The sequence below is a fragment of the Tachypleus tridentatus genome, chromosome 7 (assembly GCF_004210375.1).
Source record: "Tachypleus tridentatus isolate NWPU-2018 chromosome 7, ASM421037v1, whole genome shotgun sequence".
NCBI lineage: Eukaryota > Metazoa > Arthropoda > Merostomata > Xiphosura > Limulidae > Tachypleus > Tachypleus tridentatus.
In genome coordinates, this window is record NC_134831.1 from 10,851,987 (window position 1) to 11,119,394 (window position 267,408).

Consider the following 267,408-nt stretch of genomic DNA (forward strand, 5'->3'; position numbering starts at 1 on the left):
CATTTAAAGTAAGTTAAACTGAATTCAAGACTTAGTGGTATCTTCAAGTAGAAAATATCTTTAAAACAATTTCAGAATCAGTGAAGATGTAAAATTTAAAATAAATGCATGAGAGCAATAAACTATAACCCCGAAAAAAAAAGTTGTAGTCATTGAAAGTTACTGAGTTTGTGAAACAAGAACAGACTTAACTTACTTAGAACAGACTTAACAACTTAATTACACATGGTTTTCTATCCAAAAGTAAATGATCCAACTGTTTTTATTTTCAAACTCCAATATTACACTGATCTTAAATAACTAAATGACAACTTTTGATAATAAATAGTAGACAAAAATAAAATTTATTATTAAAATGTTTCTAAAACAACAAAGCAGACCTGTTTTTTCCTGTATTTGCCCTGAGCTTTTGTAATAACTAGCTTCTGAATGGCATTTCTTGGAGTATTTGACTGTGAGCTATGGTTCTTTTCTGTCTCTGAAGGTGACTGGGAAAGAATGGAAGCCACCCTGAAGTCCGTTTTGTACAGGTTATTTTCCCTTTCAGGTGAGGTTGAAATGGGTGAAAATGTTTCTGATACATCTGATATGTCATCATTTTCTGTATGTTGTTCACTGAAACAGAATTTACCAATAAGCTACCATCTTGAAACAGATATTTAAGAATAACTTTACAGTTTCTTATACCCTTGTTTGTTTCTGTTGTTAAACACAAAGGTATCAAATAGGATATCTACCCTGTGGCTGCCACAACTATTAAAATTATATTTTTAGCATTACAAGCCTTCAGGCTTGCTGAACCACCAGGAATCTTTTACATTTAAAAAATCCCAATAAGTGTAGTAAAACATTGATATATTTTCATACATTCAAAACACAAAACGCCTTAACAAGAGACAATTTATAGAATATCAACTTCAATAAGGAATAATGAAGTTAAAATTACATGCCCTTGTGAAACTTACAAGAGCTGCTAATGGCAATGCCAATTTTGGCACCCCTTGGGGCACGTGTTACCCACCTCAAAAAACAAACCCTGGGCTTTGACTTTTATGTATCCAACTAAAAATTATGATACATAAAAATTTCTACAACAAAAAAACAATGAAGCAATGTAGGCTTCATGATATTGTAACCTTAACTTTGAAGTTGTCTTAAACCTTATGCACTGCTAGGTTTTATCATCTATAACTTTACCAAGGGATGTTGTAATACTGTAAATGGGCAGTAGATGTTTTGCCCTCACATACTAGGAAAGTTCTGGATGCTCATGTATAGTGTACAAAACAATTCTAACAAGTGAATGTACTTTTTGTAGCAAGTGGTATGCTGTTCTGTACATGTAAGTGTGACTGAATATCACTGCCACCTAATTAACCATATTATTTCATGAACAAACATAAGCTAAGCTTATGATGACCGTAATTTGTGGATACATGATTTTAAACAAAAATATTTACATAAAGCACACTAGAGTGGCTATGACTGATTGTTATTGTAAATTTATTGTAGCATAGGATAATAAAATAATCTTACAACCCAATGCAAAAAGCTCCAAAAAATTGGAAAGGTTTTCACCAATGTGTTTGATCATTATTAGTAGACAGAGAATATAAACCATGCATTTCTTTTATTGACAAAATTAACCCATAATACACATATGACATAAATTTCAGGAGTTCAGACTCAAAAATGACCACTGGAATCCACTGGCATTTATTTTTAAGGATAAATAAAAATTTAAAACAAAATATTTTCTTCTTTGTGGAAGTTATTTCTTTTTCCATGGATTCATTTGATGAGATTAAGGCCCCACATACATTTTACTTTAGAATCTGACTGATTAAAGAAAATGACTGCACATGCACCTAAATTTAGAATCTGACTGATTAAAGAAAATGACTGCACATGCACCTAAATTTAGAATCTGACTGATCATAGAAAATGACTGCACATATATCTAAATTTAGAATCTGACTGATTAAAGAAAATGACTGCACATGCACCTAAATTTAGATCTGGCTGATCATAGAAAATGACTACACATATATCTAAATTTAGAATCTGACTGATCATAGAAAATGACAGCACATATATCTAAATTTAGAATCTGACTGATCATAGAAAATGACAGCACATATATCTAAATTTAGAATCTGACTGATTAAAGAAAATGACAGCACATATATCTAAATTTAGAATCTGACTGATTAAAGAAAATGACAGCACATATATCTAAATTTAGAATCTGACTGATTAAAGAAAATGACAGCACATATATCTAAATTTAGAATCTGACTGATTAAAGAAAATGACAGCACATATATCTAAATTTAGAATCTGACTGATTAAAGAAAATGACAGCACATATATCTAAATTTAGAATCTGACTGATTAAAGAAAATGACAGCACATATATCTAAATTTAGAATCTGACTGATTAAAGAAAATGACAGCACATATATCTAAATTTAGAATCTGACTGATTAAAGAAAATGACAGCACATATATCTAAATTTAGAATCTGACTGATTAAAGAAAATGACAGCACATATATCTAAATTTAAAATCTGACTAATTAAAGAAAATGACAGCACATATATCTAAATTTAAAATCTGACTAATTAATGAAAATGACAGCACATATATCTAAATTTAAAATCTGACTAATTAATGAAAATGACAGCACATATATCCAAATTTAAAATCTGACTAATTAATGAAAATGACAGCACATATATCTAAATTTAAAATATGACTAATTAATGAAAATGACAGCACATATATCTAAATTTAGAATCTGACTAATTAATGAAAATGACAGCACATATATCTAAATTTAGAATCTGACTAATTAATGAAAATGACAGCACATACATCTAAATTTAGAATCTGACTAATTAATGAAAATGACAGCACATACATCTAAATGTAGAATCTATGCAAGTTTGTAGATCTAGTGTATAATAGGTCACATGATTCATAAAATATAGATATTACCCCTGTAATGATTCTTAAAATTACACCAAGGTGTTCACATAGAATGACAAGATATAACATCACTCTTAATGTTTAAAAACGCATTTCAATTTCTTCATAGACACATTGGCTATACATACCTTAAAGAAGGACAAACCTAATATGTTGTAAATTAAAAATAATAGTCTATGTTAAATAAATCAACCATTATCAAGACGTTGACACACGTTCACCTTTTGTTCTGCATTGTTGATAGGTCAGCAGGTAAGCAGTCGTTTGTCAAGTTGTCATTGGAATGACTGCCAGTGGCTGATCCTTTACAATCTGTAATAATACAAATAATTCATTATAATATACATATTATCAAACAACCAAAAAGTTAAATATATACTTCAAAATCATTGCCTAACAAATAGTTCAGCTAATTAAAAAACTTTAGCAGTTTTATATAATATAATGTGTTTCAAGTTACCGTACAGTTTAAACACAATACGTACTTAAAAGTTACTGTATATTCTACTCTTACTGAAGTAACATAAAATTAGCTATGGAAGTTGCTTTTGTTTGTAATTACAATTATCTTATTATTTGTCTAGTTGGAAAACGATGCAAACATCCGATTAGTTTACTCCCGTTCTCCACAATGAAACACAATTTGTATTCCCACTAATCTAACAGTGTAAACCCTTCTATTACGTGTTATTACACTTTTCTTGTAAATATATAACAGAAACAAACTGGGGGCAAGAGCTATTTGTCAATTAAAGTCTTCACAGAGATACGACGTTAAAATCCGTTTGTAACAAGCCGAAGTAACACGTGCAATACTTAATATCAGGTTAAGTGGAAATCGTTATGTATCAACAAATTTGAATAGAGACTTCATCCAAACAAATTCTGTAAAAGTTCAGGTCCATCAACCCGAACGAACAACACTAGTACAAACCTATCGTAAATATATCACAAATTTACAGCGGGACGAGTAGGAAAATTAAACAAAAATAAAAAACATCGTCTATTAAACTTCTGCTATTTTTGCATATTGCAAAGTTCCTTTTTATTGTATCGAATTCTAAAAATACATGTAGATTACTTCTAAAAATCATACAACGTATATACATACACAAGCAGTCTTAGTCATAAGCAGTACTATAATGACACACGATACTACCACCATTAACTGGTAAAACACATCACATGATACACGGCATCACCAATTTTAACTGGTAAAACACCTCATGTGACACACGGTACCACCAATTTTAACTGGTAAAACACCTCATGTGACACACGGTACCACCAATTTTAACTGGTAAAACACCTCATGTGACACACGGTACCACCAATTTTAACTGGCAAAACACATCACGTGATACACTGGTACACGGTACTATCACCACCATTAAGTGGTAAAACACATCACATGATACACGGTACTACCACCACCATTAAGTGGTAAAATACATCACATGATACACGGTACTACCACCACCATAAAGTGGTAAAACACATCACATGATACACGGTACTATCACCACCATTAAGTGGTAAAACACATCACATGATACACGGTACTATCACCACCATTAAGTGGTAAAACACATCACATGATACACGGTACTATCACCACCATTAAGTGGTAAAACACATCACATGATACACGGTACTACCACCACCATTAAGTGGTAAAACACATCACATGATACACGGTACTACCACCACCATAAAATGGTAAAATACATCACATGATACACGGTACTACCACCACCATAAAGTGGTAAAACACATCACATGATACACGGTACTACCACTACCATTAAGTGGTAAAACACATCACATGATATATGCTATCACCAATTTCACGCCATCCTTCTCTCTGAATGTTTCACGTGATCTGCGCTGTGTTCAATACGTCGAATTTAACAAGTGAACGGAATGTTTCATAGATCTATCTGCCTTTTCACAGTCAATATTGATACGTACTTGTGAACTAGAGAAAGTTTCCTACTACTATCTGCCGGGTTAGTCTGAGAGAATAGCGTGGATTAGACTGTTTTTTTTATTGTGCTTCAAAGTGCGGAGCACATTTTGGTGCAAATGGAACGCAAAAGATGGACTCGCGAATTCACAGTCTTACCCAAAGGTAAGACACTAACCCTGACACTCCAACATGGAAAAACTTGTAAGAGAAACTTTGCATTTAAAAGGATTTAAAAATATATTTTAATCAATTTCATCCTGATTTTACACAGACTTTACCATTCTACCAGATGAGATTAAATATATTAGATAGTTTTTAAAATTAATTCAGGAGACTAGAAAAATACAAGGGAACACAATAACTGGATAAAATATGAATAACCTAAGTTCAGGGGTATGAACTGATATTGGACATATTTGATGCCCAACGAGCTTAATACTGTGTAAAAATGATACAATGTACTGACCTACGATGATAATGCTAGGACTGTCTTAAGTATAGAAAAATAGCCTCTTTCCCAAACATTCTATCACACCTCTGATTTGATAAGATGGTCCCTTTTTCGAATATTTTATAACAGCTCTTATTTAAATGAATTATTCATAAGATGGTCTCTTTTTCAGATATCAAAAATCTTACTTGAAGCACATGTTTTTAGATAATCAACATGACAACAATTAACTAATGTTATATTTTGTCAAATCCATACCTTTAGAAGCATTACTTTTATCCATTTACACGTCTAGTATCCATGTAAACCTGTATTCCTACAGAAACTGATGTTGATTTGAAAATATAAAAAATGTGCTAAGTAATCTAAAAATAAGTAAATCAAAGACACCAGTTTAACCGGATATTGTTTAATTCATATCGCGATTTGTGTGTCCACAAATATTCATGTACATCCAGCGAATAAAATGCTATATTAACTTTTGCGAAAAAGAAAACATACCTAATACTTCCTCCACTCACTTTTAATTGGTTTTGGTTTTGTTTTGAACTTCACGCAAAGCGACACGAGGGCCATCTGCGCTAGCCGTCCCTAATTTAGCAGTGTAAGACCAGAGGGAAGGCAGCTAGTCGTCACTACCCACCGTCAACTTTTGCACTACCAACGAATAGTTGGACTGACCGTCACAATATAACTTCCCCACGGCTGAAAGACCGAGCATGTTTAGTGTGACGGGGATTCAAACACGTGACTCTCGAATTACAAGTCGAATGTCTTAACCACCTGGCCATGCCGGGCCCCACTCACTTTTAACAAACCTTTAAAAGTTCCCTGTGTAACGTATATATCATAGCAATTATTTTACTAAAACTTTATTATAAGAATTTTTAAAACGTATTAAATGACTTATTTAGCTGGCCTTCACATAACTTATAATTTTAAAAGGATTCCAGCCTGGATTAAATAGTCAGTCTACTGCGGACACGACATTACTTACACATGCAAATTACTACCTAATACTGGCTGACTGTTTGTTTGTTATTGTTCTGACTTTGAGGAAAGTAAAAATATTATAGTTATTAAACAACTAATGTCAGATGTCACCTGCTATGATAGTGATAAGTCTTCAGGTTTACAATACTAAAGTCAGGGGTTCGATTCCCTTCACTAGACACAGCAGATTGCCCGATGGCTTCGCTATAAGAAAAGACACCCAAAGACACAAACTAACCACGTACCTTTTGGAAAACATTGTGAGTCCATGGTGAAAACCAGCACTTGTTAACCTAAACAAAAAATAAAGACAAACACATATTAGATGAAGGTCATCACTATTAGTTGTAAAAATTACTTAATATTTCATCTTAATAAACGGAGGATCTTCCAGTTAATTTTAATTAATATATTAGTGTAACTTATTCTTGCTGGTTTTTATATTATTTTACCAGAAACTTTGAAGTGGTTGGCTTGAAATGAAATTCAATAGTGTAGTGTCCTCTAGTATCCACTTTAGTAACTATATTATCTCCAAACAACAGAAAATAATGATCATTTACATGAAAAAGGTTAACCAATTTCAAATACTGATATGGAGACATATCACTTTACACTGGTAGCTGATGAGATTAAACATTTCAAATAAACAAGTCAAAGAATTTCAAACTGCACTTTTCCCAACAACTCGTAAACTAAAACATTAATTCTCAATAATACAAGTTTATCACTGAACGAAGTAATAAATAAATAATTTAAACCATGAACTTCCAAACGTCGAGAGAATCAAAGAAAATAAACTATAAAACTGGTTTTTAAAAACTGAAATTTCCAATTTTTCTTGTACCTGAAATACTTTAATGTAAATGTTATGATAAACTTTCTCTCTATAAACTTCCACTAACTTCCATCACGTGGCGATTATGATCGCTTTGATTTCCTTTGTAGAAACATTTCATTGTCTGTAGGGTAGCAGAAGGTAGGGAAGTTGCCCAGTCTCTAAAAATTGTTTTAAATTTTGAAAATTATAATAATGAGGGGTAAGTATATTAAAACACGTAACAAGTTTTAATGGGGGGGGCAAAAGATTTTTGTTTCATCACGATTGGCTGTAAGTTTTCTGTTGGTGACTTAGATGAAGTGTTCGTTTCCCGTTGATAGCACTTTCACTGAAGTCATTTCTTCACGTTTTAACTATCCTGACACAATGTTTTCTGGACGTGGTACGTAGGAGAAAAAATATTCTCCTAAAAGTTAGACACAAATATATTGAATTTCACGCGCATGTAAAGAAATATCACACATTTTCAGATAACCAATCTTGAGTTAAAATATAAACGACTTCCTAAAGTTGAACAGATGCTACGGCTGGTAATTAATGCCACAAGCGCAATACAAAGCAGAAAGAATTTCAGAGAGAAAACTGGTATCGTCAGGCGATGTAACAAGCACAATGTGTGGGATAATCAATATTTCTGGCTATAATAAAACCAGCTATTTCCCCAATCCGCCATGCGTTGAGAGGAGAGGGAGCGGTGTGCGATCAAAGCAAAGCAACACCAGCACGTGCATATAATTACCACGAGAAATAAGGAAGATGGCGACCGTGCGTTTCCGGGACGCGGTGGGCCTGGGACAGCGTGAACAGGGTGGCAATAAAGCACGCTTGTCGCGATCAATATTTATGTAGAAATCGCATCGTCTTCTTTACGTGTTTTTCCAGTTGAGCGTGGAGATTAGAGAAAGATTCAAGGCGTAAAATAAGCAACATAACGCTTCTCTGGGGGTTTGCTCTCTAGGTAAGGGATAACTTCCGAGAATGTTAGCTCGTAGTTACTACATTCTCGTTCAAAAAGGGTGTTTCTCAATATATAAAACAAAAAATTGGCACTATTCAGTAGTCACAATTCTACACTAGGTATAAGTTAGAAACCAAATATATTCAAAATTTCAAGCACAAGGGAACATTAAATTCACGCAGTCTGACAGCTGATTCACCCGATAACAAGGGAGATATTACACGTTCTGTAAATTACATTTATAATTATTTATATTATAGTAAACAGTGTTTGGATATAGATACACCTACGTTGTTTTGAATGATTGAAAGTTCTACAGTAGAATAAAAAAACATTCACGTAACTCAGTTTAACATTTATAAATCTTCAGCAAACAAGACAATTGAATAAATTAAAGGTAAAGCAAGTATATTTCATTTGGTTTATTTATATGTAAAAACAAAACTATTTACCGTTAATGATATTAGATTATGTAAATATCCAACGTAAAATAAATATCACCACATGACACTTCCTTCCGGGCGTCGTGTTATTATTACCATATTATATTTAATAAAATACACATTTTTATCCTTTTACCCTCTATAAAGTGAGCTGTCACCTCATCGTTAGTTGGTATTGCTTACAAGATGAATTTTTGTAACACAAGTTCAAAGAATTAGTTTTGTTTGTATGGCAAAAACAGAGGACTTATCAGTTCAAGTGTACATTTATGTCGACAGTAACAAACTGTACCACAGGTACACAACACTAACAAACACTGTACCACAGGTACACAACACTAACAAACTGTGCCACGGGTACACAACACTAACAAACTGTACCACAGGTACGCAACACTAACAAACTGTACCACAGGTACGCAACACTAACAAACTGTACTACTGTCACAAATATGATAATATTAGAAATACCAAAATGTATACATGTGTAAAACATTTTGATAGTGAAGTTGGCATCGGTCCAAATAAGACAATGGTTATATTTAACCACTAAAGACAATGGTTATATTTAACCACTACAAGACAATGGTTATATTTAACCACTACAAGACAATGATTATATTTAACCACTACAAGACAATGATTATATTTAACCACTACTACTACTTCGTTTAAAGACGTTTTTATAAATAACTGGTAATGAGTTAGTTATAATAGTTTTCTCCTCGCAACCAAACATATTTCAAACTATTTTAAATTAAATTTAATCACACAAATCGCAAGTATTGGGTTGAGGAATAATTCGTGAGCGTTTTTTCAAGTTAACAAAATATATTCATAAATGAAACGCTTTCGCAAAATATTTCATGTCATTTGGTAGATAATTTTTTGCTGTAATAGATGGTGTGTTTGATTTTCATATGTCTTTAATTTTTGCTTTCATTTTCAGCTCATTAAATGGAATGTCAAGTGGACAAAATCGAGCATTTTCGACACCAACTGCTTTTCGCATTTAATTTCTTGCAATTTCGTTTAAAACAATGCATGCTATATACCTAGGTATTACATGAAATAAAGTATCATAATAAATGTTTTGGATGTAATGTGTTCATGCATTGAAGTATTGTATAGTCTTGCATGTAATGCTTGAATGAAATTATTTAAAAACGCTCACGAATTATTTCTCAACCTAATACTTTGCCATCATCACACATATATGCTTCACTGTTGAAAGGCCCGGCATGGCCAGGTGGTTAAGGCACTCGACTCGTAATCCGAGGGTCGCGGGTTCGAATCCCGGTCAACCCAAACATGCTAGCTCTCTTAGCCGTGAGGGCGTTATAACGTGACGGTCAATCCCACTATTCGTTGGTACAAGAGTAGCCCAAGAGTTGGCGGTGAATGGTAATGACTTGCTACCTTCCCTCTAGTCTTACACTGTTAAATTAGGAACAGCTAGCGCAGATAGCCCTCGTGTAGCTTTGCGCGAAAATCAAAACAAACCCAACACTGTTGAAAATGTTTTCACGTCTTTCAACATAATGAACATAATGAAAGACAATGGCACTTTATCCTGTAACCTACACTTAATTAGAAAAGTATACACTTTAGTTAGGAATCTACACTTACAAATATAAAAACACTTTAATTCGGAATCTACACTTACTAACAAAAAAAATATTTTAGTCAGGAATTTGCAATTACTATTATATAAAGAAAAGCATACACTTTAGTCAGGAATCTACACTTACTAATGTATAATGAAAAACATACACTTTAGTCAGGAATCTACACTTACTAATATATAAAGAAAAGTATACACTTTAGTCAGGAATCTACACTTACTAATGTATAAAGAAAAGTATACACTTTAGTCAGGAATCTACACTTACTAATATATAAAGAAAAGTATACACTTTAGTCAGGAATCTACACTTACTAATGTATAAAGAAAAGTATACACTTTAGTCAGGAATCTACACTTACTAATATATAATGAAAAACATACACTTTAGTCAGGAATCTACACTTACTAATACATAAAGAAAAGCATACACTTTAGTCAGGAATCTAGAGCTTCTGAAACAGAAACTTTACACGAGTGTCCAGCTCAAACAACTGGTCAGAGAAAGTTTTACCGGTCACAAAAATAGTGAAGCGCCTTTTCTATTTTCTCACAGTTCCAGGAATAAACGCAGTTCTTTCGCTCTCTAAATTATTGATTCTTGCAGCTGGGAGGTCGGGCGATAGCTACGCTTAATAACAAACCTTTGGATAAACCGGTAATAAGTTGCTATATGAGAAGAAAGACTCGAAGCGCGTCACATAATACGTCGCTCTTCATAAAAATGTCATTAAAATACACTTACAGTGGAATGATCGCAGAACCTTACTTCGTGACGTCCGAGACGGATCTTTAAAAAGCATACAAGATGCAGAATTGGTTCCATCTAAAATAAACTTACGTTTCATATTTTCTACTCGGAACTATAAGAGTATTTTCGCGCGTGAAGTGCAGAAGAAATGTACAAAACCTGTTATCAACGTCAGGAACCTACACTTACATAGAAAAGCACGCACTTTATCCCGTAGCCTATATTTAATTAGAAAAGTACACACTTTAGTCAGAAATCTACACTTCCAAAAATACACAGAAAACATACACTTTAGTCAGGAATCTGCAATTACTAATATATAAAGAAAAGCATACATTTTAGTCAGAAATATGCAATTACTAATATATAGAGAAAAGCATACACTTTAGTCAGGAATCTACACTTACTAATATATAGAGAAAATCATATACTTTAGTCAGAAATCTACACTTTCTAATATATAATGAAAAACACACACTTTAGTCAGAAATCTACACTTACTAATATATAATGAAAAACACACACTTTAGTCAGGAATCTACACTTCCAAAAATACACAGAAAACATACACTTCAGTCAGTAATCTACACTTACTAATATATAAAGAAAACATATACTTTGGTCAGGAATTTACACTTACTGATATATAAAGAAAAACACACACTTTAGTCAGGAATATACAGATTAGTTAATATCAGTTATGTCCTGAAAGTAGACACTATTCAACCATACCGCTGCTATATTTTACTTACAGTTTTCTAAACCTCCAAGAATCAAACCTCATAATTTGTACCTTTATATTCAGTAAGTCTAACTGTGGAAAGTGTATCTTATATAGAAACAGTATTCACGTAAGAAAAGTAATGCAGTTTTAAAATAGAAATTAACTTAATTTAACAGTGCATAGTATTGTTCGTTTTTTAACTATAATATAGGTAGGTATTCGTTCTTTATCAACCCTTCGCGAACCCCTAGGTATCCGGGGTTCACAGATTGAGAAGCACGGCCCTAGACAATGAAATATCATAGACAAAGAGATACTAAAGCTTGCCACGCACCCGAGCAATAAGTGGGTGTGCTTTTATTATGTTATACGAGTGTTACAACAGGTTGAACATTTATTTGAATCATTTCCACTTACGTAAAGTAAAACCAAGCATATGGTAGTTATTCTTGATTGTTGAAACATACGAATAAGTCACTTTCAATAAAGAACCGCTATTAATAACGTGTTATCGATCGATAAGTATACTAGTGGAATCTAGTAGGGGTAAGTTAGCAACTGGTAAACAGAAAGCAATAATATGTGTAATAAACCTAGCAGTTTATTGTCTTATGTGTTGCTGACAATTATATAATATACATAATCAAATTAGAATATGATATTTCATCTTCACATAATTATATCTAATGACTTATGTTAAATAAATTGCTTTCTTGTTCCAACAAGCCTCAAGTCTTAACGACGATGGTATTTATTTCTACGTTTTGGAGCGGATTGCCGTTATAATATTATAAAATAATACAATGTTTTTGAATTGTGAGAGTAATATCCTATGAGGGACAGTTTATTTGGAAAAGTTAGACCTTCCTGTTATACACTCCGCCCCTAATGAAATATCGTGACGCTCAATGGCTCTTATTCACCCGGATACTATATCTTACACAAGTTCCTAAGCGTTCAACTTGCAGAGACAAAGATATTTAAGTATTTTGGCAACAGAGTTACATTCCAGCAAAGGTTTCAGAAAACGTAACCGTAGTTTCTTCAATTGGAAACATAAAACAGATCTATAACTAATGAAACCCATTATTGTCGATTATTCTATAAATCAAAATTTTAATGGAAAATATATTTGTTTGTTTACATAACGTTTTAATTTGTTATTTCTCTTATACATCTACAACATTGTTTAATTTGTATTACATTGTTTCAGAACCATATTTCTTTGCATTGTTAATCTCGTATCTTTCGATGCCCGGCTTAGCCAGGTGGGTTAAGAAGTTCGACTCGTAATCTGAGGGTCGCGGGTTCGAATCGCCGTTGCACCAAACATGCTCGCCCTTTCAGCCGTGGGGGCGTTATAATGTGACGATCAATCCCACTATTCGTTGGTAAAAGAGTAGCCCAAGAGTTGGCGGTGGGTGGTGATGACTAGCTGCCTTCCCTCTAGTCTTACACTGCAACATTAAGGACAGCTAGCGCAGATAGTCCTTGAATACCTTTGCGCTAAATTCATAAACAATCGTATATTTTGTTTCGCGTCGTAAATTCACGTGAGCACACAGGTACTGTCTTTCATTAGTTTCCAGTTTTACAATGAATTTCTTCTATTGCAATCTTTTCTCAACATTGTGTGGTTTCCATTTCTTCTGAAAACTATATTATTCCCACTACGACATAAAATTTAGTACAATTAATTCTACACGCCACATAGAATTTTTTACAGCAACAAACCAATATACCGGTAGAAACTTTCCATCTTCAACTCTGACCAAGACAAAGTACTGTAGTCATATCACCTTTGTTCAGATTTGTATAAAAAATCATACCTTTTAAGTTTCGTGAATACCTCAATACCAAACTCTAAAATCAAGTGTCCCAGAATTCTGAAGCGACTAGTTCGTAATAATTACTAAAAGACACTCGACATAAAATCTCAAGACAAGCACGCGATTCTATTATGACCAGGATATTTAAACAACCATTCAGATTCAAGAATTAATAAAAACTTACATCATCAATCATCACATCATTCGTGCAAACCTAATAAGGCATTTTAACCCTACTTCGTATGACTCAGAACAATGTAATTTCTAGAATAACAATCTAAACGTGTTGTCACCATATCGTCGGACTTACCAGACATGTTGTCACCATACTGTCGGATTTACTAACCATGTCGTCATCACACCTCCAGACATACCAAACATGTCGTCACCATACCTCCAGACTTACCAAACGTGTTTGTCACCATACCTCCAGACTTACCAAGCGTGTTTGTCACCATACCTCCAGACATACCAAACATGTCGTCACCATACCTCCAGACTTACCAAACGTGTTTGTCACCATACTCCCAGATATACCACCATACCCCCATACCTACCAAACCTGCTATCACCATATCCCCACACATACCAAACACGTCACCACACTCCCATACATGCCAAACATGTAGTCACCATATCCCCAGATTTATCAAACATGCTGTCACCATACTCCCAGACATACCAAACATGTTGTCACCATATCCCCAGATTTACCAAACATGTTGTCACCATACTCTCAGACTTACCAAATATGTCACCATATCCCCAGACTTATTAAGCATGTTGTCACCATACTCTCAGACTTACCAAATATGTCACCATATCCCCAGACTTATTAAGCATGTTGTCACCATACTCCCAGACTTACCAAACATGTTATCACTATACTCCCAGACTTACCAAACATGTTGTCACCATATCCCCATACTTACCAAACATGTTATCACTATACTCCCAGACTTACCAAACATGTTGTCACCATATCCCCAGACTTACCAAACATGTTGTCACCATATCTCCACTTATTAAACATGTTTTCACAATACTCCCACACTTGCACACAACAATGCAAAAGATTCAAAAATCTTTTTCTTCGTCTATCTTGGCTTAAAATCCACTTGTTTTCATGAACCAAAGAATGGTAATACAGACAAGGGTCAGGTGTTATAGAATACAATAAATCTTCACAGCATGTAACAAACAACCCAAACATGACTTGACGATGACACACGTCACTCAACAGCTTCAACCACAGCACAATACATTACTAGAAGCTTTTATCTGTAAGCGCAGGTCAAACACTAAGTTCCTCATTGAAAAGTTATATCTTCAGTTACGTCTTATTCTTATCCACATAAGAAACAATATCTTCTGATCAGAGTAAGCTATGTACTGATAAACCATTAAAATATAGTTGTATCTGATGGTCTTCCTCCATATGTTGTTCACTTAACCAACACAAAGCAAGTTATGAGACCACCATAGCTCCCACAGGAAAGAACCTAGAAACCTGGAACTTTGAACCCTTACTAAGTGGATCTTAAGGGTGTACACCTAGGAATTATTACTTATCCATGTGCGTGCGCATCTTTTTGAGGAGGCAAGCTAGCGAAAACCACATACAATGTGTCTTATACAGTTAAATCTTGGTTAACGTTAAGAGTTGGAAAGTTTGTGCGTTAAACATAAAACCTCATATTTTAACATGACACTTCTTTTTATTTCTTCTTTGTCAGTTAAGTGGCACCATTTAATTTTTTTTTCCGGGGAAGTTGAGGAGCTGAACCCTATTTTCTATACAATATATACAATTTTCTTCATCTAGCAAATTCCGGTGTTTGTTTATGCATGAACTATAGTAACATGTACGAACGAGGTGGCCATGAGAAACATATATATATACATATAGATATTTTTCCTTATATATATTAATAATAGTAATTTCCCATAAGCATGGCACGTTAACTAAATAACTTGCATTTTTCAAAAAATAATAATAAATCATAGGTAAAACTTCCGCCCAACCCCAAACTGGCGCCCTCTGTTATTTTGAAGCATTTATATATATATATTTACAATTTATACATGTGCTAGGTTGTATTTTTTTATTTTTTCTTCATTATGTAAATGTACTATACTGTTTAACGTGTATTATATTATTTCGTTTAGTAAGTATTTATTGTTTTTACATTCGCAGGAGATGGAAGTATCCGAAAACATATGACCCACATTCATTTTCTTGATGACGAGAAACCCACTTGAAATAAAAATGTATCTCAGAACGGCTGAGATACGACATTCATTTTATTTACATAATAAACCCGAGTCAAAACAGTTGATGGAAACATCTCTAAGGTAAACGTTCCCTTGCTGTTTTAAACATGCTCTTATGTTTTTTTACGTTTGTCTTTTATCTTTGGGCCCGGCATGACCAGGTGGTTAAAGCACTCGACTAGTAATCTGAGGGTTGCGGATTTGAATAATCGTCACACTAAACAAACTCTAAACTGCTAAATTGGGGACGACTAGCGCAGATAGCCTTCGTATAGCTTTGTGCGAAATTCAAACCAACTTTTATCTTTAAATGGATTACACTGCTTCAGAGCTAGAATAATCACTATAATAATGTATACTATAGCAGTAAATCCAACAGTTTTGCAATTCTTAACAAATTATTAAATTTGAAAGCTTTACAATTTCTATAAGAATAAATACGATACTGATTAGGTAACTTCAGATCAAATCTTTGCTTCTTAGAACAAGAGGTTATGACTTCTCTAAGAATGCTGGCCAGTGAAGAGTGATACCAACCATTTACAAACACCAGTTCTTTTTAACAAAAAAATTACTCAAACAATATTTAGATTATGTATTTAAAAAAAAAATCAGTAACCTATATAATCGATTATATGTCATGTTACTACTTCCACACCGCTAGTCGCACCAACTTCTAAATAGTACCAAGTGAATTGTCTCAACCCTAACGTCTGCACAAAGTTAATATTTTTCACCCCACCCCTTATGGAACCCTAGCATTTAACAAAAACACTTTTACATGGATTCTCCAAAAGCGGCTCACAAACTTGGTATTGATTTACATTAGAGTAAATAAATAGACCTAATAAGTAACGTTATTAATAATGTTTAATCAAAGAACAGTTATTTGGATTACAAAAGTATGTTGTCCCAGTAAACATTGATATATGTATAATATTGTATGTCTTGTCCCTGTCGCTTAATATAAACATTGAAACTGCTAAAATAGAAAGTTCATCTCTGTCAGGAAATAGCGCCATCTACTACTAGAGACAAGTGGTCATGTCTTATAAAATAAAAACTAGCATCGGATCTCCTCATTTCCCTCACGATTCACAAATGTCCCAATGTACTGATTAATCTATGCATTATTCTTATTTATTCTATAGGTACCCCCAAAGAAGGTGCGTGCCTCACATATCTATATACACATAAAAGTACGGCACCGCCCGTGGTACCAACGCGCAGGAGCCTTATTTATCCCCTCTAGCTGGTAAAGTATGAGTGTGAACACAGTTTCAGAAATGGCACCCCCGGGATCCAAAGAATGATCGGGAACAAATAATTCAGCCATCCTTCACCCCTTCTTCTAGTCCAATGGTTCCCAATCAGGGGTGCTCGCAAGAGATAACATTTGTTTTGGCCACCTTCACCTTTATTCTTAAATAAATAATTAGTGTGAGGGATGCGAGAACATATTAAAATTTTTTAAGGGTGCGGGGCATAAAAAAGGTTGGGAACCATTGTTCTAGTCTCTTAATACCCGTGTGGCCTTCAAGGCGTGTTTTTAGTCGTCTTGTAATGGGGGATACAACTACGAGTGCGCCCGCTATTTTTGATCCTGAAAATGGGAGGAATTAGCTGGACGCAGTATTAACCTACAAACTAAATTAAATACAAGATGAATCCTCACTGATTACCAATCGTTGTAATAACGTGACGATCCAAACAGCACACACATACGAGGTCTTTTCAAAAAATACGCGGACTGTTTGAATTGCGCGGCTCCAGTTGGTTCCAGGGGAATCCGCTTGGTGTCGCTAGGTTCGCAGAGATCAGCTGATTACGACACCATTTCCCGATTGCAGATATCTTTATTTGTGTATTAGCTACGCGGTTTTAAGTGAAGTGCGATTTTTTCGTTTGGCGGATTTCAGAATGAATGACCTGAAGGAGCAACGACTTGCTGTGAAATTTTGTGTTAAACTTGGAAAATCTGCGACTGAAACTTTTGCTATGCTTAACACGGCTTACGGTGATGTTGCTATGAAGCGTACGGCATGTTTCAAGTGGCATGAGCGTTTTAAGGATGGTCGACAGTCCATTGAAGATGATGAGCGTCCTGGACGTCCTTCCACGTCAACTGACGACCCACACGTCGACAAAATCAACACCCTGGTGCGGGCAAATCGACGTCTGACTGTCAGGGAGCTTGCTGAAGAGTGTGGGATATCAGTTGGATCTTGCTACGAGATTTTGACAGAAAAATTGAAGATGCACCGCGTTGCTGCAAAATTTATGTCTCAAAACTCGTGAGTTTTTGGCCAAACACTCGATCACTGTTCTTCCCCACCCCCCTACTCACCTGACCTTGCTCCTTGTGATTTTTTCTTGTTCCCCAAACTCAAAAGACCCTTGAAAGGAAGAAGATTTGAGACGATTCCCGAGATTAAGGCAAATGCGACGAAGGAGCTGGAGGACATTACAAAAGAAGCGTACCAGGACTGTTTCAACAAGTGGAAACACCGTTGGGATAAGTGTGTGCGTTGGGGAGGAGAGTACCTTGAAGGGGTCCCAGACCTGTAACTTCTAAATAAAGTACATTTTGTTTTATGACGTTAGTCTGCGTATTTTTTGAACAGCCCTCGTACAAATAAAATATCCAGTCTTACGTTACACATACACGTGTAAGATATCCAGTCTTACGTACACGGGTAAGATATCCAGTCTTACGTTACACATACACGGGTAAGATATCCAGTCTTACGTCACACACGTATGGTAAGATATCCAGTCTTACGTTACATATACACGGGTAAGATATCCAGTCTTACGTGCATATTAATTAAAATGCCTTTAGTTTATGAAATTCACTGGTTACCATGACGACTGAGTACTTCTACTTAGACAAGAAGTGATTTTAAAAAACAAGTTTTTTAGAGGTCTTAGCTCATGTGTAATAACGCCATTCTCAATCCCGAAAACAACACACTTAATAATGTAACTTATACATTATAAAAGTACCTATTTAAACTTTCTACCGTTTTAAAGAGAAATAATAACACAACGTTAAGTAATCGAGTTTCAGCTCAGCTACGATGTTCTGCGACAATGCTCCTGGAAACGTAACTCTGAATTCTATGGCGTAAGTGGCGCTTTTTAAATGTCAGTTTTAATTTTTATTTCAACAACAATTGTTTCCCGGCAAGGAATAATAATGAATACGTTCATATCTTTAATTATGAACTCAGTAAAAAATCACAGATTTATAAACTTGCCAGTGAAGGAAAAATGGTTTGTCGAAAGTATAAAAAAACACTACATCTCCTAACTAGTGATTTTAATTTTAATTTGGAAATAACAGAAATTTTAGTATCGAAAGTAAAAACAAAACAAAGTATATTTATATCCGAGTTTGTTTGTTTTTTAAGTTATAAACTAATAATTTGAAACAAATATTTAATCTATAAAAAATATATATCCACTTCACTTTTTCATTTCAGGCTGTAGCAGTCACGTACTGGTATCCATAACTGTATACAAAACACCATCTATATAACAAAGGTACTGTTCTTCTATAACAGGCAAGCACATGTAATGAAAACACCCACTGTACTAGTACTGTATCAATCAGTAAGTAGTGTACAAGTAAGGGTTCTACTTGTATGATTTAATTAACGCTTTACCACTTCAACTACACATTAAAATATACAAGCTGATTCGTGCTTGAAATAATGTATATATTTATACAGAGACACACACGTACATAAGCACAAAGAAAAACCATAATATAATCAGTTTTCTGTTTGTTTTTCTTCATTCCTATCAGCTCTCAAGTCTGATTTAACTTAAAATATATCACACAAAAAATTACTTCATGAAATACGCAATGTGCTTAATATGATTTACAATTTAATAATAGTTATTATATCTACTTTTTAATGTGTGTTTTTGTTTCATTTCACAAAAACTTAAAATGAGCCAACTTTTTATTACTGTAGTTGTAGAATTCATTGGACATTTTGCTTTGGCAAATAGCCAATAATCGTATTCTTAAAAACATAATACCTCACATATTAATTAAATAGTTTGATTATAGAAATTTAAAACAAATTGACGTGTTTAACGAAAACAAAACAAATGTTAAAATATTATCTGTGTGTCATTGCACATATCCAGTCTATATTATATTTTATTTTATATTTGGTGTCTTCTGTAATAGTTAAGTACGTACATACAGAAACACTGAGTTCATAAGTGACGGGTTATCAATCTCTCAGATTTTCATAAGAACACACATATAGTAGAAAAGACTCAAACAACATCAGGATTGGTACTTGTTACAAAAGTAAAATATTTAAAACCTGGAATTCATTTTTACTAGATAAAATGGGATATTGTGTGAAATGTTAGTTGTGGTAAATCTAACCCTGAAATATGTTAATATTTCAACATACTACATCATATTCTATAGCTTTATGTGAAATAACATTAGAACTTTTCTGATAAATAACAAAACTACTATCTGTGCCTGTAAAATATAAGTAAAATATGTAATATTACTTTTACATAACTTTAATATCAATCATAAATGAAAAGATAACCTTAAATATTGTTTCTTCTATTATATTGGCCACTAGTAAAATAATATAAGACTTTAAAAACATATATGCATGTATGTGTGTGAAACAGAAAGAACAAATAAATAATAAAAAAAACATTATTTTCCACAATAGTAACATTAACATATTTTATATTCACGTCTACATATAACGTTCACTGAAGTGACACCTGCATCTTATTATTACTGTTATTAATTACGTATTATCGAGTTATCACACCAAATGTCCACAAACCTGCATAATATGAACATATATCAACCACTACGAAATAAAGGAAACAAACTGTAGAGACAAAACAGTACAGTATAGCCATTTATTTCTATTTGAACTGCTGTATAAAGAAGTTAGACTTTTAGATATATCAGTTTAAAAACACTATAATAATAAATTATAAAACATAAAAATAACATTCACAAAGGACTATCTTATTTTTGATGTGGTTGTTGTCAAGTGCAAAGTTACACAATGGGCTATTTGTACTAAGCCCATCAAGGGTGTCGAAACCTGAGTTTTAACGTTTTACGCTTGAGAACTTAGCATTCAGACACAGGAGGGGTTAATTTTGTTTTTGAATTATAACCGATTTGTTCGAGATCTTTAATTACAGTTGTTTAAGACCACGTATTTTTATTTTGATCTGAGATTAGGTAATATTTAAGTAACTAACACTTCGTTTCAAGTTAAAATATTTGTAATAAAAAAACCCAAAACGAACAAACTTTTGTATGTAGACAGTATAAATACGAATATATGTTGCGTGCCAAGTTTGCTGTGGAAAGTCACTCTTAGATTTCTTTCTTCATTACAGATGTTCCCCACAGCTAAAAACAAAGTACTATAAACGGACATTGTTTTATTAAACAGTGGGATCATCCAAACAAACACACAGCCTAATATGTATATACGTACATCAGTATTGTTTCGGGAACAGTGCCACAATACAAGTTCGGAATTAGGGCTGTAATAAAATCGTGGACGACTAGAGACAAAGTAACGTTTTAAGTTTAACTGTATGTAAATGTGTCGCCTGATAACGTAAAAGTCGGAAAGCGTCAGTTTGATGGGATACTCGTCAGAGACGTTGAATTCTCAAAAGTACTTTTTAATATAAAAATAATTTCACCTTAAAACTTTCTCTTGATATATTCAAGTTATCATATAATAACGTTTTAGTTAAACCACAGTGTAATTTCTAATCAACCCTTGCGACTACAGATTATGACTTTATTTTATCATAAAATATTACAAAACTGATGTCTTCCACTGTCCAGCGGTGCTCAGTCTTTATAAATATAATATAAAACCATTACGCAACTTTAGAAGTTTCAACACATCTGACATATTTTAAAATAAAATATCTAAATATTAAGTAGGAGATATAACGGGACTTACATTTGTCTTAGATGCTGGGAGGTTTGTTCTAACGTCAGATGAAATATAAACGAAAATTACCAGCGTATCACTTCACTTCCGAACTAAAAACAAGCTGTCTTTGTCCCGACACCGGCGTTTGACGGAAATGGTGTATTGAGAAGAGGTATCAAACGGCGGGAAGGAGCGCATGAAGTTTATAACACGTGACGTCATCGGATGTTTAGAAACAACGTTATACTGCTTACGTGATTAACTTTCTAATGTATTATTATACAGGGTGGCCCCAAAATAGGTATGCAGTTTATAACTGATAATTTATTTAAAGGGACTTTGCATACGATATAAAATTAAGGAGAAGTTGATCCTGCAGGTGTTCAATTAGAAACCCGCCGCTGTTCACAGAATCATAGAGTCTGTCCGCCATACTTTGCAAACTTTCTGAATCAACTCTGCGTGTCCATCAAATTCTGTTGTTTCGTCTGTGATGTACCCTTTCATTTCGTCAGGATTCCGTGATTACCTACTGTACACTTTGTCCTTAAGAACTCCATCCACCCAGATGAAGAGGTCCGCAAAGTATAGTCCAGTGAACGCAGAGCCATCTGGATTGCGCCTCTGCGGGATGTCCACTTCCGAGGGAAATTTTCTTCAAGACAATTGTGGACCACATTACCGAAATGGGGGGTGCGCCATGTTGTTGGAAGTACAGCTGGGGGGGAGCTGCTGTAACTTCAGAATGTATTCTAAAGACGGTTAGTATGGGCATCAAAACTTTGTTAACCAGAAGACGACCTAAGAAGGTCGAAACATTGTTCTGTACTTTATTTTAATTAAAGTTTTTAATACCTATAAGAGCCGTCTTCAGAATACAGTTTTACTTCGAGTGGGTTTCATCACGATCTTTTGGGTCACTCTGTATAATGTTGATTACAGGTAAGAAGAGAAGGGCAGCATTCTGACGTAATTTGAGGTTTAACAATGTGGTTGGAAGACTTTTTAGTTTAAGTTCCTAGCAGATAAGTAACACCTCATTCCATGAGTTAACACCCTTAACTGTTGTAATGTATACAGACACTAGACATACAGAAAATCTAAGAAAATGTTTAAGAAAGAAACAAAAATATTAGAAACGATGGTGATAAAATCTAAGAACCGTTTAATATATCCCAACATTTTAGGCCTAAACCTTTCTTCATACGATGTTTGTTAAAGTCGAATATACATGCAACATTTGAATGCCACTAAAATAAATAAATAAAATAACCAAGCCTTGGTTGGACTTGCAACGCTGAAATCTAAGGTTCGAGTCCCCGCGAGGAACACTGAACCTAGCCTAATGTGGTTTTGCTATAACAACAAACAAACAAAAAAGGTAAAGATAGAAAAATGGTTGGAAGTGATATTTAGACATGAAACTTTGGGTCAAACTATAGTTTCCTAAGTGTTACTACCGTCATACTTTGCGTTTTGTGTTCGATTTTCTTCCTTTCTTAATTTCTCCACATGTCCCTTAACTGTAGCCTAGACTGCCTTTTCCAAATCTTAAGCGTGCTTCCTCTGAAGTTCAGAATATAGCACAAACATCCACGGACAACTTGTAAACTTTAATTAGATTGCCTTTTACCCTCTTCTGTCAAGAGATAATAAGAAATCTTAACCTATCCCTAAAAGGTAACTTATCTATCTCCTCTGAAGTCTAAGAGTGAAACTCTTCCAAACATACGAAGAATAAACTACATACTTATTACTACTACTCATTGGTAATAAAGGCCAACTTAAGAAACGAAAACACTTCTCCAATTCTTGACTCTCTATACATTCAAAAAATAGATATACGAAACGAAATTTACAGCAGTAAACTAATTCCGAGCAGTCACACATTAAAGTTAGTTTAATGACGTAGTCAAACATAATTACTTCATACTCTGTCAAGAATTATCTCATGATAAAGAACTATCTATCCATTTATATATATAAGACAGAGATATATATAAATAGAAAGAGAAAAACTTATTTGAGCATGCAGATTTTGCTTTAAAGGTTTTAATTTCTTTAACTCGTTAAAATAGTTGCTATTCAATTTTTAACCTGAATAAAAAGTCATGTAATACACAGACTCAATGAACAAGTCAGAGATCCCTGAAATTAAAACATTGTTATCCTTAATTCTCTGACTAAAGAAATGGCTACCATTATTCAGAACAAACAGCTTACTCGGCTACTCTTGAAAGAATACTAGATTTGCCTGGCTAAATTTTTATTCCCTTCCCCATGATGTTCAGCGGTATATTTCATCTCGAACCCTGGATCTACCAATCCACAATGAATGGACATGGCCTAATTACTAGCATAATTAAACCTTGAATGTCAGGGTTTCGCATGAGTAACAGCTTATCCTCACTATTCGTTCAAACAAGAACTGTTCACTAAATGCCTTCCATCTAGTTTATGAATTCAAAAACTGTGAAATAAAGAAATAGACATGAAAAACTTACTACTAGGGCTAGACTGTCCTCAACACTAATCCTACCGTATAAAGATAAAAAGATATCTGTATATCAAGTCAGTATCTTGGCCGTTTTAGTACCGATTCGAACTTGCACGAAACGACAGTCAGGTTTGTAGATTTTAAAATTCTTCCAGCCACGTACATACAAAACAGACGATGCATTAGTTTGGACATAGAGCGAGATTTAAGGGACGGTTAGTAAAGGTCATGATGAATAATAAAATCGAGTCAGGTGCACATGCGTGTACCGCGCTTGATATGGCTGGCGCACAAAATTCATACTCATGAACTGTAAATTCATCATTACGTTTGCTTGGTTGTCATGGGAACACAATGATACAACATCACTAAGTTATGTCCATTGGAGCCTTGGGGCACAACTCTGTAATTACCCGCAGCACATTTCAATTTTGAAAACGTTCAACTCAGTAGGCTAACAGAGTGAAAACCGGGAAGACAGTCAGTCCATAGAGAAGACCCCGAAATTCGTAATAAAATCCGCTGCCTTTACCATCACAAACAATAATTTGAAGGTTCATACAGCTGATTAAGTAAGAATGTGTCTTTGAAAATCAGTTTTTCGCTTATTTCAAACAATAAGTAGTTGTGAATTAAAATATTGGAGCATTATATTCAGAAGTTAAAATAACAACACTTAAAGCAAATAATCAAATATACATAAAAATGTTATTTTCATGAAATAATAGAAATAGGATAATTATTCTCAATACATATATTATTACTAAGTTACAAATAATTTAAAAAATAAAATAAATCATTATTTTCCGTCCTATGACAGATAATCAGCTTGTAAGTAAAAAAAAAAGACTAAACAGGTAAAGGTATATAACAACAGCGTGTCCTCGACCTTGACAGAATACCTGCCATAGATCGTAAATAAATTGACATTCCTATTTCATATGGATATGTTAAGCAATATTATTAATCGCTTATTATATCTATGATTAAGGAATAACCTTATTAAAGTTTATTAACTGTTATGAGAAACGTCCTTCATTCGGTTAATCAACTTCAGTACACGAAACACAAATTATATATTTATTCTACTGCAGTGCTGCTCTCTATTGAGAAACACATACAATATTCTTAAACATCCTATAATGTATATTATTTTCTGCCTCATATTTCACAATAACACTCTGGATCATAAAGAACCTTTTGATCAAGTTACTTTTGCTCTGGGAATTTACATATGTAATTTAATCCCATTTTGTTTTCTCCAAATCAGTCGAAACAATGCCTTAGTGACACCTATCGGTAGTCTTGTGACATATAATTACACATACATGACAGAGACAAAGGTTGAAGTTTAGACTTAAACGCTAAATTATATTCCCCACAGTGGACACAACATATAGCTTAATGTGGCTTTGTTCTAAAACAAACAAACAATTAAATAATAATATAATATCCAAATATATTTTAGAAAATGTCTCATGGAGATAATAAAGTGTACCAAACATGGTCCCTCTCGGGTCGTAGCACGTATTGAATTTCTGAAAGGTCAGATTCAGCATTGAGCACTTTCTTTAGAAGTTGATGTTATTTAATTTAAACTGGATTAGATTCTTAGTTAATAACCACATTACTATGTTATTTTATTTAAACTAAAACAGGTTCCTAGTTAAAAGCCACATTACTATACTATTTTATTTAAACTGAAATACGGTCCTAGTTAAAAGCCATATTACTATGTTATTTTATTTAAATTGTTTTCGGTTTGGTTTGTTTTGAATTTCATACAAAGCTACACGAGAGCTAAGTGCGCTAGCCGTTTATAATTTTGCAGTGTAAGATTAGAGGGAAGGCAGCTAGTCATCACCACCCACCGCCATCTCTTGGGCTACTCTTTTACTTACGAATAATTGGATTAATCGTGACATTATAACGTCCCCACGGCTGAAAGGGCGAGCATGTTTGGTGTGACGGGGATTCAAACCCGCGACCCTCGGATTATGAGTCGAGTGCCTTAACCACCTGGCCATGCCCAGCCAATTTAAACTGAAATAGGTCCCTAATTGAAAGCCATATTGCTGTGTTATTTTATTTAAACTGAATTGGTTTCTAGTTAATAAACATATTACAATGTTATTTTATTTAAATTAAAATAGATTCCTAGTTTAATAACTGCATTACTATGTTATTTTATTTAAAATGAAATAGGTTCCTAGTTAAAAGCCGTATTACTATGTTATTTTATTTAAACTGAAAGAGGTTCCTAGTTAAAAGCCCTATTACTATGTTATTTTATTTAAACTGAATTGGTTTCTAGTTAATAAACATATTACAATGTTATTTTATTTAAATTAAAATAGATTCCTAGTTTAATAACTGCATTACTATGTTATTTTATTTAAAATGAAATAGGTTCCTAGTTAATAGCCGCATTACTATGTTATTTTATTTAAACTGAAATAGGTTTTTAATTAATAGCCACATTACTATGATACTTTATTTAAACTGAAATAGGTTCCTAGTTAAAAGCCACATTACTATGTTATTTTATTTAAACTTAAAGAGGTTCCTAGTTAGTAGCCATATTAATATGCTAATTTATTTAAACTGAAATAGATTTTTAAGTTATATCTCCTTACTATGTTATTTTACTAACAGTATATTAGATATTGTCTATCGTCTGCATACTCACCCTTTTCAGGTCTTGTCCACTTCATTGAGTTATATTAATAAGTATACTTGCACTAAGTTTCGCTAATTCAGATCACACTACTAGCCCAGTTCTCAGAACACAGTTTCACTTAACACTCGTACACACATATAATCCTATTTTTCCATATAAAACTCCTTTAAAGTAGAGTTAAGTTATTGTCTAGGAATCAGATAGCCTACCATTATTTGGCATGCAGGTATCTTATTTGTGACGTTTAGAGAAGAAAGTTATTTAGGGTTAGGTTTATCATTTATTATATAGCTCTTGAATTCGCTCATCAGTTATTTGTTATTCGTATTTTTTTATAATACCGAAGCGAGTTATTTGGGAGTTTGTTTTACATAGTCGGCATATTTGAGAAGTTGTGAAAAATGGTGAACTTGTTGAGTGCGGAACTCCATACGCTTTCATTAAAATATAATTCTGTGTTTACTCTGGTTTGTTTATGTGTGTTTTTAATATGTTATAGAGGCGTATTCCACGACTGGTCTTATGTATATATGTAAGATGTTTTCTAGTGACGATCCTTAACTGTCGCTAAACAAGACTTCTAAAGTAACTCGTTCTTTTTCAAATCCTGATTTTAGTGTGTGCTGTCCAATTTGAGGCAAAGTAAGCCCTAATCTTTTTTTTTTATGTTGCTGTTTGTGAGATAGTCCTGTCTAGATATCACTGAGATATTAATTTGCTTGTTTCGTTTCAGTTTGTAAATAATATACATGTGTTTTGTGCTTATAAATTTTAATTATCCATGTATTACAACACAGTTTTGTTTCTTATATTTCGTTGCAATCTACAGCTTTTACAGTAAGTAAGATTATTTTTTTAGAATAAGTAAGGCGATTATTATCAAGTACAGAAGTTTTAACAGTAAAAACAATTTGTTAGTATTTAAAACAATATTCAACATCCAACATGTATTTAAATTATAGAATTGATCGTAGTTGCTTTTTCGGGTAAATATCAGTCAGAGTGAACTTTACAAATTACTTATGTATGGCTAAATAAAAAACAATCGAAAGATGGATAAATATACAAAAAAAATTGTAAAATATTTACATTACATTAAGATTGTTTAGAAAATTAACGACGAATATATACAGAGATGTTTCTGTGTATTTATTAATTGTGGCATTGTTTGTTTTAATTAATAAAGCTTCTTTGATTTTTCTTCTGATAGTTTCAGGCTTATGTTTTTACTACTATAACGTTCTGTTCAGATAACCTGTGTTTGTTTTTACTCATGGACTTGAAAAGGGTTTTATTAAACCTGATCTTCAAGTTATGTCCTGTTTTACCCATGATGAACATCATTTACAGTGTATTTTATAAATGTTTACTGGTGAGGTGGGTTAGTTATATTATGTATACTAATATAAGACTAATATAGTAATATATATATAAATTCCAAATTAATAATTGTAATTAACATACATTATGTAAATTCACTGTGCACCTGAAACCGTCGCCTGCCGATCACAAAAACAAAACAGTTGATTTTCAATTGGATTAACGCATAAAAAAACTGAAGTATAGAAATAAGTTAATGTGGAACCAGATCTTTGTTTGAAACTGTCAAACATTCATCTAGAAATTCACAAGACTGTTTCAACAAACTAGTGTCATCTTTCACATTAAAGTAAGTCGTACGATTCTAAAAATTCTGCATATTTAGCTCTATTTTCATTGTTCTCTACTTAAAACTAGGATCATTTTGTAAAGGTAGTAAAACATGCTTGTGATATACTAGGTACAACTGTTTATCATGAGAAGTGGTCCACCAATACAGTAAAGAAGTTGAAGGGGTTGATCAACCAATTGGCAAAGTTTGGAAACCCTTGTTTTAAGGAATATTAAATTAGATATTTGTGTTACTGGTTAATTTTTAGATTTGTTTTATGTAGATAACTTGATTTTTTAGAAAGTATTGTTTCATAATTCTTTAAAACAATATTATTCCATCTGCTTTCAATCAGTTATAATATTAGCTTTGTTTCGTATGTTAAAAATTGCAATCACGAAATGGAAAGTGAAACCTTAACAAAACATTACTGCTAGAGCTACCTCAAAAGCTAAAATTTCTCTACTCGGGATGGTAATGGATTAATGTATTGTAAATGAAAGTGGGTTTTCTTGAGGTACTCCTGTTTCTTCTCACAATATATTCTTGATCTAGGATTTTCAGTTCCCCGATGTCCTGAAGGACCGTAAGTGCGAGCTTGGCTGTTTATTAATGTAGTATTTTGTACTTTCTCAGCCTTATTTTACTTACATCATTCACCTACTCAGTTAAAACATATTTTTTCCTCATAAAAAGCTCATATCGTTCCCTAATCCTTGAGAGGGGCAAAGGAAAATTTCTCAGTTTTCGAACACCCTGTTGATTGATACTTTCAAAATAGATCAAAATGTTGTTCTGTACTTTATTTTAATACCCATACTAGCAGTCTTTATAATACATATTTTTAAAATAATTAATTTAATCGAAATAACCACCAGTTAGTTTAGTTTAGTCAGTTTGCTAATAATATATGACAGAGGGCGTTTCAAGGAATCTGTCTCTTATAAAAGAGCATGCAGCACGTATTATCCCTCTTTTTTAGTATTGAGAATTCGGTAAGTGTAACTATGTAATCGATTTGCATCTGATTAGTTTTATGTGTGTATAGTAAGAATAGTATGATTTCGATTCATATTTGTTATAAAGAAGAAACTAAGTTATATATTATAGTTATATTAACCGTAAAACTATATTTAAGTGGTCGGTAAAGGCGTTTGAAATATCTGCGGTTTTACAGCTCAAACCACGCGTGGTGCTTTTGTATTATCTATACAAAGAACATGAATTTCCTTTGTTTTTAAGGTTCACTTTCAAGAAGCAGGTAAATGTAAATAGTTTTTTGTGTAACATGTAAACGTTATTTCTGAAAATTGTAGTTTTGTACAACAATGTGTATAGTCTGCAGCTGAAGACATTGTCCAAAAAAAATTTAAAGCACGACTCGTTATTAATATTAAGTTAGTTTGCTAAAGGAGTTGTGAATTGAACGTAAGACTACAGGGTGGCCCGCAAGTCCATACCCATCCATATGTTAAATTACGCCTGTATTATAATTTCTGTTTTTCAGAGAAAATGGCCGATGTAAGCCCATTTCCACTTGAAGAGCGTATTGTGACAAGTACGTGGGTACATGAGCGAGTCGAGCACGAAATATTTACTTCTGGGCAAAGGAGAATCCTCATTATGAAGAAATTGAATACAACGCTCCACATGTCATGATGTGGGCAGCACTTAATGGGCGTTATGTTATTGAACCATATTTCTTTGACGGGCCAGTCAAATGATATGAACCTCATATCTAATCATGTTAAAACAATTGTTTATACTGAAACTCGTTGAACTTGGAATCACAGAGGAGGTTTGGTTTCAACAAGATGGAGCTCCGGCTCATTATGCTCTCACTGTGCGAGATTATCTTAACACTCCTACGAAAAGTGGGGCCTAATAATGACACTTCCAGACTAATGGATAGGTCGTGGTTCTGTAACATCCCCCAGCATCCATGAAATTGCCCTTAAGAAGTCCAGACTTGACAACATGTGATAACTCTTGGGGATACATAAAGGACATTGTCTAAACAACGTTATAATACTAATGATGAGTTGAAGGCAGCTGTTACCACAGTATTTTGAACAATAACCCCTGCTATGTTGAGGAGAATGTCTCACAGAACATGGCGTCGCATAATATGAAGCGAGAATGGACAGCACACAGATACGCTCGAAACACAAGATATATGGATGGGTCATATCTTACGCGCCACCCTGTATATTAGACATATGTCGAAAATTCATAGTAACTTGAATGTTACCAGTATTGTCTTACTGTGAGTAGTGAATAAACATTTAACAGCTGTTATATTCACATAATAGGCCTACTTAAAAAAAACTAATTTGCAGAACTTAGTAACAATAAGTGCTTAATAATTCGTAAATGCCTGGGTAGTAACTATAGTCGTTACTTTAGATGCTGAGAGGAAAATTTAGTTTACTAGACATTTTTAGTATTCATTATCAAGTATCACTTTGCACGTTTTTATTTGTTTATTTCAAATTTAAGTTCTGAAAATTATAATTGGTTGTAATTGTTTATAATGGACTGGGATTTGTTCAGTTGGGAATTGGTTCAGCCAATGACGTAACGATGACGAGTCTGAGCCTGATTGTTGACATTAAGCTCTTGTTGGAAAGGAGTTGGAACAAGTTCTTTGTTCTGTCTGTCTTCCTATAGGGTGTTGACTGGGCACAATGATGGTATTGAGGCATTTGTCTGAGGCTAATTGTGTGGGCTGAATATATAACGGAACTGGGGGTTACTTTATATCTAAAACTGATATTTCTTTACAGATTCTTCATCTGTGAAGATGAGGAAAGCCATCACTATCATTGACTACCAATTTTGGTCTCAAGTAAGAAACTTGTATACTAATACTCAGTGTTAGTTTTGTGAGCATGGATGTTTTGAATGTAATGTTTAATCTTGGCCTGTAAAAAAAATTGTTTTCTAGAACATAAATTTGATGTTGTAAATATTTTAATGTTAAATATATTAAAGGGTTTCTTTCACTTAACAAATTCCATTTGTAGAAGTAAAAATGTATGTTAATAATATTGAGAACTTGCTTATTTTGACCTCCAGGTTATTTACTTGCACCAATAGTTTGTTTTCAGTGTGACCTAAACAGGTGATAAAATTAGGGTTAACTTGGTGTCTGCTAATAAATGTCTATGATGATTTGTTATCCAGATCAAAAGTTCTGTGCTGATATTTACATTCTGAGACCCTAAATGTTTGCATAAAAGTTAACTTGTTCATGCTCTTGGTTGAGATACAGGGTGCTATTTGTAACAATTCTGAGGCCCTTATGTTTTATCCTAAATGTTTGCATAACAGTTAACTTGTTTATGCTCTTGGCTGATTTACAGGGTGCTGTCTGTAACAACTGGAACATGACTGGAGATGTGACTTGAGGTTAGTGTAAAAATGAATTTCTTACAATAGTTCTAACTTGTTTGATTATCAGCATTTGTCTCTAAACTGAACTAATTATATATGTATGTTTTATAAATTCTGTGTAGTAACTAGGTTTAAACTAGATGAGCAAGGATGACCTGCTTCAGTCGGGGAAAGGGTGACTTACTCTTAATGAACATTTATTACTTTCGTTCTCCTGAGCTCAGATGATCTTTACTTTTGTTTTAATTATATCTAACAAAGTAGTGATATGGTCTTTTTGTATGTTCTAGGTTTGGATTCACATGGAAAACTTGGTAAGTTTGGAGCTTGTTAAATCTTGTAACTAATGTTATAACAAGGCTAGTGTTGTCTGGTTAGTAAGGTTTTAAAACTAAAGTGATGATGACACTAAGGGCTAGAGTCCTGAGGTGTTAAACTAAAGCTGAAACTTGGTGCTGAACTTGTGTGTAATTAATTCACTTGCTTTTTGTTTGTAGTGTTTTTTGTTTTGTTTTTACATCTGTACTGATCTTTAATTCTAGGTGGATGACCAAACCTAGTGATGCTGTGGAAGTGGAAGCTATAACAGTCCTAAAATGAGGTTAGAAACTTTTAGATGACTGCTATTAAACTCCAGAAGTTGCTATGAAGAAATTTATTATTTTCAGACTAGAGTCTCTGACACACAATGAGAGATTACACTTTTCTGAGCATATTGTTTTGAGTTTGAGATTTGTTTTTACTACTTTTAAATATATAATACTGTCCATTCTTTATTCTTAGGGAAGATGTCATGTCCCAAGAATGGCATGTGCAGGTAAGCTACAACCTTATGATAAGTTAGTTACCTTTAAGTTTGAAGCTGTGATGAGTTTTCTGTACCTGACACCTCTAGAGAGACAAGTCTGTGATCATTGTTTGATACTGATGCTTTTATTAAATATATTTTATAACTGCTTGTAAGATTCAGTATCCTGATGGTTCTTTATTTTACAGATACCAGTCTGGAAGTTGCTCTTAAGACAGGTATGTACATCTGTTATCACTACAGATAATTCAAATGATGATTAACTTCCACTTGATTTTTATATACAGTTAGTGTTTACATAATTCAATTGTATATACTGAAAATGATGACACCTTAGGACACCGCCTAATTTGACTTGAGGACTAGTCTAACTGATCAGTCTGAAACATTTGTATTTATAACTAGCTTGGTAGTTTGAAGAAACTACAGAAGTGTTTTTTTTCTTCTGCAGGTTTGTCACCTTAGACTCCAAACACAAGGGTATGAACTTTTACTAAAACTTAGATAACTCACAAAATTTGATCAGTTATATTTTCTGATGATGGTGCTCTGATTACTGTTACTAATTAACTTCCATTGTAGTTTTTACTGTAGATGTTGTGACCTTAACTTAGTAAATATGCTGGTGATGATTCTTAACACCTCTTGTCTGATATAATCGTGTTGATAAATATAATAAAACTGAAGCATTTTGTTTTCAACTTGACCTTTTAGTTGTTTGTTAAATGTTTCTTAAATGAGATTTTTCTTTCAGGTGACCACACGTTTTCTGCCCTTTAATTTGTATTGTTACTGGATGATATCCTGAGATGTCAAGATATTTGGCATGTGTACTGATTTCAGATACAAGTAACTCTATAATGTATCTATTATTCTGTTCTGAATAAACTTGATTGAATCACTGCTGGGGAACGTTAAATGTTTGGACCACATGCAACCAATTCCAACTTTTTTAGTAAATGTTTGAGTACATTTCATAACTAGTATTAAATGGTACTAGCTAAATTTGTAAATATTAGCTCTTAAAGGTAATTTCAGAAATAATCATACTAGTTTAAGTGTACCAGTCCACTTATGAAACATTTTTTTTTTTTTGTATACACTTAATCAGTAACGAAGAGTATAATATGTGAAAGCAGAATTTTGAATTATTGCGCGAAAACATGTATTTATTCAACTCTACTAAATTTAATTTTCAAGTTCTATGTAAAGTTGAACAGGTTTTAATAAGATATCTTTTTAAGGAAAGAATAGAATACAAATTACTAAACACGTTTTACTTGTAAAATATTGATTTTGGTTAAACATTTACATTAAATGCACAAATCGAACAATCTTGTTTGGCTTACAGAATATTTAGGTACAATCTTTTAGCCGGCTCCATCTTTTAACACTCCGAAAAGTGGGGCCTAATAGGCCCACTTAATGAAATCAAATGAAATGGCAATTTCATTTAAATACAAATTTATTAGCCTAATATTAATAACATTTCAAGTTGCTCTGAAGCCTAGGAGTGTTAAACGACGTGAGATGCGATTAGTTTTTGAAATTTAGAGCTCAAACCGTTTTAATTGGGGAATTTTAACACTTAAGGTTTCCTTAAATTCGATCCTTCCCAAAATAAGTTTGAAAGTAGATCTTTGAGTAACAAAATTACATCGGTTATAGAAGCACTCCAAGCTTTGTATTTCTTTCACGATAAAATATGGCTACTAAATAGTAAACTTCTAAAATTAATACCTTATTCCTTCCTGAAATAATTTAGGAAAACCGTTGTCATTTTGGACTAAATGAAAATTTTGTTACGCAACATGCAACTCGATCTTAAATTGGTAAATTATTTGGAATATTAAGCTTTATTTATTAACATCAAATAGCATTAAACCTAGTTACTATGTTGAAATAAATACAGGAATATAGTTCTGAGCAATGGAAATCTAGGGCAAAACTTTTAACAAAGTAAGCTACGTTAAGAGTAGGTCAGGTGTTTAAAACAGGCAAATAAAAACCTAGCGTGTTAACCTAGGGGCACGTTTAACCAACTGAGTGGCTAACCGTATGTGAAACTTGTTCTTTATTCCAAGTTTTAGTATTGTTTGGTACAGAAATAAGAATACTACTGTTTGTAAGTTCGTGCAGTGCGAAGTTTTTTGAGGTGAGTTAGTTAACGATCAGTTACATAATGCAATAACATTTTTATGTATCTAATAAATTTTAAAAATGATAACTTGTTATTAGTTCCACTAACTCGATCAACCTTATTACAAATATGGTTACACTAGCGTACCAGTATAATTTTGATACCTACTTTGGATTTTTAAACTGAGTATTCTTTGCTATTTAAGGATAGTTTTAAAAATATGTATGGAAACATTTATCATTATAAAACCCGGTTCATTCTGAAAAAAATTAGATCTTTTAACCTTTTCATTAATTTGGTTAACTTCTTTATTTTGAACTTGATTTTTCAAAGTGAAAAACGTTTTTGCTTCCGATTTCACGTGGAGTGAAATAAAGCACTATCTATACAAGTGATGAAACATTTCGCGGAAATAAACGACCTAATTAATCGTATTAGCATAGTTGTGCTTACGAAAGTTAGGGGACACTAAATTTCTTTAGTGTCTATGTAATAATAGTGTTTGAAGTAACTTTCAAAACAGCACAGTATAAAACTAGTATTTGTAAAGTTTTTCACTCTTCCATTCGAGCTCGAGTTTAATTTTACTTTCGAAGTTATCTCAATTTATATAATACATCTACAATAATTTAAAGTGATCAGTACGTAATTAATGCCTAGCTTAGACAGATTGTTTAATTAGGGTTCTATAAAATACTTCGTCTTCAGTCACCAAAATCTTTATAAATTAAACACTAGACGTCATTGTTATAAAGTGTATTAAGTTCTGATCAAATCAAATTACATACAAAACTACACTGCAATTTTTTACACGATTTTACGTAACTAATTAACGATATTTTTGCCCGTAGTCCTAATATACAAGGTTTGGCCAACCTAGGATGGCTTTGGATTGTCTTAAATCCATATGCTAATCTCGCAATGTAAAATAATTATTTTAATGAAGTCATTTTAGGAAAGAATAAACGTAAAAAAAAAAAATGTATACGTCGACATGTGTCGCTGAATAGGAAGTATTCCGCATATATTGTTAAATATTTAAAATTATCCATTCTTTTTCTAAGACAACATTCTATTGAAATAACCTCCAAATCAGAGCGTCACGGATTCGAATTCCATATACCGCCTAAAAAGTGCTCTTTCAGCCGTGGAGGTGTTAATAATCCTCCATCTCACTATGTTGCTGAGAGTAGAGGGTGGATGGTCTTTTTCTCTAGTCTTTCACTGTTAATTTAGGGGGGAGATAGCCATCGTGTACCTTTTGCGCAAAGTTCAAAACAAAATTTAACTTTATTGGTAACTGTTCAGAACGTATTGTTTGATCATTTGTTTCTGTATTCATTCTTACAATAATCAGCTAGTTGGATTTCTTGTTTGGTGAATTATCTAATTTTTCGTCCACATCAACTTTTCATAGCAAGAATAAGCCAATCACTGTATTTTTAAATTAACTTCACAAATTACTTTTAGCTGTAGCTTATTAATGTTATATAATTCCTTCTTGTTTGTGAATAATAAATTTGTATATCGTAAATAACTGTCGTTGATATTTTTTGATGTAATTGTGAAGTATTTTTGGTTTTATGTACATCGTTTATAGAAGTCGCTACGAATATTAGTTTGGAGACTTCGTCGTTTGCATTGGGATGTTAAGGACAGAGGATACCATGACTTCAAAGAGAAAAACTGTAAGTCATGTACTTCAAGTCGAAGAAACTAGGCCTTTCTTCTCTCGAAAGTTGGCGGTTTCTTTAGGGATGTCAAAAATAGTTTGCGGACTGTTGATGTTAGTATTTGGGACGCTAACTCTGAGAATGGACGCATACATGGGTGATATTGGAAGTGGGGTGTGGACAGGCATGTTTGTTATAGTGACCGGTATCTTTGGTGTAGCTTCAGGAACGCGCCCGGAAAGTACTACCTACCTGATATCGTTTCTCTGTTTCTCGCTATTATGTATAGCCACGTCGGGAGTTACTGTCGTTTTATCGGCTACGGGTATTGCCCATGACAACAGCACTCCGAACAGCTATTATGTCGACGCGGCCGGTTTCCGGGTTTCCTTCCTTGGGGAAATAAACATAAAAACTTCCGCTGTAGCTGTCAACGCTGTTCTACTAACCCTAGCCGTGTTGGATTGCATTCTGTCTATGGCCTGCGCTGCTATCAGTGTTCGCGAAGCATGTCAGTGTTATAACTTTAACCCTAACAATACAAGCCTACAGGTTAAAGACCCTATTTATTCAACACACTACGATATCCAAAATCAGAAGGATAACTTACTAGCTTGGCTAAAGGCGCAGTCATCACAAAGTCTACCAAGAACAACACAACCCATAATCTCCTCACACGTTTTTCCAGTTGAAGAATTACCAGTTACAACTGGGGTCTTAATTCATCCAGTTTTTTGTTCAAAGAAACTTTCTAGTTATGGTTCTCAATCGCAGTATTCTAGCTCATCGATACCCAACACACGTCTAGCTGCTTACTCTGTTGCGAGAGGTAAAACCGACGACAAATATTTTGTGAAAACGAAGCCTGTAACAGAAGTTCATGTTAAGAATTCTTTAAAAATTGGTTAGGAGTTAAACTTCGGTGTGATTAAAAACGCCAATAACAACAACAAAAGAAATGTTCAGTATTTGTCAGGACATGTTTATACAAGAATATATGAAATGACATCCAGTAGCTCAACGTCAAATTTATAACACAGAACAGATTACAACAGTCTGCCATTAGGTTAAGCACATTGAATCGGACAATAAATACACACCCGATCTGCTTTAAGGGAATTGTATGTGGACTTATTTCAAATTCTTCTGATGTACGTTTTTAACAACGTTGTCATTTCATGATAAATTAATGAAACATGATTTTTCGTCTATGCTGCCAAGTAGTTGTAAATGGATTCGTCGTTTTTCCTACAAGACTTACCTATTTTATTTTAATTTACTAAACACGTAATTTTGTTATCTTAATCTAAGGGAAGTAAATTCAATTTGTTGTAGAAAACATGTTTGTATACATTTTTAAAACTTTACTTAAATCATTGATATGTGGCTGTTGTTCTTTTACTTTGGTACCAAATTTATCAAATTCCTTTTTGTAATTAACTCTCACATCAGTTCGAAATATTGAAAGGAAAATTGATTTGTTCATTGAATCGTACATTTTTTCGTCTTGAGTTTTTAGAAATATCTCTTCATTATCAATAAACATAATCGTTTCAAGATTTATAATAATAAAATTCTGGTTTCGACAAACGCATAAATAGTCCACTGTTTTAATACACGAGAAAAACTACTGTTTTATATTCTGAATGTATCAATTTACGACAGTTTCGTTCTTGTAATTTTAACTTCGTTTCCCAGGGCATAAATTACTGTAGTTAAATGTAAAAATATAAGTCGCGAAGTAGAATCTAAAGTGTTGTATATCACATACTAATCGCTTACTATACGTATTTCAGGGTGGTTTGATGTACATTTTCAGTGTTCTAGTAAATAATGCACACATAACTAACGTAAAAGGTGACAAAATGTAAATTATATACAAGTTTATTCTGACAAATATAGGTTGGAATGAAAAGTATGAGAAGCTTTACAAATAGGCCAAAAAATGAGTTGGTTGCAAGTAGAACTAATTCATGCTTACATTTAATATGAATAATTTTGTAACTTAGTGAAAAATAATTCCTGGAAGGTTTACTTTGGGAAATTTACGATACCAGTCACCCAAAAAGATTTTAAGGGCATGCTCAGTGTACTAGGTTAAGAAGAGTAAGACATGGTTCTTTTATGTATATCAAATGTTTTATTTCCATGCTTTGTTAATACACTCAATAGTTTAATGAACGTAATACATTTTTTTTTATTATTTTAGAAGTTAAAGATACCTTACATAAATCACCGATTTTTTTGATTTTTTTTATTAATTTAAACAGCCACCTATTTCTGTGATGTCATTAACCGTCACCTAACAGAATGTTTGAGTAATAAACAAACTACGGAGGAGCTTTGTTAAATCTTTTTAAATTTCAAACGTTATGCTCTCCTATATCGATAGGTTTTCTTGCCGTATGAACATGGTAAAATAAATGGTGATGTCTTCGTGTAAAATAAGTTTGTTACAGGTTCTATTTTCATTTTTTAAAATTCCAAAAAACACTTTTGAGGTTAGGAAGCTTAAATAAGACGTGAATAGAGTTCATGCCTCGGCAGAAGTGTTACATTAACCAGTTGTACCGTAATGTTTTTCGGCTTTTTTCCACGTAAGGGCCAATGTTCTCGTGAGATTGGCTCGTCGTCTATTTGTTGTTCCTTTAGCTTCAGGAGTGTTCGTACGTTAATTCACCCCGAATTAAACAAATCTGACTCTTGAAATATCCAACCCTAAAACAGTTACGTATATTGGGTTGTAGTTTCTCCACCATTACAATTATGTATAATGTAATATCTATTTAACATCCATCCATATTTTTACCTACACTTACGTATATCGATCCCATATTACCTGGGTATGGAAATAAATTATTTGCAAATATTAAATGTTTTATATTCATTTATACTTGTTTTGCGTGTATTTATAGCAGTTTAAAGACAGCTGTAGTGCTATGCTGTCAGGTCAAAAACTAGCCTTAGGGCACGCTAGGTTCCGAAGTTAACCCATTAACCTTCGAGAATTCTGTGTGTGCGGAAATTCGGTTAGTGGTTCTACAAACAGGTTTTTTGGCATGATATTAAAATTCTATTTTTGAACATTGATAGGATTATAACGTTAAGTTTCACGCGTATGTCAATGAACCGATCGTTACACAAAGGAAGTTGGATCGGCGCAATACTGGTAAACCAAAACTATAAAATAAAATTACTATAGAGACAATAAGTTGAGATACAAAAACTTATATTATCCAGAGACAGTTTCAGCAATTTGCTCTTTCTTAGGCTTAATTTTTTTCATATAACGCTTAAGTTTTAAAAAAGGTTTGATTAGTTTTTATTACTCGTAATCTATTATTTTTAAGATAAATCCGTTCCTTCAAAAGCTTTTAAGTCAAAGCTAATCAAAATAAAAAGATGGTAAAAAAAACACCAACAACACAAACTAAACTAGAATTCTGTGGACGCTACAGTTCAAAAATGGCAGAATGTTATGAGACTTACAATATACTGATTTCAATTTAACTTTATCAGGTTAATCATATTTGGAAGCATAAAAAACGGACTCAACGTATGTCATCAATGGCCGTAAATATTCATCATTTATTAATATCATCTATACACAAGTAGAAAGGTTATGTACTTTGATCCTCGGTTCTTGAAGAACATGTGTCATTCTCTTTCTGATCATCTGTTTCATCACTATCGTCAAAAATATAAAATGTTAACATTACATTAAAACAAAGCACAGCAAAACAGTATACTTTTTTATATACTGAAAAGCCAGTATATTCAAATTTCAAGATTGAATCATTAATAGTTAGGAAAGTTGAATGTTACAGAATAAAGCTTTATTATTTCCGATAAAACTAAATCATGAATTTAAAATAATTTTTACAAAGTACACTCAGCCCTTACTGTCAGTGTTGAAAGGATGTCCGAGTGAAAGGTCACTTGATTAATTATTTCAATGGCTTCTTCAAAATCACTGTCCATTTAGATTAAAACAATAAGAAATTTATTTATACCCTTAACTTAGCAAGTTTTGAAAATTACGTTAAATATCTTGAGTGTTATGATTAAATCAACCACAGTGACTGACTTTTTATAATAAAATTAAAATGATTTCTTTACCTAAACAAGTAAGAATAACAATGTGTGAAAAAATAAAATTTGCTGAAGTTATTTTGATGAAATCAAAACTAGATACAATATTCCACCTTATCATGACACTTCAATTTGTGAAACAAAATTACCTACCTTCTGGTGTCATGATTTCTATTGTGTGGTCAAGTGCTGCTTGTTACCATTCCATTTAATGAAGAACTGATATATTCTCTCATCATTGGAAGATATAAACAAAAATCTGATGATACCAAATGTTTTTGTAAAGCCATCATATAGCTGGTTCTTGCAAGTACACGTAAGCAAAATGAAAAATATGGCTGAAGTAAGTCTAATTATTTGAGGAAGTGTGCAGGCATGTTTGGAGAAAAGCACTACCTTATATCACTTAAGAGTACTGGGAGAATAGACATGTTTGTGTAGAAGAAAAAGTGAAATGAAAAAATACCAATGAAGGCTCCATGAAATGTTTCATTCACTTGAACATAAATAATAACAGACAGAATGATTAAGAGACGTCCTCACACAGAGAAGAAATGTAAAAGATTCCAGCTTTCCCAATTTAAGACCAATTAGTCTTCCTACTTGCCAAAAGTTACTATATTGGTCACTTTGGGCTCAAGTTGAGGCCACAACCACATGTTACTTACCACACAAAGTTGTATCTGTACACCAAGTTTGGAGTTTGTAGCTTTACAGAGATGACTGTGCATAAAAAACATACCCAGAGAGACATTTGCACTTATATAAATTACATAAAAAATTATATATAAATCTAACAAAATGAGCATTCAGAATCAAAGTAATAAGACTCAAGTTTTCAGACTGATCAAATTCATAAGGGTGCTTTATATCATAACATACAACAAAGACCCTGTTACTGAGATAGATGTAAATATAAGAACACATAATATTTATAAAGATATGAGGGTAAGATTCACGTTTTTTAATTCACAAACTCTCACCCCCAGTTAACAGCCAACTGCTATGACATGTAAGTTTACAAACCATCTGAAGTAACTAACATAGAAGGTGAAAGTTGTTCCTCACTGCTGTCAGGATCGTCTTCTTCTTCTTCAGAACTAGGTGGAAGTTCTATTTCACCTGTAATAAACACAAAACAAGTTCCATCAGAAGCTTACGTTCTACAAGGAAGGAAAGTTAATACACACCATCAGAGGAGTCATCCTACTGTGAACATTTGTATGTCTCAACAGTAATGGACAACACTTGACTGTTAAGCGTGCATCGCCCGACAGAAAAGCACAACACTTGATTGTTAAGTGTGCATCTCTCAACAGTAACACACAATGCATGATTGTTAAGTGTAAGAAAAGCCAAACACAGTAATATTGACATTTTGTAACAGTTCCTTCTTTAACCAACTTACGAGGGTGGTTAATTAAAGTTTAGGTTTCTATGGTAACAGTACTGGTGCATTAACTATACAGGAAGCACATACTGAATTACCTTACCCTAGGTTCACACCACATGAAACAACTACTGGTATGTCAATTCAGGTTCAACACCACATCAAAAACTCAAGGTACAACTGCTGATATGTAAACTGAATACTAGATAAAGAAAAACACTTCAACTTAGGTTTCACACCACATCAAACACTCAAGATACAACTACTGGTATGTATACCAACAAAGAGACAAAGAAAGCCACCTCAACTCAGGTATGACATCAAACAATCAAGATGCAACTACTGGTATGCATACTGACAAAGAAAGCCACCTCAACTCAGGTATCACATCAAACAATCAAGAAGCAACTACTGGTATGTAAACTAACAAAGAGACAAAGAAAGCCATCTCAACTCAGGTTTCACACCACATAAAACCCTCAAGATACAACAATTGGTATGTATACTAACTAAAAACCTCAGTTCATCTCCTGGAGGATGTGCCTAAAAAAAATCTTTAATACAAGTGTATTGCAAATAAAATAATGAAACTTGTACTATGTTCAATCTGATAGACAACACACACAGGTTATGTGCTGTACCATATTAATGTGGTTGTATAGTTGGTTGGTTGATTTGGTGTTTTATGGCACAAAGTAGCTAGGCTATCTGCACCAACATCCAGTAAAAAGTTAAAATTAAAATAAATTTAGTAAAATTCATAAAAGGAAATTAAGGTAAAACAAAACAAAGTTAAAAAAACATGAATAGCATAAAACCAATGTTTACATCTAGTCTACAACGTCAAGAGAAAAACCACAGTAATTCAAGTTGTAAAGGACTTTCTTTAGCGTGACTGTAATAATCATAACTTGCCAAAAAGACAAGCAGGTAAGTATAAAAACCACCGTCAGTCACCTGAAGTTTGCCTTTCCAGTCCTGGTTCTGAGTTATTTGACATTATCGCCATTTTCAAAAAGTAATAAAAATTTCTAAAGACTTGTAGCAAAATTTTAATAATAACTTGCCAGGATGACTAGCAGGTAGTTCAAACAGCAGCATTAGTCACCTGAAGTTGGCCTTTTCAGTCCTGATTTCGAGTTATTTAATGTTACGGCCATTTTCTGAATTCAAATCGAACGAGATGGACTGCGATTCTTAAAAAAGTCTAATGTATAAATTAAAAAATTTAAACAGCATTAAAAAGGTTAATGACCTTTAAAAAACTAAAAACATTTCCAAGGTGGACAGTGTCATCATCACCAACAACACTGTCTAACATTATGGACAAACTTTGGGACAGAACATGTTTAAAATGGTGCCGTCGTTGAGAGTCATAATGAAAGTCAAGAAAGTAAAATGTGGCTTATTGTAACCTGGATGTTACACAGACTACACACTTGTGCATCAGTTCCAGATAAAAGAAAATGATGAGTTAAAAAACTGTGACTAATGTGCAGTCTAGTTAGAACAACTTCCTCTTTCCGATCCTTATGGAAGCAAGGCAGCCAAAGTCCAATATAGGGTTTATTTCGGAAAAGCTTGTTTTCATGTTGCTCACTCCAAGTCAACTGCCAGCTGGCATGAAGCCAAGCCTTGAATACAGGACCATAGTCCATGTATGGAACAGGCACACCAGTGATAGTGCCAGAGCAGACAAATTTAGCTGCAATGTTGGTGAGCTCGTTCCCGTGAATATCAACTTGGCCCGGTATCCAGAAAAACTGGATAGAAGTAGATGTTAAAGAGAAATGGGCCAGTCAGTTTTGAATATCAGCAATTCCAGGGCCAGTAGAGAACTAAGCGAGTCAGTATAAATAATGCAGAGAAATGGCGTACAGTTCAGCAGTGAACATAGAAGCTGTAGAGGAGATTCTGCAAGCAATTACCGAACCACAACAAACCATGGAAGAGCCCACAGTTACCTGATTTTAAACCATCTGTATAAATAGGAATGCAAGGATGGTTCGAAAGATGTTCAACAATTAGCAGACAGTATTTCCAATTGGGAGTGTCTGCTTTTCTCAGATGACTTAAAGATAGGTTACATTTGGAAACTGTAAAAAGCCATGTTAAGATGAGGTGACCAGTAGATACAACAATGTTATCCAAGGACAGACCCAATTAATCCAACTGTGCCTGGATACAAAGACCAAAAGGAGCAATGGTAGATCGCCTGGTCTGAAAAAATATGGTCCACCAAAGAAGGAAAACACAACCCCAGGTGGGATGCTCTGGTAAGAAACAAAGTTTCGAAGAATATAGTAAAGACAGTTGTAAACGGCAGAGGTGCAAAGAAAGTTCATGACAATATGTGTAGGCTTTGAACTGGGGAAGTGTGGAAAGCCCCCAAGCAGAACCAAAGTCTTGATGATGAATGGGGTCCAGCATCTTTATGGCCGAGGTCCTGGCAGAGCCATAGACCAGTGATCCACAGTAGAATTTTGATCGAACAAGAGCACGATATATCTTTAGCATAGAACATTAATCCACTCCCCAAGTGGTGGAAAAGAAGACATGGAGGATGTTCAGTGCTCTTGTATATTTGACCTATAGCTGCTTGATGTGTGGTATAATGGTCAGCTTATGGCCAAAGATATGCCCCCAGAACTGTCTCAGGGACCACAGACAGCATAACTTCACCAACATGGAGTTCAGGATCAGGGTGAATACTCTGTTGGCAGAGTGCATGCAAATGGTTTTATAAAGGGAGAAGTTAAAGCCATTTGCTGTGGTCCACTTCAGTAAATGATTGAGGCCAATCTGTAGCTGCCGCTCAATATACCTCATGTTCAACGACTGACATGAGATGTGAAAGTTCTCAACACAGAGCCCATTTGTAACAGTAAGGAGTTGTTCAGTGATGGCTTTAATCTTTAAACTGAAAATAGTGACACTCAAAACACAGTCCTGAGGGACTCCAAGTTCCTGTATAAAACAATGGGAAAGTGTCCAACCCACACAAACTTGGAATCTCCTGTCCATTAAAAAAATGTTTAATAAAAATGGACAAATGACCACATAACCCATATAAAGGTCTCACAAAATGCCATACCTCCATGTTGTATCATAAGCCTTCTCAATGTCAAAGAATATTGATACAAGATGTTGTCATTTGAGAAAGGCTTTTCTGATTGACTTTTCAAGTCAAATCAGGTGGTCCATGTTGGAGGGCTGTCGTCAAAACTCACACTGGGTGGCGAGAGGAGGTTGTTTGATTCGAGGAATCAAACAAGATGAGCATTAACCATCCTCTCTAAGGTCTCACAGAGACAGCTTATTAAAGCAATTGGATGGTAGTTTGAAGGAAGCATGGGATCCTTCCCAGGCTTAGAAAAAGGTAGGACAATAGCCTGGCACCAGGAAAAACATTCTCCTGCCAGATCCAGGTAAAAACAATCAGAAGAATAGCAAGAGAAGCAGAAGATAGTTGGCACAGCATTTCATAGTGTACATCATCAGGTCCAACTGATGTACATCCAGACCAATGAAGGGCCAGTTTGAGTTCTTCCAGTGTAAACAGACAATTATAGTCATAGGGACAATCAGCTCAAAAGGAAAGAGGTGATCTTGATGGCTAAGAAGGTGGAGGAAGAGGCAGAAGTGTTAAATACTCGGCAAAAGCTTTCCCTAAAGAATCAGCAATGCTCCAGGTATCAGCTACTTCTTGGCCATGAGAGAGCAAGATTGAGAGGGGGACAGAATTATATTGCCCACTGACCTTTCGATTCTTATCCCATATGACTTTGGAACTGGTGGTAGAAGCTATGCTGGCTGTGAACTTAATCCAAGTTTCCTTCTGGCTTTGACATCTTACCCACTGAGCATGTGCATGGGCCTGCTGGAAAGCGATGCAATACAAGAGTGTGGGATACCAACAAAAAGTATCCAAGGCCCATTGTTGAGCCTTCCATGCCATATGACAGACAGGATTCCACCATGGACTAGGATATCATGAAAAACATGTCAAGGTTTTAAAAATACATTGAGCAGCTGCTTGTATAATACAGTCAGTCACTGCTGCCACACAGTCGTCTATTAATAGCTTACAGACAATTGCAGGATCAAGTTCCATGAGAGCAGTGAAATAGGGCCAGAGTGCTTGATCCAGCTTCCACCAGGGAATGCATGTCGAGTGGCATAGACAATGGCTAGTCTCTCTCAAAATTAGAGGAAAATGATCACTGTCTTACAGAATACTGTCAACCCTCCATGAAAAATGAGAGCAAATTGAGAGATCAACAGCAGTAAACCTCGACAGTTCCATCATATCAAGGTGGCCATTTTTATTTATGTGTAAGAGAATTGGGTGGAGAACCCTTCTGTTTACAACCACATTTTTTTCTTTACAGTCTTTATTTGAGTGATGTCTACTGACTTCCATGGATCCTGCACTGGGTCAATTGGACAGGGCTGTGCTGTTGGTAGAGGATTCCAGTGAATGAGAACGTAAACAAATGATCATTTTGCATCTTGGGATGGGAGAACAAGATGTATCCAAGGGAATGTCCATACCCAGAACCAAAGGAAGTGGATCTTGGGATTTGCTGTAATGTATGTAAGGGACAGAGATGGGTGTTGAAATTGATTCATCAAAATTTAACCATGGAGGCCAAAAGACTTTTAATTTGTTTAGAGAACGATTCTTTTGGAGGCACTGAGAGATCCATCTGCATTCCTACTGTAGTAGTGGAACAAAGTGCAGCAGCATACATCTAAGATGAAGTGGTGGACAGCAATTTTCGAGCCTCAGGATAAGTAATGTTATGAATCATTTTTAAATACTGCAGCTCTTTTTTTCCAATCATTTAGGACAAGAATATAAGTAGGATGGGTGAGAGCCATTGCAACTGATGCAATGAGGGTCCGTTTCACACTTATAGGCATCGTGGTCCTTGCCACCATGACATGTGCCATACATTCCAAACCCTTTCCAATGTTTTCAGTGTCAGCGGTTTGGTCACTCAAAGACGTCATGTCGTACCCTGCAATTAAGATAACCTGCCTTGATGGTGGCAGGTGGATGTGGTGATGTAAATGTCAAATTATGATATTAGTCAGTTTCATAATTCCATCTTTGCGAGTGGAGATATGCCTCACTGCAGAAACTCCTTGGGTGTAGAAACCAGCGAGAATCTCTGACTCAGGGATGTTCTTGAAATCCCTCTCAACAATAACTCCTCATGATGAATTCAAAATAGTATGAGGTGTAACCTCAATAGGTTATTCCCTAATCGCCTTTGAATACAAGAGAAGTTCACTGTGTTGAGATGTGGATGTTTCCACCAATGTCACCAGATCGAAGCTTCTTTACTGACCTTGGAGAGCCAGCAAATCTCTCTAGCCTCTTCTGAATAAAAAAGGGAGACATTTGCCCTAAAGGTTTGTCTGAAAGAGAATGTAGTATAAGAAAATGAGGTACAGGTGTTACAGATGTTGAAGATTGCTGCTCAGAATCTTCAAGACATGGTCATTTACCTGTGGACTGTTTTTTCACTATTTTATTTGGAGGATCCATAATACAAAAAGGAATATTTTTGTGCCCCTTGACCCCACCCATCATGGAGCCCTACAAGAGGATGCAGTAAAATGTCAAATAAGGACACTGCAGCAATGCCACGGTTTCATGAGCACTATACCTAAACACCAGCATCAGAAACAATGTTAACACCTGTTGAGAACATCCAACACTGATACTTGGTTGGGCCAAGCCCAAATGGACAAGCTGACTGACCTAAGGGGGACCACTCCAAGGCTGCCCATCTTCAGGTATTCAAGCCCATAGTGGTATGTTAGGGTTGGACCCCTCAACCATCAGGATCCTCTTCTCCCCTTCACGGGTCACCATGCACAACAAACACGTGGGTGGACATTTAGATCCTAGAGAAGATAAACTTTAAGAACAGTATCATCCCTGGGAGGTCCCCTCACCACATACAGAAATCCACACAGAGGGGTGTGGTTGTATAAAAAATATTGAAACTTGTACTATGTTCAACCCGATAGACAACAGATACAAGTAATGTATGGTGCAATGTTAATATGGTATAAAAAATAATCTGAATGTTGATACCTTAAAATATACCATGTTAAATATACTTGTACCAAGGGCTAGATATCAAGAAATAGTTTCTGTTTGGATATGAAATTTGTATTGAGTTTGATTTAGTAAAAATAAGAGTACATTACCTCTCTGGCCTAAGTTTTCTTCCTTTACTCTTTCTAAGTAGGAATTCTGAGCAGCTACAATTTCTATTCCAGTCTGACATTCTCCATACACTTCAAAAAGTTCTTCATTCAACTTTAGAAAGCCTAAACCCCACTTAAACTTCCAGAGGTAGGAGGTAGCCAAGTCCTTGTATCCTGAAAACAATAGTTACATTTTAATGTAATAAATGTACACCTGACATCCTAATGTTGGTTGGATGATTTAGTGTTCTATGGCGCAAAGCACCTAGGCTATCTGTGCCAAACATCCGGTTAAAAGTTAAAATTAAAGTAAATTTAAAAATTCATAAAACAAAGTTAGAAAAACAACATAAATAGCATAAAACCAATGTTTACATCTAGTCTACAGCATTAAGAGAAAAACTACAGTAATTCAAGTTGTAAAGGACTTTCTGTAGCGTAACTGTAATAATCATAACAAGCCAGGAAGACTAACAGGTAAGTATAAAAACCACCGTTAGTCACCTGAAGTTGGCCTTTCCCGTCCTGGTTCTGAGTTATTTGACATTATGGCCATTTTCAACAAGGAAAGTAATAAACACATCCTGATGTAGGAGGTAGCCACATCCTAAATATAAGTTATATTTCTAATATAAGATAAATGTACCAACATCTTCCTACTGTAAATGATCTAAAATTAAGATAACTGATGATAAAATCAGGGATTAGAATATTATGTGACACAGCAGTGTTTGATAAATATTATTTAACTTAATAACCTCTCAACACAAACACTTATCTAACAGAACAAATTGTTCTTTAAGTTGTTCAAATTCAAACAGAAAATATTTTTTTCATGAATATGGATCTTTGAATAATTTTGTGAACATCTGATATATCTAGTAATTATCACTGAACATTACAGACAGAGTAAAGTGTGATGACAATGTAAATATCTCACCAGTTAGATAAAAGACAGCAGCCAATGCTTCAACACAGGAAAGTTTGGAAGGTCGACCATAGTTGACAGGATTTGCTGCTACCAAGTAAGGTAACAGACGTAAATGTGGCCCTTTCATTTTGTTAAAAGGTGTCTGATGTAGTTTAGCCCATGAACAGTCCACTACTGCAACACCATGATATTCCAAGATCTCTCTATGAGAAAATCATCTTGAGTAGACAGCCTACAATACCAGAAACTAGCTACAAGTTTCTTTCCTCAAGATAAAATACTGATAAATAACTATGAAAATGCCAAAATTTTCAGAATAGGTATAAACTGTGTCTGACATCTTCGGAGTTACTCACTAGATTCAGAACATGACTTAGTTCCTGACTGGAGAAAGTTATCACCAAGTTAACAACTAGACACCAAAGTCATAGTTTACCCAGCTTCATCTACACATATTTAATTAATTACTAAACACATTCTCAGGTTTCTTGGCATATCATTATGTAAGCATTTTATTTATAAACTATTACCTAACTCAACACATCAGTTTAACATTTAATGTGTCTGAAATAAAACTGGATAATTAGATTACCACAAGTCAGCTTGACATTGTCCAGCAGAAAAATATACAGGTCAGATAATGATTTATAACATAAATATTAACATTATAGTGTTACTATAGCAGTGTAATGGTAAACTATATAACAATTATTAATGTCATGTTACTACAGAAGTGTAATGGTAAACTACATCAAAATATTTGTAATTATAAATTTTACAGCTTCACTTTTTCAGGTTAAAACTTTAGAAGTTATTATTATTAGAAGAAAAGCAGTTTTATATTATTGAAATCTGGAACTGAAATATAAACATTTATTAAATATTTAAAATATCATTTTATTTAAGAAATTAAAATTTCAAGAAAATTAAATAAATTATTTCAAGTAAACTCTGTATGTATTAAATTTATTTTAACCTCTGAACTATAGAGAACTTACAGCTAACATTAAACAATATTCAATTTAATTGAAAACCTGGTAATTCATAATGAGAATATCAGTTGAAAACAATAACAGGTTAAATAAAGATTAGTCTAACAATATTGGGAAACTAGTAGACAATTATACCATTTAATCAAGTCCTGATTTAAAAGAAGCTTCAAACAAAGTTTATTTACAGTAGGAGACAGAGCTGGTTGGGTAACTCAGTTAACCAGTAGGATCCATTACACCAGTTAGTGTCAGGTAAATTATCAATTAAACAAAATTACAATTGATTAATTTCACAAAAATGATTAGTTGATCAAAACTGATGCTTTCATTTATTACAGTTTTTGATTATTCCAACTGTTCTAGTAAATTCTGTTTTAATCAAATTGAGGTTGTTCACTTAATTAGTTAATGTTACTATTTGCAGTTTTTCTAAATGTCCAAGTTTCATGGGAGAATAATCAATTAAGGAGTCCACAAATCAATAATTTAACAAAGTCCACTAATTGTCCACTTCTGGTAGATACAAGGTAACATATTATAATTTCTATCATACAGTTAATAAAAATGAGAACCAACTTGTGACTGGAAAAGATTCTTAATAAGTCACTCAAGTAATGTGTTCTGTTGCTAACATAAAAAATAATGGAATTTTAGAGTGCATTTGTAGATGCACTGAATACATTGACTCCATATACAAACTACTAGAGGGCCTCATTTGGAGTAATATATATAGTTTTGGCTTTATTATCTACAAAAGCATACTGACCCACTAGAACATGTTCAACAGAGGACTACAAGAATGACTTTAGGGATAGAGAGGTTATCTTATAGGAAGTGAGACAAAGTTTATCTGATGGATTCACAGGACAAATGTTTTTGATTTCTGAAGATAACTAGACTGGGCTTCAGTTAACATGATTTAATTTTCCAACAGTGTAACTGACTGATGGAATAAGTAAACTAGCTAGAACTTTATAGGAACTTATAATGGAACAGGTGATTTCCTGAAAAATAAAAGATGGATTTAAATATTCAGTATTCCCAGAGTTGGATGTGAAAGGACAACAATGAAGAAGAACCAGAAGTTATTTTTACAGAACATAAAACAAAGGCTAATCATAAACAACACAATGGTAATTAAAATACCTTTACAAAAGGTTGGATACAATTTACAACAAACATATTTATTCATAAATTAATTACATACTTATCTTGAGGACTAACACATTTTTCACCCACAGGACTCAAGATAAGGCCCTGAAAACGTTGTCCAAGACGTAAAGTATTAACAAGCCCAAGTCTAGCCAACTTCCGTCCAGAGCATTTTCTAGGATCGCAGTGACCCAGATCCCACATAGCTACAGGAAAGGGTACGTTTTTATCTGGAAATGAAGCCTCTTCATCGCTAACGTCTTTCTCATCACCTACATAAAATAAATCCCATGATTCAGTTTGTTTGTTTGTTTTTGAATTTCACACAAAGCAACATAAGGGCTAGCTGCACTAGCTGTCCCTAATTTAGCAGTGTAAGACTAGAGGGAAGGCAGCTAGTCATCACCACCCACTGCCAACTCTTGGACTACTCTTTTACCAACAAATAGTGGGATTGACTGTAACATTAAAATGCTCCTATGGCTGAAAGGGTGAGCATGTTTGATGTTATGGAGATTCAAACCAGTGGCCGTCAGATTACGAGTCGAATGCCTTAACCTACCTGGCCAGGCCGGGCCTTCAGTTTGTTAATTGAATCCTAAGCACTTCCTTTCTTTGATCACAATAATATTAAATCCTTCAGTCTATAACAAAAAGCTAAAAATGGTGACAATAATCAACTTTAAAAACAACCTGTAGAAAGTCGAAAACAAACCACTCTGTCTTTAAAATAGCAAAAATTATATTATAAAAAAAATCACAATCAAACTTATAATGAACAAAGCAACTGTCACAGGCCTATTCTCAATAATTATACTGAAATTAGACTTGCAGGTCTTTCTAATATGTATGTACACATTGAAAACAATATATATCAGAAACAGTAACTGTATTCAATACAGCTGTTCTCACTTGTTGTTAGAAATAAAATTAATAAATAATACCAAAAGAAATAATTAATAAACAATATGTTAACACACCTTCCTCCAGACATATTTCACCATCATCATCTGGGTCATGAAAATGATTTTTCAGCTTTTCTTTTTTCAGATGACTAGATGAAACCCTATGACTTGAATGTTTAATTTTTCCTTTGTTTCTCTTGCATCCCTTTTTCATATCTGAATCACTTTTTCTAAATACATATTGATTGTACAATTAGTACATCTTATTAACAAAGTAAACAATAAATCTGTTTTTTAAATCATGTATTCTGTTTTTAAATATATTCAAAATGCTCAAAAATAAAGGAAATTAGTAAAATTTTATCATATTTATTTCTCACTTTAAAATCTTATTCTAATTACACTTTTATTAAAGAAATGAAACATTTATTTTACAATTTTGTACTTCTCAGTTAGTTTACTATCTTATCTATAAATCTTAACAAGAGTTCCACAGTTCATACTGTCTTTACACAACCTGTCACTTTTTTACCTACCCTCTTACTACTATCTATTTTAAAGTGGCACTAAAATATTTTTTTGATATTTTATAAAGCAGATAAAGATAAAACATGGGTAATTACAACACAAATATTTTATAATCAATTGGTTTACAAACATTTAATAATACAAGGACTTATCAAAAAACTGGGAAGCTTAAACAACTTGAGGCATAAATTTCATTTAAAAAATGAAGGAATTTTGTTGACAAATTTGAAGTGATATTAACAAAAAACAAAAAGATTTTAAGTAATTGAGAAACTGAGAATTTTTATGTAGTTTCTAAATAAAAAAACAATTAGTGAATTACCATTGACAACAAAAAAGTCAATAAATTTATATTGGAAAACTTCTTTATCTCATATTCTGAGTCAGATTAGGGATGATTTTAAATTTATTGAAAATTGCAAGAGAAATAAAAAATGATAGGAATTTTTGTTTTTTTAAACATGGTCTTTATCCTAGTATTGACTGAGCATGACTGTGGACTTGCAGTTGCGGAAGTTTTCTTGATAAACATAAAGAATAATTAATTCCAGGTTTAATAAAGGATTTCTCTTATAAGTTTTAAAATTTGTTTTTTCACTTATGAGAAACAAATCTTTCACCAAATATCTGGTTCAGCAATGGACATAAAAGGTGCTCCAACACATGCTAATATCACTCTGGGAGTTTTCAAATTATAGTTATTTTATATATTACCTAATTATTTTGAAGAAAATTTTGTGGTTCATGTAAAACCTTTTTGAAAAGGGTTTTAGTTGAAAAATAGTATTTGAATGCTGTAATAGATTCTCAGTAACATTATATGTTGAAGAATAGCCTTTGAGGTCATAAAACTGGTTGAATAAATTAATAAAGGAGAGGCAAAATAGAATAGTTTGATATCCAGTGTTTTGTTGTTCATATCCATACATGAATCTGACCTGTGTTTTACACACACACACACACACACACAAGGAACCAAATCTATTTTGTTCAGATAAGTAACTGATAAAATTAAATAAGCACCTAAATTATTTTTTAAACTCTTTAAATTTTTGAATTTTAGTTTTATATCTCCAAATACATTCTTCAGTTTCAAAAATAAGACATGCATAAAAAATATGTGCTTGCAAAATAACTGGAATAACCATAAGTAACACAAAAAGGTCAGATTACTCATTATTTTCTAGCATCTCTTCTTTTAACCAATCAAAATTATCACTTACACAGAAATTTTGGTTGGACATTTTGAAACACATACAACACTCTGACAATATCAGTTATATTCTACAATTACTGTAGTTTTATACTTATTGGGTCTTACAATCCAGTTTGCAGTTTTCAGTTGAACAAAAATGGTTTTATTACAAATTATATATAAAGTAAAACTATCCCAAAAATTTAACAACAGAATGTTTGTAGTTGTAGCACTAACTGGAGGTATCGTAAACTTCCATTAGTGGTAATACAAGTAAAAAACTGGGATCTCTTCTTGTTTCTGTTGTTATTCATTCCATGTTTAACTTTTAAATAACAAGTTTTTAACAATTATTTATTTAGTTTGTTTTAATTTAAACACGAGTTTGTGCCCTAATCCAGTAACATTACAGTTCATTAAGCAAAGTATATTAATAACAGAAATCACATCAACTAAAAGTATCTATATAATTCACATTGATCTACAAGGAACTGATGTCAATACATACGCCAGAGTTTAATTGTAAAATACAACAGATATAATTTCCAACATCATCATTATTATTGCAATTTACTGTAAGCAAAACCATAACACTAAAAGTAATAAATATATCATGTACATCTTTTCCAGAGTTAAATTTAGGTACAACTACGATTTACACTGCACGTTTAGTGAAACTTAGTAGACGTATTTGTAGTCAGCATTTTACATTTCACATATTATTATTTACACTAAGATGTATTTTAACATATAAAATATACTTAAGAACAAAATAAACTAATTTTCTTAATGTAAAATAAATTACCTAGCTCTTAACTAAAATAAAACATAACTACCAACTGCACAATCGAAATACACTAACAAGCGACAAAACTTTAGACGAAAGAAAATAAAGATATGAGTCATCTAGTGAAATATTTTAAAGACAGTTCAGTATTATAAAAACGTGAAATTTAAAAGCCTTCTCGTTTTATGATGATTAATTACTAACGGTGAATGAACTTCTTATATGTGATAAGATAAAATCTCATTTTAATTTACTGCTTTCCATTTGTCTTTTACACCAATATATCTAAAAAACTGATACATAAAAGAAAAAAATCATCACCCATAAACAAACATTCTACCATCACTTTTTAAACTTTAATTCTTTCCAAGTGGTTCGGTGGTAAATTTAGAAACTTACGACGCTAATATCCAGCATTCAAATACCAATGGTCAACAGGTCGTAAGTAGCCTGTTGCTTTGAGCTACTAAAATAACAAACGAATACATTTTAATCATATATACTCTTCAAAAAAAGAAACGCAAAAGGCAAAATTTGAGACATATTGTTAACAAGTTTATTCCGGGTAGTTCTGTATGACATGCGTGAAACTTTGCACATTCACTGCTGAACATCCAAAGTCTGCAAAGGCGAAGTCCACGCTCACTAGTTGAAGTTTAACGTCAATAACGAGTATGCCCCCCGTGAGTATCAATAACTGCTTGGCATCTCCTGCCCATGGAAGCGATAAGATGACGAATCACATCCTGTGGAATGGCTGTCCACTCAGCCTGCAAAGCTACTGCAAGCTGAGGTAGAGTCTGCGGTTGAGGTTGTCGCCGTCGCAGACGTCGGTCCACCTCGTCCCTAAGATGTTCGATGGGGTTTAAATCTGGTGATCTGGAGGGCCAGGGAAGAACATTGATGTTGTGGTGTCTCAAGAAGACAGTATTGAGTCGGGCTGTGTGAGGACGGGCGTTGTCATGTTGAAAAACTTCGTTGACGTTCACCATGATGGGTTGCACATGGGGCCTAAGAATCTCGTCGACGGTTGCGTACGGTCTGATCGGAAATCCTACGCAACCCTGGTATGGTTGAGGCAGTAGACGTCGCAGTGGTGGTCCTATCCCGAAGGTGACGTAACCGGATGTAGCGATCTTGTGCGGGCGTCACACGAGGTCTGCCAGATCGTGGATGGTCACAAGTTGTTCCATGTTGTTGGTGACGATTCCATAGCCTTGTGATGGTGCTTGGGTGGACATTCACAGCTCTGGCAACATCTGATCGAGATTCGCCTGCTTCCAAGCGACCAATGGTGTTGTTGCGTTGTGCTTCAGTCAGTCTTGGCGTAACTGTATTGTGTGTCGGTGGCTTAACACTGAGCTAATGGAAACCGAGAACCCGTCACTTTTATAGGGATTTTGCACATGTTGCACTTGCAGAACATCCAGATCTCTCAAACAAATTTATTGGACACGAATGCATTTTGGCGAAAAATCCGATAATTTCCTCCGTTTTCAAAGTGCACAACTTTTATTGTAATTTTGGTCTGACAATTAGTGCCTTAACACGTGTAACATCACATACTCTGAGCTTGTATCATTATTACATATATTTCTCTTTAAAATAACAAAAATATCTTTTTTGCGTGTTTTTTTTGAAGAGTATATTTGTTACCTGTTGCTTTATATAAGCATATATGTGTTTCACTTATCATTAGGAATTGATTATTATTTTCTCTTTATTTTTTAAATATTTTATTTTCTTACAACTACACAAAATTGTTACCGAGTTTTAATGATTCAATTTTAAAATCCGAAATAGAGATTATTTTTATCATAGATTTACTATAGACTTCTAGCATTAAAGGCTGATAACTTAGACATCTTCCCAAATCACAACATAAGAAACAGGCACTCTTGATAAGTCAGCTGATATACGTTAACATAATACATGTTTTTACTTTCTTCTAACATTATGGTATATATATTTTAAGTTTATTCTTTGTTCTGTATGTGTGAGAATTTCCTATAATATATGTGGAGAAAGCCGCTAAAGTGATTTTGCTTTAATTACTCTTGTATCTTTGTTATTCTCGAGTAGATGATACTTCTTTTGCTTGAGAGTAGAGTCTCACCGATGCTGTAATGAAAATAGCCATGCTCGTGAAGAGCGTGAATTGCTTTGGATAAATACAAGCTAACAGACGCTGCATTTACATGCTTTAGAACAGGGGTGTGCAACAGGCGGCCCGCCAAGCCATTTAGTGTGGCCCTAGTTGTTGTAATCTAACCATGTGGCCTGATCTGTAATCCAACGCAAATGGAATATTTTTAAAAGCATCGATCCTACGGGATTCCCAGGCTTCGACTCGACAAACTTCTAAAATTATCTTTGCTAGAGAGGAGCAGGCCGAATTCGATTGGTCGGCCTCCTTAGGGCATGAATAGGTGACGTGCCCTAGCACTATTGTCTACGACTCAACGTCATGTCCTGAACCTCGCCTTCGCCCGCTGGCGACAATTTTCCCTAACCTCTGCTGTCCGTCATTCATTATTGGTGAAAATCTTATTACCTTTTACAGTTACTACAAGAGATTGAAGGTGAATTGATTATTATTTAGCATATTGTTGTGACTTTACTGAATTTATTAAAATTTTTGCTTTCAGATGCATCTGATTCTATGTACAGTGTGACCTCGTTATTCGCGGGGTTACGTTCTTTACCCTCCCGCGAATAGCGAAAACCGCGAATATTGGATGCAGTTTTAAAACGTATATGTATGCGATTATATACTATATGAAATGCTTCCCAAACACTAATGATACTTATACTCATTGATGCAGTAATAATGTAGCAATATTGCATACTGTTATGTATTTCACTAAATTGTACCGTGCGTTACCGGGCTGTGCTTTGCCGTTTGCGTTGTTGGGGAAGCTGAGGCAGTCAGCCAATAGCAGTCCAATCTTGTTTGGTGAAGACGACAATTGATAAAACGGCTTGATTGAGTAAATACAACAGAAATCTCCTCGAAAAGCCCTTTCAGTCTCTGTGACCTACAAAACGCAGTTCGCGCATAACCCGCGAATATGCGGGGCCGCGAATGGCGAACCGCGAATAGGCGAGGTCACACTGTATTTTGCTATTCTCAATTAATTTAAGTACCGGAAGGCTATGATCAGGATGCCAATTTAGAAACATGTGTTTCTGTCCATAAGAGGTTCCATGTGTAAATAAATTCTATGTTTTTTCTACTTTGCTATTTTCGTGAGAATAATTTTTGTTTTGATTTCAGGGCTAGTAAAATGTCAGCAGTTAAGAAACGAAAAATTGATGATGAGGGAAGGTTATTCAACAGTGAATGGTGCACAAAATATCTTGTTGTCCCACATAATCAAGGTGTTGTCTGCCTCGTCTGTCAAACTACAATTGCAGTCATGAAAGAGTACAATATTAAGCGACATTACGCAACTAAGCACTCCTCCCAGTTTGATGAAATTGTTGGTCAGGCACGAAAGGACAAAATTGAACATTTAAAAACATCCATTGAAAAGCAACAAGGTGTTTTTACCACTTTCAAGAAAAATTCAGAACTGGTGACAAAACTGAGTTTTAAGCTTTGTGAATGTATGGCAGAAAAGGGAAAGCCTTTCAGTGATGGAGAATTTATTAAAAATTGTTTAACAATATTCACAGAATATGCATGTCCAGAGAAAAAAATATTTGGTGGAGCAAACTAGCCTTTCCCGCTTTACTGTCTCACGCAGGACAAAAGATCTTTCAGAGGACATCAAAGAAACTTTGAAAGAGAGATTGAATTCGTGTGAAGCTTTCAGTCTGGCTTTGGATGAAAGCACTGATATCAATGACACATCCCAACTTGTCATTTTCATCAGAGCTGTTACTGCAGGCTTTGATGTTTTCGAAGAGTTTTAGATATGGCAAGCCTTTCCTCCACAACCACAGGACAGGATATTTGTGAACAAGTGCTTAAGGTTGTAGAAAAGTTTGAACTGAATCCTTATAAATTATGTGGTGTTACAACAGATGGTGCTCCTTCCATGACAGGTAGGACAAATGGATTCACCAAGAAATTTCTAACTGCAATTGGAGCACAAGACGTAGTTGTAAGCCATTGCATTATTCACCAAGAGAGCTTGTGCACCAAAGTTCTGGATTTTGCAGAAGTCATGAAAATGTCGTCCAATGCGTAAATTATATTCGAACACGAGGATTAAATCATCGACAATTTAAAACATTTTTAGATGAGCTGGACAGTGAGTATTCAGATGTTTTGTACTTCTCTGCTGTACGTTGGCTTAGTAGAGCTGCTACTTTGAAGAGATTCTGGAATCTGCGAGAGGAGATTAAGTTCTTCATGGAGAGCAAACGTCAGAATGTGGACTTCTTGAGCAATGAGAACTGGCTGAATGACTTAGCATTCCTCACAGACATTACACAGCATCTGTCTGATTTAAACTTAAAACTACAAGGGAAAAGTCAACTTGTGAATAAGTTGTTTGAGCATATTTGTGCTTTTGAGAAGAAATTGGAACTTTTCCAGGTTCAGTTGAGAAGAGCCATATTGACCCATTTTACATGTCTTGCAACCAGGAAACTGGAATTTCCTAATCTGGATTGCACCAAATATGGAACCAGTGTACAAAAGCTGCGTGATGAGTTTGCAAACAGATTTCCAGATTTCAGACAAACTGAAATTAGATTGAAATTGTTCGCTCAACCTTTTGATTTGGCAGTGGAAGACAGTCCTGATGATTGCCAAATGGAACTCATTGAACTGCAGGCTGACATGGACACTAAAAGGAAATTCTCCGAAAACAGTTTGCTAGACTTTTACAAACTCTGTGTACGTGAAAAGTTTCCCAATTTGTCCCGTCATGCACAAAGAATTGCCTCCCTTTTTGGTAGCACCTACTGCTGTGAGCAATTTTTCTCCAAAATGAAGCTCATCAAAACCAAATGTAGAAGTCAGCTGACTGATGAACATTTGACCAGTCAGTTAAGAGTGGCAACCACTTCTGTCAAAGCTGATATTGACAAGCTCTGCAAGGACTCTAAATTTCAAGTGTCGCACTAAAATGATCACTCATGCAAAAATATAAAATATTATTGCTTGCATTTTGAGAATTTTTTTTAATTTATTGTGCATGTACACGAATAAGCTTGTTTTTTAAGTGGCCCCGCTTGATTGATGAAGTTGGTTATATGGCCCACCGACGAAAAATGTTGCACACCCCTGACTTAGACCATAATCTTGAAAAGTAAGTTTCAAAATATTAAAAAAACTCAACAGTTCATAAGTACACATAGAGTATTTATGTTTAGCATTTTCATAAGAGCTCTATGTTTTATATTTTGCTCTCTGTCCAGTCTAATTATTCTATTTAACATCACAACTTAGTTATCCAGAAGTTTCACATTACACTAGATGGCCGAAAATATGTGGACACCCGACCATCACATCCATATGTGCTTGATGAATATCTCATTTCAGAATCATTGGCATTAATATGGAGTTGGTCCCCCTTTATGGTTATAATAGCCTTCACTCCTCTGTGAAGGCTTTTCACTAGATTTTAGAACATAATTGCGGGGATTCGCTCCTATTAGCCACAAGAACATTAGTGAGGTCGGATACTGATGTCGGGCGAGGAGGCCTGGGTCGTAGTCGGCGTTCCAATTCATCCCAAAGGCGTTCGATGAGGTTGAGGTCAGGGCTCTATGCAGGCCAGTCAAGTTTTTTTCACATCAACCTTGGCAAACTCTGTCTTTATGGACCTCGCTTTGTGCACGGGAGCATTGTCATGCAGAAACAAAAAACGGTCCTTCTCCAAATTGTTGCCACAAAGTTGGAAGCACACAATTCTCTAGAATGTTATTGTATGCTGTGGCATTAAGATTTCCCTTCACAGGAATTAAATAGTCTAGCCCAACCATGAAAAACAGCCCCAGGCCATTATTCCTCGTCCACAAAACTTTATAGTGTTACTATGCATTCAGGCAGGTATCGTTCTTCTGGCATCTGCCCAGATTCATCCGTCATAGTGAAGCATAATTCACGAGTCTAGAGAACACGTTTCCACTGCTCCAGAGTCCAATGGCGGTGTGCTTTACACCACTCCAGCAGAAGTTTGGCATTGCGCATGGTGATCTTAGGCTTGTGTGCGGCTGCTCGGCCCTGGAAACCCATTTCATGAAGCTCCCGACGAACAGTTCTTGTGCTGACGTTGTTTCCAAAGTCAGTTTGGAACTTGTTAGTGAGTGTTGCAACTGTGAACAGACGATTTTTACGCGCTTCAGTAGTCGGTGGTCCCGTTCTGTGAGCTTGTGTGGTCTACTGCTTCGTGGTTGAACTGTTGTTGCTCCCAAACGTTTCCGCTTCACAATAACAGCACTTACAGCTGACTGGGGTAGCTCTAGCAGGGCAGAAATTTGACGAATTGACTTGTTGGAAAGGTGGCATCCTATGACAGTGTCACGTTGAAAGCCACTGAGCTCTTCAATACGACCCATTCTTCTGCCAATGTTTGTCTATGGGGATTACATGACTGTATGTTTGATTTTATACACCTATTAGCAATGAGTGTGGCTGAAATAGCTGAACCCCCTAATTAGAATGGGTGTCCACATACGTTTGGCAATGTAGTGTATTTCAATAATCAGTATTTTTATTGAATCTTTTGTTATTAAACAGATTTATCCAAATGCTTGGGGATTACATCAACTTTGCATGAATATACCATGTATTTCAACACCAGAACAAATCCATATTTCACAGTTGTGTTAATAAATTTAAAGAAACCCTTCTTCCCTCACTCACGTTAAAGTTTTTCTAAGGAAAAGAGAAAAGTGTACTGTATGAAATAGTTTATCTCTACTTCAAAGATGCTTATAAACTATCAAGATGTAATTGTACGTAGTTTGGTTGTTGTTATTTTTTGTATTTTAAAGATAATTTTATCTTTCTTGCTACTATGTGTAATTTTTTTTTAAATTAAAGTCCTATACATTCACAGTCAATAAACAACCTATTTCAGATAACTTTTACATACAACCATACTTGTTTCTTTAATTTTTCAATTAAACATATAGGTTAATGATGAAAAGTTAAGAGCAGCCATTTCAAAAAATACACGCAAAATTAATGTTTCAAGTATATTAATAATAAAAGATTTGTGAAGTCACTCATTCACTTATTGCAGGTGATACAGAACCTTCACATGACTGTTTTCCAGAATAACCTTTCATCAAACATAAACAGACCTAAAAAGTGCACAATCCATACTACCTAGAAAGATTATTTAAAAATAAAGACCATTAACTAATAAATGATTAGAGACATCATCATTATTTAAATCGTGAATTTTGTGACAACCACCCAAATATTCCTACACAAGGATAAAACATAACTTTAATGTATTGGTAATGGTGTGGACACAAGTAAAGAAGCTTTATTTTTGGCCAAATTAAGTATTTCTTAACTAATAACAAGTCTAATAATAATAATAATAAGTAGTTTTTCAAACTACTGGTAGATGAAGTGCAAAGTGTTCTTCATTTCTTTGACCAAATGAATATTGCAGAAAATTTTAAATTAATGAACTTTCTGATCATATGTTGATTGGAATTTTAGCCTCTTTATCGGAATTATTTGTTAATACATTCCTGGAGTCGAAATTAAGAATGCTATTGACTTCAAAATGCTTCTTTCATCGGCTGCTACCTACTCATTCTCTGGGCTGGGAATAGTATAGTGGTTAGCATGCTTGGACTGTAAAATTAAGGTTTCATAGTTCACAGCACATTATCATAAAAACTCGCTATGAATTTCACATTCATATGGGTGCATAAAAAAGAGTGATGATCAGATTGTACTATTACATCAAGAGATGGTGGAATGTCTCATTGTCTGGTTGTCTTCCCTCTTGCTTATCAGTTTAAAACTAGAGATTGTTATTTGAAATTGCCCTTTGTGTTGGTTTGAACAAAAATCCATAACAAACGAACATATTACCCATTTTTCAAGTTAACAGGCCTAAACAGCATTAAATATTGTAATATTCTATATTCTGACTAATGGATTTACCTCATATTCGTTAGCTAGAACCTGGAGATGTAAGGATATCAAGTTGTTGAGTCTATTCTAAAGACAGCTGGTATGAGTATTAAAACTTTAAGTAACATAAAGTACAAAACAACGTTTCGACCTTCTTAGGTCGCCTTAAGGTTAACAAAGAGAGTTTGCAGAAAACATTTTTATTTCAAGTGGGTTTCTAGTTATTTCTCTTCAAACACTAACTGAGTTTATCGTATAAAAAGAGACTGGATATAAATGATTGACTTCACAGTCTTTATTTAGCACTAAAATAAACCATAGTACAATACAGAAGGTGGAGGTATAGAAATGGAAAGAGATGTCTTAACAGATTCCTCTACTATCTTAATATGTTCGCTCTTGTAAATTAAAATATTTTTGTTTGTTATTAAGCACAGGGTTACGCAAAAGACTATCTGTGCTCTGCCCATCACGGGTATCAAAACCTTGTTTTGAGCAGTATGACTCCGCAAACATACCACTGTTCGACGGGAGGGAGGCAAAATAAAACAAATGAAGTCCAAATAAAAATCATCCCAGCAAGTTAAGTTAAAAGTAAAAGAATTAATCTAAATGTTACTTTACCTTTAAGTTAAATCAAGTAAAATGTACTTTAGTGTCTGTTATAATATAAAGTTACATTATATGGAAACATTAAACTCAAAGTAAGTGTACCAAGCTTTTATGTTTCTAAATTAAAATCTAAAAGTAAAATGACAAGATTGCTAAAATATACTTATATATATACTTACTCAGAGCAAATCTATCCTTAATTATGAAAACATTAAGAACATCTTTTTTTTTTTTTTTGTCTGTTTGAATAAAGCACAAAGCTACACAATGGGATATCTATGCTTTGTCCATCATAGGTATCGAAACCCGGTTTCTAGCGGTGTCAGTCCACAGACATACCACTGTTTCACTGGGGGATCTTTACAATAAATAAAGACAGGCTTGCGCAGGGTTGCACATTTAAAGAGTGATAGATGCGTTCTCAGCCTGTTGTGCTCAAAGGGCAAGGCATCCCCTTGTTATTTAATCCAGCATGACTAGATAGTAGGGCACTCGACTCGTAATCTGAGGGTCTCGGGTTCGAATCATCCTAACCTAATATGCTTGCCCTTTCAGATTAGAAGGTGTTATAATGTTACAGTCAATCCCACTATTCGTTTGTGAAAGAGTAGCTCCAGAGATGGCGGTGGGTGGTGATGGCTAGCTGCCTTTCCTCTAGTCTTACACTGCTAAATTAAGGACGACTAGCGCAGATAGCCATCGTGTAGTTTTGCGCAAAATTCAAAACAAACAAATCTTTGTTATTATTTAATTCGCTGACAAGAACGGCAACTGCTTATCCCCACAATGTTACTGGTTATTATTACAGCAAGAACACAAACTCATGGTACAGCACTATACAACAATGTTCGAAAACATTCTAAGTGCATACATATTAAACACCATTGAACAAACAGTTTTATTTTAATCCAGATTTCACTTAGAAATTAATACAACGTGAGTAGTGCTAATAAATTCATATCAGTATACAATAAATTAATTGTTTAATACTTTGTAATTATGATAAGTTTTATTGTATGGGATTCTGTGTTTTTCACCCCCGGTCGGAATTTGAAGGCAGAAAAAAGGGAATAGAGGCAAAGTCCCCGAACGCCCCGTAATTCTTCAGAAATTTGATTTTAAGCATTTGGAAGTTGTTATTCTTTATTTTATTTGCGTTTCTTTGTGTTATCGTTTTATTTCCGTTTGAAAAAAGTCATGAGAAAATAACCTAAACACATGCAAACTATATTCGAAAAGAATGTGGCAATTTTTAAATGTGCCTACCGAACTCTGACACCGAACATTTATAATCATTTTGTTTTATAGGTAGGTTATATTAGTTTCTAGGTTATTAGTTCTGATTGATATGATTTCATTACTTTCGAATATAATTTATTCTAAAATATCGCTCCTATTAATTATTATGAAAAAAAATCATAAATCACACTAAATTTCATCAGCATCTTAACTCCCCACTGACTCAGCGATATGTCTGCGGACTTACAACGCTAAAAAGCGGGTTTCGATACACGTGGTAGGCAGAGCATACATAGCCCATTGTGCTTAATTCAAAACAACAACACCTCTGTGTTCAGGTTCTGACCTCAATCTATTTTCACCTTTTTTTTGCGCTTAAAATATTTAATATTAAAAATACAAAAGTGTGCATGTGTTTTCTTATAGAAAAGCTACATCGGACTATCTACGGTGTCTACTAATAGGAATCGAACCCTTGATTTTAGCGTTATAAATCTGAATACTTTACCACTATCCCACCAACGAACAAATATAAAAGTTTAAAAAAATAAAATAAAAAAATGGCCTGGCATGGCCAAGCGTGTTAAGGCGTGCGACTCGTAATCTGAGGGTCGCGGGTTCGCATCCCCTTCGCGCCAAACATGCTCGCCCTTTCAGCCGTGGGGGCGTTATAATGTGACAATCAATCCCACTATTCGTTGGTAAAAGAGTAGCCCAAGAGTTGGCGGTGGGTGGTGATGACTAGCTGCCTTCCCTCTAGTCTTACACTGCTAAATTAGGTACAGCTAGCACAGATAGCCCTCGAGTAGCTTTGTGCGAAATTCCAAAAAACAAACAAAATTAAAAAAAAATTATGAATTAATTGTATCTTGTAGTTTGTAGATAGCGCTACAGTTTAGGTTGATTTGTGTACTATAACCTAAAGATAATGTAGTTGTGGTTTTGTAGGTTTTGTTTTAAATTATATGAACATAACTTTTATGGTTTGTTTTTTTTGGTAACAACACTGGAAGGAAAGAATATTGGATTTTTTTTTAAAATTTAGTTGTTTAAAAAATCTGTTTTCGTTAACTCACAATGAGTTAAATTTTAAAAACTTGAAGTTGCAGAGGAGAAGATGGACCCCCAAGAAATGTATTTTTTGTGGACGTATTTATTTGTGGTAATATTGTGTAAGTCTATTAAACTTAACAAATTTCACCATGTAATAAATACGTTATTAGGTATTAATCTTAAAAATAGCTTACGTTATACTTTATATGTCTTTTTTTTTTTTTTTCTATAGCATTAACGTACATTATTATAGTTAAACAACTTTATATGTGATGTTCAGAAAATTTTTATTTGATATAACATTTTCAATAGTGTAAGACTGGAACTCCTTAAATTTATTGGTTTAGCTAGACATTTGATTTTGCATTCTTTAATCTTTTATTTATCTCTTTGTTTCAAATATATAAGAAAGTAAATTTTATCAGAAGTCTAAGGTTTGTGATAGTCTGATATTATCATAGAGGATACATTTAACTGTTTAATTTCTTAAGTTTTGCTTTTTAAAATGTTAAAACCTAACTAAAAGTGAGATTAATGTTGAGAAATGATCATTTTAATTTGAAATATGAAAATACATATTTTTTACATTCTGAGATGTGTTGTTTCAATTTTGTCAAGTGTCATTTCTACTCATCTAATGGCCCGGCATGGCCAGGTGGGTTAAGGCATTGACTCGTAATCTGAGGGTTGCAGGTTCGAATCCCATTGCACTAAACATGCTCACCCTTTCAGCCATGGGAGCATTATAAGGTGACAGTTAATCCCACTGTTCATTGGTAAAAGAGTAGCCCAAGACTTGGCAATGGGTGGTGATGACAAGCTGCCTTCCATCTAGTCTTACACTGCTAAATTATGAATGGCTAGTACAGATAGCCCTCATGTAACTTTGCACAAAATTAAAAAAAACAAACAATACTCATCCAATTTTAATTCCTCTGGTATTTCATAGTGTACAACTTTAAAATGAGAGAACTGTTAACCCTGTACAGAACTCGTATCTCTTGAATTGTGGTTAATAGCTAACCAAGAGTTGCAAGAAAAAGGTTAATTATTATTAAAGTCTAGTTTATCAATTGGATTAAATATTATTAAACAGGGTTTGTTATATATTCCTTTCATTAAAAACATAATGGTAGATGACCATCCGAAGTATAACAACAAAATAACAAATATACTGCATAACAAATGATTGTTTGAGAAAAATATTAAAATATTTTTATTATTTATTTAACCCTCAAGTTACAGAATTACTTTAGTCTATTATTTACTGGTGGCACACAAATAATGTATTACACTGATTAAAGTGTTTTTTCCCCTGACTACAACACTAACTGTAATGAAATGACAAAAAGAAAAAGGTTAAAGTCACACGTTTTGTGGTATATACATGATAGATTTGGAGGTAATAAATGGAATTAATTGTGTATATATTGATTTTTTTTACATTGTATGACTTGTATGTTATTAAGGATCTTATAATCAACCAAGTAATGGAATGACAAGCAAAAATAGTTTAGAAAATTGTATTATAGAAACTGATGGGGTCTGTATGGGTGTATCTGATTGGTATATAACAGTTTGTTATAGAAACTGATGGGGTCTGTATCTGATTGGTATATAACTGTGTTACAGAAATTGATGGGGTCTGTATGGGTGTATCTGATTGGTATATAACTGTGTTACAGAAACTGATGGGGTCTGTATGGATGTATCTTATTAGTATATAACAGTGTGTTACAGAAACTGATGGGGTTTGTATGGATGTATCTTATTAGTATATAACAGTGTGTTACAGAAACTGATGGGGTTTGTATGGATGTATCTTATTAGTATATAACAGTGTGTCACAGAAACTGATGGGGTCTGTATGGATGTATCTGCTCAGTATATAATTGGTAAGTATGAAAATTTATAATTCTCCAGTTCAAGGTTTAATACCTGCTGTGGGTACAGCACAGATAGTCTATTTTGTAACAAATGTTTCCAAACCGTGAGTTTAGAATTTTTTTAAAAACTTAACACAGTACATACTCATTAACTTGTAACCTTTTAGATGTCCTGTATTGTCCATAAATTCACAGCAGTTACTAAAAGGTAAAGTGAAACCATAAGGGAAGGCCTGAGGACATGCTTTGTTTGTGAGAGGGGAATAATATGGTAGGTAATTTTGTTAAATTCTAGTGATTTATTTTCTAGTTAAGTTGATAGAACACTTTATTGTGATGTGACAGGTCTTTGTACAAATCTCAACGAGAAAAAAGGATTATAACACTCACACTAATTTAATGTGTAATTTTCACACAGAAAAGTTTTTTAGATATTTAATATTCTTTTTGCAATATAAGTTTAGAGCTAATTTTTCCCCTGTGTTTATCACATAGGTGAAGGAACAAAAGTTTCAATAAAAATCATCCAGGAACCAGCAAGTTTGGGGTATGTACTATTACAGCATTTTGTGTACAGGGAAATTTGTAGAAATATTCTGCTTTATTTTACTGAAATAATATGTGAAACATATAGAAAATATGTAAAATTGCTGGTAATATAATTTTATTTGTAGTGCTATGTAGTACACCTGTGAACAACAAACATCATCAGAAAAGCTGGTTTACATCAGAGGAGATAATAAATTGTAAGTTTGAGCTTATTCACTGTTCAGGTGATATTTGTAAAGGACTAGGATTCTGCTTTATTGTAATACAAAGTCTTTAACTACGATTACTGGTGGACTAGTGAATGTCTGGTATTTTATTCACTATACTAGTTGGAAAAATGTTGACTGAGCCAGACTTGTGTTGGATTGCCTTAGTGGGATCAAGTAAAATTACTAGCTAGTTAGTCGGTGGGGTCAAGTAAAATTACTAGTTAATTAGTTTTTTAAGATCGTGACATTGGTACTGTTGTATTTATATACATGTCATGTGTGTACATGAGAAAGATTACATGATGCTGGTATTCTGGATTTATACACTTGTGGAAAAGACTAGGTGTAGTGGTTAGCGTATATGATTGGGGATTCAAGAGTCCATGGTTTACAGTTGTCGAACCAAGATTACACTGCACTTTGGAGCCATGGGTATGTTTAGGAGTGACAATAAGATAGTAAAATTAGCATTTGTTGTTAACTAGTTGGTTTCTTTATAGTCTGTTCAAAATTAGAGATGGTTTGTGCAAATATCTTTGTGTAAATATTAAAACAAACAGATACAGATTTATGTTTATTTTGGTAAGGTTACAGTATTTACTCAGTAAATAAACATTCATGGTTTTTGGTACAGTGACATTTAGATGAAGTTGAGTAATGTTTAGTCAGTATAGAAGTGTTGAAAACATGTATCTGAGAAATAAACCTTTCCTGCTTATATGTTAATCCAGCAATAATGTAATTTGTACTACAGCTGTTTTTAAGTAATGGGGTATTACATACAAAGAATTTGTATGAAAAAACGTTTTGAAATGTTCATGTATATATATGAGATAAAAAAGTACCGTGTGTATGTCAGACGTACATAAGTAAAATATATATTTATATAACTTGATATTGAATGTATGTCATGATAATAAAGATACATTAAGTGGATGTCTTATATTATTTACTAATTTTGATTTCAATCATGATGTTATTTTCATGACTCTTTCTCTTACCTGATATTTAGGTATAATGGAAACAGTTTAGTTCCAGATAATAACAACCATAATATGGTTCCAAGGACAAGACCTGCCAATTTCTCAGGACCAGTCCAGTTTAAGCAGCTTGTGGGAAAATGTTTTAATATGACTGGTGGAGAGTATGTAGAAAAATTATTGTTGGCATTAATACACAGATGTTTAGTTACCTATATCACATTGCACATCATGTAGTGTGTAACAAATGTAGATGTTTAGTTACTTCCACCACAGTAGACATAATGTTGTGTTAAAAGATAAAAACAGACTCCACTGTTTTGAAATATTTAAATGCTTGTATCCTATCCTACTATCATCCTGACATATTTTACGATATAATAACAATAAAAGTGTAAAATGTCTGTAATAGTACATTTTTGTTTTTCAGGTACTTGTACACATTTTGTCCATTTCAAAATATGACTCAAGTTGAAACTCTGTCATATTGGAATTCTTATCAGGGAATTATTGGGTAAGGTTTTAATTTGAAAAATACCAGAATGAAGTTTTGTGTATAATCATTGATCAGAAGATTTTGAAATGACACTAAGAACAGAAAAGTGAGGTGTACAGTGATGAAATATTCTATAAACAGTTTTGTAAACAAAGTTGTTTGTTTATTGTGCTAGTTTTTGATTGTGTAGTAATTCTAATCAGTCATAATTAGCCAGGTGTGCAAGTGAAGTAAATTGTTATATAATAATAATAATGAACAGAGTAAAAATGAGTTATAATGATAGGCAGGAAGTAAACATTGGTGGTTATACTGAGTTCTACTTATCACTCTAGTTTTCAAGTCAATAAAATTACATCTCTGATTAAGTGAAGTATCACAAAGTTCCTACTTGCTGGTCTGTGTTTTATTGTTGTAAGTTAGGGTTGAAACAAAGAAAGTCTGCTAAACAAATTATTCATAAAATAAAGAAAAATGCATTTTAGCTCCATTAATTTATAACTACAGTGTCTGGACAGAGTGGAGGATAGAAAACAATAGTTTTGTTGCAATGTTGATGACTAAAGGAAGCAGATGTGGAGACAAGGACAGATCTGTTGAAGTAAGTATTGAAGTGTGTAGTGAATGAAAACATTAAAATATCTTACCTGGAGTGATAACTGGTGTTTAAATTTAGTTTACACTTTTAAAACCAAAACACCTTTTCATTATGTAAGTAGTAGTTGAGATATTTTGCCCTCTTTTTAAACATAATTCCTTATTGGTTGCTATTTTTACCTCTGATAACCCATAAGCTTCTTGTTCAAAGCATGCAGTGAGACAGTTATTATATTTTCTATTTAATTAACTTTAAATTATTGTTACTTGATATACAACTGTTGTTTCACAGGTTACTTTTATGTGTGCACCCAACAATTCCTTGCTTAATGTCACTGAACCAAAAAAGTGTGAATACCAAGCTACTTTTGGAACATTACTGGTCTGCCACAGGGACGCGATGTTAGTGTATCCACGACTCTCTGCTGACCTAAGAGCTGAATGGGACAAAGCAGAGACTGAATTGAAATATAATGAAATTACAGAAAAGGTAAATTTTATAGTAATCTTAGAGGTTTCCATAGTTACTACAGTTTGGTTGTTTAGTTCAAATCTTGCTTTATTAGTTCTACACGGGAATGTTTAGTGCTAGTCTGGGTTAAGTAGTTCCATGTCATGTCGTGCTGGTCTTGGTTTAGTAATTTCCAGTAATGTCTTTAGCTGATTAAGTCCAATTGGTGTTGATTGTTATTCTAAGCACTTTTCTTCTACAAGTCCAGATCATGTAAACAATCTAACTATTATGATACTCTTTATTTGAAAGGTAATAAGTTTATCTATGGTGCAAATTTTTTGTGAAATAAATATGCAGATACCAAAATTATTACGACTGATATTATCACTGAGTTACAATGTACAGCTTGTTAATATGACAGTCTTCTAGGTACAAGTATTTCATATTTTCTGATTAACAACTAATGGTAGTGAAATTACTAAGTAAATTACTTCTAAATCCTCTTAAATCTCATGGTAGATACAAGTTCACGAGTCTCGCATCATTATGAAATTTAGTGCAAATTTTAACCTGTTGCTCATTTTATACTTATCTAGGGTTATAAAGCACAGCTTGACAGAATATTCACAAAGGCTGGATTTCAAACATCTCACCACCTCAATAAATCACGAGATCCATCAAGTGACAATAAATACCCAGATGGTGGATTCCAACATTTTGATCAATGCAAACAGGTTGGAATTTTGGTTTTACAATTGTGAGTGGCTTATAACAGAGATAAAACTATGTTGTGTTTATAATTGTAAAAATAAATTTATACAAATGTGAACATAGAAATATTTACTTTGTTTAACTTCAGGAACTGGAAGAAGTAAAACAAGAGAGAGATGAACTGAAGAAAGAAATAGAAAACATGAAAGTTTTACTTGGACTTAAGATAACATCATCCAAGCAAAAAGGTTTGTTTACTGTGATGTGTAAAAAGAACATTTAATATTTACAATATTTTTTCAGCACATAATTCACTCCATACAGTGTTTGTATAGATTATTACAAAGTATTTGAACTTTTATTTCATTACTGTTTCTCTTCTCCATTTAGGAATGGATGATGAAGATATAAAATTCAGGCCAATAATAGTGTTGTAAAAAAACATATCATTGTAACAAACGTTTCTACAAATAAAACTACAATAAGTTACTTCCTTAGTTTATACGTGTTGTCCTTGAGATTTTATGAAAGGCTGATGAAGAACCCAGTGCAGTCTTGCTGCCTGAAATATAAGAATAATAATGACTTACGCAGAGATAACTGACACTCAATACACCTTAACGTTTGAACAATCTACTGTGTGTGTATCTTGAGTAGAGATAACCAACACTGAATCCACCTTACTGTACTTTTTAACAATCTACTGTACATTTGAAGCTTGTCATAAAATAAAATTCTAGAAAGAACTTTAACGTTAACTATTATTGTTTAACATGTATAACAGCATACAGAGTAACACTAAATATTCCATTACATTTACTGACTAATGAACAATCAAAGCAGAAAAAGGTTTTCTTTCCTTCTACTATACAGTTCATTTTTTAACCTGTCCAACTAGATGAAACAAACTTCCTTTCTCACCAGAAAGCTAGTCCACTCAAAATGTGTATTAACAATAACCTGCAGTGTAACATGCTACACTGCAATACATATAACTACAAAAATGAATTTTGAAAGTCCTAGAAACAGACAAGTATAAACAAATTATCCAATGATCTTGTCCATAATGCAATCACAATAGGTATCAAATTCAAAACTTTAAACTGAAATAGAATAATTGGATAATGAGAGATGTCATGATTTTTATGGCTTTTGTGTTAACTGTAGAAATTCAAAGACTCATAAAACAAAATGTTTGTGTTTAGTAGTCAAAAAACTTTAAAGCCCAGTTTACTTGGAGACATTTTCATATCAAGGTTTTTAGAAGGTTCTATGAATAAAAAAGTACATACTTTTTGTGGGCCTATACCAGGACACAAACTCAGATCATTTTCACTAGCTTCAACAATCTTCTCGAGAGACTAAAGAAAAATTAAAAATTTTGTACATTTCTAGCTTAGCTTGGTAGTAGCATTTTACAATTTCTATAGTGATATAAAATTTATACTAGTTCTGGATTAACTCACAGTAGAGTGTTAGTTCACAAAAACTTGAAAAAGGTTCATCAAAAATTGAATTTTATTAACAGTAATAGAAAAATAATCTCTCTTCATTGGAAATGTTTTATCATCCATAACACTTCCAAGTTATTAAACTTCAGAAATAGACAACCTCCTGTACAACTATTGTACTCACCCCAAACATACTCAGCAGACTCATGGCATCTGTTCTGTTGATCGACTTTACAGTAGTTAGTGCATCAACCAGCTGTTAAAACAGTCAATAAATATATCTAAGGTTTGTCAACTTCATAAAAAATGAACATTTGTAACAAAAACATTTAACTTATAAATGTGTTTCAGCAGTTACTGTCAAAACCAAATGCGTACACCATAGAGCTACTTGCATGACCATTAACCCATGAACTCCTTCTGTACAGAATATTTACAACAATACACTTCCATTCAAGTGCCAGAAATAGACCATACCCTTTATGGAAAATCAGAAGTTAGTAGGTCAAGGACATACTGAAGGAGTTTACTCCCTTCCAAACATTGAGTTTTAAAAAGGAATTCAACCTGACCACTAATGACATATTACAATACTGTACTCAAACCTTCATCCCAACAGATACACAGTAAGCGTTAATGAAACCTGACCACTAACCACATATTAAAATACTATACTCAAACTTTCATTCCAACAGATACACAGTAAGTGTTACTGAAACCTGACTATTAATGAGGTCTTACAGTATTAGGTGTGTCAATTTATAGAACATATTCCTGGAAACAATATACAGTATATTGTACTATTATCTTAGGGTTGCATCAACATCTTCCTATAGAAAGTTTCTTTTAATAAAGAGGGGCCTCAAGGCAGTGAAGGTGTTCACTATGTAAAGATTATTTTATGAAATGTGGTGAAATTCATCCCATATCTTGATGATTTCCTCTGTATACAGGTTTTAAACACCTAGAGTAGTAAATGTTGTCAAAAGAGAAAGAAAACTGAAAACCAGATATATGTAAGTATTTTGTTTTATTACATAAAATACTAATATCATATTAAAACACTGTTTGGGTGGTTATAACACCACAAAAGTAACACATATCTCCATGGTTCTCAACGTTCATATCTTTCATTTTAATCTTTATCTCTCTACTTATCTGGTAGTTATGTGACAATGTTTTAAATCTAAATCTTTATTTCATAACATAAGTTACCTTCTTGAAACTTGTATCTTTGTTGACCTAAGATTATACTGTACTGGCCTGATTATAAGGCAACCCCTTCATGATTACTTCCTACCATCCTGTATGTCTTTCCTTACAAGAAACATTTCTAAAACCTGCCAATACAGTCACTATTGGTTGATCATCATGTGCCCACCCTGTCTTTGTCACTCAACACACCCTTGGAGGCCGTAGCCATATGTGTTTTCTTGGGTCATACTATCACTGTTTGTTCTCTCTACTTGTCACCTGGAGAGACATATGATCAATCAGACCTTGATGCTCTCATTCAACAGTTGCTGTCTCCCTTTCTAATCCTGGGGGACTTTAATGGACATCATCCCCTCTGGGGAAGTGTTATTGATAGGAGGGGTCGCCCTGTAGAGTGTATGTTCTCTGATCACAACCTTTCTCTTTTCAATACTGGTTCTTCCACTTATTTTCATACACCTAGTCAGTCCTTTACTGCTATTGATCTCTCAGTTTGCTCCCATTTTTCATAGAGGGTTGACAATCCACGAGGCAGTGATAATTTTCCTATACTTTTGAGAGAGACTGGTCGTGGTCGATGTCATCGTACCCATGTGCCCCGGTGGAAGCTGCATCACGCAGACTGGTCCACTTTCACTGCTCTTGCAAAACTTGATCCTGCCATTGTCTGGCAGCAGTAACTGACTGTATTATACAAGCAGCTGCTCAATGTATTCTTAAAACCTTAACATGTTTTCCACTATATCCTCGTCCATGGTGGAATCCTGCCTGCCACATGGCACAGAAGGCTCGAAAACAGGCCTGAGATACTTTCTGTAGATATCCCACACTTTCACACTGCATCGTTTTCCAGCGGGCCCGTGCACATGCTAGGTGGGTAAGACGTCAAAGCCAGAAAAAATCTTGGATTAAGTTCACAACTGGCATATCTTTACCACCAGTTTTAAGGTCATATGGGACAGGGTTCAAAAGGTCACTGGGCACTACAATTCTGCCTCCCTCTTGATCTTACTCTCTGATAGCCAAGAAGTAGCTGATGTCTAGAGCATCGCCGATACTCTAGGTGAAAGCTTTTGTCAGGTATCTAGCACTTCTGCTTGTTCCTCCACCTTCATGGCCATCAAGTCTTGGGCAGAGCATTCACCTCTTTCCTTTTGAACTGACTATCTCTTTGACTATAATCATCCCTTTACACTGGTGGAACTGAAACTGGCAGTACATCTGTTGGACCAGATGATGTACACAATGACATGTTGCACCATCTATCTCCTGGTTCTCTTGATATTCTTCTCATTGTTTTTAACTGGATCTGGCAGGAAAATGTTTTTCCTAATACCTGGTGTCAGACTATTATCTTACCTTTCTCTCAGCCTGGGAAAGAACCCAAGATTCCTTCAAACTACCATCCTATTGCCTTGACGAACTGTGTAAGACCTTAGAGAGGATGGTTAATGCTCGTATTGTTTGGTTCCTCGAATCAAACAACCTCCTCTTGCCCACCCAGTGTGGGTTCCGATGACAGCACTCCACCACGGACCACCTAATTTGACTTGAAACATCAATCAGAGAAGCCTTTCTCAAATGCCAACATCTTGTATCAATATTCTTATGACACAACATGGAGGTGTAACATTTTGTGAGACCTCCATATATATGGGTTACTTAGCCATTTACCCATTTTTATTAACAATTTTTTAACAGACACGAGATTCCAAGTTCATGTGGGTACAACAGTTTCCTGTTCTTTTCTACAGGAACTTGGGGTCCCTCAGGGCTGTGTTTTGAGTGTCACACTTTTTGGTATAAAGATTAATGCCATCACTGAACAACTCCCTTTCACTGTTGCAAACGGGCTCTATGTCAACAACTTTCACATCTCGTGTCAGTTCACACTCTGTTCTCGCTGATATTCAAAACCGACTGGCCCATTTCTCATTAACATCCACTTCTATTCAGTTTTTCTCGATACTGGGCACCGTTGGTATTCATGGGAATGAGCTCGCCAACACTGCAGCTAAATCTATCTGCTATGGCACTATCACTGCTGTGCCTGTTCCATACATGGACTATGGTCTTGTATTCAAGGCTTGGCTCCATGCCAGCTAGCAGTTGACTTGGAGTGAGTAACATGAAAACAAGCTTTTCCAAGTAAAACCCTATATTGGACTTTGGCCGTCTTGCTTCCATAAGAATCGGAAAGAGGAAGTTGTTCTAACTAGACTACACATTGGTCACAGTTTTTTAACTCATCGTTTTCTTTTATCTGGAACTGATGCACCAATGTTTAGTTTGTGTAACACTCAGATCACTATTAGCCACATTTTACTTTTTTGCCATCGTTATGACTCTCAGACATTTTAAACATGTTCTGTCCTAGGGTTTGTCCGTAACATTAGACAGTGTTATTGGTCACAGTGACACTGTCCACCTTGATAAAGTTTTTAGTTTTTTAACAGCCATTAATCTTTTTAATGTTATTTAAGTGTTTTATATTTATTCATTACTCTTTTTTAATTGTGGTTCCCTTTTAAGAGTCACAATTTCTCTAGTTCGATTTGAAATTGGAAAATGGTCATACCATTAAATAACTCGACACCAGGACTGGAAAGGCCAACTTCAGGTGACTGATGCTGCTGTTTGAACTATCCGTTTGAAATACCTGTTAGTCGTCCTGGCAAATTATTATTACAATTTTGCTGCATGTCTTTTAACAGTTTTATTACTTTACTTTTTGATACTGGCCATAATGACACATAACCTGGAACCAGGACTGGAAAGGCCAACTTCAGGTGACTGATGGTGGTTCTTGTACTTATCTGTTAGTCTTCCTGGCAGGTTATGATAATTACCATTATCCTTCAGGAAGTCTTTTACAACTTCTCTTACTTTGGTTTCTCTCTTAACATTGTGGACTAGATGTCAACATTGGTTTTATGCTTTTTGTTTTTCAATGCTGTTTTGTTTCACCTTCATTTCCTTTTATGAATTTTATTACACTTACTTTATTTTTAGCTTTTTACTGGACGTTTGGCACAGATAGCCTAGCTACTTTGTGCCATAAAACACTAAATCAACCAACCAACAAGTGTAGACAGCAGATTAGTGATGGCCTTCAGTGAACATCTGGTGCACATGTGTAGACAGATTCTATGTGGACATTCAGGAATATGACAGGCTAGAGTAGCAGAAAGGGGCTTGTGGTCAACTACAAATTTTACAATGTTATTATTAAAAACATCACCTTATAATCGAACCAGTACAGTACATCATCATCCTGAAACTTATGTCTTTGTTTACCTGAGAATATAAGTCATCTTCCTGCTTCTCCATGATGAACTCAGCAGATTTATTTTCAAACACTTTGTACGTCTCAACATATCGGCCAGCTTCTTCTGGACTGTAGTATGTAATAAATAATTTGTTTGTTTCCTTAATGCATGGTAAATAGTTTAAGAACATAATACGAACAACCATTCAGAATAAAACTTACATGTTAATTTCTGTTAAAAAACATTTATTCATTTTGAAACTACAATGTTTGTGAGACAAAACTTTAAAGTAGCAGCAGTTGTTTCAAAGTTCTACTAAATAATGAGTACATAATTCAAGTAAAATAACAGTTGTGTTAAAATATTATCAACCTAATTGTGATGTGTATCAACTTAAATAATACAATTATGACAATTAGAGTTCACCAACGTACTTGAGTTTACAACTGGCAGAATGATTAGTGTTATCAGTTGCCAGTACCTCTGTCAAATAGCAGATTGACTAGTGTTACAATAACTCACCTCCATGCTAGCATTAGTGTACAATCTGCTAGAATGGCAATTTTTGATAGTTCCTTAAGAGTCGGGTGAGGATCAGTCTGTAAGTAAATAAAAATAAATATTCTAAACAAAACAGGGAAGTAACTCGTATAACATACCAAGTGATGAAACTGTGCAAACGTTTTCTATGATACCTGTATATTTGTTACTGAACTATTACAAACGCTTAATAATTGTAACTTACAGGTACAGATGTAAAAGTCAGAACAGTCTAACACGAGTTGTAACAGGTCACTATAGCCTACAGGTACAGATATAGGATTCAGGACAGTCGAATGCTAGTTTTTTTTCAGGTCACTATAGGTTACATGTACAGATATAGGATTCAGAACAGTCTAAAACTAGTTGTCTCAGGTCACTGTAGCTTACAGGTACAGATATAGGACTCAAAACACTAATGCTAGTCGTGTCAGGTCACTGTAGCTTACAGGTACAGATATAGGACTCAAAACACTAATGCTAGTCGTGTCAGGTCACTGTAGCTTATAGGTACAGATACAGGATTCACGACAGTAACATTAGTTGTTACAAGTCACTATAGATTACAGGTACAGATATAGGATTCAGGACAGTCTAACACTAGTTGTCTCATGTCACTGTAGCTTTCAGGTAGAGATATAGGATTTAGAACACTAACACTAGTCGTTTCAGGTCATTGTAGCTTATAGGTACAGATACAGGATTCAGGACAGTAACATTAATTGTTACAGGTCACTATAGCTTACAGGTACAAATACTGGATTCAGTACAGTCTGATACTTGTTGTTCCAGGTCACTCTAACTTACAGGCACAGATACTGGATTCAGTGCAGTCTGATACTTGTTGTTCAGGTCACTGTAGCTTACAGGCACAGATACTGGATTCAGTACAGTCTGATACTTGTTGTTACAGGTCACTGTAGCTTACAGGCACAGATACTGGATTCAGTACAGTCTGATACTTGTTGTTCAGGTCACTGTAGCTTACATATAAATGGTATTTTAGTCAGTGAATCTTTGGTTCTTTCTGTTTGTAATACACGTGTATTTTATCTTTTAAACTGAATTGTTCTTCATGTTAAGAATACTTACAAAAGTCCATAATATTGTAAAGTATAAATACTTATTAGAAATGTAAAAATAGATATTTGGAGGACTTGTAAACACTCACTACATCCACTTGCACGAGTAACACTCGCAGCTGGTACGATTTTCCTAGAGCTTTCAGTCGATCATGAATGTAGTTCGGAAAAAGGCTGTGGTATCGCAGACTACAGAGACAAAAAAAAGAAAGAAATTAAAGAATATATTTAAATACATACATTAAATGTAGCAGTATTAATATTGTTTGGAAGGGCAATTTTTATGGGCTAACAACATTATATCTGAAATCTGAGAAGGACAGTTATTATTAATGTTGATACACAACACAAACTAACAGTAATATACAGATGTATACTTATTTTCAGGTTCAGATAACATGTCAGCACTGATGAAATTCAAATTTTAAAAATGTAATTGGCATGAAAAAACAAAACTTCTTATAATGAAAAAATATTATAATGCTAAAGTAAATGTTTCTTCATGTAATGAACATACCTGAGGAACAGTGTACATGTGATCTGACTCTTGACATAGTCTGGTTCAATCTTAAAATGTTTCTTCATGTAATTAACAAACCTGAGGAACAATGCACATGTGGTCTGACCCATGACATAGTCTGGCTCAATCTCGGAAAATTCCCAAGGTACATTTCTTATGGATTTCAAGAGAGGATTGCCTTTCTGAAAGAGAAAAAAGACATTACATTTGAGGAGAATATTTACACTCAGGCATTAGCTGTATAACACTAACACAGCAAGAGGAATTCATAGATACATACTACCATTAAAACCACTAGTTGAACACAAGAAAAGGAAATAACTGATACGTACTACCAGTAAAATTACAGGTTTAACACTGACACAAGAAAAGGAAATAACAGATATCTACTACCAGTAAAATTACAGGTTTAACACTGACACAAGAAATGAAAATAACAGATATGTACTTCCAGTAAAATTACAGGTTTAACAATGACACAAGAAATGGAAATAACAGATATGTACTTCCAGCAAAATTACAGGTTTAACACTGACACAAGAAAAGGAAATAACTGATATGTACTACCAGTAAAATTACAGGTTTAACACTGACACAAGAAAAGGAAATAACAGATATCTACTACCAGTAAAATTAGAGGTTTAACACTGACACAAGAAATGAAAATAACAGATATCTACTACCAGTAAAATTACAGGTTTAACACTGACACAAGAAATGGAAATAACAGATATGTACTTCCAGTAAAATTACAGGTTTAACACTGACACAAGAAATGGAAATAACATATGTACTACCAGTAAAATTGCAGGTTTAACACTGACACAAGACAAGGAAATAATGGACATGTACTACCACTAAATTACAGGTTTAACACTGATACAAGAAATGGAAATAACAGATATGTACTACCAGTAAAATTACAGGTTTAACACTGACACAAGAAATGGAAATAACAGATATGTAGTACCAGTAAAATTACAGGTTTAACACCAACACAAGAAAAGGAAAACACAGATATGTTGTATCAGTAAAACCAGTAGTTTAACACTTAGACATGAAAAGGAAATAACAGATATGGTCTACCAGTAAAACCACTAGTTTAACACTAACACAAGAAAATTACAGACATGTACTACCAGTAAAACCACTAGTTTAACACTCACACAAGAAAAGGAAATAATAGATATGTACTACTACTAAAACCACTAGTTTAACATTAACACTACCAGAAAGTAACACAAACACAAGATACTACCAGGATTGTAATAATGTATTTTATTAACTTGTGTTAATGTTAACATTAACAAACAGTGGTTTTACTAGTACATATCTGTTATATCCTTTTCTTTGGTTAGTTGTAAACCAGTAGTTTTACTGGTAGAACATATCTGTGATTTTCTTTTCTTGTGTTAGTGTTAAACTAGTGGTTTTACAAGTATTACATGTTTGTTATTTCCTTTTCTTGTGTTAGTGTTAAACTAGTGGTTTTACTGGTAGTACATGTCTGTAATTTTCTTTTCTTGTGTTAGTGTTAAACTAGTGGTTTTACTGGTAGTACACATCTGTTATTTCCTTTTGTTGTGCTAGTGTTAAGCTAATAGTTAAACTAGAATTGCCATTTTAACTGTACCGTTTGGTTAGTATTTTACTAAACAAACACTGTACTGTGTGTCTTGTATCTTTCTAACAGATGCTGTACTATAAGGCTAGTATTTTATTGTAATCTGTGTCTGTTATTTTACTGAACAAACACTTGGTATACTTGTAGAAGGCTGTATGACTAAAGCTGAATTAACTTACTTGTCGAGGGTTAACCAGGATTGTATTTTTGCTTGGTTTTGCCTGTTTATGTACAGAGGTTTCTGGACTGAAAATAAAAACTAATTTCAATAAAGTTTATAAAAATGTTGGATTTTTTTAATGTGCAATAATATTAAGTTACATATGACAGTAACAGAAGCCAACAATATGATATATAATTATATTTACTAGTAAGAGACATTTCCTTAAAAATGTATTCTAAGGACAGCTGCTATGGGTATTAAATTCTTAATAAATAAAATACAGAACTACAGTTTTGTACTTTATTTTAATTAAGGTTCTTAAAGCCCTCACCACCCGTCTTTAGAATACATTTTTACTTCAAGTGGGTTTCTCATTATCATAAAGAAATTAGTGTACATTTTCTTACCTACTATAAAACTATATCATCATTATAGAACTAATTACACACTGATAGTTACTGTAAATACTGTCCAAAACAGTGGCCTCATTCATGGTTACTATTTCTCTACTGGTCACTTTGTAATTGCAAATGGCTTTATCTTTTATTGTAACTATATTTTATTATTTATTATAGTAAAGCTTTGAAAATATATGGGAATGAACAAAGAATAACTAGAATAACATTACAATTTATTTAATAAAATAAACTTCTAATTTTTCTACATGTCATTGTTTGTAAGAACTTTGTCTCAAAATCTGGTCGTCTAATAGCAGAAAGTAATGATCACTAAGCTGTTGATGAAAGATTTACTGTCTTTATTAGTACATGTTACAAACAAATAATTAATTACTTCTAATGAATTAATAAAAGGCTGTTAAATGTACTGAAAAATAATGAAAGAGTGTTACTCATAAATTAAATAAATTGTGTTCTGTAAAAATGTTGGATGGCTGTATGTTATTATGCATATTGCTACACAATCGGCTGTGTTGCATCCATTACAGGTATCAAAACCAAATTTCTAGTGCTGTAACTACACAGTATTACTACTCATGAGTAAATTCTGTTTGTAGAGCTATTATTGATACATGTTATACACAAATTAATCCAGTATTACTTAAATGACTATTTAACATCATCCATGGATGTTTCTAAACCCTGATAATTATGCATTTTAGTTGATTATTTGTTAATATAAGTACATTATTTTTATAATGGAATTATAGCATTCCACAATACAAAAGAATAATAATTTTGTTTAGGCTTGTGTGGATATTGCCCAACTGGTAACTTGCAAAACTGTGCCTAAAGGGAGATGGTGGGTTATATTGTGGCCCAAAATGTCATCTTAAAAACAACTAGGTTCATTTGTTCTTTGCATACACACTGAAAGAGTAAAGAAGTTTATGATGAATATTACCTGCATATGACATCATCAAACCAATGAACATGTGATACAATTTTAACTTTTCATTGCAACAACTAAAGGTCAATGAGTTTTTGCTCTTGTCTGTTAACGTGTGATTCGTGACATGTACCATACTGTCATAAAACCAATGAATTACACAATTAAGTTGACAACTAAAAAACAACTAGTTTTTATCTATGAAGAAAACTACTATTTTTTATTTGTGAGGAAAATTACTATTTTTTAAAAAACTAGTTTTTATCCATGAAGAAAGTTACTATTTTTACCTATGAGGAAAGTTACCATGTTTTTAAAAACAACTAGTTTTTATCTATAAGGAAAGTTGTTACTATTCTTTAAAAACCTAGTTTTTATCTATAAGGAAAGTTGTTACTATTTTTTAAAAACCTAGTTTTTACCTATGAGGAAAGTTACTCTTTTAAAAATGAATATATTTGTTCTATAAAGAAAGTTACTCCTTTAAAAAACAACTAGTTTTGTTCTATGAAGAAAATTACTCTTTTTTTAAAATACAAATAGATTTGGTTTATGAGAAATGATTGTGTTTTTCTTTCTTTTTCTTGTTTTATTCTTCTTCCTACTTCATGAATTCTAATAAAGTTTTACTTCTGCTTAATTCTATGTTTTGTTTGGTACAGTGATTGTTGTACAGTGTTGTTAAAACTTCATGCATCATCTAGTACTGAAAATATTTTGTTTTTTCTTCATTCAGTGTAGAAGTTTTCTTTTGTTCTACTGATGAACAAATACTGTTATGTTGTTATCCACTATCATGAACTACGGCAACTCCAGTGTTCTCACTTCTAAAAACTAATGCTAATACAAAGATCTACATACACATTTCTATAATCTGTCATTACAAAAGTCATTCTCACATTTACAAAACAAAATACTTTTCTTTTTCTAACCAACTTTAAAAGGATCATAGAAAGTAATTTTCAAACTTACATTTTCTTCTCTCCAGGAGGTATCAAAGAGTAGTACTTAGAATTCTTCAGGTGGACAAATGCACTTTCAAATGTTGTCGATAGTTCTGGGCAGTTTTTATCAAGATGTTCCTTGTGGTCTGGAACATTAGTATTTTCTATATTTGAACTACTATCCCCTTTTCCTTTCTGTTGTACTGGACACTTGTCTACTTCTTTGTTTGTTATGCTTCCTGCCAAGAGTAATCCTGGCTGAAAATGTTGTTGTACCTGAAAGTTAGTAACATAATTTGTAAATCTGGTAAAGTTTGTAAATGATATCAAACTCTTAGAAATTTATGGCAATATTAAGGATGCTCAGGTGCTACAGATTTACTTGGATAAATATTTCTCACATGTAGTAATTGCAAGATAATTCCATACTTAATGCAGATGGAAACCTAGTCAATAACAGAACTGAAGTAAAGGATCTTGGCATATGTCACTCAAGCCATCACATTTTGTGCTAGTAGCTGAGCTAATTAAATGTTAGAATGTACTTGCAGATGATTAGAAGTAAAAAATGTAATTATTTGTTTACAGGTATCATTAGTTAGGCCTCACTAAGACAGTCTTGATGTCCTTTTCCAGAAGTGCATATTAACTTATTGGAAGGATCATGCTAGGATGGTTCTGGAGACAGAAGGGTTAGTGTGAACTAACCTGTACAACTCGCATGGGAACTTCACTTTAACGTTCAGACTACGATACAACAATGTCAAACTGACAAAAAACAAAACAGTATCTAGTGGACTATAATCTCCTCACCATGCACTGAAAATAGTTAGTATTCATTATACTTGTAAGTGTTGTTAAAAAAGATTAGTGGACTCAAACTAAAGTCAGAACATAAGTCGTAAAGTTGAAGACAGTGAAATAAAATACTTAATTGCGTTCAATTTCGTATTCCACAAGAATGCATACAACACTCAAACTGTTACATATTTTTTACTATGCAAAATGATTTACGAGCACTACAGTATATAATACATAAAGTATACGAGGCCACCAAATAGTTTACGGTATTACTATAAAAATCATGTTAATATTACATACAGATATTCCTTGTTTTTCCACAAATTCATCAATTTCACTAATACTAGGAACTACAAATTTCTTTTCTCCATCCATTCTTCAACAATCCCTCTACTGACTGAAAATGTGCAACTGAAAAAAAAAATTAATTATCCACCACAGAAACAAACCTTTGTGTTAAACTTTTAGTTTTCGCTTTAATATAAAGTTACTTGTAACATAGTTAACAATTTGATAACTCTTATGGTTTGGTAGAAAATACTTTCCGATTTGTAACCATTTTCCAGAAGAATTTCTTTGTTTCAAAATTTTCGCGAAAAGCTACATATGAGGGCATAATAGCCGCTCCTAATTTTAATCTCACAGACTAGAGGGAAAGGTAGGTGGTCAAAAGTTCCAAGTTTTAATTTTTGGGTTACTCTTGTATGATCGAATAGTGTTTTTTGACCGTTATGTTTATTTTGTGCAATTACAGCCGCAAAGTGCTAAGCGCATTTTCACGTTGACGGGACATGAACTTTACTCTCGCATTCACACTTTGGGTACACAGGCCATAGTCCACGTGCCTGGCTTTTTCGAGATATAGACAGAGTATTTAACCAAATATAAGCCAATTTGAGTTTGACATTTCTTAAGTTTTTGAAATAACAATTTATAACCATATAACTGCCTTTATTAAATTTTGTTTGAAATAGAGTTTTGTCTGAGTATAACAAACAATATGAAAATAAAATTAAGAAAAGAAAATTAAATGCGAAGTTATTAAGAAACATAAACATTACAGAATTCAGGTTGAAGTGTCGCAGTTGAAAGAATTATTAATTTCATCATTCTGTAATTACTATAAAATATGTGTATTTACAGGTATATTAGGATATATATATATATATATGTAATCACTTTCGTGCAGATATTCTGACCGCAGTCGAACCATCACTATACACACAGTGCGAATGAAAGTCGTAAACATTATTTAAATAAAGGTTACATTGTATAGTGGTGTAGGAAGGAGTTTCAAAATGGGAATATTTGGAAAAAACAGCGCAGATTATAATAATATAATTTACAACTGCATTGTAATTCATGTATGTAAAACTATGATAAACTATAATCCGTGATGACGAGAAAACTCACTTGTAGAGAAAAATATATATGTAAAAACAGCTGGTATGAGTTGAGAAAATTTTTACGTAGAGGAGAGAACACCGTTTCGACCTTTTTCGGTCATCGTAAGGTTCACAAAGAAAGAAAGAGGTAACTGACCGGGGCCTAGCGCGTTAAGGCGTGCGCTTCGTAATCTGAGGGTCGCGGGTTCGCGCCCGAGTCGTGCCAAACATGCTCGCCCTCCCAGCCATGGGGTCGTTATAATGTTACGGTCAATCCCACTATTCATTGGTAAAAGAGTAGCCCAAGAGTTGGCGGTGGGTGGTGATGACTAGCTGCCTTCCCTCTAGTCTTACACTGCTAAATTAGGGACGGCTAGCACAGATAGCCCTCGAGTAGCTTGGTGCGAATTTCCAAAAACCAGGTAACTGACTGATATCTTACCATATGTTTGAAGGGGGTTATGTAACCAAGTGTAGGAATGTAGAGGGCGAGTTTAAATGTTTGGTTATATTTATTAATATTGGTATAAAGGTGTTCCTTTGTATTGGTTTACTTTGGGCTTGAGTTGTTGTATAAGTAAGGCTTCTTTAATTTTGCGTTTGTTTATGTTTGTTTCTTTCTCTAGTATTTGAGTGTTTTATGGTTATGTTGTGTTTATTTGATTTGCAGTGTTTGAAAACGTCGGAAGGTGACTTTTTGTGTTCTTTGAGTCTAGTTTCCATTTTTCTACTTGTTTCTCCAATATAGAAGTCGTGGCAGTTATCACATTATTTTATAAATAATGTTGGTGTGGTGTTTGTCATTGTAGTTTTTACATAGTAGAGACCTTTGTTTTGTGCCTGGTTTTTGAATACATTTGGTGTTAACTGGAATTTCATATTTTTTACTAGTTTTTGCCAAATGTTGGTTATTTTTCTGCTGATGTCGGAAATATATGGTATGCAGTAGTATATGGTTTCGTGATTTTTTGATTCGTGAGATATATTTACTTTTGTTGGTTGATTTTGCTTTCTGTCTAGGTGTGTGCGTATAATGTTTTCTACGGTTTGTGGAGGAAACTTATTGATGTTGATGAAGTATTGTTTTATTTTGTCTAATTCATCGTTAATTTTATCTGGTGAGCATAGTTTTATGGCAGTATCTATTTGGTTTCTTAGTATGTTGAGTTTTTGTTTTGTTTCATGTGCTGAGTCCCAAGGAATGTATAATCCAGTATGGGTGATTTTTCGGTGGATTTCTGTTTTAAATTGTGTGTCGGTTCTTGTAATTTTGAGGTCAAGAAATGATATCTGATTGCTTTCTTCCTGTTCACATTTGAAGTTAATATTGGAATGTACAGAGGTAATGTGATTGAAAAAATTAAGTGTGTGTTCTGTAGATCTGAATCCCGCAACCGTGTCATCTACATATCTGTACCAGTATAGTGGTGGATGTAGTGCTGTGTTAATTGCTTGTGTCATAAAAATATTTGGTAGAACTGGTGATACTGGGGTGCCCATGCTTAGGCCATTTGTTTGTATATAGTTGTGGTTGTTGAACATGAAGTTTGGCTTCATCGTGTTGAATTCTATAAGGGTTGCTAATTGGTTGTTGGGAATGTCTATTGATGGGTTAGGGTCTCGGATATAGAGTTCTAAGAATATCTTGCAGGCTTCATTGGTTGGGACTTAGTACATTAAGTTCTCTTTTTTCATATTACAGTGAATGTTATTTGAGAGAACTTTTGTCTTTTTATTAATTAATAATATCAAAAACCAAAGCTAGTCAGTTTTACGAAATAAATAGCTTGTTTGTACTAAATTACTGAAGTAATTTATAGTTTTCGGGATTTCGATTGATATCAATGCCGCTGTTGAAAAGAAGCGTTACAGTTCACTATTCCATAAACAGGAAAGAAATTTTATTTAGGCATAGCTAGTAAATCTTTAAAAGTTTACTACTGTTTTCCTGCATTTAGTTAGTTGATTTTCCATAAATTGGAGGTGAAACGTCACAAGTTAATATTAATCCTCTACGAGGGCTGTTTGACTGTGTGGGTATTTGGGTATTGATGTTGTTAAATACCCAGAAGGGTCAGGTACATTTGACCTCTTCCTCCCTCCCGAACGATTATAGCGTCTGTCTTTAGGGTTTTTTTTGTTTTTGTTTTTTTAAAGCTTTGGGCCAGAGTAAAAGTATAACATCATACTCAGGTCCATTTCAGGGGTCAGTCCATGCATGGACGAACAAGAAGTTTTTTTTTTTTCATTTAATTTTTTTCCATATATATTTTTTTTTGTATTTTCATATATATATATATATATATATATTTTTCCCTTTTTCCTTTCTCTTTTTTGTATTTTTCTCCTTTTTTTCGATTGAGAGAATGCTACTACTAGTTGTAGTAACACAAACACTCACACAGAAAAGAAAGTGATAATAATAATTATTATTCAATACTTGAATAATAATTCAAAAAAATAAAAAAAATAAAAAATAATAATGATTAAAAAAGAAAATAATAATTATAAAAATAAAAAGAAACAAGGACTAAGTGTCTAGTGCATAGTGGCCAGCTTGTGTTACATTTCTTAAATATATGTTAAACGGGGAGAGTTATTTAGGACCATTTACATCATGTACGTGATATCTGTCGAGATCACACATTAAGTCATTTTTATGCCAATTCTTATTGAAATATTTTAGAGAATTATGCAAGAGTCTTTCAGCTATTGTATCTATGTTTGCATACTTGTGCATGAATGTGGTTGAGGTGCTACGTGGTACTTTATATGCTGAAGTTAGTACAGAATTTTGTATACGTTGAAGTTTCTGTACATGTGTGGGTGCTATGTTAATCCAGGCAGGTGATGCATATTCTATTGTTGGTCTAATGTACGTTTTGTAGATTTTAAGTATGTTGTCTGGTGATGTTCCTTGGATTTTACCTGAAAGACTTCTTGCATAGTTTGCTCTTTTCCAGATTCGTATCAGTACATTTTTAATATGTGGTAGCCACGTTAATTTTGAGTCATAGGTTAGACCTAGAAATTTAGCAGAAGTAGCAGTCAGTAAAAGTGATCCATTCATATAGAGTTTTGGTGGATCTTTTTTCAGCTTATTCAGTCTGCTGAATACTATGACTTGGGTTTTTGGAATATTAATTTTGATTCTGTATTTCTGGCAGTATTCTTCGATGTTATTTAGGACTGGTTGTAGGTTCGTTGCTGCTATTGACGAAGTGGGGGCACTTTTCCAGACTGCTACATCGTCAGCGAACTGTGATGCATAACCTAAATTTAGGTCCGACAGAGGCATATTACTCACGTACATGATAAATAATATAGGGCTAACAACCCCTCCCTGCGGAACTCCTGCTTCGGGTAAAAAGGACCCTGAGTGGGCCCCATTTACATTTACTTTACACATTCTGTTATCCAGGAAGTTGGACAGCCAGTGAATAGTTTCCTGGGGTAATGCCATTTCAAGCAATCTATGTCGTAAGCCGTTATACCACACTGTGTCAAATGCTTTCTCAATGTCGAGAAAGCAAGCTACAGTGCATTCTTTTTTGTTGAAGCTGTCGGTAATTGATTCTGTAAGTCGAATCAGGTGGTCTGTAGTTTGGCAGTTTTTTCGAAATCCGTTTTGAATTTCTGGTAATTTTGAATTTTCTTCTAAGTAAACTGACAGACGATTACTAATTATCCTCTCTAATACTTTGCCAATACAACTGGTTAAGCTAATCGGGCGGTAGTTGTTTGGTTTATTCGCTGGCTTTCCTTCTTTCTGGAACATTAATATTATTGCTTCCTTCCAAGAAACGGGGATATATCCAGCTGATAGTGAGAGATTAAATAACGCTGTTAGGTGTTCATATAATCTCTGAGTGCCTTGTTTTAGGAGGATAGCTTGAATACCATCTTCTCCAGGGGCTTTGTTTTTTGTGTTGTTAATAGCAGTTACGACTTCTGTTACAGTGATATGTTTTACCAGTTGATGAGTGCTCCAGTCTTTTGTTTTTTCTTGGTGTGTAATAGTGTTGACTGGAAATTTAGGTGTAAAAATGCTTCTGTTTTGATCAATAAAGTTTGTGACTGTATTATAAAAGTATCTGTTCATGTCTGGTTCATGATGTGTTTTGAACGTGTTTTCTAGGTGTTTTTTAAATATCTCGGCTTTTTCTGTGTTAGTGTATGCTGTTTCTCCATCCAGTTCCAGTGGTGGATATACTGTGTTTGTTGTTCCTGTGTTTGTAAATCTTTTCAAATGTGTCCAGAATTGTTTAGGATCAGTTTTGTGATTTAGATCGGAACAGAAGGTGTCCCAGTTTTCTTGTTTCTGTTGTCTGATTAAGTTTCGTATTTTATTCCTTATTGTGTTTTAAGTGTGGGGTTGCGATTTTGAATGTACTGTCTGCGGAGTATACGTCTGTTTTTAATTAAGTGTATTATATCTTTATGTGGTTGCCATGAATGAGTTGTTGTGAAGTGTTTTTGTTTCGGTATCGAACTGTTGGCTGCATGTTTTAGACACTCAGAGATGATATGACAGTATGCATCTATATCTGATGCGTCCGCGGCAATATGTAGTACTTCTGGAGGTAAGGTTTCATTTAATATAGTTTGGAAAACTGGCCAATTAGCTTTTTTGTAGTTCAGTTGGTCTCTCACTATGATTTTATTTAAGTGGGGGGTGAGATTGAAGATACACCAAACTGGGAGGTGGTCACTATCTATATCGTGACCAACATGAAAATTACGAATTTGCGACTCATATTTGACGAACACAGGCATAGGTCCAGTATTTCACTGGTGCCGTGTGCGTACGAGATATGTGTCGGTGTTGCATCGTTTAATAAAGTCATGTTTGATTCGTCCAGAAATTGATAAAGTAAGTTGCCATTTGCGTTTGAACAACGACAGTTGAATGCTATATGTTTACTGTTTAGGTCGCCGATAATAATAAGATTACAGTTGCTATTATACAATATATTCAATAGATTTACATCTAACACTGTACTAGGCGAGCAGTAGATGCCCGCCACAGTAACGTCTGTCTGATTTTGCGTTTTTACATTAATAACTATAGATTCATTACTGGAAGGGATAGTAAGTTCCTGAACTATGAGTTCAGTCTTATACAATAATAAAAGACCTCTGTTTGGATCTCTATTATCCTTCCTGTCATGTCTAATAGTAGAGTAGCCGTTTAATTTAAATCTATGGTAGTTATATAGAAGAGTTTCACTAATTATAATTACATCAGGTTTTATGGAGTTTGTTGTATCTTCAATCTCATGTTTCTTGGAAGCAAGAGCACCCTGGATATTGATGTGTAGAACTGTGAAGTTATCCATGTTTAGTAGAGTTTATGATGGAGGTTAAAATTTGCGGCAAGAACTTGTGTATGTTTTTTCAATATGATTTTAACAATTATGTCTGTGAGACTGTTGGTGTTTGTGGGATTTGTATATTCTGCCATTATTTCCGAGAAAGTGGAAGTTATGGCAGATGTCAGTGTTGTTTCAATTGTTGTTGGTTGTGTATTTTGTGGTGGTTTTGGTATTTCCTCTTCACTTGGTAATGGTTTTTCCTGTCGGGATGATGAATTTTTAACCACTGCAGCGTATGTGTTTGTCTGTGTAGTTGTACTTTGTGGTGCTGGAGTGGTAGGTGTGGGTTCCTTAATTGTTCGTGGTGGTGGCGGCTTGTTCATGTTGGGATTTTTAATTTCGTATAAGTGTGTTTTAATTGATTTATATTTCTGACAACCTTTATAATTTGCCGTGTGTTCTTCCCCACAATTGCAGCATTTGGGTTTGGGGTTCTGTTTTGTACACTGTGTAATGTGGTGATTCTCCCCCACAGCCCACACAACGCGCATTTGCTTGGCATGCAACGAGGGCTGTTCAAAAAATACGCGGACTGTTTAAATTGCGCTGCTCCAGTTGGTTCCAGGGGAATCCGCTTGGTGTCGCTAGGTTCGCACAGATCAGCTGATTACGACGCCATTTCCCGATTGCAGATATCTTCATTTGTGTATTAGCTATGTTTTAAGTGAAGTGCGATTTTTTCGTTTGGCGGATTTCAGAATGAATGACCTGAAGGAGCAACGACTTGCTGTGAAATTTTGTGTTAAACTTGGAAAATCTGCGACTGAAACTTTTGCTATGCTTAACACGGCTTATGGTGATGTTGCTATGAAGCGTACGGCATGTTTCAAGTGGCATGAACGTTTTAAGGATGGTCGACAGTCCATTGAAGATGATGAGCGTCCTGGACGTCCTTCCACGTCAACTGACGACCCACACGTCGACAAAATCAACACCCTGGTGCGGGCAAATCGACGTCTGACTGTCAGGGAGCTTGCTAAAGAGTGTGGGATATCAGTTGGATCTTGTTACGAGATTTTGACCGAAAAATTGAAGATGCACCGCGTTGCTGCGAAATTCGGCCCTCAGAACTCGTGAGTTTTGGCCAAACACTCGATTGTTCTTCCCCTACTCACCTGACCTTGCTCTTTGCAATTTTTCTTGTTCCCCAAACTCAAAAGACCCTTGAAAGGAAGAAAATTTGAGACGATTCCGAGATTAAGGCAAATGCGACGAAGGAGCTGGAGGACATTATAAAAGAAGCGTACCAGGACTGTTTCAACAAGTGGAAACACCGTTGGGATACGTGTGTGGATTGGGGAGGAGACTACTTTGAAGGGTTCCCAGACCTGTAACTTCTAAATAAAGTACATTTTGTTTTATGACGTTAGTCCGCGTATTTTTTGAACAGACCTCGTATATTAGAAAATACTTACATTCCATAGCAAACACTCAGTAAAATCTTATATTTACTTGCAATTATTAATGATGTAGGTAATCTAGAATTATAGGGTACCGCACTATGATAGGATACTGACCATGCTTTCCTTCAGTGAGGAGATATCTTGCAACTCCTCTCGCTCTTTTGTTTGGTGGGTTAAGGCGTTCGACTTGTAATCTGAGTGTCGCGGGTTCGAATCCCAGTTGCACCAAACATGCTCGCCCTTTCAGCCGTGGGGGCGTTATAATGTCACGGTCAATCCCACTATTCGTTGGTGAAAGAGTAGCCCAAGAGTTGGCGGTGGGTGGTGATGACTAGCTGCCTTCCCTCTAGTCTTACGCTGCTAAATTAGGGACGACTAGCGCAGATAGCCCTCGAGTAGCTTTGCGCGAAATTAAAACAAACAAACAAACTAATTTTTAACGTTATCACCAAAATTTGCTGGAAGACAAAACAAACGCTCTTGGTTTTAACAGACAGACTATCTAAACTAATTAATAATTTTTGTTTGTTAATTTTACTGTACAGCTATTCGATACATATTACAACTTTCTGTTTCCACCTTTCAAGTTATAGAGTAGAAGTAAGGTAGCTGGTCAAATCCAATTCATTTACCACAAACTCTTCGATTACTCTTTACGAACAATTAGTAAGACCGATAGGCGCTTTTTAACGCACTTTTGATTGAAAGAGTAACATGTTCGGCGACAGTATTCATACACACGATCCATTAATGAGTACTTTGATTTATTTTTTAACATCATATTTTAAATACTTTCATTCTATTATTTACTGCGTGCCAGCCGCTAGTACAGCGGTAACTATACGGCTTTGCGACGCTAAAATCATGGGTTCGATTCCCCTCTGTAAGCTCAGCATATTACCCGATGTGGCTTTGCTATAAAAAAAACACAGACACACACTTACTATATCCTCAAATTATTGAATATTGCAAAATCATTTATGAGGGTCATTCCATGTCAAATCATCCAGGGTACTGCAGCTGGTCCCTACAGAATGCCTTGAAAAAATTCACATGTACTCAACTACCCATATAATGAAACATTGCCAAAGATTAGATCGATAGTTTCTGATTTACAGACGTGTAAAATTTAATTAATTTTTTTAGTTTTGGTAATTGTTGTAATTAAAAGTCTATTAGATCTCCTGTAAAAAAATGTAGTTGCATGCAACTTTTTATGATTTACCTAAAAATAACCCTACTTCAGGCCACAGTTTGACCATGTCATCAGTTATTCAGCCTTTTCAGATTTTTACCATATATTCTTACATCTCTGAATATGATCTACAAAAAAAAAAAAAAAAAATCAGGATGGTGTTCAACCTACTTTTTGCGTTATATTTTTTTAAAGTATCCTCTGACCATACGTGTTTTATTTTAAAAAAATCAGTTCAGGTGTGTTACTTTGTGCAAATATATCCATACAATTTTGAAAAATACCTGTCAGAATGTTATGAATCTCACTGAAATATTCTAACCAGCCTTTCACAATGTTAAATAATGAAGTTGTAAAAAACGAGAAAGAATTAATTCATTTCTGAACAAGTTTATTGGCATAACTAGTTAGATCACATAGCAATGCAAATATATTGTGTATGCATTACAGTTATGCAGATATGGCTGAGTTTAAGATTCATAATGTAATAAATACAACGGTAAATCAGACACAAAAAGCACAGTGCTACAACAGGGGGTAACTGAGAAAGATTATAGTCACACCAAACTGCAATAATCGTGAAAATTAAATGTTTCAAAAACTGCTTTGGTGATAAATTAGCCTTAACAACATCAAATAAACATTACTTTGTTCAGATAGCTTGAATAAATTTCTGAAATTCGAGTTTGATTATGTTGAGATCACTTTGACTTAGAACATAGTGGCAAGCACTACTGCCTTGTACAGACAGTAGGTGCACTTATCAGACAAAGAATATGTTGGAAAGGAATCCAGCTTTCATCTTTACGTGACCTTGCAGGCCATGGGGACAGTTCGTTTCTTGATTTCTTCACAAATGACACCAACACATCGGAATGTTCATCTGACCTATCTTTTATGTTTCCCACATACCATTCATGACTGTATATGCATGCCACATATTTCCCTGGCTGATAATTGTCATTGCTATCATTAGACCCTATTTGAGCTGCTGCAGCATCACTTTCACTGCTACTACCAACAGTTACAACTGTGTACACATCATCATCTGATAGCCTTCTCATATACAATTTGTTGGTAGAATAAAGCTGTGATGTGACCTAATACCTGCCACAGTTTTGTATTTTTCACAGCACTCAAGTAGATCAAACTTTACACAATTCTGTGGGACTGATTCCTGATTGACAAGAAAGAACTGAATGCCCTGAACGTGATCCTTTGCCTAATGGTACATATCACAGACACTTTGATAATTTATTATTTTACACAACTTTGAATTCTTTGAAGATCATGTTCAGAGATGTAAGAATATATGGTAAAGGCTGATTAGAATATTTCAATGGGATTCATCAATTATTTCATAATTGTATGGATATACCAAAACACAGTAACACATCTGAATTGAAGTTTTTTTTTCAAATAAACAATGTATGGTCAGAGGATACTTTAAAAAATTATAACTCAAATGGTATGAATATATGGTAAAAATCTGAAAAGGCTGAATAACTGGTGACATGGTCAAACTGTGGCCTGAAGTAGGGCTATTTTTAGCTAAATCATAAAAAGTTGCATGCAGCTAATTTTTTTTACAGATCTAACAGACCTTTAGTTACAACATTTGCTGATTTATCAACTGATATGTTATGGGAAATTAGAAATGAATCAGCTTTGTATCATATTAAGTCTTAGAGCTATGGCTTATTACATAAACCAATATTTTTTACAATTTTGGGTTTTCAGGTGATTTTACTGCCTCACTATGCAAATCCTAAGAGATAAACTTGGTTTGAGACCATTTTTGAATTCTGCGAGATTAATTCAGTCGGTGTAGCAAATTTCAGCCTTCTACCTCTTGCAGCTTTAAGCAGCCAAAGTTGCCCGAAAATGAATTTACCAAAAATAACAAAAAATTAACTAAATTTTACAGGGCTGTAAATCAGAAACTATTTGAGATATGATCTAATCTTTGGCAGTTTTTCATTCTATGGGTAGGTGAGTACATGTAAATTTTTTCAAGGCATTCTGAAGGGGTTACCTGGAAAATTTTCCAAAATCAGGATGATTTGACATGGAATGACCCAATGTTTTACATTTTTTTATGAATAATGTTTTGGAGTTCTAGATTAGAATAATTATAGTTAAACATATGATGAATTTAATAAAAACTATTTTAATCTGCGTATATATATATATAACGTCTTATGGCGACAAACTGTGACCTGCAGAACGGTCGTTTTTTATGACCAATATAATTTACAATAATTTTAGCTCCCCCTTTACGAACTAAAATCAGGGGTTGATCCTTTACAGAAAGCAGATAACTTTACGAAAAGATGACAAAAAATAATTTTTTGATAAATCCTCCTTTACTGGCAGTGGCGTATGGCACACATAGCTTATGGTGGATATGGTATTGTGTTCTTATCTTTCAAAACCTATAATGAATAACGAAATAATTACTAAAAGTTAATTTTAATGGTACAAAATTACTATTAATAGTATCTCATTTTTTGTAAACAGGCAGCACACAAGTTCACTTCACTCTTTGTTACAGGGGCTTTTGGAGATAAGTAAAATTATTATCAGTAGGGCCTCTGCATAATATTGTGAACAGTTGAGCGTTTTACGTTGCACGTTGTTTTCAATATTTGTTGTATACTAATCCCTGAGAAGGATAATAAAATACCTTTTCAGTTGTTGTTCAGTAACCCAAGAAGGATAATAAAATACTTTTTTCAGTTGTTATACATTGACCCCTGAGAAGGATAATAAAATACTTTTTTCAGTTGTTATACACTGACCCCCCAAGAAGGATAATAAAATACTTTTTTCAGTTGTTGTACAGTCACCCCAAACAAAGCTTATTGTACATGTTGAAACACACCTGTTCATTGGTTTAAAGATCACTTGTATTATTATGATGCCAGCTGATTGTTAAGACTCATTTAGAAGTGCTCCAACTGGTTTAAACACACCTATAGAACATGACACATCAGTTAATTGTTCTCAACTCTCAATTAATAGAGCTCCAACTGGTATCAGTCTAATTTTTGACTTTTTTTTACATTAGTCCATTTAAAGACTTATCCTATTTAATACAGTTTAGTAAAATATAACTGGGTTGGGTTAAAGTTCACAAAATGAGTGTTTGTGTAGCTTAGAAAGATAGCCACCATTTTTTCATATTATTTATTAGTTAACAATAATCAAAATGTTGAGAAATGAACTAGACCAAAGTAATTTGAGTGAATCTTTGAAAGTATGACAACTGTAATGTTTTTCACACATAGATATGTTGCTTGTATAAAGGCAGTAATGTCAAAAATTACCAAATAAATTAAGAAAACATTGTTTTATAATGTTAATTCATAATTCTTTATTCTAACAAAACTTGCATCTTCCAGAGTTCCTTATATTAAGTTTTTTTTATTAGAACTAACCATTATAACAATATATTTAAATCTAACTCCATTCATCATAGAAATATCACTCAATTATACACTAGTTTCTAAAAGAAATATTTCTATGAACTCTTTTTATCTGGGTGACTGTTTGCTAACTTCAATGTCTTATGCACAAACCAAGACTATTGTGATCAAATCAGAAATCCATGTGCTTCAGGTAAATCCATTCCTACTTTTGAACTATAAACAAAAGATTGGTCTTAACCAAATATCACTTTTACAATGTATCCTTAGCTGAAAACATGATGAATGTTTAGTATCACGGTGTCTCACATCTCAGAGTATCATAACTTTGATATGTTTGTTACTAGGCTATGTTCAGGAACCCTGTTTAGTTTTTGTTCTTTATTGGTGTCTTGCATGAATATGCCAAGATTTTATATATATAGTAATGACTACAGAACTGTCACCTTAAGGAGGCTGTTTCTATAACATTGTTTTACAATCACTGGTCATGTAACTTCAACTTTATTACAAAGTGATACGTGTGTGTATTCTAATTGTATGGTTACGTTTTTGAAATAACTACTGCACAGCTTATGAAGTGTTCAATTTCTAAACTGTGATTAGCAGTTTTCATCCTTCTAAAAATAGGTCTCAACAACAAATAATACACTTCTTTTAAATGTATTAAAAACCAGTCATGGCTGTTTAGAACAGGAGGTCTATATTGTTGTGTCAAAATAACCTTTATTTTGCAAAAATAAAATTAGAAATTAAGAACACAGCACAGCTGCACAAAGGAAATCTGATTTTGCCTCTATTCAGTAACAGATTTAGTCTAGGACACTGTCTCCTCTTTGTCAACAATAACATTTTCTTCTTTAGGATACTAGCAGTACAAAATAATTAACCAACTTAATGAAGCGAGTAAATAAGAGATGCAAGTGAATCGTTTTCTTATAATAAAGGATAATATTAAAAAATATTTTTGTACGACAAGACAAAAGTAAATTTTATAATTTAGAATTGGTAAAAAAATGGCTCTGGAAAACAACAGATGAAACCATACATTGTTTTCTTTACCCTAAACTTGCACATTAAAGTTATCTTTTAATGACTGATGATGTGCTAATAAAGCACATATTTACATATTTATTCCTATTAAGAATTGCTTTTACATACCCACAACACTTTAAGGGCTAGAGAAAGCTCTACTTTACAACAGTAACAACACACAATCTCACGTTTTTACACAGTCGCCCAAAACTAGCTACTTAATGCTCCAGCTGAATATAAGGCAAAATTTGTTTCGTGTAATGGCCCATAATTACAAATTGATTACAAACTAACTTACACAAGGCATTTTAAAAAAACTGATCACTAATTTTCTGTTACAGGCAGTTTCCTCTTTAAACAAGAGTGTATGTTTATACAGTATATATATATATATATATTTGCACTATGTTTTACTGTCTTATGTCTCACTGAGACCTTGCAACTAATGCCCTATACGGCATAAAGAAATAACAACACACATACTATATTGGTTTGAAAGAATGGCAGGCTGGCCACAAAGACCACTCTTCACTTCATTACAAAGATGTGTTTGGTATCTGTAAGAAAGCCTGGATCTGTTACAACTGAAGATAATTTGAGAAAGGCAGGAGCAGTCCTGAAACAGATGACCAGGCTTTCCATGAATCTCAGACTCATTAGTTTAATATGTTCCAGGAACACAAGCTGTTCAATGTGCTTCAGTTCAGATCCCTGTCTTCCAAGAACTTGTATTCAAAAATGAAGCCCTCCTTCTTTCTTTGGCCCCATTTCTCATAATCAAAGTAAATGTAAGTGCCCTAAAAATGACAACACAGAGGAAATTATTTCTTCCACCCAGTATTACTGTTATAGTAGTAATATTACTATTCTATACAACCACTTAAGTATTAATTACCATTTCAAGGAATCACTGTTATAATAGTAATATTACTATCCTATACAACTACTTAAATCTTTATATTATACAGGTGTGCACATCCACCCATGCATACAAGCATACAGGAATACATACCTATCCACTCATAAAAACAGTTTCATATCCCCAATCAAGCATATAGTTATATGCTCATCCATAAACAAACACAGTTATACATGCCTATTGATATATACAAACATTTAGCTCTATCCACATGTACTCGTACGTGTAAGCACAAACAGAAAATACCAGCATTTCTAACAGTTCTAACATGTGGCGAATGGTATTCTAGATACATCCTAGTTTGAAAGTAGCTTACTTGATGAAAGAGGAACATTTGAACACACACAATCTACCCAACTACTAATGTTCCTGTTAAAACTTGTTACCCAGCCACAGGGTTAAAACCTTAATATTCAATTTTGCAATTAGAAGACTTATAACTACAGGCATTCTCTGCATTCTAACACACACAAAACGACACACACCTGTTCAAACTCATCATTGATTGTTTTGGGTTCTTCATGCCTTTGGAACCACATCATGTGTTCTGTGTGGAACCTCCATGACTGTTTTTTCAAAGCTTTCTCCGCTAGATGCTGAGCTTTTGTCCCCTTGTGGCAAGAGAGAGAATCTCAACCATAAATACATTTTGTGTATGTTACACTAGCACTCAAAACATTCACATTATCTATCTTAAAAAAAACTCTACAACTCTCTTGTAACAACATTAAACATGTTTTGTATATGTTAGAATATAAATATTCACACCATTTATTTTAAGAAAATCAACATATGCCCTTTAACAAAAATATATACATTTTAAGTACATTATATTAGTATTTAACACATTTACACAACCTGTTTAAAGAAACTCTACATTTTTATTGTGACAATACAATACTTAGAGGTATTAATACCCCTACAATGTATGAAAAGATATACATGAATAACTTTGTAATTCATTCACACTAATAGATTATTTTATCCATGAAGTGATGATAAGAAACATCTAAACAATAAAACATTTTAAACTAAGAACACACAAAACACACAGACTATTACAAACAACTTGTGATTCCAACACTTTAAATTAATACCATCCAAGACTTCAACAACTTTATCAGTAAATAGGTAACATCCTACATATCCACTAAACTTAATATACTATTCCTCCTTTTTAAGGATCTTAACACAATAATATTAAACATTAATAAATGAATTACTGTTCACACAGAGAAGAGGGAAAACACACCTTCAAATTTGTAGTTTCTTACAACTTAACAAGAGATTCTAACAGTAGGGATAAAAATCACTATTTTATAATATATTACAAACAATAACTGTTTTACCTCCATGTAATAGAAGATAAAAAACAGGGTTTCTACAGAGAGTCTCTGGAAGAAATCTATTGAATCACAGTTAGGTATGCTCTGAGGATAGTACGATGGTGTTGGACAAAGGTTCCTTGGAAAATATAACCTGAAATAACACAATGAATGAAGTATTTTGTCATTTGTCTATTTCACAATATTAAATGAAGCTACAATACGGCAATGATTTTGACCTGATAGACTACAGAAAAGCAAAATAACTTAAGGTTTATAATGCACATATACAAACTTGTATTACCTTATTTGCTATCATGTTCCCCACTGGTCGACCACAAACAACTTTTAGTTGCGAACTGTGTGACATACCAGTGGGCCACAAACAATAATGTTTCAAAGCAAATTTCTCTTGTAGCACGTGAATTTGGGACACTGCAACTGCTCCTTGGCATCTCTCAAACATTTCAATTTATTTATACTTACTATATAGAAACAAATGTGCAAGTAATTTATTTGGACTATTATTACATTACTTTAGTTTTAAATACACATGCTTTCGGCTGAGTTATCTGAACCTTCAACAAGTACAGAACTAAAACTAAACTTATGTGGTGAAAGCCCAAATAAATTACTTATAACAATTAAGAAAGCAGTTGGTCTATAGTTCCCACTACCAACTCTTGGACTATTATCTAAAATAGTGAGATATGATCATGAAACTTTAATGGCCCCAAAGCTTAAATTGTGGAAGACAACCAAACACAATAAATTCTTCATGTCACACACGGAACACACTAATTAGTAGGCCACACCAGCTCCTGAAATCTTTGAAGGTACTCTTATAAAATGGGGGTGAACAGAGTAACAATTTTCCGAGACCTAGCACCAACCAATCTTTTCTAAGTATTCAACAAAATTAGACCTATAATGTTTCTTTTGAAAGTTATAGTTTAAATGCCTAAGTTATTAAAGTATTAAAAAAATCAAGAGGCCTGAAATTGCTATAACTTTTTGTCTAACCTTAATGTTAAATTGAATAACATTGAAAATAATTACATAATGTATAAAGCTGGTTATTTTAATTTAATTTTGAAAATGCTCATTTATTTGCCACCTGCAGTCCATTGGTTAATCACTACAAAAAGTCTATGAATTATTTAAAAGATTTGCAACTTAAAAGTTTTGCATCAAATGATCTGATAAGAAACTTAATCACAATTAAAATACATGTTGAAAATTAATATTTTTTAAAGATTTATTTTCAAGTCATTAAATAACCAGATTCTTATTACGTAATTATCATAGCTATTTCAGAAAATAAGTAAACAAACTGTCATTTCTTTTGTCTAACAAGTTATAATGTCACAGATATCACTGTAACCAGCTCAACATAAACATTTATTCATCTATCTTTTGCAATGATTGTAATGCATTTTCATTATCTTTCTTTGATAGTAGATGTAAGAACACAATCTTTGTACTGCTGCTCACGTGTTTTCTATCATAATTTAACTATTACTCTATTAATATGTGAAAAGGTTCTTATCTTTATAGGCTGTATATGACATGCCTTATGCAGTTTAAGATAAGGGTAGGCAAAGTATCCATTACGCAGAGGGTTTCAAAATCGTTTTATATGACACTGGACACATGCTCAAGGCAACAAATTCCAAAAATCATCTCTGCAGCTTAAACAAGATTAAAAAGCAATGAATAAGTAGTGGTTATTAAAATATAATCATGAGTAGCGAGATTATAGATTTGCCCATAGATGGGGTACTGTCATACAAAATGCTGCAAGTTCAATTCACTTTATGTACCTGGCTGCATGTTTTTATAGCTGGTCATAAAACATTTATAGACTCACAAGGAAACCCATAGTATAATCATAACACATCCCTATGACTTAGGTAAACTGGGGTATTTTTAACCAAAACTTAATTCCCTGAATATAAGTTCTGGCCTGGGGACAAACTATGTGACCATTTGTAGTTGTATATGATTTTTATACCATAACTTTTAATACAGTACATCTATTTCCACAGGACTTGGCAGACATTTAATAAACATTATAAGTCACTTATGTTTTAAAAATAGTTTTTTAATTTAATATTTTTACTAAAGTTTTTTTCTTGAATATACTGAGTCTTTTGACCAGACCAAATGATTTTTGTATTAGGTTTACAAACTGTGATATGAAACTACACTTGTTTATCCTAAGTAGTTTTAAACTATTAAGAGTATATATATAATTTTATTTTATTATTTCATTGCCCTTTGAAACAGGTATAAATATTCTTTATGCCATTATGAGTTGTAAATCACATGAGGAAAGTGGAGCTCATGTTAAGCTACCAAATTACATAACCCAAGAGCTACTCACGTGTGTGCCGTATAAAAATTATTTACTGAATTATTTCCTAGTTTTATATTTTAGTTATTTTTGTAATAATAAATAAAGAATACACAAAACAGGAAATAATGTACTTCAATGGACATTCATTTACTTAATTTGTTGTTGACCGTAAGTCACGCTCATCCATACTTCTTCTTATACTAGTGGCAGCAGTGCACTAAAGTTTTATTTAATTACATAAGGAATCAAAGAACACAAAATAACAACATACAAAAAGCAGACAGTGTATCATAACTATCACAATTATTTTGGCTTTCTAACTATGTAACGAGAACCATTACAAATTAATAATTAATCTGAGCAAGCTAGTAGACGTGTTCCTGTGGAAATGAAATTAGTACTGATAAAAGCAAGAACATAATACATAAATCATTTTATTAATAAAAACACTGGCCTTCTACTGGTAATAAGTAATATAGTATTAAACATCAGAGTGAACTATTGACAAAATGTGAAAGACAGGATGTGACAAGAGGGATTTTATTTTCTAGTTGATGGCTCTGTAACCACATAAAATTGAAGACAATGAAACATTTGTTTTGCCTGAGCAATGACAACATTATAATGAGTAATTTACGTTATATTTTGTACTTCTTGAAAGGGTTGGTAGTAAATGAGAGAAGATGCCTAGAGAAAAAAAAATGACACATTTCTCACATTAGAGGGAATTCAAGATTTTTTTAAATATTACCTTATAAAATTAAAAACTTACATGATACTAAAATACAGTTTATTAACTATTAATTGTCATAACATGAATAAAATTACATTTTGAATGTAGCTAACTATAAACATTGTGACATGTACAGTAAAGAATGGCTGTGGTGAGAGGATTAAAGCTATGTCCAGGCAAAGCTTAAATCAAAGTGCAAAAAATATTCCGTATCTCAACTTAAAACAGAAAACCAACTGAGTAAACTTATTTAACTGGATTTTTCTCAGTCAAAAGATTAGAGCCAAAATAACCAAGCATGTCAGTTTGTAGTATTAACACCAATGTAACAAAAACATTTACCTTAGCCTTTCTGAGTCAGATGGATGAGGCACATGTTCACTGGAAGCTTCAAGCATCTGTGACTGATAGAAGCAGTTCTTGGTGAGCGGAACTGGGCCAAGAGGAGCTACACCAAGTAAGGGTGGGATGTCAATTTCCATGGTAATCTGTGTAACGTTGTTTGCTGATGTTCTTGATATAGGTTCAACTGTATTTGACTGAAGTCTCACAGAGTTTGTTGTATTAAATAACTCTGAAAATACAGAGTAACATAAAGCATTCTTATTAAAATTTAAACTTGTGTATCTTTAAGCTAGTTACATTAAAACTATTGTGACTGAATACAAGATGTTTTCATGGTTAGCAACCTTTATGGTCGACTAATTATAATCACTAAGTATCAATTAAAAATGGGTTAGTATCCTACACGCCAGCTGTTAATCTGCTTCCATTTTTATAAAAATCCTAAAATAGACTGTGTTCATGGTAATAATGGCCAAGATTTGATCCTGGGTCATCTTCTTAGAAACCATCCACTTCTCTGGGATTTCCCTCCAATTAGAACTTGCAATTAATGACAATTCAAACAGATTATCAGGGGTTGCTGACTTATACATTAAGTAGACTGTTATCAATTAGGTAGCCATACAAGGCTTCCTTAACCTTTTGTTTTCTTATATGTAATTCATATCCCATTACTTTAGTTATAGCTCACTTTATTTTATGTATTCTTCTGTCACATGATGGGTTACTGTGGTATATTAGTCTTCTATGTTCACTGTGCTCCTCAATTCTGACTTCACCAACAAAACAGTTTTATCTAGACTGGGTCTTTATGTGGTTTCGATCAACTGTAGCTTTACTGTATTGTGGCTTATATACTATTCTCACTTTGTTATAGGGGAATACAATCATAAGTCTGTTATACTTTTGTTGATTCCCATGTTTATCTAGTGTCAACAGATCCAATGATAATAAAAATGTGCTTTTATTCCTTGTTCTTTTGTATGAAAAGTATTATTCAATGTGTAAGTCAACACTCCATGACACTCAACTTCAGATTAATTTGTGAAGTAACTTTTGCTACATTTAAGTATTTTTTAAAAATTTAACTAGTTTTTTAACTGTGATACAATTAAGATATTTTTGATTGTCTGAGACATAATATAAAATAAACAAATACAACTAAACCCAGTTTTTAGCAATATCATTTTTATTCACTTCAAGACTAAACAACTAGTCATCAAGAATTCCAAATACCAGGTAATAAAATTTAAGATGTTCATAAAGTTCTTAACAGAACAACAAAATTTAGTAAATATTACTTTTTAATTCATTCCAGAAGTATGAGTAGCCAGCCAATGGCTTGAATATGATAATAGTACAGCTGCAAGTTACCCTGCATGTTACATGCACACTGGATAAGGGAGATATTCAATTACATCATAAAAATGTCAACAGAAGTGGAAACAGTTACATTAACACTAACAAGGTGAACAGACTGTCAACAAAATCATTCTGAATGAAACCAATAAAACAGATCACTTGACCACTGTGTGAAAAGTCACATGGAAGGTTGGAGAATAAAAACTACAGGCAAGTGAACCATGCTCTGCTATACATAAAGGACATATGGAAACTAAGTCACATGTTTGGTTGATATAATTAGTTCAACTCTATGTGTTTCAGATGTGAGTGTACCTGATTTCAATACAATACTACAATATTTTGTACTCCATATGCAAGTATTTGAGTATTTTGGTTTGAAGAGTTACTTGTCAGAATTATTACTCTCACCTCTGTCAGTTGGTATGAAGAAGGACTGTGGTGATAATAACTGTCTTTGCAACCCCGCATTTAAAAGAGCCTGCTGGGCCATAGTCTTAAGCGAAGACATAGGTGATTCTGTTAACGGCTAGAAAAGAAAACGTTATTAGATTAATTACATAATAAACTTTGTTCAAATAACTCCATTAATTCTCCTTGATAGGATTCAAACTTCTCTCACGGTAATTATTATATTGGAGGTTCATTAAATCTTTCCTCATATAAGATCTAAACAAGAACATGAAACCTGTAAGAAGTTTCAAATAACATTGTGTTATTTGTCAACGTCTTGTGTTTTGCAAAATTCAAACTCTCTCTTTATACATTATTTAAGTAAAAAAAAAAAATTTTTTTTATCTGTTTCTTTCAATTCACCAAAAATATTAACCGATCATTAATATGACAAAAATGTTCTGATTATCAACTTCCCAACAGAGTTTCTTTGATGGAATGTCATGCAAGCATATCTGTAAAAAGTAATAATCCATTTTTCTACAAGTTCAAAGGTACTCACCCACTGGCCTCACAATACATGAAACATTCCAAGAAGATAAAAGGATTAAGCTTTCAGTTTTTCTAAACCCAAGCTTATTCTAGTCTCTAAGCATACATGTAACATTTAATCAGTATAAGGTTATAAATAACAGTATAAAATGAATACTCATTATAAGAATCACATTTCTGGCTTTTGTCAGAAAGTACAAGCACAGACTTTACTCTTCTGAACTTGTTATAGACTTTAAACATACACTGATTATACGTTACATTTAAAATTATAAATTCCACAAGAAAACCTATATTAGATATATACAGACATGTGTCTGTGTGTCATTTATATTAACATTTGCTCTCTAAACAAATATTATGTTTAATAACACAAACATGATATTAAATGGTGAATTCCTGGTTTATTTTAAAATTTATGAATGTAAGAAAGTTTGCTCTTACAAAAGTAGTTGAAAATTTTACCATGGCATTGTCTTTCTTTTAAAAAGATCAGTATCATAAAATATCTTCATTTTGTTGTATACATGCAGAAGATATTAAAAAAGATTTTGTAGAACATGATACATCCATTGCACTTAAAGTCAAGCAGCATAACTTTTATATTTCTATACATAGAGAAGAAAAAAATGTTTTTGTTATATACAGTATTATACAGATATAAATAAACTGATGTTGCACTTATATTTGATATAATACTAGAGATTGGAATGTTCAATACACTACCAATTATTTAAAAGTTAACAAACCAATCTACAAGAAAAAGAAATAAACTATTACTGATTAGTTGCATAACCTGAATGATCTTAATGATTTCAGTAATAAAATGTGGCATGCCAATAAACAATCACAGGTTTATTTGACCTACTCAAGGTAGAGCTAACATTGTTAGTTTACAAATCACTGGAAAATTTACCTTTGATCGTAATGGCCCATTTAATAAAGGGTTGCACAAGGAATGCTGGTGTAAACCGTCTTCATCATCAATGTTCATCAGATGACCATTGTTAGGTAGCGTAAAGATCGATGACTGAGATGCAACATCACATAATACAGTACTGGACGGCAAAATACTAAAAACATCACTGGAGGGGAGAGAAGCTGTGATGGATGAAATGTTGTTGACACTAGGTAATGTAGGTTTAAATAAGTTCAAGTCAGTAGGTGGTGAAGATTGACCAACAGGAGACACGGATGGAGTTAAACTAGTTGTAGAATATGATGAACTGCTACTGTCAACACAGTTGACCTGCGTACATTCTGAACCATTGAGTCCTAAATATGAACACATTTTCAGCACTGGATACAACTATGTAACAGCTACATACATGTGCTCCAAATACAGGACTGTGAACAAAACTATAGTGAATAATCATTAACCTAAATATCCAAGACATTTCTGAATTGTTAATCAGGTACCAAATAATAACCTTCAAAATTCATGACTTCAGTTTGAACCTTGTTCATTATAAGACAATTCAGCTAAAATACAATGAAACTCTTCAAATAACCATTCCTGAACTCCTGATCACAGATAGCTATAACTGAATATACCATAACACAAAACACACATAGCTTTTACTATTTAAAAATGTAATTATTCTAGTATCACTTTAATAACTGTTTGTAGTATTCATTTTCTCTGTATGCCTTTCTTCCCTCATTCTGAGATAAGTATACCACAACATTGTTGTGTTACCAACTGTTCAACCTTGCAACATTAAGTGCTGTCTTGTACCACTAACACCAAGATATTTGATAAAAAAAACGTACAAAAATTTGGAAAAAAAATAATTTTTCATTTTTTTTAATATACAGCAATATTGAGTTTTAACCATCCCACACTTGTTTTTAAGACATAATAATACCTACATCTGTGATGCACATTTTCCTACACTTCAGTGTTTATCTAAAAACAAATTAAGATAAACAAACATACTTTACATTTTACAAGAAATATGTAACCACAAACTAGAAACAAAATAAATTACAGCCACAACCGCTAATACCTGGGGGAACCAATTACAATTACTGTTCACTCATTCTCTAAATAAACAATTTCCTTCTGTTAATGCTATAAACAACAGTTCTAAATTAAAGGAACTTTTATCATTTTAAACACATGGAGAAAACTTACTTTCAGTTGAAGAACTGTTCTGATTGGTTACTGTAGCTGCAACAGCATAGGGAATCATGGGTAGAGGCACGATGGGCGAGTGGTTAACACGACAGTTGTTTGTGGATGAAGTACTGCTACTACTGCTTTGTGAAGATGTGCTGGAAACAAAGATTAAAACCTTGAATAACAAACTTACATGGCTTGTTTTCTACATCTTTAAAACTACTGGATAGAACATCTTTTACATTTTACACTCTGAGCAATTATTAAAAATAGGAGCATCTCCAAAAGTTTATAAAATAACCTTAAAAATGGTATCTGTGATTATTTACATAATTATTCAGTAAATAAATACTTATATCTGGGGATACTTTGGGGTACCTGTAATTTATAATGATGTCCCAAACCCCTTATTCTCCCCCACCCAAGTTTTGAGAAAAGTAAAATATGTACCTTGATAAAAACAAACACAATTAAAGTGGAATTACATATAAAAATACCCATTAGAACAAATTACAGTGGAACCCCTCTAAGCGGTCACCCCTTGAAAGCAGTCATTCAATCACACTCCCTTTTTTTGTTTACATAATCACTAATTATGTGCAGTGGAATCCCTCTAATTGGGCCAGATTGTCTCAGTCTCACAGGTAGCTGCTTTAGAGGGGTTCCACTATATAGAAAATTCAGTAATCTAAAGATTTCAAGATCAGGTTACCTGTTTTTTCTGGAAGCTGCACTCTGACGGTTTGGTTGTGCTGTACACGACAATACTGAGTTTAGGTTGTGTTCCCAAACTGCTACTGGTTGAATAATCTAAAAAATGTATTTAAAAACTTCCTGCATTACATCAGTATACTTAGAAGACTGGAAATACATTCCTATGTTAATTAAAATAAGTCTCACTACAATCATAAGCATATTACTTATTAATGTTTTTCATACAAGCAGAAAATTAGAAAAAAACTATCAGGTAGATATTTTGGTAAGAAAGTTAATAACAAAGTACTTTTCTCTACAGATTATAATTAAGAAACTTCTTTGTTTATCTGAAGAGTAAATGTCATTGTTCTTTTGTTTCATTTTATTACCAATATGTCTAAGTCCTTCCAGTATATATTACAATCAAGTGAATATCCGTTGGGTAATTCTGTAATTCACATAATTCAGTTATAAATTACTCGTCACAAAAAACACCATTCACTCACCCAATGTTTGATCTTTCTTGTCAGAGCATTTAAAATATTCATTAAATATCTTGTGTTTTGGTACAAAGAGAACAGCAACTAAGATTATATGCCACTGTCATTTATTTTTAATTATCAACCAACAGCATCCTTCCACAACATGGCAAGGAACTGATTACAATGTTATACAGTACTCACAGTACAGACAATATTTTACTGTAGTAACAGAAATTCAAACCTGGTAAATGAAAACAGAAATATTAATTTTCTTTAAAATTCTGTAATTAGTTTAAAATTAAAGTAGTAACATGTATGTCTTATTATTCAAACTTACAATTTATCCGCAACAAATATTTAACTTCCTACAATTATATAAGTAACTGTGAGCAACACAGCAAATTTAGCAATTATCTGTGGATGTAATGTGAAAGTAACTTTGAAACCTATGTGCTGTAAGTCAATACCAACACCAAGGAACGGACTTTCCAACCATAACCTTACATATTTTTCTATATTTAATTCTAGCTTTTCTTGTATTCTTGTTTTAACTTTCTTAATAAATTTTGTAAAGAGTACTTTTTATGAATGACAACCATTTAAAAATTATCCACAGTTCCATAAACAACTTCATAATTTACAAAAACAAAAAATGAAAACTGTCACTTTAAGTGATAAAACACTGAAATGAGTATTAATTCACACCTGTCTGTTTTAAAACTTTAAATATGTTACCATTGAGCCATAGTTGAGTTTTGAATGAATAAGAGCACGATATATCTTTAACATAGAACATCGATCCGCTCCCCAACTGGCAGTAGAGAGGACACGGAGGATGTTCAGTGCTCTTGTGCATTTGACCCATAGCTCCATAAGTGTGGTATAAAGGTCAGCTTATGGTCAAAGATAAGCCCCAAGAACTTGGTCTCAGGGACCACTGGCAGTGAAACTTCACCGATACGGAGTTCAGGATCAGGGTGGATACTCCGTTGGCAGCAAAAGTGCATGCAAACAGTTTTAGAAAGAGAAATATTAAGGCCGTTTGACCGTAGTCCACTTCAGTACATGATTGAGGGCAGTTTGTAGTTTGTAGTCAATATATCTCATGTTTGACGACTGACACGATTAATCGATTGATTTAGTGTTTTATGGCACAAAGCAACTGAGCTATCTGCGCCAAACGTCCGGTAAAAAGGTAAAAATAAAGTAAATGTAGTAAAATACATAAAAGGAAATGAAGGTAAAACAAAACATCACTGAAAAACAGAAAAAGTATAAAACCAATGTTGACACCTAGTCTACAATGTTAAGAGAGAAAGCAGAGTAAAAGAAGTTGTAAAGTACTTACTCTAGCAAAATGGTAATGATCATAACCCGCCAGGAAGACTAACAGGTAAGTTCAAGAACCACTGTCAGTCACCTGAAGTTTGCCTTTCCAGTCCTGGTTCCGGGTTATGTGTCATAGCAGCCATTATCAAAATGTAAAATAATAGAAGTTTTAAAAGACATATAGCAAAATCGTAATAATGAGAAGCCAAATGTCCAGTAAAATTTGTAAAAGTAAACAAAGGTAAAAACAAAACAGCAATGAAAAACAGAAAATTGCACAAAACCGATGTTGACATCCAATCTATAAAGTTGTAAAGAACTTCTGTAGCAGAATGGTAACAATCATAACCCGCCAGGAAGACAAACAGGAAAGTACCAGAACCACCGTCAGTCACCTGAAATTGGTCTTTCCAGTCCTGGTTCCGGGCTATGTGTCATTATGGCCAGTACCAAATGGTAAAGTAATAAAAGTTTAAAAGACATGCAGCAAAATTGGAATAACAACTCGCCAGGACGACTAACGGGTAGTTCAAACGGATAGTACAAACAGCAGAGTTTGTCACCTGAAGTTGGCCTTTCCAGTCCTGGTGTCGAGTTATTTAATATTCTGGCCATTTTTCAATGTCAAATTGAACTAGAGAGAATGAAACTGTGAAAAGGGAACCACAATTAAAAAGGTGTAATGAATAGATATCCAACACTTAAATGAGCTTAAAAAGATTAATGGCCATTAAAAAACTAAAAACTTTATCAAGGTTGACAGTGTCACCATCACCAATAACACTGTCCAATGTTACAGATAAACCCTGGGAAAAAACATGTTTAAAATATTGCCGTCGTTGATAATCGTAACGATGGCAAAAAAGTAAAATGTGGCTAATAGTGATTTGAGTGTTACACAAACTACACATTGGTACATCAGTTCCAAATAAAATAAAATGATGAGTTAAAAAACTGTGACCAATGCGTAGTCTAGTTAGAACAACTTCCTCCTTCCAAACCTTATGGAAGCTAAATGGCCAAAGCCCAATATATGGTTTTATTTGAAAAAGCTTGTTGTCGCATTGCTCACTCCAAGTGGACTGCCAGCTGGCACGGAGCCGAGCCTTGAATACAAGACCATAGTCCACGTACGGAATAGGCACAGTAGTGATAGTGCTGGAGCAGATAGATTTAGCTGCCGTGTCTGCAAGCTCGTTCCCGCAAATACCAACAAGGCCTGGTATCCAGAAAAACTGGATAGAAGTAGCAGTTTATGAGAAATGAGCCAGTCGGTTTTGAATATCAGCGAGAACAGGGTGTGAGCCAACGTGTAGAGATTCCAGGGCCAGTATAGAACTAAGCGAGTCAGTATAAATAGTGCAGTTGGAGTACTGCTCAGCTTCAATATGATCCAGGGCAAGAGATATGGCATACAGTTCAGCAGTGAACACAGAAGCTGTAGAGGAGATTCTGCGTGCAACCACAGAACCGCAGCAAACCATAGCAGAGCCCACTGAATTACCTGATTTAAAACCATCTGTATAAATGGGAAAGGAATGATTGTTTAAACGACTGACAAGAGATGCGAAAGTCGTCAACATAGAGCCCATTTGCAACAGTGAGAGGGAGTTGTTCAGTAATGGTATTTATCTTTATACTGAAAAGTGTGACACTCAAAATACAGCACTGACGGACCCCAAGTTCCTGTAAAAAAGAACTGGATAGTGTCGAACCCACACGAACTTGGAATCTCCTGTCCATTAAAAATTTTTTAATAAACATGGGTAAATGGCCACGTAACCCATATATATATATATATATATATATATAGGTCTCGCAAAATGCCATACTTCCATGTTGTGTCATAAGCCTTCTCAATGTCAAAGAATATTGAAACAATGTGTTGGCATTTGAGAAAGGCTTCTCTGATTGATGTTTCAAGTCAAATTAGGTGGTCCGTGGTGGAGTGCTGTCATCGGAACCCACACTGGGTGAGCGAGAGGAGGTTGTTTGATTTGAAGAACCAAACAAGACCAGCATTAACCATCCTCTCTAAGGTCTTACAGAGACAGCTCATCAAAGCAATTGGATGATAGTGTGAAGGAATCTTGGAATCTTTCCCAAGTTTAGAAAAAGGTAAGATAATAGCCTGGAACCAGGAATCAGGAAAAACATTCTCCTGCCAGATCCAGTTAAAAACAATGAGTAGAATATCAAGAGAAGCAGGAGAGAGATAGCACAGCATGTCATAGTGTACATCATCAGGTCCAATAGATGTACTGCCTGACCGATGAAGGGCCATTTTCAGTTCCACCAGTGTAAAGTGATGGTATGACCCAAGAAAACACAGATGGCTACAGCCTCCAAGGGTGTGTTGAGTGACAAAGACAGGGTGGGCACATGCTAATCAACCAAGAGTGCCACCCCTCCATGTACTCATCCATCACACAGCCTGTCATTTCTGTACAGAGAAAACTGCCGAATGGTGACTGTATTTTAGACCTTTTTAACCACGGAGGTCAAAAGAATTTTCATTTGTTTTGAAAACGATTCTCTTGGAGGAACAGAGAGATCTGTCTGCACTCCCACTGTAGTTGTGGAACGAAGTGCAGCAGCATACGTCCAAGATGGAGTGGCGGACAGCAATTTCCGAGTCTCAGGATAACTAATGTTATGTGTCGTTTTCAAATGCTGCATCTCTTTTTCCTCCAACCATTTTGGGCAAGAACAAAAGTAGGAAGGGTGGGAACCATTGCAGTTGATACAATGTGGGTCCGTGTGAAACTCATAGGCATCGTGGTCCTTGCCACCACAACGAGCACATGTCAGGGAACCACAACAGGACGTCTTTGAGTGGCCGAACCTCTGACATTGGAAACATCGAAGAGGGTTTGGAATGTATGGCCGTACCCTGCAAATTAGATAACCTGCCTTGACGGTGGCAGGTGCACGTGGTGATGTAAATGTCAAAACGAGGATATTTGTCGGCAGTGTAACTCCGTCTTTGCGAGTGGAGATTAGCCTCACTGCAGAAACTCCTCGAGTGGAGAGACCACCGAGAATCTCTGACTGGGGGATGTTCTTCAAATCCCTCTCAACAATAACTCCTCGTGAGGAATTCAAGGTAGCATGAGGGGTAACCTCAATAGGTATATCCCCAATTGCCTTTGAATTCAAGAGGAGTTCACTGTGTTGAGATGTGGATGTTTCCACCAATGTCACCAGATCGAAGCTTCTTTACTGACCTTGGAGAGCCAGCATATCTCTCTAGTCTCTTCTGAATAAAAAAAGGAGGACATTTGCCCTAAAGGTTTTTCTGAAAGAGAATGTAATATAAGTAAATGAGGTACGAGTGTTACAGATGTTGAAGATTGCTGCTCAGTCTTCAAGACATGGTTGTTTACCTATTGACTTTTTTCACTATTTTATTTAAAATTTTTGAAGGAGGATCCATAGGAAAAAGGAAAAGTTTGGTATCCACTGACCCCACCCACCATGGAGCTCTATGAGGGGGATGCACTACAATGTCATGCAAGGACATTGCAGCAACGCCAGGGTTTCGTGAGCACTATACCCAAACACCAGCATTAGAAACAATGTCCACAACACCCGTTGAGAACTTCCAACACTGGTACTTGGTTGACTCTAGCCCAAGTGGACCAGCCGATTGACCCAAGGGGGGGCCACCCAAAGGCTGTCCGTCTACAGGAATTCAAGGCCAAAGTGGTGTATTAGGGTTAGACCCCTCAACCACCAGGATCATCTCCTCCCCTTTACAGGTCACCATGCATGGAAAACATGTGAGTGGATGTTTAGATCCCAGAGGAGGTAAACTGAAAGAACAGAACCTTCCCTGGGAGGTTCCCTCACCACGTACAGGAATCCACACCGAGGGGTTTTTATTTAATAAGAATAAAATAAGGCAATATGTATTAAAATTCCTGCAGAATTTGAAACTAGCATCATTGTTATAAAACAAATATTACATAATACATAACATTCTTTACAACAAAAGTGACACATGGACACAAATGTAAATTTTTTTTTTATTATATACCAACAAAAGTATTGAGTAAAAAGTACAACTTGGACACAAACTTGCAGTACTATTTTTGTTTCTTTACAGAAGTTAAAATACCAGCAATATTGTATAAGGAAATTTATAATAAAATATTAATATACACATTTACCTGGGCATCACTCACCTCACTGGTCCTGCAATAGTTTGTTGGACTAGATTCGGGTGATCCAGAGTTCACTGATGTGGGTGTCGTACAACTTTCATCTTCTCCTAATGAAAACAAAATAGATATTTCAGAACTGTACAGTAAGTACAATAACTTCTAAACTTTTCCAAAAACAGGAAATATTACAAAAATAACTTACCATTTTGCAGTACACTTCGAATGGCAACTTTAAAAAAGTGATATAATGGTATTAAATTAGTAATTATTTTCAAATATACACAATGTTTATACAGGTCATTCAGTGAAAATGTTAGTTTTACCATGACAAGAATAACTTACTTCTATGAAAAACAGTAAAGAATATTACAGACTTCACTAATTTAGCTATTATTTAAATTACAAATGTAGGTTTCTCTAAGCAACTAATTTTGTTTTTTCATTTTAGTGAACTGAGAACACAAATGTCAATAAATATGATATTTATGAGACAGTTTTAGCATATTGGCCCAATTACAGGGAGATCTCAACTATAAGGCAACCCACATTTTCAGAAACCATGGGAAAGAAAAATGCAACAGGCAAAAGTAGGGTATATGAGACTATGGTTGACTTCGATTATATGGTGACTATGAGTTTTACAGTCTAATTATTAATCAAAAGACATTGCCTTATAATTGAGTCAATATGGTATTTCAAATGTTTCTTAGGGTTTTATTTTTTACATATTTGAATGCATTGTCACTGTTTGTTTCTTAAATATCAAGCTTTATATACTACTTCTGTTTTATTTTTTACATATGTGAAGATGTAACTTTAGAAGTTATTTCTTTTCCAGTTTTACATATTTCTTTATCTGTTTTGAAAGTACAGGAAGAGCAAAGTTGTAACATTTGTAGTTTTATGGCAACATCCAAGATTTAAACAAGCTGTTTACATATTCTACGATCTAATATCTACTGAAAAAAGACCAAAATACACAAGACGCTAGGAATGACGTTTGTTAATGGGAAACAGTCAAACTCCTTGACTGGTGTTTGTAAGTGAAAAATAGTAAAATTCCTAGACTGATGTTTGTTTTGGGGAATAGTCAAATTCCTTGACTGATGTTTATTACTGTGAAATAGTCAAAGTTTCAGACTACTATTTGTCACTGAAATAGTCTAACATCCAGCCTGTTTGTTAATGTGAAGCAATTTAAGTGCCAGACAAAGGTCTGTTAGTGTGGAAAAAATTAAATGTTTAATGAGAGGTCAAATTAATAAAACTATACATTAGTTGAAACAATAGAAACCCTATAACCTGAGTGCTTTCAAAAGATGGACCTTTCTTTTTCTTCAAAAGTAAACTGGGAATGGTGGTGTAACTAAATGAGTGATACATAAGGGGAACAGAGTTATATCACGAAGATCACCTGGGCTTCCAGAAAGTGTTTTTGTATATTTTTAATGCAAATCTAAATACTGTTTGTTCACTTTGGTGGAATAAATCATTTTTTTTCTGACATTATGAATATACTTCAGTTAAGACAATTCTTTGGTACTAAAGCTTAAGTATTATAAATAATTTTACTTTTAAACCAAAAACGAGAAATGAAATAAAACAATAAAGTAACTATTACATGGTTTTTACAGTGCAAACAACAACATGAAAGATATCTACTTTTTGTTAAATACTCTTGGATATCTTCCAAATTCAGATCTGAATAGATAAACTCATTGTCCTCAAAGTCTGGTTCCTGACAGGAATCGATGTAATATTCAACATCATCTTTTATCTTCTTCACCTGATCCACGTCAACAGTGTTGTTGTCTACCATTCTCATTATTGTTTCTAACTGCTTAACGTGGTACCGATGTTTCTTTGTGTGACCTTTTAGCTCATCTAACCTGTCCTCTTTCTGAAACGGTTTATATTACACCGTATTTTTGAAATAATACAGAACAAATATATATACATTTATACGTATTTGAAACCTTTAGCGTACTAAACAAAACTAGCAAAACACCACAATACATCCACGTTAAAAGTACAAAACATTAAAATAAAAAATTACCATTTCATTAATCTCCACACATAGATGATTGAAATCAGTCATTAATATCAACGTAAAATCAGGGCCAGCTAACTCGGTAATCAGTAAACATTTTGTTCATGTCATTTATCTGAAGTAGACATACCATTTTACTTTCAAAGTAACTACTGAAAGTTAAACTTATTTCCCTATATTTGAAGTAAATTTGCAATATAACGTTTCATAATGTAAGTACACACACACAATTAAATCTGTATGATAATAATAGAACTCTGAGTAACAACATATTATATTTCTAGTGGATAACAAGAGATTTCATGTCCAGTGGACAACTCTGGCCAAAAATGTTTAAATTTTCAGCTGTCCACACTTGAAATTTATACTATTGGTAAAAACGAATGTCCACTTAAGTTTATGGTGAAAGATCTTTCTCAAGGAGTCAAAGTAACTTATTAAGACTGATAGTCCAACATATTCCTTTGTTTTGAGCATAATCTACAATTTATTTGAACTTGGTTCAAAAATAATACATTCAATATATGCACATTTAAACAATTATCACTGTATCCTGGAAGGTTACCAATATACGATTTGATGTAAGAAAAAATAATCATATAGAATTTTTTTGCCCTTTTTCAAACTTAAATAAAAACTTTAAACATTTCTTAATAAATATGGCTTATACAATACTAATTTTCAGAGTAACTGGTTAAATATATATACCAAAAGGTACAGTGACAAGTACAATGGTATTACATGAAAATCTAACCTCTTTATCACTTCTTTTCTTTTTGAGTTCAATCACTAAAGACTCGTATTCACTTTCAAACTGGTCAATTTGAAGATTCAGAGCTTCTATTGATGCCTAAAAATGAACATGTTGTATACAATGTTAAACAATCAATTCCGAATTACACACATTAATTTGTACATATTACATATACGTTCAAGAGATAATCTACAATTGTTTTTAAAATTTGTTTCTTTATATCAATAATGAAACAAAGGTAAAAATTGTTTTGAAAGTTCATGAACTAGCTATAAAGTTTAAGAATCTAATTTGTTCAGATACATTCTACAGATTGTGCTTGACAAAAACAAATTTCAAAAACAGGATACAAACACTATTTATTTAGTTTGAGTGTCTCAGATGAAACAGCTTACACCTTCATGTGGATTTTGAATTGTTTGAAAAGCAGCACAGTGGGTGTATAATACAATTTGTTGTGTAGAAACAGACAATAATGTGAACAGTGTTAAGCTGTATGTAATACCCATACAAACCTTCTTGTTAATATCTCCACCAAAATATAACTTTTCTTTCAAAATGTTTGATATGTCTTTGTCTATGTGATGTTTAGTGAGTTTGTTTTAGGCAATGTGACTCAAGGCTGGTTATTTATTAGACACAATAGGCACAGTGCCTATAGCTTACAAAACTTTAAACCACAATTTATAATTTATATATCTATAATTTATCTAACTTATACAGCTAGTAGGGCCTATGAACAGAAGGTGCCTAGACCCTACAATCATCTCAATCTGGGACTGATGTGACCTATTAAAGTGTATTTACTTAAAATAACATGAATACTTGTTTGATTTGTCAGCTGCTTCAAAGAATAATTAAGGTACACATGATTCACATTTTTTACAGAGTTAATCCTTCTTCATCATAATGAGTTCTGTTTTCTGGAACATTTGGATGACCTTTTATCACCATTGAGTTGCTAGTTTTTTGCTTTTTGTTTGTTTGTTTATTGAATCTTGTGCAAAGCTTCTCAAAGACTATCTGTTCTTAAGATCCAAGTTAAAAATTAGGGGAAATACAGTTAACCAACACCATCTACTGCCAACTCTTAAAAAAAAAGTGGTATTGACTGTCACAGTAGCATGTACCCACTGCTGTAAAGGCAAGTATAACTGGTTACAAGATTTGGGCTTGTGATCCACAGCTTGAGACCTCAATGTCCTGCCAATCCCTACATTGAAAATTGTTTTAATATAATGTAATTAACCCTTTGTAGCAGCTCTGTTTTGTTTTAACCCTTTCTCAATGGGCCATAGAACGAACATCACGTCATCTCATTTCTGAAGTTACATTTACAATTTTAATGAACTAATATTTTATGATTTTATGTCAATATGTTTGGAATCAAATTGTAGATTACAATTCAAACTTCAATATTATATATGAGTTAATTTCTTAATTTAAAAGTAAACATTAAAAGAACACAGCTAAATATAGATTTTAGTGAGTCACATGGTGTTTTGAATGCAACACTTTAAAATAAGATGTATGTAATGTTAAATATCTATACAGTTTCATACAAATTAGAAACTGAAATTACTAATATTGACAAGCTAGAATATAAAATAAGAACCTTACTTCTCTTTATTTTGCTGAGATATGGTTCATGAACTGAATCAAACATGATGGCCCCATTCAAACTTTCCATTTTTTGAAATGGCCACTTACATATTCTTACTATAATATATGACACGTGAATAACCAATCAACAGCTTAATGTCCCCAGAGGGATTTTAACAGCAATTTTAATCTATTAAAAGGCAATTCATTCAATCCAAGATTTCAAGGCGGTAGATTGTGTCTTCAGTCTGCTCGAAGTTTAATATTTTTAAAATCTAAATACATCTTAGTTACTGAGGTTAATATATTACAGTGGAATTCTATGTTATCAGTGCAGTTATTTATAATCTTTGGTTATTTGACTGTATGTATACTAAATCTTTAAAAAAAAAAAAAAAAAAGTTTGATATTCTCCATATGTGAAATTTTAAAAGGCTTAGCAACCAATGTCCAGCAACAACCGAGTACAAAGGTTGTAGTGAGAAGAGATACTTGTTTACTTTACTTGATTTAATGTTCTATATTTTTAGAAAAATAAGTTTAATACCTTATTTCTCAATAGTAAATCCATACACAATATATATATATAATTGAAATTTGACTGTATATTATGAAATACTAGTCCACTAAAACACAACCAAGACAATTTTGCATTATTGAATACAGTGAGGAGTGCATGTGCACCATCTTAATGCAATTTATGTAATGTTAGCCAGGCATGATTGGAAGGTTAATAATAAAAATAATAAATATACATGTAAATATATAGCACTATGAGACTCAATCTACTCAGACTAAACATTTGTATTTTTGCATTATAATATGTAGTCATTCTAGCATGAAAAAAGCATAACTTACATTTCCTAATTTTTTATGACGGTTACGAGGTAAATATCATAAAACAAAGTCTTGCTGAAAACAAACATATGAAATGTATTTAGGAGGTTTAGGAGGTTACTTAAATAATATTTGAAATTTCTAGAATGAAGATTGTTTTTTCTTAATTATAACATGAAATCACTTTGCACTCAGACTAATAATGAAACACTCTTTTCACAAACAAATATTTAGTAAAGATATTTATTAAAAATCTTTTTGTATGCAAAATACTTGTAACCTTTACTAAAAGTCTACTAAAGTTTGTAGATATACACATGCTGTATCAAATGTTATAGTGCAAATAAACGTGTGCAAATGAACTTGTGTATGTTATACAAAGCCCGTAGCAAAAGGGTTAATATAAGGTGCTCAACCTCTGTAGCAGGTTTATTTCAGTTTGTTAGAAAAATAAATAATTTGCATGTTTGCAGTAAATCATTCATCTATCCTGGTAAGTTAGTAATTACATAAATTTCACTTGTCCTAATCTACTATTATACATAATGTAATTGTAACAGGATCATCACGATCAAAGTTATATTTGTACTGCTGTAAGATAATTAAATATTCTTTTAGGTCACAAATTAACTTTCAAGGTTAAACCAATTGAAATGTATATATGATACTGATGATACATTAAAAATGTCTCCTTCCACATCACTTGTTTACAATCAGTATCAGCATACAATACCTTTTTTATACAATTGAGTTTTCTACGTATCATTAAAGAAAATACTCAACTAAAAATTATAAACATATACCTGTAAATTAACTAATACTCACAGATAACCAACTGGATGCATCGTCTTTTTCTTTCTGAGCAGGATCAACCTTTTGTGTTCCTTCTAAACCTTCTTTTGAGTATGCTTTGGTTTTGGTTTCTCTTTCAACTACTTTAAACCTTTCCATTTGCTACAAATCACACAAAAGGTTATAATTTAGAACATTAATCTCTTTCAACGAAAGATTGATACCCTATCTAATAACACATGTAACATTGTTTTAAACATAAAAATTTAAAGAAATAACTTTGCTGATTTTGGTTACTTGCACAGGTAGACATGGACTATTTACATCAGATATGACTGATTTTAAACTGATGGGAAAGAGGGATGTCTGACAGTCAACAGCACTGACTGTCAATTTTTGGGCTACTATAATCAAATAACAAAATTTAATTTTCACTCTTAACACGCATTGATGGTTCCCAAGTGTAATTCTGCCATAATACGGTGCAAACCAGGGATCCACAATCTTGTAGGTAAATCAACAGACTTGCCAGGAACTTATAATTGATTCTAAAACATTATAGATTTTGAACAAACACTTCAATATGATTGATGCAATGCAACTAAATCATATTTTAAATGTATTTAACAAATTACTTGCATTTAATGTTAAGAAAATTCAACCAGTATAGGATAAAAAAAAAACACAAACCTGAAATTTTTAGTTAACAATAATTGTTATTTCAGAATAAACTAAGTGCAGTATAACAAATAAGATAGACAACACACACTGATAACCTTAAAACCTGAATCTAGATCATAACACGGACAACATTTACAAGTCCAACAGCCAAGTACAAACTTTCCAGTAGTCTAAACAATAGTGAACATTAATCTATAAACACCCGAGTCCAACCACCAAGTACAGACTTTCTAGTAGTCTAAGCAATAGTGAACATTAATCTATAAATACCGGAGTCCAACAGCCAAGCACAGACTTTCTAGTAATGTAAGCAATAGTGAAGGTTAGTCTATAAACACAGGAGTCCAACCACCATGTATAGATTTTCTAGCAGTCTAAACAACAGTGAACATTAATCTATAAACACAGGAGTCAAACAGCCAAGTACAGACTTTCTAGTAGTCTAAACAACAGTGAACATTAATCTATAAACACCCGAGTCCAACCACCAAGTACAGACTTTCTAGTAGTGTAAACAACAGTGAACATTAATCTATAAAAACCCAAGTCAAACAGCCAAGTACAGACTTTCTAGTAGTCTAAACAACAGTGAACATTAATCTATAAACATAGGAGTCCAACAAATTATCATTTGTTAGGGATTTATATCAGTGCATCAACCATTTACAAAATAGTTACGTGTCCTGAAGGGTCATTTCATTATCAAGATCCACCTTATTATTACAATTATGACAAAGACACAGTGGATATCAAATTACCCTTAACTATTCTACTTCACTAACACAACCTTACTCTTTCTATTAACTTTCTTGCTTCTGTTAGGTCTCTCTTATCTTTGATTTCATTTGATGCAACCCACATTTTTATTTGGTCTCGCAGCCTCTGCAATGAGAACCTTTTTTTATTAAAAAAACATACCAATACACAAGTACTCCCGATTACAAGTACTGTATGTATACTGTTATTTAAGTGGACTCTACACTGATAATAAATCTTTGTATAATTTAAATGTGTGATAATGGGGTCATTATCAAATTAAAACTTTAAAATTCACATGAGACTACTTATGTTTCAGACACAACAGGTTATTTATGAACAAGCTTGTGACACTTTCACCTTTTACCTTTCTTCTTATCTAAATCGAGTACCTTTAGCATAAACTTTGTCATTATTAGCCAACCAATTTCTCTATCTATACTCACTTTCTCTGATAGAATATGTTGACTAGATCATATCACGTTTCAAAAATTTTGGCTGACCAGTATATCTTTATTTAGCATTAAGTTCAACTAAAAATGTCATAGTTAGGTAGACTAGAAAGCTTTTATTCATCTCTCTGCAGAAATACATCTGACAAGGATTCTGCATTATTAACACAAGCAGGTATGACATTCTTACCATGGAAACAATTTCAGAAAACATTCTAATCATTCAAATGTGCAGATGTGTCAAAAGTTTTATATAACATTCTAATAATAAAAACAGGCAGACATGTCAACAGTATCATGTAACACTAATAATAAAAAGGAGCAGGCATGTCAACAGTATCACATGACATTCAAACTACTAAAATAGACAGGTATGTAAACAATTTCATATGATGTTCTAATTATTAAAATGGACAGACATGTCAACAGTTTCATATGAAATTCTGGAATTTTACTTTAACTAATGTTCCAGAGATAAAACATTGGAAACACCTTGTATTGACGATCAGTTGTTTAAGATTTTATTGTAACTGAGATATAATAATTCAATGAATAAAACTTGTAACCAAATAATTATTAATTTTCCACTTTTTACATATTAATATGTAAATTATCACCTTACTAAATAAACTAACATTTGCATGAATCAAGTGAAACATAAAACTGGTCTTGTTTACTGTGTTTGTAATAAATTATGTTAAAGTAATTAAAACTAGTCTTGTTTACTGTGCTTATAATACATTATGTTAAAGCAATTAAAACTAGCCTTGTTTACGGTGTTCATAATACATTATGTTAAAGCAATTAAAACTAGTCTTGTTTACTGTGTTCATAATACATTATGTTAAAGTAATTAAAACTAGTCTTGTTTACTGTGTTCATAATACATTATGTTAAAGTAATTAAAACTAGTCTTGTTTACTGTGTTCATAATACATTATGTTAAAGTAATTAAAACTAGTCTTGTTTACTGTGTTCATAATACATTATGTTAAAGTAATTAAAACTAGTCTTGTTTACTGTGTTCATAATAAATTATCTTAAAGCAATTAAAACCAGTCTTGTTTACTGTGTTTATAATAAATTATGTAAAAGTGATTGAAACCAGTCTCATTTACTGTTTATAATAAATTATGTTAAAAGCAATTAAAACAAGTCTTGTTTGCTGTGTTGATAATAAATTATGTTAAAGCAATTAAAACTAGTCGTGTTTGCTGTGTTGATAAGAAATTATGTTAAAGCAATTAAAACAAGTCATGTTTGCTGTGTTGATAAGAAATTATGTTAAAGCAATTAAAACAAGTCGTGTTTGCTGTGTTGATAAGAAATTATGTTAAAGCAATTAAAACCAGTCTTGTTTACTGTTTATAATAAATTATGTTAAAGTAATTACAACTAGTCTTGTTTACTCTGTTCATAATACACTATGTTAAAGTAATTAAAACCAGTCTTGTTTGCTGTGTTGATAAGAAATTATGTTAAAGCAATTAAAACAAGTCGTGTTTGCTGTGTTGATAATAAATTATGTTAAAGCAATTAAAACCAGTCTTGTTTACTGTTTATAATAAATTATGTTAAAGTAATTACAACTAGTCTTGTTTACTCTGTTCATAATACATTATGTTAAAGTAATTAAAACCAGTCTTGTTTACTGTGTTTATAATAAATTATGTTAAAACTCTTCTCACTTGAAGTTTCTTAATCTCCTTCTTCAGATCCCCTTCATACTTTTCTTTTTGGTTATAGTTACCTGCACTTTGGACCTACACATGTAAAAAACAAAATTAAAGGTACCCCACCATTAACCACAAAGACATCATGGAAGATTTGATGGTTGTATTATCTCATCTGACATACAAGTACAAAGTTAAACAAAGAAAATGCACAATAATAGATTTGTTTGTTTCATAAGGATAATACAACAAATTGACTTGTTTCACATATAAATATAGCTAGATAATTAGTGTAATTTGTTAATTAATCATTGGCTCATCAGTTGATTAAATTCAACTAAGCAGTCAGTCAAACAAGACTCTGAACTAGTTTTTTAAAGTAGATTTTGAACTTTTTCTTAAATTAATAGAAACTTTCCAGTTGTCACCATTCAAACTACCCTTTCTTTAATTTGATACAAACTTGCTAGTTGTCACCATTTGTGCATTTTGCACAAAAAGTGATTTTTCTTTAAAAATATTTTACCAAAAACTTCTGGCACTTTTTTTTGTTTTTGTTTTTAAAAGAGGAATCCAAACATTTCCAATTTAACAAATTACTAATATTAGACAATGACTGAATGGAATTAGAAATAACTAGGTCTATTTATGTCCTTTGTTCAGATAGGATAAACAAAAACATTCAGTAAACAAGAATTCAGTTGTCAGAATAGTTTGTGGTTGCCTACACTAACTACGCTTCTCTTATGTTCTCCCATCAGTAGAATTTCTTCAACATTCATACAAATATAATTTAACATGCAAAAACTTCTAGTGATGAAAAAGAATGATTAAGGTACTAACAAAGAGTCCCTAAATTATTCCCAAGACTTTAAAACTTCTCACTGAATGCCTTTGACCATTGCTACAATAGCTCCAAGTAGAAACTTTCCCACAAAACAACAAAGAACTGTATTTTCTTGGCTAGTATATCAGAAAGTCTTACTCCTACATTACATGTTTGTGGCAGGGGTTTAGTCTGAAGAGAGACAAGCCAAGGGACTTTTCTCCTCCACTGGGGTGTTCAGGAACATTCATGTTCCTCTCCAACCCCAGCCGTGAAAGTTTGAGTTGACCACTACAGTATTAAGTTTTAAGGGAAAGTTGGCTTTCCCAACTGGGGTAAGGGATGTTTGTATCATGATTTGATTTAAGTTAGTTATCATTTTTATGGTATATGTTGAGTTTTGTTTGAAAGTTTTTGTTATTTGTGTCTCTCCATAAATTATTTGATTAGTTTTGACAAAGTCTGAGCTATCTTGTCAGTTCAGAGTTGCCAAGTAAAAATCAGCAGGGCTGATGGCATAACATTGGTTGTGATGGTCGACGGTTTGACTAATAAAGGAAAACCAGGAAGAAACAAGGCATGAGGATGTATATGAAAGACTTCTTACATTCTTCTCCTCTCAAATGGCCCAGATCAGGGTCATGGTTGGCTGGGATCTTGGGATCCAGTGCCACGGCTGGGATCAGTAGGACCAAGTGCCTAAGAATTTGCTGTGGGAGGGGGGGGAATGGGAGTGCCCCAAGAAAACCCACTTTCAAAGGATGGGTGCCAAATAATCTACCTGTCCTATGCTTGAAGCTGAAATTGAAAAAAAAGGCATATTATTGATGATTAATATGTGACAACTTGGGTGTTGTTTTTTGTGTTTTGGCCATACTGAATCAAGAAAAAACTCTTAATCTGTCAATCCTTCCAGTATCCAGGCCAGGCTGGGACTTCTAGCTCTATCCAATCATATTTAAACTTCCTATGTAACTGTTCTATTTCAGTCATAAAGGAGGTGGCAATTATAGCCATTATATAAATTAAGCAGAAGAAGACACGGACTTGAAAACCATGAAATAGATACTATATTATAAATATACAGTTATTATTCGAAATGGTCAGAAAAATGTCTTAAAAGAGTAAATTGTATTAGGAAAATTCAATATTAATTTAAAAAAATTGACCTTTATATATGTGGTTTAAAAAACAAAATGGCAAAAAAAAAATAATTTGGCAAAAGTGATAGAGAAAAAAGCCAAAAGGAACCCTGTTTGCAGGCATTATAATTTAGGATTAAGGCACTTTTGAATCCTAAACATGCCACACGATAGACTCAATGGAACAAAAACCTTGAAACAGGTTGAAAATACAATTTATATCACTCCTTGTGTTTCTTCCTATGTAACACTGCTATAACTACATTATTTATTGTTGTTGATAAAAAGTTTCCTGACAGTGATTATAAATAAGACATGTATTAAGTAAAACAGTAACTAATAGGAACGAGTTAAGATGAGAAACATGTACTTAGATTTTAGGACCAAGTTTACTGAGGTGGTCAGTTTCATCACAGAGAACAGAATGTAAAGAGTTATATTTAGGTACATCTTTGTTGTATAAATGGACAACAAACTTAGCAGGACATACCATTTAATTTGTCGCAGGTAGAAACTTGAATGGTATGAACTTATTTTAGATACAACAATATGCTGGTAAAAAGTGAGTAATGAATTTTTCATTTTGAATCAGAAAAAAGTTGTAGCTGTGGTAAGAATGCTGTGAACAATTAGAATAAGCAGGTATAGCTTATTTGTTTGTTACATATTATTATACTGCACAACAGCATACTATTATCAAAACAGATAATGTTTTCCAAGTATTCTATCTGATGAACAGTTTAGTTACTTTCAGTTTATCTTAACATAAATTATTTTAGAAACTATTCACTGTCCCATTATTCTTTTAGACTGTACTTCCTAAGTGCTCAACAAGTCATCTACGGGCGAAAGACTGTACTCCACAAGTCGTCTATGTGGTCTGCAGATTACAGACTAAAGTCCATGTTTCTGAGACACAGTTGCTTGAAGATATTTTCAACTAAACCACACTAGATAATTAGTTATTTAGTTGATTTATGTGTATCAGTAACATTCAGTTCTTATTCATTATTCATTTACATACATGTGTAAGCTACAAAATGTTCATACAAACCGTAAAATTAAATTACTAAAATAATACTTCATAAATTAACTGTGTCAATGATAAAAGATTGTATTGTGTTCATTTTTCTGTTTCAAAGTAACTGTTCAACTTATAACTTAAGTGGAAAGCAAACTTTGTTGTTGTGTGCAGGTATATAATTATATACTTCACAATACATTAATATTATCTACAATCAGGTAAATCACAATTTTCTTCAATAAAGTTATTTCTTGGTACAGAATTGCCTGTGCAACACAGCATAGTGAAGTTCATCCACAGAATAGACTGGTAGTTATGTACACTTGCAAACAAATATTTGACCAAGAATTCTTAAATGAACAAGAGAAAACTTCCTGGTTTTAACACAAGAAAGTACATGTCCAATAGGCCTCATAAAACCTGGTCTTTAAGCTATTTCTCTGAACAAAATGGTTCTTTACTTAATAATAGTATTAAGTTAGAGATGTGGCCAAACACAACAAGCTAAGTGCTACTATACTTGTTAGTATTATATGATTTCTAGATATTTTAAAAACTGTACAGGTCCCAAAATGTCTGAAACACTAACTAAATGACTGCAATTTAGTGACTCAAGAGTCACACGTGTTTAAAGTAACAGTGAATAAATTTCACTAAATCGAGCAATGCCAGTTTGACTTCTGTGAATAAATAATGTTGCTTTCCCACAAACAATCACTTAACTATCTGATTATCAACATCTACTGCCTATCTCAAGGTTTTGTAACTCCTATAGCATAATTATATATTTTGATACATATGTGCAGTTACCGAATTCTAAAGCTTTAGTTTGAAGCTATAATAATAATAATAATATTATGTTGAAGATTACAGAGAACATTGTTTACCCTTGCTAAAAGAAATTTCATTTTCCAAGAGCACTTGGATTATTTGGTTTGTTTTCTACCTGTGAAGATTATCAGAAAAATTGTGCAAGACCAGTCTACCATTAACTCTGCAATACATTATTCTAAAGAGATGAAAGACTAGAATAGTGTAAGTCTAGCCTACCATTAATTATACAATACATTATCCTGATGAAATGAAAGACTAAAATAGTGTAAGTCTAGCCTACCATTAATTATAAAATACATTATTCTGATGATATGAAAGACTAGAACACTGCAAGTCCAGTCAGCTATTAATTTCACAATACATTATCCTGATGAGATGATAGATTAGAACACTGCAAGTCCAGTCTACCATTAATTCCACAATACATTATTCTAATGAGATGAAAGACTAGAACACTGCAAGCCCAGTCTACCATTAATTCCACAATACATTATTCCAATGAGATGAAATACTAGAACACTGCAAGTCCAGTCTACCATTAATTCCACATTACATTATCCTGATGAGATGAAAGACTATCATTAAATGTACAATTCATTATCCTGATGAGGTAAAAGACTAAAACTGTCAGTCCAGTTTACCATTAATTCCACAATTCATTATCCTGATGAGGTAAAAGACTAGAACATTGCAAGTCCAGTCTACCATTAGTTCTACAATACATTATCCCGATGAGGTAAAAGACTAGAAAACTGCAAGTCCAGTCTACAATTAATTCCACAATACATTATCACGATGAGGTAAAAGATTAGAACAGTGTAAATCCAGTTCACCATTAACACCACAATACATTATCCTAATGAAACTAATGATTTAACATCCTTCAGCTAATCTTTAATTTTAAATATTCACATAAACACTTGCTTCTAATATTAACATAAACAGTTTTTAAATGATTTAATACTTACAGTGTAAAATATACAACAACCCATGTTAGGTTAAAACAAATAGCAGCATTTAAAAATGTTTAAATTGATATTGTGATGTTATTTTACAAACAATTTCTTGTTACAGGATTTAATAAATTGTTTTTCTAGAAACAAAATGTTTGATTGTTGTTAAATGTTACAATCTAAGATGACAGATGTCACTACTGAGATGCTGTGATTGGCTGACCAAGTTTTTATTGGATAAATACTGCCAGGACTGGCTAAACTGTAAATGTTAAAATTTACACTAATAGAATACGTAAAATATAAATGTTTGATAGATACCAAAAGAAACTTCAAGTGTTCAGACAATTGTTAGTCTTATAGTCCCACATGGCAGTCAGTTCTACTTAACATTCAAGGAATGTAAAGTTAGCAGTGGAATTGTCACTATCTTACAAACAAGTTATGTAGCCAAATTAGAATAGTAGTTTAAATGGAGATTGTTTTGAATAAAATAACTTGTCTTCAGGAAGATCCAAACATGAGAAAACATGTTTTATCAATTTGTAACTTGTTTATGAACAAGTAATCTGCTCTAAGAATCCAGTTGAGTATATAAAACCATATTTTATCAAGCTGTAAAAAGGACCATGTTTTACTTACTTTAGTATTGTACAAGGTATGATAAAGTAAATAAAAAAAAATCTTGTAAACAAATACAAACATTAATCCAGATATATGACTATCCCACAAACTGATTTGATCTGGTAATGATAAAATTCACCATAAACCAGATAAAGTCCTGTTGAAGTTCTAATGTATGTTTTTTTTTTTACTAGAACCTATTGGACCAATCTATGAATAAAATTTTCAAAATTATGTTGTTGTGGCAATGTTTCACCATAGAATATCATGATCAGTCAAGTTTGTAACATTATTTAAGAACAGTTTAAATACAAATTATTCAATTTCAGTACCTTGTTGTACATTAATAAATTTACAAAAACAGAACACTGATAAAGTTACATAAGTCAGCAACAAGTAAATATTGATCTACATATGAATTTCTACCAATATTTGTTCTATATGTCCAGTTCTTTGTGAATCTATAAGAACAAGACTTGCAAATTATCACAATTAAATTATTAGCATTTCATTAGAGAGTAATTTTTCTACGTCAGCACTTATCATATTTACAGAAACATTACATACAACTATTTTTTGAATAGCTAGAATAAACAATTTTCCTCACCTTCTGCCATATATCTTCAAAGGTTTCAACACCCTCTGTTACCTTTTTCAGACACCTTTCAATTTCACCTAGATAAAGAGAAGTCATAATTCTGACACAATCATTTTCTTTGTAACCAAAGCTGTATCTTACACATATCATGATCATTCCAAACCCCAAGTATCAACTATATTTGACTTAAAATGTGTCTTAAATATTTCAAACACTTTGTCTCTTAGATTTTGTTCACACTTGTATAGTATTTAATCTTTTTTTTCCAAGTTGGTTCTTTCTACATGGTTCTCAAATCTGTAAATGTGAAAACATCCTATAGAATAGGGGTGGCCAAACAGTGGCTCATGAAAATATGTTGACTGAGCTCCTTTTTGCATCACAATAAATATACGAGGTAATTAAAAAAAAATTTAAGTTTTATACTTATTTACCAGGTATAAACTGAGAGTCCACTGGATTAAAACATAACTTTAATGTTCATGGTGAGTAAATATATTTAAGATTTTAAATACTAATTTTAATGATAGATTTGAGTGAGAGTTTAGAGAAATATTAGATCACTAGGCATTACAGAGGAATTGCGCTGGAGAATCAGTAATCGTGCAAGCAAGGATCACAGAATGCGCTGGAAATGCGCTGGAGAATCAGTAATCGCAAGCAAGGATCACAGAGGAAATGAGCTGGAGAATCAGTAATCGTGCAAGCAAGGATCACAGAGGAATTGTGCTGGAGAATCAGTAATTGTACAAGCAAGGATCACAGAGGAATTGCGCTGGAGAATCATAATCGTACAAGCAAGGATCACAGAGGAATTGCGCTGGAGAATCGATAATCATACAAGCAAGGATCACACAGGAATTGCGCTGGAGAATCGATAATCGTACAAGCAAGGATCACAGAGGAATTGCGCTGGAGAATCGATAATCGTACAAGCAAGGATCACAGAGGAATTGCGCTGGAGAATCGATAATCGTACAAGCAAGGATCACAGAGGAATTGCGCTGGAGAATCGATAATCGTACAAGCAAGGATCACAGAGGAATTGCGCTGGAGAATCGATGTAATCGTACAAGCAAGGATCACAGAGGAATTGCGCTGGAGAATCGATAATAATCGTACAAGCAAGGATCACAGAGGAATTGCGCTGGAGAATCGATAATCGTACAAGCAAGGATCACAGAGGAATTGTGCTGGAGAATCGATAATCGTACAAGCAAGGATCACAGAGGAATTGTGCTGGAGAATCAGTAATCGCATACAAGCCAGTGCTGACAATGTTAGTTTTAGTGGGTGTGGCTTGCAATAACCTTACTGTGGCATATGTGGCTGTGTTGCAGGTAGTGAAATTAGCAGAGTGTTAGTGTGATACTCAGTGCTGTAGAGTTTGGTTGCATTGTTCATGTTGGAGCTTACTGATTCTTTTCACTTTAATTTCTTAGAAGTGTCCATGAAAATTTTGTGAAGGAAGTTGGTGTCATCAAATTGTAAGAAGCAAAAGTATGAAGATGAAAACAGAAATTTTAAGCCACAATGGGAGGAAAATTTAATATTCACCATTAAAGGAGGTAAACCTTTGTGTCTTATCTGTAATGTATTACCCAGTCATTACAAAGCCAGTAACTTGAAACACCACTATGAAACAAATCACAAAACTTTTCATCTGATTATCTACCTAAATCAGAATTATGGAAAAACAACTGTGTTCAAATCATCATTAAATAAGCAGTAGACACTGTTGGCAATGTTTAATAAGTTGATACAACAACTGAAGCTAGTTTTGTTATATCATGGAATACTGCTCATGCTAAATGCCCATTTTCTGATGGTGAATTTGTTAAGAAGAATATAGCTGAAGTTATTGCAGTGGTAGATCCAAATAACACAAAACTTCAGCAATTAACAGCACAAACACCAGCTTCATGCCACACTACAAAGATGTATCTACCAGATCAGTGTTGATGTTGCAGGCAAAATGATTTAAAGAATTCCCTTGCATTCAGCTTAGCCCTTGATGAATCTAAAAACATACAAGGCATCGTACAACTGGCAGCAGTTGTTCGTTATGTTCCCCCTGACATAATTGTGAAAGAAGAGATGTTGGACTTAGTGGCACCAAAAGAAACAACTCATGGAGTTGACATTTAAAATGCTCTCAACAGAGCCTTAACAAATGCTGATATTCCACTAGATAAACTCGTCAGTGTTGCAACAGATAGAGCACCTGCAGGATTAATTGCACTTATGAAAAGTGATCACAACTTTCCAGAGTTTCTCCCTATTCGTTTCATTATTCATCATAAACACCTGGCCAGATACTTCAAGTATGAAGATGATATGAAATTTGTTCTTGAAATTGTCAATTTCATATGATTAAATGGGAAAAGCTACCAACAGTTCAAAAATTTTCTTGAAGAAGTAGAGCTTGAAGATAAACCCAGTGATATCTCTTTCTATTGCATTGTGAGGTGGCTGTCAACCAGCAATGTTTTAAATAGGTTTGTGGATCTGTTAGAGCCTACTATTACTTTTCTTGAAGAAAAGAAAAGATTCTATCCTCAACTGAGAAATGATAAATGGATGAAAGATCTAATGTTCCTTACTGATATAATGAATCATCTACAAACTCTCAACTTGGCACTCTGGGGAAAGGATCTTACTCAGACAATTTTCAGCTTTCAGAATAAAATAAGACTTTTTCAAAGAGACATACTGCCAAAAAACTTTAGTTACTTCCCCTATCTCAAAAGAAGAATAAATACATTCACTGATATTGAAGTAAAAAACCAAAAACTGGAAGAATACAAAGATAAAATTACAAGGATTGCTTGATAATTTTCCAGACAGGTTTGAGGACTTGCAGAAGCTGAAGCCCTGCTTTGCCTTTCTTGTAAATCCATTCATGGCTGATGTGATCAATGATGGTTGTCCAATTCTTGAACCTCTGATTACAGAATCATCTGCTGTGGAAATGGAACTAACAGATCTACAGGAGAACCTGGATTTAAAGATGATTCATAAATCGCATTCTACAACTGAATTCTGAAAGTAAGTTCCAAAAATAAAATATCTTGAACTGAAGAAAACCATGTGCGAGTCATCTCAATTTTCAGAACAATATACTGCTGTGAATCATTGTACTCTGTAATGAAGTTTGTGAAGTCGAAGCATTGTACAATCCTTACAAATCAACAACTGACAGAGCTAATTCATACAGCCTTGACAACATATCAGCCAGAATTTCAATGACTCACAACCAAGATGGAAACTCACAAGACTTCTACGAGCAGTAAATAGCCTGATAATTGTATCAATGTCCGTTTGTTAGGTGGTATCTGATTAAATTATCTCTAATTTTACTCTTTTACATATTTTATTCCAGGTTTTGACCAGATATTTACTAAGACAAATAAATATAGTTACAAATATCTGTTATTATCCCTTTTATTTTTATTTTTGGCAGTCTTGTTTAATGTTAACAAAATGTAAATTTGCATATTTTTCTCAGATGTTTCCATAGTCCATTACTATATTAAATATGCTCAATGTAGTTAATGTAACAAAATGAGCATGTAACAATAAAAATGTGTGTAACATCTGAAGTTTATCATATGTGACTCTCACGTTAAGCAAGCTGGGCCACCCCTGATGTAAAACAATTAGTTGAGAAAGTCAGAACACTTGATATCTTTCTGAAGTTAACTACTTGTACCACACCTTCAGTGAAGCTCATTCTAGTGGCCACAATTATGCATAACTGCCTGAATGCAAGATTCATTGTAAGAAGGGCAGCAGTCAATCTAAGGCTACATATCTTGAAAATCCTTTGCTGGAAGTGAATGCTGTCTTCCAACATTAATATTTAGCAGACCAAAGACACAAAAGCTCATTGGATATGTATCAGGGAACATGACACCTATGTGACTAAGTATGGTTAGTATGATTTCAGGTCATCTTTTTCAAGAAATTACACCCTAAATTAACATGTACTGCAACCTGGTGAACTTTCAACTTGATTGTTATTCTGCTAACAACACCAGACAATATGTGAACCATCAACACTATTTTTTGTTGTTGGAAGGTTTTCTATACAATCTATCACACAATTTAAAAGCTTTCCCTTTTTGTTCATTTCCAATAAAGTTTAAATTACCCACAAAGTTAAATAGTATTTAAAAAACCACTGTAGAACACTTCACTAAACTTGTATCTATAAGACATCAAAAACAACCTTAGAGCATAACAGTGAACGTTATATTCTAGCCATAAAGGTTTAGTTGACTGGAAAATGTTCCAATTATTAAAAATTGACAAATTTCTACTATAAATATTTATCTGTAACTTACACCTAGTAGAACTGTTTCCTAAACAAAACTACCACGACAACTTTCCTACATCAATACATTCACACAACATTTATGATTTGTCATCATAAAACAAATGAACAGGTGTTACAATAACCTCACTCTCCTTTAAACTTTGTTACCCAGTGAATATCTGGAGGTTAAAGGTCACTTTAAAAAAATTCACATTTCATATTATTTCTCATTTATATAAATGATATTCTTTACCAACAGTTTTTTGGAGATATCCAAGCCTATGCCGATGATATTGCTGTTGTTTATAGTAAGCCAAATCTAATTAATGAAGCCATTATTTCTAGTGATCTTAATAAAATTAAAAATTGGCTTTTCTGTAATGACTTATCCTTAAATATATCTAAATCTTTTCTTCTTCAGTTTAACCTTTATGGTGTCATTCCAGCTTTTCCTTATATTTTTTATCATTCTAGTGATTGTTATACTTACCCTAATTGTAAGTGTCCCAAATTGACTCAAGTTTCCTCTGTTAAATATTTAGGAATTATTTTAGATCGAAAATTAAATTGGCAATTTCATATTAATTCTTTAGTTAATAAATTAAAATATAGTTCTATGCTAATTTTTGAACTTAGTCATTGTGCTCCTTATCATATTTTGTTAAGTGTATATTATGCTCTCTTTCAACCTTTCTTACAATATTGTATTTCAATTTGGGGTGGCACATATGACTTTTTTAATTCCTATTCACAAGTTGCAAAAAAGTTTTCTCTCTTATTTTTACTCATAGGCTTGATACCGATTTCAGTAAATTTAACTCCCCTCTTTCATATGATAAACTTTATTTATATTTTTTAGCTTTATCTACATTGCATGTTTCTTTTAATAGGCCTTTTAAAGTCACTTCATATTTTACACGACTTCAATCTTTTTTTTCCAATTAATGTACCCACACCACGTAAAACAGTTACACTTCATCAATATCTTTATTTGGCACCTCGTATTCATAATTTTATTCCTTATAGTATAAGATCTTCTATTAATCGTGTTAATCAAAAGAAATACTTAAAACAATGGATCTTAAATACTGATGATAATATTCTGGGAACTTTATATTGATTTTGTAAGTTTTGATTTTACTTTATTATGTGTTTAACCATCACAGGACGAGTTAACTCTTTGTTGATGGTTTTATATTGATATTTGATTTTTTGTGTCTAATTTATTGCTTAATAAATTTATTTATTATATTATTATTAATTTATTTATTATTATGGTAGAAATAAGAATTTTAAACAAAGTTTGAAAATTTATAACTTAAATAATGATATAGTTACATACTAGTATTTTCTATTTGTAGTAACAAAAGATTTACAAAATTACTTAAATAGACTAGTGGTACTGAAAAATTATTGTTATTCTTATATTTTGTCATTGGTGTATGACCTTTGTTTTTGTTGAGCTGCAGTCAACAAACATGTGAGTCAGAGCTGGTGACATGCATTATTGGCTACCAGCACTGTTCATAAAGGTAAAGGTTTTGTTGTTCTACAAAACAAAGATAAGACACTTGATGTTCTGAAATTAGTTTTTAGGTTTATGTAAGAAAATATAGCAGAACTTCAGTGCATAACAAAAATACATCTTTTAACAGTATGTCTCAAAGTTTTTTCTATAAATAATATACTTTAAAAATCAAGGTTGACTATAACTATGCACACGTGTGTGTGTATATATATATATATATATATATACAATATCGTGTGTATATATATATATATTATACACACACACATACATCATATCAACATTAGTTCTGTCACATGTACAAAATATCTACATTAGTTTTGTCTCAAGCGACTACACACGTATGTACAAAATATCTACGCGACTACACACATTATGTACAAAATATCTACATTAGTTTTGTCTCATGACTACACACACGTATGTACAAAATATCTACATTAGTTTTGTTTATGTACAAAATATCTACATTAGTTTTGTCTCGCGACTACACACGTATGTACAAAATATCTACATTAGTTTTGTCTCGCGACTACACACGTATGTACAAAATATCTACATTAGTTTTGTCTCGCGACTACACACGTATGTACAAAATATCTACATTAGTTTTGTCTCGACTACACACGCATGTACAAAATATCTACATTAGTTTTGTCTCGCGACTACACACGTATGTACAAAATATCTACATTAGTTTTGTCTCGCGACTACACACGTATGTACAAAATATCTACATTAGTTCTGTCTCGCGACTACACGTATGTACAAAATATCTACATTAGTTCTGTCTCGCAACTACACACGTATGTACAAAATATCTACATTAGTTCTGTCTAGTGACTATAACTACATACATGTATATAAAATATCTACATTAAAGTTATGTAACTCAAACAAATGACTGAAATCTGTTGAAGGTGGGCATGGCAGCTATCAGGAGTTGAAAAAAATTACCATTTGTTTTAACTGTATTTATTCAGATAGCTTTGAAAAGTACCAGTCAAAAGTTCTTATTGTCTAGATATACCTCTACTCAACTACTATTGTATTATTACAGAAAGCCAATGTAGAGGACATTCATTGGTCACATGAGAGTTTTAATGGTTATTTTGAAACAAAGTAATCAAAACTTAAAGTAAAACTCCAAAACATAACATTAATTTTATTCACATACATAGATAGTAAAGATGCTTAATTATACTTTGAATGTAACAGTCTATTGTGGAGTAAAGTGTTGCAAAAAGGGTAAAGATAACAAAAATTCCATATATCAAAATATAAAATTTATTGATAAGGAACCCACTTTGAAACAAAAAAATGGCTTTATGGGTAATAAAGAAAAAACATTTTAAAAATTTAACATGATTAAATATTTCCCAAGATGATTTAACAGGTATTTCTAAACAATTTAGTATGAATTTCCGAACAAGAAATACAGCTACTTGTTTTGACATAAATAAAAAGGAACCATGTGGTAAGATGTTCATTAACACGTTTGTTAGTTCTAGTGAACCACTGACATTCACATACTTTGGCTTTGAACCTGTTGACCTTTACACTAAGATACACATCAAACACAAGCAGGGATGGCTACAAGGGATGTTAGTTTTACAATATGAAACAAACATTTGTAACTCTACTAAAGTAAATACATGAAACAGTAAAATATCTTGTGTTCACTTCTTTGTATTATATGTACTAGAGTTGAAACACTTAGAAGATTCATAACAAAACTGAAACAAGTTGGATAAAAAACTGTCAATGTTTCTTTTCACATCTAAACAAGGAACAAAAAATTGAAGACATTAATAGATATTAAATAACTTCCAATTAAATCAGTACAGTTTCTCATTATTAACTATGTTGAATCATATTACAGCTGGGTGATTAACTATGACCTACGTTTACAATTACATCAATTAACAACAAAGCTACTGTGCCTAATATTTTTTAACTTTAAAAAAATTCAGTTTCACAAACATTGTGATAAAAATCAGTAAGTTAAATGTAATAGATTAATGAGTCTAATGATTAACCAATTAGCAAACTACACTTATATATAGACACACACAGAGAAAAAGCATGTAAGCAAAATGTCCTGGGATTGAATCCCACTCTTGGAGTTTAGTTTCATGCAATAACACTTTCACTTTATAATAATGTTTGTTAAACTTTACTTTCATCTGTTCATGATATAACAGAATATAGATAAATTCTCATGAATTAGTTGGGTGGTGGTAAACCAATCCACTTATTACTTCACCACTATAAAGAGTGGTGAAAATCATTAAAAAGCCTTTTGGTGGAAAGAGATAGGTTTGGCTTGTATTCTTGCATAGCTCAGTTGATAGAACATTAACCCTGTTGTCAAAAGCCCTACAAGGTCCAGTACTGGAAATTGTTTTTTCACTTAATGGAACTTCCACTTACAGTAATGTTTGTTAAAGTTCACTTTTATTAATTCATGATATGAATTTGATAATAATTACAAATATTGGGTAAAAATACTTAAAACTATGATTCTTTATGTATAACAGGCTTGTTACATTATGTAAAAGCTTTACAAATTTCATGAAAATACACTCAATAAATTCACTCATACTATCTATCTATACTTTCATGATTACCTGGTAGTTAGAAAATAAGAAAATTAGTTATTTTGATCAAGCACATATGCAGAGTTAAAGAAATGAGTATAAGATATGGAAGTCCAACTACAGGCTAACACTAGCAAAATGTTTCCTCTGTAAATAGCCATTAACTTGTACAATGGTTTATTATTTATAGCAGGTTCCAACAGTTTGAACCCACTTAAACATTCATTAGATAATTCTATCGATGTATTTAGTTTGGAATTTTGTTTTGATGAAGGTCTTTACACAGGAGAGGTAAACACTTGTACCATTTTACAAGTGCTCTTTACAAATCACATGACATGGGTCAACAGTTGGGATAGTAACTACCTACCAGCATTCAATATTCCAATCAGGATCATGAAAATTAATTTTTTTACTAAGATCATGACTAAATCAATTTCACAACAGTTACATTTAAAAACTGGCAGTGTCATATAACCAAACTACATTCTGTTTCATAAGAACAGGTCTATTTAAAAAATAGTAGTGACATATAGCCAAACCACCTTCTGTTTCACAAGAACAGTTATATTTGTGTGTTGTATAATATTAAAGACTTCTTGTAACTTGAAGATTACACCCCATCATAAAAAAGGGAAAAGTGCTTTTTAGGACACATTCAGAAGTACATCACTTGGCAAAGAAAACACTCGATCATTTACAAACCATTTCCCAAGATGTACGATTCTCATCCACTCACATGCAATGATTGTGATATTACCATTGTAACAGATTTACAAAAGAAAGTTACAACAGTTATTTCACATTAGGAATTCATAGCACATAGAAGTTTTGCAGAAGGTTTGGCAAATGAAACTTCTTGTGTAGAATATTTTAAATAAAACCATGACTGAAGATACTTCTTATAAGATTCTACTTCAAGTGAACAAAAATCATAATGTTTAAAATGACCAAAACTAATTTCTGTATTTTTGGCAATTTAAAATTTTTTATACCATCTCTTCATCCAGAAATTATAAATTATCAGCAAGGTTTACCCAATTGAAATTAATGGCAGCTATGGTTACTATAAGTTATGGAATTTCTAGCACTATTTAGGAAGAGAGGCTGAACAAAACTATCACCCTATTTTAATCATTTTAAAAACTAAATAAGAATACACTACATAAAAATAGTTTGGACTATCCAGTACTAGATATAATATTTCCCAACAAACTTCAAAGACTGTATTTTTTGTGAGTTAAGACTGACTGAGAAAATAGATCAGTTAACAGTTAACAAATACACTAAATACAATCAACAAAGGATCATTTGTTCCTTCAAAGTTGTTTTTGTACACCCACCCATGGAAAAAGTACAAATTTAAACACATCCTTTGCTTATTAGAAAATCATAGATTCTTAAATTCCTATAAAGTGTTGAGCTATACTAGTGATGATGTAAGCTAATTCCACACACGAGTCAAATACTGAAACTTCACATTCACCTTTAACAAACTCACCAAAAACAAGATATACTTTTATTTCATGTGCAGTTTCTAAGTAATTTTTTCAAAAAAATGTATTTTGCTTCCAAAATTTAGTTCAGGTCACACATTTTATGCTAAATCTATATACATTGTAGTCATGAATTTCAAAGTTAGAGAGTTTTTTTAATTGATAATTCTTGTAAATTACCTGATAGACAAATGATGTATAATAAACTAAGGCTGGTATTAATAATAGAATACCTATATAATACTTGTGAAAAGAAATGCTGTTTAGTTTCTATAATGTTATTAAGTTAGCCCATAACACTTTTCAAGATTTACTTTACTAGTTTTAGCTTTTAATTGTACATTAAAAACAAACTAACCAAGAAAAACAAAATCACCTGTTAGCTAAGTTATATCAATCATATTATTATAATATGAATCAATGTCTCAGATTGATTTCTTACAGCTGATAAAGATAAGTGTAGGACGAGATTTAATAATTTGGTTATCCCTACGTGGTACAGTATGCAAACTTTAGGTTTAAAATGTATAAGTAATTAATCTTACATACAGACAGTAAAATCCCTCCGAAAACGGTAAAAGAATTACAAGTTACATGACTGCCCAACAAAAGCCGGTAAAAATATCTGAATCTCAACAGCAGCAGCAATGAACCCTATAAATTATAATTGAAATGCATTATGATATAGACTTAATACTACTATTACTAGGCTAGGGAGCACGTAAACTTTTAGAAACTGGCAAATTAATTCCTACCTAGCAATTTTCTTCTGTCTGCCATATCTACGAATAAACAAGTATATGTGTCTGAAGCATAGTATTTTGTAATAAAAATAACAATTTTAAAGCGATTTAAATACGAGCAATAACATTCTAACCAACTTTAGTTTAATTAGCTTCAAAATGGCCACTAATCCATCACCTGGCTTAAATTTTCGACTATAAACTGATCTCAAGTGCCTCAGCTGTTACAACTAGTACTCATACTCTTCTTTTAAAGGCTCTTTACTTGCCAAACGTGGAAGATAACTTTAAACCAAAAAGTGAAGTTCTTCATGATTGTAGTTCTCTCTTGTTAGCACGTAATAACTATATGATTATAAAGAGTGCAAGAAAAATATCCATAATAAATGGTGTGGAACTTTTAATAATAGCTTTATGTGACGAGATTTAATATACAATCTTAAATCTGTTTTTTCTTCTCTCAATTTATAAAATAATTATTCAAAAGTTTTTCCCAATTCTGACATTTGGTTTACTCAAAATATTCTGATTGGTTTTATAAGATATTAAATATATTTTATCTTAAATTGCCCGAACAAGAACGTATACAGCTCAAAATAAAATAATACAAATATCTTCAAATTACGAGATTGAACAATTGAAAGTAATATAGCACATGGTGTAATAATAATTTTTATATATTAATCTTCTAGTATACTGTGTCATACGTTCTATTAAAAAAGAACATACCGTAAAAATAAAGTGGTAATAAACTAAATAGTAACAAGTACATCAAACAAAGGTAGATATTGCCTCGCACTGCTCAATGTCTTAAGCTCATAAAATAAGAAAAAAAACATTCTAATGTAAGCGCACTCATAAAAACGAAATGTATTGGATGTAATCAACGTAATTAAAAACGAACTTATCAGAAGGAGGGTGTGTGTGTTTTCTTATAGCAAAGCCACATCAGGCTATCTGCTGAGTCTACCGAGGGGAATTGAACCCCTGATTTTAGCGTTGCAAATCCGTGGACTTACCGCTGTAACAGATAGAGATTGGAAGGAAGGAGTAAATTCATTGTGTTCGTAATATATTTCGAAATACATAGTTATCTACAAGTGTACACTTTTCTATTTTCAAAGTGCCTTTCCCTGTTTAGGAAAATTTAATGTAAGAGTTTTATAAAAAAAAGTGAAAGTAATAACGCGTAAAAATCAAAACACTTTAACACTTTAAGCAATAGTATTATTTATGTTGCTATTGTGGCGTCCTCTTGTGGTATGTTTATTTTATACTTTGGTTACGTTTATCACAAGTTTCATACTTAGTAAATAATAATGGAAGATGATTGTTCTATAGAAACACTTTTGGGTATGTATTTTATTTTTCATTATAATATTAATCGTTTAATTCCCAGTGAAAATAGTTCGGAACATTTTGTGATTAGTAAGATTAATAATTAAAACAACTTGAAGTGAGAATACAAAAAATTAAATAGTTTCGACAAACAGAATAGTACTATGTGCTAAGTGTTCTCGATAACCAGCAACAGTTTGACAGTGGCAGTTATATTGATAGATGTTTTCTAAGTGTTTTAGTGTAATGGCTTCTTTCAGTTTTATTATTTTGTTTCACTACTGTCTGACTGGAGTGCTTGTATCCCGTGCAGTTTTTAAAGAAATAAACGTGTGACTGTAATTACATCATATTTCATTTTCAAGTTCTAATTTTGTTCAAAGTTTTAGTCTAGTTTAACAATTAAACTCATGAGTCTTGTCTTTAGCATTGTAGTTTTCTTAATTTAACTATATGTTTACAGCCCATAGTAATTTAAATTGGCGATAATCTCATAACGTATATATTTTTCAAAGGAAAATAAGATTTAACCTATTTATGTCACTGTTAGCTAACCCTTCCATTTTCCATCCCTGCTCCAGAACTGTTCCAGTAAATTAATACCTCTACATAGATGGACAAAACTTTCAAGTATTCAAAATGAGATGTGAATAGTAACGTTTGTAGAGAAATACTTACACTTATTGAAGATGGATGCTTGCCCTTGTAGTTACAGTGTATTCACGAAAATTAACGTCTCAAAAAACTAAATAAATAAATAAAGGTTTGGAGATTTGAATTAATTTTTTTATTTATTAAATTTTGTTTGTAGATACAACATTATTAACCAATTAAGAAGAAAATGCAAATATGAAACTTGAAAAGGTAACCAGTTAATATTCTGATTGTGTAACACAGTTACCATCATCAGGGTTAGTACCAACAGTCGTAGTAACTGTGATACCAGAAGTAGTCAGCTGCAACTAATAATAGTGATTTTATGTTTCATTGTAACAAACAATGGCAGTTTTTCTATTTTTTACTATTGCTATCATGACGCAGTGTACCTGAAAAGAAATTTTAAGAAGAATTGGTCAAATCTGTATGGTCAAGTTATTGACCATATTATTGTTCATAATAAGTTTCTTTAGATATTTGTTGATTGAACTTTAAATCTTAAATAGATATAAACCACATCTACCTGTTTCTTTAAGGTTATATATATGCATGTATGTGAATATATAATGTTATAATTAGTGTTAGGTGAGTATATTCAAGTCGTGTCTGAAGACACTCCATTTATCTTTGTAAAAATCCTCCAAAACAGAAATATATGAACTTAGAAAGAGGATAATGTATAATTGGATATTAATGTACATCTTTTTTAGCAAGTAAATTATGTTAAATACTTTTTTATTTGATTATGAATTTTTGGTCCTCTCACTGGAACCTTTATTGATCAAGAATACACTAAAAGTTATTTAACATAGAGAATAAACCATGTATATTGCTTGCAGGTTTATTTGTTCTATAGTTTTTAAAAATATGTAATGCTCTTATTATTATAAATAATTTGATATGATTAATCTGAAAATACAATTTGTTATTTAGTTAATATATTTCATTTTATTTATAACCACTTCAATAATTTCTAAATGTTCACCATATCTAACAGTAGAATTTAATTTATTGTTGCTACTGGGTTTTTTAATTTGAATTTTTATAAGCAAGTATTTTTAGGTTGAAACTGAAATATGATCACTGTCCTTATATAGGTAACTAAGTTTATTTGATAATGTTATGGTAATATTTTTATGATTTACTTTCCTTATATAGGTTGGCACATTTATTTAATAATGTTGTTGTTTCGTTCTTTTAATTTAGCTAGTGAAAATAATTTACCATCTACTCTACATTAGTAGAGGATATTAGTTTATTACCTCTTTACAGACTTAAGAGAGCATTACAAAACTGTTACAATAAGAGTATATTTTGTCATTCTTCTACTTTATGTGGTTAATTCTTCCATGTCATTACAGAATGTAACTTTCAACACTATAGTAATGTTTCACTGATCCATGTTGAAAGCTGAATGAACCAGGGTGAGAATACTTATCATTCTTTAGAACACCCACATACTTGTACCAAGAGCATGTCATAAAGAATCTGCTTGAATGAACATACTGATCAAATTTAGGGTCTCAGATAACTGTCATGGTACCTCAGTGTCTTAACTATATAGAAAGGAGCTAGCACATGGTACTGGTATATGATAGAATAATTAAATTTAACAGCACTCCACAAACAAACCTTGATAAAAACAGTGTTTAACACTATACATTCATTTTTTTTTTCTCATATCATGGTCCAAAAAGTGTAGAGAATTGTCAGTAGAGCAGAGTTTACATAGAAGCCTTATGTGATGCTGGTTGGACATTCTGACAAATTTTTGCTAACTTGAAATGTTTCCCAAATACTTCGGGAGAGTGTATTAGAGACATTTGAGTAACTTTCTATAGGATACTTTATTAAATATGTTGCAACAGTGCCTAAAGAACTCTCTGCAGTTATTAAAAATGTGGTCAAACAAAATATCAACTGTTTTCTAAACTCAAGCACTTCCACCGAGTTTCTGTTGTACTAAATATGAAGATTTATCAAACTCGCATGATTCACCTGTGATTTACCTTCCATTGTTCTTTAAAAGTAGCCTGAAATAATAGTTTCTGTTCTGAAATTTTTGCACAGTAGTGTACACTGTATAATTTGTGATAGATCAACAACTATAAATGATTAAGCCAGTACTAGGATTAACAGTTTGTCAATGTTCTTGTATAAAGTTGGTTAAAAGTTAATAGATTTTCTTCAAACAACTTTATTTTTTGTATTTCAACTAACTTTTGTTATGAGAATCTTTATGTTTATATATAAATCAATGTTCAAATGATACAAAAAAACATCAAATGAGAAGTTTAGAATTTTGCAGCTTTCAGCTAACAAACAAATTACAACATTAAAATTACATCATATACCAATAATTTGGTTATTAATGCTTTTTTTTCATGGTAATATTTTAGCCAAATCCATCAATCCTTTGAACTCTGAACCTAATAAAGAATCGGTAATAGAATTTTGTGACAAAGTTAACAAGGAAGAAGATGGACATCAAATAGCATTACGGTTTCTTGTTCACAAAATACAGTCACCCCAGGAACGAGAGGCCTTGCACTCACTAACGGTAGAGCTACTTTCACAGATTTATAACTCAATGTACTATTTATTGTTTAAATGATTTCTTGTCTGTCATTTACTGTGCACTTATGTTTGTATATAAAGTAGAAAATTCTTTTAATATATATGACTAAAAAGTGATTCGTTAGTATAATTAATTATCAGCTGAAAAAGCCATCAGTTACTGAATAAAAAACAATTAAATATTTGTATCTGTAAATTTTTTCATCATAAAATGTTTAGTTTGATATAAACCATTCCTTTAAGTAAGTAAGGAAATGTTTCATTAGCTTAAAAATAAGAAAAATTAAGTTATAGATTTCTTTGTAACTGGACAGAAAGTTGGTTTGTTTCTTGTTAATTGACAGTATAGATTTGTGTCTTGTTAACTGATAGAAAGTTGGCTTGTTTTTTGTTAGTTTACAAAGTTGGCTTGTTTTCTGTTAGTTAGCAAATTTGGTTTATTTCTTGTTAATTAACAGTATAGGTTTGTTTCTTGTTAATTGACAGTGTTGGCTTGTTTCTTGTTAATTGACAAAGTTTGTTTCTTATTAATTGACAATGTTGACTTGTTTTTTGTTAATTAACAAATTTGGTTTGTTTTTTGTTAATTGACAGTGTTGGATTGGTTCTTGTTAATTGACAATGTAGGTTTGTTTCTTGTTAATTAACAGTATAGGTTTGTTTCTTGTTAATTAACAGTATAGGTTTGTTTCTTGTTAATTGACAGTGTTGGCTTGTTTCTTGTTAATTGACAAAGTTGGTTTGTTTCTTATTAATTGACAATGTTGACTTGTTTCTTGTTAATTAGCAAATTTGGTTTGTTTCTTGTTAATTGACAGTGTTGGCTTGTTTCTTGTTAATTGACAGTGTTGGCTTGTTTCTTGTTAATTGACAGTGTTGGCTTGTTTCTTGTTAATTGACAAAGTTGGTTTGTTTATTATTAATTAACAATGTTGACTTGTTTCTTGTTAATTAGCAAATTTGGTTTGTTTCTTGTTAATTGACAGTGTTGGCTTGTCTCTTGTTAATTGACAAAGTTAGTTTGTTCCTTATTAATTGACAAAGTTGGTTTGTTTCTTATTAATTGACAAAGTTGGTTTGTTTCTTATTAATTGACAAAGTTGGTTTGTTTCTTGTTAATTAGCAAATTTGGTTTGTTTCTTGTTAATTGATAAAGTAGGTTTGTTTCTTATTAATTGACAAAGTTGGTTTGTTTCTTATTAATTGACAAAGTTGGTTTGTTTCTTATTAATTGACAAAGTTGGTTTGTTTCTTATTAATTGACAAAGTTGGTTTGTTTCTTGTTAATTGACAAAGTTGGTTTGTTTCTTGTTAATTAGCAAATTTGGTTTGTTTCTTGTTAATTGATAAAGTAGGTTTCTTGTTAATTGGCAAATTTGGTTTGTTTCTTGTTAATTGACAAAGTTAGTTTGTTTCTTATTAATTGACAATGTTGACTTGTTTCTTGTTAATTGACAATGTTGACTTGTTTCTTGTTAATTAGCAAATTTGGTTTGTTTCTTGTTAATTGACAGTGTTGGCTTGTTTCTTGTTAATTGACAGTGTTGGCTTGTTTCTTGTTAATTGACAAAGTTGGTTTGTTTCTTGTTAATTAGCAAATTTGGTTTGTTTCTTATTAATTGACAAAGTTGGTTTGTTTCTTATTAATTGACAAAGTTGGTTTGTTTCTTATTAATTGACAAAGTTGGTTTGTTTCTTATTAATTGACAAAGTTGGTTTGTTTCTTGTTAATTGACAAAGTTGGTTTGTTTCTTGTTAATTAGCAAATTTGGTTTGTTTCTTGTTAATTGATAAAGTAGGTTTCTTGTTAATTGGCAAATTTGGTTTGTTTCTTGTTAATTGACAAAGTTAGTTTGTTTCTTATTAATTGACAATGTTGACTTGTTTCTTGTTAATTGACAATGTTGACTTGTTTCTTGTTAATTAGCAAATTTGGTTTGTTTCTTGTTAATTGACAGTGTTGGCTTGTTTCTTGTTAATTGACAAAGTTGGTTTGTTTATTATTAATTGACAATGTTGACTTGTTTCTTGTTAATTAGCAAATTTGGTTTGTTTCTTGTTAATTGACAGTGTTGGCTTGTCTCTTGTTAATTGACAAAGTTAGTTTGTTTCTTGTTAATTAGCAAATTTGGTTTGTTTCTTGTTAATTGACAGTGTTGGCTTGTTTCTTGTTAATTGACAAAGTTAGTTTGTTTCTTATTAATTGACAAAGTTGGTTTGTTTCTTATTAATTGACAAAGTTGGTTTGTTTCTTGTTAATTGACAAAGTTGGTTTGTTTCTTGTTAATTGACAAAGTTGGTTTGTTTCTTGTTAATTAGCAAATTTGGTTTGTTTCTTGTTAATTGATAAAGTAGGTTTCTTGTTAATTGGCAAATTTGGTTTGTTTCTTGTTAATTGACAAAGTTAGTTTGTTTCTTATTAATTGACAATGTTGACTTGTTTCTTGTTAATTGACAAATTTGGTTTGTTTCCTGTTAATTAGCAAATTTGGCTTGTTTCTTGTTAATTGACAGTGTTGGGTTTTCTCTTGCAAATTGACAGTGTTGGCTTTTCTATTGTAAATTGACAATGTTGGCTTGTTTCTTGTTATTTGTTTGTCTGTTTAAAATTAAACACATAGCCACACAATGCTCTATTTGTATTTTGCTCATCATGGGTGTTGAAACCAGATTTATAAGCAGTGTGTGTCCACAAACAGATCCAAATGTATGATGTAATAAGTAAATGAACTTTTCGCTGTACCTCAGATTGTGACGGACAAGGTTGCCAGTGCTAAATATAACTATCAAAGTGGATCCACTTTGTGGTAAGTACTTCAGATATGTTACATACTTCATCTCACAGGATTATCTATTTTCATTTGCTGCTGCCCCCTAACTGCAGACAATTTTTATTTCATGCCACTAGCCTCATGTGCCTCCCCTTTGGAATTGCAAATCATCATGCATCACTTGTTAATGAATAGAAGTATGACATGCTCATGCAATATATGTGGCTTCCTCTATGCTCTCCTATCTAACCCTTACTTCTTGTTTTGCAGCCTTCGAATACATGTCATTGTTTAGTTCTAGTTTGGGCTTGAAGTAGTTTCCCTTCCCTTCATTTCCACTTTATATTGTTTAATTTCACTTTTTGTTGAGAGTATTTCTCTACCTATGTTTTGTTGCTTGTTTGAGAAAATTTAAGCATGCATTCTAAAGTTCATGTTACCACATCAAGTCCGTCTACTGTGTCTGTAACCATACTTCAGGCCACAGGTACTGGTGTGTCATTGGGTGATTTATTGGTCTTTGCCTGCCTGGAGTTTGAGTGTTCTGTTAATATTCTTGGTTTTTTTTTAATCTGTGCCTTTTGTACCTGGCATGGTTGACAAAGATCCTCCAACCCTCTGGTGTAAGATGTGCCTTTGCTACTTTTTTCGTGAACTGTATTTCTCAGACATGTGATGTTTTGTCAATTGCTCTTCAAAGTTGAATTTTATTACTCTTGTCCTTCCCTGTTCCCCGAGTTTTGGGTTCATAATTTACGCTTTGCTCACCTTTAGGGAAACTGCATTAGTTTCCCTTGTTCTTCACTGGCTAGAGATCATTCCATTCTTTTTCATTGTTGGATGGGCTGTCTTTTGTTAGTTTGGGAGACATGTCCCAAAATTTTTGTTTGGCTGTCTGGGGCTTTAATTTCTCATGCTGATTATTGCAGTTCCTTTCATTTGCACTTCATCTGTATCAGAGTCATATCAGGATCCCAGGCATCTGTCTGTTCTTATTTTCCTATTTGCCCACCTGTCAACTTCAGCTTTGACACTTTCACTGTGATTCTTTTTGTTGATAAAAAATTTTGGGTTGTGATGTCTTATTTCACTGCCCCTTTTTTCACACTCCTCCTTTTTTATGAGTCCAACATATGGCCTCAGTATTGTGACAGTACATATTTACTGTGTTTCCAGAGCCCATAGTGTTTAGGATCTATTCTGTCCAATGATTTTCCAGCTCCATATTCCTCCCAGTCTATACTATGTGTACTATCATTTTTTATCTGTCAGATCTTCTGTTCTATGTCCTTTGTCCTTGCTTCTCCTTCTTGCTGCTGCACTATAGTTAATCATTTTTCCCAACAGTTTAAGGCACACCAACATCAGTTCTAGAGACTGTTTGGTGTATCTGGGAGCTCATCTGTTGACTTTGTTCATCAATACAGTCCTTATATATCTCACTGAGATGTTGTTCTCTTGTTATAATGTTTCTTTATCCTTTTTTTACTCCTCCTGGATACAGCATGCCTGTTTTTTTCTTCCTCTTCAGGATCTCTGGTCACACAAGCATCTTTCTTTGTTGGTTGCTCTCTCCTTACCCAACAGGTGTTTCAGACCTTTCCACAGTGTTGGATGGTTTACTTCCACCTATTTTGGGATCCAAAATGGACCATGAAGTATGGTCTGATCAGTGATCTATTTCACTCCATTTGTTTATACCCCTCAGTTCACCAAGGCATCCAATCTTCCCTCAGATGGGCCTTTGCTAAAGATCTTTGAATAACTAAAAATACTATCTCCAATGTTTATCTCCATATTTTATCCTCAGGCATTCTTGTCCTTTTCTTTGGTTGTCCATTGTTGGATGGTGTATTGATTTCACATATTTCCTTTTGGGCTAATTTTGGCACCTTTCATCTTTTTCAGTTGGTGTGGTCCTTCACTATACAACATTGTGACCTGGGATTGCACTTTCCCTGTTTCTAGGATGACTGGGTTCTTCTTGCTATTCCAAGCAAACATCAGCCTGTCCTACTTCTTAGCTCCTTATTGGTGGTACTTGGTTGGTCTGGTTTTCAGCCAAGTGAAGTCCTTCCATTCATTCTTCTCAGTCGCTCATTCTTAAAGGGTTCTTATTCACCCTTCTAGGTTGGGCACAGTCATCTCCTCTCTGCTTTATTCTCTGGTATGGGCTGTTTGGTACACTCTTTCAAGTTTCTTTATTTCTTTTTCAGTGATTCCTTCACTCATAGAGATGGAGTCTTTGATGACACCTTTCCTATTCCTTGATATAGCTTGTCTGAAGTTCCTTAAATGGATCCTCCACATCTGATGGCACTGTGTTTGGGATCCTTTGAATTCTCCATTCCCCTTCTTTACTACCATATTGACTGACTTTTTTGATGGTGACTTCAGGTTCATACTTCTGCAGAAATCAGACTCATTACTCCTCAGATGGAATTTTTTTATATTCATGAATGGATCTCTTCAGGGCTAGGGTGCGTGTGTTGACCACAGTCTGGCTTTGTGCCATTTGCTTCTTATCACCACCCTAAAGCTCCTTCCAGTCTACTGGTCTTGGGATTCTTATTTCCTATCTCTTGGGGCCATTTGGTCATGTTTCAGTCTAACCACTTAACAGTTATGGGTCCAATGTCCATGGCACACCTTATTGGGATCCCCATCTTTTTCTACTTGGATGTTTTGGGCCTATAATGGTCAGGTTAGTTTGTGATGTCATGTACAGGGTGCCTTCAGACTTCTGGTGGATCATTTTCCTGACCAGAATGGGTTTACCTGATGGAGTGGCCCCTTCATTTTGTGTTTTACTCTCAAGATATGTATGGACTTTTATTTTAGTACATGCTACTGGTTGTTATATTTTCCATGCAGTTTCCTTCATTGGTTCCTGTTCCTGGCTGTTTATTCCTTGGCAACCATCTTTCTCTTGGGATCTTTCTTCCTTTACCCTTCTCAGCTGGGTTCACTGCTTCATCCATTGAGTTATTCCTCATATCAACTTCCCACTGCTCTTCTCTAGATTCTGTGTTTGGGCATGTTGTCCACCATGCTGACGTTCATTTCCCATTACCTCCATCACATCACAGTTTCTGTATCCTTAGAGGGTATTGCCTACTGCCTGTGGCTGTACTTCAAACTTTAGTGTGGCATGAACACTGAGCAAATCTTTTTCAATGCTTTCTTTTCTAACAGAGGCACTTGCTTTGTATTTGTTTGTTGGATCCTCCTTTGTGGTGAGTAGCACCTGACAGGTATTCTTTGACTATTAAATCATCTGCACTGTGTGCCATATTGACCATGCTCTCTTATCTGTGACACATTATGATCATTGTAGGGAGGTGTTTTTTTTTTATGGCAAAGCTACATTGAACTGTATGCTTTATTCATCAATGGGAATTGAACCCCTGATTTTAGCATTGTAAATCTGCAGACTTACAACTGCTCCACCAAAAGACTGGTTATCATATAGATAGGGTATTCCACAAGATATCTTGTAGATGAATAACCTCCTGATGTTTGGTTCATAAATATTTCTGATCTGGACTGTACAACCCATAGACAACATGGGTAAAGCAGACAGGGATAGCTGCCCATCCCTATCATGCTCTGAGTGAAGAATTCAATATGGTCTACTTTTCAGTGTTGGGTTTCGAGATTACCTTTTGCACTGTCTCCAATGATGATGGTCCTCTGGACTCCCCAGTGCATTATATTCCCTTCTTCAAGTGGAGTATGGGAGTCCTTGCCACTTTCCAGTTCCAAGTTGCCAGGGTGGTGGACTATAGAGGCTTTCTCCTAAATGGGTTTCACATAGATGGCTCTAACCATTAAGTTGAAAGTAGGACAGAGGTGTTCTGCTGGTGTAAAATAAGACAAAGGAAGAAAAGATGGCCTTCACTGGTGTTGAATGTACAGATTTGGTGTCCTCTTGTCCTTGTAAGGTGTTGGTTCCCTGCAGAGGAGGTATTGGATGCTGTGTTTCTGCCATATATGATCTGAATGCCTTAATCGCATTACACCTCACATCTTCTGCCCTTGTGTTTCCTGAGTTATACAGAAAAGGTGAAGGGTATAATTTTATCAGAAGTAGTTTGGTGCCCTAATTACTTTAATTATCAGAGGTATCCATCAGATGCTTTCAGGTGCCTCTCTTTATCCCTTGCATCTGTCAATCCTCCATTTCAGTGTGGGATTCTGGGTAATATTATTAGAAGAGGTAAGTATCATATTGGAAGTTGTAATTTTCTAACACTGAAGAAGTATTTCTGATAAGTTCTTAACCCCTCTCATTCTCCCCATTCTTCCTTCCCACAACTGCCAATGCTTGCTCCTCTCGAAGTGAAGATTAGGTAAGAGAATGTAGAAGGAGCCACATGCATCACTTTAACATGCCATGCTCCTGTTAGTTGTCAAGTGACACATGATAATTTGATAATTCCAACATACTTGTGGCATGTGTTAGAAAAAGTTCACATTTAGAGGGCAGCACCAAATGAGAATAGCTAAGCTTGTGAGATGAGGTAAGTACCAATCAGAAATATGTTTTCAGTGTAGGAAAATTATAACTTTCAAAAGCATTGAAAATGAAGTGAAATGGTAAGTTGAAAAGAAATTATTAATTATGGCTGAGTGTGACAGCCAAGTAGACTGTTGTGAGATCTACTTTATGTGTTGGATAATGTATGTAATGCTAAATCATTTTTGGTGATATCAGTATAATTCCAAATGCAGGTTGTTTTGACAATAAGGCTTGTACTAAATATTATTTTATAACTTTGAACATTCCTGTACCCAGGTTATAAATTTCATTGTATTTTTTTTAATGTACACATACACAATTTGAATATTGGAAATCAATAAATCATTATCATTTTCTTTTGTCTGCTTCATTTCTAGTAAGTATGTTATTTGTTGTATGTTTAAAATATTTTTATTTGAAATTTCTTGAGTAATGTTTCAAGAACTGATTATGTATTTTCTTTAAAGAAGTGGTATTAACATGAGCAAATGTTTTACAACTCAGTAAACAAAATATACCTTATTATTTTGGTATTCTATACAACTGTAAACATTTTAGATGAATATTTAATATTTATAATAATAGAAATAAATGTTATATCGAGGCATGGATTTACTTAAATATTTGATTGGGTGTATATTATTTTTTGTTTATTAATTGCTGGGTTTTTAAATCACTAAAAATTTTAATTAATTAAAAATATGTGTCAAGTACCAGTATTGTTAATGTTAATGAAACATTAGACTAATTAAATTGATTGATATATCCAGGGCAGTTGGTAAGAAGGATGAGCATTGGTCATACACACAGAACATTTAAAGTACAAAAAAATATTACAGTGAATTTTATTAAATAGTTTCTGTGGAAAGCAGGTGATTTAATCAAGATTTATTGATTAGTTTTGTTGTTTTTTTAACAGTCGGTAACATAACATGGAAAAAAAAATGTATTATAAGTATGATATAAAAAAAAGTAGACCCCACTGCTAATGAATGTTATGTAGATAAGTTGGCAAATGAGGGTCTGAGAAAGCAGATTGAAAAGACTTGATGTTTCTGACACTGTAAGTTTTATTCACAAGCTACGTTGGAAGTGAAAAGATCATAATATTGTGTAGATGTGTTTTTTCTTTCAATATTTTATTATTTACTAAAAATGAATGTGAAAGTTAAATTATTTTGGGTCATTTATTATTATATTCTCACATTATGTATGTATAAATTAAATAATAGCCAAGTGATATCTTCTTGGATTGGACAGTGATTTACCTTATTTAGACCTCTAGTGTTAAGATTCATAAATTGTATTCTCATTTATTTAACAAATTCATATATTTTGCAAAGTTTCACATTTGAAATAAATAGCAGTCTCAATGATAGGACTAGTTATTGGAATACTGTAATGTGTTTTAATCCTTTTTTTTTTCCTGTAATGTAGGTAATAGAAGAATGTATTAAAAGATGTGATTCAAAGTTTTGTAGTGAGATAGGCAAGTTTAAATTCCTCAATGAATTGATCAAAGTGGTTTCCCCAAAAGTAAGTATAAGGGTTAGAAAAAGATATAGGCATTTCAAGATGAACTTATTTTCTTTCTTTGTGTGATTAAGTTTTTATTTTAGACTGTTTTCTGGTATCAAAATGAATCGAAGTGGCATCAAATATAAAAAAGAAATAAATATTTGTCAACTCAAAAATATAAAATGTTTCTTTTGACATACAATGTTACTCGTATCTCCCGTGGAGGAAGGTCATAATGGTTTTGAATATAACAGAATTAAAAATGTATCCTAAGGACAGCTGGTATGGGTATAAAACTTTAATTTGTGAAAAACATAAGTAACTTAGAAATAAACAGAAGTCTAAAAACAAACTAACTTAATCTCCACTCCACTTATCTCAAGGTGAATACTTAGCCTGCTTCCCCGTTCTTTCATTAAACTGTATATAAACCTGTATATGAGCCATTTCAGTTTATGCCTGATGGTGCCTCTAATATCTAAACTGTAACTGTTAGTAAATAAAGTTTTCATAATTGTTTTTCTTTTTTTCATCAGTTTTGTAATAATGGAGTTTTACTGAGTAGTGATGGTTTTAAATATCTATTATATCACACAGTTCTCATAGTTTTAACATTGATACATGGGTATCTTTGTTTACATTGACTGGGACATTGTTCATGTATGGATATTGTTTTAACACTGGTATAGTTACCAAGGTAAAATTGTGATGGTAGTGATAGGGACAGTCACTAAAGTAGATTTTGAGTAATGGCTAATATAACGACTAAATCTGATACACCAGTAGCTTGTTGTGGAGTAGAAATGAAGCTAATTGATAATCATACCTTGCAATTTACAGAATATATTATGTTTTAAATTGTGACTAGATAACTGGGCCTTTTTTTATGTGGTATGAAAATATATTTTGATAAACCTTTAATATTTCAGATCAATTCTGGAATCTGTCATTTTGTCTTTTGGTTACAAAATAATTTAATGTTGTTTCTAATAAATGTTACCAATAAAACTATATAAAAAAAATATGTATTAAATATTTGTATTTTAACAGAATTGTGTTCGAATCTGATATCAATATAACCTAGCATCTCCAGAAGATAAAAATAAATACATAGTAGTTCAGTGTTGTCTCTAATGCATATTAATACCCATGTAATCAGTACAAATTTATTACATAAAATCAGTGTATCATAACAATATTGTGCTTTGCTTCAGTATCTAGGTAACAGAGCATCTCCAAAAGTTAAAACAAAAGTGATCGAGTTAATGTTTAAATGGAGTGTGGAATTAAAACAAGAACCAAAGATTTTTGAAGCATACCAGATGCTTAAAAGACAAGGAGTTGTGACTGAAGATCCTGTTCATGTATTAAAGGTTAGTTTTAATCAGTGTGTTTATTGCTATTAAACTTTAAAAATATATATATAATAATAATCCTATGAATTATTACAGCTAGGTTTTTGCTTCAGGGCTGTTTTGTGACAAGAATTTTGTTGTGTTAGATCTTTACATGACTCTTGCTAGAAATTTTTGTTACTGAAGAAGTTCAAATTTTGTCTAATGGTGTAGAGAATTGTACAGAGTCTTTATATTTGTTTAATAAATATGAAGTTACCACATAAAGATGGTCAGTTTACTATACAGTGTGCATATAATCATCAAAGTGAACTGTGTATGTGGAGTGAATGATATGTAAGTGTCAAGTTGAATTGTGAATAAGATGGATAAAAAGCAACGTAAGTTGTATCAATGTATTGTTATGTTAATATAAGTTATCAATATAAGGAAGGAAATTTTCATACAATCATTTTCAAAACCCTCAATTACATGTTAAAATGTTTCTGTTGATTTGTAGCACCAAGAATCACCAGATGTTCCACCTTCAAGAGCAAAAAATGCATTTTTTGAAGATGAACAAACATCTCAGGTAAACCTACTTGTAGAATGATATAACTACATCCATCAAGAGAAACCTACCTGTATATTGATATAAACTGTCTGGTATGGCTAGGTGGTTAGGGTGCTTGACTCACAATTTGGGGGTTGCAGATTCGAATACCTGTCCCAACAAACATGTTAGCTCTTTTTAGCCATGAGGCATCATAATGTGACAGTCAATCCCACTCTTTCTTGGTAAAAAGAGTAGCCAAAAAAGTTGGCAGAGAGTGATGAAGACTAGCTGCCTTGCCTTTAGCCTGTCAGTGCTAAATTAGGGTCAACCCTCATGTAGCTTTACACAAAATTCCAAATAAACACATCCTTCAAGAGAAACTTAGTTGCATATTGAAATGTATTTAGTGTAAACACAATCGTTGAAGTAAATATTTATAATTGCTGAGGAAAGGAATCCACTTGCAGGTATCAAAACTAAAAATTAATCCATTAGTTTATGTAGCTAATTAAATATACTAGTCTAACTAATAGTAGTTAAGATATGATTAATATACAAGATTTCATCATTAAACCTATTTTTTTTATTGAAAAGTTGGATCAACAGGTATTTTCAACAATAACCATATGGACTATCATGTGGACTATCACAGTCTCCTTTAATTTCCAATATTAATTATAACACTGTTCTTTTGTACATTGTAACTATTCCTTTAATATGAATTTTTTAACAGTCTTATTTTTTTAATACTGACATGAAGATTACAACATCAAATGCCAGATCACTGGTGCTTGGTTTTTATTTGTAAGTGTTGTTAACAATTATTTACAATTCATGGAGCAATTTTTGTTGTTCATTAAATGCTGTTGAGTTACAGTACTGTTTTATGAAATGCTGTTGAGTTACAGTACTGTTTTATTAAATGCTGTTGAGTGACAGTACTGTTTTATTAAATGCTGTTGAGTGACAGTACTGTTTTATGAAATACTGTTGAGTTACAGTACTGTTTTATGAAATACTGTTGAGTAACAGTACTGTTTTATTAAATGCTGTTGAGTTACAGTACTGTTTTATGAAATACTGTTGAGTTACAGTACTGTTTTATGAAATACTGTTGAGTTACAGTACTGTTTTATGAAATACTGTTGAGTAACAGTACTGTTTTATGAAATGCTGTTGAGTTACAGTACTGTTTTATGAAATACTGTTGAGTAACAGTACTGTTTTATTAAATACTGTTGAGTAACAGTACTGTTTTATGTAACAGACACTACAGAAGCTATTAAGCAGTAGAAATCCTGAAGACTTGCAAGCTGCTAATAGATTAATAAAAGATATGGTGAAAGAGGTAAGTCAGTAAAGTCTTACTTCACTGTTAGTGTGAAATTCAAGGTTTTACACTCTTTTGTGTCCACTTTTTTTCATTAATATAGAAAACTTAATTTTTACTATATTTTTCAAAACTAATGTGTTGAAATTATGTAAAAAGAAAAAATGAATTGATATCAATACAAATGATATAAAAAGGTTATAAACATATGTATTCCATTAACAGTAAAATATTCAACCATGAAACCACTTGCAGCTACACCTAACAGCATCTTAACACTTAATCCCTGTGGTAAAGTTAACTCATTGATTTAACCCACAGATATGCCTTATTTCTTACCATACTAAAAATCACCCCTTTGAAATCTACATTTATACATATAACATTGTTTGGTTGTCTTGTTTGACAGTAAAAGGTACACATTTAACATTGTACATTTGTTTTGCTTGACAGTTGAGGACACATTTAACATTGTGTGGTTGTCTTGTTTGACCATAAAAGAAGGTACACATTAAACATTGTATGGTTGTCTTGTTTGACAGTAAAAGGTATACATTTAACATTATACAGTTGTTTTGTTTGACAGTGAGCGTACACATTAAACATTGTTTTTAAACAGAATTCAGAACATTAAGTGTTATTTTACCACAGATAATTTTCAAACTTGATTCTAGTTTTGTGATTTCTACTAATAATATTGGTATATTACATCACAAATACTTGTTTCATAGGCTGACAGAAGAATGGAACTCTCAGCACGGCGTAACATGGAGTTGGAGACAGTACATAACAATGCAAAAGTTTTGAATGATATGTTATATAATTATCAATCAAAAGAAACAACTGCAGATGAGAATGAACTTATGAAGGTTCTGAAGTATTTGTGTAGATATATTTTTTTTTTGTTGTAATTAAATAGTTTTATAGAATAGAGTCAAACTGATTTTTTTAACATGTTTTAATTGTAATTATAACCTCTCCTTAAGTATCTTTTTCAGATTAAAAGTATTTCCTCTAGTCTGAAAATTGCTTTCAAACATATTGCTTTGCATCTTGTGTTATGATAATGTTTTGGGACAATCTGTCTTAGTACTTAAGATGGAATGTCCAGTAGAAAAAAACTACATTATACCCCATTGTCAACCATGTCTTACAAAGATATTTACATTTGTCATAATGATTGCTTTGTTAAAGTATAATAACTTTTATCATAATAGTTTCGTATCATGAGATATAGGATAAAGACTAGTTTTTATTGTACTGACACAGTAATTTCATTATTTGTCAAAATCTATCTAAAATATTTGTGTGAACTCAAGAACTATATTTATTACTATTTATTAATCTTATTTAATTTGTACTTACAACTATTCTTTACTTTTTTTATGTCTCTGCAGAAGATGTACTGTTTTTCCTTCTTTCTTTTTGTTCTCAATACTTTACAAATTGGTAGGATTAAACTTTGCTGCAATACATCCAAACACTTTTGTCGTTTTTTTTATTCTTGTCTTTTTTATGGATTTTATGGGGTCAAACCCAAAAATGTATACTTCTGATATAATATATTACCTCTTCTCACATGTAAAGGCACACTTGTTCAGTGCTGCCTTCTATATGCAAAGTATTTTTTGCATGCAACAATCTTTGCACTCCCATTTACCCATGATTATTGTAGTTCAACTGAATCCAGCATCCAAATCATTATGCATCAACTTTCCACCAATAGGAGTGCAACACGCCTTCCTGATGCATGTGACTCTTTCTGTTTCACTGAACTATCTTGTTAGGTAGTGCTCTAGTGCAGACATTTTCTTATTTTGCTCTGTTCAAGCATTTTTTTGTTTAATATTTTTTATTACAGTTTATTTCTGCATATTTATGTGATAACTTACATTTCTTTTTTTTAATTCTTCATCATTATGTGAGGAATACCAATGTTTATGTTACCACTTCAATGATTCTACCACCTACTTCCAGCACAGTTGCACAGGCTTCAGGTCGGGGAACTCGACTGAGGAATTTCAGCTTTTATTTAACAGAAGATTGAGTGATGTCGAGAAAACCCACTTGTAGAGAAAAACATATATGTAAAAAACGGCTCATTTGGGTTGAGAAAATATTTTACGTAGAGGAGCGAACAACGTTTCGACCTTCTTCGGTCATCGTCAGGTTCACAAAGAAAGAAAGAGTTAACTGATCGGAAGCTGACCACATGTTTGAAAGGGGTTGTGTAACTGAGTGTTATAATGTAGAGGGCATGCTTAGATGTTTGAATATATAATTTTGCATTACTAAATAAAGAAACATAAACAAATGCAAAATTAAAGCCTTACTTATACAACAACTCAAGCCCAAAATAAACCAATACAAAGGAACACCTTTATACCTATATTAAAAATAATATAATAAATAATAATATAAAATTATATATTCAAACATCTAAGCACGCCCTCTACATTCCGACACTCAGTTACACAACCCCTTTCAAACATGAGGTCAGCTTCTGGTCAGTTATCTCTTTCTGTCTTTGTGAACCTGACAATGACCGAAGGAGGTCGAAACGTTTTTCGCTCCTCTACATAAAATATTTTCTCAACCCAGACGAGCTGTTTTTTACATATATATTTTTCTCAACAGAAGATTGATTATGAGTTTATCTTCTTCTCCTGATATTGCTAACTTTTCTCCTGAATCTTCGAAGTCTGTTCATGATGATGAGGATTTTGACAGCATTTTTCTCTCATCTGACTACACTGTACCTTCCCAAGCTTTTCCTATGAAATCTACTAGCTTTAACTCAGTTTTTTAGACATGATTTCTCAGATGTGGTTTGTTTTATCTGTTTTGCTGATTTCTTATAATCCTGTTCTCTCCTTCTTGATGAACCTGAAGATAACCTAGGAAGGTTAAAACATTGTTCTCTCCTTATCTATAAAAGTGTTAATACCCATACCAGATATTCCGAGATACTGTTCTTTCCTCATTACGTGATATTCCTTCCTCAAAGTATTTTGTTTTCCTCTCTTCTCCTGACTTGAGAATTCATGGTGAATATTTTGTTTCTCAGTTGCAAGTGGGTGCTAGCATTCTTTGCCCTCCATGTGTCTCAGATAATTTTGCTTTGGCTTATCAAGTGTTTTACCCTTCATTTGATCCTTAACAGTTATAATAACTTTTGTCTGTATGGGGATTCACTCTAACAATCCTATAAGTTTGTCCCTTGCCCAGTTTTTGTATTGTTGTCTTACACTTACGTCTCCTTTTGCAGTGCTTTTCCATCTTACAACTTTCTGATGCACTACACCAGTCTTCTGAATGACTTTTGGGGAATACATTCACCATCATTATCTCCACATTGGCATGATAATCCTCTTTGGTTCTCTCCTTTCACACATGGTTTCTTTGTTGTTGGGATTTTCTGGAAGTAAATGTTGTCTTGCTTGAGGTTTATTTATCATGCACTTATCATCAGAACTTGGGGATGTCTCCTTTTCTCCAATGGTCCAATTTGGGGATACATCTGAGAACTTCGAAATATTTTAATCCCTTCATCTTTGTTTGCTCGTTTGTTTCATCCTGAGCCATTGTAATCCCCTTTTACTGTTTTACATCCTGCACCCTTCTATCTTTTACTAGTTCCTACCACTGTGGGTTTAACCATTTGTTGTGTTACTTAATGTAGGTTTCATTGATGCCAGCAGTACTTGTGACTGTCCTTTGATTTCTGGTTCATTATGGGCTTGTTTTGCTGATTTTGTTACCCTGTGGTGGGGATTCACTACTTCTCCTTGGGTTATCTAGGTTTTATCTGAATGACTTTTTCAATTTCTTTACCTTCTCTCTTGTCTACAGTGCTCATATCCTTTTCATTATTTCAGAGTCCTGCTACCATTCAATGTCTTTCTAAGACAGTATGGTCTCTTCTATCTCAGAAAATTATTAAGCCTGTCAACCATAATTCCTCAACTTATACTCAGAGTTGTTTGTGGTGCATGAAAATTACTTTGCACACAGATTATTCAAAATAAATATTCAGTATATTCATGGACAAATCTATATTTTATCTGCAATTTTTTATATATATATGAAATACATATAATAAGCGAAAAACTACCAACTTTTGTGAGGATTTAAACACATTATTAAAAGTTAGAAATATTAAATCTTAAAAAAAAAACAACTTTAAACAAATACAAAGAGTACTTGATCAGCTGTATAGACCAAGTCTGTATTGAGATAATTAAATCTGATTTGTTATAGGTAATTTCAATCTGGAATGACTCAGACTTATGACAGAGTTATGAATTGTTAATTTGTCACCTTTAAAAATTGGTTACAATAATACATTTTATCTTTATCTTATTGGTTGTTTTGTTTGTATTATACAAAAGAAAATGGTGTTTCATGTTGTTTATGGCACATTTTACTAAATGGGCTTTATTCATTTAATTAATAATGATTACAATACCACAACTAATTTCCTGCCACAGTTTGCTGTAACTCATATTTGTGCTGTTTTTCAAGGGTGCATGTTACAAGTATATAAAATTCATTGACTAATTTCAACAAAACAGCTTTCAAATAGTATGTTTTGGGTTTTTAGTTTTGTATGGATTGTTTGTCGTAGGACTTAATAAATGAGATTAGGAAATAATAACATTAATTAATGTTTTAGTGACACTTTACTTTTGCCTCCAGGAACTTTTTGATAGCTGTGAACGGTTACGTCCTAAGCTGTTTAAGTTAGCTGGTGAACTGGATGAAAAGGATGAAGGCTTAGGTTTGTTCAATTCTAGATAACAATTACTGTGTCAGTTATAAAAATATAACATTGACAAGTGTCTCTACAGTATGGCTCCAGTGTATTGAACTTTATTTTATAAATATAACACAGTTATGTAGCCTAATTCTGATTAACTTGGGTAACACAAGGGCAAAATTATACATTTCATTTTCTGTAGTTGTTTTCTTATATTGAAAAACAACTGGCTTGTAGATGTATCACAAAAAGTAAAAATTCAACATTCTTAATGGTAGCTGTGTATCATATTTATAAATTAACCTGTGTAAAAAACAAGACAAAGTGACACTGACAATTTTTATTTCAAAAGCACCATTATATCTTCAGAGTATGGTAAAATGAATAAGATACCAAACAGTTCTGTAAAATCAAGAGTAAATTTATATTATTACAAAGTGTGATTTAGTGGCTAAGCATGCTGGACTGTGTATATATGGTATTTAGTTTTGCCTTGTAGTTAGCTTGTTGGACTGTGTATATGTGGTATTTAGTTTTGCCTTGTAGTTAGCTTGTTGGACTGTGTATGTGTGGTATTTAGTCTTGCCCTGTGATTATCTTGCTGGATTGTGTATATGTGGTATTTAGATTTGCCCTATGATTAGAATGCTGGACTGTTTAATGTGGTATTTTGTTTGTCCCTGTGGGTAACTTGCTGGACTGGGTAAATGTGGTATTTTGTTTGTCCCTGTGGGTAAATTGCTGGACTGGATAAATGTGGTATTTTGTTTGTTCCTGTGGTTAGCTTGCTGGACTGTGTATATGTGGCATTTTGTTTGTCCCTGTGGTTAGCTTGCTGAACTGGGTAAATGTGGTAATTAGTCTGCCCCTGTCGTTAGCTTGCTGAACTGTGTAAATGTGGTATTTAGTTTGGCCCTATGGTTAACTTGCTGGACTAAGTAACTGTGGTATATAATATTGACTAGCTATCTTTTCTCCTTCTGGTTTGTTGTGGGTTTATTATAAGAGTGGATGGTGTTTGCTGTCTACTCATGCTCCCTCTAGTCTGATGATTTTGTTATAAGAGTGGGTGGTGTTTGCTGTTTACTCATGCTCCCTTTAGTCTGATGGTTTTGTTATAAGAATGGATGGTGTTTGCTGTCTACTCATGCTCCCTCTTGTCTGATGGTTTTGTTATAAGAGTGGGTGGTGTTTGCTGTCTACTCATGCTCCCTCTAGTCTGATGGTTTTGTTATAAGAGTGGGTGGTGTTTGCTGTCTACTCATGCTCCCTCTAGTCTGATGGTTTTGTTATAAGAGTGGGTGGTGTTTGCTGTCTACTCATGCTCCCTCTAGTCTGATGGTTTTGTTATAAGAGTGGGTGTGTTTGCTGTCTACTCATGCTCCCTGTAGTCTGATGGTTTTGTTGTAAGAGTAGGTGTGTTTGCTGTCTACTCATGCTCTGTCTAGTCTGATGATTTTGTTATAAGAGTGGGTGGTGTTTGCTGTCTACTCATGCTCACTCTAGTCTGATGGTTTTGTTATAAGAGTGGGTGGTGTTTGCTGTCTACTCATGCTCCCTCTAGTCTCTGATGATTTTATTTTAAGTGTCAGTGGTGTTGACTATGTATCTTTGCTCCTTCTAGTTTATCACTTGAAAATTAAGGTGGCACTTGAAGTGTTTTACAGATAGAGCTGTTATATAACTTAGTGTACACAGTTGTTATGAATTATGGCCAGGTTTAGAAAGGTAAGTAACAGTTTTGTTTGGAAGTATTTTATCACCATCTAATTCACCTGGTTACAGTTGTTAAGCCTACCTTCAGTTTTATAACCATCTAATTCATCTGGTTATGGTTTATTTGCTGTAGAGAGTATCCTGAAGGCTAACGACAACCTCACAACAGTAATAAACATCTACAAGAAACTGGTTCTTGGACAAGATGTTGGACCTGTGGAATTTATAGGAAACAGAACCCCCAAAAGTAAACAATATTTCTTGAAGATTAAATGACAAACTTTAGTTCTCTGGCTCTGTTTTTGTATTATTTTGTTGCTGTTATTACTGCAAAATAATTTAGGTTTTATTACTTGTTTTTTTGCTCACTGAACATTGGTTTTGAAGCTCTCTCCTGAGTTAAAACTTGGTGAATATTTGAAGATGTTCTTGGTCACATCAACTTTTCATAATTAAAGAAGAAAACTGTTTTCTTGTACTGGTCTTATTATATTAACTTTTGATTTCTAAACTAGACCTAACTTGATAAATTTACTCATGAAAACTCAGTTATAAAAACAAACAAAAAACCCTTAGCATGCTGGAATAATTGAATTTCTCAAAACAGATTTGTTTGTTTTTTCTTATTCTGGAGAGTTTTCTTTGAACAATAAATTCGAAGTTTAGTTTGCTGTAGTACAACAGGGGATTTTCAAATATATTTGGTGTGTGAGACTTCTGAAGATGAACAACTAAGTGGTGATTTCCCAAATGCAAGCTTGTTGTTGCTTTTGTTTATTTTTGAAACATTGTCTTAAAACATATAGATTTATTGTGCCCTTGAACTCAAGTAGAACAGTAATATTTGAATAATTTTTTGTGTTTGTGCAGTGTATGTTGTATGTTAGTAACTTGTAAACATATTCATAATAGAGAAAACAAAGTCTCATTATGAACATGGTTGAAATATTTTTATTTACTGAGGCTTGAAGCATTCTTAAGAAAAATCTGTAAAATATATTATAATGATAACTAATGTTACAGTAACTTTAGTAATTAATCTATTTATAATGTTTCTAGAACATGTCACAGAAATAGTGCAGATTATAAGTTGAACTACTTCTACCAACTTATAATTATTCTTAACAAATGGCTGAATGCTAATTGAAGTTATTTAGAATAATTTTAGGCCTAAGGATATTTGTAGTTCATTAAGAACCAGAAGATCTTTAGCTGTAAGGTAGCTTTCTTTGATGCTGAGTTCATTGTATAAAGATCTTGTAGAGAAAAGTTCCATTTATGTTTGATGTGCAGCAGCTAACTGACACCACGTGATGCATGTAGTGTGACACCTAACTAACAACAACAGATATGTGTAGTGTGACAGCTAGCTGACAGCTTGTGATGTGTAGTGTGACAGCTAACTGACAACATGATATGTGTATTATGACGGCTGACTACACATGATATGTGTATTGTGACAGCTAACAACACGATATGTGTATTGTGACGGCTGACAACACATGATATGTGTATTGTGACGGCTGACAACACATGATATGTGTATTGTGACTGACAACACATGTTGACGACATGATAGCTGACAACTTGTGATATGTGTTGTGTGACACCTGACCTATATATTTATATATGAATAATTATTTGCTTGTTTAATTTTTCATGATCCATACATGGGTTAACATTCTTTCTTTAGCACAAGGCAGCAGTGGAGTTCAGTGTAATAGCTTTCACTCTTCAACTGTTTTGATATGTAAAACTAAATAAATTTCTACATCCTCAATATGGCTGATATGGGTATTAAAACTTTAATTAAAATAAAGTGCAGAACAACTTTGTCAGCCTGAAGATGACTTAATACCCATATCAGCCATCTTGAGAATACATTTTTACATCAAGTGGGTTTCTCATCATCATAAATAAATTTGTTTCTCAATCACTCACTAGCCTTTTTGAATTATTTTATGACCTGAAAAGAATAATATAAAATGTTTTTGTAATAAATAGTTCTTAGGTTTATGTATATGTTTCTTGCTGTTGACAGTACCTTTATGTATAAAACCATTTATGTGATATATTTCTTTCTCCCAACATGATAACACTAAACAAAACACAAAGGTTGTGACAGCTACTAAGTGAAGCTTTAGTTCCTTTCAACAGATACTTTTCATGCATGAGAGAAGGACAGATTGTCTACGTGTGGTACTTGATTTGTGACAATCGACAAACTCACAAGTGGAAGCACAGAAACAATTACATGTAGAGAGAAACACTGGTAGCATGTTGGGTTTCTTGATGTGAAATTGGTTAAAACTTTGATTTCTTTCATTCTCTCTCTGTTCTTTTTTTGTGAAGGTTTGAAAAATAGCTTTTTCTAAAATTGTTTGAATTTTATCATTTAACAAACATGTTTTGTTTGGTGAATATGTTTACTGTATTCATAGAATAAACACATATATATATATATGTATAAATATATTGCAGATCTCTCTACTCCTAGTTACAGCTTCTCTCTTGGGGTGGGTGGGGTGCTATTTAACATTTTGTGGATCCAATATATAATGATACAGTTTTTTGAAACTGTTTGGAAGAATGAGCTTAGGTGGGTCAGAGTTACATTTGGAGGTGTACAGTGTGTCTACTTTAGTACCCCATAGTGCTAGCACTAAAACACTTGTATCTCTGATGTAGAAAATTCAAAGTACAATTTTAGAAACCAAGATGAAAACATACCTTGTTCATTCTGTTGTTTTTGTTCAAGAATGTGTCTATGTAATTACTGAACTCTGCAACATACTGAAGAAATACTATTGTAGAAAGATAATACCCATTCAAAACTTTAAAGTGGTGTACAGGTGTGGCTCAGTTCTGAGAGGGTCATACCTGATTCTCAGTAATTACTAGATTTAGAGGTTAAACTTTTTAATATTAAAAGTTTTTATGCTGTCTTAAAATATTCATGTCATTATATATATATATATATATATAATTAGTGAAATTTGGTGTATTTTTTAATTATCTTCAGGTGAAACTACACTTCTAGATCTAGTATCACTGACTGAAACACGCAAGTCCCATGATGTGGACAGCAGACTTTTAGATGACCAGTTATTAGCATTAGGTAAGAAACACGAGTTGGTTTCATTAATTGTATCTTGTTTATTTTACCTTAGATCTTTATTACTTCAATTGTTGATGAAATAACTTTTCATATGATATATGATCAACATCACATGATGACAGTGAAGTTACTGAAGTGCTAATAAACAACACATGATGACAGTGAAGTTACTGAAGTGCTAATAAACAACACATGACAGTGAAGTTACTGAAGTGCTAATAAACAACACATGATGACAGTGAAGTTACTGAAGTGCTAATAAACAACACATGATGACAGTGAAGTTACTGAAGTGCTAATAAACAACACATGATGACAGTGAAGTTACTGAAGTGCTAATAAACAACACATGATGACAGTGAAGTTACTTAAGTGCTAATAAACAACACACGATGACAGTGATGTTACTGAAGTGCTAATAAACAACACACGATGACAGTGATGTTACTGAAGTACTAATAAACACATGATGACACTGTTGTTACTGAAGTACTAATAAACAACACATGATGACTGTAAAGTATTAATAAATAATACATGATGACAGTAAAGTTCTTGAAGTACAGTGGAACCCCTCTAAAGCAGCCACCTTTGGGACTGAGACAAACTAGCTTGATTAGAGGGGTCTCCACTGTACATAATTAGTGATTATGTAAACAAAAAAAGGGACTGTGATTGAATGACTGCTTTCAAGGGGTGACCGAATCTGAGGGGTGGCTGCTTAGAGGGGTTCCACCTGTACTAATATAAATCACATTAATTCCTTCAAGTTTTGTAAATTGTGTTCAAAGAATGTAGAAATAAGTTTTTCTAATCTTTTAATACTGAGTTGAGCTAGATGTTAATAACCAATGGAAAGATAGTTTTTCCAAAGTAGATTCTTTTAACTATTATTTTACAAATACTGCTGTTTGCTGTGTTGCTGCTTTGTCCCAGATATTGTTATTTCTCATAGAGAAATATGTCAGTTTGATTGATAGTTGCATTCATTTTAGGTTTTACTTTTATATTTTACTTAATTATGTGTCATTTACATTTTAAGATGCAAAACTGAAAGGTTGATAAATGTTTTTATATAAGTCAATGCCTGCTAGGTTTACAAGAGATAGTATAATTTTCAAATGCCACCACCACCTTCTGAGGGCTAAAGTTTCTCAGCCTACCATGTAGTAATATTGGTCAGGGTCACCCATTGATATATGTAAAAATAACAGTTTTAAAGGACAGGAAAGGATAATAAATTATTAAAATGAATATTTCATGAAAATGTAAAGCACGCACAAAATGATGTTTTAAGATAATTTCATTATTAGAAGGTGTGTAAGTTTTCTGTTTTAATTGTAAATGTTTTATTGTAATGTAATATAGACTATATAGTACAAGTTGAAAATAATAGACACAGTTAGTAATGTCATAGAAGAAGTAAAAAATATACCTGATGATTTAAAAAAACTCTAGAGATTCTGGAAAACTATGCAAATGAAATTTGAAATCTATAAGTTGGAAGAAAGTTTATTTTTAATGTACTGTTTTTTTACATGAGAAGCTACTTGGATATACACCCCATAAATTTAGAGATAATGTGTGTTCACATACTTATAGGTAAGTTTTTTTTTCAACTATGTTAATGTGCCCCCACTGAATCTGAAGGTTTATTGTCATTTCATATGTTAACATGAAAATTATGCTCAGAACTGTGGATCTGTAGATATCAAACCTCCATGTTTGGTCAGACAAGAACTGATAGATGAGTGCTGTTGTCTAGCTGACATCTGTCTAGTTTTTCAGTTCAAATATACTTAAGATATCCCTTGTGCAATATTCCATGAAAGATTGGAATAAATGTTATAACTATTATTTGTTTTCACATACACACACAAAAGAAGCATTTAATTAATGTTTAGCTGTTTTCATTCAGGTTTGAATGATGGACAGCAGGATAAATCAACAAATCAGTCAGCATCATCTCTGAATGGTGTAAAAATCTCCAGCCATCTAGATGACCTTGATCAGTTATTTTGTGTAGGTGGAAATAGTAAACCAGAAATGCAAACTTCAGAAGTAGGGGGAAATTTTCCTGGTATTGAGAATAGCAGTTCTATTACAGTTAAGAATGCGACTGATAACAACTTGTTGCCTTTCAACTCTGGATCATCAAACCAAATGATTGCTACATCAAACTCTGCAGCAACTGTTCTATCAATATTTGATGTGGAAGAAAATGTAACCAGTGGAACAAATCTTCTTCAACCTCTCAATGCAAGTATGTCAACTGATGACTGTTCTCTGTTTAAAATATTAGTGTATTGTAATGTCAACTGATGACTGTTCTCTGTTTAAAATATTAGTGTATTGTAATGTCAACTGGTTGACTTTCTTCTGTTTAAAATATTAATGTATTGTAATGTCAACTGGTTGACTTTCTTCTGTTTAAAATATTAATGTATTGTAATGTCAACTGATTGACTTTTCCTGTTTAAAATATTAGTGTATTGTAATGTCAACTGATGACTTTCTTGTGTTTTGAATTCAAGATGTCATGGTTCAGTGTCATTTGATAACTTTCCTATTTTTAGAAGCAGAAGTTGGTTTTAGTAACTTACATCGATCTTCTGATGTTATTCTTGCTTTGTATTAACATTCCCTGGGTTTCAAGAGTCTGTGTCTTCATATTAACATTACCTGGGTTTCAAGGGTCTGTGTCTTCATATTAATATTCCCTGGGTTTCAAGGGTCTGTGTCTTCATATTAACATTCCCTGGGTTTCAAGGGTCTGTGTCTTCATATTAACATTCCCTGGGTTTCAAGGGTCTGTGTTTTTATATTAACATTCCCTGTGTTTCAAGGGTCTGTGTCTTCATATGAACATTCCTTGGGTTTCAAGGGTCTGTGTCTTTATATTAACATTCCCTGGGTTTCAAGGATCTATGTCTATATTAGCATTTCCTGGCCTTCAAGAATCTGTCTTTATATTAGCATTTCCTGGGTTTCAGGGGTCTGTGTCTTTATATTAACATTCCCTAGTCTTCAAGGATCTGTGTATTTATATGAACATTGAAGTATCTGTGTCTTTATATTAACATTCAAGGATCTGTGTTTTTATATGAACATTGAAGTATCTGTGTTTTATTATTAACATTCAAGGATCTATATATTTATCTTAACATTCACGTATCTGTGTCTTTATGTTAACATTCAAGGATCTGTGTATTTATATTAACATTCAAGGATTTGTCATTTTCTTTTGAATATCCAAAATAGCAATGTTTAATACTTGTTTAGCATTTCTTGACTATAGTTTGTTTCCAGAACTTATGTAATCTTTAAAGCAAACACTATTTGTATTTTAAATGCTATAAAACATAAAAATAACATTCAGTCATGTGGTTAAACAAATCTGTCAACTTATGTCAGTTTTTTGCTTGTGTTATGTTTATTGTATTATTTAAGAGATGTGTTATACTATCAAACTTGTAATAGCACATTCATTAAATAATTATTGTGTACTAATACTTGAAAATGAAAATTTATTTTTTTCATAAAGTTATAACATTTTTTCTTCAGTTAAACCCCCTGTTTCATCATATTCTCAAAAACAGGAAGAGGACACTAAAAAAGCCACCACATTAAAGGGATTGGAAGAATTGGATATGTTAGGTCAGTCCCTTCTCAAGAAGAGTCTACCAACAAACTCACCATCCAAATCAGAATTTTCAAGGTAATTTGTTTTATTTTCTCCACTAGTAATTAGAATGAAATAGCTTTTCTTAATTACCATATACTGTGTGAAATCACATGACATTTTCACGTGTTAATATATTATTATATGCTGTGGGTTTAAACTGCATGAAAAGATGTCCCTATTGAGTCATCCATGGAATAATATCCATACAGTACAAATCAGTAAAGAACATTAGTTGTTTTTTACTTATTGCTTTTCTGTTTGGCTTGAAAATTAACGGTTTATTTTGGAACTGCAATTGAAAGTAAAATTATCAATAAACTTTCAGCTATTCCTAACTGTCATTCACTTGTGTAACATAGATCAAATTAAGCTAAACTGTTTATTTACCCAGGTTCTTACCATTCGTTATGAAATGTATTATGAGTGTTTTTTTGTAAGAGGTGTGATTGATGAACTTGGTAGACATCATAACTTTAAGCTAACATTCTTTTAGAAGAAGTGATACAAATCTGTACAAACTATTTTCCAGTAACAATAGCCTTGAAGGCTGGATTAAACAAAGAGCAACTTGAAAGCTTCTGAACATAACTTTAAAATAAAACCATTCATGTCTCTAATGATCAGTTGTAGAACCAGATAGATGGAGTTGTGATGGGCTCACCACTAGAATCCTCACTGATTTCTTTGTTTTGTGAACATGAACATGTGACTGAACAAGTATCATTCAGATGTTAAACATGTGCTCTACATAACTCTTCCATAACCATGAATTCCTTAACCAACTAAACTTTCAACACCCTAATATGAAATTCACCTGTGAAATTAAAATTAGCCTTCTTCCATTTTAAGGTACAAAACAGGTGGAGTATTTACAGAAAGACAACTTGTTCTGGTTTGTACACACAGTCTTGTCTATTTAAACTTAACTTAACCTTAACTCTTCTTCACAGGGCTTTCTTAATATGTTTGTATTGCATTTATAGTGAAATAATCTTCAGTCAGAACACCTTAAGTAAAAGTGGTTATCCTTCATCACTACTGGAAAACCTGACTCGTGACCTTCTTATAGAAAAAAGAACTCCACCTATTAATATTCAATTATATAAAAACCCTATAACCTGAGTGCTTTTGAGAGGTTAGCCTGTCTTCTTCAGGGGCAAACTGGGAGTGATGGTGTAATTGAACAAGTTTAGTGATGTCATGAAGGTCATTCGGTTTTCCAGGAAATCTTTATATCACTCATTCAATTCCTTATTCCTTACCTTGAAAACAAGATTTGTACTTTATCATGTTCCAAATTCTCCCTAATTCTTGTTATTCCTTACCTTGAAAACAAGATCTGTACTTCATCATGTTCCAAATTCTCCCTAATTCTTGTTATTCCTTACCTTAAAAAACAAGATCTGTACTTGATCATGTTCCAAATTCTCACTAATTCTTGTTATTTTTCACCTTGGAAAACAAGATCTGTATTTTATCTTGTTCCAAATTCCCCTAACTCTTGTTATTTCTCACCTTGGAAAACAAAGTTCGTTAAAACTCAACCCAGATCTTTCTATCCCCAGATTAATCTTTGTAGTGTCTTCATCTTGTCACTTTATATTAGTAGCTGTTAATAGAACTAAGTACATTTTACCTTCTTATTTGTGTTCTACATAAATAAGCATGGTAACTTTAAAAACTATCTACATAAGCAAGACTTTTTAACCATTAATAAATAGATGCCTTGGAAGTTACATGTTAAACAAAAATCAAAGCTTCAACAGAAACTAAATCTTTTTTCCTGTTGCTTTACCCAAATAGCTCTCTCTCTCTCTAACTTTTTGAAATTGAATATTATAATTTCCTAACACTATACATTGTATTTTTATATTTTTCTTTCATTTATTATTATAATTCCAAAACATCCATTATTGGCATTTACATTTATTGCCATGGCTTTACTGTTAGCTATCGAACTTCTAATTCCATTTATTTTTCTTGCTAGGGAACGAAGTAGGTTTGTTGTCTTTCACACAAATTTCTCTTCATTTCTCAACTTCTACTTTTTCCCTCCTTCCCATCCAGTCAGTAAATAATTTATTTGTTATGAAATTTTTATTAAAAATAAATAACTACACTGAACCACCTTTACTTTTTCCAAATAGTTAAATCATAGTCACAACTTTTTTATCACTTGAAACTATAGCTCATTACAAGCACACGTGAGCACCATTAATATTGTGCTTCATCTTATGTATCATTTATAGAAACTTAATTATTTGCAGGGTCTCCACACCATAAACTTTTAAATGCTGTTAAATTTGTTGACTAGCCAATTTAAAAAGTAATTTTATTCACAGACTAATATTTAACTGTCTACAGGTTTCTGTTGAACATGGCGTGAGGAGTGTGTGTAAATGTTATTTTTTATTTTGTTATTATTATTAGCTCATTGAGATTACCTTTGTGTGTAGATTCAATGTTTGTTATTAAATAAAAACTCACCATTTATAACTTTTTTTTTGTTTTTAAAATATATAATAACCTTAATATATTGGTTTTGTTCCCTTCCTTATTAACTGTATGAATTAGACCATGTGTATATAACCAGTTGATGATTTTGGGGTACTCCTTAAGATCAAGAGAGTTGATATTTTTAGGTGTTGCTAGCAACCAGTTATTATCTTTTTTCACTTCACTTTTATCACATTCATTGCTATTACTGTGATAATGTTAAGAACAGTTTCATCGTATTATCAGAACTGCTGTAGGTTATTGAAAGTAAAGTGTACTCCATTTTACCTTTGAACAAACTTGCATTTCAGTTTCATTACTTGTAGGTATAGGATAGTCAAAAACATGTTGACACGTTTAAACAAATTTAACATAATTTATGGACACCCTGTTCAATGTTTATGTCTGTGTGTGTGTGTGTGTGTGTTGTTAATGTCAGAGCTTCACATGATTGGTTTAGAGAAGAAAATGAGAAACAAGTTAAATGTCTTAATGCATCTTTGTGTAAACAATGCCCACAGTTATAGAATTTTATTTTCAGGTTTATTTGAATTTATTGTAAGGAATAAACCAGTAGTGTTTTTGTTTCTCTACAAATGTTAGCAGATTTACCATCGAGACTTAAAAGAGCTCTGTGCTGCTAACCAGACTTTTTTTTTTAAATAATATATTTAGTGTTCCTCAGAAAATTCCACTGAACCAGTTACACAGTCATCCTCCAGTTCCAACACCAGGACCACCATCTGTGCTGCATCATGCCCACAATAGTCAGGACATCTCAGATTCTCCATCTAGAACTTCCATCCAAGAAGTTTTGTCTCTTGCAGGCATCACAATCCCTTTACATTGTATACAACCAGGTATTGTAACACTTCCTGCTCCAAACAGCTAAGGTTAATTATGTAATGTTTGACAGAATAATGGAACCACCTGTAACTTTTGTGGTAATCTAAAATGCTTGGTATTGTTACAGGGCAATCAGATAACATCCTCTAAAGAGAAGGGTTGACACTTGTCTTGGGTTTAGGTCTTTCTCAACTCCGAGTTATTCAACAGAGAGTTAGTATACAAAATGTTTGTTTAACAGCAACCTGTACAAGTAAAAATTCAGTCAGAGACAAACACAGTGTATGGAAACTATAGCAAGTGTTTGTAATGGGTTTGTATAATTTTAAGGAGAGAGCATGTAGAAATAAACTGTTATGTTTTCTCACCAAAAAATTGAGCTCTCCACCCGCCCTCATGAACATACACATAACTCCACACTGTAAGCACGTTAAAAGAGTGTTGAAATATGAAATCAAAATCCTACAATGTTAAAATAACTAACTACAACAGAACCAAAGTCCTAAAGTATGGCAGTATGGAAAGCTGTATATAAATCTGTCTGAAAACTTCTTTATAAAATCAAAATGAAAATCTACGTAATAGGAGAGAGCCAGGCTGCTCACGACATGCACCTTGTTAACATCAAACCACTCTCAAACATAGGGGCAGGAAAACCTCAGTGATGATACAGTTTTTCAACAGAAAAGACAGCTGTTTATTTAGTAGTGTCACAGTTAAATTCAGAGCTATCATTTCTCCTTAATAACCTGTTAGGGTGAATCTTTTACATGTACAACTAAAGTAAGATGTTACTTTCTCTAGTTGAATATTTTTTTATGTCCATATTGAACAAAAAAAACAACAGAAATTTAGGCATTAGTGACTGTACGTTTTATATGGAATTAATACACTATTAGTATACAATATAGCATTAACATGACATGGAACTCATCAAACAATAATAGTCTTAGCATTCTGTGATTATAACTCTTGAAGTCTGCTTTGGTTTTCAGAACTAACTGCAGAGACTCGGTATCTACTAAATCTGGTGACTAGTAGCCAAGTTAGGTAACTAACTGTAGAGGCTCAGTGTGTACTAAATCTGGTGACTGGTGGCCAAGTTAGGTAACTAACTGCAGAGACTCGGTATCTTCTAAATCTGGTGACTAGTAGCCAAGTTAGGTAACTAACTGTAGAGGCTCAGTATGTACTAAATTTGGTGACTGGTGGCCAAGTTAGGTAACTAACTGCAGAGACTCGGTATCTTCTAAATCTGGTGACTAGTAGCCAAGTTAGGTAACTAACTGTAGAGATTCTATCTACTAAATCTGGTAACTAGTAGCCAAGTTAGGTAACTAACTGTAGAGACTCGGTATCTACTAAATCTGGTGACTAGTAGCCAAGTTAGGTAAGTAACTGTAGAGATTTGGTATCTACTAAATCTGGTGGCCAGGTTAATTTCTTAAACTGTTCTTTATGCTGTCTGAACCATTCTGTAACAAAGTAATGTAAATTACTGAACACAGACACACTGTATCATGGAATGAAATTTTATAATTTAAGCAACAATTTCCTCTCACTTTACTTTTCCTCACGATTATAAACCCTAAACCATCTCACCAAAGAGCTTCTCTTACCTTTATAGAACAGACACCATGCTTAGCTGATGATCAGTGAACTTGGTGTTTTGATCCTTTATAGAACTGACACCATGCTTAACTGATGATCAGTGAACTTGGTATTTTGATCCTTTATAGAATTGACACCATGCTTAGCTGATGATCAGTGAACTTGGTGTTTTGATCCTTTATAGAACTGACACCATGCTTAGCTGATAATCAGTGAACTTGGTGTTTTGATCCTTTATAGAACTGACACCATGCTTAGCTGATGATCAGTGAACTTGGTGTTTTGATCCTTTATAGAACTGACATTATGCTTAGCTGATGATCAGTGAACTTGGTGTTTTGATTTCTGTTATATTTTTATATTTACACTGACATCAATTTTGACATTGTTTCTCAGGATATCTTGGTCACTTAGGATCTGTTTGGCTAGACGTTTGTCTTACAACTACATATTTTTGAAAATTTGCCAGATATTTTTAGAGCCTTTCTCTGGAAATACAATCATATATTCATATTTTACATTCCACAAACAAATTTAATAATGTATAAGAATATACTGCATGGTAAAATTACCACATCGCTACATTTTTCCCTCATAGAGCCACCGAAACCTGGAGTTACAAAGGTGAGACATTTCCCTCATTTTACCCAGCATGTATAATTAAATGGTTTTTGAGATACTATTTGCTTGTAATGCATAAGTTAGACCATATTGACATGAATTATTGATTAAGATGAATGGCTGTTTCCCTTAATTTTTTGATGTAGCTCTGTCATTACATGATGCAAAAATTATATAGTGAGCTACCTGTTTTAATGATGAGATAAGGTTTTAAGGCTTACCAGTAGTTTGGAACTGTGATAATAATGAATATGTTGTTCTTCATATTTTAACAACATGGAAGCTGTGATGAGCCAGTTTAGTGCACTTGTAAGCACTTTTAAATTTACAAGGTGTTTTTAGTTTTCTTGTTTTTATTCAAATATCCACTATTAATGGATCAATATTAAATCCTTTTGTATTATTCAGGTGTTAAGTCTCTTTCACTATGTTTTTCAAGGATGTAGATCTTGTGAAATAATCTGTATTTTTTAGAGTGTAAATTCAATGTCTTCAAGTGCTAATGCACTTTTGAAATGGAACTGAAACTTTTATGCACTTTGTAATGTGATTTGAAGTTTTAATTAATTTTGGTATGTATTCAGTAGAAACATCATCATCAGAATCTTTCTATGTCCTATGTTTTTCACATAATGTTTTAATTAATTTTGGTGTGTATTCAGTAGAAACATTACTACTAAAACCTTTCTATGTCCTATGTTATATAATAAAGTTTTAATTAATTTTGGTATGTATTCAATATAAACATCACCACTAAAACCTTTCTCTGTCCTATGTTATATAATATAAAGTTTTAATTAATTTTGGTATGTATTCAGTAGAAACATCACCACCAAAACCTTTCTATGTCCTATGTTATATAATATAAAGTTTTAATTCATTTTGGTATGTATTCAGTAGAAACATCACCACTAAAACCTTTCTATGTCCTATGTTATATAAAGTTTCAATTAATTTTGTTATGTATTCAGTAGAAACACCACCACCAGAACCTTTCTATGTCCTATGTTATATAAAGTTTCAATTAATTTTGTTATGTATTCAGTAGAAACACCACCACCAGAACCTTTCTATGCCATATGTTATATAATGTAAAGTTTTAATTAATTTTGGTATGAATTCAGGAGAGACACCACCACTAACCCTAAATGAGAAGAATGGCCTTACCACCATTGTACATTTTGGGAAGGATTCTCCAAGAAAAGATGTAATAGTAATGGTTGTATCAACAATGAGTAGAAATCCTAGACCTGTGAAAAATTTCAGTTTCCAAGCTGCAGTACCTAAAGTAGGTGCAACAATAGTCGTGTTTATTGTTATTTAGCAGGCTTTTTTAAGCAATAATAGTTACCCATTTTATTAAATAATAGTAACCGGTCATTATTTGCTTGTTTAGTAACATGTAGATTGGATTACAAACACTTTTCAGCAGTGTGTTTCGATTGTGCTATTATTGTGATACAATTACCTAATTACAAACAGTGTTAAATTCTAAGAATATGTCATCAGTAGCATTACCACACAGATCACCAACTCAAACTAACGTATCTAAAAATAAGAGAACATGACTAATTGCAATGAAGTAAAAAAAACATTTATTAAATTCTGTTTCATTTGTGAAGATTTATTCAAAATAAAGTGATTCATAGTATTGAGGTTAATTATTTTAGTGGTTTTAGGTACTTTGAGCCTTTTAGAACATTACACTTTTAAACATTAATATACATTATGGAAAAGCTGGGGTTTGTTCCATGTTTTTCAGCTGGGCTGACTCAACTGCTATACTGGGCTAACTGACTGAATTGTTATATTTTAAGATATAATCCACAGAAAAATCACCCTTACTGAACTATACGTTCGTTGAGACTCAATACATAAAAACAAAACAAAAATTCAACATATTAAGAAACCAAATCAACACAGCCACAAAACTATGCACACCCAATAAAATTACGATGAAATCAACCAAATAAAACAACACTTCATCAACATCAACCAATTTCCTCAAAAAACTGTGGAAAAAATTATATGTACACACCTAGAACAACAAACAAACAACAATAAACCCCAATATGCAACAAACTACAAAACCTTATACTGCTGCATATCATATGTTCCTGACATCAGCAAAAAAATAACCAACATTTCGAAAAAACTTATAAACAACATTCCAGTAAACACCAAATTTAGTCAAAAACCAGGTACAACACTAAAGTCCATACTATGTAAAAACTGCAGTGACAAACACAACACCAACATAATTTATAAAATACAGTGCAACAACTGCCACAACTTCTATATTAGAGAAACAAGCAGAAAAATGGAAACCAAATTCAAAGAACAAAAAAACACCTACACACATTTTTGAACACTGCAAATTAAATAAACACAAAATAACCATAGAAAACATCCAGATACTAAGTAGGGAAACAAATATAAGTCAAAATCAAAGAAGTCCTACTTATATAATGACTAAAACCAAATTCAAACCAATATAAAAGAACACCTTTATATTTACACTGATTAATAACCTGACATTTAACTGCAACACCCCCTACAATCCTATACCCATTTACCTCTAGCCTCTAAGATGTGCCTGGCAATGATTAGTTGCAAACTCTCTCTTTGTTAATGTGAAGATGACCTAAAAAGGTCAAAACATTGTTCTCTATTTTAATAAAGTTTTAATATCCATACCAACTGTCCTGAGATACATTGCACTTGTAGCTTCATTTCTTAATATTATAAGTAATCATACTTAATACAGTGCTCTATTATTGTCTCTTGGCTAGATTTTATACCAAGTAGGCAAGATTCATGATCATACAACAGTATTGGAAGTTTAATCTCACTATTCGTAGTCAAAAGAGTTACCTAAGAAGGAGTGGTGGATGGCATTGACTATTACTGCTAAATTAGGAACAACTAGCCAGATAGCTTTATACCTATACTAATTAATAACCTAACTTTTAACTGTAACGCGCCCTACAATCCCATAACTGTTTACACTCTCGTCCCTAGAACGTGCCCAGCAACGGTAAGTTGCAAACACTCTCTTTGTTAACCTAAGGATGACCTAAGAAGGTTGAAACACTGTCCTCAGCTTTATTAGTAAAGGTGTTAATACCCATACCACCCATCCTGAGATACAAACTGTGGTATAGTGTCATTTTAGTGAGTGGTGTTGAGACAGAACATTATCTTGTTTGATCCAAAAAAACTCAAATTGTGATACAGTGTTATTTCAGTTAGTGGTGTTGAGACAGAACATTACCTAGTTGGATCCAAGAAAACTCAAATTGTGATACAGTGTTATTTCAGTTAGTGGTGTTGAGAAAGAACATAATCCAGTTAGATACAATTAAACCCAAACTTGTATCAAGTTTACTGGCTGGTAGTCCTGGTTCCTTTAGTATGCTCAAAATGTCTGTAAGCAGCATCAGTCTGCATATATTACAAACAAGATAGATAAATGATAAAGATTTCAGAGAATAGAAACAATAATTTTTACTAATATATTTAATTTAGTTTGTGAAACAATTTTTACTTCAAATCCTTTTATTTAATCAACATACTTGTTAACATATCTATTCAGTCTCATTATTACTTAAACTATTAAATCTTACACTTACAGGTAAAGTTATGAAGTCTATGTTAGCCTAAGTCATAGAAAAGACATACACTTTTACATAATCAGAAATTGTAATAATTTGTCTTTTAGCCACAGAGGTTTCTAAGTTTGTAATTTTAGATACATAAGTGATGGGCAACTTCAAGAACAACCAAAAGTAATGTTGTGCTTTGTTTATGTATACAACAGCTACAATGAATACAGCAAATTCCAAGAACTACATCTGTGTACATAAAAACCATATGCAACATTTATGTACATAACACTTTCCACACATATGCTACATCTGTGTACCTAACACTCACCATATGCTGCATCTGTCTACATAACACTCACCATATGCTGCATCTGTCTACATAACACTCAACACATGCTGCATCTGTCTACATAACACTCAACACATGCTGCATCTGTCTACATAACACTCAACACATGCTGCATCTGTCTACATAACACTCAACACATGCTGCATCTGTCTACATAACACTCAACACATGCTGCGTCTGTCTACATAACACTCGGCACATGCTGCGTCTGTCTGCATAACACTCAACACATGCTGCGTCTGTCTGCATAACACTCAACACATGCTGCGTCTGTCTGCATAACACTCAACACATGCTGCGTCTGTCTGCATAACACTCAACACATGCTGCGTCTGTCTGCATAACACTCAACACATGCTGCATCTGTCTACATAACACTCAACACATGCTGCATCTGTCTACATAACACTCAACACATGCTGCATCTGTCTACATAACACTCAACACATGCTGCATCTGTCTACATAACACTCAACACATGCTGCATCTGTCTACATAACACTCACCATATGCTGCATCTGTGCACATAACACTCACCATACATCTTGTACTTAACAAGTGTTGAACATTTGTCAGTTACTGTTTTGTCTTATGATTATGTAGTTTATTTTCGCATACTTAATGTTTTTAAGTTAGTCCCCCAAATATGTATGCTTTATTATCATACAACTCATTACTTCTGTCCACAACACAAAAACAAAAATTTTGTTTTTTAGTAAATCTATTATATTAGTATCTCCACATCTATATATGGTATTCTCAGGAACTATAACAATGAATGAAATGTAGTTTTCTTTAGATGTTTAGTACATTTTTCCTTTAACATCAATTTAATATTATTCTAGTTAACACTAAGTGTTCTAATAAATAGTTAATGTTTTATGTAAAAATGAATAATAATTTTTACTTTCAAATGCACAAATTTCTGTGTTAATTAGAGATACTGTCTGAAAAAGGGCATCATTATTTGAACATATTAAATAATTCAAAACTGTTGGTGAAAGTTTCTTCTGTAATAATTTCACCTCTTAATTAACTCATGGAAGTACGACTAGTTCCTGTTCAGAAAGTGAAGATTTCATTTGTTCTAGGTAATGAAAGTCAAGCTACAGCCACCATCTGCTACAGATCTACCATCGTACAACCCCATACTTCCTCCAGCAGCTATAACACAAGTCATGTTGCTGGCAAACCCTAACAAAGTAAGCTACTCTCACTACATATGACATGAACACTTAACCCATGTGGTTATTTCTATTCTCTACACTCCATACATAAAAGATAACTATTAAAACAATAGGGTTGTTTCTGTTCTCTACACTCTTTACATGTAAGATAACTACTGAAACCATAGGGTTGTTTCTGTTCTCTACACTCTTTACATGAAAGATAACTACTGAAACCATAGGGTTGTTTCTGTTCTCTACACTCTTTACATGTAAGATAACTACTGAAATCATAGGGCTGTTTCTGTTCTCTACACTCTTTACATGTAAGATAACTACTGAAACCATAGGGTTGTTTCTGTTCTCTACACTCTTTACATGTAAGATAACTACTGAAACCATAGGGTTGTTTCTGTTCTCTACACTCTTTACATATAAGATAACTACTGAAACCATAGGGCTGTTTCTGTTCTCTACACTCTTTACATGTAAGATAACTACTGAAACCATAGGGCTGTTTCTGTTCTCTACACTCTTTACATGTAAGATAACTACTGAAACCATAGGGTTGTTTCTGTTCTCTACACTCTTTACATGTAAGATAACTACTGAAACCATAGGGTTGTTTCTATTTTCTACTTTCCTTACATATAACTACTGAAACCATAGGGTTATTTCTGTTCTCTACACTCTTTACATGTAAGATAACTACTCAAACCATAGGGTTGATTCTGTTCTCTACACTCTTTACATGTAAGATAACTACTGAAATCATAGGGCTGTTTCTGTTCTCTACACTCTTTACATGTAAGATAACTACTGAAACCACAGGGTTATTTCTGTTCTCTTCACTCTTTACATGTAAGATAACTACTGAAACCATAGGGTTGTTTCTGTTCTCTACACTCTTTACATGTAAGATAACTACTGAAACCATAGGGTTGTTTCTGTTCTTTACACTCTTTACATGTAAGATAACTACTGAAACCACAGGGTTATTTCTGTTCTCTTCACTCTTTACATGTAAGATAACTACTGAAACCATAGGGTTGTTTCTGTTCTTTACACTCTTTACATGTAAGATAACTACTGAAACCACAGGGTTATTTCTGTTCTCTTCACTCTTTACATGTAAGATAACTACTGAAACCATAGGGTTGTTTCTGTTCTCTACACTCTTTACATGTAAGATAACTACTGAAACCATAGGGTTGTTTCTGTTCTTTACACTCTTTACATGTAAGATAACTACTGAAACCATAGGGTTGTTTCTGTTCTCTACACTCGTTACATATAAGATAACTACTGAAACCATAGGGCTGTTTCTGTTCTCTACACTCTTTACATGTAAGATAACTACTGAAACCATAGGGTTGTTTCTGTTCTCTACACTCTTTACATGTAAGATAACTACTGAAATCATAGGGCTGTTTCTGTTCTCTACACTCTTTACATGTAAGATAACTACTGAAACCATAGGGTTGTTTCTGTTCTCTACACTCTTTACATGTAAGATAACTACTGAAACCATAGGGTTGTTTCTGTTCTCTACACTCTTTACATATAAGATAACTACTGAAACCATAGGGCTGTTTCTGTTCTCTACACTCTTTACATGTAAGATAACTACTGAAATCATAGGGTTGTTTCTGTTCTCTACACTCTTTACATGTAAGATAACTACTGAAACCATAGGGTTGTTTCTGTTCTCTACACTCGTTACATATAAGATAACTACTGAAACCATAGGGCTGTTTCTGTTCTCTACACTCTTTACATGTAAGATAACTACTGAAACCATAGGGTTGTTTCTATTTTCTACTTTCCTTACATATAACTACTGAAACCATAGGGTTGTTTCTGTTCTCTACACTCTTTACATGTAAGATAACTACTCAAACCATAGGGTTGATTCTGTTCTCTGCACTCTTTACATGTAAGATAACTACTGAAATCATAGGGCTGTTTCTGTTCTCTACACTCTTTACATGTAAGATAACTACTGAAACCATAGGGTTATTTCTGTTCTCTACACTCTTTACATGTAAGATAACTACTGAAACCATAGGGTTGTTTCTGTTCTCTACACTCTTTACATGTAAGATAACTACTGAAACCATAGGGTTGTTTCTGTTCTTTACACTCTTTACATGTAAGATAACTACTGAAACCATAGGGTTGTTTCTGTTCTCTACACTCTTTACATGTAAGATAACTACTGAAACCATAGGGTTGTTTCTGTTCTCTACACTCTTTACATGAAAGATAACTACTGAAACCATAGGGTTGTTTCTGTTCTCTACACTCCTTACATGTAAGATAACTACTGAAACCATAGGGTTGTTTCTGTTCTCTACACTCTTTACATGTAAGATAACTACTGAAACCATAGGGCTGTTTCTGTTCTCTACACTCTCTACATGTAAGATAACTACTGAAACCATAGGGTTGTTTCTGTTCTCTACACTCTTTACATGAAAGATAACTACTAAAACCATAGGGTTGTTTCTGTTCTCTACACTCCTTACATGTAAGATAACTACTGAAACCATAGGGTTGTTTCTGTTCTCTACACTCTTTACATGAAAGATAACTACTGAAACCATAGGGTTATTTCTGTTCTCTACACTCTTTACATGTAAGATAACTACTGAAACCATAGGGTTGTTTCTGTTCTCTACACTCTTTACATGTAAGATAACTACTGAAACCATAGGGTTGTTTCTGTTCTGTACACTCTTTACATGAAAGATAACTACTGAAACCATAGGGTTGTTTCTGTTCTCTTTTCCTCTTTACATGAAAGATAACTACTGAAACCATATGGTTGTTTCTGTTCTCTGCACTCCTTACATGTAAGATAACTACTGAAACCATAGGGTTGTTTCTGTTCTCTACACTCGTTACATGTAAGATAACTACTGAAACCATAGGGTTGTTTCTGTTCTCTACACTCTTTACATGTAAGATAACTACTGAAACCATAGGGTTGTTTCTGTTCTCTACACTCTTTACATGTAAGATAACTACTGAAACCATAGGGTTGATTCTGTTCTCTACACTCTTTACATGTAAGATAACTACTGAAACCATAGGGTTGTTTCTGTTCTCTACACTCTTTACATGTAAGATAACTACTGAAACCATAGGGTTGATTCTGTTCTCTACACTCTTTACATGTAAGATAACTACTGAAATCATAGGGTTGTTTCTGTTCTCTACACTCTTTACATGAAAGATAACTACTGAAACCATAGGGTTATTTCTGTTCTCTACACTCTTTACATGTAAGATAACTACTGAAACCATAGGGTTGTTTCTGTTCTCTACACTCTTTACATGTAAGATAACTACTGAAACCATAGGGTTGTTTCTGTTCTCTACACTCTTTACATGAAAGATAACTACTGAAACCATAGGGTTATTTCTGTTCTCTACACTCTTTACATGTAAGATAACTACTGAAACCATCGAGTTGTTTCTGTTCTCTACACTCTTTACATGTAAGATAACTACTGAAACCATAGGGTTGTTTCTGTTCTGTACACTCTTTACATGAAAGATAACTACTGAAACCATAGGGTTGTTTCTGTTCTCTATACTCTTTACATGAAAGATAACTACTGAAACCATATGGTTGTTTCTGTTCTCTACACTCCTTACATGTAAGATAACTACTGAAACCATAGGGTTGTTTCTGTTCTCTACACTCGTTACATGTAAGATAACTACTGAAACCATAGGGTTGTTTCTGTTCTCTACACTCGTTACATGTAAGATAACTACTGAAACCATAGGGTTGTTTCTGTTCTCTACACTCTTTACATGTAAGATAACTACTGAAACCATAGGGTTGTTTCTGTTCTCTACACTCTTTACATGTAAGATAACTACTGAAACCATAGGGTTGTTTCTGTTCTCTACACTCTTTACATGTAAGATAACTACTGAAACCATAGGGTTGATTCTGTTCTCTACACTCTTTACATGTAAGATAACTACTGAAATCATAGGGCTGTTTCTGTTCTCTACACTCTTTACATGTAAGATAACTACTGAAACCATATGGCTGTTTCTGTTCTCTACACTCTTTACATGTAAGATACCTACTGAAACCATAGGGTTGTTTCTGTTCTCTACACTCTTTACATGAAAGATAACTACTGAAACCATAGGGTTGTTTCTGTTCTCTACACTCTTTACATGTAAGATAACTACTGAAACCATAGGGTTGTTTCTGTTCTCTACACTCTTTACATGTAAGATAACTACTGAAACCATAGGGTTGTTTCTGTTCTGTACACTCTTTACATGAAAGATAACTACTGAAACCATAGGGTTGTTTCTGTTCTCTACACTCTTTACATGTATGATAACTACTGAAACCATAGGGTTGTTTCTGTTCTCTACACTCTTTACATGAATGATAACTACTGAAACCATATGGTTGTTTCTGTTCTCTACACTCGTTACATGTAAGATAACTTCTGAAACCATAGAGTTGTTTCTGTTCTCTACACTCGTTACATGTAAGATAACTACTGAAACCATAGGGTTGTTTCTATTTTCTACTTTCCTTACATATAACTACTGAAACCATAGGGTTGTTTCTGTTCTTTATACTCTTTACATGAAAGATAACTACTGAAACCATAGGGTTGTTTCTGTTCTCTACACTCTTTACATAAAAGGTAACGACTGAAACTCTAGGGTTGTTTCTGTTCTCTACACTCTTTACATAAAAGGTAACGACTGAAACCATAGTTTGTTTCTATTTTGCTTCTAGTTCAAACTTTATTCCCCTAGGAAACACATTGAAGAACTGAACTGAATTTTGATGGTGTTTGTTACAGAAAAACTGTGATAATTATGACACATTGTCTGTATATTAATATTTTGTATTCTTTTGTACATTATGTAATTAAAAATATTTTGTGTGTAGCAGTAATAGTGTTATAAAAAATAAAGTTAACAGTCATTGTAAGTAAAAAGAAGACCCAGATAAGTACTTGATTTCTTGTTTTTCACAAGCATTCATTATTTATTATTATTAAAATAACTAAAAGATAAAAATTAGGAACTTTTTAGATTAGATAAAATAAAGAATAATAATAGAAACATTGCAAAACATATGCTTGTGAGTAGTTCGTGCATTATGTAATTCAATGGGGTAATGTGAGTGCATGTTTACCAAATTGTTTGCATTGCACGTGGTGGGAATATTATTTAGACATTGGTTGAAAGACAGTAAAACTTAGCTATAAACAGATGTGTAGAGTTGTAAGTTTATGAGTTGAAAGGTACTTGATTAGACAAATGTAGTTTCATGTTACAATTTGAAGTCTTTCAATAATGAAAAAGGTTAATTTAGATTATTTGGAATTTTATTTTTTGGTGGTTACAAGATAGGTTAAATTAACCAACCTCACATAGAGCTAAAATAGAAAAAATAACATGAAATGTAAAGTACTGAAAAGAAATATTTGAAATGTATATAGGAGATTTTAGAGATTATACAGAAGAAAATTCAGGTTTAACAGATGAAGAAAATTACCTTAAACCTCAATGTTAAAATCTCTTTCATTCAAATTAGGCAATAGTTTGCTTCCATATATTTATGGAGAATGTTTTAGTAAAAATTCAGATTTTTCACTACAACTGATTCTTAATAATTACTGAAATTTAATGATGATACACAAAACAGAAGTTACAACATGGAAACTTCAAAGGTTATGAACTTGGCCAAGGCCATAGTGAGAATGTTAATATTTTTGTATGTTCAATCCTGAAATGATCTTATCAAACCATACTTTACCTGTTTTCCAGGAAAAAGCTCATCTGAAGTACAAGATAACATACATCATCGAAGGTCAGACTCATACCGACATTGGAGAAGTGTATAATCTACTTGAACGTAGATGATTTTCACAAAGTTTAAATCAAGAAATATATAAACAATAGAAAAGGAATATACGAAATTAATTTGCACTGGAGTGGTAGAAGTCCATCTTTCAGTTTACTTTTCTGATATTATTCAAAATTAATAACTTGTAAAGAATTTCTTCTTGTTCTTTTCTGGTAATCAGTACATATTCACCCAAGGATGTGATCTAGTGATTGTTAACTGTGTTATAAGATTATTTTTTATTAAGGCATTATAATTCAAATATACCAGCTTTAGGTATTAGCTGCATGTCATATCTGACTAGTAGAACTTGTGTTTATCTAACCCTGAATCTGGCTGCTGTTTTTAAAGAAAATAAGGAAATAGAGTAATGGATTAATTATTACATTCAAACTCTCTTATTAAACTGCATTTCATAAGGTGTTAAATTATACATCAGAGTTTATAGCCAGAATAAGAGGTATTACTTGCACACAGAACTCCTGTTCCAAATTCCCAGTTGGTGTCTTGAGAAATCTGTGATTGATATATTACTGAAATGCTGAAAATTCTTCATGTCTATGGGCCTGAGCCCTAAATCTTCTAAGTACCTAGTGATGCCTCTGGCTGAAATAATTTAAAGTTTTGATTTCGTGACAACTTATGAAATCTCATTACGTTTGTCATTTTAAACTCAACATTTTAGTGTATTATCGAACTTAGTGATATAACACACTAGGTCTTTTCATGACTAAATGATTGATTCTCATGTTACACTTGTCAGCTATAACCTTAAAACAAAGTGTGTAAAAAAATTAAAAACTTCACATTTCCAGTTCTTAAATGCTACAGGTCTTTGTTCCTGTCAAAACTGTTTTTCCTCCCTTCACTGCAGCCTCTTTTAGATACTTGATGACCCCTTATTTCTAAAATTTTAAGAGATGCCAGTGGATATCGTCATGACTTATTCATCGGTGTTATGATCATTAGAGAGCGTTATTGTGCATGTTTAAATCGTAAACTACAGACTAGATTATACAGTTCACTGTCACCTTTCCTGTGTTCAGAAGATGTATTAAAACTGAAACTGTTAGCTGAATAATTTTTCTTTAGATTATTACAAGTATATGTCTATCTTGGTAACAAATGATCAGTGTGATGTGATTTAAAATTTGATAATCTTATCAACAGAAGTTTCATGCTACCAAGTCAAATGTGAACTGTGTTAAACAATTAGCTATTTTGTTATACTTCTCAAGAGACTCAATGGTAGATTTCCTCTTTTAGTTATCTACAATAAGCTGTATTATAAACTGTTACTCATTAAATCAGAGTCCAGACCCAACAATCTCAGCTGCCTGTACTTACGTTTAATCCATATTTTCTGTTAAACCATTGTCAGCAGTAATATGCAACTCACTATCTTCTATTTATTGAAATATGAGAGCTTATGTCTGCAATGCAAGAGTAACCTTAATACAGTCGTTAATGTAGTGATACCTGTGTTATAACAGTCTGTTAAGCCTACATGCATTGGTGGTAGTCAAAGTGTGCATGTCATGACCTTTTACCATGTGTCAGTCAACATGGTATTATGTATTTAATGTCAGAAATATCAAATTTCATTTTACCCTACACTATCGATTTATCAACAGTCCATGATAGAGGAGAGGAAATACTAACAGAATATTGAACAAAACTATATTTCTGAGGTTCTAGATATTATGCTAAGTGTACAAACATAACCTGGTATTTGACTTGTCTGAGTCGGACTCATCAATTACGTAGTTTGAGTACAAACACTTTTGTAATACACCAAATTTTTTGTGTACGATGAACTTGTACATTTTGTGTAGATATACATATTAATCAATTAATTTGTCAAATGTGGTATTGTAACTTTTGTGTTTACTGGAAATTCTAAGTGTGGAATTTTTAAAAGAGATAATATTTTGTGTTTTTTTAGAGACCATTATATATAAATAAGTTGATATGCACAATTCTATTTACAATATTTAAAACTAACAAGGTGTGTATTCATAACAAGAGCTTAAACTATATATATATATATATTCAAACCATGTGGTAATAATTAAAACTTTAAACGATCTCAGTAGTGTGTGTGTGTGTTTATTATCTAGTAATGAAATATCAATGATAAGACAAACAATAATAGCATAAGAAATGGAGTACAGGAAACATCAGTGTGTGTTTTTTTAAATGGAATACAGGAAACATCAGTGTGTTTTTTTTAAATGGAATACAGGAAACATCAGTTTTTTTAAATGAAATACAGGAAACGTGTGTTTTTTAAATGGAATACAGGAAACAGTGTTTATTTAAAAATGGAATAAGGAAACATCAGTGTTTTTTTAAATGGAATATAGGAAACATCAGTATGTTTTTTTTAAATGGAATACAGGAAACATCAGTATGTTTTTTAAATGGAATACAGGAAACATCAGTATGTTTTTTAAATGGAATACAGGAAACATCAGTATGTTTTTTAAATGGAATACAGAAAACATCAGTATGTTTTTTTTAAATGGAATACAAGAAACATCAGTGTGTTTTTTAAATGGAATACAGGAAACATCAGTGTTGTTTTTAAAAAATGGAATGCAGGAAATATCTTTTTTTTTTTTTAGAAATGGAATACAGGAGACAGTGTTGTTATTAAAAAATGGTAAAAAAGGAAATATCAGTGGGTTTTTTTAGAAATTGAATACAGGAGACACCAGTGTATTTTTTAAAAAAATGGAATACAGGAAACATTAGTAAATATCTAAAATCCCAAGAGTAACCCATCAAACTATTTTCACTCTTAACAAGTGTTCACTGTCAGTACTAGTGTGTCTGATATGTAAAGTTCGGATGGGTTTTTTATATAACGTGGTGAACATGAAGTGAAAAATTATTGTTATAATGTTTAAATTAACACTGTTAAGATGAGTAGTTAATATTGTAAGTCTCAAGCTAATAACTCATGTTAAAACTGTTGGTGTTAAAATGTTAAAATTATGATATGGAAGTAGACTAAATATTTGAATAATGTTTGTGTTACATAAAACATAGAAACATCTGTTACTTGTGTACATAAAAATCATGAACTACTGAATTGTAGATTTTTGTTCCTTTCAAAGCTTGGAATGTCTATTAAACTTATCTAAACATTATTTTTATGTGGAGTATTGTATAAAATTGAGTACAATATTTTTCATATGTAGTTTTTTTGTTTGAAAAAGATATATGTTTGTATAGTGTATGTAAAGAGATGATTATCATTCTTTTTTGCAAGTCGTCATGAACTTTTCTAGCTGACCCAAAAAATAGAGACACTGCTGTGAATGTATATGATTTGTTTTAGTCAGGGTGGTTAAACGAAGTACTCCTATTTTGCATGACCTTCCAAAAATTAACAAACAGATTGGTGTATCCTGATTAAAAACTTCTACAGCTAAAAGCAAAAACTGTCAGTGGTTCATACATAACCAAGTATTTAACTTACCCATGATCAACTGTTTGCCTTTAAAAAGAAGGAAATGGAAGTCACTTATTTTGAGTGATTGTTCCATGAATGTCACAAAACCTAAAAATGTCACTGGAGTTCATTTATAAAACAGATTAAAAAATTGGTTTTGTTTGTGGGTGTTACAGACATAAAGAAAATTAACCCACAGAGGTGAACTGTCAAAACTGATTTGATTTGGTGTGAAAATCAGTTGATTTCTCTGTGATGATGCATGTTCATTGAACATTACTCATTTTTAATTTTTAAATCAACAACCTTTGTTTTAAGGGAAAAAAAAATTTAAACCAGTAACCTGAATTATATATCACATTTATTATTCCACGGAGAAAGACAGTTGATACATACAGTTTATAAGAAAGTGAATTGAACTGGAAGGAAGGTTTTAATTTTGGAGCACTGTTCAGTCTTACGTTTCGGTTTCCACATTGGATAGAGGTTTCCTATTGGTCGCAGGAATAATTCATGGTGTAGTTGAAGGTGTCTGTCATTAGTATAATTTCCAAGTTATTGTGTTTTGTTTTTGTGATATGTCATACTGTGTTCTGGCACTTATAACTCTACTTTAAGTAACTATGATATCAACAAGAACAACTGAACATTTTGTACAGAAGACAACTGTACAGGTACTGTGGTCCAAGCTGGAGTGAGAAGTAATAGTGGTAAAACAAAAGTCATCAGTTCTTTAACAACTTGAAGATTTGCCTTTCAGATCCTAAGAACAAGAAATAATTCACCAATTCTACCTTTATAGGAAAATAATTGATCCTTTCCAAGGAATTGTATTAAAAAATCATTGTTTAGTATTCATGGAAGGATTTTGAAAAAGTTGTTCCATTAATGAAAGATAAAGAGGAAAATCTAGTCTGTATCAACATCATTGGATATGTAATTGAGTTAAAGTTCAATAAACGAGGTGCATGTTTTTTTCACTTGTTTGTAAAGCAACAATACAAAATAATCTCAAAAGTTTTAAAGTAAAATACTTCTAGTCAACACATAAAAACAACTTAGATTGGTCTGGTGGTTAGGTACTTGACTTGTGAACTATAATCTTTTATATTCCTGGGAAATGCATTCCATCAAATGAAAAAAAAATCTCAAGTTAATGTTATGTAAAGATGTATTCATAATAGTGTCTGTTAATAAATAACAAACTCATATGTACTTTAAAAATAACACAGGCCTATAAATTTAAATTCCATAAAAGTTGTTTAGGTTTAATAACAGATTTTCCATAATTCAGCTACACAGATGTTGAAAATAATATTCATTTTTGTCTATCATCCAAGGATTTTTTACACATTGGGAAGAAAAATTATAACTTTGATCATATTGTAATTTCGTTTATCACAATGAACCTTTTTTATTGTTATGTTTCGGTTCCAGAATGACTGACAAGGCTCGCGTGGTGACAGTCTCAAGAAACCTATAGCCTTTAAATCTTTAAGCATAACAAGAGGTGATCTGATTTCAATGAAGATGATTCACTTATGTAAAAGTACATGTGATATTTGTGAAAACTCTGTATATTATGGAGAAAAAATGGATACAATTTTCAGATTCATTGTACATGAATTACTGTAGATTATGTAAAAATGTCAAGACAGCATAACCATCATAGGCCTGCAAAAATCACATGTATTAAGTCAAGATTTGCAGTATTGAATTTCATATATTGTTACATAAACAAGAAAACATTTCCAGGTAAATCTGAAGGCATGATTTATTCTTTTAAGGATCAGTCTTGGTGTATGGAAAGCAAGAACTGATGGTGTGATAGATCCTGTTGAGTCTGAGACCATATAATGAGGTTCTCTATGGGACTCCCAGGCTGACCAGCAAGAGTAGACCAGACCACACTGTGGTCACAACCAGCTGAGAGGAACTGTTAGTACTGATGTCCACCAGTCAGAACTAACCTACATCTGCAACAGTGAAAGCATCTCCACTTAGAACTGGTCAAGACCAACTGAGATGGACTGAAAGTACTGATGTCTGCTAGTCAGAACTAACCTACATTTGCAGTAGTGAAAGCATCTCAACTTAGAACTGGTCAAGACCAACTGAGAAGGACTGTAAATACTGATGTCCACCAGTAAGAACTAACCTAAATCTGCAACAGTGTGAAAGCATCTCAATTTAGAACTGGTAAAGACCAACTAAGAGGGACTGGGAGTACTGATGTCCACCAGTTAGAACTGACCTACATCTACAACAGTTGCAGCATTTCAACTAGGAACTGGGCAAGACCAACTGAAAGGAACTGGTCAGCCCTATAGGTTCCTATGGGTGATATAAAGCAGATTTTCTCGTGTGTTCAAGGAAGTGGTAAAAAGAGTGGTGTTTCGTGTAGATAACTTCCACAAACAGTGAGAATCATGGTTCTGTTGTTCTGGGAATAACAGTTAGCCAAGCTTAGGGTTACTATCATTAACTACTTGATAGTTTCTCATTCTATTGGACTACAAGTTTGCCAAGGAAAGATTTGTGATAAGTCTGTATTAGCCTGTAGCATAGGTAAAATGGATCTCTTTGCCCAGGGAAGGACTAGGCCACAATCTGGAATGTTACTGGCCAAAACAAGCAGTGCTATAAGTGATGCTGGTTAAGTGGTTGATGAAGAATGAAACTTCACAGTTGTGACGATTGGCTAAGATGTTGAAAAATGAACCCCTGATCACTTGTTTGAGAAACCAATAACTGAAAATGTGTTCTAGCCCTTGCTCTCTACACTAGCAGGTGGTTTTTGTCCAAACAAAATGCATTGGTGGAATTTTATGATCACCAGTCAATCACCCCAGGTTTAGAACAGATGGTTACTTTCACAGTCATATTCAGTAGAAGTAATGACCCTTAATTGTCAAGCTATTGAATTGTATTTCTGTTTAGAATGTTTTTACAGATATCTTACTCTTAGCATAGCTGTCACAGTTCTCTCTCGGAGGCACTGTAGAGAACCTTTCACTTAACTGTGTGCAACTTTTCAAAGTATGTTGAAGGGGTTGTTTTTTTTATCAATGCATGATGTAATAGGTATTATTTCATTAAGATCACTGATATTCACTATTCTGTGATACTAACACAAATGGATTGATTCTTGTAAACAGAAGGTATAGTATTGTTGCTATGGCTAATTGTATTTAGCCAAGTTAATCTGAATGAATATTGATATACAATGTAGAAAAAAAGCAAAAGTTAATCTGGTAATTAAAGTTTTGGCTGAATGGTCTAGTTCAGCTAAACTGTGCCAACAATTATTTACTTTGGTAGAACACTGATTTTCACCACTGACGGTGTATACATTACTTAACTATCAGTTTTGCTGTGTAGTTTACAGAGGTTGTTACTGTAGCAAACTACAACTCTTGGTGGTCTTTGAGAAGCTGATCATTTATTTGGCATTCTGAAAAAGTTGGAAACATGCAAATATACATGAATGAAGGTTTACACAAATGTCTTCATGCATATTGTCCAACAGCTACTAAGAGGTAACCATTGAATGAGAAAGCAAGAAGTTGATCAATGTTGAGACTTGGTTGTGTAAAGTTAACTGCATACATTTGTCTGAAAGGCCTTATTCAAAGAAACATCAAACCTGTTTTCATTAATGCTGGGATGTGGCTGTTTTTGTTTTGACATTGAAGTTGGTTGGTTTGTTAAAAAGTGCAAAGCGACACAATGGGCTGGCTATCTGAACTCCATCCACCATAGGTATCAGAATTCTGAAATTAAACACTCAGCACATAGTGAATTTTGTGGAAAAGATGAAAGAAACAAATATGATCATATCACATTTGCAGGAAAACATGTTTGACGTATTGTTTAGAGTGTTAACTCGTTGAATCTCAGTTTCGTTAAACTGAAATGTAAGTGGGTGAAATGAAGCCATTCATGGAAAGTTAAACATGTTAACAGTATGATCACTTGATGTAATCAGAAGGTCGTGGGTTTGAATCTCCATCATACCAAGCATGCTCACTCTTTCAGCCATGAGGGCATTATTATAATGTTAAGATTAATCCCATTATTCATTGGTAAAAGAGTTGGCAATGGGTGGTGATGACTAGCTGCTTTCCCTTTAGTCTTACACTGCTAAATTAGGGACAGCTAGCACAGATAGCCCTCGTGTAGCTTTGTGTGAAATTGAAAACAAACAAATCAGTTTAGTACCTTATATATAAACTGTTTTTATTTACAAGATTTAAAAAAACTTGATGTAATCAATGTTTCATTTTTCATGACAGTATGATCACTTGATGTACTCAATGTTTAATTTTTCACAACAGTATCATTACCAGATGTACTCGGTGTTTAATTTTTCACAATAGTATCATCACCAGATGTACTCAGTGTTTAATTTTTCACAACAATATCATCACCAGATGTACTCAATGTTTAATTTTTCACAACAGTATCATTACCAGATGTACTCGGTGTTTAATTTTTCACAACAGTATATTCACCAGATGTACTCAGTGTTTAATTGTTCACAACAGTATCATCACCAGATGTACTCAGTGTTTAATTTTTCCAACAGTATCATCACCAGATGTACTCAGTGTTTAATTGTTCACAATAGTATCATCACCAGATGTACTCAGTGTTTAATTTTTCCAACAGTATCATCACCAGATGTACTCAGTGTTTAATTTTTCACAACAATATCATCACCAGATGTACTCAATGTTTAATTTTTCACAACAGTATCATCACCAGATGTACTCAGTGTTTAATTTTTCACAACAGTATCATCACCAGATGTACTCGGTGTTTAGTTTTTCACAATATCATCACCAGATGTACTAAATGTTTAATTTTTCACAACAGTATCATTACCAGATGTACTCGGTGTTTAATTTTTCACAACAGTATCATCACCAGATGTACTCAGTGTTTAGTTTTTCACAATATCATCACCAGATGTACTAAATGTTTAATTTTTCACAACAGTATCATTACCAGATGTACTCGGTGTTTAATTTTTCATAACAGTATCATCTCTAGATGTACTCGGTGTTTAATTTTTCACAACAGTATCATCACCAGATGTACTCAGTGTTTAATTTTTCACAACAGTATCATCACCAGATGTACTCAGTGTTTAATTTTTCACAACAGTATATTCACCAGATGTACTCAGTGTTTAATTTTTCATAACAGTATCATCTCTAGATGTACTCGGTGTTTAATTTTTCACAACAGTATCATCACCAGATGTACTCAGTGTTTAGTTTTTCACAACAAAATCATCACCAGATGTACTCAATGTTTAATTTTTCACAACAGTATCATTACCAGATGTACTCGGTGTTTAATTTTTCATAACAGTATCATCACTAGATGTACTCAGTGTTTAATTTTTCATAACAGTATCATCACCAGATGTACTCAGTGTTTAATTTTTAATAACAGTATCATCTCTAGATGTACTCGGTGTTTAATATTTCACAACAGTATCATCACCAGATATACTCAGTGTTTAATTTTTCATAACAGTATCATCACTAGATGTACTTAGTGTTTAATTTTTCACAACAGTATCATTACCAGATGTACTCAGTGTTTAATTTTTCATAACAGTATCATCACTAGATGTACTCGGTGTTTAATTTCTTGGTTCTGATGAAGTGCTTTCAAAGTGTCCAGTGTTTTAATATTAACTTGACAACTTACAAAAGAAGATCAACATACGTAAGTGAAAACAGTACAGATGACACTGGAGGAAACATGTTCGTGATGAGCTGTGGTTATTATTCTCTATGCTGAATGAAATAAAAAGAAAGACAAGATGGTAGAATTATACAGAGAGAGAGAGACAGCCTTACAGTCGGTAGAAAATTAGGTTAGCGCCTGTGTTGGCATCTGGTCACTAGAGTCAGTTGTGTGACATACCTATATTTACGTTCTCACTCCCACTTCTTTCCTATCGGACCCAAGGTCCTGTTTATATAATAGTAAGATTTAGCTCATACAGGAAATTTTACAGTAGACGGTTATTGTAGAAATCAGAGGAAATGGAACAAATTATGACAAGTCTGAGAACAAAGAAACTAGTTTCGAAAATTTTACAGTAGACGGTTATTGAACCCCTTGAGAAAAATATTCAGGAAGAATAACCTTGGAATCATACACAGATACCTGAACACCATTAAAATAACATTAAACATTAAAATAAGTTAAAACAGGAAAACACTTGAACATTTTTACTATGCTATGCCAAACTTGTGAGAGTTTATGTAGGTGAAATCGAAGGAATCGTTAACACTGGAGTTTATGAACATAAAAATATGTAAATTCAAACAATGTCATATCTCTTTACATAAGAGATCCTAGCCATCAAGTTGATTGGAAAGAAACGATAATTTTACACACAACAGATAACTACATAAAGAGAAGAATCGTGGAAAGGTGATTAATCAAAATTCTGCCTAATTTCAATATCTCCCAAGGTCACTTTAAATTGAACTTCCTGACCTAGAAGTCCTTAAAGAAATGTTAAGATCATGGGTCGCTTAGGCGTTTATTAACCAATTATTGTTTTTTACCTGCTAGAAGGGGACACACAAACGTGTCGAAATTAGTTTCTTTATTATAAGACTTCTGACAGGTTGCTGTTCTGCAGAGTATTGTTATATTTTATCATTATTATGGTTATTGTAAGGATGGATCGCACAACTTTAACCCACACTTTCGATTAGGTTTTTACAACCTAATAGAGTTTGTTTCGCACTACATTTATCATTCTTACTTTCGTTTCCAAATTAAAATCAAATCCTTCCTTCTAGCTATTTTATCTTCGATTGGACAGTTGTTGAACATTTGATAAAGAAACAACAAATTATAAAACTGTACACTTCTACATAGCATACATTCCCGATATTGGCGAGAAAATAACCAACATTTTGAAAAACTTACAACAAAATATAGCATTCCAATAAACTCTAAATTTTTTCCAAAACCAGGTACAAAACTACAATCCATACTATGTGAAAACTACACTGAGAAACACAACACCAACATTATTTGTAAAATACAATGCAACAACTGTTATTGTTGTTGTGATGAATTAAGCACAAAGTTACACAATGGGCTATCTGTGCCTTGCCCACCACGGGTATCGAAACCCGGTTTTTAGCGTTGTAAGTCCGCAGACATACCGCTGAGGGCAATGCAACAACTGCCACAACTTCTGTATCGGAGAAACAAGCAGAAAAACAAAAACCAGATTGAGAGAACACAAGAAAATACCTTCGCACGTTTTTGAACACTGCAAATCAAATAAGCACAACATAGTTAGAGAAAATGCCAACATACTAAGCAGGGAAACAATACAAACAAACGAAAATAAAAAAAAACCCAACTTACACAAGAACTGAAACCAAAATATTGAACCAATACAGAGGAATGTGTGTTTTATTATAGCAAAGCTACATCGGGCTATCTGCTGAACCCACCGAGGGGAATCGAACCCCCGATTTTATCGTTGTAAATTCGTAGACATACCGCTGTACTAGCGGGAGGCCCAATACAAAGGAACACCTTTAGTTTGGTTTGAATTTCGCGCAAAGCTACACGAGGGCTATCTGCACTAGCCGTCTCTAATTTAGCAGTGTAAGGATAGAGGGAAGGCAGCTAGTCATCACCACCCACTGCCAACTCTGGGGCTACTCTTTTTTACCAGCGAATAGCGGGATTGACCGTCACATTATAACGCCCCCACGGCTATAAGGGCAAGCATATTTGGTGTGAGGGGAATTCGAACCCACAACCCTCGGATTACGAGTCGAGTGCCTTAACCACCTGCCCATGCTGGGCCAAATGAACACGTTTATTTCTATATTAATACCTAAAATATAACTGCAACGCCCCCTACAGTTTCGTATCTGTTTACACTCTCTTCCTAAGACATGCGTCTAAGAGAGTCAGTTGCAAACTTATTTTGTTATCCTGAAGATGATCTAAGATAGTCGAAACGTTGTTCTGTATTTTATTTTAATTAAAGTTTTAATACCACTGAAGCCGTTTTACGAATACATGAATGTATTTTATAAACGTTACAACTCAAACTCTAAGATCTGCAGTACGTTGTGGAAGGTAAAAGATAAACACAGATTCAAAAGCTGAATAGGAACCTGATATGTTAAAAGGAAATCTTTTACTCTATAACAGGACAGGTAACTATAGTTTCAACAATTCCAAGCTTGGGACCTGATGTTCTACAAGGAATGTTTTATTCCATTAACAGAAAAGTAACTACAATATCAGCAACTCCACGATAGAACCATGACAGACATCAAGAAATGTTTCAGCTGACATCCATACCATTAGTGATGACTATTTTGCCAGGAGACGATAGATTCATTACAATACAACCAGACTGAAGTATTTATTCTAATGAGGTAGTTGGAAGAAAGAAAAACTTCCCCTCAGTATTGTAATAGAATGTGCTCTTAAAACTGTGTAGAGTTAAACCTTGCTGTGCCCGAGGCACATAACACTGGTGCTTTCAAACTCTTGTTCTAGAAGTAAAAACTTGTTTTTTGTTAAACGTTTTCTTAATTTTAAGACCTCTCGTATTTACTACACATGTTCATTATTAGACTTTTTCCTTTCCTTTGAATACTGCCTGCAATTAAAAACGCTAAAGCTACCGAAATAATAATTATTATAAAGCATGTTAAATCTGGTCTTTTTTCATCTTCAATAAAATCTAACATAAATGTAGAACAAAATGTGTTTCTTTGTTTATCTTTCTTTTGAATACTGTCTGTAATTAAAAACGCTAAAGTTACCAAAATTATTAATATTATTATAAAACATGTTAGATTTGGTCTTTTTTTCCATCTTCAATAAAATATTACATAAATGTAGAAGAAATGTGTTTTTTGTTTAATTTGAATTTCGTACAAAACGATTTGAGCTGTCCTTAATTTAATATGAGAGACTAGAGGGAAGCTAACTAGTGAGTATCACCTACCGCCAACTTTTCAGTTGCTCTTTACTAATGAATAGTAGGATTGAGTATCACATTACAATACCCCCACAGTTGAAAGGGCGACATGTTGGAGAACGGTCTTTGAACCTGTGATTCACAGACTGCTAGTCAAGGGCCCTAACCACCAGGCCATGCCAGTCACAAAAGAAAATAATACAAGCATAACACCATTATTAAAATTTGGAATTAAATTTCTTTTGTCGGAATATTAAAATTGATAACAGTTGTTTTATGCTATTTTTTTATTTTCCCTTTCTACTTTTTACATAAAAAATACTTGTACACCAGGGAAAAATAGCAGAAACGTTGGAACAAGTGTGTATCAGCTGGGGGAGATTACTTTGAATGGAATATCATACAATACTTAAGTACATTATTCTTCGGAATGAATGTGAGGTCTTAGAACTTTTTTTTTTTTTTATCACAGCTCGTATATATATATGTAATTTTTTATTTTAACTAGGGTTTTGCTTTTTCACTAGATGGAAACACTTGTACATCATATGATATTTTCTTGTGTAACTAGTGATACACTCGATTAAGAGCAATATAGTTTCGAAACTAAGAACATTGGTGTGTGTTTCATTTTTACCTTTTTGTTTTCTCTTTTTATGAAAGTTTAGTTTAAATCGCATAATAATTACAAGTACCATTTATGTCTTTTATACTTGAAAATTCTTTTTGAACAGTTAAAACTGAACGTTATTAAAGTCTTAACTTTTAGATTTATTCAGTTGACAGGTTTTTTGTAATGGAAGTTGAAACGTTAAGCTAATATTTATTAGTAGTAAGGTTTAACTTAAGTTGATAGTTATTAGTATTATTTAAACTTTAAGTTGTATTTCACAAGTAGGTCTAACGTTACTTAACACTAAAATATTTCGTTTGTTAGTATTAATGACTTACTCTAGATATTTTTTTTATTTTACAGTTGCACCTTTAAATTGAATTTATTGCCTGAGTTGTTTAAAACGATGAAAGTTGTAGATTTTAATTTTTACGTTAGTAAAGCTTAATTTAACAGTAACATTTGGATTTGTATCAATTATACAACTTGGAACTAAAACTGTAAAAAATAAAATGACTGTACCATCACCAGACGTTAGGTATGTTAGATCCTTAACCAGGCAGTAGTTGTAAATTATTTTGGAAGTTGAAGTTGATTTCTGTTAGTATTGATAATAATAAGGTGATTTGAACTGTAAGATTTAGGTGTAGTAATGATATCTAACCAGTAAATTATTTCTTACAGAATTAGTAAACAGTGAATTGAACTTGCATTGATCACTAAAGCATTTGTTGAAATTTGACTAAAAACTAACTTGTTTTTGGGCCAAGCATGGCCAAGTGGTTAAGGCACTCAACTTGTAATCTGAGGGGCACAAGTTTGAATCCCTGTCGCACAAACGTACTCACCCTTTCACCCTTGGGGGCATTATTATGTGACAGTCAATCCCACTATTCATTGGTGGTGGGTGGTGATGACTAGCTGCCTTCCCTCTAGTCTAACACTACTAAATTAGGGATGGCTAGCACAGATAGCCCTCGTGTAGGTTTGCACGATATTCAAAACAAACAAAACTAAAAAAACTTGTTATTAGTTTTTGTTTCTTTGATTGAGGTGGGACACATGGCAAATTGAAGACTTGTTATGGTGTATTAAATCAGCCCTGCTTGAATAGATTCTTTTAATTCACCTGATAAACAAACTGCATGAATGAAGTTATGGATCATTTTATGTCAAATCATTCAGATTTTGGAAAATTTTTCAGATGAGCCCCCTCAGAATGCCTTGAAAAAATTCACGTGCTCATCTACCCATATAATGAAAAATTACCAAAGATTAGATCAATATCTCTAATAGTTTCTGATTTACAGCCCTGTAAAATTTAGTTGTTTTTTTTTAGTTTTGGAGAATTCATTTTGGGCAACTTTGGCTGCTTAAAGCTGCAAGAGTAATGGTGGTAGAAGGCTGAAATTTGCTACACTGACTGAATTAATCTTATATACGATTTGTTGGTAGAGTGGAGAATAAAGCTATGATGTGACCTAATACCTGCCACAGTTTCGCATTTTTCATAGTGCTCAAATGTTACACAATTCTGCAGGACTGATTCCTGATTGACAAGAAAGAACTGAATGCCCTGAATGTGGTCCTTTGCCCAATGGTACATATCAGAGACACTTAAAATTTGATAATTTATTATTTTACACAACCTTGAATTTTTGAAGATCATGTTTAGAGATGTAAGAAAATATGGTAAAGGCTGATTAGAATATTTCAATGGGATTCATCAATTATATCATAATTGTATGGATATATTTGCACACAGTAACACACCTGAATTGAAGTTGTTTTTTTTCAAGTAAACAACGTATGGTCAGAGGATACATTAAAAAATTATAACTCAAAGGGTAAGAATATATGGTAAAAATCTGAAAAGGCTGAATAACTGGTGACATGGTCAAACTGTGGCCTGAAGTAGGGCTATGTTTAGCTACATCATAAGTTGCATTCAGCTAAATTTTTTACAGGAGATCTAACAGACCTTTAGTTACAACAACTGCTGATTTATCAACTGTTATGTTATAGGAAATTAGAGAAAAAAAATCAGCTTTGTATCTTATTAAGTCTTAGAGCTATGGCTTATTACATAAACCAATGTTTTTACAATTTTGGGTTTTCAGGTGATTTTACTGCCTCACTATGCAAATCCTAAGAGATAAACTTGGTTTGAGACCATTTTTGAATTCTGTGAGATTAATTCAGTCAGTGTAACAAATATCAGCCTTCTACCACCATAACTCTTGCAGCTTTAAGCAGCCAAAGTTGCCTGAAAATGAATTTGCCAAAAATAAAAAAAAAAATTAGTTAAATTTTACAGTTTAAACTGTAAAAAAATTTGAACATTTTTTGATATAATCCAAGAAAACTTCAAATAATCCAAGCTATGTCTGCTACCTTGTTACAGCTGTCTGTATGGATACAAGTTCTCACTAGTCATGTTACAGCTGTCTGAACATCTAAAAGTTCTCACTCTGTTAATCTGTTAAGCCAATCTTAATACAGCAGTGGCTGTAGGTTTAAATAGTGTTTAAACCTACAGTTTAAAAGTAAACTTGGTTAATAACCAACCACTGTTCTAATAGTTATCTGAAACCTACAGTTTAAAAGTAAACTTGGTTAATGACCAACCACTGTTATAATAAGTGACATTTTTACCTCTTCTTAATCAGTTTATTTCTCTGTGGGAAAAATTTGAACATTTTTTGATATAATCCAAGAAAACTTCAAATAATCAGAAGTTCACTAGCTATGTCTGCTACCTTGTAACAGCTGTCTGTATGGATACAAGTTCTCACTAGTCATGTTACAGCTGTCTGAACATCTAAAAGTTCTCACTCTGTTAATCTGTTAAGCCAATCTTAATATGAAATGTTTTGAACATTCTGTCATCATAAATATGCAAAACTAGTCCACTGTGTGTTACAATCAACATTAATTATTGAGATCAAATAAACTACAGTTGACGTAGTAGAATAACAATGTTTTGTAGAATAGTGGAACATTTGTTTTCAAACAGTTTTGTAGAGCAATGGAACATTTGTTTTCAGTTTTGTAGAGCAGTGGAACATTTTGTTTCAAGAAGTGTTTTGTAGAGCAGTGGAACATTTTGTTTCAAGAAGTGGAACATTGTTTTTTGAGCAGTGTTTTATAGAGCAGTGGAACATTATGAAATGAATAATTGTGTGTTAAATGAGAAAGATCTGGATGAAAATCTAAAGTTTTAACGTATACTTGGAAGTGTTTAATATCATTGTGGTGTAGTGAGTTTATGAAAGAATTAATTATATTTTGTTTGTGTATAAAGGAACTTGCATTATTTATATCTGTTATGTATTTATAGTTTTCTAGTTTAAAGGTTGAAAACATCAATGGCTGATATGGAGAAACCTCCCCCGTACTCTGCATCCCAGACCAATCCTGGAAACATGGGTGAGTGAAGTGAATTGTTTTATTGGCTGTTGACCATAACTTACTCTGTAATCCAAAATAACTATTTCCTTACCAAGGGGACTTCCTCTGTGAAACCACTGCTACCAACTGGTGTTGTGTGCAGTTTCAAAATGATATTCATTTTGATCAGGATGATGATATCACATAGTATGTAACCTACCAGACTGGTTAAACAGACCAACATACAAGTAATTTTATTGATAAACTTTTGTATTTTATCTTCCCCATTAATATGTTCCCCAAGTTGGGTGTGATGGGGGTGGGGTGGAACATTTATTTTCTTTCTCTGTCAAGCAGAATTTTTTTGTGAAATGTGTTTTAATAAATATTCTTATAGAATTATTATTAACTTTTATAAAAAGTGTGACGTACTTAGATTTGTAACAGTTCAAACTGTGATAACTTCAAAGTGACTAAACAATGAGCATAACAAAAAAATAAAAAGCTGATGGAAGTCATAATGAAAAATACAAAGGAGGAAAGTTTGAAAAATAATAGAAATGTTTGTGAATGAGTCAAACTAGTCATTAAATCACTTCTCCAACCTCTTGGTATGAATCTCACAAGTTGAAGGTACCAGTTTCTTCAAGGCAAAGATAGTTATAAGAAATGAACGTAGCATGTATGTATCTCACTTGGATGATCCAACAACATGACTAAAAGTTGACAGATTTGAGAGTTGTTGATGAAAGTGGGTCCAGTAATGGAAGTTAAAATTCAAATATTATTACACAGCAATTTGTCACTGAAGAATAAAACCAATAAAATTGGTTCAAAATTTGGTCAGAGCTATTTATTTGTAACTTTGATTTTTGGCACTGCAATAAAACAAGTATAAAAACATTTCAGCATTTCTAATTCTAAATGAAAAGTCTATAGATGACTCGTATACATTTCAACATTAGAAAAGAATTTTGACTGAAAATTAATCAGTCAGAATGTGAGAGATGAACATTAACAAGCCATACCAAAAAAAAATTTCCATACCTGGAAATGAAAATATTGCTTTTCATGGAAGTCGCATTACAGTTCTTCATTTTCACAAGTTTATGGAATACGTTTCCATGATAAAACATCTTGAAAGAATTTCTAAGCAAATGTTCATAATCATTAACTGGGAGATAACTTCTGAAGAAGGCAATAGTCAGGTTTTCCCACGATAATAATGGGATGAAGTTTGTAAGTTATTATACATGGTGACTTATCGGTGAAGAAGAACCAACATAGGTCCAATATTTAGTCATGAGTGACTATATTATTTTCCCTGTAATATTTTTTGCCACAAGTTAACTTTTTACTGTCACCATATTGTACATAAGACAGTAAAAATTTCTCAGCACTTTTAATTTGACTCGCGAAGTCAATAAAACCTATGGAGGTATTTAAACAATAAAAGACATCAGAATTCTGACTGAAAGAAAACCAGAGATTCAATGTGGTAAACTTGAGGCTCATTAAATTCGATGGAATATTAGAGAGCTCTACTTGAAATATTTTTTATTGAGTTGGTAAAAGTTCATGGAAATCAAAGAATTACTGTTTGTCAAACTTGTGTTTGCACTCATAAGTATTTGACTGCATATCTTATTGTCACAAAAAGATATTTTAGAAGAATTAATCCACAAGAAATCCACATACATTTTCTTGAAAAATACATACAGAATGGGTTGAATCACTTGCTATTTAAAAGACCTGGACTTGTGGATTGCTGTAAAAATATTCCAAGTATTACTTGAAAGAACTGAATTCTTTCAGAGATGACAGCCACACACAAGTGAGCAGAACAGCCACGTACGTGTCATTACTACAACCAAAAACACTTCTGACTGAAGGTAGATAACTTCCAAGAATGGTAGTTCCTGAAAGACACTGTTTGAATGAAGCTCTTCTGATGAAACAGTTAAGATACAATTAAATTTAAATCAAAATTGTGAAGAAACTTGTACCACAAACAGTTTTAATCAGTAAATAGTTTAACATTTCAGACTAGAAAGCTGCTAGTTTTCAAATTTTAAACTTTGATGTTATAGAAGGCTTTATACCATGAGGTTAGTGAACATAGATTGTCTGAACATTGTACGACAAATCTAAAGAAGCTTGTACATGAAGCACCAGCAAATATTTATAACTTTAAAACAGTAACTGTGTGTGTATTGTGTAAACATGGGTATGTAATAAAAATTACATGTTTAAAAAATATTCAAATTGTTGATATTGACAGATAAGTATGGTTCTGTGCATTTTTGCAAGTCAATATTGTTTCATTCCTAAAGTACAAGGGTTACCTAGTATTCTGTTGTGGAAATTAAAAACATTTATGATGAAAAAATAAATTATAACTGTGTATGTGTACAAAGAAATTATACTTGTCAGAGTTATTCAGAAATGGTGATAACCCTAAACACTTGGTCAAGAAAACCAACATGAAAAGGAAGAAATGAAGTTGATGTTTAAGGTTAACAAGGAATCAACTGGTCCATTCTGTTCCAATGTTTAAACTAAAACTACTAAATAATAAAAACTAACCTTAAAACCAGCCCTATCATTCTTCTACTTACCAATCTTTCTCTTAAAGTTTTATATTCCACAACACCTGAAGGTAACCTGCTCCAAAGTTCAACCACTCTGATAGAAATAAAACTATCTTAGCTGAAGGTGACTCCTACACTGCCAAAGTTTATATTTATTTTTCTAAGTTCTACTGTTCTTACAAATAAGGTGATGCATCAACACTGTCAGTTCTCTGTACAATCCTAAACACCTCAATCAAATCCTCTTTTTTTTCTTAAGAAAACAAGTTCAGATATATTAACAACTTTTCCATTCCAGGTATCATTAGTAACACTTCTCTGAATCCTTTCCACAATTTAATGTCCAATCTAAGGCAAGAACTGAACACAGTATTCCAAATATGGCCTAACTAGTGATCTGTACTCTAAAATTATAACTTCTTTAGACTTGTATTTAATATTTCTTTAGATACAACCTGAAATTTTACTTGCCCTACCACTAGCAACAGCATATTACTTGGATGGCTTCAGAGATTAATTATTACAACAATGTACATTTCTTTCATAACACTGTTTAGGTTATTCCCATTGAACTTGCAGTTCAAATTATAATAACCCACATGAATTATCATGCTTTATAATTAAAACCAATTTGCTGTTATTTACCCAACTCACTAAATGATCTGTATCCTTTTGTAAACCATCAGCACCTTCTTTACAGTCAGCAACACCCAAGACCTTAATATCATCTGGAATTTTAAGTAAGTTATTGACCATATTTTCATCTATAACATAACATTCTGGGATAACTTTGGACCTATTGATCCATCTCAAACTGTTCCATCCTCCAAACTGAATTTTTAAAAAATCTAAGAACCAGTGGTTATCATTCACATACTTATCAAGCTTTGTCTTAAATTTATTTCTTCCACAACATTTGAAGACAACCCACTCCAAAGGCAAACCATTCTGTTAGGAAAATGTTGTCTTAGCTGAAGATCACTCTGACCCTGCCAAAATTTATATTTGTGTTTGCTAGTCCTACTATTCACACTATTAAATAGGGGAAAAGAATGATGTAATTGATATAAATAAAAAAGAGCAAAGGTTCTAAGATTTAATTTTGAGGTACACCACTTGTGGCATTAATTCAGTTTGATTGAAATCCATTTGTAACAACCCTCTGCTTTCTTCCAGGCAGCCACTTTTCTGTCCAATTTGCTCACTTATCCCCCACACCTCCAGAGATAATATTTTTTTTATAAGCCTTTTATGTGGCACCTTATTATATCCTTTCTGGAAATCCAAATACACCACATCTACACCCTTACCCTCACCTACATAAACAGAAATATTTTCAAACAATGTCAAAAGATCTTTAATACAAGGTTTTCTTGTAGTGAAACCATGTTGACTATCCAATAAAATTCTAAATTTTGTTAAATGACTACAAAGTATCTTTAAAAATACTTTCCCCACACCTGACATAAGACTAATGGGTCTATAATTACTGGAATAATTTTTTATCTCCTCTCTTGAAAAGAGAAGTTACATTATCTAGTTTACAATCCTCTGGTATCTGCCCATTATTCAAAGACTGACAAAAAACATAGTAGCATGTGTTTCACATATCAAAGTTTTAACCTTGTTTGAAACAATTATTAAAATATAATTTGGTCCAGGATCCTTATTGCTCTTTAAACTTCCTAATTTTTCTTAACCAGGTCAGAATTAATGCAGTCATCTAGTTTGAACTTGTTTCCATCTATCAACTCTTCAACATGTGGAAGACTGTTTAAACTTTGTTTGTAAAAACTGTAGGGAAAGCAAAATTTAATAACCCAGCCATCATCAGATATGAGCCTTTTTTTTATCATCCCTGATATGTCCTAACCCTCTTCTAATATTTTGTTTACCATTAATGTATTTAAAGAAATTCTTACTGTTAATTTTACATTTTCAGCTAACCTTTTCTCATACATTCTCTTTGATGTCCTAATTTCCAGTTTCACTAACTTTCCTGATATTCTATAATCTTTAAAGTCTCCTGTCATATCAGTTAATTTGAATTTCTTATATTTTATCACTTAAGTTCTTTTGTGAGTCAAACTGGTTTTTTATTTTCAGCAACCCTTTTATTTCTATAAGGAATATGTTTACCTGGAGTATTTAATTATGTATATTTAAAAATGTTCCAAATAATTCAACTGCCCAATTCACAATTGGTGATTCTTGTTGCATTCTTTCAAAATTTGTGGCCAAAGTATCATTATTTCTTCTCTTCATGTGTAGTAAAACATCAAACCTAATTCAGCAATGACAACTTGCATCCAGATCTTCCTCTCAATCATTTATGTATTTGAAGTTAATGATACATCTAAAATATCATTACTTCTAGTAGGTTACTTCACTAATAGGTAAAGACAAGCCACCCTGAACAGTTTTTTAAAACTTTTCTACCTCATGATTTGACTCTAGAATTTCCCAATTAATATATCTGAAATGTTAATCTTATTGTAAAGTTTTTCACTAATTTCATCAGTATCATCTAGTGGTCTGTAACAAATTCCTGCTAAAAGTTTTTTTTCCCTTTTATCCACTTACAGAAACTCAAATGGATTCAATCTCTGTACTTGTTTCTTTGATATCCTCAACTTCATCAGGATGTAACTTGCATTTTGCATATAAAGCCAAACCCTCTCTTCAATACTTCATCCCTGTTAAACAGCCTTGTAACTCTATTTCAAACAAACTTTTGTCATCAAAATTGCATTTAACCATGTTTCAGTTATTCCCATTTTATCATAATTCTTTATTAATATGAGTCTAGAATCATCTATTTTATTTGTTATAATTCTAGCATTACAGTAGTAACAATTAAGCCTACCTTTAAAACTGCTTCTATACTGATTTCCTATGCCAAACTTTTCTCTGTATCATATTTTCCTTGCATTTAGTATCTTTGTCCTCACCACTATTTAGCCCAAGGTTAGAACTTCATTTACAACTGAGTTAATAGCTCTTGTCAAAATGTTAAGACTTCAACTTCAAAATGTTTTATTCCAAAATATTGCACAAACACACAGAAAATATGTTGAATCATGTAGCCAACTGATGCATTAACACAGGAGTTCAACTTGATTCAATTCATCTGCGAGACGAAGTCCTGTATGATATCTCCCAGTTAGTGATGAACTGTGAGGTCATAGAGCAACTTATGATGGGGAAGTAGACTTGAATGTGTTTGTTCTATAGAAAGGTCTTCAGTACTGAAGATAGTATGTTCAGTGAAATAAATCAGTATCAAGTGGCTATTTTTAAAATATATGATTAATCTTACTGACCAGCATGCTGTAGTGCTGTATTCTTACTGACCAGCATGCTATAGTGCTGTATTCTTACTGACCAGTATTAAAAAATGATAGAAAAATTAAATTATATAAACCTTTAAAAGCTGAAAATAGACATAATATAAAAAGTAGGTTTTTTACGTATGTTGCAGTTTGGTTATATATTTTCAGTAACAAAAGGAAGATATTACTGTCACCCTGGAGTGGCAGTGCTCCACCCAACCCTTCAATGAGCAGTCTAAAAAACTGCCAAAGTTACTGCTGTACAAAGTTGTCCTGAGTAGTTTCCCTGGAGATACCCAAAGTATGTTTGTTAAATGTGTACCTTAAGTATACTGTAAGTAACTTCAAAGATATATTAAGGTTATTCAGAATATTTTTATATTAAAGAGTGGTAGTTGTGAAACTGGTAAGATAATGAAGTTTAGTAAAATAAAAGAGGATTTCAGTTTGTTTATTTTTTTTTAATGTAGTTTCATCTTTGATAGTTGTAACCACAACTTCTGTTTTAATATACAAGGTTACACCAACCAGCCTCAGCAAGGATCTGCTACACTTCCACCAGGCTACCAAAGTGTTCCAACATCTGGACTTCCTAACTATGGCAGCACTGTCTATGTCCAACAGCCCCCTGTGCCCCAGCCTCAAATTTTGATTGTTGGAGGATGTCCAGCTTGCAGGGTAAGCTTGGGAATTAAATATTGAAGGTTTTGGTTTTTAATCTCCAACAGAATTTGGTTCTTATTGTAAGTATAACATGAATCTAATTGGGGACAACACTTGTACATATAATGTAAATCTCATGGGTGCAGCAGTTGTCAACAGTTGCAAGTATGACATTAGTATAATGGAGACAGCACTTGTAAAACAGTTTAAGTAGTTTTGAGGGAGAGACTCTTTGATCTAGTTCAACATTTCTCACTGTAGTGACTTCAAACAACTTTTCATTTATAAATTTAAGATACAAATGTAAGTAGACAACTAAATTTAACTATCTAAAGCTCTGTATTAGTCACCAACTCAAGGGAAGTTTCTCACTTTTTACTTGGTTTTTATTTAACTTAATCTTCCTAATTTTGTGCAATATTGATAAATAAACTTGAATTAAATCAAATATTTACTGTTTGTTATGTTGAGTTTTCTGATGTTTTTGTTTTTATGTACCAGAAAGTTTCTAGAGTTCTGCCCATCTTGTGTTATGTATAACTTGGATAACAAGTGTTTATTCATAATATACAGGAGAAAGTTACTGGATTCCAGTACCTTCTAGCTTGGTCATTCTACCATCTTTATTTTCTAAAACAAAATCAGATAAATGTTATGAAACGTTAAATATTTTGCTTAAATTATTCATCAGTGTTTATTGGTTATATAATAACCATAGTAATAATTTTCAACTCTCTGAAGAATATATTAAATACTAGAAATAAACAACTTTATAACACCAAAATGTTATGTAATTAGACATTCAATGTCTCACTTTACATCTTCAAGAACACAAACTGAAACTGATGGCTTTATTGTTAAGTGTTTGAAATTTGTTTGTTTGTAAATGTTTTTGCTCATAACTATTAAACTTTTACATTTAAGTTTTTTAATATGTTTGAGCATGTTAGGGGCTAGATAACTAAAATATAACTTGTGAAGTGTTATAATATTGTTTGTTTGATGTGCCAATTCCTGACACACTATAATTATTTTTAATCAGTTATTTCAAAAAACTTAAGAGAAAACAATGTGTGAATACCTCATTTAAATTTAGAAACAAAAATAGTTTTAGTTTTGTAAAACTTCTTAGGTTGGAGTTCTGGAAGACGACTTCACATGTTTAGGCGTCTGTCTTGCGATCCTGTTTTTCCCTCTTGGTATTTTGTGCTGCTTGGCTTTGAGAGAGAGAAGGTGCCCAAATTGTGGAGCTATATTTGGCTGAGTTAGTTAGTTACCTATTAATACATATAATCATTGATCGTTCATAAACAATAAGGGCTTGATTTAAATATGAAACACCAAAGTGGCTTATATCATTTAACAATAAACTTGTATTTATGTACGTAATTTCAAGTAATATTTCAAAAAACAAATAGTGTACTGTAAATACCTTAAGATTGAAAACATTGGTAAGAATTTAGGGTTAAAATGAAGTATACTTCTTTTTGTTGATGTTTTAAAGGTAAAGTGCACACCATAACTTAATCAGTTAATTTACAATGAACATAATTTGTTTCGTAATTTGGAAACTATTTACTTTTGTGACACCTGGTGTTAAAGAAATATACAGACATGCACACATCCATAATATTTGTATATCAGGTTGTGACACATTTTCATCAAGTATTGTTTTCATGTGCTAAGAAGGAATTAAAATTACTAAATAATTCTTGTAATAGCTTTATCTTTCTAATGTTTTGGAAAACTTACTAGTTCTATTGAGTTATTGTATAACCATATTTCTTGTTTTAAGATGTAACATTTGTCATGATATGTTCAATGAATGTGAAATTAAACTGAAATATGTATTAAGTGATACATGACTTGTGAAGTAAAAATAATGGTTATATAATGTAAAGCAAACTTGTGACCATTCCAGACCATATCTGTGTTAGAATTTGTACAGTAGTTCCACTGAGGTTACCCACACCACCATACTTCTATGTTTTTACGAGGGCTGGCCGAGTATTGTGAGTACTTAGCTGCCTATCAGGGGACATGTGACTATTCCAACATTGATTTTAACAACCTGCTACTGAAGACACTGAACTTTTTAAAAAGATAATTAGTTCAGTTACAGCTCACATGAACATTAAAAGTTCTAACAATAGACCAAACTTCATGAAAACAACCTCCAGTCATTGAGAGTAGAAGTTAACATACAGAGAGCTAAGTATGTGTATGGTTCAATGTGTATCTTTTCTCTTGATAAAATTATGCTATAAATGCAGTTCAGTGTGGCGACATTCAAGATGTCACTTGTATCAAATCTCTATAATTTTACACTCCCAGACTCATGCTTAAAGTTTGAACTGCTTAACACACGAAACAGTGGTGTAGGAACAGTAATGTTTAGACAAGTTTGTCCATTTCTTAATTAAAGTAACAGTCAGTTACTTTGCACAGTTGATTGTTAAATGTTTCTTATGTAATACATGAGGGTCCAACAGCCTGTGAATAAAATGTCTTAACAGTGTGCTGCTGTCTTCAGTGTAACCACTGAAAGCTGATAGACTGTGCATTAAATAAAAATAATCTTTGTATGGAAATGAGTTCAGGTGTTTACTTAAACTCTGTTACACTAGAATGGACTTCACATTAGTTCTTCCACTTGTAGATTGTATACCTGCAGAGCACATTTGGTGACTGTTTTAATAATTTTTCACTTTGTAACATTAGTAGCATTTGAAAATAAAATATACAAATTTACATCTGGACACAAGTTTAAGAAACCTTGTCTTTAAAACAATGTTTCTGCATGTTTATAAGAAACTATCTTCAGCTGCTACACTCTACATTTGTGCTATCTGAATTTCATTATTACAATCTCTTGGTTCCCAGCAATTAAGTAAACAGTTTAAAAACCACTGTACATCAGAATAATTTAAAATTAACAGGTCTGAAAAAATGTTTTGTATGTTTAACACACAAAAATTGTTAGGAAAGAAAGTTACACACCTTGTATTCTATGACAAGACATCACGTAAACCTTATTAGGTTTATAGAGAACAGATGTCTATACAAACATGTTTCAGTGACTTAAAGTCAACCAATGTATGTGAATAAAATATTATCAGAACAAGTTAATTGGTCAAGTTATGTATCATTTTATAAGTTGTTATACAATAAACAAAATAAAACAGACTTGACCATTTGTACATACGTGAGTACCAGTTTACAAATCATGACTTAAAGCCCAATGCTACTCTGGAGTGAGTTTATTTATAGTTCTTTATTTCACAAAGCACTGTGTTACTTAATCTAAAATAATTTCCTTTAAAAAGGCTAAACTAAATGATCATTCAATCTCAAAGTTAAGTAGAAACAGTAAAGTGTGTAAACATTTAGTGCATGACAAACTTTGTACAACATAAGGCAGGCATATATGTAGATATATGCCTTGAATTATAAATAACTTTTATTTGTGTTCATCATGTTTAAATGAAACAATTTCTCACATGCTGTACAGAAAAATACGCCAATTAAGTAAAACAAAAACTCAACACTGTGCAGTCACTGTACAAACCAAGATGACCAGAAGAAAACAAAGTTCCGTGCACAGTCATAAAAAAACAACAAAAAACTAGAGTCTTTCAGTTATCGAAACTCGTAGATCTGAATGCTATGTTCCGACACATGAGTGAGATTCAACGACTGATACCTAACAGAGAGAAAGAAAAATTGTGGAATACATCATAATTTTCACAAGCAGTAAATATACTCGCTGTGACAGCACATCACACACAGATTCATAAAATTATTATGGAAAACAAGAAATTTCAAATTCAAGTTAAATATAGAGTGATCTGTTACAACTCTCTGAATTACTGGATCATGTTTTTAATTGATGTGGTTAAAACAACGACTCAGAAAAACAAGTTGTATTTTATGCTATCGTTCAGTGGAAATTGTAGTATTTTTTATAAAAAGCTTACCATTCTGAATTCTTGTGATAATAATATCCTTCTATAGATGATGTAGACTTCTGAAAACATATATAATAAAAGCCTGCAAACGACGCTCCATTTATGTCTTTTATTGTGTGGTCGGGCACAAGAAAGTGTTCCTGAAAAACACAACATTAACAATGAACATTGTCATTCATCTAAAATAATTAAATCAGGTGAAAAAGCCTGTCTTAAATATTAAATTTCAGAGGATATAAAATAATTTTATATTTAAAACACTTAGTAGAAACCTGAGGCTGACAGTATGAGGTAGCTAATATCACTTTTATTATAACATAACTGATAAACGTATACTAGAATAAAACCAGAGAATATGCGAGAACTAATTATACCTTCATACACTTACCTTCCACCTCATGAAGACAAAGTCTGTGTTCTTTAGTTCATCATAATCAAAACTGTCACAATTAAAAGTTTTGGAATATTGGAAAAAAGACAGGAATTTACTCTGTAAAAACAAAAACATGAATCATATAGCAAACTGTATACAACATTCACTTCTAGCATGAATCATGTAACAAACAATTGCATACAACATTCACATCTAACTAGTTGGATGAATCATATAGCAAACAATTGTATATAACATTCACTTCTAACTAGTTGGATGAATCATATAGCAAACAATTGTATATAACATTCACTTCTAACTAGTTTAATTTTTATTGGCTTCTCACACTGTGGTACTTTAAAATAGAATTGGGAAACTTAACATTTGGGGCAAGTAATTCCAAACCAGTAAGAAAACGTTTTTGTTCACAGCACAGACTCAAACAGATGAACATGTTAATGGTGAGAGATATAACAAAAAAATGAAACTATGTGAACAGTGGATAAAGTTCATGCAAACCAAACTCTTAAGGAGCAACAGCATCAGATTAGTACAAGCGAAATACGGGATCAAACTAGCATACCAGCATCAGATTAGTACAAGTATACCAGCATCAGAATACAAGGGATCAAACTAGCATACCAGCATCAGATTAGTACAAGTGAAACACAGGATCAAACTAGTGTACCAGCATCAGATTAGTACAAGTGAAATACAGGATCAAACTAGTGTACCAGCATCAGATTAGTACAAGTGAAATACAGGATCAAACTAGCGTACCAAACCATCACTCTCGGAACTGAGTTAAAAGTGTTAACTTCCTGAAAGTTCTTAACAAAGGACTAATTAAAGTCACATACACTAAATACAGTATTATTTTTAAAAAATCACCAATTTTACACACAGTTCTATAGTACAGTTGATATAATTCACACAATATTTATAACTTACTCAACATTGGTATAATTTATACAATGATATTTCTAACTTACTCAACATTGGTACAACTTATACAATGGTATTTCTAACTTACTCAACATTGGTATAATTTATACAATGGTGTTTATAACTTACTCAACATTGGTATAATTTAATTTATACAATGGTGTTTATAACTTACTCAACATTGGTATAATTTAATTTATACAATGGTATTTATAACTTACTCAACATTGGTATAATTCACACAATGACATTTCGACTTACCCAATGTTTTTTATCCACCTCTTCGTCAGCATCCCACTTTCTAGTCAAGAAAGGATATTTCCGACTAATAATTTCACCATCAAAAAAGGTGGTTAAAGTTGGATATTCTTCAGTTAACCCCTTTATTTTCAGGTAGCCACAGAGATAGGAGTTTTCTTCATCAACATGCTGTGGACAAAGAAACATTTAGCTAATGAATAAAGAGAAAGGAGGTAAAAAATATTGGATACTACAGCACACACACAGTCACCATCAGGAAATAAATATACTATCACTTTTTTGAACTCAATACCTTTGTATAATCACTGTTAACCCCTGTTTTAACATTCTTTGAAGCACATGCAAAACAGATGTTGGTTATCAACATTCCCAGTGACAAAAGGATTTTGTTATCAATATATTTTACACCACCAAAAACAAGTCCTGGAATAAATTGTCTTGTTTTGATGGTCTGTCACTTTCAGTACTATGTAAAATTAAAATGTCATTTGTTAGAATATAATAAAGTAACTCATTAACTCTTTGGTTACCCCATTTAAGTCAGAGCTACAATGTAGCAACAGAATAATTAGTTTTATTTGATGTTCTATTATTTATCTCACCTAAAATATTAGTAGTAAAATACAGTTACAATGTAGTAGTTCTAGGAGTGTTATCAATTTCTTCAGTATTTTAAAACAGAAAACCATTTAAATTATTTTGTGTCCTAACCACAAGCAGAAAAACACATGCTGCAAGTGACATAACAATGACTGTCACTACCATGTTATAGTATGGAAATTAATACAAGGACCTTTGTATAATTCAGTTACTGACATTAAAACTTCTCTCAGGTATCAGTTAAATTAGAAAACATGTATGTATAAAGAACATGAACTCTACAAGTTTTCTGAACTAATTCTTTAAAAAACCTTACAAAAAGTTGGACAGTACTGATATAAATTCAGTAGTAAAGAAATTATCACTGTGGATAAAACATTGATAAGGTTTTATTTGGAACACTGATTACTTGTGGTCTCATTTTTAGAGAAAACAGATTGATGAACAAGAGTCAGGTTAACAGAATAGTTCTTGGTTTCAAACTTAACACTCCTACGAAAAGTGGGGCTTAATAGGCCCCAGAGCAACTTGAAAGGTTATTAATATTAGGCTAATAATTTTGTATTTAAATGAAATTGCCATTTAAATCCATTAATGAATGGATTAACGAGATTCCCACTGTCCCTATCTACTATCTAGCGAAACCACAGCCAGGGGAACGGGCTTGGAGAAATCAGGACTAGAAACGTCTTTTCGTAGGAGTGTTAAGCTGTGGAGACATAACAGGCTTTCAGCCAGTAACTCACTCACTTGTTCTATGGATGCATAAATGTCTATCATAAAGGGAAAAACTAACACAGATAAGCAAAAATATAAAATTAATTTCAGTAAAACTAAATTTCTGTGTTCTAGACAAATATCTTTGTTTAATAAAGTACTTCATTAGTTCTGTCATGACCTCGTGTAATGTTTACAAGCATAGATGTTAATCATAATGTTAACCATAAAGGCTTCAATGTTAAAGGTACTCCAATCATGAACAAATTAAGTAATTTTAAAGATGAATTGAAACTGGACATCACTTACAAACCAATCACAAATAACCTTTGAACAAGAATTTAAACCTTTTCCAGGGCAGATGGTTGTCACTAATATCCAGAATGTTGTTGTAGTTGCCTTTCTCATGGGACAATTCTTAAGGATATTACCTGGAACTTAGAACTTGTTTCTAGTTTTAGTCTGAAAAAGTTCATATAGTTTGATACAGTTTCTAGGCCATGAAACTTCAAAGATGTTTTTAGAAACTTTGTAAAAACATTAAAACACTTATTTTCATCTCACAATCTCATTTTTAACTTGATGAGAAAGTTCAGTGTGTGTAATTATTTTCATCTAATTGATGCTCATTAAGACACAAGTTTACCTGACCTGACAAAAAATGACAGATTAGAGTTTTGTAAAAACCAAAACTAGGCATTTGGAATGCAGGACCCAACTAACATTTTTATCAACCAAACCTTTAACACAATATCTCGGAGTATAACCAATTTATCTATTTTGTGGAAATACATTTAAAAGAAAGAAATGTCTGTACAAATATTTATAGCCAAAAAATAAACCAGTTGGAATAAGGCCAGTTAGCAAAGTGAAAACTTTTTAAATATGTTAGACTGACAGCACTTGTGTTTACTTTCACTACACATCACAATATCAACATTTCCATGTGCACAATAACTATTTGTATAATGTTAAAAATACATACTAAATCATCAGTAAACATTTTGAAGGACAACATGAAGTGTATGTACTACAGTAAATTTACATATTAAGTTAGTATATTGTACAATGACACTGATTATAAAACAGTATTTGAAAATTCACTTCTGTGGCACTGGCACGTGGACAAAATTATATAATACTATTATTTTATTTCTAACACTTTCTAATGACTGTTATAATCAATACATTCTTTAAATTCATCTTTTAAATAATTTCATAGTCCCAGTCAACATCATGTAAAGAGTTCACAATTTGCTCAGCTAAAAGAACTTTTATGTAATGCACACTTATCCATAAACTTTATCTTTCAATCCTATAATACCATTAATTAATTTTAAATGAGATAAAATATTTATTAAGAATAACTATTTTTCACAAGAACATTATCTATTTGTGTTGACCATAACAGAACTTACTCTATTTTCCTTCTGTCAATGATGATGTATCTTGAATAATTTAATTCTAATATTATATCTCCTTTTATATTAACAGCCATGTGCATGAAACTAGGGGATTTTTTGTAATAACAAACAATAGTATCTTACATATAGTGCATTTTTCAACATTATATAAAGTTTTGTGCACATGGAAATTTATGATTTGCCACATTTAGTTAAGACTTTCTACTCATAATTTACTTAATAACTACAGACTGAAATAAGAGGGTAATGTCTACTAACTGAATGTGTTTCACAACATTATATCTAAATCATCAGTTTAACATAATGCTCATGTAAAGATAAACAAGAACACAGTACTTTAAAGCAATGTTCACTAAATACACTGTCTCTTATACTCAAAATATTTCAATGCTCCAAAACCAGGCACTTATTAATTAAATGATTTAATGTTTGGTAACTTTGGTGTTTGTGTTAAGAAAAGCTTAGAAATTTGTTTAATTCCTATCACATGTTAATGCTATCATTTTAACTAATGAGTGTTGAGTACTGGGCAAGTTTCAAGGTTCAAACTGATAACTTAATTAATGTCTTGTATATGTTATATTTAGTAGCATTTACAGAAATACTGATGCAACACAACCATAATAAAACTTTACTATAAACTAAAAAGACTGTGAAACAGTGACAAGATGTCCAGTTTGTTGATAGCTTGTCCTAGTGTTCTGAGAAAAGTTGTTGGAATATACAAGTTGTCTCAATTTTATTATAAAGACATGAAACTGTCAGTCTCGTCAAATCACGAATATAATAGCCTTACTTAACTAGCAAATTGTAACACACTACCTGCCACCAAACAACTACCTAAATACTGTAAGACACCCAAATCTACAAAGACTCTTTACCTAGAAGTACTGTATTAGACATATATAACTTTGGAATGTACGTTTGTTACCTGAGAAAGAAGTCGAAATTATATAAAAAACAACGACCATGTTAATATACTTAAAAATACTGTGGAATAGTCAAATAAACTTACAGTAAATTAAATTATTTCAAGTTCTTAATAAACGTTTTAAAATTAGGGGCAAGAAATGGTCTGTCCTAGTTTTTCGGTTTGGAAATCTGGTTATCCTATTAACAGATTTTCACACTTACTATAACTGGAAATTGTAGGAGACACCAGGTGTCACTGTTATATAATTCGTATCTGTAAGTTTTATTACTACTAACAGTAACACTAACAGAGAAAAATATGTTTAATAAATACTGTTCGTGTTAAAATTATAAATAATTTCAAAAATTTGTATCGTCACATTGCTCTGATTTGGACTTCTGGAGTCCCACAAAAATAAATAACTTACAATTTAAGTACGAAGTGCAACTACAAGTAAACCAACCAACCAACCTGCAAAATAACTTCAACGTCGTAACAGTTGCCTTTACTTTTCTGATGGCCCTGGAATTTTGATCCGTTATAAAGTAATGAACGTGTAACTCCTGGCTGTCTAGAATTCGCCGGAGGTGGAGGTGGAGTTATATATGTTTTAACTGGCATTTTAAAATATAAAAAACGACAAAAATTACTCGACAATTTTACAATTTAATTAGCATCAATAAATTTATCTGCGTAGAATGCACTAAAAATAGTAATACCAGTGCAAATTCAGGGTTAATAAACTTAGGCCTAAACCTGCTACAACCGTTGCTGCACCACAGGGTAAACCTATGATACAACCCTCGCCCACTAAATTTTCTATAAAGAGGGAGCCACGAACATTATTATTATGAAACAATGATAAAATAAATTTCATTTATTTAAATTTTTTTTAAATTTCTTAAAACATACTAGGCGCAGTAATTACTTAAATTAAAGCATAGAGTGGTTGTGATATTGTATGTCGTTGTTTAAAATCTTCTTTACCGATTTTCAACTAGAAGAGTGTATAAAAATAGCGTTTCGACTACATTTTCTGTTTTCCACCAATGGGAGAGAAAATGCTTCGAATAAGAGAAATATTGGGCTCTTCAACTACGTATTTCAGATTCTGCTCGTGCTTGTAACATTGTAGGCACGTCATATATGTTAGTGGTAATGCAATTCACTTACAGACATTCTTCAAAGCATTTTATCTTTTCCCATGAGTTTATTGTCTTTTTTTTTCTATCCTGAAGATTTTTTTTTCTCATCTAAGGTTTCTTCAAATTGAACACATGACGCGAATTACTTACTCTGGCAATTTCTTTTTCAAATTTATCCTCTTGATCTTCATTTGGGGTTGAAAACAACAACAATGATGCAATTAAGTTACATAACTGAAGTATATTCCTCTAGTATCTACTCTAAATAAAATCCTACTCGATGGAAATAGGAAAAGTCAATAACAAATGGCACCGGGTAAAACTGATCAGTCCTGCTGTGAAGTAGTTAATATCAGTAAGATATCATGCTTTGTTAACTTAGGCGAACAGGATAAGTTTTTTCTATTTGATAATGACAATGGTAGTAAACGGCACGTTTACGTGTTACTTTCCTGCATGATAAAATATTTTCAATGATTTATAAAAATGTTAATTGAGTTTCCAAATTAAATTAAGACGAATTTGCCTGTAAAGTGAACAGTTGTCCGCTGAGGATTCCATCTTGTCGCAAGCCTTTAACCTTGAAGGCCCAATTAATATCACTGTTAGGGCAACAGAAAATTGTAAAATTACTAGTTTCTAAATCATAGTTCATATTTCAAAGTAAGGTTTATGTCGATTATGGGTTGCTATCCAGATCCCATATAATAATGGATCTCCGCAAATATCCGAATTTTAACATTTTATGCACTAGAGGAATGTCACTTAGATTCCTCCACTTTTTTAAAGAATCCTCATAGTGAATACTCTTATCATATTGCATAAAAACCTTTAAATAATACAGTTTATTGATTAAATACAGTTACTGACCAATAGATATGTATCTCACTCAAGCTTTATTACGTAGACTTTCAATATTTACGTCTTTTTGTTAGATGATGTTGATAGTCACACACATGGCCCGGCGGTTAAGACATTCGATTTGTAATCCGAGAGTCACGGGTTTGAAACCCCGCCTCACCAAACATGATCGCCCCTTTTAGCCTTTGGGGCGTTATAATGTGACGGTCAATCCCACTATTCGTTGGTAAAAGAGTAGCGCCCAAGAGTTGGCGATGGGTGGTGATGACTAGCTGCTTTCCCTCCAGTCTTACACTGCTAAATTGGGGACGGCTAGCTCAGATAGCCCTCATGTAGCTTTACGCGAAATTTACAAACAAACAAACAGTCACACATGCAAAGGGGATCCAGTTCGATCGTTTATGAGGTGTACGATTACGAGAAACCCACTTGAAGTAAAAATGTATTCTCAAGGCGTCTGGCATGGATAGTAAAACTTTAATTAGAATAATGTTTTAATACCCATACCAGCCGCTTTGTGTGTGTGTGCTTTGTTATAGAAAAGCCACATAGGAACAGAATTTCCAATTTTAATGTTGTAAATCCAAAGACTCACTGTTGTCCATCCGAAGCACTGTTCATAAGGTAAAATAAGTTTTAAAACAGAGCTATTTGTGCAAATGGTTATTTTTAGCAGCCTTTAATGTTTGCATTATTTGTAGTAATTTCAGTTAGACATATAGCTTATCTAAATTACTTTTGAGTGAGATAAAATACAATTTAAATATAATATTTAAAGCCCCGTGAACTAAACCAGTAGGCCTAACATGTCCAGGTGGTTAAGGCACTCGACTCGTAATCTGAGTATCGCGGGTTCGAATCCCCGTCACACCAAGCATGCTCGGCCTTTCAGCCGTGGGGACGTTATAATGTGATGGTCAATCCCACTATCGTTTGTAAAAGAGTAGCCCAAGATTTGGCGGTGGGTGGTGATGTCTAGCTGCCTTCTCTCTAGTCTTACACTGCTAAATTATGGACAGCTAGCGCAAATAGCCCTCGTGTATCTTTGCGCGAAATTCAAAACAAACCAAACTGAACCAGTAAAATCCAGTGATTTAGAAAAGGTTTCGGGATTACAATAATTTAATACAGATTGAGCGCTTTGAATGTTTGAATTTCGCGCAAAGCTACTCGAGCACTCTCTATACTAGTTGTCCCTAATTTCGAAGTGACAGAGTTAAGGAACTGTAGTTTGTCTGCACCACTCACCGTCAGCTCTTTACCTGAGCGATACAACTCTCCCATGGCTGAAAGGGTGTGTGTGTTCGACGTAGGATTCGGGCCCGCGCCCTACAGATTGCTAGTCGAGTGTCCTAATAATCAGGCTATGCCAAGCGTCACTGGGTGATTTTTCGATAAATTTGGTTACTGATGTTAAAAAAAAAAAAAAACGACACATCGTTCGATGTGATGCCAACAGAAAATCGCAAAGTTTATTGAAGCAGGTGGAATATTTCGATCATGCTCAATAGAGGACACTTTATATTTCACATGGTTAGATATGGCACTTCTCACAAACAATGAAATCGCTAGGAAAGTTTACTAGATATTGACAACAGTTTGTTGGGTACCTAATACCCGATACAAAAAACTAGCACATTTTTAGTTGAAATTTGAATTATTGGCGATATTTCAAAAACACAACTGAACATATGTATGTACTTGATATCAAATAAAAAAAGTTCGATTGCATTAATCTTCAAGTTTGAAAGCATAAAAAGTAATAAACAACCAGTTTAAAAGTTTATTATGAACACGTCAAGTAAAAGTAGACAATTTAAGACTAAAAACAGTTCATTTCGGAAACAAAATGAAAAATTATCGTAATTAATATTAATGCCCTAGATTATTGATGTGACAATACCAATGTTTTACATTCACCTAAGCTTTTTTTTTTCTTTTGAAATCGGTTTTGTTAACCACAAAGCTACACAATAAGTTGTGTGAGTATCAAAACCTGATTTTTAGTGTGTTTTTCTTATAGCAAAGCCACATCGGACTATCTGCTGTGTACACCGAGGAGAATCGAACAACTGATTTTAGCGTTGTAAATCCATAAATTTACCGCTGTCTCAACGGGGGACTGATTGTTAGTGATACAAGTCCTTATACTTACCGCTGATCCATGGAGGAGACTGTTATTAGTCCTAATATCAACATCTTATGACAAATGTAACTAAGTTATAATAATAGTTCAACTATGACTTTTGATTGTTTGTTTTTTGAATTTTGCACAAAGCTACTTGAGGGCTATCTGTTCTAGCCGTCCCTAATTTAACAGTATAAGACTAGAGGGTAAAAGAGTAGCCCAAGAGTTGGCAGTGGGTGGTGATGACTAGCTGCCTTCCCTCTAGTCTTACACTGCTAAATTAGGGACTGCTAGCACAGATAGCCCTCGAGTAGCTTTGTGCGAAATTTAAAAACAAACAAATTTGTGACTGGAAAGAAAAAAACACATTTGTAATAATCGCACAGTTAAGTTAACAACGTCAATAACTTTACTGTGGGTACGTTTATATAATAAAATGTGCAACATTTCGCCGTGAGGAAAGTGCCTCCCTAAGGAAATATAAATTAGCTGAAAATGACTAATTTAATACCATGATGTTAAATTTCTGGTTGGTTTTTCCTGGTAACAATAACTTGTGTACTTAAGCAAAATTATGCATTGAACAAATGTGCCATAAACTGAAATTATATAAAAATTACTATATTTAGAATGGATTTCATTAGTTTTTAACATCTAATTAGAAAAGTTAAAATATAAAAAGTATTTTAATATCAGTTATTTCATTACCTTATCCTAATATTGAAATTGTTCATTTGGATATATACGTTTTTAACTAAAAACCAGTAAGCCATGTTTCCGTTGATGACTACAAACAGAAGTGGATGTCTTCTTCACTCGCCAAATCTCGATTCTCATCAACCTCTTCTCTCTGTTTGTCTATGAAATGGTTGATTTCCAGGACTTTGTGTCTGTTTCTCTCTTGCTCTTCCAAGTTTAATTGATTCAATAAGTCGTTCATCCATATGTAAATCGTGGATGTGAGTATATCTTCACGTTCATCAATAACAGCTAGACGATGTTCGTGAGAGCTACTAACTGCATTCTTAACAGTGTCTTTGTTAACAAACACCTAAAACATGAAAGCTTATTTTGACCAAATATTTTATTACACTAATTTCAAGTGGATGTATAACCGTAATTTTAAGTTCATATACTTTAAAAAACTTGTGTTGTTTGAATAACAATATGCCTTATCTAAACAGTAGTTTTGATATTATGTAGAATAGTTAACTACAAGATTGTTCACCTGGTCTTTCAGGTTTGAATAAGTTGGCTAACTAGTAAAGTAAGAACCCAAGAATAATGTTAGCATGTTAAACTTTACAATAATGTCCTTCATTATCCATTCATCTTCAGACTTCATTGTCCCAGAAGTGGGTTCTTTATCATCAAATTAAAACTAGGTTGTTAATTTTTAACAACTCACATCAAACAAGCCTTTATAATAATATAATGGTACAACAGTCAAATAATACAGTCTGGTCATCCCTATAGTTAGTGGTCAGAAATGAAAGATGGTGGTATCGCATTATATGGACTGACAAATATGCTATGACTAGAGTCTATAGTCTGTGTTAACCTCCTATAGCATGTAACCATACTATATCTGAGAAAAGTGAATCATCAAATAGAGCTGTGATCTAACATTTATGACTAGTTAATCCTGTACACTTTTGTTTCAAACTTCAGGTATTAGTTACCCATAAACTTTATGCTATGATTAAAAGTTACTGGATTAAAATAAATATCTTCTCAAATACTGATGTCATATTTCATAGATTACTGACACAGGGTAATGACATACATTTTTGTTTATTTTGTTTGGAAGTTCAGGGATTATGAACCAAAGAATGGAACAGAAAGATATATATAGCACTTGAATCTGTACCACCAGGAATTTATGGAACAGTTTGTAAATCTATCTGGTATTATACATGGTACTATACAACTTTATATTTTAAATCATGATAAGATCAGATACAATATAAATCTATCTGGTATGATGCATGGTATAATTCAACTTTATATTTTAAAACATGATAAGATCAGATACAATGTAATAATGTGACTATTATGTTAGTTAATAAGTACAAATACTATTTTTCTTGTCAAATCTGTTGTTTTGCTTTATTTACTGTGATACCATTGTTTTTATACTTACAACATGTAGGCCTTCTGGTAGATCCAGATCCACATCATTTCTAATGAACCTTTCCAGACAAGACATTGCCAGTTCACTGAGATCTTCTGTGTAGAACTGTTCAAGTTCTCGAAGGTGAGCCATGGAAACATGAACCAGTTCCACAAAACTATTAACCATCTCTGTTAACTGATGCTCAAATTCCCTGTATATCTCCTATGGGTCCAGAGATGAGTAAACAGTTTTGTGCTACTTTGATATTTTTTATGTATCAATTTAAAAACTGTGTAACAATAAATTAGGTTTTTATTATTATATTCTACTCAAAGCATCTCTATTATCAAACAACTTACGTGGTTTACTTTCATAACTTCCAGGTGAATTAGTCATTTCTTCTCTTGTAACAAACTACATTAAATTTACTCTTTGATGAGTTTGTGTATGCAAGTTAATACATTTTGAAAAATAACTGTATTTCACTGAAACTACAAAAAGTATTGTCTTAATAATGAAATACCAAACAAGTCAACATTTTTACAAGGGTGAATAAAAAATTCATCTGATAAAACTATTAGTGAAGGTAAACAAAATGGTATACTACAATGCTCTATACTTTACACGATAAGCAAATTTGACAAATCATTCACATGTGGTGAAACTATTAAAAACTCTGACAGTGATATAACTATAAAAGGTTAATAATATAACCTCCAATTATTTTGCTATTCTAACATTCCACTAAGATGGATTTTTATTCACTATTAATGTAGATCAGCATATTAAATTATTGTTCCACTAGTTTTTAAAGTGTCTTAATTAAAAACAGAGTTGACATAGAGTAGGTAATACTGTTGATGTGCAATTATATTTTATGATACATTAAAAATATATTAAATTTATCTGTTTAAAACTGTTTGGTTATAAATGAACCAATACTTTCCTAAGATAAAAAAAAGTTACATGTGATTGTTAAAGTGAAACAGAAGTGTGTTTACTGGTTACTAAATGAAGTGAGATAGTGTGTAGTAGTTTAGATTTCATGTCTAACACATGGACACTTACTTCTAGTTGGTCTATCAGTGTCATTTCTAGATTCATCAGTTCATTGAGAAGCAGGGAAGTTTCTCTATGGAATTCCTGAAAAAGGCTATTAAACTTCTCTACAACTTCAGGATTTTCACTTTCTGGATCCAGCTGTTGCAATTCCTGGAAAACCTAAACACAGGGTGAGAAATATAGGGAAAATTTGTTTGGTACTAAGAGAAAAACTACCCAAGTGCAATTTCTTATATTATACGTCCTTAGATTTACCATCAAGTCAGTGGAGAGGGGGTGATCATAAAAATATTAAATGCACAGTGTACAAATATAGACTATAAGTTTATTACAATACCCCATATGATTCTGTATGCTGAAAAAGTGTGTAATACAGTTTGACAGCCAACTCATGATTTTAACCAATGGTACAAAAGATCAAACAAATTATAAATAGTGACCAATCTGAAAGCATGATAAACTAACTAAACTAGTTGTTATCACCAGGAATCCACATAACTGATATGCATGCACAGCTAAAATAATCAATACATACTTCAAAGATGCTAAGAAGGCACATGAGTGTACTACCACAACCAAAGTTGTTACTGGTCACAGAGTTTTATTCCCCAATTTGTGTAAGTAGCATGCACTTTCATCCTGATATTTGAAAACATAGAAAACTCAGTTATTTATTTACCATGCTAGTTAGTTGGTTAAGCTGAATAATTAATTAATAAATAATCAGAAAAACTTTTACACCCACTATCATTTGTCTTACTAGTAAAATTGGAACTTATTCTGTTGGCAAGGTAAATGAAGATGAATAATTCATATGATGACCAACCATATTTGAGAACCTAATATGAAAAATTATGTTAATCTTTGGTTATCATAATAATTCAAAGATAATCTTACATTACAAAAAGTACATTATATATCTCGCTGGTTTACAATGAAAAGTTTACCAATAAAGTTACAGCTATTATAATCTGGTCCTACAATGAGTAAGTCAGTTTAACTGATTTATGTCCTCAGCTCCTAAATCTACCCATTATTAAAAGCTCATACTATTTGTTATAATTTTGTCCCATTAATTACTTACTTTTTTCTTTTGTGAAATGACTTATAATAAAAATAAAATTTAAGAAGTAGGGTTTGGTTTTGTTTTGAATTTCACACAAAACCTACACGAGGGCTATCTACGCTAGCTGTTCCTGACTTAGCAGTGTAAGACTAAAAGGAAGGCAGCTAGTCATCACCACCCACTGCCAACTCTTGGGCTACTCTTTCACAAATGAGTTGTGGGATTGAACATCATATTATAATGCCCCCACGGCTGAAAGGGTGAGCATGTTTGGTGTGATGGAGATTCGAACCCGTGACCCTCGGATTACAAGTCAAGTGCTTTAACCACCTGGCCATGCCAGGCCTATAAGTAGGGATTCCTTATGTCAAACTAGTGAATAGTTATTCTGCTGGGATACAAATAATGATTGTATTAATAAATTTATTAATTGGAATTATTCATATATATATATATATATATAAACACAAACAAAATTTGTACAGGTAGGTGTTATCAAGTAATAGGTGTACAAGTAGCAGAGTGCTTCAAGGTTGTTTAATTTATGTGATTTAATTTTTTTATATGTTTATTTAAATATTATTAATGGAGAGTTCTGTTTGTAATTTTTACAAAATAATAAACAAAGTAATAACCATACAATTATTTCTCATATAAAGAAGAAATACTAACAAAGCTAAATGTGTTAAACTGTTTTTTTTTTATTTTAGTTTTTTAATTTTGCTTTAAGAGTTTGTTTAATATTTCATGTGTCTTACACTGTTCTTGTACTCCACAAAGGCCTCTACTTTTTCTGTACCAAGAGCTCTGTTGTTAAGAACTGTTTCTTCTACACTTTTTAAAAATTCTCTTCTTTCATTATTTCTTCGCTGATGTTCATCCAATCCTAGCTTTAAAAGGTCTTCAACTGTCTTTATAAATTGTTCTTTGAAAGTAAACACAAAAGTTAAGTAAAAATTAAATGAATACATCAGCAGCATTCTTATTCAGCATGACAACTTAATGCAGATATTCTTAGATTCAACTATTTTCCCTAGAATATCCTGCAAAATAACTAAAGTTCTAACTTCTCCAAAGTCTTACACAAAGAAAGAAACAGAACATAAGACTGTATAGATCAACAATCTAAACAGAAACATAACAACTAAACATAAGCTAATGTTTAATGTGTTCTATTAAACAGTTATAGTTAAATTATAAAATGTTTGTTTGCCAACATATTATTTATAAAAAGACAGACCAATGTTTATCAAAACTTAGCATATTAACATAATATGATTTCATATTCAGTTCTTGGTATGTATCACCTTCACTGATAAAAAAACATATATTTAAGGCCCAAAGCTAATATCTAGAAATGTAAGATTTACAAATATGTGTAAAAACAAAATAAACACATTGTCTAAAACCAACATCTATATCAGATATGGTACCTCAAGATCTATCTAAAACAGATAACCTCAAACAAACCTACCAATACTATCTAACATGAAACCTAACATGGAGAAAGAAAAGAGTCGACAACAAAGAAAGACAGTAACATATACAACTCTCTCTGCATATCCATGTCACCAAGAGCTACTCTCAAGTAAACAGGATGGAAGAGTGTTAAGTTCTTAGGACATCATCCATGTTGTTATCTTTAGCATGTTTCATGTTACAGTATTCTTACTAGCGGGGAAATGTACGATGATCTTGGTGCATTACTCAGAACTACAAATAACAAAAACAAGAGAAACTTTGAAGCTATCTTGGCCAACTATTGACAGTGAAACCAACACAAAGTACAATGAAATTTGAAAAAAACTTAGCTAGTAACTGAGGAGGAATAAACAACTGAGGAGGAATAAACAAACAATATATCAAATTTAAGTAATGGGACATTACTATTTTGGCTGTTCTAATTTTGTTTATTTTCTTAAGTTACGAAAATATAATTTTCAATTATCCAAAAAATGTGATGTAGCCCACATTATTTAGTTAACAGTATGAAAATTAAATACAAACAAAGGATATGTTTTGAAATATTTTTCAGTTCCAGGTAACATGGTGAAGAGTGTCCCGACTTTGTCCTCAGCAAACATTAAATCAAAGAATTGGGACCCTTCAAAGTTCTCTACAAATGCCTCCTGATGAGAAAGAAAACAACACATTGTACAAATACATAGCATTATAAACAGCTTTTGTAATATATTTAACCATTTTAGATGAATTACCCAAATATAATAAAGCAAAGAACTCCTGCCTCACATGATGCTAGTAATTCCAAACTTTCACAACGTACTTTGTGTAACAATCTTTTTTCTTCTTCTTTTCTTATCTCTTCTTTCTCCTTTTCTTTTATGAGATCTGCTGCTACCAACTCTTCTACAACATGTCCATATTTTTCACTTGCTACCACTTTCTGAAGGATAAAAAAATTATATTAAGTAACCAACACAAGACTATTTCATACATTACCAATACTTTAAACATTTCATTTTGTTGTTATATATTACATGTAGCTTATCTGTCACAACTGTGTGATTTAAAGTTGCAAGTCTTTAAAACATACATCTATTACAAAACCTCAAAAAGACTTTGGAAATTTAATTTTTAAAATAACTAATCAAGTCTTAACTGCATATTTTTAACTAACAGTAAACAAGAAAGTTTACAAGTGACAGTAGAACAGACTTTGCAAAAAGCTGTTAGTACCAAATAAAACCTTGGATATGGTGGCACCAGTCTCTTTTAGTTATGTTGTAAACAGCTGTTAGTATCAAATAAAATCCTGGTTACAGTGGCACTAGTCTATTTTACTTATGTTGTAAACAGCTGTTGGTACCAAATAAAACCTTGGCTATGGTGGCACTAGTCTATTTTAGTTAGGTTGTAAACAGCTGTTGATACCAAATAAAACCCTGGTTATGGTGGTACTAGTCTCTTTTAGTTTGGCTGTTTGAATACACTGAAGCATATATAAAAACAGCAAAACACCTCTGTTGTTAAGAGAAAGTAATAAATAATAATAATAAATTACAGAGATGTTTTCCTGCTTTCATAAAACATAATGAAACTAAAATTACATTTTAAAATACTTAAACAAATGGAAAATTAAAGTACAGCCATTTTAATTCATTTCAACTCATACATACATTACAAGAGGACAACTCTTACCTCTTCTTTGGAGATTATTCTGTAATCTAAGTATCTGAGTTGTGACAAGTGGGCTGCTACTTGAAGTCTGTAATTCTCTCTTCCAGTAACAGGATTACCTGCTAAATTTAGACACTGTACGTTTTTAAGGCTCCGAAGGTATAACACCTGAAATATATATTACTTCAAGTAAAACAATTCTTTCTGAACCCTACTAGAAAATATTATTGTAACTATATATAAGGAGCTAAGTTATACAGAATATGATATGAAAACAAGTACATACAAATATTGTGCAAGAGTATAAATTATTTACCTACACATGACATTATTGTAAGCAGACATGCCATATATTTTCTAACTTCTTGTTTTAATATGAAACTCTTCAAAATTTTGTATTTGTTATATATAAGTGCAGTTTTAAAATAAGTTATTTTATCTTTTTCATTACTTATGGATAAAATCTGGTATGTTCAGGGGAGTATGGCTGTAAAGTTTGTGCGTAAAGGTGAAGCAGTATTCTCCAATGGTAAGTCAGGTGATATCTCAAGGTTATGACCTCCTTTACAGCTGAATGGGAATGACCAGTCTTGTTAGTAGTACTAGTTACTCTGGGTAAGTCTGATGTCACTAGTTTAAATCAGTAATATGAAATTTAGTCAGTCTGAAACACTGGAAAATTATCAAGTGAGTCAATACACTTGTAAAACAAGTCTACAGGAGTACACCCAGCTAAATCAGTCTACATCTAAAAACGACTGTCCACTGTGTCATATAAATAAAGATTGTTTCATTGTGTATCACACATCACATGCAGTCCATTTATTCCTTATCACAGACTGAGACAGTTTTAGTGGACAATGCATTCTTGCCAAATCTTTTGTTCCTTAGTGTATTTACCTTACTTATTCTTTTTGGGAAAATGTTTAAAGCTGAAAATATCTCAGCTTTATAACAGATGATGATATTTATTCTGCTCACATCTCTGCCTCTTGAACATTTATATACAAGTTCACAATAAACAAGGACAAGTATTTCTTGTCCATTAAGTGAAAATATATATTGTTTATAGTCACAATTTGTATTGTTAAACTGATATGGTGTTAAAACCATGAACTTTAAAATTAAAAATATTTTGAAAGAAAGTACAAGAAATACCTTATTATAACATTATTGAAAGAAAGTTCTAGAAATAGGCATATTACCGTATTACTGAAAGAAAGTACGAGAAACAGTTACATTACAGTATTATTGAAAGAAAGTACGAGAAACAGTTACATTACAGTATTATTGAAAGAAAGTACGAGAAACAGTTACATTACAGTATTATTGAAAGAAAGTACGAGAAACAGTTACATTACAGTATTATTGAAAGAAAGTACGAGAAACAGTTACGTTACAGTATTATTGAAAGAAAGTACGAGAAACAGTTACGTTACAGTATTATTGAAAGAAAGTACGAGAAACAGTTACGTTACAGTATTATTGAAAGAAATACGAGAAACAGTTACATTACAGTATTATTGAAAGAAAGTAACGAGAAACACTTACATTACAGTATTATTGAAAGAAAGCACGAGAAACAGTTACATTACAGTATTATTGAAAGAAAGTACGAGAAACAGTTACATTACAGTATTATTGAAAGAAAGTAAGAGAAACAGTTACATTACAGTATTATTGAAAGAAAGTACGAGAAACAGTTACATTACAGTATTATTGAAAGAAAGTACGAGAAACAGTTACATTACAGTATTATTGAAAGAAAGTACGAGAAACACTTACATTACAGTATTATTGAAAGAAAGTATGAGAAACAGTTATATTACAGTATTATTAAAAAGAATGTTCTAGAAACAGTTTATTACAATATTACTGAAAAAAGGTACTAGAAACAGTTTATTATAACATTAATGAAAGAAGGTGTCATAAATAGATTATAATAAACAATATATTCACAATACAGTTTTGTTTTTTAAATTGGAGTTATAACAAAGATCATAAATCATCATAAAATTCAAACTTCTAACACTTCTGGATGAACAATACTTGGCTAATGAATATATAGATATATCTTTATTGATTAGAAAATCAAAACATTAAGAGGCATGTACAAAAACAATTACATTTTCAAAGTCATCAATCAAGTTATTTCCAACGGACAAAACTTGGAGTTTACTTAGCTGGTCTAGATTTTCTAACTTGGTTATTCTGTTGCTGTATAAAGATAGGTCTTCTAGTTTACTTAGATGACTCAGTCCCTCGATATGTTCAATATTGTTGAAGGACAAATCTACTAAATAAAAACGCAAGGTTTATAAAAAAGAACAGAAAGTATGATGTGCTTTTACTGGTTTTAAAAACTTATGATAATGATAAAATTTTAATCATAATTTTATATTAAGTGCACTACTCTGAAATTTTCAAACTTAATGTATTGTGTTCACATCCTAGTATTTCATTCACAAAAACACAATTAGCTGTTTTAAAACAATTACTGATGTAAAGTTCTGATTTAGTGTAAATTAATTACTTAATATGCCTTTTATAAGCAAAATAATTTAAAACATTTTTCTCCCATGAATAATGTTATGATCATGTACTTACTTTGTCTTATAATTATTTCTATTTGGTAAATAATTTGGTCTATTTTAGTTGTGAAAAATACTGCAGTAAAGTACCAGGTTTTAATTTAAGATGTTCTTAAAAAACAGAACTAATTTTCAAATTGTTTGGCAAAGTCTTTACAGTTTAACTAGGTTAGATAAATAAGTAAAGTCTGTCTGCCTGTTTTGGATATTTACATAAATTTACACAAGGTTTGTAAGAATTAGCACTCCTTAATTTTGAAATAATAGACTGGATGAAAGACAGTTAGTACCTACCAGTACCTACTGGTAGCAGTACCTACCATCAATTATTGGACTATCTTAATAGGATTTGACAATCTCTTATAATACATCATCAAACCCATAATTAGATAACAATTTTGTGGCAGAGCTCACAAACCATGAATCCTTGAGTTCACAGTTCAGCTTGTTAAGTGATAGTTCAAAAATTAAGCACAACCAAGCTTAACCCTAATTTAAAATTGTCTAAACCAAAGAAAATATTTTGCACTACTGAATAAGGTAGTTTTGTGTGTTCCAATAAATTCTTTTCATGTGAGAGGTTTCACATGAAACAGACTTTATTAGTACAGCTTATAGTGTATCTTGAACTATAAGCAATCTAGTAATAGATCTTATCCTCTAAATCACTTTGTATTTTCAATTTTTCACACTTGTTTCCATTTCAATCATACAATAATAATTAGTTCAATCATTAAAACTATGTAATGAGAGATTACAAGATGCAGAACCAGACAAAACAAATAAACAACTTTACAATCTTAATATAACATAAATTAATGTGAATAGCTTTAAAAAAGGATCCAAATAGTTGACACACAATCAATAGCTAGCTTGGTAACACAAAGGATGGTTTGTCGACACACAAGTTCACTAGCTAACTTGATAACACAAACAATGGTTTCCATATTAGTCACCTAACCAGGTCAAATTCTTCAATTCTTCCAATCCCTCTATTTTTTCAATGATGTTGTTATCTAACTGTAGTTTTCTGAGTGCCTTGAACTGCCACAGGTTTTCAATTTGAAGAATATCTAAGCAAGAAACATGTTAGTTGCTAAAATAAGATTTCAAACTGATTATCTGCATTAGCACACTGTTAACAATAGGTTTATAAAAATCATCCGTAACCTGCAAGTGAATGACTTATAATATTAATTTTTCACACTATATTAGATGGATGGTAGATGTGAAGTTCTGAGTAAATCAGAAACAGTGTTAACACAAACAATCAAAAGGTTATTGAACTGTTGCAGTAAATTCCAGAAAATTAAGTTTTACATACCTATAGGCTGTGGGTTACTAGATACCATTCATTTAAATCTGTAGTGTTAACTACAGTAAACAACAAGTATGTTGAGTGGACAACACATATGACTCCTAGTTCTACATCTCATCACATTTAATAGTAAAAATATAAATACATGGAGGTAGGTTTAGAATGAAAATTACAGTGAATGTAAGCTAAAAATACAGTTTACAATAACATTTCATGAGTTGCTACTAACACTTTGTTACTGCAAGTTTAAATATTTTTATATCAATAGTGTTTCGTTCTGTTTTTGATTTGCAGCACTTGTGAAGCTTGAACTGAGCTTTTCAGAGTTATTCAACAGATATATGACTTTTATGTTTGGCTCCACAATCCTTTCTTGTTATCATAAATTCTAAATAATAAAAAATAGTGTGCTTCATAAATGCTTTCTCAAAAGATAAAGATAGGATATTCAAAATAATGCAAAATAATTTTCATAAAATAAATAAAAAACAAACTGTTTACTCTTCTAAGTAATATGGCACACAGACATAGCTAACATTTTATACCTGCTTTAGTGATACAGGGTTTTAAATATATACTGGTTTTCTAGTTTTCATGCTATAATGGCAGCAACACATGGGCTAAAAAGTAACTAAGGTTACTTTTCTTTTAGTTCTTTATAGTTGGTGATGTTTCTTCTTCCCAAAAGGATACTACTATAATACATAGCATCTGTATTCAAAGGAATATCACAATAAGATCCACTGATGGCCAATTATGACATTGACTAAAAGTAACAGCTGACCAATGCTTTGAGGAAATGAAGATTACAAGATGATACTGTTAACTGAACCAAAAAACCAAGCTTACCAAATGAATTTAGATGTTTGTTTTAGCCAGTTTCCTACTAGGAGATTATCAAGTTTGTCAAGAATAATGTTTATTTCTGAGGGAGAGACAGCTGTGGAAAGAAACACAACCTCATAGAAATAATACACATTTCATCTATGTAGGTATGCACACTGTTTTCTATTAATCTGTTGTGATGAAGGTGTTGTTAATTCATCCATACTCACAATGTTACACTAAAATTAACTCAGTCAAGTTATAGCTCCTCTTATTTCTTAACTAAATCCTTTGTCACTTGCAGGTTTACCTATCAAATATTTCTTGAAAATAACACATAGATAGAAAGGGAACATTTCACTACCATGCCATCAGGGTCTATTACAGTTTCAGAAATGATCACTCTTACTTGATATCTCAAGTTTAGTTTCAAAGAACAAAAAGAATGCAACTTTTTAGAAGTAAAAGTACTGATGACTTAAAGTGAGAATTTATGAGCAGAAATAGAGATGACTGTTTAGGAGAGATTTTGAGTCTAAGAAAAGTTCTCTCCTGTATGTAGAACTTTTGCCAATTTTGTGAAGGTCCATGATATCAGTTAGCCTGCATCTACTGATTTAGAAATACTTGTTCATGTCTGGTGTATCATATCACTTAAGTAGTACACTGAAGATCTTCCTCAGTAAACATGAAGGATCAAGTTTCATCTGAAAGGCTTGGTGCCTGAGAATTCAAATCTTTACCAAACTCAAAGGTCATCATCACTCAGAACACAGCAGTTCCAGTTCTGATTGAAACTACTGCTAAATATTGGACAGAGGCTGGATGTGTATGTGATTTGTGCCAGTTAGGATTATATCCCTAGCAGATGAGACAAAGGTACCATACGTGAAGACTGTGTTCTATGGAGTGAAATACCTTTGATGACAAAAGGGGTTGTGCTGGCCACTCAATGAGCAACTAGAATAAGCTATAATTCTGGACCAGGGACTTACAACCCCTTGAGTGTTACTACCTCCTGTAATCATCTTTCATCCAGAACCAAGAAAACTGAAAGCAACTCCTCCTGGCATCCATCTGGATTACGAGAGAAAGAGATACTTCAGCCTGGTACACTGAGCTCCATGGACAAGGTCAAGCAGATCATGTTCCCATTATTCAAGGAGAGGACCAGAAAGTGAGGACCAGGATAGGTTTCTGAAATGTTTCAGGCAGTTAACTGTCTGTAGTGTACAAAATCAGGAACAACCTATGCTCAGGTGAAGTCCCAGATACAGAATTTATAAGGATAAGCAGTCAGGTTTGAATTTGGAAACCATTTCAGTTTTTTACCTCATAAAACCAATGGCAAACAAAACAATGTGTCACATAACATGTGTACTTTTACCAATGGCAACAAAAGCACACCTTTCTGCCATCCCTGTAAAGTCAACAAAAGAAATAAACCGTGCAACACAGGTGTATTTACTAGTTAACAAAATTAACTTGAAATAGGAAAATCTGACTTTCAGCTATGTTTATTAACAGGAAATGGGACAGGGTGACTTCCAGCTATATTTATTAACATGAAATGAGAAACATTGACTTCCATCTATGTTTATTAAGATGAAATGAAAGAAGTTGACTTTCATCTATGTTTATTAACATGAAATGAAAGAAGTTGACTTTCAGGTATATTCATTAATGTGAAATGAGACAAACTGACTTTCAGCTATGTTTATTAACATGATCATCCATAATTACCTGTTGACTTTTATAATAGTGAGTAGCAAAAACAACTTTGGAAGCTATCGAGATCACCTAGTTCTGAGAACCATCAAATGAAATATATGATTATCGAGATAACATCATCTACAAAATGAAATTAAAAGTTATGAGGCAGGTATTGCATATATAATCATCTAGACACACCTGTTGATTACAAATAAAACATATCTACAATTAGAAAACTACACAAACGCATTTATTCAAACACCTTTTGTTATCAATATTTATGGATGTGTGAGCATATGTGAATAATACTTATCTAATGGCTAAAAGTATTGTTGTGTGTAAAATTTCTCAGACATAAACTGTTTTCATGAGAATTATTATTTGTATAAATCATTTTTGAACAGATATATGTGATAAACCTTCAAAACTGGGGATAATTATAACAGGATAGCAGTAAACTTTAAATTGAAAATGCTCTCAAGCTAAGAAATATTATATGATTTTAACTAACATTTAGAACAAAAAATGCACTAGTGAGCTAACAAGTAAAATTTAAAAAAAAATTATTTCAGAAATATTTTGACAGGCACATAGCAAAACATGCACATTGACTTTCAATTATTTTTTTGAAAAATGATGCTTTGGATTTAAACTTTGTCTTAATGAAGACACCTTCAGTAACGAGTTTCTTCAAGGTATGAAGTCCTACATAACAGCAGCATCCTAACACAATACTAGCAAGAGTAAGGTAAATAAGCACTGATTAATAAATATTACTTCATTTAACAGTAATCAATATAATTTCACTATTACCTTCTTACTTAGAATAAATAGAACATTGTGAGCGAGAAACTCTGATAAAACACATTCCCACAATTCCAGTTTACCTAAAGGGATTACATTTTGAAAGCTCTCAAGTTGCAGGGTATTGTATTTTTGTGTTAAATAAGTCTTTAAGTTCTATTAATATGACGATTATGAATAACTGATATTTTGTATTATGCCAAAACTCACTTCTGAAGTCTAACTGCAATAACAGAACATGTTCGAATGGAATTCCATCTTCTTCTACAATTTTGTTTGCTTGCAGTGCTTGAGGACCTTGGTTTTCAACTGCTGTTTTCAACATTAACTCATTAATAACTGAAGGTTCTATAACACTACGAATATTAGTCATTTTGGCATAAAATACAGGGCTAACTAGTCTGAGTTAATAATTTAATATAAAAGAAACAACTAAAGTTTACGTTATGGGTTAATATTTACTAACATTAAAGGACCGAACATCAACAACTGTAAGCGTACTACCTAAATACGACTCACTATCACGTTAAGTCAGCTTGCATAGAAATGACGTAAAATCATGTCAACAGTTACACTTTTCGAAAACAATTTCAGAACATAAAATTGCAAGTTAATTAATATCTAATATTTTCTTTTGATTCTAATGATATTTTATTACTTGTCTAGCACAACCTAAAGACAAACTACATAATGTTAGGTTGCTAGGAAACCATATAAACACTAAAAGACAATTATGGTAAATCTTGCAAAACGTAGTTTTGTTTTGGAAACTAAAGGGGATTTACAAATTTATTATTTGTTTTATCCGTAAACGAAACTTTAATTGTTGTTGCAAGTTATTCCTTTATTTTAAATCATACATGACAGTGTTTTGGAAATTATAAATATAAGAAAGTTAAATATTTTAGAGAAAATTAATACTGACAAAATCAAAACCAAGGACGCGTTAAAAACAGCAAATCCAAACCCCTGACTAATTATATTAGTTTATTATAACCTAAAAACAAGCCAAAACAAAAACAAATTTAAAAATAATAAATAAAAAATACTGCATGAATTAAAACGATCCCATGGGATATAAAATATAGCCTAGGTTTTGGAGGTGACTTGGGAGTAGAACCCACATTGCGGTGGGAATACACTGTCTATCAGTCTTAACCTCCATTCACCAGTCTCACGTAAATAAATAAAATAAAGGAGTAACAATAGATATAGAAATAGAAATTAGGAGCGCGAGACGTAGGCGCTCAAGTCCACAACGTCCCACATCTATATCGCTCTTCACTGCCTGCAGACAGTTGTGGGAAGGTTACTACTCTCCAAAGTAAAGAAGAAAAAAATCATTGAAAAATAAGAAAAAAAAATAAGGTTCTACCATTTGGGAGAAAGTAAGTTAAAATATTACCTCTTGAAGTTAGCATTCCAGCCTCCATTATGGTAGAAAGGAACTAATTGATAGCCCAGTAAACGAATTATATTAGTATGAAAAGTCCCATCCAGTTGTCTGATTAGACTAGTTTTGCACCCAACCACCACCCTTTGTGGGCTGCAGCACCCACGTCTCGTTCTTCTCATTTCTATTTCTATATCTATTGCTACTCTTATGTTTTATTTCTTTATGTGAGACTGGCGAATGGAAGTTTAAGACTGACAGACACTGTATCCTTGCTTAATATTGGTCATACTTCTGCAGTCACCTCCAAATCCTAGGGTACATTATATATTACACATTATAGCTTGTACTATGGAATCTTTTTAATTAGTGCAGCACTTTTTATTTATTATTTTTTAATTTATTTTTGTTTCGGCTTGTTTTTAGGTTACAACAAACTAAATTGTCATTAATCAGAAGATTTCGAATTAATTCAAGCAATATACACCCACATACATACGAGATGAATTCAAGTTATTTCTAAAGAGAAGACACAGTCTGTCTCTACAGAAAAAACTTTTGTTATTTACTTGACGTCATAATCGTAAGATTACAATACATAACACAGAACAAAATATAACACGTATTCAGCGAGAATGTTTGTTCTTAAAATGATGTTTCTATTGGAATTTCGATCATATATTTTTGTTTTTAACAGCACATTTAGGGTGTATTTGGATAAATGCCCTCTTGAACCCGCGTTTGAATTATTTTCTTTGTGCAAGTTGAAACATTTTTAATGCTTGAGAAAAAATAATTTATTCAAAGCTACCTAAAGTTAATGCTCATACATTATTAAGTATTAACATAAAACAGACTCGCAAATATGTTCTTCCTTTCCATTTCATTTTATTGTCGTTTAAAATTAAATGTAAAAATGAAAAAAAAAGTTATGTTTGTATGATACTATTATTTTACTAAAATTGTCATATAAGCCTAGGATTTGGTCTTGTTATGAATTTCATACAAAGCTACACGAGGGCTATCTACGTTACCCATCCCTTATGTGTCAGTGAAAGACTAGAGAGGTAGCAGCTTGTCGTGACCACCCAATGAATAGTGAGATTGACAGTCACATTATAATGTCCTCACGGCTGAAAAGGCGAGGATGTTTGGTGGGACAGGGTTTCAAACCCGCAGATTACGATTCGAACATTCTAATCGCCAGGTCATGACAAGCCTGGAAAGCCACATTTTAATTTGTTTGTATGTTAGTGGGATATATATATATATATATCAGTGGCGGGGCCAAGGCGTGCTTTAGCCCCCCAATATTGTTACCTACATATATTCATAAAATATGGAAAACACAATCGTCGTTATTATTGCTTTACAATTAACATCAAAGAGACGTAGATCTGTAGAACTCAACGTCTTCATTAAGACGGAAGTATGTGTCATGCGTCCCATGGCAACGTACTGAATGCACTGAAACTCATGTGCTGTATTACCGCTCCCTGTGTAATACCATTCTATCTTGAGCTTTGACGAAGATTAGACAACTACGTTGATTTCAAGTTACAAGAACAAGACATTGTTTTGAAGTAATATTGACTATAAACACAATATGATGAAAGATAGTTAGCCTGATAGTAACCTTACTTTTCCTCAGAGTGTATTGACTTCACATGAGATAATTCGTTTCTGCTATGTAAACTATGTCTTTATGTTATATTTCTTTTCATTCGTAGCTTTACTCTTAATGGTATATTAAATTTTCAATCTAAGCAAATCTTGATTTTTTTTTATTATTATGTATTACCTTGGGTGGAATTTAGGTGAGCTTCCTCTTTTACATATACACATATTTTCATAATCAGATTATTTCTAATTTGTAATAATGAATTATTAATCAGAGTATGAGTTTCTAATGAAAACTGCGTTGAAAACGCAGTTCAAAATAGAACACCTTTCCGCAATGTACCTTGGTATTTGCATTATTATAATTTCCCATCTATACATCATATTGATGGCATTTTGGGAAGCCCCTTCACAGTGTACCTCAGCCCCCCAAAGAAAATATCCTGGCGCCGCCACTGATATATATATTTAAGTTTCTGTACAATCCTATCCATTAATTAATAGATTTCGACATCATCATGAACTGTGGACCATCTGACGTGTCATTCTGTTGTTAAGAAGACAAATAAATCTTTAAAATTAATAATGCAAAATGAAGGTAGTACGTGCCTGCTTGTATTGTCAGGTCATTGTTTCTGTTTTTCAGTTATATTGTTATCAGTAAGCATTTCATTCCTAAACATTGTGAAAGGTCATATGAATACCTTTTGGAATTTCCAAAACAAATTGTCTTTTCTACGAAATATTATTGATGAGGTTCTGGGTCCTTTAATATACATATATCGCTATTAGGTTTGGTGATTTCAGCTGCTCTGAGCCTTAGATGAGTGAAAATGGTGTACAGCAAATGAAACTATATATATGTATATATATATTCGGTTCTACATTATAAATTATTTTACTGTTAGAAAAAACAAAAAAAAACGTGTAATATCATGAAACAGTTGCAGATTCTACAATTTGAAATGACACTACCAAAAACAGGAGTAATCATTTTATGATATTAAATTTTAAAAATTGACAATTTTGTGATTGTTTTTAATTCAATGGGTAAATGTGATTTTGGCAAAATTTATTGAAATGTGAATGATTGGCTCCAGGTATAAAATCGTAAAGCCATATTCATAGCAGTGAAAGTTTTTAGTAAACACACCAAATTCCCTAATTGTGGATGCCCACGATTATCCATCTGTTATAATAAAATTTGTGTATAATTACATAGAAAATATGTACAGTACCATACAAAAGTGTTAGGACAACAGAATATTTTGTCATTCTTCCCATTTTCTGGGATTAATTCTTCCATACCATTACAGAATGTAACTTTCAACACTATGGTAATGTTTCACTGATCCATGTTAACAACTGAATGAACCAAGGTGATAATACTTATTCGTTAGAACACCCATATACTTGTACCAAGAGAATGTCATAAGGAATCTGCTTGAATGAACATACTGATCAAATTTAAATCTCAAAAAACTGTCATGGTATTTAAAACAGTGTCTTAGCTATATAGAAAGATACCAGTAAGGAGCAAGCACATAGTACTGGTATATGGTAGAAGAATTATATTTAATAGTATTCATTAAATAAACTTTGATTAAAACAGTGCTTTACACTATATATTAAGTTTTGTTATCACACTATGGCCCAGAAGAGCATAAGAAATTAAGTTAAGTATCTTTGTTGACGTAGCCTTTGGGGAGAATGAAGACAGCCACTGATCTCAACCATCAGATAAACGATCATATACCAAATGATCGAAAAGTGTTCAGATATACAGTATCAAGAAGCCTCAACAAGAATGGAATATCTGGTTGTGTAGCAGTTACAAAACCTTTACTTCGAACTCCAAATATCGTCAAGAGACTGAAATTTGCTAAAAAGTGCATAACCTGGCCTGTTGATGTTCGAAATGGATGTTCATCTGGAGGAAGAAAGATATTTATTTCAATGCATAGCACCTACCATGAAGCATGGTGGAGGCAGTATGATGGTTTTGGGGTGTTTGTCTGCTGAGGCGACAGGAAATATTCGAAAAATAGATGGAATAATGGACCATCGCAAGTGTGATCGGACATTGATCCGTCACAACATGCTCAGTGATTTGTATATTTTTGCTAAAGGAATCTCACCAAAACGATAATGACCCCAAACATCAATCCAATCTATGCAGAAATTAACAAAGTAAGAACCTACTGAAGTCATTCAAACGATGCAATGACCCTCAATCTCAATCCAACCGAGCAGATTTGGGATTTGATAGATAAAAAAAAGCTTTACAAACAAAATGTTGCTTCCAAAGAAACTTCATGAAAGAATGTTAGAGACATTTGGAGTAAAATCCCAAAGGATACCTTAATTAACTATGTTGCAACAATGCCAGAGACTGTCTGGAGTTGAAGTCAAAGGGGAACACACAAAATATTAACTGTTTGATGAACTCTAGCACTTCCACCGAGCTTCTGTTGAACTAACTATGGAGATTAATAAAGCTTTAATGTTGTACCTGTGATTTACTTTTCACTGGTCTTTGAAAGTAGCCTGAAATGTAATGTTTGACTGTCTTAATACCTTCTCAGCAGTGTACACTGCAGGAATGACAAAAAGACAAGGAGTTCCGCTTTAACAAAATACTCAGATTGCTTAATAGTAAAAATATATCATACTTATGTAATATTTATCTTCCTGTTCACATCTACGCAAGTTTGTATATTTATTCGGAAGTATAGACTACAAAAATATAGACGATAAAAATGCATCTTTTGGAATCAAGGAGTTGGTCGCTTATTTGTAGAAGGTAAAACTCAGGAAACAACAAAAAGTTTTTCTTTATCCGATTAATTTTCTAAATTGTCCTGTCACCTCTTAGTTGTATAAAAACCTTTTAGTTAGAGCAATAAATTTCTATCAGGTTCTCCACTAAAGTCCCGATTTCCTAATTATTTTTATTTCTGTTTTGTAACTGAAATAGCGATAAGTTAATCCTTTTATAACTACTATGAATTATGCAGATAATTGTTCTAAATGCTCGCGAAGGTGTTCTGCATTTAGTTAAGTGGATGAAAACATCTGCCAATATTTTTACTTGGAAAGGTTAGAGGTTGTTAACACTTTGACTTTGCCTTCCCATTTCTTTTAATTCATGATAAAGTAAAAAGTAGCACAAAAAACAAAACATCTATTATAATGGAGTTACAATTTTAATTTCGTTGTTGTAAAAGTTTAGAAGTACAGTTTACTTCTGCGGATAATAAAGGCTTGCGAATTTAAACTTTGTAACAATTGTTTTGGTTTTAATAACGAATTTTCTGTAAGCTATTTTTTCTATCACGTAAGGGTTTTTTTTTTTACACTACACATCGAGAAGAAAAATTTCCACTTTGATGAAATTATTAATTCGTTTGCTACAACGATAATTTTTTTTTAATTAGTGAATTCGAGTACGATCGATAAGACTCGCGTCGCGGTTGCTCTAGAGAAATCTACAGCTATTGGTTAACATTTAAAGCACAACAAAATGTGACCGGATTTCAATAAAATGATTCACTTATCTAAATAGCACACAAGACGTTTTTTGAAGAATCAGTAATGGAGAAAAACTGATATTTTCAGATTCAGCATGCAAGAATTGTTGTAGGACATATAAAAGATTCAAGATAATAAAACCATCTCAGACCTGAGTAATCATCCAAGATTTTTTGTTTTTGAACTTCGCGCAAAGCTACGAGGGCTATCTGCGCTAGCCGTCCTAATTTAGCAGTGTAAGACAGCTAGTCACCACCATCCACCGCCAACTCTTTTATAAACGAAGTTGGATTGACCGTTACTTTATAACGCCCCCACGGCTGAAAGGGCGAGCACGTTTGGTGCAACGGGGATTCGAACCCGTGATTCTCGGATTACAAGTCGAACGCCTTAACACATTTAACCATGCCAGGCCCATCATCCAAGATAAAATGGATTTTATAGACTTAGTGAAGCATGTAACAGCATACCTAAGATACAACGATTTACGAGCAGAAGGAAATATTGTAATACACTGTTTCACGGAGAACCGAGCGAAACAGGTAACATATACTAAAATATTTTTTAAAGTACACATAACGTAACGTACCTCCCTACACAAATATGCATCATCATCATCAGTGACTGAATATCTAAGTAGAAACCACAGCAATACATGATTACTTATCAAGAGAAAAGATGGAAATATAAAAAACAAGTTTTTTAATTTCGCGCAAACCTAGACGAGGGTTATCTGCGCTAGTCGTCCCTGTTTTAGCAGCGTAAGACTAAAGGGAAAGGCAGCTAATCATCATCACCCACCGTCAACTCTTTCGCAAACGAATAGTGGGATTGATCGTTACATTACAACTATATACAACACACCATATGGAAGGAAAAATGTGTCAAAGTGACAGAAGCCAATTAATTTTGTGATTAAAAATGCTATTAAGAGAAGGTAATTCAAACACTTTACTGTATAAGTAACTGTTATTAGTTTTTTTTTTAGTCACTTTCCCCTTTCCTCCTCCACTAAGGATCACCATTAAAGTTTTAATACCCATACTAGCCTCTTTGAGAATACATTTTTACTTCAAGTGGGTTTCTCGTAATCATGGGACACATACACCTCAAAAACGATAGAACTGGAACCCCTTTGTATGTGAGACTGTTTATTTTTTAATTTTCCACAAAGATACACGAGATCTATCTCCACTAGCCGTCCATAATTTAGCAGTGTAAAACTAGAGGGAAGGTAACTTGTCATTACCAACCACCGCAAACTCTTCAGCTACTCTTACCAACAAACTGTTGGATTCACCATCACATTATTTCACTCCCATATAGCTGAAAAGGAAAGCATCTCTGAAGTAATGGGGATTTAAACCTGCGACCCTCAGATTATGAGTAGAATGCCTTATCCACATGGCCATGCTGAGCTAATCAGATAAAATAGTTCTATTACCATCTGCCTATTATGATCTAATTCTAAAACCTATTTGAAAGACTAAATTAGTATACAACTTACCAAACACAATTTGTATATACTTGTGATTATCTAGTACAGTGACAAAAAAAACTTGCAAATAATGGTAGAGAATGGACTGATCTGTATCATGAAATGAAAACCCAAGTAACAAGAAATATACGAAACATCTTGTATTATAGGTGTAGAAAAGGGTTGAATCTTTGGATATTTATAACACGTTGTATTTAGTACATCCTGGGATAGTTCTACAAGCAGACAAATATCACAAATTTCTAATGAATTGCTTCTGCTCTGTATGTTAAGTTGCATGCCATTTCAGCCTATGAAGAAACTGGTATGTTGTTTGACTATAAATACAAACACAACACGCTGAATATATACAATTCTTAGAATTTAGTACAATTGTCTCAAGAATAGTTTAAAATTTGTAAAATAAACAAACACAATATCTTATTTAAGGTTTGATAGGCATGTGTAAAATATTGACACCAACACTTTTTCTTGCAAAAGAAAAACTTTATTGAAGTTATGACGTATAGTTACAAAGTAATTCCTGAAAGTACGAAGGATATCTTGATTACCCTTAAGTATGCCATTTCAATGGAATGTCATACTTACTTTCCAACTGCATACCAACCTGAAATTTATTTTACTACTTTTTTTTTTTTTTAAAGTCTACATTCTTATTAGTTCTGTAAATTATGATTTCAAAAATAAAGTATGTACAACTATCACAATGTAAATCACTAACAGTTAGTAATTATTCACTTAAATGTTTAAACTAAAGTCAGTAACTGGTGTTTACTTTTAGAATGAAATGCTTACTTAAGGGAATCAATTAATACTTAAGAGATAGATCTAATTAAATAACAATAATTCCTGAAAAAAAGTACAAAGAACATTTCAAATGTTAATCCCATTACAACAGAAAACAGTTTCTGCTTTCATAGTCTTTTACCAAAACCATTATATTGAAGTTATTATATGACTTCCAAGTGGACTTTTAATGAAAACTATTTTGAATATTAGACAATATCACCAATAACAGATAAATTAAACCTCATGAGTAGAGTTAAATTAGTAAATCATAAAACAACAACAAAGAAATGTTTCACAGGGCTTGTTGTTTCTGTCAGTTTAGTTTTCTTAGCTCACCTAAACTATCAAGATGTTTTAGTTAGAAAATAGTGAAAAGATGTTAATAAATGTAATATTTAAAATAATATCTGCAAGTTTATAGAAAACTTAGCTTTATTTACCACAAGCCCTGTGCTGAAATCAGAAACAAAAGACTCACCTATTATAACTGAAAATTAGAAGTAGTTTGTTAATATTATATATCAAATATGTATCTATAGGGTTTAAGTTAAAAACTGCAGACTTTTATCATGTTTTGACAAAAAATTCAACAACATGAAAGATTATAGAGAAATAATATCAGAAAGTTTCTAGAAAGAATCATGTGAATCAATATCTAAACATTACAGAAAGCTGAAAAAAATAAAAGATCTCAACAAATGAATAGTAACTTTCAATTACAAATCTTAACCCTTTCCGACTCAAAAAAACAATGTTTGTCATCTGCAAACCAAAGCAAAAAGATTACAGAAATAAGACGTGTGAAAAGTGTTTGAATTATGACTATTGGCAATTGTAATGCTCAACAAACCTGACATGGATTTCTTAAACCTTTGAACTCAGAGTAAATATTCAGTTGATTAAAATATTAAAACTATTGTTTTAACCAAGTGATTTTGAAAATTTATTACATTATTAAAAAAGTTAATTCTGTTATTTAATTTCAGAACAAATAATAAAAATCAAACATAAGATAATTAGCCAACATCAACCTAGGAAATTTTGTAGATACAACACAACTCTTAAAATAATGTGAAGTTTATAAACTTACCAGTTTAAAATTTTAACATGAAACAATTTATTTCTTGTTCAATAAACATAAAAAATGAATCCCAAACTCTAGAAAAAATGTTAGTGTATGGTGTTAGCAAGTTCACAAAAATAGAAAGTAACAAGAAGTTGGGTTAATACTGTTTCACCAACTATACTCTAGCTTATTCAATGTTGACTTGCGTAACAAGCATTTTAAAATGACACCTCCAACCACTGATAACTTAGTAGCATAAATCAGCCAGGAGAAGAAACTATAGCAGGAAAGGGTTAACTGAATATTTCAATCACAAGATGAACATCTGTTCAAATAAGATTACATCCTTAAGTACATGATTCAGCCCACTGAAAAATCTCTCACGAATGTAAGGTTATGACTAACTGTTAACAGTCAATTAAAAGGAAGTAAGATAAGAGAAAGACCAACAAAATGTCTTTCATCTCTTATCACAACTGAATTTTGTATTAAATACATTCAAATATATTTCACTGCATCAGTAAATCTAATGGTTTGAATAATCTAAGTACAATAAAAGCTGGATTATTCAGCATTGGCTTAAACAGAAAACTTGATAAATCAAAATTTTCAACATCTTCCCGAAATAGTTAATTTCTAAACTGGAAATCTTTATTACTATATTTAGAAAGTCTAACAAAGCAAAATGTAAATAACAATGTTACAGTAATGATAATGTTCATAACAACGAAGTAATAGCATTAACAATTGTAAAGAATAATGCCAATCACATTGTTTAATTCACCTTTGACAATGTTCACGTTTATGACTGCTTAAACTTCATGATTATATCATTACCACCAAAATATTATGAGAAAACTTGTATTTTAGTCACTGGATTAACAAGCGTTGCTTTGGTTCCACAGATGCCAGATAATAAAGCTTTTACTGTACTTACAAAAACACTTGTTCTTTTTAATACCAGAAATGGTTTTAAGAATTTATCAGAGTTACATCCATGCATTGTTTAAAGTTAAAATGAATATTTACTCCACGTACTAGAAGTTCCACAATCAGTTATCTTTAATGCACCCTTCCCTAACATTTGGATAAACTTAGCCTGCAAACTTGAACAAATAACTTTAATTCTTTCTGCAAGATATCTATCCAGTGGAATACTTTATAAACTATACATACAGTATTAGCGTCTCACTCTACAGCTTTCCTTCACAAAGTAGTTTAGCAGCTCTTATACATAATAAAAAGTTTAATTATTTAAGTTAATTCATATACACCATAGGAAAAAAAACCTGACAAGGTAAATGGAAATAATTCAGAACAATTCCTTATGGGTTTTTAAACTATGTTCATAACATTAATTTGGACCTATCATCAATCTTAATTTAATTCAAGTGTTTACACAAACTCACAAAACACACACACACACACAAATGTAAAACATTCAGACACAAGCATCTTCTGTTATTGTTATCTTTATACAAAATATAAGAAACATTAATTTTATTTATAATGCTTTGTAGTTCCTGGAAAGTTACAAGTTCTTGAAGAAATATAATTATGAAAATAAACAGGAAGCTATAACTTACTCACAGTGAAAATGTATTTTTGATAGACACTTACCTCTTCTCACATAACTTTTCTCAATCAGTGCTGCCCCCTTGATATTCTAATCCTACCCCCATACCTTTACACATGGTAGAGTAGCATGCAACAACTCTCCTCCACTAGGATTATGACAAACCAGTCTCATGCAGCTGTCTCCATCTATACTGTAGAACCCAATCTTTGCTTTAAGATTTGGAAGAAAAAAAGAAAAAAAAAGAGAGAGAGAGACAGACAGATTGGAAATGGGGAGGATGTATGCAAGTTAAAGTATCTATAATAAATACATTTCCAGTGAAAAAATTATAATGTCCAATACAGTATGTTAATTCTACTCATACAACAATTAAAATCCCACAGTGAACTGATGAATGGACTGAAGTAAGCCCATTGACATATGAATCATCAATGCAGAAGGATATACTTGTAGATATCTACACCACATCTGTATCAAGTACACTCAGAACATATCTGAGACCATATTCAGGGGTAACTCCAGTACAAGAACACAGGTTATTTATCACCTGCTCCACACTGGGAGGATGCTTCTGATGGTTTTTGCCTCAAGACTAGACAGCAGGAAAAAAAGAAAAAAAAACAAACTTGGTAGCCATGGGAAAGACTAATTATGAACAAGAACACTAAGAAGAAACCTAGTTGTCTTGTAGAACAACCCTTCTCAATAGAGAGCATTATCTTATTTGTTGTACTGTGTAAATTTGTGGATTGATACACCTGGACAGGGAACACTTTCCCCAGAGTGGGATCCAAAAAGGAAAATGTGCCCCTGTTATACAAGTAAATAACTACTTACAGGTCAATTGAAGTGTTAGAATGGCAGGAAGTAGTATTCAGTATTCTGAGAAGAATGAAAGGGCTACATGATGAAGATTAAGATGATGCATGGTATTGTTCACATACCAGACTGGATGATATCCTCCATGGGTGATGAAAGTAGGCAGCCAAGAAGAGGGTGAATGGACAAATCTAGTGCACGGATACTTGGAAAATATGATGGGTATCAGAAGTCTAGGATGAAAAAAACCAACTGAATACACTATTAAATTAAGCCTGTGAGGGTGACAAGGGAAAAGTCTTGTGTAGAAAAAGAGTTCCAATGGATAAAACGATTGAGAATGATAGCCACAGTAAGAAGCCACACAGGCAATATAACACTAGAGAGCATGAACAGGATGGAAAAATAATCAGAATTGGAACTGGAATACAAATTAGAAATGGAAGGAAAGGAAGTAGAAGTGAATGAGACATCCCATTCATGAGCTGCTACCTCAAGATAGGAAAAAAACAAAAATATGGATACAGAAGAACATAGGTAAAAGGATAAATATGTGAAATACTGATAATGAACATATCCAACTAATGAAGATCCATAGACAACAAGGAGCAAAAATAGGTTTTCAAGGGCAGATTGTAAAGGGAATGTGTAGGTAAGGGTTCAAGAGGAGGATGGGTAAGTAATGAGTTTGAGGTCCCACTCTCGAAATGGGGCAAAGAAAAGATGGACAAAAATGTTTAGGGAAGCAAAACAAAATGGAAAGGACAAAAGAGAAAAAAACAAAGGGAATGATGGCAAAAACAAAACAAAAGTAGATAAGACTGCCAAATAACCAGCAATGGTAGAGAAAGGCAAGTCATTGTCAAACCAGGTAAAAAACCGAGACACAAGCAACGGCTCGTTTGGGGTGAAAAACATTTTTATGTAGAGGAGCAAATGTTTCAACCTTCTTCAGTCGTCGTGAACCTGACAATGACTGAAGAAGGTTGAAATGTTGTTTGCTCCTCTACGCAAAAAATTGTCTCAACCCAAATGAGCTATTTTTACATATAATACAGAATTGAGATGGATATCAAATGGAGTATTCCACTAGGTGTACAACAACTAAAACACGCAGGGATGCAGGGACTTTCCAGGGAGAATCTTGTCAGGATGAGAAAATGATTCACAAGAAGCTTCAAAACACCTAAGAAATGACATGCCAGTGGTTGTACGTGATATGAATGGTCCTAGAAGAGGAGTTCTAACATTCAAAAACAAAGTGAATGTGAACAAATGTCCCCTTGTAAACTGATGTAAGAGACACTGGTTAAATTTTTGGAATGTAGCATAACAAATTTGCCTCATACCAAAGGTCAGAAACAATTCAAAGCTCAACAAACACCAAGTGGCTCCAGAAGATTGACACAAGCTGATTTGGTCAAATGCCTGTGATTTTCTGGGAATCCACAAATGTGTTCGTAAAAATATGTAATTCAGGATAAAGAGAGGGAAGAGAAACAGCTACAAGGCAAAATTGAGATACAGTAAGAAAATGAAAAGAATAACAGAGGTCAGAAGGTCCCAATCAAGACTCCCTTGATTGTGCAACTGAAGAGCTTGCATGTGAGCATGATCCAAGAGAATAAGGGCTTCCATGAAAGTCCAAATATCTAGAGAGATAGAACCTTACATGTAGTAGGAAAAGGAAAGGAATGAGCTTTGTGAACTAATAGTTCTATCAATCTCAAATGAAAAGAGGAGTCTGAACCCAAGTGAGATAGGGCTTAAACACTCCCAAATCTATGAAGTATTGGGTTTCAATGATAAATGACTTCAACATGATTAGCCAACCCACACAATCAGCTTCTTGGTAAAATGTGTGTGTGTGTGTGTGTGTGTGTGTGTGTGTGTGTGTGTGTGTGTGTGTGTGTGTGTGTGTGTGTGTATAAAGTGTATGCCGGTATGGAAATTAAAGCAACTAGTCTTCCACATAAGGTTGCACAGTGAAGGAACAAGCTGTTCAAATCCTAGTTGTCCTAATCAAGTAACCCAGGAAGTGGTATGTCTAGTCTTGGGTCAGGAGATACCACAGGCCACATGATGAACTTCAACTAACAGCAAACTAAGACCAAAACCTTCTCAGCAAAGAGAGCCCAAAGTGCAAATTGAAGTTCAGTAACAGTAAAACCAACAGTAACAACTGTTGTAATGTGAAACTGTGAATTAACATTTCAAAATGAGAGTGAACATTATTACAAGATCTACCTAAAGTGTCAAGGTAATGCATTAATAATATATAACCAATAAACATTGTTGTTTCACACACACAAAAATGACACAAACAAAATTAGAGACATGTATACATAGTATTTGACTGAGAAGTACAGATGTACTTCACTGCACCAGAAGGGTATGTTGCACTCCTACTGATGGAGGGTTATGACATGCCCTATACATGGGGATAGGTGGAAGTTAAGAAACTGAGCATATAAAGGGCAGCACTGTGCAATAAAAGCTGTCATGTGAGAGGAGATGAGATATACTAAAACAACAAATGTTTTTGAACTCCTGATATACTGTAAACAGAATCAGAAGTAATGTAATGCAATGAATTATGATTGTTAATATTGTTGCCATGTGCAGTTTAGGCATAACTAAAGCAAGCATATAAGCAACTACTTATTTCAAGGCCTAATGCAGGCTTCAAAATCCACAAACAAATTTTATAAATCTTCAAGTACACTTTGTCAAAATTAACTTGAACCAATTAAGTTATTCTCTCAAAATCTTAATCTAAAACAAATTGTTGAATTTTTGTAAAAATATAATGTAGAGGAGCAAAGGTAGATGTAGACAATACTGACAGATTTATTCAGAAGCACGCACGTGTTCAGTTTAAACAACGAAACACGTACACCATTTGTATCAGAAAACTACTCATCAGGTTTTGAAATGACAATGATGAAGCAAAAAACATCCAGCTTAAGTGAAATCCTTCTAACAGTTGCCAAGTATGTTATGCAGTAACATTCTTGATTTGATGGATATTGGCAAGATTGTTTGATTAACTTTCTAGGCCAAATTAATATTAAAAAGCACAAAAAAAATCTTTCTAAATTAAGTTTTGCAATGGTTATTATAATAAACAGATGTAATTACAGAAGTTAAAGCTATAAGTTTGAAAACTACCCTTCTCATGTGAAAAATATTTAAAACCAAATTTTGATCCTGGATTAGGCACTGTAATTTGCTCATTTTATTAATGTCAGACTTGCATATTTTATACACTATAAAATAAATCTTTAAAGTGTGTACTATAAAAAAAAAAAATATTCCCTATAAAAATTATCAAAATTCAAGAATATGTTTCCCCTTAAAGAGAAAACAAATAATTACACTTTAAAGTTATTATTTTGTTGAGAAATATTTGCAAAATATTTTTTGTGGTAAATATTCCATATTATTTACAATTTTAAACCTTGTACACTTATTTATTATCTCCAATTCAGGGACATATTCTTGACTTGTTATACATGTATTTATAAATCTACGAGATGTGCTGACAGAAATGGTTATGAAGTAAACAATTCCTACATGTTACGGAATATTACTAAACCTATTCCTGAATAGTTTTGTTAATTATGCACTGCATTATGTGTGTTAAGTCTATCTGTCTGAAGCTTAGTGAAAATTGTTTTCAAGCATTTCATTTCGTGCCAGCACATTCTTGTATTTTAGATAGAGAAAGAACAATAAAACAAACATAATGAAATCCAACTCGCAAGCCACGCAGCTCATTGAGACACCTCGCCCCAAGATTCATTGGTTCAGAGTGCCATCTGGAAGTAGAGAATCAATTTAGTACACATTCATTAAACATTTTCTTCCATGGTTTACCAGGTGATCAATGTCCCTTGTTACTTTTGTGAAGCCAATTTCGTCTAAATAAACAGATTCTTGTTCATTTAGGTTTATACACCATATCTATTTATCTTTTAGAAATAGATTAGATTAACAACATCTCAATGTACAGTCAGGTTCACATTAAACTTCCGTTTCTTTTAACAATCATATCAGGATATTTTACGGACTGTTGTCACCCAGTATTCCAGGAGGATCATGGCAGGGCATAAATATATTTGTTTGGGAAAAAATATTAAAGATTAACATCTTAAGTGTAGTTTAAAAACAAAGAATTATTATTTCATAGCTATCTTATTCCATAACATCTACCGTCACACTTCTCTTAGTTAAGTATTAGACAAACTTATAATAATCAACCTTTATTATAAGAGTGAAGGCACTTAATTCTTATAAGAAGCTACAATTAAAGCTATTTTTTGTATTACAATCTATTAGAGACCTTTTTTAGACTGTTTCAAGAGTCTTTACATCACAAAATATAACACCTTCTACAAACTCTTCAAATAACATCTCTTTGGAATTTCTAACCCAGAACTTGTTTATTAATATTTTAAAAGATTTAAAATATTGATTCTATACAATGGTTGTTTTTGTAAAAAACAAAGAATCAAACTATAACATCTACAGACTATTTAAGTTACGAGTTTCTTAGCTAAGAGTAGAACACATACAAAGGTTTCAAGTGCAGTAACTACTAAACTCTTAAAAACCTATATGATAAATGGGATTTGCAAAGTAACCCTAAATATTTCAATAACTACACATTTCCAGCATACAGCTAGTGGAAACACAATTACATAATTTCACAAGTAAACATTTAGGTACTTTTAAATGATATCACAAGTATCTCAATTTCAACAAACATACAAACTTGGCCTTAAGTTTTAAAAGTTAACCTTATTCACTATAGAAACACTTCAAAACCTAATATTAAAAATTATAATTATGTTATTGTTTAAAGGACTTGATAAACAGTTTGAAAATTACCTCAACTATACCAGAGATTTTGTACAGATCACAAAGTAGCACGAAGTACTGATTAGATACAGAGCACTCCGAGAATCAGGATAAATATGTGTTATATACAACTTTTATCCCTTGGACATTTCCATAATGTTTATTATACAGCAAATACATTACTGAAAGGAACTAACTTATGGGAGTGAAATTAGTAAGTAAACACTTGTAAAGACAAGTGCTTAAATACTTGTATTCACAATATTATGATATTAAAAAACTAACACTTATTAAAAAGTATACACAGAACACTAAAAAAGTGGAAATAATTTAACTCTGAACTTCGAAACACTTTATATTTGTCATTTCTGAATATCTTTTTTATAAATAATAAATTACTTAATGGATGTTGTTTTACCTCAATTTAGTAAGGAATGGCATTATAGTTTTAATATACTATAATATATTTAAAATATTTTCTTTAACAAAAAATTAGACACTTTTATTATGGATATACCCCCCTCATTAATAAACATACTTTGACACTTAAAATTATGATAGTTATCTTGAAAATGATTGGTTATTCAACTTAAAGTTTAAAACAAGAACCTGGAAACCCACAAACAATATTTAACAAAATTACAATTACCTAATTACATAATACATTTACACTTGACTAACAGCTAACAATATTAAATATGACAACAAATAATATTTTTGTGTAGTTGGTGTTTAATAAATAAAAGCAACAATTATTTGAAAAAGGTGAGTATTAGTTTAGTCAATATTTTATGTATTTGATGCTTAATATAAAAATTAAAAAACTCGAATGTACGTTGAAAATTAAAACAAAGTAGACACCTACAGTCATAATCAGTGATGTCGAGAAACCCACTTGTAGAGAAATATAAATGCAAAAATGGCTCGTTTGGGGTTGATAAAATATTTTACATAGAATGTAGAGGGTGGTGTTAGATGTTTGAATATATCACACCGCCCTCTACATTCAGACACTCAGTTACACAACCCCTTTCAAACATGTGGTCAGCTTCCGGTCAGTTACCTCTTTCTTTGTGAACCTGACGATGACCGAAGAAGGTCGAAACGTTGTTCGCTCTTCTATGTAAAATATTTTCTCAACCCCAAACGAGCCGTTTTTGCATATGTATTTACCTACAGTCATAGTTTAACCCACCATACATTATCAGTTGTGTATTCATACTTTTAGCATTCACATTAATGGAGAAGAGTGGATTCCAAGATACGTATCTAAATGTTATTACAATAAACAAGTTTACTTACATTTAAATTTGAAGAGTGTAACAAACTGAAAGACAACCAAACTTGGTAAAGTTGGGAAGCATAACTTACAGAGTTGGGTTTAAATTTTTGTAATAATCAACTAAAACTGATTAGCAAATTATATACATTTATAAATAAGCATTACATTATGTTTATAAATAATGTTTATTAGAGTACTCTCCTGTGATAAAGATTTTCCTTAAACAAAAAAATGGCCTCTCAAAAATAAAAGCAGATAATGCAATTTGAAAATCAATTCTTTCCTTTAATTTATAATTTAATATAAAATGGGCTATCTGTCCATATTCTTCCTTTATGTTGAACTAATAGACTAGAGGTGAAGCAGTTAGACAAAAACTAGTTGGGATACTCTGAATACTGGGGCTTAACCATCACCCTTCTAGAATATTCATGGTACCAAAGTGTGAAGCAAATTTAATTAGCAGTAATGGAACATGGACCATAAATCACCACACTTAATTAAGAGTGAGTACACTAACTATTAGGTTTTTGCCCAACATTTTTCGTGATTAATATTGTGACAAGTTTTCTTACTGTCAACAATATTCCAAGTAAATACAAATGTCACATCTGTCTGTCAAAAGAATGAAAAAAAGTTACAACTCTGTAACAAATATACAAGTTTTTGAAACTAGTGGGGAAATATACCTTCTTTTTTAAAAATACAATTTTAGGAGAAGATCCCTAAAGAACATCGTATCACAAACCACAACATTTTTTTTTTTTTTTTATCAAATATAGAATACTTTATCACCTCAAGTCCAAACAAAAAAAGTAACTAAAGCAGTTCTTTACAAGTTTGTACACAATTAGTTGAAAGTGGTCAGAGAAGATAAAACAATTTTTAGGGTAAGACTGTTTTGAGTGCTTAGAAAAACTGCACATTCACTGTCCCCTATCAGATTTATGGATACTCGCACATGATGTACTAGCATGATCACAACACACTAAAACAGTTATGTTTTAAGAGTTCTAAACGCAAGAAAAGAAGGGATACTTACGTGATTTATTTCAGAAGGATTAGTTACACCACTACCTTGATAGACATCGTCGAATGTCTTGATGAAATTTCTTCTGCTAATGCTTCAGTTTCTTCGGAATCCAAAGGTGCAGCTGTGAACGGTCTAAGAAAGAGGGTACGGCTATGTTCCCGACCATATCCAATTACTTCCATCCTGTCCTCATAGACGGAAATAGTCATGAAGGCTTGTTCCGAGGGGGAAGTCTCGATGATACCAGCTAACACAAGGTAGTGGATTCCGTGGGAATCCATGGCATAGCCACTTTTATGGGCATGACCACATAAGTACAGAACCACAGAGCTGTGACGATGAAAGATATCTATCACTTCCTGGTAATTCCACATGAGACAGCTGTCATCTACACTTCCAGGACACAGAGCAACATGACCTAGGAAAAGTACATACTTTCTGTTGTTTGACCAATAAAGATAGAGTGACGATATTTTACTTCTTATTCTAAACACAGATTTAACAACCAAACCAATTCAAATTAATTTATATCAACCCAAACAAAATTTAGTGTTAATGAATATTCTTATTGTAACTATGTGCAAGTATCAAAGTGAATATTATGACTTGAGACCAAACCTCTTTCCAACCAGGGCTCAAGTCATAAACTAAATAAACTGTTTCTATTATTATTTTCACCAACACCTACCAAACAAAATGACCTTTTCTCCATTTGCATCAGATTCTCCTAGTTCTTTGTCTAACCAATCCAACTGTTCTTGACTAGCTGCTCCATTCTGAGTTTGAAAACGTTTGTTACGGCCGTGGAGAAAGTTATCACAATCCCAGCCATCAAAATCATAATGTCCATGATGAGAATACAGAATCTCTGCTGCCTGCACGTAACGAGGATGAGAGGGCTCGTAACCAATAACACTAACTTCGAAACAGTCCAAAGAAATACATTTAATACCTTTAACAGGACTAAATTTATAATACAACGGAGAAGTCGAGCAAGTCTTCCCATCTGGAGGAGAAAGTACATTCTCAGGTACATCCAACTGTGACAGAGATTCCCAAAACAAGCCAGTCAATTCTCTTCTGGAGAAATTATACAGTTCATGATTACCCACAGTATGGAAGGTTGGGATGTGTGCATATTTCTCAAAGTGAGCTAATGTCTTCTTCATTGCTACATGAGAACTAGCATCATTCCAATTAAGTCCATCTATAATATCACCAAGTTGAAGTACAAAATTCACTGAACCTTCTTTTCCCCACTCACAGAAAGCACTGTCTACATGATCCAAAGCCTGCCTGTAGTAGCGACACAAGAGGGGGTTATAATGTGCAGGTCGATCCTCACAATCTGCATACTGGACATCAGCCAAGGCACCAAAAGTAACCAACAGATGAGAAGTCATTTTTTAATGTTGTGCAACTTAGAAATTATTATTCTGGAGAGACAGAAAGGTAATACATAAAATCAGTACATATACATACATATAAATATACACAGAATCACTGACAATGCAACTGTGCTGTTTTAAGTGTAGCTAAATAATATTTCTCAATTTTGTTACAACATGATATACATTTGCCCTTCTAGTCCTTCCAATAAAATTAATATTGTACAACAGAGCAATGAGGTGCAGAAAAGAATATTTTAAACTTCCTAGAGAATTAATAAAAACACTGACAGAAAAGTTTTTCATTTATCAATGGTTGATTCAAAAATTGTATCCAACAGCAGGTTTCCAGGAACTGCATGTGGGTATCTTACAGTATATATACCTCATTAACCAAAAAGGACTAGTATGTGCCAAATTGATATAACAATTGACATTATTCTAAAAGATGTAAGAAATCATAATATATTAATATTTATAATCATACTGATGATGAGTTCTCTTCTTTGACCGATTTCTTTTTCAGAAATTAAAAAATCACACTAGAAACACTTCCTACTATTGCTAATAGTATTTCTAGTCTTAGAATTCTTAACAGTGAAACTAAATATAAGATGAGATTATGAATCCATATTTCCATTATTTGAAAAGATAGTGTTAGCATGGTAGAGATTTCTTTCTTACTGAGGCAAAAACTAAAGAGAATCTGTGATGTACAACCCTAATTAAACAGTTGGTTCGGTCTGTCTGTCTATAATATTAAAATCATGTAACTATGATAAATCAGAGTTATTAGACAATCTGCAACAACATTATTCACATACCTAAATGAATTTTATTTAATATAATGAACTCAAAACTTTATAGGTATTAAATATTAGTTAATTATTCTTACATTTTCAATTATATTTCCAGGATAAAAAATATTGCGTTCAAACGTGGCCTAATCAATTATTTTCATTCACCTAGTTAGGTAGTGTTTAATTTAATAAGACGTTTTTGTTAGCAACTAAAAATACGGGAAAAGCTCAATACCTTAATTGAACTAATTTCTTCTACCATTCACCTGCCGCCACAAACATATCAAACGAAAGTCCAGCACTCAGTCAAGGGCTTTTAATGTTTCAGTCTTAACTTACTAGTTACACTTACAATGAATTATCCTAAATCAGTAAGTGAATAATTATAATTAACTCCGATATAACACAAATTCAATTTAACATTAACAATAAAGTATAAATAAATAAATAATACATGCGAGAGCTCAAATACAATATAAAAGTAAAGTCGTAAATAAACTTACATTCAAAGTTTACCTAAAATGTTGACGTAAATCATTAAATTTCCTAAAACACTAATAAGTATGGTTAAATTTTTACAATATCTCAACTTCGAAGTTAGTATTTCACTTTTCAGCAAATTTAATCACACCAAAACTGGTTTGATTTTCTAATTAGAAAAATTATAATCACCAGCTTCACTATAAATCCTACTAATTATACATATTTCATGAAGTTAAACTTTATACTTTTTCGGAAACTAGTAAACAATTACACACTAAAGAATAGCTGCAACTATAGTTACAGAATATATACCTAAGGTGACCCCTGTCGAGCCTATCTTAACCATCCAATCATGTCACGCCACAACGTAATACGAACATGTTCACGTGCCGTTAGAAAGAGGAGGCATGGGCTTTCACGTGACATCACCGTGATGCGAATTATATTAAATTTTTTTCGATATGCAAATAGCATGTTCATTGTTATGTTGAATTACAAGTAAAATTATTTTGCACAACTTGGCAAGAGAGAATTAGGTTAATTCATAAGGCTAACACACACATCTAAGTGAAACGTTTAGTTTCTGTGACGTTTTGGACACACCTCCTTTCGTCACATAGTATATACCGCAAAATCCGGATTTTATTTACACGCTTGTGCTACTTATTTATATTACACTAAAACGTCTTTATGATCCATTTTATTAATACTTAGCTTCCATTCATATAAAATAGCAAAGAAAAATTACAGCAATTGTCGTTTATGAAATTTACACTGGTCGAATGCACAATTTTCCTGAAACTTCACATTGTATGGTTAACTTAAAAATTCGTGAAAAGTATTTGTAGTGATATTGATGGTACTGATTGCGCTATAAAGAATAAAATGATCCATGTGTAGTTAACTGCTGTTAAGTAAAATTGTGTATCACGTAGTGATAGTCACATTTGGAGGAGTGGCAACATACTGAGAATGTCATTGTTTATTTGAAGACCAAGGGAAATGTCTAAGGTTCTGACTTCTAATTTCGTTATCATACTAGTTCAATGATCTTTGTTCCATATTATCAAGTTCCAGAGAACGGGAGAGACCTTGAAAAAGCTCCCTAAAATATCGTTCTGATATGTAAATAAGCACCACAAAAATGTGATGATATAGTGTTGTGTGTTGCTGTCTATATAGATTTGATACAGATAGCTTAGTTATTTTGCTCCAATAAACGCCAAACAACCAATCTATATAGTTCTGAAAGTCCAAAAGAAGGAGGCCAAAAGACAAAATATGTCAACAAAACGATGTTTTGAAAGTTAGGTTTCAATTATTATGAATAAATAAATGTGTATATATAACACATATTATAAAACTATTAGAACTTATTATGATAAAATATTGACACGATTACCAGGTGGCAGATATACGTATGCAAAATGAATAAAATTTTAAAACGTCCATCTTGACTATAGGTGAAATGTTCAATTCGCAAATGAGCTTCAGGACACCTAAGTTTCAAGTATCGAATAGACATAGCCTTTAAATGTTTTCAAGGTTTGAAACTAAGTATACGATTAAAACTCCTAGAGGACGCCACTGAAATTAAGAATTTCAGGTATTGAACTTGTTAAAAATAATTATAAATAAAAGATAGGATTATTTCGATAAATTAAATAAATGATGATTTTCCCACTTCCTAGATAGCAAATGTTAGAGATATATATTGTCAACTAGGTGGATGTTAACAAGACAGAACAACTTAGTCAAATTTAAAGCGTGAGAAATGAAAAAAATAAAAAATAAATTATATCGAAGATTAAAGTTCGTGTGATGAAAGTAGCTAAATACGTGTTCATGTAATCACCCATGGTTTGTGAGGGTAATAAATACATTTTAACGTTAGACATTAGCCAACTATATAAAAAGTGGCTTAGTTTTATCAGTTTCACATTTTTAAATCTCGTACACTCTCCAGTTTCGGTTTATAATCTGATTTGGTACTTGTTCCAGTTGGACGACAATAAACTAGAACAATAAATTTGATAAACGAATCTAAAATATCTAAACGTCTACAGTTAGAAGAGCTCATGGCGTAGAGAAACCAAATGACCAAAACACGATTCCAACGTTTTAATGGACTAGAATAACCACTTATCAACTGTTATGTTATCTAATATTAGATCAAATAATACCAATAAACAAAAGTTACCAACAAAGATATAATTGAACCATCTTGTACAGTCCTGGTGAAAATCCTGTTTTTGTCATGACGGGAGTACCTGTATTTAACATTGTGTTTTGTGATAAAGAGATGGTTGTTGCACATAAAATAGTTATTTTTGTAAATGTATGAATTCTGAATACCCAAAGTGCGAAATTTGTTTATGGATTTTGTTTACGGTGTCATTCAATACATAGCATCACATAGTATTTATTTCGATCAAATACATAAATAAATATATACGCGTTAAGTCCATAACTGTAAGATAGAGTGTATGATAAAAATAAAACGATAGAAAGTGTGATGGAAATATTACCATAACATTTATGAAAAACATAAAACCATTTGTCACGTCAAATGTACAGGATATACATAAAATCGCAAACATTTTAAAATATAGTAATTACAAAATCAGATTGTACAGGCATACAGTAAAATACGCGTTTTTCTATGTGTCTTCAAGATTTATCCTATTTCCATACGACTTAGATTGACCCTATTGCATTTTCCCAAGCTTCTATGTTACTTGTCATTCGTGCTAAGAAGCGTGTATTGTGGAATCAACTCAACTGTATACAACCATCTCGTTAGCAAGTATAGCTAGATGCGGAGTAAAAACCATAAATATGTTCCAATAGCCAAAAGTCCTGTAGAGTTAGGCCTGAACAGTGCATCATCTGATGTAACAATTTCACATCATAATGTTCCTGGAAGAAAGGTGGAGTGAACGGTATTAGTTTCCAACTGTCGGAAGAAACTGTACCCTGGCATCTCCTCTTATGAGCCAAGTACGTGACCGAGTTCTCACCAATCACCGATTTTCAGCAGATCTTGTGCTTGCTACTAAGACTGTATGGGTTCTTATCTCTTAACTTTGGCAACTACGCCCGTTCCCTCTTTTATATAGACTGAATGTTACCTCAAATATAATAATGCAACTGAAGAAACTTTTGTTCCAATCCATCCAACTGAATTCTCTTGTACTTAGAATGAATCTAGTCTTTTAGTCTTCTTTGGGCACTTGTTTCATCATCTAAGTTTTGTAGTCACTGTATTTTTTGTTTGTTTTCAAAACCTGAAACACAGCGACTATCATTATGCTAAGCTCTTTTTTTTTTTTTTTTTTTTAGCAGACCTTTCTAGGTTGTATTGAGGCAAGTATTTCAACTTACCCAGGACCATCCTCGTGCTTTGTCCTCGAACTTGTAATGCTGAAGTATAACTTTGAATTATACTTAAATGAGTTGGCATTTATTAAAACGTATCATGAAACTGTTTATTTAATTCAGATAATTTGGCAAAATTACTTACAGACTATCTGTACAAGCTACTCCTAATTCTGACATTATAAACTGAAGGAAAAAACTCGTGAGCTGGATCCAACATAGAAGTGGGGTGGTTTGATTGAGTAGTGTGAAAAACAAGAAACAAATTAAATGTGAGGAATTTTGTTTGATGAAAGAGAAAACAACGTGGTAGTTACCTACTTTTCCCAAAAGGGGGTGTTAGGAAGAATCGTTCCCCTTCAAGTATGCTCATTAAATTATTTCCATTTGCGATTGTTTATCAATTTGTGGATCTATTTCTTACAATCGTGTGACTGGGGGAAAGCTTCGAAGAAGGCCAGAGAGGATGCAAAGACTTTGGTTTTGAATGACTTCTTGTTAATTATGGTTGGTGGTTTGATTCCACTTAAATATGTAGTGCAGCAATACACACAAAAACACCAGTTCCAGTACATATCGTCTTTAAAACGAAATACATTAAAATTATGAGGTACAACGATTAAACCACCAAGAGATGGAGGCTCCTATAGGAGATGTTGGATCATGAGGAATAATTCAGATGTGGGGGGAAAACCCACTTTTGCAGGACAGATGACGAATAATCTGTCTGTCCTGCGCCATGGCTATGGAAGAAAACATAAGGGTTAAAAACGAAAACAACTTATAAACTCAAAAGTTGGGGGTACGTGGTTGTACCGTGTTCTTTTGTTTACAATACAAATTATATGGTAATATGGGTCCAGGAAGAACATTTATAACTGTTTGGAGGGAAGCTGCTTATTTTTTTGCAGTTTTATTTTAATAATTCGGGTCGAGCATTGTAACTCTCTCTCGGGCCTGGCATGGCCAAGTGTGTTAAGGCGTTCGACTCGTAATTCGAGGGTCGCGGGTTCGAATCCCCGTCGCGCCAAACATGCTCACCCTTTCAGCCGTGGGGGCGTTATGATGTGACGGTCAATCCCACTATTCGTTGGTAAAAGAGAGTAGCCCAAGAGTTGGCGGTGGGTGATGATGACTAGCTGCCTTCCCTCTAGTCTTACACTGCTAAACTAGGGACGGCTAGCACAGATAGCCCTCGAGTAGCTTTGTGCAAAATTCAAAAACAAACAAACTCTCTCTCTTAAAGTTGGGAGATTACTAATTATATACAGATATTTTACGGAGTAAATTTTGGGAGCCTTAGAGCTAACCTGATGGTTCTATTTTGTTGCAATTGTAATGTTTTGATGATATTTTCTGGCAAATGTTATTATTCTATAAGTTTGTCAGCCATATTCTATGAGAGGGTGTATGAAAATGTTGAATATTTTTAGGGTGTCTACCGGCAATAAGTCTGATACAATTGATACCTTTACTGATTGAAATGTGTATGTTTCGTAGATACTTATTCCACCTCAAACATATATAAAAGATGATACAGGGAAATTTAATATTGTTACTCATTTTTATTTCCATTTGTCCTAAAACTAGGTAGATTTTTTTAAGGAATTTTGCATTTTCGTAATTTTTTGAAAAAGGTAATTTCCTTGTGTTTTTGTTGGGTTTAAGAAAACGTGTCATTTGTCACATCATTCTAAAATTAAATTGCGATTACTAAACGTTTTCTGAAGAATTTAGGGGTTTTCTAGATATTTTACAGATAGCTATGTCATCAGCATATTCAACCATATTGAGAGTGTGATCTATATGTTATATATGAGAATTAAATGTCTTAACAGATATAACGTATAGCAATGGCAAAAGGCCAGATCTTTGCAGCACTCCTGCATCGATATTAAACGTTCTAGAGGATTGTGGTTTACTTTGTGTTTTTCTATCATACAGGAAGTTGGATATTCATCTGATTATTGTCTCATTTATATTTAACTGTTTTAATTTATATTAAATGACATTGTGCTATACACTTAACATTATTTTTAACATCAAAATACTCTGATTGCAGGTTGGTTAAAATTAAATGGTTTGTAAACAGATTCTGTTAGTCTCGTGAGATAGTCTATTGTTTATTTATCCTTTCTGGGTAGATTTTGAAAGTACTCACAGCCCCTAAGTAGGAAGCATGATTTTTCAGTTACAGAATCTAAATCGTGGATCCCTAAATTCTTTAAACTGATAACTGTAAACATTTTAGAAAATAAATAAAAAAGTTATTCAGTTTTAGCAGAATTTCTTTACATAGAATTTACTAAAATCGTCCACAAAACTGTCATGGTTATGAATTTATGCCTCAAAGATAATCTGGAAGTGTTTGATGGAAACTCTAACAGCTGTGACAACCCACAATGATATGAGGGTCAAAGAATCCATGTAAACTTCTTTAAAAACAAATAAACATGAATTTCGGGACAGAAAATAAAACAAAGCGAAGTTGCAAGTACTGAGGGGAAGGGAGATTTTAAGAGACAGACACCTTGTTTACATTCCTGTCTTTTACTTATTTTTTTATATTAATCTGATTTTTAGATGAACTTACCACCATGCCCATCAGTTTTAATTTCCTTTTGTTAAAATTGTTGTTGTTTGTCAAACGTTTTTGCAAAAATACACAAAGAGTTATCTGGAGTAGCCATCCCTAATTCTGTACTAAAAACCAAAGGGAAAATAGCTAGTCAAAACCATCCATCACAGATTTTTCAGACTATTCTTTCACCAACAAAAAGTGGAATTGAACTGTAACATTACAACATACAGACTGATAGGTGAAGCAGGTTTCGC

The 267,408-nt window shown here is 32.8% G+C and overlaps 11 protein-coding genes across 57 annotated transcripts in view; 4 read left to right on the forward strand and 7 right to left on the reverse strand.

Moving 5' to 3' along the window:
* Positions 1–22,129, reverse strand: part of LOC143255090 (bromodomain adjacent to zinc finger domain protein 2B-like) — a 79,083-nt gene extending 56,954 nt beyond the window's left edge. For all 4 annotated transcript variants that reach the window (XM_076510199.1, XM_076510201.1, XM_076510200.1 and 1 more), the window contains exons 1-4: positions 21,845–22,129; positions 6,650–6,697; positions 3,213–3,303; positions 381–615 (exon numbers count right to left, since the gene is read on the reverse strand). In XM_076510199.1, coding sequence (XP_076366314.1) covers positions 381–615; positions 3,213–3,303; positions 6,650–6,674 — 351 coding nt within the window. In that variant the 5' untranslated portion in view covers positions 6,675–6,697; positions 21,845–22,129. The remainder of the gene's footprint in view (positions 1–380; positions 616–3,212; positions 3,304–6,649; positions 6,698–21,844) is intronic.
* A 7,445-nt stretch (positions 22,130–29,574) lies between these two features.
* LOC143255094 (uncharacterized) lies at positions 29,575–38,822 on the forward strand. 8 transcript variants are annotated; one of them, XM_076510219.1, is made up of 9 exons: positions 29,575–29,640; positions 31,432–31,493; positions 32,011–32,056; positions 32,332–32,355; positions 32,584–32,642; positions 32,825–32,858; positions 33,038–33,067; positions 33,301–33,329; positions 33,604–38,822. In XM_076510219.1, exon 9 carries the CDS (start codon positions 36,636–36,638, stop codon positions 37,569–37,571), a length of 936 nt encoding a protein of 311 aa, XP_076366334.1. In that variant the 5' UTR covers positions 29,575–29,640; positions 31,432–31,493; positions 32,011–32,056; positions 32,332–32,355; positions 32,584–32,642; positions 32,825–32,858; positions 33,038–33,067; positions 33,301–33,329; positions 33,604–36,635; the 3' UTR covers positions 37,572–38,822. The 8 variants fall into 8 exon arrangements, with proteins under 8 accessions (XP_076366334.1, XP_076366333.1, XP_076366337.1 ...); XM_076510218.1 differs by having other exon boundaries at positions 29,620–29,906; XM_076510222.1 differs by having other exon boundaries at positions 29,620–29,906; positions 32,830–32,858.
* A 1,404-nt stretch (positions 38,823–40,226) lies between these two features.
* On the reverse strand, positions 40,227–55,027 carry LOC143255092 (18S rRNA aminocarboxypropyltransferase). Of its 10 annotated transcripts, none has more exons than XM_076510215.1 (7): positions 54,881–55,027; positions 52,428–52,582; positions 51,503–51,719; positions 49,313–49,506; positions 48,373–48,546; positions 41,798–41,876; positions 40,227–40,349 (listed from the first exon to the last, which is right to left on the reverse strand). In XM_076510215.1, exons 2-7 carry the CDS (start codon positions 52,564–52,566, stop codon positions 40,283–40,285), a joined length of 870 nt encoding a protein of 289 aa, XP_076366330.1. In that variant the 5' UTR covers positions 52,567–52,582; positions 54,881–55,027; the 3' UTR covers positions 40,227–40,282. The 10 variants fall into 10 exon arrangements, with proteins under 10 accessions (XP_076366330.1, XP_076366326.1, XP_076366327.1 ...); XM_076510211.1 differs by having other exon boundaries at positions 41,781–41,876; XM_076510212.1 differs by having other exon boundaries at positions 41,781–41,876; positions 54,912–55,026.
* A 10,642-nt stretch (positions 55,028–65,669) lies between these two features.
* On the forward strand, positions 65,670–77,793 carry LOC143255096 (N-acetylglucosamine-1-phosphotransferase subunit gamma-like). Of its 5 annotated transcripts, none has more exons than XM_076510231.1 (10): positions 65,670–65,944; positions 68,207–68,258; positions 68,386–68,457; positions 69,482–69,613; positions 69,880–69,963; positions 70,453–70,546; positions 70,835–71,032; positions 71,593–71,730; positions 71,856–71,955; positions 77,386–77,793. In XM_076510231.1, exons 4-10 carry the CDS (start codon positions 69,525–69,527, stop codon positions 77,490–77,492), a joined length of 810 nt encoding a protein of 269 aa, XP_076366346.1. In that variant the 5' UTR covers positions 65,670–65,944; positions 68,207–68,258; positions 68,386–68,457; positions 69,482–69,524; the 3' UTR covers positions 77,493–77,793. The 5 variants fall into 5 exon arrangements, with proteins under 5 accessions (XP_076366346.1, XP_076366345.1, XP_076366344.1 ...); XM_076510233.1 differs by having other exon boundaries at positions 65,805–65,934; XM_076510230.1 differs by lacking the exons at positions 68,386–68,457; positions 77,386–77,793 and adding an exon at positions 72,098–72,200 and having other exon boundaries at positions 65,682–65,944.
* On the reverse strand, positions 71,890–85,090 carry Ercc1 (DNA excision repair protein Ercc1). 3 transcript variants are annotated; one of them, XM_076510228.1, is made up of 10 exons: positions 84,964–85,090; positions 83,891–84,138; positions 81,588–81,654; positions 79,863–79,966; positions 79,354–79,453; positions 78,165–78,241; positions 77,671–77,770; positions 73,343–73,414; positions 73,000–73,068; positions 71,890–72,269 (listed from the first exon to the last, which is right to left on the reverse strand). In XM_076510228.1, the coding sequence occupies exons 1-10, from the start codon at positions 85,036–85,038 to the stop codon at positions 72,207–72,209; spliced, it is 975 nt and encodes a 324-aa protein (XP_076366343.1). In that variant the 5' UTR covers positions 85,039–85,090; the 3' UTR covers positions 71,890–72,206. The 3 variants fall into 3 exon arrangements, with proteins under 3 accessions (XP_076366343.1, XP_076366341.1, XP_076366342.1); XM_076510226.1 differs by having other exon boundaries at positions 79,782–79,966; XM_076510227.1 differs by lacking the exon at positions 84,964–85,090 and adding an exon at positions 84,571–84,763 and having other exon boundaries at positions 79,782–79,966.
* Positions 85,091–97,372: 12,282 nt separating this feature from the next.
* LOC143255098 (CCR4-NOT transcription complex subunit 3-like) lies at positions 97,373–141,851 on the reverse strand. Of its 5 annotated transcripts, none has more exons than XM_076510238.1 (16): positions 141,729–141,851; positions 130,875–130,942; positions 124,880–124,954; positions 122,776–122,865; positions 121,336–121,464; positions 118,072–118,167; positions 116,930–117,167; positions 115,274–115,374; positions 109,307–109,404; positions 108,610–108,749; positions 107,389–107,747; positions 105,939–106,056; positions 104,163–104,394; positions 100,753–100,882; positions 99,889–100,014; positions 97,373–99,281 (listed from the first exon to the last, which is right to left on the reverse strand). In XM_076510238.1, exons 4-16 carry the CDS (start codon positions 122,842–122,844, stop codon positions 99,183–99,185), a joined length of 1,935 nt encoding a protein of 644 aa, XP_076366353.1. In that variant the 5' UTR covers positions 122,845–122,865; positions 124,880–124,954; positions 130,875–130,942; positions 141,729–141,851; the 3' UTR covers positions 97,373–99,182. The 5 variants fall into 5 exon arrangements, with proteins under 5 accessions (XP_076366353.1, XP_076366350.1, XP_076366349.1 ...); XM_076510235.1 differs by having other exon boundaries at positions 115,289–115,374; positions 141,563–141,808; XM_076510234.1 differs by having other exon boundaries at positions 141,563–141,808.
* Positions 141,852–142,826: 975 nt separating this feature from the next.
* LOC143255099 (ADP-ribosylation factor-binding protein GGA1-like) lies at positions 142,827–190,126 on the forward strand. Of its 5 annotated transcripts, none has more exons than XM_076510240.1 (16): positions 142,827–142,903; positions 145,945–146,105; positions 154,853–154,951; positions 156,148–156,306; positions 156,788–156,859; positions 158,091–158,171; positions 158,885–159,022; positions 162,852–162,933; positions 164,762–164,875; positions 167,651–167,746; positions 169,665–170,009; positions 171,311–171,464; positions 174,603–174,787; positions 178,130–178,293; positions 182,054–182,164; positions 187,955–190,126. In XM_076510240.1, exons 1-16 carry the CDS (start codon positions 142,870–142,872, stop codon positions 188,048–188,050), a joined length of 2,091 nt encoding a protein of 696 aa, XP_076366355.1. In that variant the 5' UTR covers positions 142,827–142,869; the 3' UTR covers positions 188,051–190,126. The 5 variants fall into 5 exon arrangements, with proteins under 5 accessions (XP_076366355.1, XP_076366358.1, XP_076366357.1 ...); XM_076510244.1 differs by lacking the exon at positions 142,827–142,903 and adding an exon at positions 143,479–143,651; XM_076510241.1 differs by lacking the exon at positions 142,827–142,903 and adding an exon at positions 144,930–144,969.
* Positions 164,999–213,674, forward strand: LOC143255102 (membrane protein BRI3-like). 5 transcript variants are annotated; one of them, XM_076510251.1, is made up of 4 exons: positions 164,999–165,010; positions 204,448–204,536; positions 210,938–211,098; positions 212,216–213,674. In XM_076510251.1, the coding sequence occupies exons 2-4, from the start codon at positions 204,476–204,478 to the stop codon at positions 212,345–212,347; spliced, it is 354 nt and encodes a 117-aa protein (XP_076366366.1). In that variant the 5' UTR covers positions 164,999–165,010; positions 204,448–204,475; the 3' UTR covers positions 212,348–213,674. The 5 variants fall into 5 exon arrangements, with proteins under 5 accessions (XP_076366366.1, XP_076366365.1, XP_076366363.1 ...); XM_076510250.1 differs by lacking the exon at positions 164,999–165,010 and adding an exon at positions 200,907–200,930; XM_076510248.1 differs by lacking the exon at positions 164,999–165,010 and adding an exon at positions 201,004–201,112.
* Positions 213,675–214,327: 653 nt separating this feature from the next.
* LOC143255100 (glucose-induced degradation protein 4 homolog) lies at positions 214,328–221,106 on the reverse strand. Of its 2 annotated transcripts, XM_076510247.1 has the most exons (6): positions 220,756–220,895; positions 218,257–218,409; positions 216,631–216,798; positions 215,440–215,541; positions 215,061–215,191; positions 214,328–214,786 (listed from the first exon to the last, which is right to left on the reverse strand). In XM_076510247.1, exons 2-6 carry the CDS (start codon positions 218,353–218,355, stop codon positions 214,723–214,725), a joined length of 564 nt encoding a protein of 187 aa, XP_076366362.1. In that variant the 5' UTR covers positions 218,356–218,409; positions 220,756–220,895; the 3' UTR covers positions 214,328–214,722. The 2 variants fall into 2 exon arrangements, with proteins under 2 accessions (XP_076366362.1, XP_076366360.1); XM_076510245.1 differs by lacking the exon at positions 218,257–218,409 and having other exon boundaries at positions 220,756–221,106.
* Positions 221,107–224,821: 3,715 nt separating this feature from the next.
* Positions 224,822–239,779, reverse strand: LOC143255103 (dynein regulatory complex subunit 3-like). Of its 4 annotated transcripts, none has more exons than XM_076510253.1 (10): positions 239,262–239,779; positions 235,348–235,464; positions 233,927–234,096; positions 231,822–231,968; positions 230,947–231,066; positions 230,679–230,791; positions 229,421–229,595; positions 227,603–227,755; positions 226,562–226,756; positions 224,822–225,469 (listed from the first exon to the last, which is right to left on the reverse strand). In XM_076510253.1, the coding sequence occupies exons 1-10, from the start codon at positions 239,422–239,424 to the stop codon at positions 225,206–225,208; spliced, it is 1,617 nt and encodes a 538-aa protein (XP_076366368.1). In that variant the 5' UTR covers positions 239,425–239,779; the 3' UTR covers positions 224,822–225,205. The 4 variants fall into 4 exon arrangements, with proteins under 4 accessions (XP_076366368.1, XP_076366369.1, XP_076366372.1 ...); XM_076510254.1 differs by having other exon boundaries at positions 233,927–234,093; positions 239,262–239,778; XM_076510257.1 differs by lacking the exon at positions 235,348–235,464 and having other exon boundaries at positions 233,927–234,093.
* An 8,970-nt stretch (positions 239,780–248,749) lies between these two features.
* LOC143255105 (manganese-dependent ADP-ribose/CDP-alcohol diphosphatase-like) lies at positions 248,750–261,631 on the reverse strand. Of its 6 annotated transcripts, XM_076510262.1 has the most exons (4): positions 261,216–261,498; positions 259,213–259,960; positions 258,534–258,942; positions 248,750–255,167 (listed from the first exon to the last, which is right to left on the reverse strand). In XM_076510262.1, the coding sequence occupies exons 2-3, from the start codon at positions 259,925–259,927 to the stop codon at positions 258,557–258,559; spliced, it is 1,101 nt and encodes a 366-aa protein (XP_076366377.1). In that variant the 5' UTR covers positions 259,928–259,960; positions 261,216–261,498; the 3' UTR covers positions 248,750–255,167; positions 258,534–258,556. The 6 variants fall into 6 exon arrangements, with proteins under 6 accessions (XP_076366377.1, XP_076366380.1, XP_076366378.1 ...); XM_076510265.1 differs by lacking the exon at positions 261,216–261,498 and adding an exon at positions 261,508–261,631 and having other exon boundaries at positions 248,750–258,942; XM_076510263.1 differs by having other exon boundaries at positions 248,750–258,942; positions 261,229–261,499.
* Positions 261,632–267,408: the final 5,777 nt, after the last annotated feature.

Coding starts and splice junctions, on each gene's coding strand:
- LOC143255100 (XM_076510245.1), bottom strand. CDS start 220,905: ATGCCAGTTAAAACATATATAACTCCACCTCCACCTCCGGCGAATTCT. Junction 216,799..220,755: donor ACGTTGAAGTTATTTTGCAG/GTTGGTTGGTTG, acceptor CTTTGTCCACAG/CATGTTGATGAAGAAAACTC. Junction 214,787..215,060: donor TATCACAAGAATTCAGAATG/GTAAGCTTTTTA, acceptor TCTCTCTGTTAG/GTATCAGTCGTTGAATCTCA.
- Ercc1 (XM_076510226.1), bottom strand. CDS start 85,038: ATGGATGGAGAAAAGAAATTTGTAGTTCCTAGTATTAGTGAAATTGAT. Junction 84,139..84,963: donor TGGAAAAACAAGGAATATCT/GTATGTAATATT, acceptor ACTAACTTTCAG/GTACAACAACATTTTCAGCC. Junction 72,270..72,999: donor CTGGTATAGGCCCACAAAAA/GTATGTACTTTT, acceptor CTTATATTTCAG/GCAGCAAGACTGCACTGGGT.
- LOC143255094 (XM_076510219.1), top strand. CDS start 36,636: ATGTTAAGGACAGAGGATACCATGACTTCAAAGAGAAAAACTGTAAGT.
- LOC143255103 (XM_076510253.1), bottom strand. CDS start 239,424: ATGACTAATATTCGTAGTGTTATAGAACCTTCAGTTATTAATGAGTTA. Junction 226,757..227,602: donor CACTGATAGACCAACTAGAA/GTAAGTGTCCAT, acceptor CTGGACCCATAG/GAGATATACAGGGAATTTGA. Junction 225,470..226,561: donor TACCAGAAGGCCTACATGTT/GTAAGTATAAAA, acceptor TTCATGTTTTAG/GTGTTTGTTAACAAAGACAC.
- LOC143255105 (XM_076510265.1), bottom strand. CDS start 259,927: ATGACTTCTCATCTGTTGGTTACTTTTGGTGCCTTGGCTGATGTCCAG. Junction 258,943..259,212: donor AGAAAAGGTCATTTTGTTTG/GTAGGTGTTGGT, acceptor TACTTTTCCTAG/GTCATGTTGCTCTGTGTCCT.
- LOC143255096 (XM_076510229.1), top strand. CDS start 65,890: ATGGACCCCCAAGAAATGTATTTTTTGTGGACGTATTTATTTGTGGTA. Junction 65,945..68,206: donor TTTATTTGTGGTAATATTGT/GTAAGTCTATTA, acceptor TTTATCACATAG/GTGAAGGAACAAAAGTTTCA. Junction 69,964..70,452: donor TCTTATCAGGGAATTATTGG/GTAAGGTTTTAA, acceptor TTATAACTACAG/TGTCTGGACAGAGTGGAGGA.
- LOC143255092 (XM_076510207.1), bottom strand. CDS start 54,389: ATGAATAACAACAGAAACAAGAAGAGATCCCAGTTTTTTACTTGTATT. Junction 52,583..54,312: donor GGAAGTTTACGATACCTCCA/GTTAGTGCTACA, acceptor ATATGTATTTAG/AAAAAGTGATTCAGATATGA. Junction 41,877..48,372: donor AGAAAACTTAGGCCAGAGAG/GTAATGTACTCT, acceptor TGTTTATTACAG/GTGAAATAGAACTTCCACCT.
- LOC143255098 (XM_076510234.1), bottom strand. CDS start 141,587: ATGGCAGACAGAAGAAAATTGCTAG. Junction 115,375..116,929: donor CCAAGAGTATTTAACAAAAA/GTAGATATCTTT, acceptor TGTTTTCATTAG/GAGAAGATGAAAGTTGTACG. Junction 108,750..109,306: donor GCAGCTTCCAGAAAAAACAG/GTAACCTGATCT, acceptor CTTTGTTTCCAG/CACATCTTCACAAAGCAGTA.
- LOC143255099 (XM_076510240.1), top strand. CDS start 142,870: ATGGAAGATGATTGTTCTATAGAAACACTTTTGG. Junction 156,860..158,090: donor AAGATGAACAAACATCTCAG/GTAAACCTACTT, acceptor TTTATGTAACAG/ACACTACAGAAGCTATTAAG. Junction 159,023..162,851: donor ATGAGAATGAACTTATGAAG/GTTCTGAAGTAT, acceptor TTTTGCCTCCAG/GAACTTTTTGATAGCTGTGA.
- LOC143255102 (XM_076510251.1), top strand. CDS start 204,476: ATGGCTGATATGGAGAAACCTCCCCCGTACTCTGCATCCCAGACCAAT. Junction 204,537..210,937: donor GACCAATCCTGGAAACATGG/GTGAGTGAAGTG, acceptor TTAATATACAAG/GTTACACCAACCAGCCTCAG. Junction 211,099..212,215: donor GAGGATGTCCAGCTTGCAGG/GTAAGCTTGGGA, acceptor AAAACTTCTTAG/GTTGGAGTTCTGGAAGACGA.